Here is a 288,358-nt window from a genome sequence, read left to right on the forward strand (position 1 = left end):
GCCGATCCCGAATCCAGTTCTCAAACTACGGCCAGGAGTGCCGATCCCGAATCCCGAGAATCCATTCTCAAGTCACGGCCAGGAGTGCCGTTCCCGATCCTCAGGCGCCCGCTCCTCCAGAGCGCCCCAAAGAGACCGCCTGTGAACTCACGCCCTGCCCTGTCATGGCCAAGGAGGCCATCTGCGAATCCTCGCCCTGCCCTGTCACGGCCAAGGAGGCCGTCTGCGAATCTTCGCCCTGCCCTGTCACGGCTATGGAGGCCGTCTTCGAATCCTCGCCCTGCCCTGTCACGGCTATGGAGGCCGTCTGCGAATCCTCGTCCTGCCCAGTCACGGCTATGGAGGCCGTCCATGAACTCTCGACCTGCTCGGTCACGGCTCCTGTGACCATGGGGACTCTCTCTGTGGTGTCTGTCTCTGTTCTCCCCAGATCCCTGATCCTGCCATGGCTTCCTCACCAGTCCGCTCTGCCGTGGAGATACTCTGCCCTGTCTACGCCACACTGGTGGGCTCCGGCTCCGTCTACTCCGCTGTGGTGGTCAGTTGTCTGGCTCTGGGGGTCTCCTGCTCCGCCCAGGTGGGCTCTGGTCCCGTCCTGCCCTGCAACGAAGACTCTCCCAGTGTTGTCTGTCTCTGCTCTCTGTGTTGTCTGTCCTTGTTCTCCCCAGATCCCAGTCTCTGTCATGGGTTCCTGCCCTGTCTGCCTCCCTGTGGTGGTCTTCTGCTCGGGTCTGGTGGTCTCCCCGTTTGGACTTTTGCTCTCGCTTTTGGATTATCTCTCTGCCTTGCCCTTTGGATACTGTTCGCTGATCGTCGACCCACGCTTGTTCCACGGATTGCTTTGTCTTGTCCTTGCCATACCTGTTTGCCACTGTCTGACCCTGCCTGTTTACTGACCTTGTTTTATAATAAAGCTTTGCATATGGATCCGCACGTCTCACATCTCGTCAGCCCCGTAACAGTAATACTATGAAATTATTATAATTATTATAATTTCAAATAACTGTAGTATAGTATATTTTAAAATGTAATTTATTCCTGTGATGCAATTTAATTAAAATCTGGGGTAAAAGTGATAGTAAAGGCATTTATAATGTCACCAAGGTTTTCTTTTTCAAATAAATGCTGTTCTTTTGAACTTTTGAATCCTGAAAAATAAAATATATCATGGTTTCCAAATAATACTATATATATATATATATATATATAGTAGTCAACATTTGAAGTGGATCAAAACCTTTCATCAAAGTTGTCCTAAAATCAAAGCAATACCCGTTCTTGTTTTAGGACAAATTTGATGAATTTTTTGATCCACTTCAGATGTTGACTATATATATGAAGCAGCACAACTGTTTCAACATTGATAGTAATAAATGTTTATTAAGCAGCAAATCAGCATATTAGAATGAAGGATCATGTGACACTGAATTCTGAAAATTTAGCTTTGATCACAGGAATAAATTACATTTTACAATATATTCACATAAAAAATGTTATTTTAAATAGTAAAAAATATTTCACAATAGTACTGTTTTTCTGTATTTGTGACCAAATTAACGCAGCTGTGGTGTGCAGAAGAGGTTCAAAAACTTGCTGATAGCGGACTATTTAACTTGTTTTAAGGATGTTTCGATACTTTTACTGGAAAACAATACAAAGTACTTGCAGTCTATGTAAAACATGCAGAATTTCTCACTTGTAAGGTTGCTTTTAGTTTGAAGGTGGATTGTAAGCAGCCTCTGTCTCTCTCTCTTTATCTGCATTAAAGCTACAGAGCATGACTTCAGATGATCATTACAGAGAGAAATGACATCTTCATTCCTCCGGCATGTCTTTTGAGAGCATTAATTATTTTCATTACACAACGACAGCACAATCCTCCCCTGCTTTAAACTCCTTCTCATCATTAATTAGGAGAAATAGTCCGGTAAGACGCTCCTCAACGGGCAGATTATCACTCGGAAGTGAAACGTGAAGCATTTTTCAGGCTTATTTTAATATTGTTGTCATGCATGAACTGGTCTCTTCTCATTAGCCAACAGGCCTGATTGAAATATTAAAGGTTACCACGGCAACAAAACAGGAAGAGGAGGCGTCCGGGAGACAAAAGATCGAGGCCTGGAATGACCTCGAAAGGATTTTACAAAGTATTTCTGTGCTTTTGGTTGTGCGCACAAAAGACCTACAATGACAGAATCAGTGTTTGCTTTGCTCTTGTGAGGTCAAAGGTTAATTGTATGCCTGTCTCTAAGCACGTTCCTGCTGTCAATCAAACACATGGCTGCTGTTCACCTGCTGACCGCATCTGATTTATGTTTAAATTAGCTTTAACTTAAACAAGCTCATGTACGGTGAGGAAATTACTGTCTGGATACCGTTTACAGACCTGTTAAACCATCATACACACACACACACACACACACATTTCAGCAAGACAACTGTCAATATTACAGCGTGTTTCAGGTCACATGGCACACATTTGAACTTGTGATTATTTGAGTCATTGTCTGCTGTGGTTTCTGTACATGTTTTTTTTTTAACCAGGACTAAGGTCAGGTCATTCAATCTCAGGTAGACTCTAAGCCTGTTGAACTGAGCAAAGGTCAGAGGTCAAACAGAAAGAAAGACCAAAAGTTTTCAGACGTCACAGTCTGGAGGTTGAAGACGGAGAGGAACATTTGATAAATCTCTCATGCAATTTCCAAGCATCAATAATTCAGTCAAAGCAATGAATTTGAACGCCTCCATGTAAATATTAATAACCTGTAAACATGTAAGTAATTTCTGTCCACGAAATTAAATAAATTTTGTCAGTCTTCATTAATAAAACACATATATGATAAGATTTCATCCCATGTCAAAAGTGAAGAACAAGCCAAATTTTATAAAGGCATAAACTGATGTGCATGTGACAAATGTTCTAATGTGATTTTTTTGTAGCTCATATACCAGTAATTAAAATAATCCAACATCAATTATGAAAATGTACAGATAAATAGGTAATCACAATATGCATTTTACATTTTGACTTCTTTACACACACACAAATATATATATATATATATATATATATATATATATATTAGTGCTGTCAAATGATTAATTGTGATTAATCACATCCAAAATAAAAGTTTTTGTTTGCATAATATATGTGTGTGTTCTGTGTATATTTATTATGTGTATACACACACACATACAGTATATTTTTTGAAAATATTTACATGTATTTACATGTCTATATTCATATACATATAACTTATATTATAAAGAAATATATTTAATATATAAACATAACATATTGTTCTGAAATATATATCGTGCATGCATGTGTGTGTATTTATATATACATAATAAATATACTCAGCACACATGCATATATTATGTAAACAAAAACTTTTATTTTGGATGCGATTAATTGTTTGACAGAACAAATATATATGTGTGTGTATAGTATATTAGTTTTTAGTTTTATAGTTTCCATTTTAATTTTTGTTTGGACATTTTTAATAGTTTTTTAAGTGTCTATATCGTTTTTATTCATTTTAATTTCAGTTTTAGTTTCAATTATTTCAGTACATCAAGTAAAACTATGATAATTGATATATGTATAATATATCAATTGACTATTATATATTTTTAAAATATATATTTCATTTCATTTAATTTCGGCTCACATTTATTTTATTTTATTTTTTATTTTATTTATTAATGATCAAATGATAATAAAATTGATAATTTTGTTATGTTTTTATTTTTAATTGTAGTTAAAAGTAATTACCTATAATAACCCTGATTATATAAAATGTTATAAAATAATGAGTATGAGAATTTTTTTATGAGTATAAGTACATTAGAATATGACTGAGTAGCTCCACCCACAGTGAAACGTCATTGGTCCAAAGTCATCTTCCATAATAATCACATATTAATCTTTAAATATTTTTGGCTGCTTCATTTAAAGGAAAAGTTCACCTCAAAAATGAAAATGTTGTCATCATTTACACACCCTTATGTCGTTCCAAACCTGTATAGGTTTTCCTTATGTTGAAAAAATATATATATATTTTGAAGAATGCTGGTAATCAAAAGTTGATGGTCCCTATTGACTTGCAAAATTCTGCGCCATTGAGATGAATGTGAATGTTAACAGCATGTATTTCCAGGTGTTATACACCCACAGGATAAATCTAACAGACTGAACGCTCTCAGTGCTCTTCTGATATTGCAACTGATTATGAGCAATATCTCAAGCAGATGTCGCTCTGATGTAAATTGAGAAAATTTACCTACTGAGAATTCCTGCTGCTGTAAAACATCTGAAGGTGCTGCGGGGTTCAGCTCAAATCAATCTTCAGCAGCACAAAATGAAAACGCTCTCCATCTATGAGTCTTTCTGCCTGGAATACTTCAAGTGAGCCCAGGTCAAATGTATTGTTTTAGGCCAGAGAGCGAGTGAGATCAATAAATCAATATTTGTCTAATGTGTATATTGATCGTCAACACGCTTCTGTGAATCAACAACTCGGATTCATTTACATGGAACTTGAAAAACACAAACACACACTTCTGTGAAACTAGTAGCTGTTTCTTTAGTTCATTGAAACATCCCACAGACGCACACTGAAGGAGGAACCCAAACCAGAAGATCACAGAGACTCTTTTGACTTGGACCAGTAAGCATCAACCAGGTCCAGGTTTTTTTTTTTTTTTTAAGTTTATTTCTATAGTCTTTGGCTTTTTACCGCAACACAACTCAGAATGCACAACTCAGAAAATAAAATACTGGCTTTTGGTTGTAATTTTCAGTCGAAGGGCAACAAGAGAAGCCATCTAAGACTTCACTGCTTTCCTAGCGATAAGAAGAGGATAAAAGAATAAGAAGATGTCTGTGGACGAATAAAACTTCCTAAAGACCCTCTTCTTTTTTTTCTCTACTTTAGCCCTGATGCTTTTGAGTCTTTTAGTAGACCACAGCTACTGAAAGAGCTTACAAACGGCTGAGACAAGAAACACTAGATGTCATCTGTTAAGATGTAATCACGCCGATGCTAATCAGGATGCACGGCCGCTAGAGGAGTTTCTCAGCGCAGATTTTCCTTGAGATCCGGGGAGTTTCGACTCTTTGTGGGGAAAAATCCATGGTATAGCATTTGGTTTAAACCTATACTTATATCCATCGCCACCTGCAAGCTCTTTCAGTAGCTGTGGTCATCAAATCAATATTTTCTTTTCCGAGTTGTCTATTCCGAGATGTGTTGTGGTAAAAATAACAACAGGTAGCGCTAGTAGCTCACCGAGTCCAACCATTTTACGTCATCAGAATAATGGCGTACATAAATATACATAAAACCATGTGATTTTTTAAAATAACATAAATCTTTAATGGGTTTCTACTACAAACCCGATTCCAAAAAAGTTGGGACACTGTACAAATTACGAATAAAAAGGAATGCAATAATTTACAAATCTCATAAACTTATATTTTATTCACAATAGAATATAGATAACATATCAAACGTTGAAAGTGAGACATTTTGAAATGTCATGCCAAATATTGGCTCATTTTGGATTTCATGAGAGCTACACATTCCAAAAAAGTTGGGACAGGTAGCAATAAGAGGCCGGAAAAGTTAAATGTACATATAAGGAACAGCTGGAGGACCAATTTGCAACTTATTAGGTCAACATGTCAACATGATTGGGTATAAAAAGAGCCTCTCAGAGTGGCAGTGTCTTTCAGAAGTCAAGATGGCAAGAGGATCATCAATTCCCCCAATGCTGCGGCGAAAAATAGTGGAGCAATATCAGAAAGGAGTTTCTCAGAGAAAAATTGCAAAGAGTTTGAAGTTATCATCATCTACAGTGCATAATATCATCCAAAGATTCAGAGAATCTGGAACAATCTCTGTGCGTAAGGGTCAAGGCCGGAAAACCATACTGGATGCCCGTGATCTTCGGGCCCTTAGACGGCACTGCATCACATACAGGAATGCTACTGTAATGGAAATCACAACATGGGCTCAGGAATACTTCCAGAAAACATTGTCGATGAACACCATGCCATTCGCCGTTGCCGGCTAAAACTCTATAGGTCGAAAAAGAAGCCATATCTAAACATGATCCAGAAGCGCAGGCGTTTTCTCTTGGCCAAGGCTTATTTAAAATGGACTGTGGCAAAGTGGAAAACTATTCTGTGGTCAGACTAATCAAAATTTGAAGTTCTTTTTGGAAAATTGGGACGCCATGTCATCCGGACTAAAGAGGACAAGGACAACCCAAGTTGTTATCAGCGCTCAGTTCAGAAGCCTGCATCTCTGATGGTATGGGGTTGCATGAGTGCGTGTGGCATGGGCAGCTTACACATCTGGAAAGGCACCATCAATGCTGAAAGGTATATCCAAGTTCTAGAACAACATTATGCTCCCATCCAGACGTTGTCTCTTTCAGGGAAGACCTTGCATTTTCCAACATGACAATGCCAAACCACATACTGCATCAATTACAACATCATGGCTGCGTAGGAGGATCCGGGTACTGAAATGGCCAGCCTGCAGTCCAGATCTTTCACCCATAGAAAACATTTGGCGCATCATAAAGAGGAAGATGCGACAAAGAAGACCTAAGACAGTTGAGCAACTAGAAGCCTGTATTAGACAAGAATGGGACAACATTCCTATTCCTAAACTTGAGCAACTTGTCTCCTCAGTCCCCAGACTTTTGCAGACTGTTATAAAAAGAAGAGGGGATGCCACACAGTGGTAAACATGGCCTTGTCCCAACTTTTTTGAGATGTGTTGATGCCATGAAATTTAAAATAAACTTATTTTTCCCTTAAAATTATAAATTTTCTCAGTTTAAGCATTTGATATGTCATCTATGTTGTATTCTGAATAAAATATTGAAATTTGAAACTTCCACATCATTGCATTCTGTTTTTATTCACAATTTGTACAGTGTCCCAACTTTTCTGGAATCGGGTTTGTACATATTTCAGTAAGAGACATCTTTTACGTTATATTAAGCCATACAAGTCTTAATACCCAGGGATCCCTTTATGGATAAAATTAGAATAGAGAGTGCTAGAGTTAGCGGGTCAAATAAAAATGGAAGAGATGTGTTTTTAGCTGATTCTTGAAAATGGCTAAGGACTCAGCTGCTCGGATTGAGTTGGGCAGGTCAGTCCACCAGGAGGGAACATTTAATTTAAAAGTCTGTGAAAGTGATTTTGTGCTTCTTTGGGATGGCACAATAAAGCAACATTCACTTGGGTAAAGGGGTGCAGAGCCAGTGGTGGTTTTGTAGGCAAACATCAATGCCTTGAATTTTATGCGAGCAGACAATAGGTATATACACTCACCTAAAGGATTATTAGGAACACCATACTAATACTGTGTTTGACCCCCTTTCGCCTTCAGAACTGCCTTAATTCTACATGGCATTGATTCAACAAGGTGCTGAAAGCATTCTTTAGAAATGTTGGCCCATATTGATAGGATAGCATCTTGCAGTTGATGGAGATTTGTGGGATACACATCCAGGGCACGAAACTCCCGTTCCACCACATCCCAAAGATGCTCTATTGGGTTGAGATCTGGTGACTGTGGGGGCCATTTTAGTACAGTGAACTCATTGTCATGTTCAAGAAACCAATTTGAAATGATTCGAGCTTTGTGACATGGTGCATTATCCTGCTGGAAGTAGCCATTAGCGGATGGGTACATGGTGGTCATAAAGGGATGGACATGGTCAGAAACAATGCTCAGGTAGGCCGTGGCATTTAAACGATGCCCAATTGGCACTAAGGGGCCTAAAGTGTGCCAAGAAAACATCCCCCACACCATTACACCACCACCACCAGCCTGCACAGTGGTAACAAGGCATGATGGATCCATGTTCTCATTCTGTTTATGCCAAATTCTGACTCTACCATCTGAATGTCTCAACAGAAATCGAGACTCATCAGACCAGGCAACATTTTTCTGTCAACTGTCTTCAACCGTCCAATTTTGGTGAGCTCGTGCAAATTGTAGCCTCTTTTTCCTATTTGTGGTGGAGATGAGTGGTACCCAGTGGGGTCTTCTGCTGTTGTAGCCCATCCGCCTCAAGGTTGTGCGTGTTGTGGCTTCACAAATGCTTTGCTGCATACCTCGGTTGTAACGAGTGGTTATTTCAGTCAAACAAGTGGTTATTTCAGTTGCTCTTCTATCAGCTTGAATCAGTCGGCCCATTCTCCTCTGACCTCTAGCATCAACAAGGCATTTTCGCCCACAGGACTGCCGCATACTGGATGTTTTTCCCTTTTCACACCATTCTTTGTAAACCCTAGAAATGGTTGTGCGTGAAAATCCCAGTAACTGAGCAGATTGTGAAATACTCAGACCGGCCCGTCTGGCACCAACAACCATGCCACGCTCAAAATTGCTTAAATCACCTTTCTTTCCCATTCTGACATTCCGTTTGGAGTTCAGGAGATTGTCTTGACCAGGACCACACCCCTAAATGCATTGAAGCAACTGCCATGTGATTGGTTGATTAGATAATTGCATTAATGAGAAATTGAACAGGTGTTCCTAATAATCCTTTAGGTGAGTGTATTTAGGCAATAGGTAGCAAGTGCAAATTGATAAACAGGTGTGACGTGCATTCTTTTTGTAAAGGTTTGATAGAACTGGCTAGAAGACCTGCTAAGAGAGCATTGCAATAGTCCAGCCTGGACAGAACAAGAGCTTGAACAAGGAGTAGTGAAGCATATTCCAAAAGAAAGGGCCTGATCTTCTTGATGTTGAATAAATGTGGTCTGAGAAAGTCAGCTGATCATCAATCATAACTCCAAGGTTTCTGGCTGTTTTTGAAGGAGTTATGGTAGATGTTCCTAACTGGATGGTGGAATTGTGATGAAATGATGGGTTAGATGGAACCACAAGCAGTTCTGTCTTGTGTGATGCTTTATTTGTGAGTGGTAGTAATAGTAGGGCTATGGAAACACATACAGCCATGGCCAAAAATATCGGCACCCTTGGTTAATATGATTAAAGAGGACTGTGAAAATTAATCTGCATTGTTAATCCTTTTTATCTATTATTTAAAAAAATTCACAAAAATCTAACCTTTCATTGGATAATAACAATTTAAAATGGGGGAAATATCATTATGAAATAAATGTTTTTCTCTAATACACATTGGCCACAATTAACGGCACCCTTTTATTGAATACTTTTTGAAACCTCCATTTGCCAGTTTGACAGCTCTAAATTGTCTCCTATAATGCCTGATGATGTTAAAGAACACCTGACAAGAGATCAGAGACCATTCCTTAATCCAGAATCTCTCCAGATCCTTCAGATTCACAGCTCCATGACGGTGCTTCTTCTCTTCAGTTCACCTCACTCATATTCTAAAGGGTTCAGGTCAGAGGACTGGAATGGCCATAGCAGAAGCTTGGTTTTGTGCTCAGTGGCCCATTAAAAGATTTCTAACAGAATCAGTCACTTATTGATTTTTTATCTGTTGGTATTTGATAGAATCCATGATGCCATGTGTCTAAACAAGGTGTCCAGGACCTCCAGCAGAAATATAGGCCCGCAACATCAAATATATACAGCAGAATATTTCATTGTACACATGGGGTACTTTTTATCCCTGTGTTCACCAAACCCATCTTGAGTGTTTGTTGCTAAAAAGCTCATTTTTTAGTTTCATCTGACCATAGAAGCCAGTCCCATTTGAAGTCCCAGTCATGTCTGATAACTGAATATGCTGGAGTTTGTTTTTGGATGAGCTAGGAGAATTTTTCTTGAAACACTCCCAAGCAATATGTGGTCCTGTAGGGGCTGTTTGACAATTTTTTTAAGGTTTTCGGACCCGGAGACTCAACTATTTTCTGCAATTCTCCAGTTATTGTCCTTGGAGAGTCTTTAGCCACTCAAACTCTCCTTCTCACCATGCGTTTGGACGATATAGACACACGTCCTCTTCCAGGCAGTTTCGTAACATTTTATGTTGATTGGAAATTCTTAATTATTGCCCTGATGGTGGAAATGGGAATTTTCACTGCTCTAGCTCTTTTCTTAAAGCCACTTCACTAATTTGTGAAGCTCAATTATCTTTTGCTGCACATCAGAAATATATTCTTTGTTTTTTTCTCATTGTGATGGATGATTAAGGGAATTTGGGCTTTGTTTTCCCTCCTATTTATATTTTTGTGAAACAGGAAACCATGGCTGGATAATTTCATATTCATAATCACCCTGGAGTGCTCAGAATTGTGAATATTAATGGGAATATACTTCAGAGATATTTTACTCATAAGACTTTCTAGGGGTGCCAATAATTGTGTCCAACGTGTATTTGAGAAAAACATTTATTTCGTAATGATATTTCCCCCTATTTTAAATTCTTATTATCCAATGAAAGGTTAGATTTTTGTGATTTTTAAAAAAATAAAAGATCAAAAGGATTAACAATGCAGATTAATTTTCACAGCCTTCTTTGATCATATTTACCAAGGGTGCCGATATTTTTGGCCATGACTGTAGTAAGAGTTGGTCATAAAAACGGAAACAGAAGTAAAGTAAGGTGTAGAAAAGAGGATGAATCAAAAGCGATACTTATGTCCCTTGCCAGTGGCCCTGCACAGTTGAGTCGCACGGTAGAGTCGATGGTCTTTACAATTTTCGGTCTTCACACGAGGGCTGCCACGACCGCTACCGCGGTATACTAACCTTTTTTTTATACCCTTTTGATAAAACGGAAATTGAATTCAGCTGAACACACTTTACTGTTTCTCACAACAACGGGCTAAGCAAGCGCACAGCACTAATAAGGTATGCGATAGAGTACGAGACCAAACGCAACTTCACACAGTAAACAACAAAACCAGCATTTCCTAGCAATGACAACTGTGCTAAACACTAAAGAGACAGGAAATAAATACACTTATGATCTGCTTTTAACTTCCGCTGATTGACTGCTTCTCTCAAAGAGTATTTATTTACACTGTCTTTTGCTAGCACTTGAGCACACTTTACTGTTTCTCACAACAAAGTGCTAAGCAAGCGCATGACACTGAGGTATGTGACAGAGTATGAGACCAAACGCAACTGTATATAAAAAAATATATAACACAATAAAGAAATATAAATGGTATTTAAAATTTGGAATAAAAATAAAAATATAATTTTTGTGCTTATCCTTAACATTAATACTGTATGTGACTGGCATACTACTTTTTAAAGTGCCCCTAGTATGGTTTTTTGAAAATTATATTTCATGCAGTGTGTAACAGCTCTAACTGAATGAAAACATCCTGTAAAGTTTTAAATCTTAAAGTTCACCGTGTATAAAGTTATTGTCTCTCAAAAAAAAGAGAGTCGACTCTGAATCATTGAAACGAGTCGTTTTTAAAACGAATTCCAAGCCGTTTCATGTTGACATCAACATGAAACATTAGCATATTGCCCGCCCATTTGTTGCGTGCACAGACCTGGGAAAACTTGACCATCAGTCGATTTTCTCGTTGGTCTGCAGTGTTGCCAATTTGGGAAATTTGTCGCCAAATTTAGCTACTTTCTCAATGTTGCTGCAACTTTTATTGATTTTTTGCAACAAGGAGCTATTTTAGCTATATTTAAATAAAAATAGCGATTTTTTGGAAATTTTTTATTTTTTACTTGGCCACACCCTAGGCCCATGACCTCTCACGTTTGCTCTCAATCATGCCAATAGGCGCTTTTGACCTTAAGCGGCGCTGCGCAGAATGGTCAGTGTATGACATCAAAGTACCACCATTCTGCGCAGTGCCGCTTAAAGTCGAACGCGCCTAATGAGTCTGCGCAGTGAACACACATCAGTATGTCTGCCATTCAGATATGATGACACACACCACTATTTCATTATAAGCATCAAGATGTCTGAGAAAATAATATGAAAATATGATCGCATCAGGCCACCAACTACTCATGAACATCTTGTTTTAACCACAGACACAAAAGTTATACCACAATTCATGCACAATCATGTCAACCAGATACTGAGAGACACAGTGCATCATCGTGTCATGTGTGCTGGCATGCAGTATTTTGCACTTACTTTTTAGTAATAGTAATGTTTGTGAGTGTGTTGACTGAAATAAGTTTGTATGAATAAAGATTTTGTTTTTGCAGAATCAATACATCGTGTAGAGCTAGCCCTAAGCATTTCCTAATTTCACTTCAGATTTTTTTATTATAGGCCTACTTCATCTTTTGTTATATTTTTTATACTGTATATTTAATACTATATTTATGGTGCCTTTCTAGTGGTTATAGTACTTGTCCTTTTGGAGAAGCGGTGGTTTGCATCTGTTGGTTAACATTAGGGTGGGCTTGCCACCAAAAATGTGAACACTGCAGAAAACAGTGATGCCAGAATAAAAATTGAAAAATAATCTCAAAAATATAAACGGTGACAGAAACTTTTCCAGATCTGTTCCATTATCAAAGAGTGAAATTTTTTTGTTTTTCAATGCAATTATAATAATAAGACATTAAAGGGCTGTTACCAATCAAATGAAATCAGATACCATCTTTGCACTGCAGAAGTGGCTGAGAATCTGCATCTGACATGGCATTTAGATTTACACAGACTGTTTACAAATGCATCAATACTGTAATAAGATTAATCTTTTAAATAAAAATGTATTTATTGAATTAAGAAATATGACATTAAAAATATAAATATTTAGTATTTTCTATATTAAATATTGAAAAAAATGAAACTACTTTAAATATGAAACCAAAACTGTCAGTAGAAGGCAACAAGTAGTGTATTGTGTTCGAAAATGAACAAAGGTCTTATGGGTTTCGTTAATGACAAATAATGACAGAATTTTCATTTTTGGGTGAACTATCCATTTAATGATTGAGTCATTCATTCATTAAAGGTAGGGTATAGCTTTAAAAAAATCATAAGTTCCCACCCTCCCTGCAAATCACTCTCCAAAATCACGTCTCCTCCAAAACAAGGCAGAGCAGAGTCTAGCTTGCGACACGATGAGAGGCGGTGTTGTTAGAGATTTGAATGCAACACTGTCAGATATTAAGGAGTAACGATGTGTTTTATGAAATGTAGTGAAGTAAAAAGTACGATCTTATGCTTTGGAATGTAGTGAAGTAAAAGTAAAAGTTACTCAAAATAAAACTACTCCAGTAAAGTACAGATACTTGAAAAATTTAAGAAGAAGTTTTACTTCGTTACTGACCACCCCTGTGCAAAAGTAATTTGCAATTCATTAATTTAGTGAGTTTATTTAAAAAGTGGTAAGAGGATGCATTTGCTGAATTAAGTATGCAGTCATTGCAGAATGCATATTGTTTCACATACAAAAATAAATAAAAATAGCATGCAGTATTAATTTTGATAGTATGTCATTTAAAATTCAGTTCATTGTGTGTGTTTAATCTGGAAAAAAAAATAATTAATTAAATGTTCCTTGTGTAGCTCACACACACATTCATCATTTGTAATTACCCGTCTAATTCCTGGAGGGAGCGCAGCGAGAATCTATTACTGCATAAAGAGCTGAAGACATTTACAACAGAGCAGAGAAGATGCTTTCAAGAGTCACTTCATCCTCAGATCAAACTTCAGTTAATGTGATGATGAACTAACTACTCAAACCTGTCATGACCCACATCAGCAGAGACATAAATCACCGAACAGCCTCTGACTGAACACACAACAGCAGGATGTTAAATCTAAAAAATTATATATTTAAATATTTCATTATATTTATATGTATTTTAATGACAGCATAAGTGTGCCTGTTTTGTAATTGGCTATCTGAGCTCCATCAGTCACTGTGATTGGCTGTGATGTCATCATTGATTACAGGGAGGTCACAGCTTTGAGGAATCTCCAGAGATTAGATGTCAATCAATGACATGAGTAAATATAGTCAGAAACAAAACAGACATGATTGACAGCGCAACTGAATCATTCAGCATTGTAATTGTGTGTTTACCTGTTTAAGGTCACTGACTCCTCTCATTACAGTCATCAGAAATGCGTGAAACTGTCTAGAACCGAATTTAAAATGAAGTCAGAGAGTTTGTATACATTTGATAATCCGTCATGGATGCTAGCAAACCTAATGGATGGGTAAAAACAAGAAATCTACTCCATGTACTGACACAAAGGGTGTAGATATGCAGAACAACTTTTGTGAGGCTGATTTACATATGTGCATGTGATTTGCATATAATTAACAAATGTGTTCCAGGTGTTTGCTGCCACAGAAAATCACATTTTCTCCTCTGTGACTATAAAAATTTGGCTGCATCCCAATACACACTCTTTGTTCTGAGTAGTACATGAGATTAGGATTAAATCAACTCACATGCATCGAAAATAATGCTCTAAATCAATACTTTTACACAGCAAGGGCACCTTAATTTGATCAGAAGTGACAGTAAAGACATCTACACTGTTACAAAATACTGCTCTTTTGAACTTTCTATTCATCAACAAATTCGGGGGGGAAACATGATTTCTATAAAAATATGATGTAGCACAACTGTTTTGAACATTGTTAATAATCAGGAGGGAAGGTTAGGAAGATTTCCAAGGGCCCGGCATGGGAAAGTGGGCCAGGAATGAGGGGGGCCCTTATTTAAAAATAAACCAGTGGTTCCCCTGATAATCAGAAATGTTTCTTGAGCAGCAAATCAGCATGTTAGAACAATTTCTGAAGGATCATGTGACACTGTAATTTGAGTAATGATGCTGAAAATTCAGATTTGATCACAGGAATAAATTGCACTTTAAAATATGTTACAATAGAAAACAGTCACTTTGAATTGTAATAATATTTCACAATTTTAATGTCATTTTTAGTCAAGCAAATAAAGCCTTAGTGAGCATAAAAGCCTTTTTTCACTAAATTAAATTAAGAAATTTAAATAAAATTTAAATAAAATAAAATAAAAATCTTACCAACCCCAAACTTGGACTATGTATAGAATTATTAGGACCACAAGAAGGAATCTCTAAACAAATGATCAAATTAATGAATTATTAAATGAAGTTAAATTAAATTAAATTAGAGGAATGAAATTAACCAACTAACTAAACATTGTCAACTTGAAAAGTGATTCATTTACTTGTTTACTCTTTTATTTTTGACCTTTTATTGGTGAAGGTTAAAGTTATTATTTATTTTATTGCGTAACTGAACTGCAAATTGGGATCCAGCATCATAAACATTTTTAATGGCACACAATTTCGAATGCTGTGACATTTTACTTTTACTATTATTTTACTATTAACTCAATCTGCACCCAAACTGGCAATGAACCCCGTCCTGAACTTTACTTTGAAAAGAAGAAAGAGTGAAGTGTTGTTCCTTCTCATTGTCCTCATTTCTGGTGTATTTTGAGCATGTCAGAAAGTAGTATGAATGGACGACAGCTGTCCAGAGAATAATTACTTTCTTGAACACCTTTTCACACTTTGACACTCGTCTTCTATTCTCTGTGCTTTCTATTACCCTACAGCCCTTCACACACACACACACGCACTGCTGTCATTTTTCTCCTATCATCTCTGTCCCTTGTGACTGTGTTAAATTGGTGTTGTGTTATTCATATGTTCACTGTAATAGTCCCTGTCTCATTTTCCTTTGTTTCTTCGTCATTCTCTTTCTCTCTCCCTCTCTTTGGTTATTGTTCCTGCTAATGTTTTAATTCTTGTTACAAGACGATGCTGTTAAAAGACAAGATTCCCTGAGAAGCAATGATCTCTAATTAAACAAACATTCACACTATCTCTCGCCAAATCAATGGCAACTAAGCTTGTTTCCTCCATTGAATACATTTTTCTCACAATTTTGGTTTATCTTACAATTTGGAGGGTTTTTTTGTTTTTGTTTTGTTTTTCTCAGAATTGCAGGATATAAAGTCAAAATTCTAAGATATAAACTCAGAATTGTGAGAATAAAAGTCAGAATTGTGAGACAAAGGCAGAACTGCAATATATAAAGTGAGAATTGCTCTCAAAATGGCAAGATATAGACTCAGAATTGCGAGACAAAAGTCAAATTGCAAGATATATAGAATTGTGAGACAATGGCAAAAGTACAAAATATAAAGTCAGAATTGCTCTCAAAATTGATAAGATATAAAGTCAGAATTGTGAGATATAGAGTCAGAATTGCGAGACACAAGTAAAATTTCAAGATATAAAGTCATAATTGCGTGATATAAACTCAAAATTGTGAGATATAGACAGAATTACAATATATAAACTCAGAATAGCAAGATAAAAGTAAACTGCAAACATAAAGCCAGAATTGTGAGAAATAGACTCAAAATTGCGAGACATAAAGCCAGAATTGCATAAACTTAAGATTTCAAGATATAAAGTCAGAATTGCAAGATATAAAGTCAGAAATCTGAGAAAAAAAAGGTCAGAACTGCAAGAAAAAAGTCAGAATTTTGAGTTTACATCTCACAATTCTGAATTTACATGTTTTTACTTGCAATTCTGAACTTTTTTCTCAAAGAAAGTCACTACTGCCTTTTTTTATACTGTGGTGGAAACAAGCTTCCATAAGCAACAGACAATATGTCATTATACTCAATTCTCATCTGGTTGCCAGGGAGTTGCTATACAGTTGCTAAGGAGTTCTGAGTGATTGCTAGGGTGTTTCTAATTTGTCTGTGAGGGTGTTGTGAGTGTTTCTATCCTGTTGCTATGTGGTTGCTAGGTAATAGATTGTGTTTCTGGAAATAATCAAATGTAATTAAGTTTGTATGAAGGTTTAATTAAAACAGGAAGAATGAGACAGTTCTAGTGAGAAACATAGTGAATGTGAGTTTAATTATTACGCCAGCTATCTGGTGTCGTCCAGAGGGACTGAGCATAATACTTGAGTTTCATATCACAGCAGAAGGAGCACAGGAGTGTGAAATGAATCTTCACCTGTATGAATATTACTGTCGTCTTACTCATTAGCAAAGAGCAATGCCGAACCACAAAACGGACGAAAAATACCAGTAATATATATTGTGCAATAAGCTTTTTCCAATACTGTTTTTTTTTTTTTTTTTTTTTACAGGTGTTATTCATAGGAATGAACTATTACCTTATTGCATGCAGAATGCTACACATATACTATTATTATTATTAACAGTATGTGAAACAGTATGCTAAGTGTTACTGTAGCACAAACAGTAGAGCATGCGTGGCATAATACCAAAGTGGGTTTAATAACCATAAGGACTGAACTGATCACACATATAACGCAACATAGTCATCTGCTAAATGCATCAGTGACAATTTTTTAATGGTTTTAGTTGATCATGATCATCAGATGTACTATGATAGTGATAGGCTACTATGTAGAGTACAGTAGTGTGACTATGACTCCAGAGTGAATCTATATAACACTGGTTTATCCCACATATGAAGCTCTTCGCCCCAATGTGTCAGCATTGGGACACTAAATGATTCACCTGGTCATTATGACATTACTGATCTCTGACCCCACCCACAGAGACTTCATCTGGCACTGTTGCCATGGGAGACAGAGACGGCAGCGGTCATCCAATCAGAAGGCTGGAGCAGGATTAGAGGGGAGAACACAGATATTCCCTGCTCAACTCAACTTTAAAGAGTTTCGTCAAGCAGGAAATAAATCTAAGCATGTTAGTAAACATTCTGACTAAATAGAAATAGAGTTAAAGTGCAGGACAAACACAGAGCTGGCTGAGATTAGTGTAGGGCTGCAGTGAGTGTTTGTGGGTGTGTGAGCTTTATGGGCGTCGGAGTGTGTATTTGTGTGGCTGACAGAATCTAATTGCAGAGAAACACCAGACAGTGTTTCCAGCATTAGCAAACAATAATCAGACAAACAGAGATCTGACAAACAACAGGCCTGTGAGGGTGATTCAGGTTTTTTTTTTATTGTGAGGATTAGATGTCCACACAATCATGGTAAGACCTAAAATAAAATGTTGAAAAAGCAAGAAAAGAAAAACATTTATAAACGTTTGTGTGAAGTTTAGTGTTAAATGAGTTGTAGAAATATATATATATATAATTTAGTCAAAAAGACTTCCTTTATTTATATATATATATATATATATATATATATATATATATATATATCCACAATGATGGTACAACCTCAAATTAAGAAAATTTATGAAACAAATTAAGAAAAAATTTAAATACAACCAAAAATAACAATGTAACAAAAATGAAATAAAAAAAAATATATTAAAATGTTATTAAAAAATGTTTTTGTGAAGTTTACATTTAAATGGTTATAACACTATCTTAATATAAAACAAAAACCGTGTCACCATTATGTTCAGTTTAGCTTTAGTTTTGTTTTCATGGACATTTCTTCTTATGTTTCTCGTGGTTTCTGTCTGCTTATGTTCCCATTTGCACATCATTCATCAGTTGTCATGATTCTTCATTATGTTTCTAATTAGGGCACACCTGTTTGCATTTGAGTTCAGCACCTTGTGTATTTAAGTTTCTCTGTTACTCACTGTCATTTGCCCAGTGTTGTTTGTGCTATGCATGCTGTCTCAATCCTCTGTGGGTCCCCTGAGTGTACTTTACTTTAATAAAGGCACTTTGATTCAAATCTTCTTCATCGTTGTTGGATTAAATCGTGACAAGCAAACTTTTTCACTAAATTGTGCAAGAAGCAAGGAAACACCTTTATAAAATGTAGTATTACATAAAAAAAATTAAATTAAATAATAAAACTAAAAATAAGAATATAAATAAAAATCTCTCAGTGAATAAACAGCAGAAACTTTTGTGTTTCACAGTTAATTATTACAAAAATATCATTAGCTCAGTATAAAACAAAAGCAGTTTGAAATCTCCACTGAGAGAATATTAAACATGTATCTGAAAGTAAGCACATGCATATGCAAATGTGTTGATGTAAAAATGGTGTGTGTGTGTGTAATTAGAGCCAGTAAGATAACACTGATTAGAGCTCATTAGATTACACAACCACACTGAACACAACAGGACACACACACTCATACACTTCAAATGCAGTATTATTACAGGATGCTGATTATATTTACATATATGTTTCATATTTTTCTTTAAAAAGCAGCAACAGTTTACTGTGTGTGTGTGTGTGTGTATGTGTGCATGTTTTTGTGACATATGAGGACACAAATTTGCATAATGACATGGGTATGACAGGTATTACAAGGAGAAGGTGATTTATGAGGACATTTCCCCATGTGCCCATATTTCAAAAGGCTTATAAATCATCCAGAATGAGTTTTTTTCTTAAGAAGGTAAAAATGCACAGAGTTTCTTTTAAGGGGTAGGTTTAGGTGTAGGGTTGATGTAGGGCGATAGAAAATACGGTTTGTATACGGTATAAAAACCATTACACCTTTGGAATGTCCCCACAATTCACAAAAACAAATGTGTGTGTGTGTGTGTGTGTGTGTGTGTGTGTTTTATCTAACTTATGTAATAAGAAAATACTGAAGATTAACCAACACACCATAATATACTATCAATAATTTTTGGGATGTGTAGTGTCTTCAATCACTTCTTGAAAGTTGTTATTGTGTCAACAGATTTAGCTTGCCTAATATAATTTATGTACGCAGTCTTAACAGTGAGATTATAGGAGTTTCGTGAATCTATCTGTTTTGTTCTTTATAGGGAGCATCTTGAGGCCAGCAAAACTGGACATGTGACATGACAATTTATTAATTTTTCATTAGTGACATTAATTAGTGACATTATACACATATACATATGTGTATGTGTTTGTTTGTCAGATGGCAACCAATAATCCAGATTTCATGAACACATTAACCCTTTTTTTATGAAAAAACTGAAGAAAAAAAATGCAGTAGTTACACAGGGAAAACCCCCCTCTAAACTGAAAAAGTTCAACACTGCCCTCTGTTGGACATCGTGTTATTGTTACTAAATGAGATCCTTACCTAATACATTTTCATTAGATAAAACAAATCAAACACACTGTGGTCATTAGGGTTTATTCATAATGCTCTATTTTACTGTATACCCGACATAAATGAAGACATGCAGGCCTTTGAGAATACAAATCAATCGGATCACCTGGCTGAAAAGGCAAACAAAGAGTCCAGACAAACTTGTAATCTATATCCTGCAGTCATGGCCAAAAATATCGGCACCCTTGGTAAATATGATCAAAGAAGGCTGTGAAAATCAATCTGCATTGTTAATCCTTTTGATCTTTTATTTTCAAAAATCACAAAAATCTAACCTTTCACACTAACAGGACACTTCTAACACAATTATTGGCACCCCTAGAAATTCTTATGAGTGAAATCTATCTGAAGTATATTCCCATTCATATTCTCAATTCTGAGCACTCCAGGGTGATTATGAACATGAAATTATCCAGCCATGGCTTCCTGTTTCACAGAAATAAATAGGAGGGAAAACAAAGCCCAAATTCCCTTAATCATCCATCACAATGAGAAAAACCAAAGAATATATTTCTGATGTGCAGCAAAAGATAATTGAGCTTCAAAATTTAGTGAAGTGGCTTTAAGAAAAGAGCTAGAGCAGTGAAAATTCCCATTTCCACCATCAGGGCAATAATTAAGAATTTCCAATCAATATAAAATGTTACGAAACTGCCTGGAAGAGGACGTGTGTCTATTTCATCCTCACACACGGTTAGGAGGAGAGTTTGAGTGGTTAAAGACTCTCCAAGGACCACAGCTGGAGAATTGCAGAAAATAGTTGAATCCCGGGGTCCGAAAACCTTAAAAAATATATTGTCAAACGACCTACATCACCACATGTTGTTTGAGAGGGTTTCAAGAAACATTCTCCTAGCTCATCCAAAAACAATCTCCAGCATATTCAGTTATCAGACACGACTGGAACTTCAAATGGGACTGGCTTCTATATATGGTCAGATGAAACTAAAAAATGAGCTTTTTAGCAGCAAACACTCAAGATGGGTTTGGTGAACACGGGGATAAAAAGTACCCCATGTGTACAATGTAATATACTGCTGTATTTTTAATGTTGTGGGCCTATATTTATGCTGGAGGTCCTGGACATCTTGTTTAGACACATGACATCATGGATTCTATCAAATACCAACAGATAAAAAAATCAACAAGTGACCGACTCTGTTAGAAATCTTATAATGGGCCATGTTTGGATCTTCCAACAGTACAATAATCCAAACACAAACCTCAAAAACAACACAAAAACGGGTCACTGAGCACAAAACCGAGCTTCTGCTATGGCCATTCCAGTCTTCTGACCTGAACCCTGTAGAAAATGAGTGAGGTGAACTGAAGAGAAGAAGCACCAACATGGAGCTGGGAATATAAAGGATCTGGAGTGATTCTGGATGAAGGAATGGTCTCTGATCTCTTGTCAGGTGGTCTCTAACCTCATCAAGCATTATAGGAGAAAATTTAGAGCTGTTAAACTGGCAAATGGAGGTTTCAAAAAGTATTGAATAAAAGGGTGCCGTTAATTGTGGCCAATGTGTATTAGAGAAAAACATTTATTTCATAATGATATTTCCCCCCCATTTTAAATTCTTATTATTTAATGAAAGGTTAGATTTTTGTGAATTTTTTTAAATAAAAGTTCAAAAGGATTAACAATGCAGATTCATTTTCTGGAGTGTCTATTTACACTAAGTGCAAATAGCCTGCCTTGTTGGCAAAGGCTATTTACACTAACTCCGCCCACCAACGTGTGATTGGGATAGTCAACACTGAAAAAAGACGCCCATTTTACATTAGTTTCAGTGGCATGTATGGTAAGGCGCCCGCAATTTGATGCGTTCGACGCAAGTTCGAAGCTGCCTTTGTCTATTTTTTTCTCCCTTTTCAAATCTCATATCGCATCGGAAAGGCATGTATTTTCAATAAAGATTAAGGAAATAATAAAAAAATACTGCTATTTTCACTTGGTGTAAATAGCATCCATCGCTATTTTAACTTAGTGTAAATAGTATTTATCACTAAGAAAATATGCTATTTGCACAGTGTAAATAGCATCTATTACTATTGGCACTTAGTGTAAATAGCATCTATCACTATTTACACTTAGTGCAAATAGCCGCTGCCTTATTTTAAATAGTAAAAATATTTCACAATATTACTGCTTTTGCTGTATTTTTGATCTAATAAATGCAGGCTTGGTGAGCAGAAGAGACTTCATTAAAATCTTACTGTTCAGAAACTTTTGACTGTTAGTGTATATTTGTATTATATAGGCTATTTTTATTATTATATTAACCATATTTGTGGAAGTTTTTATTGCATAAAATGAGCTTGAAGGGATAATTCTGTTATCATTTACTCACCTTCATATCTGGAGGAATTAGGGAGAATCAATACATTATGAATAATATGTAAGCATTAAAACATTTTAAAATGTAATTTAATCTAATTACTTGTACGTCATTTTTGGAATCCGATTATGTAATCCAGATTATATGTAATCAGTTACTACCCATCTTTGACAATTTATATCATGATATAGCCCAGTCATTTTTGTAATTTTATCTTTGTTATTAATAATAAGAACATAGATGTAAGTATAACAAACAAAAGGACAAATACAATAAAACAAATACACAAATGAAATAGTGTTTTATGAAAAGTAGTCTTTAACAGGCCTATTCAAGCAAAAGATAATAGATTGAATAAAGTAATCAAATTAAATATAGCCTACATTGATTCTTATTAAAGCTACTAAAGATAGTCAGTCAAGATCAGTGAGTTATTTTTTCTTTTCTTTTCTTTCTGCACCACGGCTCTAATTTATTGATACACATGCGTTTTCATTCTTAACTGACGTTCATAAACTATTAACATGACGTTCTTAAGCCAAGATGGGCATTGTAATGTAATCGTGTGTGTATTTGACCTTCAGAATCAGAATCAGAATTAGCTTTATTGCCAGGTATGTTTGCACATAAGAGGAATTTGTTTTGGTGACTGTAGCTCCACAGTGCGACAGAATGACAGCGGCAGGACAGGACACAGATAATAAAAGAATAAGGTACAAATATACAAAATGGGCAATGTGCAAAATAGCACAAAGACAATATACAAAATAGACAATTTAGTATGTACAGGTATGTTAGGTGCAAATTTGAAATGTAATAAGTATGTGTGTTAAATAAAAAATAAAAAGTATGATAGTGTTATGTGTTTCATGTTTATTGTTACGAGATCAAATGTTCATGAGATGGATTGCCTGAGGGAAGAAACTGTTTCTGTGCCTGGCTGTTCTGGTGCTCAGAGCTCTGTAGCTCTGATGCGATTGCTATATTCACACCTGCCCAAAAGATCCGCACCAGAGGGGGAAACGAACTTGAGTTCGATTCAATCGAACTAAACAAGACAGGTGTGAATACACCCTGAGAGAGGTGGCTTTCAGTGTGTGCATCGAGTGTGTGGTAGCGTGTGAGTACTGCAGTTCTTTTACAAGGTTTATTGCAATAAATTTGTTTTTGAGTTTCACTTGCTTTTCCTCCAGTCAAGCTCATCCCAGCGGTCTTGTGCAGGGTGAAGACATGCGGAGTCCGCCTTCTCCTTGTTCCCTACTCAGAGAACATGGGTGACATAAGTAACCCGAGACGTTTTTGTAATTTTTTCAAGCAAAAAGTTTCAAGAACAGCTTCTCACGTCCTTTAAAGAAGACAACACAATAAGGTATGATACAAACCTGAAAGAGAGAGAGAGAGAAGGTTTTGGGGTTTTTAGCAATGATACTAATGTCCTGACTACGGTCTCTCCTGAAGGTAATCATTTGTAAATTTACTGTTCTGTTTCCCCTAAATTGATCTTTTAATTTTTGTAATTCACAGACAAAATTAATCTAGCTTTAGACGATTTGATCAGATCACCTGCATTATGTATTAACTTGTCTATGCACACACTCTCTCTCTCCAGATAAATTCACCAGAGCGGTTTGAGATGAGACACTCAGAGGGGATTCTCACCTGAGAGAAGCTGAGCTGATCGGCCGAGTGAAACATGCACTGTGTAGAAGTTCACATGTGAGATTGTGTAACGGGTGAATGAAGTATGCTCTAAATGCAAAATGGCTCCTAAAATGTAAATTAATCTGAACTAACTTGCAAACACACATACAGTATCTCACAGAAGTGAGTACACCCCTCACATTCTTGTAAATATTTTATTATATCTTTTCATGTGACAACACTGAAGACATGACACTTTGCTACAATGTAAAGTAGTGAGTGTACAGCTTGTATAACACTGTACATTTGCTGTCCCCTCAAAATAACTAAACACACAGCCATTAATGTCTAAACCGCTGGCCACAAAAGTGAGTACACCCCTGAGTGAAAATGTCCAAATTGGGCCCAAAATATCAATATTTTGCTTGGCCACCATTATTTTCCAGCACTGCCTTAACCCTCTTGGGCATGGAGTTCACCAGAGCTTCACAGGTTGCCACTGGAGTCCTCTTCCACTCCATGACGACATCACGGAGCTGGTGGATGTTAGAGACCTTGCACTCCTCCACCTTCCGGTTGAGGATGCCCCACAGATGCTCAATTAGATTTAGGTCTGGAGACATGCTTGGCCAGTTCATCACCTTTACCCTCAGCTTCTTTAGCAAGGCAGTGGTCGCCTTGGAGGTGTGTTTGGAGTTGTTATGTTGGAATACTGCCCTACGGCCCAGTCTCTGCTTCAGTATGTCACAGTACATGTTGGCATTCATGGTTCCCTCAATAAACTGTAGCTCCCCAGTGCCGGCACCACTCATGCAGCCCCAGACCATGACACTCCCACCACCATGCTTGCCGCCACACACGCTTGACACCATCTGAACCAAATAAGTTTATCTTGGTCTCATCAGACCACAGGACATGGTTCCAGTAATCCATGTCCTTAGTCTGCTTGTCTTCAGCAAACTGTTTGCAGGCTTTCTTCTGCATCATCTTTAGAAGAGGCTTCCTTCTGGGACGACAGCCATGCAGACCAATTTGATGCTGTGTACGGCGTATGGTCTGAGCACTAACAGGCTGACCCCCCACCCCTTCAACCTCTGCAGCAATGCTGGCAGCACCCATACGTCTATTTCCCAAACACAACCTCTGGATATGACGCGGAGCACGTGCACTCAACTTCTTTGGTCGACCATGGTGAGGCCTGTTCTGAGTGGAACCTGTCCTGTTAAACCGCTGTATGGTCTTGGCCACCGTGCTGCAGCTCAGTTTCAGGGTCTTGGCAATCTTCTTATAGCCTACGGCATCTTTATGTAGAGCAACAATTCTTTTTTTAGATCCTCAGAGAGTTATTTGCTATGAGGTGCTATGTTGAACTTCCAGTGACCAGTATGAGAGAATGAGAGCGATAACACCAAATTTAACACACCTGCTCCACATTCACACCTGAGACCTTGTAACACAAATGAGTCACATGACACCGGGGAGAGAAAATGGCTAATTGGGCCCAATTTGGACATTTTCACTTAGGGGTGTACTCACTTTTGTGGCCAGCGGTTTAGACATTAATGGCTGTGTGTTGAGTTATTTTGAGGGGACAGGAAATTTACACTGTAATACAAGCTGTACACTCACTACTTTACATTGTAGCAAAGTGTCATTTCTTCAGTGTTGTCACATGAAAAGACAATCAAATATTTACAAAAATGTGAGGTGTGTACTCACTTCTGTGAGATACTGTAGCACCATTAATCATCACAGTTCATACAGGACATGTTCTTGCATCCGAAAACATCAAGAAATTTTTCTTATGTATAGGCTAGCCATTTTACTTATGTATATGCTAGCTTTCTTTTTAGATGCATTATCAAGAAAACACAGTTATACTCCTGTCATGACATTGCTGTACTTGTTTTCTCCGGTTCTGAATGTGGCGACTGGATATGCAATTGTCCAGGATACATGTATTGCACATGAATATGTGAATCAAATTTTTACATTTATGGTTTATATAAAAATAATCTGAAGAATCTGAATTCGACTAGATTCATTCTGATTAACAAAAAATAGTGTATGTAAACATACCTGATATCTTTGAATAATCTTTATTAGGAATTTTTCTTAGCTGTATATACAGGTGCATCTCAAAAAATGTGAATATCGTGAAAAAAACTTTTTTTGGGGGGGTAACATTTCAAAAAGTGAAACGTTTATGTATTCTAGAGTCATTACATGTAAAGTAAAACATTTCAAAAGTTTTTCTCTTGTTTTAATTTTGATGATAAGAGCTTACAGCTCATGAAAGTCAAAAATCCAGAATCTCAAAATATTAGAATGTTTACTTTTGAGTTGTATTAAATGACCATCCCTACAGTATAAATTCCGGGTATATCTTGTTCTTTGAAACCACAATAATGGGGAAGACTGCTGACTTGGCAATGGTCCAGAAGACAATCATTGACACCCTCCACAAAGAGGGTAAGACACTGAAAGGGTCACAGTAAGGGTCATTAATGAAAGGGGTGGCTGTTCACAGAGTGCTTTATCAAAGCATATTAAATGTAAAGTTGACTGGAAGGAAGAAACTGAGTGGGAAAAGGAGAACAAGCAATAGGGATGACTGCAATCTCGAGAATACTGTCAAGCAAAGCTGATTAAAACACTTGGGAGAGCTTCACAAGGAGTGAACTGAAGCTGGAGTCAGTGCATCAAGAGTCACCAGCTTAGTCTTCAGGAAAAGGGCTACCAAGCCCCTTCTGAAACAGAAACAACGTCTTGGCTAAGGAGAAAAAGAACTGGACTGTTGCTCAGTGGTCCAAAGTCCACTTTTCAGATAAAAGTAAATTTTGCATTTAATTTGGTCTGGAGGAAGACTGGAGAGGCACAGAATCCAAGCTGCTTGAAGTCCAGTGTGAAGTTTCTGAAGTCAGTGATGATTTGGGGTACCGTGACGTCTGCTGGTGTTGGTCCATTGTGTTTTATCAAGTCCAAAGTCAATGCAGCCATCTACCAGGAGATTTTGGAGTACTTTATACTTCCATCTGCTGAAAAGCTTTATGGAGATTTCCTTTTCCAGCAGGACTTTAGCACCTGTCCATAGTGCCAAAACCACTTCCAAGTGATTTGCTGACCATGATATCACTGTGCTTGATTGGCCAGCCAATATGCCTGACCTGAACCCCATATGAAATTTATGGGATATTTTCAAGAGAAAGATGAAACAACAATACAGACGGGCTGAAGGCTCAATAGTGCCTCAGCAGTGCCACACGCTGTTCGCTTTCATGCCACACCTCACTGATGCTGGAGTTTGTGCTAAAGGAGCCCCAACCAAGTTTCGAGTACATAAATGAACATACTTTAAAGAACTTTAACTTTTCTGTTCTGCAAATAATAATTTTTTTGATTGATCTTAGGAAATATTCTAATATTTTGAGATACTGGACTTTTGAGCTGTAAGCTCTAATCATCAAGATTAAAACAAAACAAACAAAAAAACTTTTGAAATGTTTTACGTCACATGTAATGAATCTAGAATATATGAAAGTTTCACTTAAAAAAAAAAAAAAATTCACGATATTCTATTTTTTTTAGATGCACTGATACATGTGATTATTTTTAATATTCTGATGACTTTAAAATGATTTAGGCTTGAATCATAACCATATGTAACTGCTTATGCTTCTTGTTCTCTTGTTACATCAATAACATTTGTGAACTTTTTAAATTGCTAAAACAGCCTAATCCATTGTATTGTAATCACTAGTTTAGATCATCCACTAAACCTCGAAAAGATGAATGTGAATGAATTTAACATGACATTGTAAAAAAAATAATTATGTCTACAGTCCATGGGTATATATTTATAATAAAGATAAAATATAATAATTGTAAATGAGTTTATTGCTGGTACACAAAATACAATGTTTAAAACACTGACTTCATTTCATTAGAGTTTGTTTTCAAACACATTCAATGAAATCAAGGCTTTTTTCTTCTACAGCTCTGTTACTATCAGGCTTTAAGAGTTTTATCACTTCAGTTTGTAACAGATTCAAGCTAAGAGTGATAGAAAAATTAACAGCCAAAATGTTATAAAAAACACAAAGACAGAATTAAAAACGAGTGGATGGTTCAGACGGTTCAGATGATGTTTTTGCTTCATCAGGTTTGGAGCTCATCTGGAAAACACACACACACACACACACACACACACACACACACACATATTCACACTTGAATAAAGGTGGTGATAAATACTGTGCATGATGGGAAGCCACATCACAGTGTTTGTGGCTTGTTTAAAGTTCTGTTGAGTGTGTTACCTTGGATTTAAAGAACAGGTTTATGACTCCTTTGGAGCGCCGGTCACTGGTGCGGTCAGACGGCAGACACACAGAAACGCTTTTACTGTCACGCTTGGACCGCGCTGACTCCACCTCCTCACTCCCATTGGCTACTGACAGAGACAGACCTGAGGACCACATGTGAAATTAACTGTCTGTTAATATATGGACTTCTTTCTGTTTTGTTGTTGAGAATTTTGGTATCCACAAAACAGGAAGTAGATAGCTTCATAAAGATACAACAAAGTTTTACCACAAAAGTTTAGGGTTACTAAACATTCATATGAATTTAATTAGCTAAAATTAAGAACAACAAAAGGGAATGAAAGGAATCACTATGAATGTTGTACCTGTAATAGTGGGCAGAGATCTGGAGTTGACGAGGCCGCTGCTGCTCACACTTGGCTCTGATAGATTGGTGTCACTGCGAAACTCCTGCTTCTTGGAAAGCTAGATAGAGACAGAGAGTTAAACTAATAGCGACCATAATAATATGATCACAATCACTATGAAATAAAAACAAAAACAGATTAATGAAGGACCAAACTTGCAAAAATACCCAATAAATGAATGAACTTATTCAGGTGTTTCTAAACATATAAAGGTGTTTCAGTGTGTCTCAATTGTTTTTATTAAATACAATTAATTAAATTAATTAAATATTACACCATTAAGATATTTGGTTAAAATGTATTTGAATTTGTATATTTTACATGCTGTAACTGATCATCATTAAAAAAAAAAAAAATTATATATTTTTAATCACCATTTTGCCTTCACTACTTTATTTTAATTGGTCCTGCGGTGTGATGCATTCATTTCTAAAGTACAAATATTCCATGCAATGTCTCAAATAATCAGCTCATAAACACTGCATTATAAAATAATAAGTAAAATTCTATTTTAAACCATTTTAAATTGAGTATTATATCACACCACAGGGCATGTCAAGTATTTTGTCTCAAATTCTGCACATATTTAACTTTTGATTTATTTCTAAATGTATATGTTGCATTTCCCGTCTCACCCGTTTGTCGAGGGTGCTAGACCGCTCTTTCTCCTCGCTGATGAAGATCATGCTGCTACGACCGGATTTCTTCTTCTTCTTGGATTTCCTCAGTTTCACCTGGAACAACAGAAAGAGTCACCTGGGCATGATGCTGTCATCGTGGAGAGCTGCAGTCATTGGTCTGATTTTGAAACATGTCACAGCAATATCTTCAACATCCTTACCTCCACTTCAACACCACTCTCATCCATCACACTGATGCTTCCACTGGAACGAGGGATGAAGGACGGAGAGGGAGGAACGCCACTGTCCAGAGATATGCTACAGGCAGAGATAGAAAGAGAGTACACACTCTATACTGCCTACTACTTAAAAAATATATATTTTGTGAATATTATGTAAATATTATGTCTCAAAAATTAAACAAATATTAATACAATTATTGAACTATAAATATAAAAACAAATATTAATAAAAAACAACTAAAACAATATATTAATAACTAATAATAATAAAATACCAATATATGTTAATAACAAATACAATTAAAATTCTGATACAAAAATATTAACAAAGCAATATTAATAAATATGAATAACAAATCAAACTTTATTACAAATATTAAAACATTAAAATATACATATTAAAATAAATAAAAACATTCTATAAAATATAAAATAATATATTAATAAATAAATATTTTACATTTCTAAAATAAACTATACATTTATAAACATTAATAAATTACAATATAAACATGAAAACAAATGAATAAAAAATAAAACATAAAAAAATAGCAACAAAATTACTAAATTATAAATATTAAAACAAGTATTAAAAACAAAACAATATAGTAATAAATATTAAACTATTAAAATATAAGTATTAAAACGTATACTAATAAAATAAAACCATATATTAATAACAAATATTAATAAAAAATGTCAAAACAAATATTTAAACAAATATTGTGTATTCTATATATTTCTAGAAAATAATGTATCTTTTACACTGCAGGAATAATAACAGCATGTTATTTTGAACAGAGAGAGACGTGCGTGTGGGCGTGGTCACCTCTCTGGGTGTGTCTTAGTGGGCGTTCCACATTCAGATCCAGCCAATGAGCAGATGGACTGTCGGACCGAGCGCAGCATAGAGCGCGGCCGAGTGGATCGTCTCTCGTCCATATCAGGCTACAAAACAGGAAGAAAATCAGGACACACTTTGCTGATCCCTTTCCCTCCCACTTCCCTCAATCTCACAAAATTCTTCTTTCTGTTTCTGCTTTCTGGCTTTCATCCTTACCAGCTCTCTCACTCCATACTCCTTCTCCACCTTCTTCTTCAGTTGTTTGAAGCACTCCTCCATGCGCTCATGGAAAGGTCGAAGGTCATCTGTCACCCTTTTTCCATGCAGACTGATTCCCCTGCCCAACAACGGGATCTAAACCAGTCAAAAGGGAGTTTAAACAGGTTAACGTCTGTCCTAACCAGACATGACTCGACAAGCTTTCCAGCGTCATGTAATGTGTCTGACCTGCCATGCGATGAGGTCTTTGAGTCTCATGAGTTTGTCTCTGTCATCAGGATGTTCGTGCATGTATTCGTCCGTGAAGAACGCCTGGAGAAAGGCACACACATCAGCATCTATTCTCAACGTTTCTCTCAGTTTTCTCACCGTGTCTCTCTGACCTTCTCGTATTTGGCGAAGCCGCCCATGACGGCGGGGTCCACGATGCCGTTGAGCAGCATGGAGAGGGGGTTTATGGCTAAAGCGTCGTCACACTGGTACTGGTTGATCATGGTGAGGATTTTCTCATTGGTTTGTCCCATCGTCTCGATGGCGTTCTCCAGCGGACTCACCGTCGTCTAACAGAGAAATATTCACAAATTATTACACCATAAACATGTCTGCTCCTCAATGGAAATCAGTCATAGAATAACAGTGCATCTCCACTTTTGTTATTATTAAGTTGAGGTAGTCTATAGGCATGTTTGAAGTGGCATATTGCAAATTTTTTAATTTATTGGAAAAAGTAACTTATATTAACGATATTGCGCATATATATATATATATATATATATATATATATATATATATATATATATATATATATATATATATATATATATATATATATATATATAAATAAAGTGCTCAGACTGCACAGTAATCATAATGCATAATCTACAGAAATAATCATTTGAGATCATCTTCGCTGTCACATGACCTGCTCACACTCTTTAATTTAGCATCATGACCAACATTAAAACTTCTGTTGATCAGATAGGAACGGAACCACTGTAAGACTGTGCCACGCAGGCCCACAGATGTCTCCAAACGTGTCAACAGGACCTCATGATCAACCAAATCAAAAGCAGCACTCAGATCTAATACAACTAAAGCCATGGATTTCCCAGAGTCAGTTTCTGTAAAGATATCAATTGAGACTCTTAAAAGGGCAGATTCAGTACTGTGTAAAGCTTTGAAGCCAGATTGAAACATCTCATGAACAGAATTAGAATTTTTGATTAGTAATATGCATTGCTAAGAACTTCATTTGGACAACTTTAAAAGCGAATTTCTCAGTATTTCGATTTTTTATAGTTGTATCTCGACCAAATATTGTCCGATCCTAACAAACCATACATAAATGGAAAGCTTTATTCAGCTTTCAGATGATGTATAAATCTCAATTTCGAAAATTGACACTTATGACTGGTTTTGTGGTCCAGGGTCACACATACGGTTTAAAAAGTCCAGTATACACTGCACAGGATGTAGTACACTAGTATTTTGAAGTATTTCAGTGTGATGGGCAGAGACAGAGACTCACGTGGGTCATGCTAGTGGCCTCAAACCAGCGCAGGATTCCTGGTAGTTTGTAAGCGGTTAAGAATGTGGTTCGCTCGATCCACATGGACTGAAGACAGAGAAAAGAGTGAGAAGACAATCAACTCATGACATTAAAACAATTACACACACGCAGACTCTTTAATGTATTTGTAAAGGACAAAAACTCTTCAACCTGACCAGACAACATTAATTTCTAGTGGAGATTTGAGCTCAGTGTTTGTTGATATCGGTAGTTGTAGTTTTTTTGGGTTTATTTTTAGAATAAAGTCACATATTTTGCGCTTTCTGGTGCTTGCCTTCATAACAGAAACGGTCAAATATCTCCACCTGCTGTTCAAAGTGTACACTGCATTATTAAATCATCATAGATTTAGTCTCCTTTTTGTCTTTTACAGCACCTTCACACCCCCAATGATGCATAAATGATGAACTGTTTTCCATCCACATAGATGTGTGAGTGTTTATGTAGATTCAATGCTGTTATTAACTTAAACAATTACAAATTAATTTTGTTAATTTAAATAAAGCTGAAATAAAATATACATTTTAGATTAAAAACGTCATGGAATAATCATGAAATAATGGAAATCAGAAATGCTGCACTGGCAACGAACTAAATAAAGTTGAAGATGAAGTACTAAAATGACTAGAACTAAAACATAAATTAAAGCTAAACTAAAAAAAAAAAAAAAAAAAAGTACATAAAATTAGTATGAAAACTGAAAATAAAAATTAAGGATAATGGAAAATAATAAATGCAATAACAGTACATCAGCAACACTGTTTTATGTTTATTATTATATAAACATTATTGAAGTAAAGTTGAAGTACTATAATCGCTAAAATTAAAACTAAAATAATAAATGAAAGCTACAGTCATGGCCAAAAATATCGGCACCCTTGGTAAATATGATCAAAAGCGGCTGTGAAAATGAATCTGCATTGTTAATCCTTTTGATCTTTTATTAAAAAAATTCACAAAAATCTAACCTTTCATTGGATAATAAGAATTTAAAATGGGGGGGAAATATCATTATGAAATAAAAGTTTTTCGCTAATACACATTGGCCACAATTAACGGCAAACTAAAGTTAATATAAAAACTGAAAATATAAAAAATAAAAGATAAATAAAATATGAATATATACTATAATAATACTAAAATAACACTGGACAGATTTACTAATACTTTTAGCCATTTGTATATGTGGAATACTGTAATTAGTTTTGTTAAGCAATATGATTAGTCAATTGCATTTTCTTTGCAGGAAGGTGCAATTAAGTTATGATTAATGTGTTTTAATTGAGTCTGTGTTACAATAAATCAGTTAAATAAAATCAAGCAATTCAGCTTGATCTATAAATGCATCCACAAACTCATAACCACAAAACTGAGTCATTTATTTAGTCTAATTTTGAGCTTGTTTTATCAGACTACACTTTTTTTACTAGTGAGATCTGACAACATTTTTTATTTATCTTTGAATGTTCTCATATTGTGCATTGTTCAAATGTCAGAGTAAATGTGATGTATTCCAATTAAATCTTTGTGCATGAAGTGAAAATTATCAAGTTAATGTTTTTCTAAATGCCTGCTGGTATTGACATTAAAGAGTCAGAGTGATAATTAGGTTGAAAATGTATCACAAAAGGCTTTTCCAATTAAATGTGCAATGTATTTCTGTACTTCTGGAGGTCACAGACAGTGAAAAGGCATCTTTAAGATGTAATAATTATCATTAGCTTTATAAACAGTAGAGATCGATGAGAGATGAATGTTGTGTTTTGACTCACAGCAAACTCATTATCAGGATCCACTTTCCCTCTCCTCACAGGTCTGGAGTACTGGAACCGCTGGACATAGTTTGACTTGTAGAAACTAGAGAATCACAAAAAAAGAAGCAAGAGAAGAGAAGAGAGAGTTTACATGACACACAGCTACAGATTCACAAGTATTGAAGGTGAATATGTTTTGTGTTTTCTGCAGACTGACTTGATGATCTGATCAGGCACGGGTTTGTTCCTCAGACGCGGCGGGATCTCCAGAACCGGCTGCACTGTAAAACACTGGATATCTGATCCAGATCTGGTCAAGAACATTTATACATATAAATATTTGAAAGCATGTGCTTTAATATAAAAGTGGAAAAAATATAATGTTATATAATGAAATAATATAATATAATATAACTAAAAAGAAAAGTAAAAAAAATTTACAAATTAATAAATACAATATGTCAATGAGAGCATTTCCTGGTCCCACAGTCTAAGGGAAGGATACACTGCATGTTGGAGTTTTTAATATCGTCTCCAGGCATTGTGGTGATGTTGAGTCTCACAGAGCTGGGAAACTGACTCATCAAGTGACTCTGGAAATCTTCCCTGCGCTCGTACTCCTTCCCACGGTGAATGAAAACCTTATTCTGTTGATATTAAATATATCAACACATCATAATCTAGATTACATAACATATCTGTTAGCACAGTTTCAGCCTTATCTGAGAATATTAAACACACACTGACCCTGAGGAACTGAGGGAAGCCGCAGCCATAATATCCCACAGCAAAGTAGTCTGGCTTGGGGCGTAGGATCTTCATAATGTTCTCATAAAACTTGGCCTGCTGATTCTGCAAAAAGGAATTTATTGATGAAATAAACAAAGGGACAGAATGCTAAAACGCTAAAAGAACAAATAAATGAGAAAAATGTAAAATATGGAGAGTAAGCAAAATAAAAGTGATATAATATACTGTAATATAATATAATAAGAAAATGAAATAATAATAAAACATGCATTAATAAATTATAAAAAAGATTACTGGAAATAATAATATAATAATGTCTTCAAAAGTGTAAAAAATAAAAATATATTTTTTTTATTTAAAAAAGTATATTTTAATTCTTAAAAAATAATGAAAAGATACACAAGTAAAAAGAAAAAAAAATAACTAAATAATAAAACATACATAAAAGAAAAACAACAATACAAACAAACAATAAATAAATTAAAAAAACAATATAATATACTTGCAAAACTGCAAAAAACAAAGCAAATAAATAAAGATTACTGATTAATATAATATTTATAATATAATATTTTAATATAATATAATGATAAAAAAGAAAACTGAATAATAATACAATACAATACAATATAATATATATATATATATTTTTAAATGACGAGAGTTTATTGTACATTACCAGTTTCTGTCCAAGCAGCTCGTAATCGAAGACCTCCATCTCAAACTGATCTGCTAACTCCTTACACAGACTGATGGCCTCCTCCCACATCTGACACATAAAAAACATGTTCACACACAAACATACACGGTTAAACATTCATGAGGTCAGTCTTCAACATCCAGTCCCAATCCAGTCACGTCTACTGAATATTAAACAAGAAGTCCATGTGAAGATGAGCTGACCTTGCCCTTATCAAAGTAGCTAATGATGGTGTCGTAGAGCGATTCTTTGAGCTGCCGCTGGGACTGAAGTGTCTGATAGTCCAGCTGAAGGATGCACTGCTCCTCTGACCACTGCAAACACATCCCAACATTACTATATTAGATAACAGTCTAAAGATTATTACATTCCCTTAAGACAATATGGCTGGTTCTTGGTCATGAAAAACTTTACTGTGTTGCAGTGGGGTTGCCAGGTGATGCTCAACGAGGTGATTTATTAGAAATTAATATTCAAGGCATTGTAGTGCAATACACATCTTATTATTAAAAAAAGGGTTAATATGGATTGAAATCATGAATTGTAAACAGGAAGTGATGTCAAAGCAGCATTAACTACAAAAAAAACTACAACCACAAAAAAAGCCGTTTTCAATATTGATATAAAACAATTTAATATAAAAATATATATTTTTATTTTTTTATCTTTTAAGCGGCTTGTAAGCCAACCCAACATTGCCAACATAATTTTTGTTCAGTTTAAGTTGAAGTACTAAAATGAATAAAACTAAACCTAATAAATACAATTTATAAAAAGTATTGCTGTTAATCGATTAAAAAAAAATAATCGCACATTTTTCTTAAATTAATCGCGATTAATCCCACCTAACATTAAAGATTTTAAATATACTTTTAATTGCATTAATTTCACATTAAATCTTCAAATTAATGTACAAACAACATAAAGACAGTATATTTTTTTCATATTTGGTTAATGGCATCTTTTTTTTTATGACTGAAGGCAGTATCACTGATGCCAATACTCATTTCTCTATAACCCCCCCCCCCCCCCTCCCAATATTTAACCATTGACTATAGCCATTCAACATTACAGTATAATTGAGAGATATCAATTTTATTATTTATTAGACTTTAAAAAAATGACTTCTAATTTAAGTGAACTTAAAACTTCTAAAATCTTCACATAAACCAATTATAATAAATGTCATATTTACTTGTGCCCTTCAGCAGAAACATACAGAAATTGACTCAAACACTAAATTCTAAATGAATCCTTAAAGCTATAAAAGTATTTTTTTCCTCTTTTTCTTTGTCCTTTGATTAATAGACATCACAGCAGCTGGTTATTAGGTTATTTTGGCTGATATTTCTTTAAGAGCTGTCGCTGCTGAACATGACGTGGATGCATCATATTTTCTCTCAACTCTCTTTACCGTTTCTGACAAACGTCAGGTCTTAAAGTCTTTATTAATGAGCTGACGAGTTGAATTGGGTGTGTTAGATGAGTGAGACAGTGCTGGGCTGCTCCAGGACAGCATGTTCTTAAATGTGACTCATATAAAATATATTACATGCATGCACAGTTTTTACGGCAGCTTCAATCGCCTTTTTGGTAACTTCATGATTTAACAGACCACGATATTGCATGCAAGTAGTTTATTTTGCGTTTTGATATGAAAGGATACAGGCTACAGCGTGCGCTGGCGCCTTTGTACCTGCAATGGAAGATGCGTTCCGAGCACAGTACCGTTATTTGAGTACACAGTTACCGCTTGTGCACGTCTGAAATGTCTCCTGTTTGATGTGGTCATAAAGACATTCTGCGACTGAATAAATGCACTTCTTGTGAACAGAAAAAGTGACAAAATCAGCAGTTGTGAGTGGGGTGGCCAACCCTAGGCCCCGCCCCTGCGCTAATTGTGTTAATTGCTGAAAAAAAATAATCGCCTGCATTAACGCGCTAATTTTGACACCACTAATAAAAAGCAATAAAGACATAATAAATTTTTTTTTAAAACTAACAAAAATCACACACACAAAAATAAAAATCAAAGAAAACACTTTCTTTTACTTTTATATCTTATATTATTTTAAAAACAAATAATAAAATATATAAAAATATAGATTAAGTAAAACAATAATATATTAGAATATTATATCAAATATATATTGCGTGTTTGTGTGCATGCAAAAAAATTGAAAAATAAAGATTAGTGAAATAATATGATAATATATTTTATGTAATTTTATAATATATAATTCAATTGTAAATACATTTTATATATACAAAAAAAGCACAACAAAATGACTAAATGTTTAACTAAAATGAAAATGAAAAATAAAAATAAAATCTAATTCAAAATATTAACAAAAACTGTAATACTATATCAGTGATACTAAATTATCACTGTCCCAATCATAATGGGACTGAATGAATCGTGACAACTTTGTTTGACAGGAAATAATGCGAGAGGCTGAACTGAAGTGGTTTCTAATGGGAGGAGAGGCTGTGTGGAATAACAGAACATTAAATATCATAGAAATGTATAGACTGTACCCTGCTCATCTGAGAGGGAGAGACAGAGACACGCAGCAGGGACAAACGCTCCATAAATCTGCCGGCGCGCCGCAGGAACTGCACTGATGTCATAAATCTGACCTGGAGGCTTAATCTGCTCGTGGGCTGCCAGGGACCACAGGAAATCTCACAGGGAAGAAGTGTGTCTCCAGTGAACCAATCAAAACATCTCTATGTTCTAAGTGACCTTGTGTGTAAGGTTTAACCTACAAGGTGAGGTTCAAATGTCCTCTCAAAAATAGTAAAACCTGAAATCAGCTACAACTTGATGTCACTTCCTGTTTACATTTCATGACTCCAATCCATAATAACCCTGTTTATCTATTAATGAAATGCATATTGTACTAAATTCCTAGAAAATTCATTCTCAAATTCAAGAGGACAAAGAGTAATATACACACCAAAATTATATTTTAATGAATATGTAAAAATGCAAAAATGTTTCTGTGATGATTAAGTTTAGTGTATGAAAACTATAATTAGCTGAATAGAAAATTATAGAAGTCCTGATAAAGATACAAAATGTGTGTTTGTTGACCTTAAGCAGTTTGGAGTGCAGCAGAAGTGTATACGCCGCCTCGGTGTAGTTTTCTCCATCCAAATGAAGATCCCGCAATTTATAGAGGTACCTTAGAAACACACACAACAATTACAATTAATTCAGAAATACATTATAAAATTGTATAAATTCAAATGATCTGATATTATAAACAATACATTAATATATATATATATATATATAACACAATGTATTTATTTAATATATAATTTAAAAATATATAGTTTTATGTAATAAAATTCCTCTGTCTCAGTATTCACTTCTCTCAGATCATAACAAATGGTTTCTATATTTACCACAAGGAGGCAGTATTACATAAAGCTAGTAGGCTGTTGTCTTGATTTTACCATGGTTAACGAGTGTTAAGGTAAGTACTCCATGAAGCAGAGAGACTAAACCACCTGAAGTGTGGTAAAATCACAGTAAAGTATGGCTTTTCTCTTAGAAATTTATTTGAACAGAAATATGATATTCAATATTCAATTCTTGATTTTTATATTTACAAACAGCAATAAATGCAATCATTCTTACAATGATTAGTATTGATATTGTACTGTACTGAATATCGTGCATTGTACAGTACATTATAAATACATATTCTATTCTATTCTATTCTTCCACCAAGCCATCAAGAATCAAGTTCATTTTTCTCACTGTAGATGAAATTATAGATTCAAACTGGTGCAGAACTGATATGCATCATAATTTCACATTATTGTCTTATAATTATTGTCATTCTCATAATATCTCAATCTTTCTCTCTCATTTCACAGGTCAAAGGTCATGATGAAAATAAAATGAGGTTATAAATAAACTAGACGATCTACGTTTGTCATTCATTAAAGCTGAATAATCAGTGTTTCTCCAGGATACCACACATAAATTGATCACGTTTACTATTAATAACAAACATCTGAATCAGAATCGAGATGCATTCATTCATCTCACAGTGACGATCAGAGAATTCGGTCACGTATGGCCCTGCAGAATGCCTGTCTGCAGACACACGCTCATTTATGTTTAATGTGCCTGTAAGGTAGCAGTATGTCAAACACGGCCGGCGTCTCGCTCTGTCCCTCGTTCTGTCCGTCCGCCTCTGTGCTTGGATGCTTATCCTTTGGATTTTGACATTAATTCAGCAAAACCAAGATAATCTGTCAGATTACACAACCAACACACACACACACACACACATGCACACACACAAACACACAAATATGGAAATTACCTGATGTACATCCCCTCACGGTTGATGTCCTTGTAGAAATTCTGCAAAGCAATGAAACGCAAACGTTAACTTTGAGCCTCTGTGTTGACGTTTCTCTGAAGATGAGAGCGTTGTGTGTTTTTTGGGAGCTTCTGATTTGTAATGGAAAGGATTTCTCAAGCTTTTAAATGTGACGCACACACCGATGATGCTTATTTATAGTTTATTCAGTTATTTCCAGTCTGACAGATTCAAGTTGTGGCGGCAACATTCTGACCATTACAAAACAAGCAGAAGAAACTCAAATCTCAAATGAATTGCTAGGAAAAAGCTGAATATTTTATGCAGCAGAGGAGTTCAAGATCTTGTTGTATTACACAAGGTTTAATTTGTAAATGATGTATGTGTGTGTGTTAATATTCTGCCTGGATTTTGCATATGAATCATTTACAGAGGAAGAAAGCTGACAGATTCATCATTGCAAGAAAATGAACTTGATAGCTGAACTCTAATCTAAAACATAAGGTCATGTGGGAATCCCTTCACAACACTTCTGAACGTGTTCATTATTATATTTTCTTCAAAAGCTTGGGTCCGTCATTAATTGGCTGTGTTTCCACCAATTTAACTTATGCATAAAAATGAATAAAAAGGGAATAAGGCAACATTTCCATCCCATGTGTTCAAGGAAACAAAAATGGGTAAAATAGAAAAGGAAATGGAAGTTGTATCTAGGGAACAAACTGTGGATCTTTTATTAAATGTAATACATAACTTGTGGTTTAGATCCACAGATAGAAATTCACAACAAAGTTGAGTGAATTATTCAATCACATGACTTGTTGATCCAAGTCACCTGACATTTTTGATGTGCATCTTGAAATCTTTGATGTGCATCTTAATCATGCCAAACGTTTGACCAGTAGTCTGTGTATTTATACCATTATAGTATTTATTCATATTTTAAATTAAATTTTATTTTCAGTTTTCATAATTTTTTTTAGATTGAGTTAAACGTTTGTCATTTTATTACTTTTAGTTTTTTATTATTTCTATTTATTTTTATTATTATTATTATTCTGTTTTTAACAATTTTAGAACTCCACTTATATTAGTTAGCTGAGAAGACTTTTTTTTTTTTTTTTTTTGTTTTTACAAGTGTCTCATGTAACATTAATATTTAATTTTTTCGGCTTCATTTCAGTTACCAAAACAATTTATAATGGTTTAAGTGAATAACAACTATTCATTATGGGCAGGAGCTGCTTTTAAACCTCCAGATTTTGTGCTGGAATATTAATCTGAGTGTTTGTTAAATAAAATAACCAGTTGATTCAGATATTAAGTTGAACACTTTGTCCGTTTGGGCCCATCAGGAGGCCGACGGCTCAAACTGATCAGACCAGATCAATCAGAAAACCACTATATGTCTGTGACACATGAAGTGGGCGGGGCTTACCAAAAGATTGACAGTGCAGCTCATGCGGTTGTTTCGGCTGTCATCGCTCATCACTGTGCGGTAGTCAAGGAGTCGCTCGAGCAGGCCGGTCACGAGGGTAACGAAGTGCTGAACCTCGGTCAGCAGTGGGGGGCGTCCCTGAGCGCACTCTAAAAGACTGAAGTAGCATACGGTCAGAGCGGTTCTCATGCTTTCAGGAGATTTCAGGAGGATTTGGAGCTTCTTATGGAGTCAAGCCAGCATTATACAAGACCACAGTGTGTGTGTGTGTGTTCGTACATGCTCTCTAGCAGCTCCATGTATCTCTCGTCTCCTCCGCCCCCTTCCACTTCATGATCCAACTTCAGGATGATCTCGTTCTCAAACTGAGAGGCAGAGAGAGACTTCATTAAAAAGTTCAGCAATATCAATGTGCATTTGCTAATCTGTGTGTGTGGGCAGCTTTCTCTCTGTTTTTTTAAAACATCCCAAAATAGCAAGTTGTTGTGACGCCCCAACATAGAAAATATTAATAAATGAAAAAAGCATCTTATTTCAAAACTAAACATGCTAAAAGTCTTGATAGGGTTAATCTACAGCAGGCCTACACTGACTCATTGAATCTGAGCAGATCTTAAACATTTCATAAAAACATTTGACCATGTTTAAATCCTTTCCTCAGAATTATGGAAATATTTAATAAGAATATATATCTTTAATATTTAAAATTTATTTTACCATCTTTAAACCCATTTAGTAGAATTACAGAAATATTCAATAGAAATATTTGCAAAAATATTTTGACACTTAAATCCATTTCCCATAATTAAAGAAATACTAAATAAATAAATATTATTATTAAAAAGTAAATATTAATACTAAAATTATCATATTAAAATATTTCAAATATTTTTTAAATACATTATACCATGCCTAAATTAATTCTATAGAATTATAGAAATATGTGAAAAATATTTTACATGCATTTTACAGTCTTTAAATCCATTACGTAGAATTATAGAAATATTCAATATCCATTAAATCAATTGAATCCATTCCATAGAATTACATAAATATTTAGAAATATATAAAAAATACATTTTAACATTTTAAACACATTCCTCTGAATTACAGAAATATTCCATAGAATTCTTTTAAAATATTTTAATACATTTTACTATGTTTAAATCCATTTCCCAAAAATGTAGACATACTCTAGGAAATATTTGAATATATATTTATATATTTATCATGTTTAAAATCATATATGAATATCATGTTTAAATGAATAAATCACTATAAATATTTAATATAATTAAATACATTTTAAACATTTTCCATGTTTAAATTAACTTCTAAGAATCATAAATTAATTTAATTTCTCAGAATCATAAAAATCTATTTTTGTTTATATTTTAACACATTTTACCACGTTTAAATCTATTTAGAATTATAGTAATATATGTATCTAAAAATATTAAACATTTACATAGATACCATGTTTAAATCTATTACATGGATTTATATAAATATTCCATATAAATATTTTAAAAAGTATTTTAAGCACATTTACTTATTTGTATAACAATTAAATTTTTTTAAAATAATTAAAGTACAGTTCCCACAACTGTACACATTATATATGTTTTGGTATGTCAGGTTTTTGCGTAGACCAAAACAACTTAAAAAAAAGATTTAATAATGTATTATCTGCATATAAAAATGTTGAGTTTAGCTTATATTAAGAGCAAGAGAAGTCAAAGTGAGGTCATGATATAAAAACAGGTGTGTGTGTGTGTGTGTGTGTGTGTGTGTGTTTGAACCTTTTTGAAGTGTCCGGTGTGGTTATGTTCACACTGCATCATGTCAAAGAATATGGGGATGGTCGCTCTCCGCAGCTCTTCCTCTGGGATGAGCGTCATCTCCAGGATGGGACCCACCATCCCGGGAATAAAACAGATCTTATTCTTACCGAGTTTGTACCACATGTCTCTAATAGCAAAACCGATCAGCCGTCTCATGTCTCCATATCTGAATGAAAGCAAGCAAGCAAGCATATTTATGCATATTTCATTTATTTGACTATAGTTGTGAAAGGCAGATTTCTGTATAAATAGGGTTCAACTGTGAGCAGCTGCAGCTGGATTAACTGGGATGTTTCTGATTTAAGACTCACTTGATCAGAATCTTGGTCCTTTTGGTGGGAGAGAAATGCTGCAACTGCAAAGACTCCTGGGTAATAAACGCCACAGCCAAATGGAAGTAATTATTCCATAACTACAGGAGAGAGACAGAAATCATGATAAAATGACATTGGGGTGAGATATGTGAGATTATATGAGGGCTGTTAACACTAATTGAATCTGAACTTGATCAAGCTCATTTAAGACACACACACACACTGACCTGCACTTCAAAGCTGTTGTTGTCAAGGAACTTGTGGTTCATGGTGTCGGCGTATGTGTTGATTGCTCGGAGAAACACCCTGATTGGATGAACATAGCAGGGTAATTATAGTTAACCAAATCTTAAAGGGTTAGTTCACCCAAAAATGAAAATTAGCCCATGTTTTACTCACCCTCAAGGCATCCTAGGTGTACATGACTTTTTTCTTTCAGACGAATCCAATCAGAGTTATATTAAAAAATTTCCTTGCCTTTCTAAGGTTTAAAATGGCAGTGGGCAGGTGTTTTTTTTTTTCTTCAACAGTCCAAAGAAGTCCAATAAAGTGCATCCATCCATAATAAAACGTGCCTCACGTGGCTCTAGGGGGTGAATACAGGCCTCCATGTAGCGAATTGTTGCATTCTTTTAAGAAAAATATCCATATTTGAAATGTTATAAACACTTTTCTCTCACTTTCGCTAACTGTCACAGGCGGATGATTTAGGAAGTATGCGTTGCGCATGCGCCGGTGATTCGTGATGAACGCGGGAGCGCAGGGGAGAGAGCAAAACAAAACGCTGGTCACGAATTAGAAGCACAAAACAAGGATTTGTAAAGAAAAATGTAGGAAAATGTTGATATAAGCCAAGAGGAGACTGGTTTTCCTTTGCTAAAGAAAGGAAACTTTGCTTCCTTTGCTCCTGTAAACAAACTCGCAAGACTAGCATATCTCACTGGCAGCAGAAGTGAAAGAAAAGTGTTTATAACATTTTAAATATGGATATTTTTCTTGCAAAAACGCCTCGATTCGCGACAGGCCTTTAATCACCCCCCGGAGCCGTATTTATTTGACGTCTTTTGGACTGTTGAAAAGAAAAAAAAATTATAAGGCTTGGAAGAACAAGAACTATTTTTAATATAACTCCGATTGGATTCGTCTGAAAGAAGAAAGTAATTACACCTAGGATGCTTTGAGGGTGAGTAAAACATGGGCTAATTTGGGTGAACTAACCCTTTAATAGATAAAAACCAATACTTGAAAGAAAATAAGAAATACTAAAACAACAAATTAAAACTAAACTTGAAATTTAATTGTGTAAAAAAAAAAAAAGTGTCAGTTTTGTCAGGACCACTATCGTCAAAGATGATTGACAATTTGGCATATAGCTTGGATTGGCGGAATGGTTCTGTTCTGGGCAAGAACTCCCTGCGCATCCATGCAGCCTAGCATGGATGAGAGCAGGGAGAGCAGCTATAACCCCCCAGGGTAAACAGAACAGAACCAACAAAAGTATTGCAGATTTGTATATTGTTATACATTTTTAAATTTGTCTGATTGAAAAGAGAATCAGAAGGCTGGATCCTGACTGACAGAGGAGGAGTTGGGGATGGAGGAGGGTAAATAGCTATAGAGCAATGCGAAACTGCTGATAATACTGGCGACCTTATATATGCTGATATCCCCCAACACAAACTGATAGAAAAATCTCAAAGCCTTTAGCAACAAGAATGTTGCCCTTAACCAATACCAAAACAAATATTTTGCAAAACCCACATAACCTGTAGCAACAAACATGTTGCCTTCAACAGATGGCCTAATGAATGTTGCCAATACCTTAAAAGCTTAAGCGATATGTTCTCCATAACACCTGATAGGCCAAGAAAAACATGTTTCCAATTCAACTACAGCTTTAAGAACAAGCATGTTCCAAATAATGCTCCAGAACATGCATGTTCCCAATAACGACCAGGCAGCTTAAGAACAAGTATATTCCTATTACAACAATAGCTTTTAGAACAAGCATGTTCCAATAACAACCAGATAGCTCTGGGACCCCGACAAGACAGCTTTAACTAAGAACAAGCATGTTCCCAATTAGGGCTGGGCGATATGAGCAAAAATTCATATCTCTGTATTTTTTGGGCTGATTTGAAGTATACAGTATATGTCACATTTATTGTTTATTAACTACAAATATTTCAGCCAAAATGTATATTTTAGTCAGAGTTATTGTGCTCCTATTTCATTGCGCTCTGTCTGTTTGGCGTGCATGCGCGCGGCGGAGCTCGTTCTAAATAAAGTCTGTGAAGTTTAGTGGAGAATCGCAAAGCAAAAGCTCATGCACTTCTGACAGCAAAATGGAAATATTTCCATGGCTTTTTAACATTTACAGATGGAAAATACCTGTGAAATGTAAGTTATGCATTTACAGCACATCTCAAACACATTAAACAGCGCGTCTCTGTCAGCGGCACACGCAGCCTTTCTGTCAGTGCATCTGACGGCGAGCCACTTTAAACTGAAACTATAAACTATAGGCTTCTATATCTTACGAGTTTTTTTTTTTTAAAGCCCTTCATATAAAGTTTGTCACATGTTTAGAACAAATTGTATTGTGCACTTTCTCTGCAGTGGTTGAGTCTGTGTCCTCCGCTACATTTTCAGATGCACTCGTTTCAAACTACTGTATATCGATATAAAACGGTATTGCCTTATATCGTATCGCTTATAAAGAATATATCGATATATCGTACAAACTCAATATTACCGCCCAGCCCTATTCCCAATACAACCAAGAGCTTAAGAACAAGCATGTTCCCAAAAACGACTTGATAGAACAAGCGTGTCTGATACCGGAGCAGAAACAACGCTGAAATGAAGGCTGCATCCGAAACTGGCAAATGCTGCCTTTGAAAGACACATTTCGAGGAAAGAAGGCATCAAGACATGTTGAATCCAATGTTAGCCTTACTTCCTGCCTCCTGCGATACCTTCATTCGGTCGATAATTAAAAGCAGAATAGATGTATCCTTCGCTGCCCTGATACCCACAATCCTGTGTGGTTGAGCAAAATAAAGATGGTGTCTGAAGTCATTTCTAGCGAGTGATCAGTATTAGCTCGTTCTATATCATTGACCGTTAAGCTGCCTCAAAAGCATGTCCGATATCAGTTTCATGACCTTCATGAACAAACGCTGCCTGAAAAGTCACTGGCTGAAACAGCAGCCAAGATTTCAGAGTAGACGACTTCAATGAACAACGACAGTTACCATTTTCTCTTGAAGCTGTGCCTCAGCAGAAATGATTCCATTTGCACCATGGTCATTATTTTATGCTGCTTAAATCTGTGCTGTAAATAGCCTACTCAAAAATAAAGGTGACTTGACTAGGTTAAAGAGGACATAACACAGTTTCGGCCAATCTCATGTTAATCTTGAGAGCTAGAGTGTAGTTCTGCATCATTCACATCTCCGAAGAGTCTTCAGTTAAATTAGGTTTATAAAAGAAAGCTTACGATTCTCTCCGAAAACAGCCGAGCTCCTGGAGGCGAGCCGTGGGCGGAGCTGAAGAGTCGCGAGCACTTACGGGCCGATTGGCAACAATCACAGATCTTTGATTCAGTTTTCCAGCAGCTCCTAGTCATGACGGGGATCTTTATCGCTGGGACTGCTCCGTCTTTTAGTATCAAATGATGTGCAAATCCAGTGTCAGAATGTACTTTGTTTTGTTACTTTTACTATTATTATTGTTATTATTAAAATGAGTTTTTCTGTTTTGATTCTGGTTTGTAATATGGCAACTCGCTGGTTGATCACTCACAGCTGATTGATGTGAATATTAAAAAGAAAGTAAATTGCTCAAAAAAAAAAAAAAAAAAAAAAAAAAAAAGAATGTACTTTGTTATAAAACATTCGTCACCGAAATGACAGTAACAAACACACACGTTGTGAAACTCCGTTGCTGCCCAAGAAAAACCAATTGCATCTACTGTTCAGATAACACTGACATTCTTCTCGAGCAGCACTGCCGATGACTTCCGAACCATGAACGAAATCTGTTGAGCTCGGGTCGCTGAGTGTGCGCGCACGCATAACAATCCAACTCTTAACTCTTAATGTAAACAACTCAGAATGCAAGAAATGCCATTGTATCCCACTTTAAGTGCAGCAAATTGCAACGACAAGCGCATGCCAGTAACACAGTACCGCACATTGCCAACTGAACAACTAAATGAGCCTAAGCAACGTGGATAGCCATAGCAACAAGCATGTTGCCAATAACCTGAGAGCATTAAAAGGAACTTGTGATGAAGACGTTCGAGAGAGTGAACATAGCAGCTGTGGCGAGAATGCTTGATTTCTTGATGTCCTTCTTGGGGATGAAGTTCCCATTTGAACTTGTTCTTGATTTGGACGCATAACTCGTGGAGTGCATTTCAATCATGTAGCGATACGTGAAGTAACGCTAACTCAGTCACTTCCGAATCGGGCAGCTTATGAACAATGCGGTGACTTCACGTGTTCAAGTTAACAAACTTGAATGAATCGGAGGTGAGTCCATTGGGGAAACGATTTCCACTCGCTAAATTTCTGATTCCTTGTGATGATGATGATGCTTTGCCTGCCGAATTCACCATTTAATTAGCTATTGAGCAATGCGAAACTGCTGATAATACTGACGACCTTATATATGGATTTTTAGATAGGTGTCGTATTGCAATAGGTAGATGGGGATCAGCTGAGAGTCAGCTGATGCGAGCTTGACTTACGTGACCTGCCAGAACTAACGCTACGCTCGATATTTAGAGAAATATCCTAGAGAAATACTGAATGAATATACCATTGCTATAAGTGAAACTTAAAACATAAGAAGACATTTTCTTTATCTAAATAAAAATATAAGTATATAAAAATGCATATTTCAGATAATTGGCTAAGCAACATTTCTTAATTTAATTTAGTTTAATTTGATGAACTCAAACTAAAACTGAAATAAAAATGTATTAAAACTACTGTAATGTATATAGACAAAAAAACTTGATTAAAAAAACACATCAAAATTACATTAAAATTAAAAAGAAAATGGAAAATTTCAAAATGTAAAATATATTAATAAAAACTATAATAATATCTCAACAAAACTAAAATAACACAGCAACGCACACACTCACTGAATCTTAAAAAAGTAAAACACAAAGACATAAAGAGGGTTTTTTTAAACAAATATTTGGACATTTGATTCACATTTATAAATGTCTGAACACCATTCAATGAATCAAGTGTTTGCATCACAATCTTTTCATTAACCTCATTTTTCTTATTGAGTCATTATTGAGTCTTTGAATCAGCTGTATTGTTAATGGAGGTCTTCATTCTCAACAACAGATCTATTGTTTTATCATTTTCAGATCATATAAACCTCATATGTTTTGCTTGTAGAAGATGTAGTAAGTGAGCATCAACTGTAAGTGCCGAGTTTGTGCGACTTTATTCACAATACATGATGACTGATTTAGTACTATCCTATCGAACAGCATTTTTAAGGATATTTTAGGTGTCCAATTGCTGTTTTTGCTAACAGTATCTGATGATCAGCAGGGTCACAGATGAACTTTAAACTGTGATATTGAATTCCAGGAAATATACTGAGGACAATAAAACAAAATATGCTGCCACTGTCTGCTGCCATTAACAGTAACACACACACACACACACACATAAAACCAGCAATCCATATCTAACTGTAGTTTCTCTCTTTCTCCTCTGTCTCTGAGTCTGCAAGTTTATTCCTCTGTAAATCTCTCTTTTTCTCTCATTGGCCTCTTGTTTGAAGTGTAATCAATGTTAACATAGTGTTTGTGCTGCTGAAGACTCTGACACTGACAGTGGATTTTACTGTGGATCGTCTCAGGAGCACTGCTGTGTGTGTGTGTGTGTGTGTGTGTGCGCGCTTGCACACACACACACACATTTTTGTGACATATAAGGACACAAACTTGTATAATGACATGGGTATGACAGGTATTATAAGGAGAAGGTGACTTACATTACTCCATGTCCTCATTTTTCAAAAGGCTTATAAATCATAAAGAATGAGTTTTTTTGAGAAAGTACAAATGCACAAAGTTTCCTGTAAGGGGTAGGTTTAGGTGTAGAGTTGGTGTAGGGCGATAGAAAATACAGTTTGCACAGTATAAAAACATTACGCCTTTGGAATGTCCCCACAAATCACAAAAACAAATGTGTGTGTGTGTTTTTCTTTGCCCTCACCGGTTTTGCACCATGATCATAGTGACCCAGTCAGACGGGTAGACATGTTTACCAATCAGATCCTTAAACAACAGAAACGTCTCCATCAGGAAATCCTATAAAACACAAACACAAGATGATTAACTGCGTTGGATGGATGGATATACAGAGAGACAGACAGACAGATGGAATGATAGAATGACAGATAAAACAATAGTATCTCACCACTAGGTCTGTGGTCCCGCTGAAGGTCTCTATGTAGCGTGAATAGTGTCTGTCGTCCATCTGACTGAGAATAGCCGTCATACAGGCCACCACACGAGACTAGAGCGACACAGAGACACAGGATCAGATCTCTACTTCAACAACAACAAACACAAAAGTCCTGACGCTCTGATTCAGCTGACGGGACGTAAGATGATGAACAACATTTCAGATAGTTTGGAGAATCTTCAATCATTCACATCAAAGCCCAATTTCCCCTCCACTTCCACTCTGCATGTGCCTTCCTTCTCTCGCTCTCTCTCTGATCAGATGATAAACGATACAGGCAGAGAGGAAAAGTGATGGATGACGGATGGATGTATGCAGACAGAGAGGTGAGAGCCATCACTCACACAGACCTCACAATCCTGACTGTACACCGCTGATAACGTGTGTGTGAATATGAATGAAATGAAGTGTGCAATTTATTTTGTCACAGACCTAAAGTAAAACAGTATAAATATTGGAAGAAAAATTTACTTTGCATCCCATGAAGGATTGTGAATGATGAATTGTGAATCAAAAACAGTGGTACAATATTAAAATATGTGCATAGTTGCTGATTAAACTTATAAAAACTGTTTGAAAGTTTAGGGTCAGTAAGATTTGTAAAAGCTTTTGAAAGCCTCTTCTGCACACCAAAGCTGCACTAATTTGAAAAATACAGTAAAAATTGTGAAATATTATTAGAATTTAAAATCACTGTTTTCTAGTGTAATATATATTTAAAATATAATTTATTCATGTGATACAAAGCTGAATTTTCAGCATCATTACTCCAGTCTTCAGTGTCACATGATCCTTCAGAAATCTTTCTGATATGCTGATTTGCTGCTCAAGAAACATGTATTATTATTATTATTATCATCACTACTATTGAAAAAAAATAATTCATAACATTACAAATGTCTTTTTAATGCATCCTTGCTGAATAAAAGTATTAATTAAAAAAAAAATTATAATAAAATTGTACTAACCCCAAACTTTTGAATGAGACAGTATTTGAAGTTTATTGCAAAATATTCTGATTCAAACCAGTAGTTTGAAACTGTATTTGACTCAACTATGGCATCTGCAATGCATCACAGGAGAATTATACTCTACAGAAAGTCAAACAGCCTAGAATGACTCCATAAATTACCCTGGAATACACCATAAAATACATTAACACTGAAAAAATGACTTTTTTCTCCTTTAACACAGAACAACTTGTGAAAACTTATGTGATAAAGCCAGCAGACAGACACAGGACTCATCTAAAGGGAAGCATTTCAAATGATTGTGCTGAGACAGATGCCAGTGATGTTCCCATCAGCTGTTTAAAGAGCTCTGAGATCCGTCCTACTGCTGGAAATATGCTGATCACACACGCCTCTATTGCTTTAAACCGTCTGTGTGTGTGCGTGTGTGTGTGAGGTGAGATTTCTCTCTAGTGAGTGTTATACGTCTCACTGCTGTCTGTCTGCAGCCTGATAAAAAAAAAACAGAATGACAGTAAAACAGACACACATCAGCTCTGCTCACCAATACACAAAATACACATTCAGCTGCTTAACTAGACAGGGACCCGTTCCAAATCAGGACAAACTTACAAAGACTTTTGACTATCAGCATAAAGTCTGGTCCATTTTGCAGGTCATGCTCTCAGCGGGCTCATGAGCACTGATGGCCTGGAGCTGACGTCTCAATAAACATTGAAGCTAATTTTCAAATAGGCGTTATCTTTATAAACAAACCACATATTTGAAGTCTAAACATCTACATTCTCACCTAAAACTGCTTAAAACTACATTCCGTGACACAAAAACAGTAGTATATGTATAATTATAGTGGCCATCAACCATGACATTCGCTGTGAGAAATGCAAACGGTGAAATGGTTGGAGTTCTGTTATCACTAGAATATCACACTCCTCTCAGCCAATCAGATTCGAGGACCAGAAAGAACTAATATAATATAATATACAATATTTAATATAATTACCATGCAATATGATTTAATATATTATCAAAACAGAAAACAGTCCTTTTGTCAGATTTATCTGTCTTATAAAAGGACAAATCTGTCCCTGAAGTACAGCTAAGTAAATATACACAGACATAAAGTCACACAATCACCCAAAGGCAGAGAAAAGGACACAATGTTTGATGAAAATCTACAGCCAACCAAGGAGTTTCACACTCATGCACACACACACACACACACACACACAGAGGCAGGCAGCGGTAGAGGTGTAATCTGTGTTATGTAATAAATCTAATTAAATAGAGCGGTGTCATCTATAAGGACAGATGGCTCACTCCGCCAAATGAAAATAAAACCTTGCACACATGAGTCATGAATATCCCTTCATCCTGATTCCAGCCTCGCACCTGTTCAAACAACTCTTATCTCTTCCGATCTGTTTCCTGTTTTCTTCGTTATTCATTGAGAACATAATTCATACCGACTCTCATCATTTCATATCTCTGCTAAAATATTCATTTCATTTTCAGTGGCTTTTAGACAGAAACGGGTCAAAGTTTGAGAAATCAAAACCAGAAGTAATATGTATGATTTTTTTTATTATTAATTATATACATTTATGAAATAACATGAATACTAAAGTATTTTCTCATTTATAATTAATGTTTTATTTATATATCTATATATATATATATATATATAGAGATATATTAGTGCTGTCAAATGATTAATCGTGATTAATCGCATCCAAAATAAAAGTTTTTGTTTTTGTGTATGTGTAATGTGTATATTTATTATGTATACATAAATTCACACACATGCATGTATATATTTTTGAAAAAAATTAGTTTATATATTAAATATATTTATTTATAATATAAGTTATATGAATATAAATATAGACATGTAAATACATGTAAATATTTTCAAAATATATATTATGTACGTATATATACATAATAAATAAACACAGAGCACAAACATATATTATGCAGACAAAAACTGATTTTGTACTCGATTAATAGCGATTAATCATTTGACAGCACTAATATATATATATATACACACACACACACACACACAAAATTAAACAGCAAGTTTTTGTAGATTAGTATTATTAATATGAATACTGTAATATACAGTCCTATCAAACATACAAAACATAGTGATTTTTCATTTCTAATTTACTTGATATATTTACTTATACTTGTTACTCTTGATATTGATTTGCTTTGGGATACCTGGTAACACAAATATATGGTTTTAGTCATGTCAAAAAATATAAAATTAATATAAAATAAACCCTACCAAAACAAGAACTAAGATTGAGAGAGACAGACAGCGAGACTGACAGAAAGACAGAGGTTTGACATTCTGCTCAGACTGCGACAGAATAAGTGATGACAATAAAAATATAGAAACAGGCAAGACAAGAAGAGACATAGACTAGAGAAAAAGACAAACACACACCTGAACACACACGTGACGTCTGTGAGCATGTGGGAGCATGTTGAAAATGTGTGTGTGTGAGTGTGTGTGTCCCGGTCACTTCTTGTCCTGGATTCAGTTATTCTTCCCCTGCGGCTGTAACCTCATCTACATCTTTCTCATTCTTTCATTTTCCTTCTGTTATCCTTCTTTTCACAGCTGCCCCCCCCCCCCCCCCTCTAGTCCTCTCTCTCATGTTCATCACCCCCCCCCCTTCTCTCTCTCTCTCTCTGTAAACTGATGTTATGAGATTCCAGCTCCACTTCAGATCAAATTAAAATGAGCTTTAGTGAGAGCAAAACGCACGGCCTGCCTTCATCCTACGCTTTAAATATCACACACACACTAAGTGAGGACATGTCTTGCACCTCTATTGTTTTATGTTAGGCTAATAGCAATGACTGCAGACCAACAATAATCGCTCAAACCCTAAATATTTAGCATTTTATAAAAAAAAAAAAGAAAAATCATATTTCCTATCAAACCTATTTTGTCAGGTTTAGATAATATAATATGTTTTCTGATGTTTTCCATTTTAATTTTAAAGTATTAGTAATTTGTCCATTTTAAGCAAATGAGAAAATTTTAGAAAATGAGAAACAAATGTAAATCACAATAAAACTATAAATATAATCTGGATAGGTCTTTTCAACTTGTGACGACACATGCAAATTTACTTATGACAAATACACCTTACAAACAAAACATCTGACAAAAAGAAGTTTGAAACGATAAAGTAGTAGATATTAATCACGGCTTTCCTAGCCAAAAGGGAACATTCTCAAAACGAAGGTTCTTTCAAATGTTTTATGTCCAATAACATTAATAGAATGTTGTTTAAAGTTTTCTGGTCTTTTATAATGTCCTCAAAATGTTATTTATACATCATTCATGGAATGTTTTTTTAAACATTTTAGTCAGATGTTGACCAAAGACATTTTTAAACGTTACTACTTCTTGTTCTCGTTCAAAAGTAGCATTTTCATAATGTTTGAAAAAATGATAAAATGGAACATTCCCTTCATGTTTTCTCTGACATTTTTCGAAATAACCAAGAATTTGTTTTTTTAACATTTTTAAAAACTGGACGTTTTGAACAATTAGAGAACATTTACAAGTAATGTTCAAAAAACTTAATGTAAATGCTCTTTGAAAACATTCTTGGAACATTCATCTTTTTTTTCAGTTTTTTTGAGCCTAATACAGAAACAGTGACTCAGCCAATGATGTGAGTTTGGGGGGCGGGACTATCTGTTTATCCAAGCAATGACAGGTGAGATGAGTGTCTTAGAAACATGTTTGAAAACAGTCATTTTTGCAACTGTTTTGATACACCAGTGCCACAGATATGATGCACAAAACTTTAAGTCTTCATTTTCAACACTAGGTCTGAACCTAAACTGAAACCTCTTTTGGTCAAATGTTTTGATTGCAAAGTGTGTTTGTGCATCTTTCTTTACAATACCTAACACTGGTTGTCTAATTCACTGACATTCAGACACATTAGTAATAGCTATAAATCATTTTGAACACAATTGAAGTTGTTTTCTAACATTTAAGGAGCTGACACAAAAAAAAAAACACACACATTTGAAACCGCAAAAACTAAACCTAAACCTTGGACACGTTTGTACAGTGTGTGTGTGTGTGTGTGTGTGTGTGTGTTCAGACCTCCTATCAGCAACTAATGTGACCGAACAGGAGGGGGAAACCAGGACACACAGCGGGATTAAAACACACACACATACACACACACACACACACACACACATCAGAGAGAGAGAGAGAGAGAGAGAGAGAGAGAGGGAGGAGATATGAGACGCTCAGTTCACCAGTAGATGGAAGGAGAGACAGATGTGCTCGTGAGAGAGAGACAGATCATAAACACAGACAAGAGAAAATCACACAGACGGATGTAAGAAAGAAGAACAGAAACACATGGAGGAGTCTGATCTCACAGGAATATAGGAGAAACAGAACGAGAGAGAGATGAAGAACAATCCGTTCACCTACACAACACTCTGTAATGAAGGTCAGTTACGGAGTCAATCATCTAATGAAATATTACAACACTGCTCAAGTCATTAGCGTACATCTAAAACATTCATTCAATTTAATTCAAATATTTTCAATTTATTGTTACATTTTTTATTGAATTTTTAACATTCAATTTAATTTTTAATATTTAATTAATTTTTTTTTATTTAATTTACGTGTGTGGAGTGCTTTTGAGTTCAAACAAAAACATACTAAAAAGCACCTTGGTACTAACATGGTACTTTTGACCTGCACCTTGTTCATACCATAAAAGTATCAAAGTATCGTAATGATACCATGTTTTTTGGACTTGTATCATGGTAATGTAGTGATATTCTCTGTAGTACTTTGCAGAATCACATATACTACACCATAGTGAATGAATATGGTAGTCATTCAGTATCATGGTTTATATCAAAACACTAGAGTTGCCATCTGACACCATAATTTTACCATGGGACTGCTGCAGTACTTTTGTAATGTTCTCTGGTTGCTAAAATTGCTCATAAAGCCTGCGTGTAATTAATCATCATTAATGATACAGAGCAAGTTTACCGAATGTTTTGTAAACAGAGCACTGGGATCTCTGTGTGTGTGTGTGTGTGTGTGTGTGTTATGTAAAACAGGTATCTAATACCCATCTGTTACTGAGACCTCTGATGAAATAATGTGTGTATTCAAATGTGTGTGTGCATAAGTGTGTGTGTGTGTGTGTTTTAACATGTGTGTATGTAATGCTTTTAAAAGTGTGCATGTGCCTGTGTGTATTTGAGTGTGTTGTGTGTGCATGTAAAAACAATTGTTTTAGGATTTACTTTGAAACGAATCAAAAATAGTTACAAATATTTACAAAAACACACATTTTAGCATTAATTTCTGAAAGACCAAAATGGTATTTTCCTGGAAAACATAATAATAATAAAAAATACTGCAACATAGTCCAACTCCCAAAAATCATTTTTACACAGTACGCATCTAAATGTAATGTCTAAATGTAAATGTATTGACTCACACGTGGTTCCAAACCTGTGTGACTTTCTGTGGAGCACAAAAGAAGATATTTTGAGGAATGCTGGGAGTCAAACAACATTGGACCCCAGTGACTGTACTGCACTGTAAAAAGTGGAAATCTACCGAAATTAAGTGGTTTTATTCAAGTATATATTATATAAATATTTAACATCACTAAATCAAACTACAGAAATTAATTTATACCAACAAATCTATTATACCAATTTATACCAGTAAAGCTTTTTTATGTTAAATCTTTTTGTAAAATGTTATGAATTATTCAAAAGTAACATTCCCATGTTGCAATGTGATAAAATGTATTGTTCCCTTGCCATTTTCTCTGACATTCACAATAAACAAGAAACGTTTTTTTTTATTATTATTATTATTAAAAAGCTTTTTCAAAAATACACCTGAAAAAATTAATTACATTTAATTTAAAATTAAATTAAATATACCTTTGTAAAAGTTAAAGCAGGTTGTGAAACAACTGCAGGTTACCATTTTTTAAATATCCTCTTTCATGTTTCATAGAAGAAAGTCAGTCATATGGGTTTTGAGTGACATGAGATGAATAATTGAACACAAAATTGTGGTAAAAAGGGTGAACTATGTCTTCAACTTGTTTACTTTGCATTACATTCATTTAAATAACATTTACTTAATTTATAGATTATTTGAGACGTCCCTGAATGCCCCCAAAGAGAAGTTTTGACATATTTATATCACTTCTGGTTACAAATTAGTTCCCAAAGTAGCATGTGAGTGTGTGAGAGAGAGAGAGATTGAGATCAAGAGTGTGCCAAAATTGATTTCACACTGAAGAAATCTAAACACAGATAAAAACAGTGAGACACAAACACTTGAACACAAGAAAATAAGGGACGAAAGACAGAAAGAAGGACAGAAAGACAGATCGCCAGCGAGAGATAAACACCAGAGAGAGGGGTGGACGAAAGACAAGAAAACAGACAGTGACAGCAAAAGAAAGAGGAGAAGAGACAAATGAACAGAAAGACAGGAGACAGACGGGTATTTAGGAGAGACAGGCCTGAACCTCTGAATGAGGTGAATCTCCAGACGCCTGTCAAGATGATGCCCAGCTCATATTTCACCTCAGAATGAAAAGGAAGGAATAAGAAATGTCTGACATGATGAAATTAAGCCTAGTTTTAAAGATTTTAGTTTTTGCATTTACTTTTTATTACATTTAAATTACCTTTTTATAATTAAATAAGCAGTAAATTACATTAACATCAAATTCTCATTACTGTAATGCACAACAATCACATTCTTAAGGTAAACATCAATTATTATTCAGATTGTAAAATCTTTGTTTTGATAAAAAAAATATTGTATTGACATAAATGAATGAATGAACATACAAACAAACAAATACATAAATAGATAACAAGAAAAGAAGTTTGCAAAAAAATATACATTTATCAAAAGTCTGGGGTCTGAAGATTTCTTTAAAGAAATTAATACTTTTATTCAACAAAGATGCATTAAATCGATCAAAAGTGACAGTAAAGACATTTATAATGTTCTGAAATATTTATATTTCAAATGAATGCTCTTCTTTTGATCTTTCAAAGAATCCTTTTTTCTTGTTTTTATCATTTCTGAAGGATCATGATCATGATCATGCAACACTAAAGACTGGAGTAATGATGCTGAAAATTCAGTTTTGCATCACAGGAATAAATTACATTTTAAAATACATTCAAATAGATCCAAGAAAAAAAAAAAATGCAGCCATGGTGAGAATAAGAGACTTCCTTCAACAAAATTTAAAAATCTTACCGACCCCAAACTTTTGTACAGTAATATATAGACATAATTTAATATTTTATTATGACAATAAAATCTAATGAGAATCGTCATTGACAATAATGAGAATCACAAAAAACCCACAAGTGAAATGTCTGAATGCATTACAGTAATGACAATTTGGGGGATTAATGGTCCTAAAAACAGACTTATATATTATTTTCCTTTAATTTTGGGATGAAATGTGACCTGGTCATGACTGTGTAATTTACACAGAGAAGAGTGTATAAAATGAAATGAGTTTGAGAAAACATGCGTCATCCTCCAAAAGAGGTGAAGACAAACATCAGCGCATCTCTTGGGACGTTTGTGTCCTTCTGCAGACAAATGCACACTCTCTCTCTCTCACACAGTTTCTTTAAAAAGCCGTTTTCTTTTTAAGCTGATAAATCTTTTAAGCTACCCTGATACTCTCACAGGCGCAAACACACACACGTCTGATTGGTAAACACACGTGTCACATGACCAGTTCTAAACACACACAAGTTCAGCAGAGTGCTTTGAGACTCAATGAAATCATCTTTACATGTGCTTTTGTTGGTTTAGTAGTGTTGTTTAATAAGGCCTACTGTATATTCACTATTAGGCCTAGTATTTCAACAAACCTCTAGAACTGTTAAAGTCGTCCTGTAGAGTTTGTGCTCCAATCTCCCTGAACATTGTTACAACCACCCAAAACACCACCGCAGTGACCCAGAACAGCCTAACAACACTCAAAACAACCAAGCAACCATCCAATGGCCAAGCAATTAGTGTTAGCCATTTATAATTTAGTCTTAGTCTTTTAAAATAGTCTTAGTCCTGTGTCTTTTTAGTTATGATCATATTTAGTCAACCTTGTCCTGTTTTTGTTTAGTCGTGTTTTAGTCGACTAAATGTCTGAGCATTTTAGTCTAATTTTAGTCAATAAAAGCTTAGCCACATTTAAAACAACAGCGGTTGAGTAAGTGCATTTATTCAGAAAACACAAACGCAAACAAAAAAGTCGAGATCTCATGACAGAACACAGACTGGCCGAATGACACTTTCATTTAAGCCAAGCATCTCATATGGAGATCGCTAAACTCCAGCTTTCTTGTTTGTCTGTGTTTTCATATTATCAACGTGCTTCTGCAATGAAGGTCGATGCGCATGGTTTCAAATATTAAGCAAAACACTTGGGAAGAAATTTTATCCTTTTAAAGGAGAAGCATCTTATTTGGGGATTTGAACTATAGATATCTGACAACTGCACACATGGAAGCTCATGTATTAGAGGCATGTACAGCAGTCCGGAATAATATTTTGTCTCCTTTTTCGACTAAAATTAAAAGAGATTTTTGTATACATTTTATCTTTTAAAATGCATTTTATTCTCATCATTTATCGTCAACAATATTGCATGCTGATAGTCACAGTGATCATTTATTGACCTTACTGTCGTCTCGTCATCGTCTTGTTTTAGTCATGGGAAAAAAGCTTGTCACCGAACATTTTTCATCATAGTTTTCAATAACAAAATTAACATTACTAGCAACTCCCTGGCAAACACCCAGGACACCCCAACAACCATCCTAAACAACCTAGCAACCTATTAACAATGCCATAGCAACTCTCTGGCAGCCACCCAGAACACACTTGCAACCCCTTAACATTGCCCTAGAAACTCTCGCCCTGAACACCCCTTCTAACAATACACTAGCAACTCCATGACAATACCTAGAGCACCCCAGAAACTCCCTGGCAACCATGAAGAATAACCTAGCAACCTATCTAACAGTGCCCTAGCAACTCCCTGGCAACCACACAGAACACACTTGCAACTCCCTGGCAACCATGAAGAACAACCTAGCAACCCTTCTAACAGTGCCCTAGCAAATCCCTGGCGAACACGAAGAACAACTTAGCAACCCATCTAACAGTGTCCTAGCAACTCTCTGGCAACCACCAAGAACAACCTAGCAACCCTTTTAACAATTCTCTAGCAACTCCCTGGCAACCACCTAGAACACACTAGTTACCAGCCCCAAACAACCTAGAAACCCCCTAACAAATGCCCTGGCAAGTCCCCGGCAACCACAAAGAACAGCCTAGCAACTCCCTGACAACCACTCAGAATGCCATAGAAATCTCCTACTAACAATCTAGCAACTCTCTAACAGTGTCTCAGCAACCACACAGAACAACCTAGAAACCCCCTAACAAATACCCTAGAAACTCCCTGGCAACCACAAAGAACAACTTTGCAGGCAACCACAAAGAGCACCCTAGCAACCCTTCTAACAGTTTCTTAGCAACTCCTTGGCAACCACCCAGAACAGACAAGCAATCAGCCCCAAATAAACTAAAAAACCCCAAACAAATACCATAGTAACGCCCTGGTAACCACTCAGACACCCTTTAAACCTCATTACTACGAGCTAAAACCACTAAGAACACCTTGGCAACCACACAGAAATGTCCTGGCAACTGCCACAGCGTTCTGTTAAATGTACACCAATGAGCTACAACAATGCAGTGAATACTGTGGTATAACCATGATATCATGTTTAAAAAATACACTGTTATACTATGGTACTTTGAGTTATTTTTAGTTAGTGAGTGCTGAGTAGAGTATATGTCAGTGTGCACTGAGAAACACCACAGTCAAGCCATTACACACACACACACACACACACACACTACATGCACCTGTGTGTTTGTATATGTGCGTGAGTTTAATGGTTCTTCCATTAGGTTTCCCTCTGTGTGTGTGTGTGTGTGTGTGTGTGTGAGAGAGAGAGAGAGAGAGAGAGAGTTATGTGTGTAATATAACTGGCAGCGTTTTCCTCTCTCAGTGAGTCTCAGAGGTGCTGTATGCTCTGACTGGTTAATATTGTATATCAGAGGTTTAAACACACTCGTGTGTATCTCGCTTTGTAACATCTCCCAGAGCTTTGTTCAGTTTGATGCTCTGAATGACATCATACCACTGCAAAGCATGAACCACAAGCCAAACCAATCAAATCATCACAAAAAGAAGTTAAAAAGACCACATTTGATGTAATTGTTGTTATTGGAATATTGGAAAAAAGAGTCCAATTTCTTCAAATCTCATTAGATGCCACCGAAAGCAGTTAAAGGCTCCGGATAATGAACAGACGACTGTCTGCTGGGAGTCACTGCACAGAATGAAGATGGACTTTACAAACTACATCTTTCATTCAAACGGACACACCAGATCCACACTCACTCTTTATGCTCATCCTGTCTGCTGTTGGTTGTTTTGATTCATTTCTGTGCACACAGGGTTCAAAATAAACACCCGTGAATGACAATTGCTAATAAAAATTTGGCTTTGTTGAGTAAATAACATGAAATTACCAACTAGCTGACCATTCAGTGAAGCAATGAACATCATCAATACAGCCAGAGCTCAATACCTTCAGGACTATATTCACAATTTACAATACGGGCTTGAGCTCCTCACTGCTTTAATGAAACTGTTAACTTAATAAAAATATTAAAAGTATATATTTTCATGAAAACCTTATTTTATGAATCAAATTGACTGGTGTCATTCCTCCACTATATGATCTAGTGGTGAGGTAAACTATGAATTAAAATTGAAGTAACAAAATTAAAATGAAATGAAATTCAGAAAATTTCTTAATGCAATTTTAGATAAAAAAAAAAGCAAAGATTGTCAAGAAAACCATTTTGAAAAAAGTTTTAAAAGCTTTAAGATTTATATTCTAAAAGAGTGATAGATGAACAATACAACAAAACAATATAAAAAACAAATGATGGATGGATGGATGGATAAATTTCATTTCCCAGAACACATCACCTGTGTTGAATTTCTCTGAATTACTATTCAGCAAATTTCTCTTCCTGTCATTCCAGTTCAGCTTCCTAATGCAAAATATTTCAGGCAAAATATGATCTTATGTCTGAGAGTAAATATTTATGCCCAGTAAACTTACTTTCTTTGCTCCAGTGGCAGGTTTGACAAAAGCATAATTTTTGGAAGGTAGGGGTGTGTGTGTGTGTGTGTGTGCGTGTGTATGTGTGTGCGTGCTTGTTTTCAGGACAGTGTGGTGATGGGACGCTGCATCTGCGTCTCCTGAATATCGATCGCCGCACACAGTGATGCCAGAGAGTATTTGATAAAGCATGTGTATTTGTGTGTGTGTGTGTGTGTGTGTGTGTGTGTGTGTGTGTGTGTGTGTGTGTGTGTGTGTGAGTGTGTGTGAATGATGACACAAGAGAGGCTCAGAAAGACAAAATCAAAGTCAGGAGTAACGGAGTGTGAAAGAGAAGACAGAGGAGGAGTACAGGGCTCGACCGGAGCTGATGAAGAGATCAACAGAGACTCTCAGTGTGTGTGTGTGTGTGTGTGCTGGAAATGAAGGGATGAAAGTGGAACATCTAACTGTGTGCTGATGAACCGTAGCGAAGATCAACAAGAGACCTCAAGAACACAATACTCAAGGAGTGTGTGTGTGTGTGTGTGTGTAGAGACAAGGTGCCCTTACAGAAAAACACTGTGGCTGTACCAAATGACTATAATATCATAAACTACACTGTAAAAAAATTCAAAGTTGTAAATAAAACAAAGCTTATTGGAGTATGTTTTACAAGAAAATACCATTTCAGTCTTTCTGCTTCAAAATTATATTTAATTCAAACGGTATTTGTAATCAATTTTGAAATTTACTAGCAATCTCTGGGTTAAAATTGTTTCTATAGCAAGTCAATTTAAAATAAATGTAATCAGAATAACTACATTTGGTACCATGACCGTTAAAATAGAGTAGACCCAACAAGTTACAGTAAAGGAAGTATTTGGGTAAGCCAATGAAAAAAAAATTAAAATAAAAACAATATGTATGAGCAACGTTTATTTTTTCATTTGAATCCACTAAAATAGCAGCTAACTATTAGTTATTACAATAGCCATTAGCAGTATTAAACACTAACAGATATTCTCCAGTTAATTATGTGTAAAAACACCTAATTTGAACATTTTCTCTCCTATTACAGTCCGTTTCAAAGCATGATGGGAAAACTAGATTTCCTTTTCTTTACGCGTTTCAAGTTTTTGTTAAAAATGAACAATACTGATATGAATAAATCATTCATCATTGTAGTTCTTGGAACAAATCAGCATAATTTCCCAAATTCATTCCCAAATATTTTGATTAAAATGTAAAAAAAAATAAATAAATTAGGTATATATATATATATATATACATTTTTAGTCAAATACTAATTTATTTTCATGAAAAAAAAAATATATTAAATAAAAACTTGAATATATTTATATGGTATATATAGTGTTATCGATACTAATTTCTTTTCATGAACAAATAAAAATAAATAAATAATAGATATAGATTTTAGACAAAATGAACTGTTGGATTTTTAGGCATTTATTTTGGTTTGTCCACCTCAAAAATGTGATATTCAGAGATTTATTAGTGTAGCATAAAAATGTATTACTGTGATATTTAATATTTAACATTAATTTAAGGTACTGAATGTTTTCCATATATTATAGTATCTCAATGGTACAAGGTAATACTGTGTGAAATGTCAAAAAACATGGTAATATCATGGTATACCACATGGGTATACAGAACTCTAGGTTAATGACTGCTAATGAATGCAAAAGCACACCATGGTATAACCACAGTACTTTAATCTGATTCAATCCAAGGTCAAAAAGTGTCAAATCCAGCAGATCAATGAATCTAAATTCTTCTAAATACATCACAGAGCAAATAGCCATCCTGCAGCCCCCACTCCCTCTCCAGAGGATTCAGAGACGGTAGGAGAGGAGGAGATTTGGCTGCGGATGTCTCAAATAGTTTGTTAAAATGAAAATAATCCTAATGAACGTAATCTCTGGGATGCTCTAAGAAATGCAAATATTCAGTCAAATATTCCAAACTAACTTCAATCACTCGCTTAATTAAACACGCTTTGTTCCTCATTAGGCCTTTTGTGTGTGTGTGTGTGTGTGTGTACACGCGCATGAAATAAATGAGTAGTGTTGTATTATAATGTTCATCTGTTAGAGGCTAATGGGGGTCATTAGCATTTTTGACCAACGATACTCTTCTCTCTAACACACACACACAAAGCACTTTATCATCCACAATGATAAAGAATCAAATACACTATTATTTACATCGTAAAATATATAAATAAAACTCAAAAGATGATCAGAATGCATTTTACAAGAAAATACAGCATTTTTACTTCAAAATTTCACATTTAACTTCATTTAAATTTAAACGTGTTACTTGCTTCCTTTTCAATTATTTGTGAAATACTAGCAATTTCTCAATTGAAATTGTTTCTACAGATTCTACACCTTTTTTCTGTGTAACTAATTTACACTTTCATGAAATGCAGGTCACTTTAAAATGATCTAATGTCTGTCTAATAAGAGTTATTCTGGACTGTCCCTCTTCTAACTAATTTATAATGGCTTTTCATAAGTGGTTTTGGATTTAAGAGTAACTTTTAAATAAGTCATAAGGTCTGTGGTTAATGCTATTTCAAGAGACTTTCACATTTCTTCTAAAACGTAAATTACACCACATTTCAAGTGATTTATCATGCATATAAATTTAAATTATTATGGCATTAGTTACAATGTATCAAATTTTGTAGAAAAAAAACTAACACTATAATATTTTTTTATAAATTTTGAATACATTTTATTTTTTTATATTTTCCAATTTTGTTTTAATTTTAGTTAAAGTTCTGGGTTCTGTCTGTCTATATGTTTATAAAATATTTCTTTCAGTTTTAGTTATTCAAGTTAAACTATATTAAAATAAGAAATCTTGCCTTGACAACTAGTTGAAATATTTATTTTAATTTATTTTTAATGAATTTTAATTTATATATTATTTCAGTTAACATTTATTTCATTTCAAGTGACGAAACAGATTTTTTTAATCATTTTTACTTTTTGTGAACTATAATAACCCTGAGGCTAAAACCTCTTTTCGCTGACCATTTGCTGATAATTAATTAATTGTGTTTAAACAATGTTTTGTTCCCCATTTGTAGAAAGTGCAAGTAGCGCATACAAACACACACACACACACACACACACACACACACACACACACAGTGTTTGGGTCAGAGGAGACGGGCAGCTTTGAGACCGTCTCAAAAGAAAAGAAGCTTAACAGAGAACAAGATATGAACTACAAGACACACAGAGAGCTTATCAAAGAGCAAAAGAAAGGAGGGAGAACACTTAAGACGAGGAGGAGATTACAGAGGAATAAAGTGATCATAATAGGCCCTTCAGGAAGAGAACCAGCGAGAGAGAGCGAGACTTTAATCAGCTGCATGTGACATATGGGGGATTTTGTTAACCCTCATTAATATTCGTAATAGTCGTGTTGGGTTATTGGAGTCTCTGAGAATAAGATGGACGTGAACTTTAAGAGTGTCTCTCTGGTTTCTCCTGTTGACTGGCATTCCTGATTACAGAAAGTAACTCAGTTGTGGTGCTACTAACTATTCAAAAGTTTAGCTGTTGTTACGCCCCGTCTAGGGGTAGAGCACAGCATGGAAGGAAAACGAGTGTGAACAGTCAACTCCTTTTGAGTTTTTATTTGGGAGTTCACTTTCAGGAGCCAACAGTGCCAAAATAATTAACAAGACGTTCTAAATATTAAACCCTCTAAATTCCCTATCAAAATAAAGAAACAAAAATACAATTCTCTAACCTAACTGCCTAATCCAAAAGCAAAGAATGCTATAATGCCAAATGCTACAAAAACAAAAGATGATGTCTGACTCCTTACTTTCCCAATAATAGCTATTTACAGTATTCACAATAAACATTTACAGTTTTAAACATCAAGTTCAAAGGGCTTTGCAGAGCGATTAACGGAGGCTCAGAAGTCGTCTCAGGCGATGCAACACTTCCTCCCGAAACTTTGCCAAGAGCACACTGTTACCCAGTCAATGAGTGTCTATTCAGTGCCGTGCGGCCTCCTTCAAGGAACGCCCACTCGCTCAAGGCTTTCCAGAGAATGCTGGGTCTTATGACAGCTGCTTCGCCAGTGCTTCGATTGGGCCTGCTTCACATGCGACCCATCCAGTTCTGGCTGAAGCAGAGGATTCCATCTGCGGCTTGGCGTTACGGTCGCCATCGCATAACGGTGACTCAGGCCTGTGTATCAGCCCTGAATCGTTGGAGGGACCCCCTCTGGCTGAAGCGAGGTGTGATCTTGGACACGGCGCACAGAAGGAAGGTTGTCATGACAGACACTTCCAACTAAGGTTGGGGAGCGCTGTGCGAGGGCAAGCCAACCTTCGGTCTTTGGTCCGAGGAGGAATCGGGTCTGCACATCAACTGCCTAGAGATGCTAGCAGTGTGCCGTGCCTGTCAATTCTTCCTGCAGGACATAAGGGGACACCACGTGCTAGTACGCTCAGACAGCAGGTCCATGGTGTCATACATAAATCACCAGGGCGGCCTCGTCTCAAAGGGCCTTTGCACGCTGGCGAAAGACTTTCTTGTTTGGGCTCAGACCAATCTGCGCTCACTGAATGTGACGCATGTGCTGGGCAAAATGAACCAAGGAGAAGACATGCTGTCAAGGCACAACGTCTCCTCAGAGGAATGGACGCTCCACCCGCTCATGGTTCAGAAAATCTGGGAGATCTTCGGCAGAGCTTGAGTAGATCTCTTTGCCTCCGAAGACAGCTCTCACTGCCCAATCTATTTCACGAAGAGCACGGATGCCCTGGCCCACGAGTGGCCCAGTCTTCCCTCTAATCGCCCCGCTACCTCAGGTACTCAGACGAGTCAGGGAACAACGGCACAGACTTCTCCTAATAGCCCCCTTCTGGAGGAACCAGCCATGGGTGTCTGAACTATTCCAGCTGCTGGAAGCAGCCCTGTGGCCCATTCCCTTGAGACGGGACCTCCTCTCTCAAGCGAACGGCATGCTGTGGCATCCATGGCCCAGATTATTGGCCCTGCATGTGTGGCCGCTCAACGGGAGCCTTTTGTCCTCCCAGAGCGTATCTTAAACACTATGGCGGAAGCTAGAGCCCTATCTACCAGACGCCTCTATGCTCTGAAATGGTCCATTTTCTCGGCTTGGTGTCAAGACCGCGACTTAGATCCGGTCACCTCTGAGGTATAAGTGGTTCTTTCGTTTCTGCAGGAGATGCTGGATAAACAGCGTTCCCCATCCACCATCAAGGTTTACGCTTCAGCCATAGTGGCTTTTCATGCCCCTATTGCTGGTTGTTCAGTGGGCAGAGATAGTGCAGTGGTCCAGTTTATACGAGGCGCCAGGAGATTGAACCCTCCTCGTACAGTTCCATCTTGGGACTTACCAACCGTGCTAGGAGACCTACAGACCCTTTCTGTCAGCCCTGCTTGCCTGGAATTCGGGCCTAACGACTCCAAGGTACTGAAACCAAGGCTGGGTTATGTACATAAGGTGCTCTCCACTCCGTTCAGAGCCCAGGCCATAGTGCTTTCCGTGCTTCCCCCCTCGACGGATGACCAGGAATTGTCCCCGCTCTGCCCCGTCAGGGCCCTGAGGGTATATTTCCTCATTCAGGAGATCATAACAGCTTTTTGTCAGCTTCGGTAACTGCTCTAAAGGTCGCCCTGTTACGAAGCAAAGAATCTCCAGGTGGATAGTGGATGCTATCACCCTAGCATACTCCTCCTTGGGGTTGCAGTGCCCCATTGGAGTCAGAGCCCATTCCACCAGAGGCATTGCCTCTTCCTGGGCATGGTCCAGCGGGGTGTCCATTTCGGAAATTTGTGAGGCGGCCGGCTGGTGCTCGCCGTCCACATTTATGAGGTTTTACAACCTGGACGTACCCGCCTTGCAGGCCAGAGTCCTTTCTGCTTAGTTTGCGGCTTCCGGCTAGATAAGCTTTCTCAGGGATTCACTTGACCATCTTTGCTCAAGTCCCTCCTTCTCTTGGAAGGTCCATATTATGGGCACTAAGTGTCTACTTACGGGATGACACCCAGGCCATGGTTGACCCTGGTGGCTCAGCCTGTGCTTGGTGTATTTTTAACTCCCCTGGGTCCTCCCACGGGAGTTACAGTTTGAGTTGTTCCACATCATAGCACGGGCTGATTGTACTGGTTCCCATACAAGCGTCTTACGACGCAGTACGAGTGAAACATCGACAGGGAATGTACTAGATTACTATCGTAACCGCGGTTCCCTGAGATATGGGAACGAGGACTGCGTTCCTGGCCGTGCTATGAGCTGCACACCTCAGTCGCTTCATTCGAAGAAATCTGAGTTGCGGCGGCGAAGCAGCTCTGGCGGGCTGCATAGCCATAGGCTCGCTCATTGGTTCGATTTTATAGCACTTTACGAACCAATGGACGTGCAGTTTCACTGCGTGATTGAAAAGGCTTCAGTGAAGAGGAAAAAATAGTTTTTCCCATACAAGCGTCTTACGACGCAGTACTCGTACCCATATCTCAGGGAACCGAGGTTACAATAGTAACCGAGTACGTTTTTGCACACACAGCTTTACAATCATTTGAAGTTAGTCAATAATATATGGAAGATGAAATAAATACATATTTTCATAAATACTTATAAATAATTATATAAATAAATACATGTAATAAATCATTAATTTAATACATTAGCAAATAAAATAAATATATTACTTTTTGAACTAATTAAATGCATACATTTATGAATTGTTTGAAAATTAAAATACAGTTTCCTAATGGGTATTTTTAATTATTATGTACATTTATTTATTTTTCTCTTTCTTTCTTTCTTTCTTTCTTTCTTTCTTTCTTTCTTTCTTTCTTTCTTTTCTCTAATTTTAATTTAAGTTTTATCCTCCATAAATGCTTTTTAAAATGCAAAAAGACATTCCAAAGCTTGATTAATTTTATTGAATTGGCACATTGTCACATTGGTTTCTAGTTTTATTATTTTATCTGTTTAAATACTGTTATAATGTGCACATTTTTTAACACTAGATCAAATGACCTGGACAGACTGCATGGATGCATGACTACTAAAAAACTATATTTCCAGTTACATTTTCCAATTGTAAAAAATAAATTTAATTAATTAATTTATAAAATTCAGTATTATTTATTTTGTGTGAAAAAAAAATCCAATAGCAGAAAAAGATCAACTGAATAGTGTTACAGTCTACAGGATTTAAATATTTTATTTTTTTCAAATTACTTTTCACTTCTTTGTGTAAAAAACATTTATAATGAGAGTAAAATTACTGAGTGCACCTTTAGTATCACCACCTTAATTGAGATCCACTTGCTTTTGCACAAGATAAATACTACTCTGAATGAAATCATCTGATAACAGCCTCTTAAATAGCTTCAATGCAATTAGCTACTTTTTTGTTAGTGCAGATCAAGAGGGCAGCTTAACATTTAAAGGGACAGTTCACGAAAAATGAAAATTCTCTCATAATTTACTCACCCTTAAGTTGTTACAAACCTGAGTTTCTTTCTTCTGTTGAGCGCAAAAAAAAAAAAAAAACACTTTGAAGAGTCTTGGAAACTAAACTGACTGTAGTCAATGACTTCCATAGTACATTTTCAATACTGTGTAAATCAATAGCTACCGTCAACCCTTTGGATACCAACATTCTTCAAAATATTTTCTTTTGTGGGTGAACTACCCCTTTAATGACTTTAAATTATGAGTAGCACATGCACAGTCTAATATCTTTTACACACATATTTCTTCTTTCTCAGACAGGCAAACAACAAATTTGAAGACTTTGACACTGGATTGACAGCAAGACAGATGTGAAAAGGGATTTCTGACCAATGCGATCACTTCTAATGCTGTGGAATACAACTTCCCAAAACACACCAAGGAATAATCATCTTTGTTTTAGATAGTATGCTCATAAACGAAGGCCACACCCCCTCCAGCTCCTCCTCAGGGGGCTGAGCCAATCAGCAGAGGTCATGGGCCGACGGGCAGCTGACGCATCCAATGCGGTGAAACTGGAGGTGCCTCTTGCTGGTGGGCGGGCTGTCCTGTCTCAGAAATGGGGCCCTTTGTGCAGCGTTGGCGTCCAAACGTCACCGGGTCTCCGCTCGCTTCCGTCATTGAAGAAGAGGACTCCAACAGTAAGTACGGCCAACGGACCGACTGCCGAAACCATGTCGCTAGACCGGGTGAGGCGTTGTGAAGTCAACGGAAGGCACGTCGTCAAGGCAGCTTCCAGGAACCATGTGGCACAGTACAGGACGTCCCAGGAGAGTGAGGTGTACTGTCAAATCAAAGCCAATCCAGACCAATCCGAGCAAAGAGGGAGTTTAAAAAGAAACCCTCGGTACGTTAATGGAAGTATTGTTGCGCCCGAGGTGGTGGGTGGAGTTTTTAGCGAAGGGGCGGAGTCTGAGGAAGCAAGGCGGCAGAGTCAAACAATGACACATGAATGTAGGCGGGGTCAGTCGCTGAAAGGGGAGGCGGCCAGGCCAGCCACCGGCTCGTACAACACGCCCCCTCGCCCCTGTCGAGTGATGACATCATCGCCCAGACTGTGCACCAGCTGTGGGCGGAGACAGTGTCAAGCCCCGCCCTGCATGGCGCCAGCTTGTCGCAAACGAGCCGCCAGTCAGGTTCAAGCGAGCATGACACTTCCGACCCCACCGCGGAAAAGCTGTTCGCCTCGCTTGCAGAAACAAAACTCAACAGTTGGACAGCCAACGTATGCGCAAATTTCCAATCACACTACGCAAAACGCATGCTCCACCCCTTCACAATCCAACAAAAAAGATGCGAAAACAGAGGCATCGACGCAGTTTGAAAAACCCAATAATGACTCGATGACGCACAAAACACAACACACGCAAACACGAGTCAAAACAGAATCAACCGCACAACATGCATCGCAACACGCAAAGGACAAGTGTGCAACTACGCAAACGAACAAATCTGCCACATCTAAACCGACTGGCTGTGAGTCCCAAGCCACACCCACTCCTCCACCCAAGAAAGACTTGAAACCAATACAGGTCAAATGTAAACCAGCACCTCCGGAGCTTCTGATTGGCTCAGGGGCAGAGCCTAAACCACAAACCCTGCCCCCTCCTCCATCAGAACCTAAAACTGAGAAGGAAACGGACTCTAAAGACATCCACCCACCTCCAACAGACGATATCCCACAATGCAACGGTGCACCTGGCGTTCTACATGGACTGCTGCAGAATGTAGAAGAAAACCTGCTGTATAATCAGGAAAAGATCAAAGTTCTTCTCAATGTCATTCAGGATCTGGAGAGGAACAAAGCAATGAGTGAAGGGTGAGTAAGAGTGAGAGATTAAGGCTCTGGAGTTCATGAAAGCGTGTTTGATTTGTGATTCCACACTTCCATCATCCCATAATTCCCCTGGTAACTGATGCATCCTGCGGCAATGCCTCGGGAATCTCAATCATCAATGGGACATCGACCCCCTACCGATCCCAAACTCTCTCTCTCTCTCTCTCTCTCATTCCTTCTCATCTGATGTTTTATTTTCTGTCTCATCTTCACTGCTACACCTCCTAACGCATTTACACCCTTTCTCTTAATCTCTTAAGAGTTTCCTTCTCTTTTTTCTCCTCCATCCACATACACACGGTTTCATCAGAACTCTGCTTTGATTGAAAGCTCAGATCTGTCAGGATCGATCAGGGAAGTGACTGTTGTATGTTTTTAAGTGTTCATTTTCATTACATATTCAAGGACATTCAATAGAGCTCTGCATGTCTGTGGTATTCCCGCTGGCCTTGATTTTATTTGTTGTGACACAGGACTAAATTCATTTTTGTAGTTGAAGAAAAACTCTCAAGTTTCTATATGCGGTTTCAAGAGTTTTTAGCATTACAAAATAGGACTGGAGCAACATTCCAGCACTTTCAATTCATTGGAAAAACAATAATTCAATAGAAAAAACTAGACAGATAGACAGACGGACAGAAAGAGATAGTTTCATTTATAATGTACTTAGTATATATTTTATATATATTTAAATGTATATAAGTATATACATGCATATACTTAATTATATATATTTAAATATATATAATTTTCTTTGAAATCTTTGTGAAATATATATTTGTTTGCATAATATATGTGTGTAGTCTGTGTATATTTATTATGTATATATAAATACACACACATACAGTTTATATTTAAAAAAATATTTATGTATTTACATGTCTATACTTATACTGTATTCATATAATTTATATTATAAATAAATATATTTAATATATAAAATAACATTTTTCTGAAATATATACATGCATGTGTGTGTATTTATATATACATAATGAAGTAAAGTAACGTGACATACAGCCAAGTATGGTGACCCATACTCAGAATTTGTGCTCTGCATTTAACCCATCCAAATTACACACACACACACAGCAGTGAACACAGACACACCTTGAACACACACCCGGAGCAGTGGGCAGCCATTTATGCTGCGGTTGCTCAAGGGCACCTCAGTGGTGGTATTTAGAGCGATGTACGTTCACTCCCCCCGCCTACAATTCCTGCCGAACCTGAGACTCGAACTCGCAACCTTTGGATTACGATTCCAACTCTCTAACCATTAGGCCACAACTTCCCCAATTTATTATACAGTACATAGCAAACAAACATGCAAACAAAAACATGTATTTTAGATGAGATTAATCGCAATAAATCATTTGACAGCACTACTTATATTATATAATTATATAATTTATATTATTTAATTAATAATGTAGTTAAAACTAAATTCATCATATAAATATAAATGTACACAAACTGGACTGAAGCGTAACAACAAAATCTTTAACAACTAAAACACAGGCTACAATAAGAGCACCTCTTGTGTCATTATTGAAAAGAAGACACTTCTTTGTAATACCTGGAAATAACAAATAAAAATGCAGACGTGTAGGAAGAAACTCTTTGTGGGTGGAAGTGGCATGGAAAAGCACAGACCTCTAATTTAATGTTCTATGTGAATCACATGCTTAAAGTGTGTGTGTGTATGTGTGTGAGTGTGTAAGTGTGTGTGTGTGTGTGTGTGTGTAGGTCTTCATACTTTCTTGTTTTTTCAGGCGTTGTTCTTACAGAACAGGTCAGGACATCAACAACTGTTCAACCTGCCAGAAAACAGCCTGCATTATATACAGGTAAACACCACCACAGCAGTCTACTTATGTCTATCATATCATATTTTAGCCTTTTATGATCATTTTCCTCCTTGTCCAAGCCTTACAATTAAACAGGCTGATTCTGCTACTGCACAATATGCAAATGACCTCTGCTGTGAATGGGTAACCTTCACATTAACAACAGATACGGTACTCGAGTACTCAGAACTGACGCAAACATGAAAACACATTAATTGCATGACTTTTATCAACATCAAGCATTTCACACTAATCAAAGCCCAGTAACAACCACCTGCAAAAATGGCAAATTGGAGCCTTTTTAATTTTGTGAGTGGTGTTTTTGCTATTATGTTGGTTAGAGGCTGACAAAACCTCACTTTACACGGTGACTCTTTAGACTTTCAGCAACAGCGCTCAACGCTGCACAGAGAGCATTAGCGGGTGTCACACAGGACATGCTGTGCTAAAAAACAGGTCGACGGTGATTGAATTGAGCAGAACACAGGAGTCTAAAAGCCATGTTAAAAATGCAACACTCATGCAGAGAGATGCGATGTAACATCTGAGACATCCGTCTGATGCATATGTACTGTACATAGTACAGATCAACTATAGTATGTTGAAGGCATGTAATAGATTGTGTGTGACAGGTTTATCAGCAACATTTTGAACATGTTGACCATTTAGAGGCCTTATTTATGTACCTGATACAGTAGGCTTCATAGGGTTAAAACTAAACTCAAAAGAGCAAGAAAATCCATTTTCCATGACCCATTTAAAATATTATAAATCGTGCGCAGAGCCATATCTGAGTTATGTGTCTTCTGTGGGGCAGAAACAGACAGAAATTCACCAGGAGACCATGAGAATGATTTAAGAGTTGCTTCAATATCCTACGGCAGATCAAAACATCCAATGGCCAGCAGAAACATACGAGCGTCTACTCTACTCAGAGGAAACAGATTGTTTCAGTCTTAATTGGTGCCTCTTTCTAAATCAAGCATCATTGTTACCATTTATCATAGACGCAGGAAAAAGGAGAAATCTTTAAGTTGTCAGTTAAATAGATGAGTGTGTGCTTTTGTAGGTGTGTGATGTATTTATTAGAGTCAGCTGGTTTATATGTTTGTTATAATCAAGGGACAGTTGAGCTCAAGCTCCCATTCAACTGTAATGAAGCCCTGAGGGACACACACACACACACACACACAAACACACGTATCATAAAGCCAGAAAAACTGTGAACATTTGCGATATCCCTCCTGTCACACAAACACACACATTCAGTCAGCGCTGTATGAAATTCCCTTGACTCTGTTATCTCTCTACCTTTCTTTCCTTTTGGGATAAACAGGATCATTATTCCCAAACTAAGAAGAGCTAATCGCACACTAATACATGTTTCCAGCACTCACACTGACGTAAAGCCTCAGGAATCAATTAAGAGAGATGGATTTCCTATTGAAGTTAAATCTTATGACAATACGGTTGAGAAAAGCCAGGATCACACACACACACACATACATACATACAGAGGTTCTGTTCCAAATGCTGTCAAGCTGCTTTGCTGTCTACATAGGCAACTTCGTTCTAAGGCAACATCCTAACTAAAGTGACTGATTCAGAGCACACTAAATAGGCAGAAAATCTGTGTCATACAAACAGTGTTCCTCATATGAAATGCACAGTATGGGCTTAACAAGTTTCTTTAATCTACTCGATCATGCAAGCATGCATTTATTTGTTCATGCATTTGTTCATTTGATCATGCATCCATATATTTGTATAAGCATCCATTCAGTTATATTCATTAATTTGCTAGCTCATTCATTCATGTGTTTATGCATTTATGCTTTCGTTCATTAGTTTATATGCTTATACATTCATTCATGCATGGATAAATTTGTTCATGCATGCATTCATGTGTGCGCATGCATTCGTTCCTGCATTCATGTCTTCGGTCATGCATTGATGTGTTTGCTCATGCATTCAAGCATTCATTTATTAGTTTAAGCATTCATGCATTCTTGCATCCAATTATGATTTTGTTTATGCATTTTTGCAATTGTGCATTCATTCATGCATTTGTTTATGCGTTCATTCATTAGTTTGTGTTCATACATTAATTCATGCATTTATTACTTTGATCCTGCATGCATATATTTGTTCCTGCATGTTAATGCAATCATTCATTTGCTTGTGTGTTCATGCATTCATTCATTAGTTGATGCATCCATTTATGCTTTCATTCATGCATTTGTCCATTCATTCATTAATAGAGGGTGCATTAAAGCTAACATTTCCACCTTTATACTAGAGATAATGTTCCAAATTCAGAACAGTTTTTACTGTAGCAATATTTTTTATGGACACTTGAACTTAGCATTTACAGTCTAATTGACTTGGCTCATTTCAAATGCAATAAGCAACATCTGCTAACACCCTGCTCAAGGGTTCATTAAAAAAAGATTGGTAGCGTTAAAAAAGTTGAAAACTTGGATTTTTGTTAAACCATTAACTCCAGTATGAAACCTGAAATGTTAGCTTTAATACAACCTTCTATAGTGGTCGAGAAAGAAGCATTTCTGCTTGTTCCGCTGTGTTGTTAAATTAGATTTTCAATTTAACTTTTGTTGTATTGTGCACTACAGGGCCACCACGTCAGACACAAAACTTCATAACAAAATCACACTACAATACAATAACTTTAAACAATGCATTTAAGACAAAGTAAAAAGTAGATCTCCTGTCAGTTTCAGTGAAGGCAGGTCAATATCCAAAACTGTCAAGGTCATGTTTCAATTAGATTCAAATTCGCACTAAAGTCAGACAATAGTAAAGTTTATTTAACTCACATACCACACTAAAAACTACTTTTTAGTCTTCTTTCATGAGTCATCAATATTACTGCCTCATTTTCCCAGAAGAGAAAACTAGTTCATTTAAATTGTGCAATTGTGTCTCTTTTAAAAATGAACTTTTGTCAACTTGGACTAAAAGCTACTAAACTCTGGATTTCAAGCCATCTTTAAAAATCCAGAGCAAAAAAAGCTAAATCTGTGCCAAAAAAAAAAAAATCCTTTGGGTTTGCGTTCACGGACGCAGTGTGATTTGTAGCGCTAGATTTCCTTTGACTCATGATTTCTGGCAGATAATATTGATGATTAAGATTTCACTCCATCTGAAAGTGCAGACTCCAGCTTTGAGCTTTCTGACTGAGTGAACTCCATTTCCTTAAAAGATCCGTTCATCACAAATTCTGCTTAACTTCTTTATCTCTCTCTTTCTCCCTGAATTGATGCCTCATCCTCAAGGGACGAAGAGAAGTTGAAATGGGCTTGGTTATAATTCTCTTTAAAAAAACAGAAATGCACACTCTTTTTCAACATTTTCTTTGCCCGTGCAAAGCTCAGGTGGCTGCACAGCAGTTACTAGTCCGAAACAAATGACCCTCTCAATGAATCATTTATGTCTTTAGCACAAACATTATGCGACAAAGTTTAATACTTAGATTTAAAGGTCTCACTAACACAGAGTTCGACCAATAATAATAGCGATGCAAGCACTACTGATGACATAAACAGCATAATCAATTGCACAGCTAAAAAAAAAAAACCCAGTGAGGATGAATTTGCATGGTGCACTGATCATATACATGTAAATGTGTCATCTGGATATGCAAATCAGAGACATCACCTAGCAATTTCTAGTGACAAATGACACCCTCTGAAATGACAGCAACACTGAAAAACAGATTTACAGCCGGCAAAAGCTGTCGAGTTTCAAATGCAATACAGAACTAGATTTGCATATCCTGAAGAAAACAGCAGAGCCTGCATGGCAACAAAAGGCGAGTTTGAGATTAAGGCTTTAGTTCTGCTTGTGAAATGCTGCATCACAGATGCTTTGCTGCTATTGTGAGACTAAGCATCATGTTTAATATCAACTGAGCATAAAATCTGTGCTGTATAAATGCAACTAAAGATGCTTGAAATATGGAAGCTTGTTTTCACCATGCAAATTTTGTATCTCACAATTCAGACTATTTTCGCAATTCTAAAAAAGTCAGAATTGCAAGATATAAAGCCAGAACTGTGAGAAATAAAGCCAGAATTGAATTGTAAATTATAAAGTCAGAATTGCAAGAAAATTGTGAGACAAAATGTTGCAATTACCTTTTTTATGTTTTCATGGCAGATATAAACTCAGAACTGCTAGATATAAAGAGTAAGAATTCATATCTCAGAAAAATAATTTTTTTCAAACTTGCAACTGAGTTTAGGGTAGAGTGGGGGAAAACACCCCCTTAAGGTGGGTGCCAAGGGGGCATTTTACCCCACCTATGGGGCAAAAAAACACCCCCATGGGTGGGGTAAAATGGCCCCCAGTCTGACAAAGCAATTTGCTTTAAACATTTACAGCAAAATCAATACAGGCAGTATTAGCTTAAAATTAAAAAAGAATATAATCAATAATTATGAATTACAAAATGATAAAAAATGTTAGATGCTAACTGGCTAGCTAACTAGCTACCTGAAGCTAACTTGAGGTCATTTTAAACATAAAGTCCAAATATTTTTATTCAAACAACTAGTTAGAATACATTTGATGGAAAAACAAAGGATTTGATGTTCAGAACAGAATAACTACAGTAATTGCCCATTGCCCCCTGGGGGGCATTTTATCCCACAGACTATGTTTGAGAAAAAAATGATGTCATTCTGAAAATATAATTATATTTTTCTTAAATAACACGTACTCTCTATCTACAGGCCCTACTGTTCTCATATCATATATAACTGTGATGTTCTACAAAACAACAAGCTTTAAAACACTTTTTTTCTTACAGCTGAAAATGAGATCATTTACTGTGAAATCTATTTTCTCTCCGGTACATCACCAGTGGAAGCTTCATGGTGAAAACTTCGAAATCACTCTCGTCAATGTAGTCCATAGTTACATTAAAAAATTACCTTGTCTTTATCTTGTGGTTATTTTCAGTGGTGGAAATGACTCTAGTTTGGAGGGGGGGGGGGGGGGGGGGGGGGGGTAACAATGGTAATTTTAGATTAACTTTCGGATGTATTTAATCATAAAACCATTTATAGTCTATGAAAACATTTATTAACAACTTATGTCATATTTTCTCTAAACCTTCTTGTACATTAAGATATTAAAGATATGTTGTGTTTGAATTTGTACATCTTATAATATAATTATTATTAATGACCTTTTGTATTTAATAAAAAAATATATAAATAAAACATTGATTAGTGAAACGAACAAATGATTTCTTAAAATATTAGAATGATTGTCTCTCAATGATTGTTAGCTAAGCCCTCAAAACACGTCTTATTTAGCGGTACAGTATTGCATGATTTGTAGATTATATTTAATAGTTTACACTTTGCAAAAACGTTTTCAATTAGTTTTAAAAGGTGACATTACATTACTTAAGGACTCTACATTAACGTTTCTTTTCAGGAGCACTAGTGCTTCTACTTAAAAAAATAAAAAAATAAATTAGGAACACCTTCTGATCAATGACAGAAATGAACCTTACTATTATAAGATGATTTTTGACTCCTTAAAGTATTTTTTTAAACCTTTGTAATGCCATTTTTAACTTTATTAAATATATGTCATGTGTTGTGCCAAAAATAGATGTATTAACTTTTTGTCAAAAAAATAAATCAATTAAACAATACGTTCATTTATGAATGGGTCATTGAATCATTGACAAGATTCATTCATAATCAAAACAGCGCTGTGTTTGCTTGGAGATGCGCAGCGGCTCAGCTGTGACTTTATTTCATCAACAAAATAGTTCTCAACAGATCTCAACAAGTGTTCCTAAAATGTAAGTCGCTTTATATTAACTTTTGAATAAAATCAATAATGTATAAATCTGTTGTATTAATTAAATTTCACATTTGCAAACTCTTTATAATCATTAAGTTCATTGCGATCTCACAAACTTATATTTTAGTGAATGAAGCTTTCTACACTGCAAACTGAATCTATTATTTCAACACTTTGTTTGTTACAATGAATGACAAACTGCAGTCTGCTTTCACGATCTGTGCTGTGAGTAGCAGCATGTGCAGCAATAGAGAAGCATTTCCATTGGCTGCAGTCTGCTTTTGATGGCCAATCAAAGACGGCATTGCCCAGCCAACCATAGACACAAATATCCCGCTACATTTTGTTTAGTCTACATTCCACTAGTCTTTTGAATGGATAAAATATAGAAATCACTTTAATTTTCAAATAAATCTAACCAGTTGGAAATAAAACGCCGTCCCCCCTCGAAATTCACTCCCTGGACTCCCCCCCCCCCCCCCCCCCCCCCCCCCCCCCCCCCCCCCATTTCCAGCCCTGGTTATTTTGGGAAAAACAGTAGGGGGGCGTTTTCCCCCACTCTACCCTATTTCTAGCAGTTATGAATTGTGAGATAAAATGTAACAATTACCTTTTCTAGTTTTTTCATCCCATAGCAGAAACAAGATTCCATATTACACAAATGCATTAAAAGAAAATGCAAATCAGTAGTATGAAAGATGGCCAGTTGCAATAATATGATTTAGAACAGAAACTCAGTAGCATAGTCCCTGCGGGATGGGTGTATTTTCCATACAGTGTCCTATAACAAGCTGTTGTTGAACACACTTTGTTTATCGCCGTCTGTCATTATGGGGTTTGTTAACCTTCAGTATATTCTCTGTCAGTCTGTATTAGTCTCTCGTCCCTTTACCTCCATCTTTTACTCATCACGCCCCCTCTTTTTTCTCTTTCTCTCAAACTCACTTAGTTGCTGGGAAATTGCAGGCAGGAGTGTGGCTACACTCTAAATAGAGGGCATAACCCTCATACACACATTCTCATGCTGTTAGATTGCGGTCCGATGAAATGGTCAGAATCTGTGTATGTTTCGCCGTTGTGATAATAGTTCATGTCAGTGGCATTGGCTCCAGAAGTATTTGTCTCATTCATTTATGCACTGGGATTTAAAAAGAAATGTCATCGTAAAGGGTTTTAATCCTTGACCCAAACAAACCAGCTCTGAGATAAAGCAAAATATTAATAATTAACTTTAATTTTAAAAACAATAAACGTATGTGAAAATTGCAAAGATGACAAAGACTGTGTATTGAAACTCAAAAAGAACTGCGAATGACGATTTTAAAAGTTTGTGTCAGCAAGACTTTTTTTTAATCAAGAAATTTATATTTTTAGTCAGCAAGAATGCATCATCAAAAGTGAAAGACATTTATGATGTTATAAAAGATTTATATTTCTAATAAATGATGCTCTTTTGAAGTTTGTATTTATCAAAGAATCCTGAAAAATAAAATGTATCATAGTTTGCAGAAGAAAAAGGCAACACAACTGTTTTCAACATTGATAATAATAAAAAATGTTAGGCAGTGAATCATTATAGAATGAAAACTGAAGTAATGATGCTGAAAATTCAGCTTTGAGTTCACAATTTTACTGCTTTTACTGTATTTTTAATCAAATAAATGCAGCGTTGTGAGCAGAAGAGACTTCTTTCAAAAACATTATATGGTGGATCTCTTTTTGGAATTGTGAGATTTTGGCTATTAAACATGATTTTTTAAAAAGTCCCAGAGCAGAAGCAGCTGCAATGATTTAACTCCAGAGCTCACAGTCGGTGTCTCTTGAAAGGTTTATATATTATCATTAAAAATCAATCTTTCAATGGAAAAAAAATGAATGAGACTTTTACTTCCAGACTGCTGTGCTGTGAAACTTGTAAGAAAGTGAGATAAATGATGAATTGAGCAGAAGGAAATAGAGAGCGAGGAACACAGAAAGACAGAGTGAGAGTTTGAAGAATGTTTCTCTATTTATGTGTCGGTTTGAGTTTAGTTTTGTTTGTTATTTTGACACGTATCGTATTGTCTTCATGTTCATTTCTATGTCCTAATGTATGATCTGCCAGAACAGATGATGAAAAGAATGTTTTTGTTTTTCCTTCTCTCTTTCATCAGGCACAAACTTTATTCACAAAAACAAGATACATATAAAAAAAAACTTTAGTTGTAATTACTGCAAATTATAGAAATTTGCAAAAAAAAAAACTCATCCTCAGGCCATTCAAGATGAAGATGTATTTGTTTCTTCTTGGGAACAGATTCGAAGAATTTGTAGCATTACATCACTTGCTCACCAAAGGACCCTTTGCAGTGAATGGGTGCCGTCAGAAACAGCTACATTAGTCCAAACAGCTGATATAAACATCACAATAATTCACAAGTAATCCACACCACTCCAGTCTGTCAATTAATGTCTTGTGACTTGAAAAGCTGCGTTTGTAAGAAACAAATACATCATTAAGATGTTTTATGAATCCTCTATCCATAATATTGCTTCCTCCAGTGAACAAGTCATCTCCGCTGAATCATGAGGGAAATACGCCCAGATGAAGCACAAAAACAGACTAAAGCAGCTCTAAACAAACATGTTGGAGGATTTTTATGTGAGAGACAACAGGTGATGAACATTTTCACTGAATGAAGCGTTATTATGGATTATGGACTCATATTTTAGCCAGAATAAATAGTTTAAAGTTTGTTTCTTTGTTTAAACACATAGTTTTTGGCTTCACAAAACATTAATTGATGGACTGAAGTGGTGTGGATTTCTTGTGGATTATTGTAATGTCTCGTTCTGACGGCACCCATTCACTGAAGAGGATCCATTGGTGAGCAAGTGATGCAATGCAAAATTTCTCCAAATCTGTTCCCATGAAGAAACCAAATTATGTACATCTTGGATGGTCTGAAGGTGAGTACATTTTCAGCAAATTTCAGTAATATGTGCATCTCTCATTGCATAACTGCTATTTTTTTATTTTTATAATTAATTTTTTCCTAATATCTATTTCTGTATTTCTAGTGTGGAGCACGACTTCCGTGTGCAGGAGGGAAGATTTCAAAGCATTCTGGAAGCCTTGGATGAAGCAGAGTACGATGTTCCTGCCCCAGTCCCAAAGCCCGCACACATACGCCCTCGAACCAAGAGCCGCGTCAAGAAACTGCGAAAGAAGTGTTTCTGGTGGCTGTAGAGAACCACCGCCATGGAGATCTACTGCAGCTTAGAATGCCACAGAAGTTTGTTTGCATTCATGGAAAACGCCACCAGCATCACCGCTGTGGTTATTATGTCGAAAAACCAAACTTGTGGATGTATATGCTTCATAACACAGTCCAGGTTAAAGGATTTGTTAAAAACGTTACTCTTACTGAATGGATTATGCTTTGAAATATTTGTTACATTGTGACAAAATTCTCAAAGCCACGGCTGAACCAAAAGCTCATCAGACATCCTGAAAACTTGAGGACAATTTAAAACCCAAGGAGACCCACAAGACCTCGCATCTAACCAGTCAATAAATCCCCTTCATAGTGTCTGACAGAGGCAGAACGCAGTCAATATCCCTCTTTACGCTGACGGACGGAGTGTTATCCTGATGGAGATTCTCTGTCTCATCTCCTCGTCAACGTTCTCTGACCTTTGTGTGTGGATGGCTTTCGTCCCCGACTAATGAATGTCTAGCGCCTTGTTCCCAAACCTAACGATCTGCCTACCTACACAGCATTTTAAGTAACCGGTAGTTGAGTTCCCCATGCGGAGGCAGCTTCAAATTAGGCCGTCTTATAAGATGCTTATAAGATTGTCCTTAATGGAAAAATCCAAGTTCTTACACTTACTGATTAAACAAATAGTTCACCCAAAAATGGAAATTTGATTAAAATGAACTTACCCTCAGGCCATTCAAGATATAGATTAGTTTGTTTCTTCACTGGAACACATTTGGAGATATGTAGCATTACATGACTTGCTCACTAATGGATCCTCTGCAGTGAATGGGTGCCATCAGAATGAGAGTCCAAACACTGATAAAGACATCACAATAATCCACAAATAATCCACACCACTCCAGTCCATCAATTACCCAGCAGGCACACAACGTCATAAGACATTGATATTTGGTGAAATTTTTGTTGCGACATCGGGTGACCAAAATTCATTGTCAATTCAACGTCTAATGTCAATGTTAATTTGATGTCCAATACTGACATCAGCTGATGTTGATATTTGTTGTTTTTAGGTTGTGTAACCATCAATCCAACATTAAGTCAACGTCAAATTGGCATCGAATACTGACGTCAACCCGACTTTTATTCTCAACCAAAATGTAACGTCTGTCCAACATCAAACTGATGTTATATTGACGTTCTGTGCCTGCTGGGTAATGTCTTGTGGAGGGATTAAGATGTTTTTACTTCAAACTGTTGCTTATGGCCAAAATATGAGTCTAGAATCCATAATAACGCTTCCTCCAGTGAAACAGTCCTTCCAAATGTCCTCACGTCAACATCTACACACATATTTGTTAATTGTTTTGGACAATTTTCACTTGTAAACGGTGCTTGATCTGTGCATATTTATCTCCTCATTCAGATGAGACTAATTTTTTACTGGAGAAAGTATAATTTTTTACTTCTTAACGATGGATTCATTTCTTACAATTATGCAGCTTTTCACTTGACAAGACATTAATTTATGGACTGGAGTTGTGTGGACTCTCATTCTGACGCGGCACCCATTCACTGCAGATTGGTGAGCAAGTAATGTAATGCTACATTTGTCCAAATTTGTAATGATGAAGAAAAAAACTCATGGAAATTTGGAAATTTCATCTTGGACGGCCTGAGGGTGAGTACATTTTCTGCAAATATTAATTTTTAGTGTGAACTATATTCGTTTAGTTGTAATCAATCAGTTGGAAGCAATCAGTCACTCTATTTCAGTAAGGATGCTGTCTATTTAGACAGTAAGCAGCTCACTGGGTTTCAGAACAAAGTTTAAATGTATTCAAGATTGAAATACAGAATTCTAAATTTTAAAGATCTTAAATTCTCAAGTTTCAATGTGGTTCTAGAAGCAAAAACGAGAGAAAAGGTGTGAGTAAAGTGGCTGTTCATACCAAACATTCTTGTATTACATCTGTACCATTTTTAGTTGTACATTTGTACATGTACATAAACATGCATTTTTAAGACGCCTTGTCAAATTAAAAGAAGTTACATTTTTCAAAAACCATATCACATTTGATTCCCTTTAGGCCATTTTCAGATGTATGTGAATGGCCCCTATTGCTACATCCGTGTCTCATCAAAATGACCATAATTACCAAATGAGACTACTCAGAATTATTCAGTTTCTCAGAATCACAAATGATTCATTTCTATGGCAACACTCAATGCCAAAATTACTGCAAATTGCCACATAACACCAAAAAGGCAGCATGTCCAGCTTTACTCATGATGAAAGTACAATAATTAATCACTGCATTAATTTACCTCCATATGCTCAGTGAATGTGCATCAGGAAACTTGACAAAACAATAGTAAAGATAATATAAGTCTAGAGTTATAGCAGCTGTTGTTTGCTTGTAAATGAAGCTGCTGCCAGTTTTAGCCATAGTTTTCATTAAATTGTGAGTTTCTGACTTGTGATTTGCAAGTTCGACAAAAACATGGGCAGGTTTTACTACTTGGAAACTGGTAATTATGATAATTTCACCATGACATGAAAGTCCTATTAATGCAACATGAATGCAACCGCTAATTTCCTCACAAACACGTAAGACTGAATTTAAAGTGTAAATGTTTGATGTTTGACATTGTAGCTTCAATGTTTAGATTCATTATGACCAATGAATTCACAAACACTGATACGTTTTTCTTTATCATTCACAACTTCTCACATACAGATCAACACTGTTTGCTTCCTAGAGTAAGAATACACACGCTGGTTCAAACGCACGTCTTCCACTCCGTATCTGTCCTGTATTCATGTCCAGACTTGAAAATATACAGTAATATATATATATATATATAAAATAACAAATATTATAATCAATGTATTTTTATACGCCAATATTCTGATAGTCTAAGACTACATTTCCCGCAGTGCACTTCTTCCTCCCTCCACTTGTTTGTAATTGAGATATTTAAGATGACGTCAATAAAATGGTGTATTTTAATGCAGTAAATGTTTCTGGTCTGGTCTGGCCTTTGTTTACATTATTGACTAGGCATGAGCAATAATAATAGTGATATTTGACTTAAAAGAGAGAAAAGGACAATGAAAGGAGATGATCTAGTGGTTTAAACTCACGATGAGAGAGTGTTCTCGGCCCATCGTGATGACTGTACGGTTTATCGTCCTCAGCAGAGACGACACAATGTCCTGAATGTGCTGAAATGTGTCTCCCTGGAAGAGAAAGAGACAAAACGCTTGTTATTTGTATTCTAGCGCTGAACCCGCTGCATGCAAACGGTCAAAGATTTTCTCATTAAGTCGGCCAATTAAACACAAACACACAGAATGACTCTTGAGTTTCTCACCTCAGCGTTCCCTGTTTATAAGCTACAAATCTTAGAAGAATAGCAGAGATGAATTCTATCATCACAACTAGATATTTTTCATACAAATGAAAATGAACCCTGGCTGTTAGGCAAGATTTTTATTTCAATTTGAGATGATTTCTTAAATAAACATAAAAGAAGATTTTGATTGAGTCATACTGTTCTGATATTTTGTCACTTGCGAAGCTTTAGAGCTCTTGGTCACTATTCACTTTAATTTGCACAGAAAAGAACAGTGTGATATGATGAGTTAATGCTTATAGAATTAATTTTTTTTAGTTAACCATTCCTTAAATCGTGCAAATGAAGAGTGAAATGTGTGATTTTGTTTTAGTTGCAGGTCTGGTCTTTCTGGCTCCATCAGATTCATTTATTGTTTAAATGTATTGATTAGACTGAAGAGATCTGGAACAGGCCAGATGTGTGTGTGTGTGTGTGTGTGTGCAATGTTAAATAAAGGCCTTTAATTAAATTTTTTTTTATTTATTAATTCTGAGAAAACCCATCTGGTCCCAAAAATGGCCAATTTCTAAAAATGTGGAGTCCTTTAAAGTCAGCTTAAATCTTAACACATGTTCCTGGCCTTATCCCATACAATCCAGGATTTTACTCCAAAGACAGAAAAATGTATCTCTTCGTAATCTTGAATTGATGAAATCAAATACACATAAGATAATGACAATAGCTGTGCTGTTATTTTGGCGATACTTGCATGTAAAATTAGAGAAGCAACATAACGTAATATCTGCGTTTAACTGAAAGAGCTGCTCCTCTCTATCGCTCTCTGAACAGAGCAGACGCACAGAGTGAGAAAAAAAGGGGTGTGTGCACGCACTGGGACAGCAAGCCTTCGCGCTCGCGCGGCAGTCTCAGAAACTAAGTTTAAATAAGTTTTGGGGGAAAAAAGTCTCCAAATTGGTCTGCAAAGTTGCTAAGCAACACTGTGCATCTCCATTTCTCCAACTACGGGCTAGGCCACGGGTCAAACAGAAAATGTGCGCTGCGTTAATAAAATTATTGCCGTTAAAATGAATTTGCGTTAACGCGTTATTAACACATTAACTTTGACAGCACTAAATAAAATATAAACAAGACTAAAATTGCTAAACTTAAATCTGAAAATAAAGTATTTACAAATGAATTAAAAAATATCACATAACTACATAACAAAATAACTAACTTGAACACATTTAGTTAAAAAAATTGTTTAAAATAACAAAATACTGCATTGGCAACTAAAACTAAAATATAAAATATAAAAAAAATAGATTTATAAAACAAGTACAGCATATTAATAAAATATATATAAAACAAACAAATCACATAAGCACATTAGAAAATAACTAAAACTTAAATTAAAATGTAAACTGAAAATATAAAACTAAAAGCTATTTCAAATATTAATAAATAATATAATAGCATATATATAATACTAAAAGCACACTGGATGACTGGTGGTATTAGTCTCTCCTACTTCCTCCTCATGAGCGAGCAGGTTAAGTTTCTGAACAACCGACATCACTGATGAAAACCCTTCATCACAACATGTTCTGTCTGTATGTGAGAATCAGCCTACAGGAAAATGACCCGTGTGTGTGTGTGTGTGTGTGTTTACCACCCCCTCACGAATTTCATGATGCAGAGGCGGATAAAGTGAGGGATTGAGAGAGAGAGAAACATCTGTTCATCTCTACATGGAGTATTTCATTTCATATTGTGTTTCTCAACGTCAACAGCTCTTCACTTCAGCTGCTGCCACAAACACTCTCTCTCTTTATGGGTTTCTGTCTCTTCTCCTTTATCGTCATCTGTCTCATTCTTTCTCAGTGGTCAGTGGATAACGGCTTAATCAGGTACGCCTATAATCCCTGTGGAGTGTGTGTGTGCGTGTGTGTGTGGACGCAGATATCTGTGGCACCTGTGGCCTGTCAGACAGTACAGTTTCTATTACTCTTTCTCTCTATCCACAAAGCTGCTCCCTCATCGATCTCACATCACACTCGTGAATCCTACGACACCTGTAGCAGCTCGTACTTCATTCTACCCCAGTATTTGGGGCAAATGTTGCAATGATTTAATGCAAAAACTCTAAAAATTGACTCCATTTTGTTTAAGCAAGCAGCAATAATTCAAGAATAAATCAATAAATCCTATTTTAAAGTTTTTGCACTAAATCATTATTTTCATGACATCTTTTACCCCAACTAATTAAAATAATGTGTAAAAACATTTAAATTCTGAATAATTAATCATCATGGTGGTATTTGATTGGTTGCCTTTAATGGTTATGCTGATTTAAATAAAAAGTTATTACAGTAATGAGAATCTAATGAAAATCAACACAGAAATGAATTAAAATTGCAAACAAACTCAAAAGTAAAATGTTACATTAAAGTAATGAAAGTTACAGTGCTGCTTGAAAGTTTGTGAACCCTTTAGAATGTTCTATTTGTGCATAAATATGACCCAAAACATCATCAGATTTCCTGAAAGTCCTGAAAGTAGACCCCAATCGAACAAATGAGACAAAAATACTTTCTTTTTCATTTATTTATTGAGAAAAATGATCCATTGTTGCATATCTGTACGTTGCAAAAGTATGTGAATCTTTGTTTTCAGTATCTGGTGTGACTCCATTTTTCATTATTGCAGGTAAAGTTTCTTGTAACTGCTGATCAGTCCTGCACAACATCTTGTGGGAGTTTTAGCCCCAAGGTACAGAACCACTTCAACTCTGTGATATTGGTGGGTTTCCTTTCAGGTCCTTCCAGAACATTTCAGTTGGATTGAGGTCTGGACTTTGACTTAGCCAAACATTAACTTTGTTCTTCTTAAACCGTTCTTTGGTAAAATTACTTATATGCTTGGGGTCGTTATCTTGCTCCATGACCCGCTTTCTCTTGAGACTCGGACAGATGTCTTGACGTTTTCCTTTACAATTTGCTGGTATAATTCAGAATTCATTGTTCCGACAATGATAGCAAGTCATCCTGACCCAGATTCAGCAAAACAGGGCCAAACCATGATACTGCCACCACTGTTTCGCAGAAGGGATTAGTTTTTTATGCTGGAATGAGGTGTGTTCTTTTCTCCAAACATAACGCTTCTAATTTAAAACAAAAAGTTTTATTTTGGTCTCATCCATTCACAAAACATTTATCTTATAGCCCTCTGGCTTGTGTACATGAGCAGTGGCTTTATCCTTGATTCTTTCTCAAGTGTTCTCCTAAAGGTGGACTCATCAACATTAACATCAGCCTATGTGAGATAGGCCTTTAGTTGCTTCGAGGTTACCCTGAGGTCCTTTCCGACCTCGCCGACAATTACATGTCTTGCTTTTAGAGTGATTTTTGTTGGCGGACCACTCCTGGGGAGGGTAACAGTGGTCTTGAACTTCCTCCATTTGTACACAATCTGTCTGGCTGTGGATTTGTGGAGTCTAAACTCTTTAGAGATGGTTTTGTAACATTTTCCAGCCTGATGAGCAACAACAACTCTTTTTCTCAGGTCCTCAGAGATCTCCTTTGTTTGCACCATGATTCACTTCCTCAAACATGATCAGACTTTGATAGATCCCTGTTCTTTAAATAAAACAGTCATTCCACTGACTGAAACCACCTCTGAACAGATGGACTCTAATTTCACCTTCAAATTAAAGGTGGAGTAAGCAATTTCTGGAAGCCAATGTTGATATTTGAAATCACCAAAACAAACACGTCCGTACCCCAAAAGGGTCTCGCCCCTATTTTGATAGCTCTGCCCCGCACATACATAATATATGCAACCCAGGCAACAATTCGTTCTGTGAAACAAAGCAAAACGATGTGAATAAAAAATAATATCAAAAGATCGGTCCTGTCTGTTGTTTATTAATTCAAGCGGTGATGTTACCAAAGCAACCTCGGCGTCCGATCACTCGGCTCGGCTGTTCACTGAACGCTCTCTCCTTCATATCATGAGTAGACATCCCCCTTACTGCTGATTGGCTACAAGTTTGTTTTGGTACTCGGCCTGACTTATAATTTGTGAAAAATTACATACCCCACCTTTAACACGTAATACTTTCACATACTTTTGCCACTCACAGATATGTAATATTTGACAATGACCCTGAATAAATAAATGACAACGTATATATTTTCATCTCATTTGTTTAATTGAGTTTTCTTTGTCAATTTTCAGGACTTGTGCGAAAATCAGATGATCTTTTGGGTCCCACTTTTGCAGAAATATAGAACATTATAAAGGGTTCACAAACTTTCAAGCAGCACTGTATATTTATACATATATTTAATTATTGTTGGGATTGTTTACATTTCATATATTCATTATATACTACCATTAAAAAGTTTGTGCAATAAATTGCTCAAAAGTGAAAAAGACATTTATAATGTCCTTCTACCGTTATTTGAAATGTTAATAACATTTCACAATATTACTGATTTTACTGTGTTTTTAATCAAATAAATGAGGCCTTGGTGAACAAGAGATTGCTTTCAAAAATATCACAAAATCTTGCTGACCCCAAACTTCTAACGTCTTGTGATTATGGGTTGAAATATGATGTATATTCCAGTTTGCATATTAGTTCATTAGATTTAGTTCATTATATATTAGCAGGATTTTTAAATGGTTGCTCTTATTTTCAAATAGGTGTGTTTATCCTCATTTTACAATGGCTCTAAACACAGCTCAAAAGTTAAAACGACACACTCAGGAAAACCTAGACAGCTTATTTCCCATCCCATAATGTTTGTGTGTGCGGCTCTACAAATACTCATTCTCACAGATGTTCTCTCATCTGTATTTTTAGAAGAATCGTTTGAGGTGAATAATGTCTTGAAGACTCTCCGAGAGTTTAATTCAAACCGCAGCATGAAACATGCCCTGAGAGAGAGAACGAGAGTGAGCGTCTTCCTCACACGTCTCTCTCTCCATCACTGTTTGTTTGAACTGTGAAACGCTCTCTGAATCCTGTTAAAGGAGCAGACGAGAGGTCACGACCCCGTCACATCTTCATTCTGCTCTCTCTTCTGCACTCCATCATTTTCATCAGTCACTCATCATCATATAATCAGACGGGTCTGACCCGCTCACCTCGCCTCTCCGCTAAAACACAAACAGCTCTTGAAGGACATGTACGGCTTCTATACAAGTTAGAGATGAAGTGTGATGTTAACACCCGACACTTTTATTATTCAGAGTCAGCTATATTTAAGACATTCACGGGTTGACACTGAGCATAGCTGTTTCATTAGCATTTGTTGCATGACTGATTGATTACCACTGAAAATGAAGGACGACATACAGAGACAAATCAAACCTCTGACTAAGAGTCCATCTATAAAAGCAGTACCACTGTCAAAATTATGTGATTAAACTATTTTAAACAATTTTGACCTAAAACTATTTTTAATAATTAATAAATAAATAAATAATATTATTGTTCTTAAAATGTCATAGCATTTCAAATGATATAATACATGTATATTAGGGGTGTAACGTATTCGAAACGGTTCAGTACGCACATGTACCGAACGAATACAGTATTTATTTATTTTTTCAGGAAATTCAAATAATAAATGCCGTTTTGACAGTCTTTGATGTGGCATGACAGATCGCTGTATAAACGCCTTGGAGAGCCGCTTCTGGGACTGTTCAGAAACGTGCTGCTATAAACACAAGCATTGAGTCTGAGCCGTAACGCGCCACAGACTTGTGCAGAGCGGAGCGCGAGTGAATGCGATCATTCCTTCCTCTGTACTAATAGTTTTAACGCCAATAAACATGACTGAATATCTCATGTCTCATATAATTACTCAATCAGTGTTTCAACCATGGAAAGACATCAACAAAACAGCGTGGAAATAAAATATGTATTAATATTAAAAATGCTATATAATTATTTTAAAAAATTAAATATTTAAATATTTAAAATATTCTTAATTAATAATTATTAATGTGTATTTATATAATTTTTACAATTACATAAAAATGCATATTAATATATTATATTTTTATATATTATATATATAATATATTAAAAGAAATGCATGCACACACATATTTAAAAGTATTTCTCATTTTTAATGGATATAAAAATGTATATATCAAAATGTTCTTAAAAATAAAATATTACGAATGTTCTTAAAAATAAAATAAAATTATATAAATTATATTAACTATTTATAACCACATAGGATTCTACTGGAAGCATATTAGTATACATATTTCTTTAAAAGTATGAAATTATTTTCTGTAGTAATGAACATTATGCCACAGATGCTATGAATAGATCTTCACTTGTTTCGAAGCCAGAAGTTTTCTCTAAGAGGAAGCAGCACTAGTGCTGATTTAAACACACCAAAGACTGTTTTTGTGTGAGAGCAACAATTTGGGTTAAACAGGCAGTGCTGATAAACACACGGCAGCGTCCTGACCTCAATCATTATCTCCCTCTGTCTCCGTTTAACTGCTTTCTTTGGAAGTGGAAGTTCAGGAAGTTCAGTGTCTAAGTGCATCAGCATTCACAAAGTGAGATTAGAGAATCAGACTTCAAAGAACAGAGTGTAATCCGCCGTCATTTTAGTAATTAAAAACCCGCTCAGATTTTACATCAAGGTGTGTGTGTGTGTGTGTGTGCTTGATTAGAAGCATTTTTCAAATCAAAATCATAATCCTCAAAAAAGTGGAAGATCTGAATCCTCAAAATCTTAAAAACTTCTAAATTCCCAATTAAAAAGTAAAAAAAGAGTATTTAATGTCAGATTATTAAACTCATGATGCATGATAACACAATACTCTAATCAGTATTGCTTTATATTTTATAGCAATTTTAGTGCATCCATTTTTAATAGGACTGATCTATTTTTAATCAATGGTTTTCCACTATTGAATGAAATTTCTCCAGAAATCCACTGACTGTGCTGTGATTGGGTGGTGTATTAGTGTGCTGCTCTCTGATTGGCTCTTACCATGTCGTTTCGGCTCAGCACCTCCAGGATGTTGTTCAGAAGTTCGACGCTGTTGCGCTTCTCATCCTGATGCCCCTCCCCCACCACGGCCAACGCCCTGCTCAGCTCCCGGAGCATCATGGGTAACAGGATGTCACGGCAGTCTGGAGATGAAAACATAAAGTAAATAATATCAAAATAAATAAGTAAACATGAAATGTTGCATAAAAATTATGACTAAGAATCAGAATGGACATCAGGACATAGTGGAGGAAACAGCTTTTTGGCAAATGCAAAGACTTTATCCACTCAAAAAAACGACGAAAAGCAATTAACATATCAAATGTGTAAGTGTCTAGCAAAAATTATCATAAATTAAAATAACTTATTTTAGGTGCAAATATAAGAGCAAGTGAGTGTCTTGAGTGTCATGAGGTCGCAGTGAGTTCAGTGTGACTGACTCTCACTCAAGCATCTTTTCTCCTGCCTCTTAAAATCAGCATATTAAAAGCTCATTTAAACTCTGGCTCATTACCAGCTGATTATCAATGATAAACAATATGATTTTTCTGAGAACTAAAAGCAGAGAACTAAGACAAACTAAAGCAGAACACAGATGTACCTTTCAAAAGACAATGACAATTAATTTTTCAAATTTTAATACCATATGTGTGTGTTTGTGTATGTGTGTGTACATTGGTTCTTTGTGAAAATAATAATAATAATTCATATATTGGGACACATGAGTAGTATATTCCAAGCTGAGATGTTACCGAATCCCATGAATGATCCATATATATATATATATATATATATATTTTTTTTTTTTTATATTTATATTAGTGCTGTCAATCGATACAAAACAACAACTAATTAATCGCACATTTTTTTTAGATTAATCGCGATTAATCCCACCTAACATAACATTTTTTAAATATACTTTTATATTGCAATAATTTCACATTCAATATTCAAATTAATGTACAAACAACATAAAGACAGTATATTTTTAATATTTGTTTAATGGCATCTTTATTTTTATGACTGAAGCCCAGTATCACTGATACCAATTAATACTGACTTCCCTATAAAAATGTTTCCACCCAATATTTAACCATTGACTATAGCCATTCAACATTACATTATAATTAAGAGCTATCAATTTTAACATTTATTAGACTTTAAAAATAACTTCTAATTTAAGTGAACTTAGAACAATCTTCCCATAAACCTATTATAATAAATGTCATATTTATCTACCTGTGCCCCTCAGCAGAAACATACAGAAATTGAATAAAGTTATCAAACACTAAATTCTAAACTAAATACAGATGAATCCGTAAAACTATAAAAGTTATTGATTTCCTCTTTTTTCTTTTGTTTTTGATGAACAGACATCAGAGCAGCTGGTTATTAGGTTGTTTTGGCTTCTATTTCTTTAAGAGCTGCCGCTACCGAACATGACGCGGATCTGACACGCATCATATTTTCATATTCAGGTCTTATACTTCACTGAAGTGAAGTTGAAGCGCGCCTCCTGTTTGATGTACTCGTAAAGACGTTCTGCGACTGAATAAATGCACTTCTTGTCAAGAAAAAAGAGACAGAATTAGCAGTTATGAGTGGGGTGGCCAACCCTAGGCCCCGCCCCTGCGTTAACGGCGTTAAATAATTTTAACGTGTTAAACTGAAAAAATTAATCGCGATAGATAGATAGATAGATAGATAGATAGATAGATAGATAGATAGATAGATAGATAGATAGATAGATAAACAAAACCTCTATTTGTGTAACAGATTCACTGTATGCAGGTCAGAGAGCCAAATTCTTTCCAGAATGCAGCACTTCATGTACAAATGCATCAGCGTTTGCCATTGACCTGATCTTCCCACACAAGCATTCCTCTCAACGTCTCCCTCTCATTTTCTCTCTCTCAGAGCTCAAATGAGTCTCAGTAGGTGAGTTTCTATCTCACAAGAGCGCAATGCATCAAGAAAAGGCAGATATCATGAATGTGATGAGTTTCGAGAGCCGTACATCACCAAGGGTCTCAGAGAAACATTTAGAGCAGCTCATCACAGTGAAAGGCCAGTTTACCATATGCTTACAGTATTGTTGTGCCTTCAGTCTAGTAAATAAACGACAATCATAAACGTCGGCACTAATGCTAATTACCGAGGCGAATGGTAATTGGATTTGTCACACTTAATGTCCCTGTGAGATAAAGAGCGATGAGAGCGAGACTCCTCAGAGGAGAGATAAATGTGGCCCTCAGGGAGAAAGAGCGAATATTGAGTGATCTGAGCTCATGAAGGCTTTGCTAGTGTCGCTTTTTATAGAGTGTCCCGTTTCATCATCAATATCCCGGCCAAGAACAACAGGAAAATGTGCTATCGAGCATTTTCTCAAGGCCAAACTGACCGTTTCACCACCTGGACCGAAGCAGTGCTCGGTGAGTGTGCGTTTATCATTGTCATAATCCAAATTAAGCATTAAAACATGACAAACACACACAGCATCATGTGTACATGCGCATACCATAACATTTACAGTGACCTACACATCCAGAGTTCACGCTCGCAGCATTTTTCGGCTAAGCAGAAATGCTTTTACCTAACAGTAAAAAACACTTACTCGACAGACTCTATATTACTGTGGACTGATCCTGGCCGAGAGCCAAGCTAGCGATGGCCAAAAGTGCTTCATCTATCACTTATAGGTGACTTCTACAAATAATGCATTTTGACTGGAAATGAATAATGGAAAACCCTGCACATCAGTTACCCTTCTTAGAATAGTTTATTGTTTGTCTTAAACACATCACTTTAACATCTAATCTGTTTTCTGCGAGGACTGGAAAGACTTGTTTATATGATATTAAGATATTTTGAGAGATATATCTTGGGTGATCAATTGAGACACGTCACAGTTTTCATGGTACTCACATGTGTCACCAGCAGCGGTGGACGAAATACACAAAACAAGTACTTGAGTAAAAGTAGATACCCTAATAAAACATTACTCCAGTAAAAGTATTAAGTGCTCCTTTTCAATTTTACTCAAGTAAAAGTACAAAAGTATTTGAATTTTAATCTAATGTATTAACTGTAAAAAGTACAGATCGATTACTGTTTAAATTACGATTTTTATTTTAATGTGTATGCAAACATACTAGTTTAAAACTCATTGCTTCAGCAGTGGGATTAAATGCATAGGCAGTATATTAGTATATTATTTTAATATTTTAATGTTTAGTTTACCTAAAACCTTCCCCATTGAGAGGTGATTCGATAATGTGGATATATCCACATTCAAGCATTTCATACAGTGGGCTTAAACAGCCCACCCTTTTAAAGCAGTTCACAAATAACTGACAGTCCTGATCTATGATTTTCATTTACAATAATAAATCCCAAAATTCACCATTAGTTACTTACTTTTTGAGCTCCAAGGATCTCCCATTTCTGGTGCCTTTTGAGTCAGATTTGTGAATCCACTGAGTACTTAACTGGAGACTCGCTCTGACCAAATCATTTTGAATCAGTAAGTTGTTAACTGGAGACTCGCTCTGCCTGAATCATTTGAATCAGTGAGTTGTTAACTGGAGCCTCGCTCTGACCGAATCATTTGAATCAGTGAGTTGTTGACTGGAGACTCGCTCTGACCGAATCATTTGAATCAGTGAGTTGTTAACTGGAGACTCGCTCCGAACGAATAATTTGAATCAGTGAGTTGTTAACTGGAGACTAACCCTGCGTTCCATTCGGAAGGGCTCATCCCTATGCCCTAATGAATCAGTGAGTTGTTAACTGGAGACTCACTCTGAATGGATCATTTGAATCAGTGAGTTGTTAACTGGAGACTCGCTCTGAATGGATCATTTGAATCAGTGAGTTGTTAAATGGAGACTCAGTCTGAATGGATCATTTGAATCAGTGAGTTGTTAACTGGAGACTCACTCTGAATGGATCATTTGAATCAGTGAGTTGTTAACTGGAGACTCAGTCTGAATGGATCATTTGAATCAGTGAGTTGTTAACTGGAGACTCAGTCTGAATGGATCATTTGAATCAGTGAGTTGTTAACTGGAGACTCGCTCTGACCGAATCATTTGAATCAGTGAGTTGTTACAGTAACTGCAGACTCACTCTGATCAGATCATTTGAATCAGTGAGTCTTAGTTGAATAGATAATTGACATGTGAGTATGTGGTCCTTAGCTATTGTCAGGACAGATCAGCATTCACTCTAAAAATGCATTGTTGTCACATGTTTCTGAATGAGGTTTTAGCGATCAGATGTGACCACTTGATCAGATCCCCGATCACTTAGATTGATCATCTTTCTACCTTTCTTCCTCAACCAGGACTGAAGTGAAGACTAAATCACAGAGCTGGTTGAGTATTAAAAAAATTAATGTAATCTCACTAATGTGTCAGACTTTCTCTCAGGAGGAAAAGATCTTGACAACTGCTTCCATAAGAATCATAACTCAGCCCTTTTCTCTTCGTCAAAAAAACCCTCCTTCATTTTCATCTGTCATTCTATCCTGAGAGTTGACAATAAACTATTTCACATGGTAATAAGACGCCATTTCAATTACCCAGCTGGCTTAAACCAGACGGACACACCGCACCGTGCCACAGACAAAAGTGTGTGAAAACCAAAAGCTCCTTCATCGACACTGAAGATTGAAATCAGAATAAGCTTTAACTCTGGCTTTTCATGCAGCACTTGAAGGCCTAATTCAATCCTATTTCTATTACTGAGATTTTAGATGTCCGTGCACAATAATACTCGCCGTGTTTCGCTACGCTGTTAATATATATATTTCTCCTTGATGAAATGTGTTGAGCATCAAATTCACCTGTAATTCTCTCCTACAGGGCGGAACGAGAGCGCAGCTGTAAATTGGATTCTCAGCTGTTAACATACTGATGACAGCTGCATCAGACAATAACAAACTTTAAAGTGCATCATTTCCATGGCTCCTATTTAGGTGGGACTTTCAGAGCAAAAACAACAACAGCTGCTCTAAATGTCTGACTGCACTGAAAAACAGCCATCGTTCCTACTTTTAAAGGGGTCATATGACGTGTTTATGCGGTTTAAGGTTAAAAAAATACATTATTTTCTACATACTGTACATTATTGTTGCTCCTTTATGCCCTGAAACGCCTCTCGATTTTTTACAAAGCTCATCGTTCTGAGAAGCAAGGCATGCTCTGATTGGCCAGCTATCCAGTGCATTGTGATTGGCCGAATACCTCAAGCATGAGACGGAAATGTTACACCCCCTCACCGTATTGTAATGCCATGTCCCGGCACGACGACACAAAAACAATAAAACGCATTATAAACGAGGCATTTGTTGCATCCAGAGGGGACATAATTACTGATTATAATGACTTATACTGTCTTTTTACGTAAACATTACCATGTCTGCATTTATGATCGGAGAAACAACAAAGAACAAGCACTACTCTACACTGCTCAAAACTCGCGTTTGAATCGTCAGTAGCAGAAACATACTTACAGGCTGTGAGTCAGAAGCGTCAGACTTTCCTTGCAAAGTTGAAATTGCCCCACTTTATAGAAACAGCCTTTGTGCAAGCCTGCATTGTAGGCTACTCTTCAAGGTTCAGGAAATAGTCCTCCTTAAAATGCGCTGTAGAGTGCACACACTCTAATATTTGGATTGAACTGTTCTGGAACAGTGTTGTAAATACAACTTAGCCACTGATGTCTAGTTGTGTCCTCTTTTGGAAGCCCAAACAAAGTACTTTTGCTTTCACAACGAAACACAGCATCTCCAGGACATGGCGCCGGCGGCAGCAACAATACTACAGTGAGAATAACAGTTCCGCCTTCTTTCATTAAGTATACATTTGGGCTGTGTTTTGAAAATTTTCCCACACAGTGACGTAGACATGTGGGGGCGTGTTTGAATGAGCTGTTTTAGGGGGGCGTCTTAATAAATTCTTAATAAAGTCTTAACTTTTATTAAGAATATCTCTTTTGAGACTTTAGTCTTTGCAGCTTCAGGGATCTTATCTATGCATGAACAGTTTGTAACACTCCAAAGAGAAAGGAAAACTTGACATCGCATCATATGACCCCTTTAAGGCAAGGCACTGGTCATTTTTGGATTATTTTGCTTCCATAACATCTCCTTTCAGACTAGAGGAAAGAAAGCATCCAATATACACATAAAGTGTTTATTTTATTGCATGTTGTTTATTTGCGCTTGTATATGTAAGGGATAATCAATGGCTAGCCGTGCATTAAAGGATTTTAATGCACGACGATCCTTTAATGCACGGCTAACCATTGATTATTCCTCTTATTCCATGGTCATTTGCCAAGTTATAGACAAGTTAAAACTTGTATTGCTCTTTGCAGTGCAATATTTGACCAGAAGGGTAAAAATGACGGTTACTTTAGTCAGTTACTAGCATTCTGCCAGTTTCAAATCAGACACAGAGATGAAACAGTGCGATAAGACTACATTTATTTGAATGAATTATAGCATGTATTTCAATTAATTGTTGACTGAGAGAGAGAGAGAGAGAGAGAGAGAGAGAGAGAGAGATGACAGTTGTGTGTACCTGCTTGCTGCGTCTGCGTGTCTCTATCTTCATATAATTACTTCAAAAACAGCAATTTTATCACCTCATTGCTGGGGAATATAATGTAGCGATCTAGTATCTATTTTAGTATCAACACGTTTATGTGTGTGTGCAGCACAATCCGTGAACCTCTCTCTCTCTCTCTCTCTCCGTTTGTGTGCGAGCGAGTGATGCGTGTTGGTTAGTGTGCATCAATTAAAGCAGCGCATTAATATGGAACGGTGATTAAACTGACCTGGAACTACCTGTGCAGTTAAACGAATTTAATCAACACCTGCCAGCCAATCAGAATCGAGTATTCAGACAGACCATGGAATAATTCCATTATAATACACATCTTAGGAGCCCTTTTTTTTTCAAAATGAGCCCACAATCTCCACTTCAGCAGCACTTGCACCAAACTTTACAGATTTATTCCTGTCTATATTCTGAAGGTTTTTACAGAGGAGTTTGTTTATATATTATTTGCATAATTGTATTCCTAAAAACATGTTGACGGTAGTTTTAGTAAAAACCCAAATTCTTATGTCAACAAAATTAAACAAGAACTTTGAACTTGGATTTATCCAATGTTTAGATTTCTTTCCTGAAAATGTATGCAAAATTAATGCATATTTAAGTAGATCATGCCTTGTTTGCATTGTTAAACAGCTCAGATAAATAATTAAAGAAACATGGAAAAAGGCAAGATGGAAGGAAGAATGGATGGATGGATAGATAGATAAATAAACCTGGATATTTTAGCCTTTATTTATTATTGTGGTGATTTTTAAATAGAAGTTTTCTCTGCATCAATCTTTGCATTTCCACTCAGAAAACAAAAACTTCCACTAAAATACAGGTGTCAAAGTTTTTATATATCTTAACCACCATAGTAACCACAGAAAACACCCTAGCAACTGCATAGCAATGCCCTGGAAACCGTCCTAGCATCATAGTGATGAATAGCACAAACAAGCTCCAGTGACTCACAAAATGTAAAACTCTAGTTGGCAAACGCTGTTATAATCAAGGCCAGTGGAATTACTTCTGAAAGCCCCTTAAAGTCTTGAATATCGATATCAATTCCAAGAAATATTCTCATTTAAATTCCCAGTTAAAAACCGTGGCAAACTCTGCCCACAGATCCTGAAACGAGTGCAACACTTCCATCAACAGATGGTGACACGGAAAAACAGGGAAAAGCTAAAAGAATAATACAAAATTTACAAATAAGAGTGAAATGCATTTTCCCTGCTGTAATGCCTTTTAACCCAGCAGGATAAACAGTCGGAAAAGCCATTGGCAACCGTAACCATAACAACAGCCACATTAAGGCCTGAGTGGAAAAAAACTTTAATTCACTTTCACTGCATTTGAATTAGTCAGATGAGGTGTGTGTGCACATGCGTGTGTGTGTGTGTTTGACACACTTCATCATTTTAATGCATCGCCACTGAGAGAGTGAATAACGGCAAATTTGTGTATTACAGTTTGTGTGTGTGTGTGTGTGTGTGTGTTTTATTTCTATATTACTCTGGTTATGTAATGCACATTTCATTGAACCATTTCTCATTAGAATCATCAAGCCTATAAATTAAATCATCATTAGGGCCACACAAACTCACTGTCCTGCTTTAAAACACACATACAAATGCCAGGATACCTCTGTAGGCCTAAAAAGCATGCAAATACATAAAGCCTGAACAAATGCACTCACACAACAGTGTAGCTATTACTAAACCTATTAAAAACAGTTTTTTGGTAACTGAAATAAAGCTCAAACAAAATGTAAATATATGATTAATTTTTCTTTTTTTTTCTTACTAAACTAATACTGAAATAAAAATAAAGCTAAAAGAAATATTTAAAACAGATACACAAAACGAAAACACAAGAATGACAAAAACCACATAAAATGACTAAAATCTCAAATAAAATGAAAATGAAACTAAATAAATATACACGGAGTGTTGCTATTGTTAACTAAAACTATTAAAAAATAGTTTTTGGTGATTAAAATAAAGCTGAAGCAAAACAAAATGTAAATATTTGATTTAAAAAGATTTAAACTTAAAAAATATTTGAATGAAAATAATTTTAAAGAAATGAAAATAAGTTGAAGTACTAAAATTACTAAAACTAAAGCTTAAAAAATTCATTCATTCATTCATTAAATCTACATAGAAATGTGTAAAAATTTACAAGAAATGAAAGTGACAAAAATCACACAACAAAACTACTAAAATTTGAACTAAAATTAAACTGAAACTGAAATTATAATGGAAATGGAAGGTGAAGTATTAAAATCACTAAAACTACAACTTCATAGCGGTTTATCGCTCGTATGGGTTTCAATTCACAAAGCCAAAAGAAAGTATAAAGCACAAAAACTAGGACTTATCGGTGGATAAATAGAGATTATAATACCAAGCGACTCTCTGTGCATATTACATTAGATTGTATTATCATAAAAATGATAACTTTTTGCACTGAAGAGTGAAATAAAAAGTCAGACATTCAGAAAAGTTCTGAGTCACAGGACAGATGAGTTTATGAAACTCTTTTATTAAAACTAATCTCCATCTCTGGCTTTAATGCATGGCGATTCTCTTTACAGAGCATCCGTACGTATCAAACACACGTGGGATCCAGGAGCGCTGGTCTGGGATCAGATGGGGTCCGTGTGTTTGTTCTGATCTCAGAGAATCAAACTGCTCTAACATCTGCCGACGGCTCTTCAAAAGCAGCTGCGATTTAAAGATCTCTTTTGAGTTAAAAGAATGCAGCAGATCGGAGGCAGATGAGAGTTTCTGGGTAATTCACTCGCTCTCTTTAAACGATTCAATAATTCCCTTCTGTCAGGTTTGCGAGTGTGACAGCAGAATAATTTGAGCTAACTGCTCTCATATTATTATTCATGAATCTAATTTCACATCAAGTGGAAATTAAATGTGTCAAATGCAGATTCACATTTGAGTGTGTGTGTGTCTGTGTTTTCCATTCCAAGGACTGAAGTTGCACATCATCATGATAATAGCATATGCACTTTAAGGGATAGTTCACCCTAAATTTATTTACTCACCCTCAGGCCATCCAAGATGTTATATAATATATACTGTTATATAAATGAGATTTTTAGCTGAAACCGTGCTTCTTGGTGATTCATACAATGCAAGTCAATGGCTACCGGCACTTTGAGAGTGAAAATAAGCATATCGGACAAAAATAGTGTTGCCTGATAAGCTTATTTTGACTCTCAAAGTGCTGGTAGCTAATGACTTGCATTTTATGAATCACCAACGACCATAGTTTCACCTCAAAATTGTCTTTAGTGTTCTACTGATAAAAAAAAAAATGGCCTGAAGGTGAGTAAATTAACACCAAATATTGGTTTGTAAGAACAAGTATGAGCCTTTCAATCTACTGTATCTGGAAACCTACTGTATAAAATGAGTTTTATACTTGGATTATTATGTTTGATTGATAAAGTTGATTTAGAAACCACTAAAAAACTTACTTTCATGCTTCATGGAGTTCATTTCAGTCCAGAATTAAGTGTCAAAGTTGACAGTAAATTTGATCATTCTTGCTCTGCAATGAAACTGAACACTGCAATGAGTTTTAAAGGTTTCTAATATCAAAGATGTTTTAACCTTCATCCAAAATCCAGGTTTTTCACCTTTCATTCTGTTTCTGATCTATAACGCATCCAGGGTCCAAAACAAACACTCACCACAAGCTGAATACCAGTTAAAATGACCTTGGAAGAGTGAATTAAAAGAGTTCCTGGTCCGTTGGCTTTTATTGACAAATAGTTCATGGCCAAATTTGAACTCAATTGTTTGAATTCTTTTCTAAAAGTTTTTCACCTCAATGTGGCAACTAATGTGAACTATTAAACCAGCAACTCATATTAAAACAGCAAAAATTATGAAGAACAAAATCATGACGGATCTGCAGGTTTTTGTAACAATCAGACAGTTAAAGACGTAATTATACATAATATAATTACTTTACTCTTAGTTAAATGAAACTAAAACCGAAACGCTATAAAAAATATTCTTAAATATATGAAAATTAATTAAAATGACAAAAACACAACAAAATGACTAAAACCTAAACAAAAAATGTACATTTATTGTACATTCATTCATTTAGCACAGGGGTTTTCAAACAATTAAGTCCACGATTTAAAACATGCGTTGCGTATTTTGAAGTGCGGGCGAACACGAGTTGTACAGTGAGGGTCTCAGAGCAACGTCATTATTAAAAGGCTTGATCAGTCCGCTTTATTAATGAGAAGAAACTCGCTCACTTCACTGCGTTGTATTCTGCATGAGATTTCATACACCGGAATATTAGACGGTTTCAGGTATGTTCATCCATGTCTATCGTCTGTTTGAACTTGGTGCTGTTTTCGTTCCTTCATATGCATTTGGCTACCCAGCAATAAGGAAACGGTCTGTAAAAAGCATTTCACATGTATGAGGTGAGCAGGGCACAAATGGCAGGGTTAATATTAACACTACAAGATTTAAACATTCCCCACATAACAAAATTTGCAAACATTTTGCATTATTTTATCATCTCTATATAGAGACAAAATGTGCCAAAGTTAAAAAATCTTTTGAAGATACTGCTGAAAATGTTTAATCATTGCAAAAATAAATGTCTGACTGAAGTATCTCGGGTGAAGTATATTTTTACCTATTTCACATTTATTTTAATCTCCAAACAGTTTTAGATAGCCCTGCTTCGCTTCTTATGCTTTGCTAAAAAGTGTTGGGTTGTGCTCCGCTATCCCTGCACACACAGAAGGATCATGAATGAAAATATAAAAAAATATTACAAAAATTTAAAAAATGTAATTAATTCCTGTGATGCAAAGCTGAATTTCCAGAATCATTACTCCAGTCTTCAGTGTCACATGATCCTTCAGGAATCATTCTAATATGCTGATGTGTGCTCAATAAACATTTCTTAATTATTATCAATGTTGAAAACATTGTGCTGCTTCATATTTTTGGGGAAAACGTGATCGATTTATTTTTTTAGGATCCTTTGTAAAAATAGAAAGTTCAATAGCATATTACATTATAAATATCTTTACTGTAATGTTTGATCAATTTAATGTATCTTTGTGAATGAAAGTATTCATTTATTCACAAAGACGCAATAAAAAATCATCCTGACCCAAATCTTTTGCATGCTTCAAAAAAAATTACATTACTAGACACTTTTAGTATACTGCTCTAAATGCACTAATGTTAATGATGCACTATTAGTATGGAAACTACAAATGGAGATTCAGCCACCTGTCGCTGTTCCCATCATGCCTCCAGGTGAGTGCTGGACACACTAGATGAGGCTAATATGGTGGAGGTAATTGTACAGCGTATAAATGCCCCATTCCTCTCGCGCTCATTTCAGACTGACATTTCACAAAACAGGGCCTCATTTTCCAGCGGCCGGCCAGATAAATTACAATTAAAATGCCTGTCAGGAAGGCTTACGGGGAACACGGTAATTCAAAAATAAATAAAATGACACATGAATATATGAATAAGTAAACAGCTGGCCGCATCATGCTGGACAAAAGAGGAATCCTCGCATTGTGATGTCAAGCAGGCCTGGACCAATCGCGAGAGGTGAAAGAGCAGCGCTCATGAATATTTATGAGCGAACGCACCGGACGCATATGGAGCGGACAGCTTGTGATTGTGCTCAATAAAATGCATGAATTTCCTGATGTCTCATGCAAACTAAGAGGATGTTGAATGCAACTGGAATAGAAAAATGATCATTTGAGGTGAAATCTGTAGAGCGGATCTGATTTTGTGGCAAGCCAAGCAGAGACAGGCACAAAAAACTGATCAATGCCCTGCAGTTTTGGTGTTTAAAATGCTCTGAGTTTCATTTCACACCAGAGTTGCTAGTATATAAAGTCTCTCTAAAACTCAAGTCCAGTCAAGTTAATTCTAGAAAACAATAATACAAAATGCCACAATAATGTGTAATAACATCAACATTTAATAAAAGATAGGCTAATACACACTCCATCATGTGTGTGTCCATCATTAGTCATCGATTATCGACTGAACAAGCAAAGCTGATATCAATAACTCGAGAGCTGGGCAGACGGTGACTAATATGATGTTGATATATATACAGTAATAAAATAGCCTGCCACAATTTAATTATAGTGAATAATATGTTCATAAATGTGCTGATACATAGATTTTTTTATATCACTGTATATTTATATATCACAAGTTTACTTTTTTATATTGTATTTCAATCGACGTAAAATCTTTTTTTTATATCTAGCTTTTATTCTAGTTTTAGTTAGCTATAATAACAATAATAGCTTGTCATGCACTGACAAGAGTGTTGGTAGAGTTTACAACGAATACAAGCGAAGGTTAAAACTTTAGGTTAAATGAGGCTGGATGATGAATCTGTCTATCATTACCCATCATCAAGCACACACACTCAACACAATCCATCACCACTCTCATGAAAAAAACCATCAGACTCTTTAGTAAAACACACACATACAAACACATTCATCACCCGCATCTTATCCAAGTTAAAGCGCATACACATACACACACATGCACCAATGCACACACACCATTCATCACTTTATAGCATCTAGTTAACAGGCCGTTTGGCAGGAGCAGGCCAGAGGCTATCATATAAACCCAGAGAAAGAAAGAGCGGGGGGAAAGATACAGTGTAAAATAACATATCAAAGATGCTGTGAAAAGAAAAGAAAAGCAAAGAGAGTGAATGCCTAATTTATTCATGCTGCAATGCATGCTGGGAACTGACAAATCCTTAATGTTTCAGCAATATTATTGAACATCTTTGTGCGGGTAACTGTGTTTGACTAATATATCTGGGGGCATTACGATAGTCTAACATGGGCTTTAATGCATTTTAAAGTAGAGATGCACTGATATGAAATTTCATGGCAGATTACTCAGAATGATATCTGCCGATGCTCTAAACCAGGTACACGTACATCTACATTTACATCTGCAAGATATATTTTTCAAAGTGTTTGCTCATCTGCAATACGACTATAGGACGTTTCCTATCAGATGTACTGTATACACGTTTAGAAAATGTCTTTAAGATTTTAAGATAAGTTTATGATTTAGAATGTATGTAAAACTGACACCTAAAAGATGTCTATTGGATGTTTTTACACACCAGATTCTTTAATAATAATAATAATAATAATAATAATTCGTTACATTTATATAGAGCTTTCCTGGGTACTCAAAGCGCTTTACATAGAAGGGGGGAATCTCCTCAACCACCACCAGATTAAACCATCTTTTACAAACATCTTGCAGACGTACTTGTGCTATCTGGGTGTATGCAACTTAATTAGTTTTCAGAAAAACATTTTGACAGATTTATTCAAACATACATATATAATTAACAGTAAATATGCCCTTTCTAGTGTTTGCTATATCTAACTAACAAAATGTGAATACTGGGTAACTTTTATGAAATGCAATGTTAAGTGACATTTTGTTCATAAGCTGTTTTATTTGATGTCTTTCTTTCGAATTGAAATGCTGATTGAGTGATTACATAAACATTTCGGTGAGTTGTAATGCATCTTTCAACCCTCTTTCTGATGTTCTTTCATGTTTATTTCACGTATTAAAGTGGAAGAGACTCACGCTCTGCCGCATAAAACTGAAGCTGCGACAACGATATGTCACACCACATTTCAGAGCGTCAAAATGGCATTTATTGTTTGGATTTTGTGATCAAATATAAAGGATTTGAAAGCTGAGGCTTTGTTTCTTATCAGAAGTAACAAAGCTTTTTGTGATAGTTGGATTGGAGGCACATTGCGAATAACATTTTGTGAAGGGAAAACTGTGGACCTGGCACCCCTGACTTAAACTACGGGTGATGCATAGGGTCAAATAGAACCTACGTAAACAGTGCAGCATTAATGCATTATTATCGGTTTAACCTGGTCAGCCCTAAATTCAAAATGAGAAAGATTTTTTGTCATGCAAGTTGCTGTCTGACCTGCTTTTCCACCGCCTTTTGATTGACAGGAAATAATCGGCCCATCAGCTGTTTTTAAATAATTGGCCGATGGCCGATAGTGCAGGTAATTGCTTTTATCGGCCAATACCGATTATTGCCATACCTAGTTTTCACAACTCTTAGTATAAACAAAACTCTAGATTTTCATTTTAGGCTTTCATAAGCATGTGTTTTACCTTGTCTGTGGAAGAGTTTGCTGCCCACAATCTCAGTCATGGACAACACTTTCTGTTTCAGTAGTTTATCCGGAGGAATACAGATGTAGAAATCATACAACAGCTTACTGCAAACAGACAGAAAAGTACATGCTATTAAAAATGGTAAATGAGATGGATTGACAAAAAATTCAAAAGAGCTTTAATTCATAGCAGTTCATGCACTTAATGTCTCATTTTGTGATATTTTGTAAGTCATCTAATCAGTTTTTGTACAACAGTAAGTGTCAGTTCATACTGTATTTCTGTAGTAGATATTTATCCATAATCTTGAATAAAAGATAAAAATAGAAGAAAATTAATCCATAAATAAATGCTGAGGCTGCTGTGTGCAGAGAAAGTCACCTATGTTTTATTGATTGAGTCTGAATGCTGCCAGGGTCTGTGAGAAACTACTGTATCATATCGACCCTCTCGGAGCCACAACAATCGCCTGTGTTTTGTGTGCAGTGATGAATTAGACACCACTTGAAGCTAAACAAACACACACTCCCAGCTCTAACTAAATAAAAACACTCAAATTAAACTATCCGTATGAGAGAAACTCGCTCCACTGTTTCTCAAACTCATTAAAAACTCAAGTCGAGACATCAGACATCTGCCTCAGTTAAGCGCATGAGCAGCTAAACTAGTTAAAGTCACATTACGGTTATAATAGCATAAGAGTTCGAGTAGGTCAGGTAAATGTAAGAGGACAAGTGCATTAAAGACCATCAGCTTCAGAGTGAAGGAGAGTCTGTATGTTTGTGACGACTGATTTCTGACATCACAAACTGATGTCGGTCATTAAAGTGTCTTCAAGCACTTGTGGAAACTGTTGCTGTAAGTACCTAAGTACATCAGTTCAGCCCAGACCGATAAGGTGTGTTTTAGAGAGTTTAGGCTGTTATGAGACTCACCTGAGGAGTTTAGCATCAAACACGGTTTCCACATCTTGCAGGACTGTGGGCAAGTACTTCAGAGCGGCCACCTATACACACACATTTATATCAAATTTTTTATACTTTAAAGATATAGTAATCTAAATAAAGCTTTTTAAAGAAATTATATATATATATATATATATATATATATATATATTTCTGCATATTTGCCACACTTAAAAGATTCAGATCATCAAACAAATTTTTATATTACACAAAGATACAAAATACAGTTTTTAAATGATGATTTCATTTATTAAGGGAATAAAGCTGTTCAAACCTACCTGGCCCTACGTGAAAAATTAATTGCATATATATATATTATATATTTTTGTATGATATATATATATTATATATATATATATATATATATATATATATATATATATATATCATACAAAAATATATTATTTAATATATTTGAATGTTATTTAATAAAATATTTAATATACATTCAATATACATATACATCTATTAAACAATAATTTATCTGTTTACATAATATCTAAAATATATGCAAATATATTATGGGGAAGTCGTGGCCTAATGGTTAGAGAGTCGGACTCGTAATCCAAAGGTTCGAGTCTCGGTCCGGCAGGAATTGTAGGTGGGGGGAGTGAATGTTCAGTGCTCTCTCCACCCTCAATACCACGACTGAGGTGCCCTTGAGCAAGGCACCGAACCCCCAACTGCTCCCCGGGCGCCGCAGCATAAATGGCTGCCCACTGCTCTGGGTGTGTGTTCACGGTGTGTGTGTGTTCACTGCTGTGTGTGTGTGTTCACTGCTGTGTGTGTGTGTTCACTGCTGTGTGTGTGCACGTTGGATGGGTTAAATGCAGAGCACGAATTCCGAGTATGGGTCACCATACTTGGCAGTATGTCACTTCACTTATATAATAATATACGTTATTTTATACATAGACTTTTATTATATAATTCTTATTTTTTATAGTTTTAAATGTGATTTGTCATATATAATTATTATATATATACACACACATACAGTTATCTAAAAATGTATTAAAATTAATTAAAATGTCCATAAATGCATGTAAATATGTATATACACATGCATAAATGCTAAATTACACACACGCACAAATATGTGACCAAGGACCACAAAACCAGCCTTAAGTCACTGGGGTATATTTGCTGCAATAGCCAAAAATACACAGTATGGGTCGAAATTATTGATTTTTATTTTATGCCAAAAATCATTAGGACATTAAATAAAGATCATGTTCTATGAACAGATTTTGTAAATGTCCTACCGTAAATATATTAAAACTTAATTTTTGATTAGTAGTATGCATTGCTAAGAACTTAATTTGGACAACTTTAAAGGTGATTTTCTCAATATTTAGATTTTTTTGCACCCTCAGATTCCGGATTTTCAAATAGTTGCATCTTGGCCAAATATTGTCCTATCCTAACAAACCAAACATCAATGGAAAGCTTATTTATTCAGCTTTCAGATGGTGTATAAATCTCAATTTTGAAAAATTGACCCTTATGACTGGCTTTGTGGTCCAGGGTCACATATATAATTGTAATAAATAATATAAATGTTTAAATACATGTATACCGTAAATTATATACAATTGAAAAACTATAAATTTTATAAAAAATGAAATAATATTTTGTAATATTTTAAATCTAAAACAATGAAAAGCTATTATATTAAATGCATTATTTCAGATCGTGCACTATTTCTGCATCATTAATCAGCACAGCTAATTTGTGACACTTATTGTATCATGTGTCTCCTTTGTACTGACTCCTATATACAGTGGGGGGGGGGATTTGATCCCCTGCTGATTTTGTACGTTTGCCCACTGACAAAGAAATTATCATATATAATAATTTTAATTGTAGGTTTATTTGAACCGTGAGAGACAGAATAACAACAAAAAAATCCAGAAAAACACATTTCAAAAAAGTTAGAAATTGATTTGCATTTTAATGAGTCAAATAAGCATTTGATCCCCTTTCAGTCAGCAAGATTTCTGGCTCCCAGGTGTCTTTTATACAGGTAAGGAGCTGAGATTAGAAGCACTCTCTTAAAGGGAGTCTTAATCTCAGCTTGTTACCTGTATAAAAGACAACCTGTCCACAGAAGCAATCAATCAATCAGATTCCAAACTCTCCACCATGGCCAAGACCAAAGAGCTGTCCAAGGATGTCAGGGACAAGATTGTAGACCTACACAAGGCTGGAATGGGCAACAAGACCATCACTAAGCAGCTTGGTGAGAAGGTGACAACAGTTGGTGCGATTATTCGCAAATGGAAAAAACACAAAATAACTATCAATCTCCCTCGGTCTGGGGCTCAATGCAAGATCTCACCTCGTGGAGTTTCAATGATCATGAGAACAGTGAGGAATCAGCCCAGAACTACACGGGAGGATCTTGTCAATGATCTCAAGGCAGATGGGATCATAGTCACCAAGAAAACAGTTGGTAACACACTACGCCGTGCAGGACTGAAATCCTGCAGCGCCCGCAAGGTCCCTCTGCTCAAGAAAGCACATGTACAGACCCGTCTGAAGTTTGCCAATGATTCAGAGGAGAACAGGGTGAAAGTGTTGTGGTCAGATGAGACCAAAATCGAGCTCTTTGGCATCATCTCAGCTCGCCATGTTTGGAGGAGGAGGAATGCTGCCTATGAACACCATCCCCACCGTCAAACATGGAGGTGGAAACATTATGCTTTGGGGGTGTTTTTCTGCAAAGGGGACAGGACAACTGCACCGCATCAAAGGGACGATGGACCGGGCCATGTACTAGGGCTGCACGATATATAGCATGCGATTGTCATGCGCATCTCGTCAGTAAAGCCGGTTACATGATTAGTAATAAATCTCCATCATGTGCTTTCAGATGGAGCGGCATTTAATACACAGAGCTGTAGTTCACTGACAAGCTACGCAATTCGCAGCTCATAATCGCAGATGAATCGCCTTCGATATATCGTGCAGCCCTACCATGTATCGTCAGGGCCAGGGCATTGAAGCCAACCAGGGCATTGAAAATGGGTCATGGATGGGTATTCCAGCATGACAATGACCCAAAACACACGGCTAAGACAACAAAGGAGTGGCTCAAGAAGAAGCACATTAAGGTCCTGGAGAGGCTTAGCCAGTCTCCAGACCTTAATCCATAGAAAATCTGTGGAGAGAGCTGAAGGTTCGAGTTGCCAAACGTCAGCCTCGAAACCTTAATGACTTGGAGAGATCTGCAAAGAGGAGTAGGACAGAATCCCTCCTGAGATGTATGCAATCCTGGTGGCCAACTACAAGAAACATCTGACCTCTGTGATTGCCAACAAGGGTTTTGCCACCAAGTACTAAGTCATGTTTTGCGAAGCGGTCAAATACTTATTTGACTCATTAAAATGCAAATCAATTTATAACTTTTTTGAAATGCGTTTTTCTGGAGTTTTTTGTTGTTATTCTGTCTCTTTAAAATGATAGACTGATAATTTCTGATAAGTGTGCAAATGTACAAAATCAGCAGGGGATCAAATAATTTGTTTCCCCACTGTAGCTACATACTGTATATACACAGCTATATATACATATATAGCTTCAGCTATTATATTTTATAAACTGAATTAAACAATTCATACCTGCAGCAGTAGTGTAGTGGTGTAGTCACTTTTCATCAGGTTATTGATCGACTCAAATAAACTTTTGAGAGATTCCTCAAACTCGGCCTGTTCCTTCCCTTCATACAGTCTGACGAGAGAGAAAGAAAGAACACTTGTGAGCAGTGCAATACATTTCACATATTCATCATCACACATTCGCTTATACTGTTATAACTCCTTTTCCACCAGGACTTCAGGTCCGTTTCACATAAGACGTGTAAGCAGCGCATAATTTTTTCGGTGCCCATGTTAACAGGTACCAGGTTGTTTATGGTCAAAATAAATGAGTTGACATGAAAAAGATGCGGTTTCACCATAAAAGCATGTAAGTGATGTATACATTGTTTCATACAGTCAAAATATTTCCCAAAAGGACACTAGTATACCAGTACAGGAGTTGCAAAAAAACATAAATGCGTGTTTAAATAATTTAAACTAGACTTATATCTTAAAATTATAGATAATTTTATCATATAAACTACACTGATGCTTCAATTTCCAGCCACTTTAATTTCCTCTCTTTATGATTTTCTAACCTTTTTGTACTTATTGTGCAGTTTTTAATTGTTATGTATTTAAATAACTTCCGGCCATTTAATCAAAACTGCTTGTGTTCTCAACAGTGTCATTTTTGTATCAATGAGATGCTATTAGAGCTTTTACTAATATTCTGACTCAATTTTTATTTTTTCATTTTAATTTTAGTAAAAGATTTATTTTGTTGTGTGTGTGTTTAGCCAAGTTTTTGCTTTTTTAATTAATTTTTATATCAGTTTTAGTTTTAAAATTATTTGGCAACTAGCTGAAAAAAGTTAAAGAAAAAAAAGTTACATTTACATACAATAATGTATTTACATTGATATTTAGTCATTTAGCAAAATGCATGAAGAAACATGTCAGAAAATGCATTTGATTCATGCATTAATTAATTGACGTTCCTGATATGATGCATAAAGCACAGCTATAATTTATATTCAAACACTTTATTTATAGTGGTTAGTTCATTTTAGAGTTCACTTTGGGTCCAATTTGAATATTTTTAATACCAAAACATGCCACTTGCGACCATTTTTAGCAAAGGCAACACAAAATTCACTACACGCTACTGTGATTAAATGTATGAACGGCACATGACATGGAAGACAGATTTAACTGCTTGAGGCTTTATTGCGATGCATCTGCTCAGGACAATAAAGACGGTGATGAGTCTAGTTAGTTTGTGGGTCACTTATGACGTTGTTTGACTCTAAAGTCAGTGGAAAGGCTTTCAGTGAGGATAATGATAGTGACTATGACTGAAACTTCAATCACGTTTTAGACACAGTCTAAAGATTCATCTCTCTCAGTCTCTCTGGTGTTTTGTCAATGGTATTTTCTCCCGTCTCTGTCCATCAGGTCAGTTGTGTCTCTCTGGTTTATCTCTTTGTCTGTCTGTCAGGAGTAACTCGGCACAGATGTTATAGTCGGTGGGGTTTCTGAGGGTGGAGATTATGCTGTAACTCACGACAGTATTTACCGCGGTACCGCTGAACAACAGACATGATTACTGAAGCATTGTTCCTTTAATCCACATGAGAGCCACAGTTAATACGCCACCTCTGACCTCACACGATAACACACACACACTCACGAAACAAAGACGCATCTATACTGTCATCAAGACAAATAGATGTACATTTTCTAGAATCAATATACCTACCCAGAAACGCATATGCATGCAAACCGACACACTTCATCCTCAACAAAATCACTTAAAAGTCAGGTCTGAATGCAATATAAACATCAAATCTGATTGGTTGTGAAATGCTGGTTAGGTAGCGGTGTTATTTTAGTTTTGAGATCACAAGCGGCTTTGCATATTTTATAGAGTTTTGCATGTTTGCATGTACAGTAAATTTAAGTGCAAATAAACATTAAAACTGAAATAAACATTAATTAAACCAAATAGTAATATTTTAAAAAACTGATAAAAATAACAGAAGTGCATAAAAGTAAAATTAGAACTGATAATATAAAAACTGTGTGTGTTTGTGAGAGAGAGAGAGAGAGAGAGAGAGAGAGAGTTTACCTGTTTTTCTATTCAGGTGGGGACTTAAACCTGAATACACACAGACTCATGGGGACTCGTGTCACGGTGGGGACCTAATCTGAGGTCCCCATGCAGAAAGTCTCCTGTGAGGGCTAAGTTTAGGTGTAGGGTTGGTGTAGGGCAATAGCACACACAGTTTGTTCAGTATAAAAACCATTACGCCTATGGAGAGTCCCCATAAACCACAAAAACCAACATGTGTGTGTGTGTGTGTGTGTGTGTAAGTATATAAATAATAAAAATAGAAATAGTATTGTTTTAATTTTGTGTGCAGAAGTTGATTTGTATATTTAATCAATTTAACAACACATTTGCATGTTCACTTAAATTAATTGGAAATAAATAAACACTAAACCTGAACTAAAACTTACACTGAAATGAAAATAAATTAAACCCAAATAGTAATATTAAAACAAACATAAATAAATAAAGTTAGAACTGAAAATACATAGCATTTTTATATAAAGCATGTCAATATTTTAAAATATATAAATAGTAATGTTTGAGTTTTGAGAACAATGTGCTTTGATTTAACAGTCAAAAGTTAGTTGAAAATATAATAGATAAAAATGTAATTAATCAAATTCAAAAAAGATTTTAAATTTCGATTTGTTTGTCAAAAAAATTCAACTGGCATTCACACACGATAATGCCTGAAGAAACATCACAGAAAAGACAGTTGAGTCATGCATTAATAATCATTCTTATCTTTTCTGATATGATGCATAATACATAAACACACACAGCATTTATGATGCATATACAGTACTGACTCTGAGATGTGCATTTCCTAGAATTAGTAAACCTACCCTTCAACCTTAACAAAATAACTTAAAGATCAGTTATGAACACAAATGAACAACAAGAAAACATTATATATTCATAAAACACAACACACACACCAGAAAACTGCTGTAAGGGTTTTGATGTTGCCCAAAGCTAAACACACACTCACACTCGCGGACACACACACACATAGTGTGTTAATCCTGATGATGGGTATGAAATGAGAGGCATCGGAGCATAAGAACAACCACTCAAAGAGATAAAACACACAAATAACACAGAGAACGTGAGAAGATGAAAAACCTTGAAGAAACCAGCAAACATGAACAAAACAAAATTCCATTTATAATACGGACAGTTCTGCTTCTAAATGCTGATTGGTCAACACAACACTCCAGCAGTGTGAAACACATAATTAACCTCAGCCAATTATTAACCCTCATCATCACTAGATCTACTTCTGCAGGGGTTCTCAAACATTTTTGCAAGCCAAAACCCTGTGACCAAAAATATTTAGTTATAGTATCTATAAGATTTTAAGTTAATATTTCAATAATTTAACAACACTTTGCATGTTCAGTTCCCTGATGTAGGGTTATTATCATTAACTAGTACTTCAACTATTTTTTAAGTTTTAAAGTTAATTGAAATAAAACTGACAGCAATTGCAATATAAATATTAGATTATGAACGAACTTAATGAAAATTAGAAATGTTGACTTGGCAACTAACTAAAATAATAAGTTAAGAATAATAAGAAGCACTAAAATTACAAAACAGAACTAAAAAAAACACACACTACAACTAAATAATACTAATAATACTACTAATAATAAATTAAACCTAAATAGTAATATTTTAAAACTAATAAGATTAACAAAAGCCCATACAAATTTTTAATTAAAATGAAAACTGAAATATAAAAGTACAATCTTATTTAAAATAATACTATAATAGGCTTTACATATTACTAAAATTACACTGCTCCGATGTCGGTTGATTGTCACATGACTTGCAGGTAAACAAATCTGACATTTCATTTTATTTATTGATTTGCATTTGTTTGATTTAATTGTTAGCTTTTCCTCAACTCACAAAGCCCAGTTTGAGAAAGCCTGTGGAATGACGATATGAATTAATTTGATTTAGAAAATGTTTTTAATGAACATTTTGATTCCTAAAACAGAGCTAATAATCTAGCTGACTTAACCTTTCAACACGTATTAAAAAAATCATTAAAGCAGAAGAGCAAAAAAAGATGCTTCAGAACTAGAATGACTGTTATGAAGCATCTGGTTTATAAGCATTTAAAATCATCCCAGAGGACAGAAAATCTCCCCAAATTGAAGCTAAATAATAAATATTTCATGAACAATTTGGGGTAATTTTCCCATCCATTTCTTCTTTTCAGCTATTTAATTTAAAGGATTTATTCAATTTTCCAGAGCGGGCACCAAACCGGCGTTTTCACACCCACATGGTCTCTTCTCTCTGGGAATATAACGTCTGCGGTTTAATCTGGATGTTTTAGAGAGTTATTTTAAAAGCGCAGAGCAGTGATGCTTTCCATCAAACTCCATTATCAGAGCAAAGCACCTCCTGCCGGGACTGAATCCAGAGCAAAAACACTCCTGCTGAGAGCCTTCGGACTAATAAACACTGAAAAATGATCCGGCCGTGATGGGGCTGCATTTCTACAGATGTTAGTATGCATCAGCATACTGCAGTAAACAGACTGGTTAATATGAGCGAGAGCAAAAGAAAGAAAGAAGTCAAAGCCTTTGGCTTAGAAGTTTAAGCCAAATTTAAAAGAAAAAATGTAAATAAAGTTTATTTTTATATTTGAATTATTTAAATATAAATGCAAACATTTTAATATAAAAAACAAATATGCCAAAAAAATAAAAAAACATAAACACAATGCAATGTGCTAGATTTGTCTTAAACAATACAAATTCTTACTCAAATCATTAATTTGATCAGACTTTACACAAAATAACTATTTATTTCTGATATTATAACTGGACACCACTTGCTGAATTAAATGCAATAAGTACATTTGACAATTTAGTTAGTATACAACTGTTTGAAATGTTACATACTGCATTCTAAACTCTGCATTTAGAGATGCACGTATGCATTGGCATACTGCAATAAAAAGACTAGTTAATATGATAGTTAATATGATTTATATGAGAAAGAAAGAAAGATCATATTTTAAGCCAAAATTTAAATATAAATAAAATAATATTTAAATATCAATTATTTAATGTATTTTTATAATATATAAATTATAAAAAATAATCTATAAAAATGTGCACAATATAAAGTCTAAAAATAAATATGCAAATAAATACTTTGTATAAATAAAATGAACTGAAGTTAATTGTGGTGTGTAATTAAAGCATTTATAGTGATCATATGCTGTTTGCAGTAAGACTGATCTGTCTCTCTCTCTTGTTGGTCATTAGTGCAACCACACACACACACACACACACACACACACACACTCATTAAGATTCGTTTAGCAGCTGTTTTGGTATCAATGACTATTAGGCAAATTAATGATGCAATCAGATGCTACACAAACTTGATGACTGAACACACTGTACAACACAAACACACACACACAGTTTGGGAACGGCAGATGCATCTAGCATCACATTTTAGAATGTAGATACATTGAAAAACATGCCAGAACATTCAAAACACAGCAGAAGTACACAACAGACACTATAATGGGCATTAGATTAAATTACTACTGTGCTTCAACAGTCAGTTTTCTCTGCAGCTCAACTAACTTGACAGCGGAGCAACAAACTGAAGAGAATCTTGCTGAGCAAGTTAGTTTGAGTTAGTTAAACCGCTGACGTGATTATATCAGCTACACACTTTGAAGGAATAGTTCACCCAAAAATATACGTTTGCTGAAATGTACTCACCCTCAGGCCATTCAAGATATAGACAAGGCCATCACTTGCTCAGCAATGGATCCTCTGCAGTGAATGGGTGCTGTCAGAATGAGAGTACATTCACAACAGCTGATAACAAAACATCACAATAATCCTCAAATAATCTACACCAGTGGTTCTCAAACTTTGTATACCACCTCAGAAAATATTTGGCTCTCCAAGTACCACCAAAATGACCAACATTAAAATACAGTAGTGTAGTAGGCCTAACTATTCAGCTACAGCTCTGCACAGTTCAAAAACAAGACAATATTTATTGTTGTCAGCCACTTTAATATTGTAACTACACAGTTTGAACATTAACATTAACACTACACTGTGCTCACAAACAGGTAAATAAAAAACTTAAATGATTCAATTAAAATGTGTTGTTTTTAACATTAATTTATATTTAACTTAATGATTCCTCGTACTACACTTCGAGAACCACTGATCTACACGATTCCAGTTCATCAGTTAATGTCTTGTAAAGAGAAATGCTATGTGTTTGTAAGAAACAAATCTATCATTAAGATGTTTTTCATTTCAAACCATCACTTCTGGGCGAAATCATATCAAATTCATAATGCTTTCTCCAGTGAAAAAGTCCATCCCTGTTGTTGTCTCACAACAAAATTCACCCACATATTTGTTTAGAACCATTTTTCACACCATATTTCTCACCTGATTCAGACCAGATGACTTTTTCTCTGGAGAAAGAAATATTATAGAATATTTCTATAATAAGACACATTTTAGCCAGAAACAATAACGGTTTAAGTTAAAAACATCTTAATGATGATTTGTTTCTTACAAGCATGCAGTTTTTCACTTGATAAGATGTTAATTGTTGGACTGGAGTGGTGTGGATTACTTCTGGATTACTGTTATGTTTTTATCAGCTGTTTGGACTCTCATTCTGACGGCACCCATTCACTGCAGAGGATCCATTGGTGAGCAAGTGATGTAATGCTACATTTCTCCAACTCTGTTGAAGAAAAAAAATCATCTACTTCTTGGATGGCCTGAGGGTGAGGACATTCTCAGTAAATTGTAATTTAAGTAAATAAGGGGATGCACACTTGGCCAAGCAATGTTGTGTGTGTGTTTGTATACTTAAGTATGAAACTGTCAGAAGAACAGCACTAGCAGTGTGAATGAGCATCAGCTACAGTCTGTGTTTCTGCAGTGCCGCTCGATGACGGCATCCGGGTGCCCCACAGGCATAGTCATAAATCACAGAAAGACACAGGCCCTTAATGACCGTCAGGCAGCGCTGTTACACCCCTCAACAAAACGCCGCAGACAGAACGTGCTGCAGGCGGCCGGAGGACATGTGAAACTGTCAAAAACCCTAAAAAAACGACTGTGCCGCCTTAAAAACATCCACTTGAATCTCAGCCCAAAGTAGCTGGGCATTTATTTCCTTGTGTTTTGTTTTGTTTTCAGCTCACGTTCAGATGAATGAACCGTCACAGGCTCCGGCAGTGCTCAGAATAGAGGACTAGCTTACTTCTCAGAACAGCTCTTTCATATAGTTTTTTTTTTTGTGGTTTTGAGAACATGTTCGATTCATATTTTAAGCCAAATTCAAGAGAAAAAAATAAGAAATATTTTGCATTAAAAATAGCGTATCCCACAATTAAATGCATTAGATTCAACCTTCCAGAGTATCAACAATTAAAATAGCAACTGTAATTGGCTCTTTTGATTGAACAGTCAGAAAATGTTACACATAATAGAAGTAAAAATGCAAATAAACATGCATAATCAATAATAAAATTAATTAAAAATGCAAAATAACAATGCAAAAAATGCATATTAATTTCTGAGATAATAAGTGAATGCCACTCTCATGTGACAATGTAGTCAGTATACACAACCATTCAAAAGCTTGGGGTGAGAAAGTTTTTGTTGTTGTTGTTTTTTAAAGATTTCCTTTTTTGTACGACTGTTTCCACAAAAAGTATGAAGCAATATAAATGCCTAGTTCTTTCATGAAACTCTAGATGGTGCAGGCTGATGGGTTCTTAACGTAACTGATGATATTCACAGCGTTAAACGACTTAGCACAAGCTGATTGGTTCATGATGCATATGGAGCCAATGAGCTTGCTGCTTTACATTTAAATGGCTGGTTAGTATCCACTTGAGCATTTTGCAGCACGCTTTTAGAGTTCCTTTCAAACCCTCTACCTTCCCCAGCTCCACCTGTATAGATCTGCAACGGGTTATTTTATATGCTATTTGTGCAGAAGTTTGTGTGCATTGGGAATCACATTTTTCAAATAAAGCAAAGGTAAGTAATTTTACATACAGCACACAGTGAAAATGACATGAATATGACAGTGGGCAAATGCATAAAGCGCAGCATAGTTTGAATTCACGAGTTTAAAGATTGTTGTTCGCGCGTTTCCTCCTGACCGACCGTCATGCAGAGCACATGCGATCATGCAGGATACAAATGCACACTTCACAACTGGATTCTACTAAGTTTGCAAGGTTTGTGAAATTAAATATCCATTAGTTATTCAAAGATATGTTTAGGTAAATTATATAAATGCGTATTTGCTGATACTGAATGCTGTCGGCAAACGAGAAAGTAGAGCTGGGCGATAATTCGATAACGGTAATTATCGCGATATAATTTTTGTCGATAAAACGATATGAAGAGTTCGATAAATGCTCGATATAATGTTTATGCGCCACAAACCGGAACGAAACAGTGCGACTCATTTGAACCACGACACACGGACCGTTTATCCGCTCGGATCAAAGTTCAAACTGCCGCGTGGCGCAAGCTCACTAGAGCAGAATCAGATGCGTTTACTCAGTCACGCTACGCGAGCATTAAGCAGCGCTGTAAGATCCAGTGTGAAGCGCTTGAATTCAACGAACACAAACGACTCTGTGGTAGTTTAAAGTTTAAAGCCAAACAGGAGAAACATTGTGTGCAACAAGACAGTCAGAAGGCTTTTCAATCTACACATCGCCATCATTTACCATGGATTTACTGTAGTAACACTCACTGCACCATGGTATTGTGGCAGAAATGTGGGATATTCACACTGGATTTTATTACAGGATTAATGATGTATAATTATAGTATGTATTTGTGATTAAGCTATAGCATGTGTGCATTTATATACTACCTAAAAACCATATAGTTATATTTGTACCATGTTATTGAGGTGCTATATGTGTATATACCTCTGCATCCTAACTCAAGCTACTATCAAACTACTATCCTGATACTATATTATCAGGCAACCCAAACCCGTTTCTTGATTTGAAACACTATCACTCATTAGAACATGCAGAAACTAAGAAATACATTTTTCTATTTAGATATTTATTTTGTTAAGGAAAATTAATGGTCTGGTTTCTACAACTTTCACATTGGAGCAAAAATCTGGCTTTAAACTTGAAAAAATAAAAGGTTTTACATTTATCGTGATAATTATCGATATCGACTGATATGAAAAAAATTATTGTGATAAATTGTGATATTTTTTTTGGCCATATCGCCCAGCCCTACGAGAAAGTATAATAGTATAAGTCAAAATTAAAGTCGAACGCATCGGCCAAACAGAAAAACTTATCGGCCGACGCCGATATTTTAAAAATGCCAAAAGGCCGATATATCGGCTGATATTTGGCATTTTTCACAACTAAAATCTTTTAGAGTTGTCATGATAGAACTGTTTTCAGCATTTATAATAATAAGAAATGTTTCTTTAGCATCAATTCAGCATATTATAATGATTTCTGAAGGATAATGTGAGACTGAAGACTGGAGTAATTATGCTAAAAATTCAGCATTGCATTACAGAAATAAATTACATTTTAAAATATATATAAATAAAAAACAATTATTTTGAATTGTAATAATATTTCACAATTTTACTGTATTTTTGATCAAATAAACACAGCCTTGATGAGCAAAAGACTCTGTTGTTTCTCTTTCGCAAGTTAAAAATACATAAATGTAAACATCTTACGATCCCAAACTTTTGGTGGTATACTACTGTTTGAAATGTTCATTGCAACATACTGCACATTATTTAAAAATATATAGTAGGCACTATATGTATATACTGCAGTATGCAAGTATTCTATTCTAAACACAACCAACATGCAATGAGCACTCTATAAGAAAACTGACCAATCAGATTATTAATGCAAATGTCATATCTCTTTCCTATGGTCTTGACTGTATTTTATTTCAGGCAGGTTTTCATATTTTTGTTTTTCAGGGGGTCTGTGAGCCTCGTTTGGTGTTTCTGATTCAGCTGTGAATCTTCATAATTTCTTGATTTTAGAATCAATCACACAAACTTACTGAGAGTAGAGCATTCGGGAGCGGACAATGAATTTGAAGATGTACTCGAGGGCTTTGAGGGTCCTCAGGATGGGTTCACAGGCCTCCCCTCGACTGGACACGTCTAGATAAGTCTTCAGCACAGACATCAGCTTCCTACAGCCAACAGAAAGAAAGAGAGTTTGTGAGTGTACTTCTCAAAATAACTTAAACTACAAAATCAGAGAAAAGACTACACACACAAATCAATTAGAACAACTAGCAACAAATTATGTCACTATGATGTAACCTGGGTCCTTTAATTCACTCCTGTTTCTGTTGATTTGAGTATCTGAGACTCTCACACACAAACATACTGCCATCTAGTGCTGAGAAGCACAATGAAAAGCATACTTGACCTACTTGTAAGCCAGGGTGGCACTGAAGTGTTGTTTGATATACGCCTCCAACACAGTGTTGAAATGCTGAAACTTTCTGTCGGCAATCAGACCAATAATATAGATCTGAAAAAGAGAAATTATTTATAACATTGGTTCTCAACCAGGAGCATGGGATAAATCTGCTAATGAATTGCAAAATTATCCTGCAATCGCAAATTACTGGAAAAGTGATGTAAATGAAGTGCAAGACAAACATTAATTTCTTGACTTTTGGAATTAGGTAATTAAATTATATATATATATAGTTATTTATTTATTTAATTATATATATACTATATATAGAATTTATGTATATTTATCACACAATGATATTGATTTTTTATTATATTTAATTATATAGATATATTTGAATATATTGCCACAACTAGTTGGTTTAAAAAAAAAAAACATTGAACACAAGCATCTTTGTCATCACAGCAGAAGTATTAGAAATATTAAATATTGTCCTGGACTATATGGGGCCTTGTTGTCAAAAAGGTTGAGAATCACTGAATTATAATTTGCATAATGCATAATTTTGTGTTTAAAACGGAATATGATAAACAACTATTGCATCTTCCTGTTATCTATTATTTTTTTATTCTAGACTAGAATTTGTCACCAAAAGTGAGCTAATTAGGACAAAGTGGGGAAGTGCTTATTTGGAAAAAATGATTCATAAACAAGTAAATAATGTTTTTTAAGGTTTCTTTCAGGGTTTGGGTTAGTCATAATTTTAATTAGCTTCATATAAAGACAAGTCTTTGAAATGGCCCCAATTACTGTAGCTACTGCCATCAATGGTTCTAGAAAGAACATTTAGCATCCATGGAATCTTTCCACTCCACAAAAGGTTCTTTAGATTTTTTAAATGTTCTTCACGCTAAAGGTTCTTTAAGGAACCAAAAAATGGTTCACCTGAGGCATTTCTGCAATAACAACCCTTTGGAGCCTTTATTTTTAAGACTGTGGAAATGTGTATATGTTTGGATGTTGCTTACCAAAGCATCAAAAACCAAAATATCATAGTCATCAGTCTGAGAATGTTCCATCATAATGTTGAAAAGGGCGTCCAAGGTGTCCTGCAGGAACTACACACACACACACACACACACACACACACATAAACAAAAGTGCATATTGAACTACAGATGCTCATGTGTAATTTCAGTGCAACACACCTTCACGACCTCCTCTCCGTCAATGAGTTTGAGCTCCTGTAGATTTTGTTTCAGCATCTCAGGACGAGTTCTCCACTTCAGCAGACCCAATAAGCCCACTGAGAGACAGAGAGAGACAGAGCGTCCTCAGCTGACTCTTAATTACCATGCATTCATGAATCTGTTTATTTCACGTTCAGCAGTGAATATGTCCGGGTGTATGGCGGGGTTGTTAGGGTCGCATTGTGATGGATGTTTCCGGAAGATTCATTAGCGTGATTAGTGGGCTTTCTCAAGAACAGCTGTTACACCACACCTGCGTCTGTGTGTGTGTGTCCTTAAAGGGGCTTAAGATAAAAGTCATTTAACAATAGCAAACACAAATACATAATTTAAATATTTAGATTTAACCCTACTGTATCTTTACTGTACTGTATATGTTTGATACATACATTTCTAAGGCCTCTAAATGACCATCATGATCAAAACCTTTCTGAAAAACCTGTTGCACACAATCTACTCCATGCTTTCTGTTGTGTGATTGATACTTTAGACTTTTTTTAGCAAGTAAAAGTCCTTTTAGTGTAATTGTAGAAATGTCCTCCTTCAGCTCATGCTTCATTTTACTGAATTTTATAAAGTTAACATAAGAATAGCTTTGATATTTCAAGATGAACACTTACTGGTCTAGAGCGACTTAGCTTATCCTCCACACACATTTTTTTTTTTTTAGAAAAATTAGTGAGTATCAAATATAATCATCAGGCTTTTGATCTCACTTGGAAATTCATCGCATTACAGAAGTGAAATGGACTGTGAATGTCGTTTAACTTGACTATAAAAGCTACGAGACTCTTTTCCCCATCCACCCGGCACACACACCGTTCTGGGTGAGTTTGGTGGAGCAGACGAGCGTTGAGATGATGAATATGTCTCTGGAGCTGAAGGACAGGCCGCCCGCACTGCTGGAGCTGCGCATTAGCGTCGTCCCCTTGTGGCTGTCAGAGTGACTGCGCTCGGACGGCAGGGACAGATACAAGCTGACGTCTTCCATGCGCTTACTGTCACCCTACAGAAAGACGGAAAACACATGCAGTCCATATCTGTTTGAGAATGTGTGAATTAACTGATTAGTTTACCTGTCGTCCACCATATTATCATGAAACAAGAAAAAATGTCAATGTGGCACAAAAACGTAAACCGGTTTAAAGAATTAAAAGGGAAAACACTCCTTTTTCACAAAAATTTTTCACACCCCACTAACAGACATTGTTTCTTTTTAAAAAATAAAAACACTTAATTTTTATTTTACTTAATATCTTATTATGTGTCATGTTCCTTCAACAGTAAATTTATCTTGATTTAAATTTTTGGGGGATATTTGTATGGGGGAAAAAAGAGACAAAAATACTAAGAAAACCATTTTGCAGTTCATGGAAGACCTTGGGTAGTTTGTAACATCATTTTGACACAAATTGTTAAATAGTGGGTATTACATTTTGTTGTTGGGACACTTAAAGGTATTCTTTCCTAAATGAACATGCATAACATTAATCAGGACATCAACATTCGCTCTGAGATACATTTCTGCTTTCCAGAAATTAATGTTAATAACTATGAAAGTTCTAGACCTAAAATAGAAAAAAATCTAATTAAACCTTTAAAAAAATATATGAAAAATCTCTATAATGATTTTGTTGCTACATTAACCACTTGAGCAAATTATATTAAAATTTACAGTGCTACGAAATTGACAAAATGAACTTGAAATTAACTCGAGTTAAAAATCAAGATCACCGACATTGCCTTATTTTAATTTGTTTTCTCGACAACTGTCATTTTAATTGAATAATCAGGGTTACCAAGGTCTTAGAAGACTGACAAGTCATGCAAAATCATAAAGAGTGTAAAACCTGTACCTGTACCTTTAAGGTTTCAATGTGTAAATGACTTATGATTAGGACTACATGAGGCTTCTCTCTTTCAATTTAATTCTTTCACTTGACTCACAGAGGTTTAATTTTTAATCTCCTTATTGCATCTTTTTAAAGGTGCCATATAATGCATTGATACAATATTTTAAATTGTTCTCTGATATCTACATAGAAGGTTTATGGCTTAGGTAAGGGCAAAAAATCTCCAGAAACGGTTTTACATGTCCATTTACAACCCTAGGATTTGTCCCTAGAATGAAATGGTCTGTTATTACCTTATTTGGAAGGGTCATGATGAATAATAATGTTGCGCTCTGCTCTGATTGGCTGTTTCACAGTGTGGCTCATTTCGGTAGCTCACACAGCAGGAAGGAGACACAGGGAAAATATATATTTCAATACTTTCTTGCGCAGTTATATCGTTGGGTATAATTATACTGTAAATAAAATGCGGGCATCGAAACTGCTTTCGAATGCACGATTGCTTATTAGTTTCACTTTTACTTTCAAGATACACGATTGCACGTACTCTGTTTATACTATTGAGCGGCAGTACTTACCACACATTTTACAAAATCAGATGCTTGTCAGTGGTGCTCAGGATCTGTAAATCATTCACAATGATCCTCAGTCATCTCTCCTTACTCTGTTTATGTGGTAAGTGAAATCTTATGTACTGTTTTGTAACAGGCTACAGCTAGCAAGGAGCTAACCGTGTCTCTTTAGTGGCTTGTGTTATTTTATTAAAACACGTTATTTGCTTTCCGTGCCTTTCTGAATAAAGACAACAACCCATCCCTGCACTTCACATCCCCTGCACAGCATGGAACATAACATTTATTTCCATGATCTGCCATTTTCGCTGTTGTCCTCGCTTGTTTCTTCACAATACCTGCAGAACTTCTGATGATTTGGCTGTGCAGGTTCGGCTGGCGGCTGGCCCAGAACATAGGTGGGTATATGCAAAGGTTGGGGGCGTAACTATAAGTGATCCCGACTGGTACGTCACAGTCGGTGTTATGTTCTGATTCGCCTATTTTTCAGTGGTCTTTTGCATTCACGAGATTTACATAAGAAGGAGAAAGCAATGGTGTTTGAGGCTCACTGTATGTCATTTCCATGTACAGAACTGTTATTATTCAACTATGCCAAGGTATATACAGTTTTCCATTCTATGGCACCATTAACTAAAATTATTGTTTTAAAAATAAATGTTACATTAAAATGATTTGCAATGTCACAATCCATTTAAAACACCCATGTAAAAATATTACTAAATGAATTTCCATCTATTTTTTGCTTTATTGTGTATGAACAGTATGTGTTTCTGACCTTAAAGACGGTGAGCTCATGTATGCCATCTCTCAGAACGGTCCCATCTTCCTTCATTAGACGCACAAATGCCATCGCAAAGTTCTTTTCACTCTTGTCCTTCGCTGCATAACACAAATTACACGTTTATTCATATCTAAATTCATTTCCAGTACCATTCAGCATCATAGTTGGTAGTATATGACAGATGGGATATTCAGAATCTAAATTAGAGTACTGTGGCTTTTAATGCATGCTATAATTCAATAGCTAACACAAAATACAAACACTGATGACTCAAACCGCATTTCTCGAATGAGGATTTAAATGTGTTTTTCAATCTGCTAAACTCTGGATCTGATTTCATTTAGGCCAGAATCCCAGTTTGCATACATCTACTTTAGTATGCACTGCAAAACTGCTGATCGTTAAGTATATACTTGTGAATATGTGGTAAGACTATTAGGACATGCTAATGAGTTATGCCATTTTAAAATTATGTCTTGATGTCACATTATTTTCACTGGTGTCTTCAGATATTTTAAAAAAACTGTAGTTCATGACTGCAGGAGACACTAAAGCTGCTAAACTTACACTCCTGTGAGGATCGATGACGGAACATGAAGCGCAGATGGATTCTGGGCATCTCCTCCAGAGGGATCGCCACCTACAGGCCGGAGAAAAACATTACTACATACAGACTGAAAACCAGGCCGAAAACAGGAGGATTTATACTTGAGAAATTAACTTTTAACTCAGCATCAAATTGATCTGCTTTCAAAATGCATGTTCCTGGTCTATTTGCTCCCCTCCAAATCACCTGACTCCATATATGTATAATAGATGGATAAAAGTGTATTTTGTTAAACACCATGTTCCACCTAAGCTCTCAATGCTGTTTGACATGCACACGCAGAGAAGTGGTGCTCAAGCAGCTTTTTTACTTGGCCTCTGACTACATAAGTGTCCTTTTTCCAAGACATTTATTTTTTCTATTTATTTAATATTTTAGTTTGGCCCACTGCATCAGCTCTTAAAGTGTTTGCCCGAAATCTGACACAACACAGAGTGAAGATTTATTCTTGAATGATTAATTATTTTTTAAATGAATCGGGTGAGTTAATGATTCAATGAACGATTCAGTGATTCATTAAGACAGTGGTAACTTGATTTGTTCATGAATTAATCAGTCACCTGCATTTAAAAACACTTGCTGCCACCTACCAGCAGTTTTAGTTATATATATATATATATATATATATATATATATTGCTTTTGTACCAGACCTGCAATGCAAAGATGGCTGATTGGTATAAAGCTCAATGTCTCTTACCTTAAAAGTTTCCATCCAGCGAGGTTGTTTGACCTGGTAGTAAATGACTGATTTATATTCGTTTACAGGCCGATCCCCAGCTCCCAGACAGATTGAGTTCTGCACAATAATCAAGACAACTGTCAATCAACACAGAAAACCCCGCCCCAATCAGAACAGGCTGACCTTTGACCTCAAGGTCAGAGGTCACACTCACCGGCACAACCTTCCCCTCCTCGTCACACACCAGCATAATGACCTCCACATTCTTCTGTGTGGTTTTGTTGTACTTGTCGAAGTCTCCAGAGTGCAGCGTGAGGTAGATGTCGTTACGGATGTCACCCGGCATGATGATCTCAGGAAAACCCAGTTTTCGTGCAACCACGGTGCTCCGGTCCACCAGGTGGGGATATTCTTTTCGGATCTGGATGATGTCACCCACTAGAGCTTTCATGGTGACCCACAGACCTGACATGGTGTTTAATGTTTTATATTAGTTTCCCTATCAGGATCATGACAGAAATACATGGAAACTTTCTACAGTAAGACTGCTACATTGATTTAAAAATATTCTTTAGAGAAAGCGTATGATTTATAGCAGGTGCTTATGGTGGATGAATGAGGTAAAATAACATAAATTAAGGTTTAACTGTTTTTGTTCGTCCTTTCCCCCTTGTCTCATTCTCTAATGTCTGTTTTAATGACAGTTGTAAAGCTCATCTGTCTCTCATCATTCAATCTCTCTGTTCTGCTGTTTTGTGTCTCTGTGTGTGAGTGTGGGCAGACGGGATTATGGGTCCAGTGAGTATTAAAGCATTAGCAGAGGGAGCGGTGATGCTGTGCTGTCATTTGAGCAGAGATAACAGCACTGAAACATACCTTGACCTCCGCTGTCACCTCGCGAAGTCGTCACTTTGTTAAGGAGAGTGTGAAGAAAGTCATTCTCAGCTATAACCCTACAAACACACACACACACACACACACACACACAGAGAGAATAAAATAACTACTTTCAATAATATGAACAAATATTATATACTTATTAAATGGTTACATTTAAATTTAGATTTTTTTTCTTTTAATTTTTTTACATTTTGAATGCCATGTTTATGATTTTAATATATATATACAGTGCCCTCCAAAAGTATTGGAACAGTAAGGCCAATTCCTTTATTTTTGCTGTAGACCCCTAAACATTTGGGTTTGACATCATAAAATGAATATGAGATGAGAGATTAACATTTCAGCTTTTATTTACAGGTATTTTCATCTGGATCTGATACACAATTTAGAAGATAGCACCTTTTTGAACCCACCCATTTTTCATGCTACCAAAAGTATTGGAACAGATAGAATTAACATAGATTAAACTGAAAAAGACTAAATATTTAGTTGCACATCCTTTGCTTTCAATAACTGCATCAAGCCTGTGACCCATTGACATCAAACTTTTGCATTCTTCTTTTGTGATGCTTTTCCAGGCTTTCACCGCAGCCTCTTTCAGTTTTGGGGGGTTACTCCCTTCAGTCTCTTCTTTAGCAGGTAAAATGCATACTCTACAGGGTTTAAGTGTGGAGATTGACTTGGCGAGTCTAAAACCTTCCACTTCTTGCCCCTGATGAACTCCTTTGTTGTTTTGGAACTATGTTTTGGGTCATGATCTTGCTGCATGATGAAGGATCTCCCAATCAGTTTGGTTGCATCTTTCTGTAAATTGTCAGACTAAATATTTCTGTAGACTGAGTTAATTTTGCTGCTGCCATCTTGTGTTACATCATTAATGAAGATTAATGAGCCTGTCCCAGAAGCAGGGATGAAAGCCCAAGCCATTACATTACCTGTGTAATGTGTACTATAATGTACACCTGTGTACACTGTGTTTCAGATGAGCTTGTATGTTTGGGATCATGAGCAGATCCTTTCTTTCGCCAAACTTTAGCGTTTCCATCACTTTGGTCCATAAAATCAGTCCATAAAACCTTGTCCCAGAAGTTTTGAGGCTCGTATCCTATTCTTCTTGCTAATGAGTGGTTTGCATCTTCTGGTGTAGCCTCTGTACTTTTGTTCATGAATTCTTCTGCAAACAGCAGATTGTGATACCTTCACTCCTGCCCTCTGGAGGTTGTTGCTGATGTCACTAACAGTTGTTTTTAGGGTCTTTCTTTACAGCTGTCACAATGTTTCTGTCATCAACTGCAGATGTTTTCCTTGATCTACCCGTTTGAGGTGTGTTACTTAGTACACCAGTGGTTTCTTTCTTCCTCAGGAGATTCCAGATGGTTGTACTTGCTATTGCCAGTGTTTGTGCAATGGTTTCATTGATTTTTCATCTTCTCTCAGCTTCACAATTGCTCGTTTTTCACCCATAGACACCTCTCTGGTTTTCATGTTGGTTACACGTCTAACTAACTATAAATGTAGTCTGCACGGATCTGAAACTGAGCGCAGACATTCAGTGCTATTTAGTGTTTGAATAATCAATTAATTGGACACACCAGGGTAACAAAGCACACCTGTCAGTCACATGTTCCAATACTTTTGGTAACATGAAAAATGGGTGGGTTCAAACAAAAGGTGCTATCTTCTAAGTTGTGTATCAGATCCAGATGAAAATACCTGTAAATAAAAGCTGAAATGTTAATCTCTCATCTCATATTCATCTTTTGATGTCAAACCCAAATCTTTACAGTCTACAGCAAAAATAAAGGAATTGGCCTTACTGTTCCAATACTTTTGGAGGGCATTGTGTGTATATATATATATATATATATATATATACAGTATCTCACAGAAGTGAGTACACCCCTCACATTTTTGTCAATATTTTATTATACCTTTTCATGTGACAACACCGAAGAAATGACACTTTGCTACAATGTAAAGTAGTGAGTGTACAGCTTGTAATAAGTGTAAATGTTCTGTCCCCTCAAAATAACTCAACACACAGCCATTAATGTCTAAACCGCTGGCCACAAAAGTGAGTACACCCCTAAGTGAAAGTGTCCAAATTGAGCCCAATTAGCCATTTTCTCTCCCCGGTGTCATGTGACTCGTTATTGTTACAAGGTCTCAGGTGTGAATGGGGAGCAGGTGTGTTAAATTTGGTTTTATCGCTCTCACTCTCTCATACTGGTCACTGGAAGTTCAACATGGCACCTCATGGCAAAGAAGGATCTGAGGATCTGAAAAAAAAGAATTGTTGCTCTACATAAAGATGGCGTAGGCTATAAGAAGATTGCCAAGACCCTGAAACTGAGCTGCAGCACGGTGGCCAAGACCATACAGCGGTTTAACAGGACAGGTTCCACTCAGGCCAGGCCTCGCCATGGTCGACCAAAGAAGTTGAGTGCACATGCTCAGCGTCATATTCAGAGGTTGTGTTTGGGAAATAGACGTATGGGTGCTGCCAGCATTGCTGCAGAGGTTGAATTGGTGGGGGGTCAGCCTGTCAGTGCTCAGACCATACACCGCACACTGCATCAAATTGGTCTGCATGGCTGTCGTCCCAGAAGCAAGCCTCTTCTAAAGATGATGCACAAGAAAGCCCGCAAACAGTTTGCTGAAGACAAGCAGACTAAGGACATGGATTACTGGAACCATGTCCTGTGGTCTGATGAGACCAAGATAAACTTATTTGGTTCAGATGGTGTCAAGCGTGTGTGGTGGCAACCAGGTGAGGAGTACAAAGACAAGTGTGTCTTGCATACAGTCAAGCATGGTGGTGGGAGTGTCATGATCTGAGGCTGCATGAGTGCTGCCGGCACTGGGGAGCTACAGTTCATTGAGGGAACCATGAATGCCAACATGTACTGTGACATACTGAAGCAGAGACTGGGCCGCAGGGCAGTATTCCAACATGATAATGACCCCAAACACACCTCCAAGACAATCACTGCCTTGCTAAAGAAGCTGACGGTAAAGGTGATGGACTGGCCAAGCATGTCTCCAGACCTAAACCCTATTGAGCATCTGTGGGGCTTCCTCAAACGGAAGGTGGAGGAGCGCAAGGTCTCTAACATCCACCAGCTCCATGATGTCGTCATGGAGGAGTGAAGAGGACTCCAGTTGCAACCTGTGAAGCTCTGGTGAACTCCATGCCCAAGAGGGTTAAGGAAGTGCTGGAAAATAATGGTGGCCGCACAAAATATTGATTCTTATAGCGAGTGGCTGAGAGGAGCAGCGCTCTTAGTTAAACCAGATATTATGTTGCTTCTCTAATTTTACGTGCAAGTATAGTCAAAATCACAACACAGCTATTGTCTTTATCTTATTTGTATTTGATTTCATCAGACGACGGCTCGATTGTAAATCAGGATTTTTGTGCAGATTAACATCTTGGAAGGGAGAGCCGGTTATATGTTGTCTTAATGGGTCGCGTTTCAGTCACTATTTCATATTAATTCGGTTGTCTGACAACAGAAACAGTCAAATATAGCAATGAAAACAGTTTTATTGAGAATCTGGCTGCATCACATTACAGTATGTGGGCACAGAGAGGCAAACAGCTGTAATAATAAATAATAAATGTACATTTTGCATTTTCAGAAGAAGTGAGCTGCCCTGTCCAGCAAATAATGTAAACAAGCTTTGTGTAAGTAAATTGCTAAGAGCAAAAGTAAGTAATGGGAACCTAGTATTTCTATGTTCTTTTTTCATGCGTCTAATAGACATGAACAAGTTATTTGAAAAACATCTATGACCTTTGAAACGTGTCTAGTCTTCATGCTCTAAGTTGAGTATGGTTTCACTAATAATAAACATATTTGCATAAAGCATCCATATTTGTCCATGCCCATGTTGATTAGAGTTTTAAAAACTTGAAAAGTATTGATTTAAGGTACATTTAGAACAAATAAAAATGTGCGATTAAGTTGCGATTAATCATGAGTTAACGAAACTAATCGTGATTAAATATTTTAATCGATTGACAGCACTAATATATAAACACAAGGAGAGGAAAGACTTACGGATGAAATGGAATGAAATATTGCTTCTCTTCGTCACATTCTGTCTTTCCTTTGATGATGTCGCTGATGTCCATCACTGCCAATAGGCACAGATATATCAGCTGTATGTCTGTATGCTACATGCAGATCAAATGAGAACATTCACCCTGATATTTACCAGCGACACCAAACGGCCTGCGCAGGCCCGTCGTACATTTCTTATGATTAGCATCTTTCAGTTCCATACGGCCCACACGCACAATCTGACAGATCAGATAGATCTTCTCTCTGCCAAGGTCTTTATTCCCTAGATCCTTTAGAGAGAAAGAAAGAGAGAGTAAAAAAAGTCTTTCAATCCTTAGGACATCAAAATATCTCTATCACCACAAAAAGCCACCCAAAAAAAGAAATCATACTTTGGTAAATCATAATTATGAGATTTAAAAAGTTGTAATTATGAGACAGTAGTCAAATTACAGTATGAAAAAAGACAAAATAACAATTATTAGATAAAATGTCATAGATAAAGCATAAAAAGTCAGATTTACGAAATAAAACTCATAATTGAGAAAAAAAGGTTCAAATTATGAGATAAAAAGTCATATGATAATAAGTCTAATTTATGACATGACAAAGTCAATTATGAGATATAAAATCACAATTATTAGAAAGGTGGAAATTGTGACATTAAAAAGTCATAATTAGAAATAAGTCAAGTTTATGTCCAATTTATGACAGTCATAGTTATGAGAGAAAAAGTCAAAATTGAGATTAAAAAGTTATAATTATGAAATAAAGTCTAATTTATTATATGTCATTATTATGAGAATTGTTAACAAAAAAGTTGTAATAATGAGAAAGTCAAAATTTAAATATGGCAACAAATAAAATTATAACAATGTCATAATTATGAGATAAATGTCAAAAATATGGCAAGTTAAATTTATGACATAAAAGGTCATAATTATGAGATTAAAAATCTTTTTTACGACAAAAAGTGAAAATTATTATATTTTAAAGTATTTATGATGTACAGCAAGTCAAACTTATGACTAATTTATGATAGTTAATTATGAGAAAAATTTCAAAATTAAGGTTACAAATCCATAATTATGCGGCATAAAGTCAAATGTGAGTACTTTTTATGATAAAGTCAAATTTATGGAAGTAACAATTATAAGAAAAAAAATATGACAAAAAAATTGATTATGAGATAAGTCATTATTATCTCATTTGACTTTTTATCTCATAATCACAGCTTTTCAATCTCACAAATATGTTTCACCATTTTTTTTCTTATGTAGCAGAAATACAGTTGGGCAAAAAAGTATTTAGTCGGCCACCAATTCTGTCTCTCATAGTGGAAGTGTACCTATGATGAAAATTACAGGCCTCTCTCATCTTTTTAAGTGGGAGAACTTGCATAATTGGTGGCTGACTAAATACTTTTGTGCCCAACTGTAGGTTGCTACCCAAGACAGACTCCCAAATGAAATCTATAAGTGACTTACTGTAAAGACCACCTTCAGACTGTTGAGCATCTCAATGTCCTTCGGCAAACCTTTATCTCCCCATCGGACCAAATAATTCTCACTGCAGAGAGACAGAGACAGAGAGTGTATAATAATGACAAACTCCTCTAGACTGATCATTAAAGAGTGTGTCAGTGAGGCGCACCTTATGTTGGTCTGCTTGAAGGGGTCATACAGAGACATAAAGAGTTCCGAATCCTCACCGATACGACACACAAAGTTACGCACAAAGACATACAGGCTGTGTGTGGGAGAAGACTGGATCCGTGCGGATACGCCAGAATGATCCAGCTGAACGTTGGACTACACAGAGCAGAGCAGAAGAGACAGGAGCTGATGTTAAACAGAGTTTAAATTAACCAAAATAAACCTGTGAAAAACTCACTACCACCATACTAGAGTCTTATTCAACACTTGCTGGGTTGCTAATTTGTTGCCAAGGCATTGCTAAGTGGTTGAGAGGGAATCAGGGTGGTTCCTATGGCATGATAATGCAGTTGCTAGGCTATTCTGAGTGTTTGCTGTGGTACATTATGGTTGTAAATATTACTAGATGCCAAAGTGTTGCCAAGTGGTTTCTACGGTGTCTGGGTTGTTGTTGTGGTATTTTTAGGCAGTTGCTAGGAAGTCTGGGCGATTGCTAGGGTGTTCTGGATGGTTGCCAAGATGTTGCCAAGTGGTTTCTAATGTGTCTGGGTGGTTGCTGTGGTACATTATGCAGTTACTAGGTGCCAAAGTGTTTGCAGGTGGTCTCTAAGGTGTCTTAATAAGTGGCATTATTATGCAGTTGCTAGGCTATTCTGAGTGTTTGCTTTGGTACATAGTGGTGGTACATATTGCTAGGTGCCAAAGTTGTTGGGTGTCTGGGCGGTTGTGAATGTGTTGCTATGAGGTTGGTAGGGTGTTTTGGAAGGTCGCTAGGGTCTCTAGGTAATTGTGAAGGTGTTGCTAAGTGGTTTCTAGGGCATGTTGAAGTTGGTAAGGAGTCTGGTTGGTTGCTAAGGCATTATTATGTGGTTGCAAGAGTGTCTGGGTGATTGCTAGGGTGTTCTGGATGGTTGCTAAGACATTATTATGCAGTTGGTAGGGTTTCTGGGAGGTTGTGAAGGCATTGCCGAGTGGTTGCTAGGATGTCTGGGTGGTTGCTATAACATTATTATGCGAGTGCTGCTACGGTTTCTAGACGGTTGCTAGGGAATAATAATGCAGTTGCTAGTGTGTACTGGTTGTCACTAGGATGTTTTGGTTGGTTGCGAAGACAGTATTGTCCAGTGGTGGTCAGTAACGAAGTAGCTTTACTTCGTTACTGTACTTAAGTGCATTTTTCAAGAATCTGTACTTTACTGGAGTAGTTTTATTTTGAGTAACTTTTACTTTACTACATTCCAAAGCATAAGATCGTACTTTTTACTTCACTACATTTCATAAAACACATCGTTACTCCTTATAATCTATCACGAGCTCCGAGACGCGGAGGCGGTGTCTGATTCCTGAACAAACTGATTCTTTTCAATGAACCTGTGAAATCGGTTCGCAAACCGCACCAAACGATTAATTCACGAATTGGAATGATCCGATTGCAGCTGTTCTCGAGTCGACAACTCACTGATTCAAATGATCCGTTTAGAGCGAGTCTCCAGTGAACTGAACTCACTGATTCAAATGATCCGTTTAGAGCGAGTCTCCAGTGAACTGAACTCACTGATTCAAATGATCCGTTTAGAGCGAGTCTCCAGTGAACTGAACTCACTGATTCAAATGATCCGTTTAGAGCGAGTCTCCAGTGAACTGAACTCACTGATTCAAATGATCCGTTTAGAGCGAGTCTCCAGTGAACTGAACTCACTGATTCAAATGATCCGTTTAGAGCGAGTCTCCAGTGAACTGAACTCACAAGTAAACACTGGAGATCTTGTGAGTGCAACTGATGCTGCGAAAAGTAAGTTACTAATGTCGAATTTTAGGATTAAATATTGTAACTGAAAATCATATTTACGTCAAATCTGCTGTAAAGGGTTATCTATTTAAGCCCACTGAAATGCTTGAATGCAAACAGATCGATGACAGTGACTCTATGTTTTAGGTCAAAAAACGAAACATTAAAATAACACAGATTAAATAAAATAACTCATGCACGTTCATATTCCCCGCTGCTGTAACGTTAGCAGTTTTATTAAAATGCTACGCATCTAGCCCTATGTTTTATATTGTTTATCAACAGTATACATTTTTACACTGTTTAGATCATCTAGCCAAGTAGACAGATGTGAATGTTTATTCATAACCATACTGAAAATAAGTAAATATTGTTAGCTAATGCTAACTGTCTAGGTAACAAGCTTGCTGGTGCTAAATTGAGGAAATTATTAGATATAAGGTCCAAATATTTTTATCCAACCACCTAGATAGATTACATCTGATGTAAAAAGAAAGGATGTGATGTTCAGAACATGGTAACTACAGTAATTATCAGAGTGGGAAGTGATGCCCTCTGGGGGCATTTGGCCAGGGGTGTTTTTATACCACAGACAAGGTTTGAGAAGAAAAAAAAATCATTACGAAAATATAATTATATTTTCCTTAAAATGTTCTTCCTAACTTCAGCCTAATTCTCATGTCATATATAACTGTGACATTGTGCAAAACAACAAGCTTTAAAACACTTTTTTCTTACTGGGGAAAATTATATGGTCAGATCTGTTTTCTCTCAGGTACATCGCAGTGTAAGCTTCACGGTGAACATCACTACATCACTCAATCGTCAACATAGTCCATATCAACAACAAAATATATCTCTTGACTCCATATAGTTGGGAAAATCACAGGTATTTTGAGCAACAGGATTATAAAAATATGCGCTAATATAAAATTAAATCAAGTAGTCTATATAAAATTGCAAATAAATCTATCAGTACTTTTTTACTTAAGTACATAAAAAATGTAGTACTTTTGTACTTTCACTCGAGTAAAATTGAAAAAGCAGTACTTTTACTTTTACTGGAGTAATATTTTATAGTACGTATCTGTACTTTTACTCAAGTACTTGATTTGTGTACTTCGTCCACCACTGGTATCCACGTAAAAGCGATTTGTTTCCGACCCGATCTTCACCTCAAACCAGAGCAGATTCACAACTTTCTCCACCCGTAACACCAGTAATGATCGGCCCCCTCGCCGTATCGGCTCAAATGCATAAGCAGTTGCACTTATTATGGGCTCGACAGTCCTTTCAAGTTCGTCTTCCTCCATTTAAACAAGAGTGTGTACAAAAAGTAAAGAAATACTTATATATTACTTAACTAGCCAACGGAGCGAACCCCCATGATGTCACACGCGGTGGTACTGCAAGATGGCTCTAAAAGCTATAACAACACATCCTTTTTTCTTTAAAATGGTTTCATTAATCGTGTTTGTTATATATTTTTAAAATTAATGTGGAAATCACTTTACTAAATAATGAAAACTCGACTGACTGTTTCACTTCCACTTTAAGTTACTGCAGTTGGGTTACAGGAGGATATTCAGTGTGAATTCACAGCAGAACCGGACTGAATGAAGCTAAAGCCATGGGAGTTCATTGATTTCATTTGTTCAGTCATCCTGAACATCTAAAAGCATCTCATTAAAACTACAAACTCTCTGATTCCTGAACATTCGAGAAGCTCCTTGTGGTTTCATCTGCAAACATTTAAATGAAAGTGAAATGAAAACCTGTTCCTCTTTAATGCGCTCTGTGATCTTGGCCGTAGCGTCCTCGTGTGCTCTGAAAAGGCTGATAACGCTCGCTCGCTCGGGGTCCAGGATATTCCCATCGCCGTCCCGCACCACCACATCCAGCTCCAAGATCCTGGAGGCAGAATAACGCTTAATTTAACTGCAGTTTGAGTGTTTGTACTCGCACACACATGATTCACGTGAGAATTCAGTGCACACACACAGATCCTTGAAACGATCTGACAGATGTGCTCTTGCCTGGAGCTCTGCTGGAGAAGCGCAAGTCCCATGATGCACCTCAGGCGTGACTTCCTACATTTCATTAAGGCTCTTTCTTGCACATCACAGAAAGCAACATCCCAGCAAAAGCCCACTGCTGACACGGATTCACACATATTTTTTGCTGTTTTCGCATGATCAAGAAGTAATCTGTCAGTATAATGAATTACTACTCATTCTTCTGGTATTTTAGTATAGTTTTTGAATATTTATATTTTCATTTTTCATTTTAATTCATTTTTTTCATATTACTTTTGTTTAATTATAGTTTTGATTTATTTTCAGTTTTTCATCTATATTTCACTTAGTTTTATGTTCTTCATCTGTATAGTATTTCAGTTTGATTTCAATTAACGAAATGTTTTAATGTTTAGTTAACAATCATAACCTTGACATATTATATTCAAAATATTCAAATGTTTGTATTTGTATGAAATATTTGTATAATGTCACTGTGTGTGTGTTTGTGTGTGTGTGTGTGTGTGTGTGTATGTGTGCGTTTTTGTGACAAATGAGAAAAACATTTGTATAATGACATGGGTATGACATAGGTATTACAAGGAGAAGGTGACTTATGAGGACATTGGCCCATGTCCCCATTTTTCAAAAGGCTTATAAATCATACAGAGTGAGGTTTTTTGAGAAAGTAAAAATGCTAATGATCTTGAAGACTCTGATTAGCATGCTCAGGTGTGTTTGATTAGGGTTAGAGCTAAACTCTGCAGGAGCGGGCCTGAGTGGAACCCTGGTGTAGGGCGATAGCACATACAGTTTGTATACGGTATAAAAACCATTACACCTGTGGAATGTTCCCACAATTCACAAAAACAAACGTGTGTGTGTGTGTGTGTGTGTGTGTGAGAGAGATCACACTTTAATTCATTTTTGCTGTAAATTAAGTTATCATGTCAAAAATGTTAGATCATTTTTGAAATTTCCCAATTCTTGATTAATTAATTATTAATTTGATATCACAGCAACAAAAATGAATGCTAGCCTAACTAATTTAAGTTCTCAAGCTTAATACAATTAAACAGTCAGTAATAAAATAAGAAAAAAGAAACTAATTACAAGAAATAGCACAAGAAAATACAACTACTGTACACTAACAAAAATTAAATCAAAAGTGCTTTAAATTAGACAGGTCTATCTATTAAAAAATAAAAAGTCAATATACTGATGCACATTTTCTTTCCCAGCTGTTTGCACTGAGGACACCAATATTGGATATATAACATTATCTTGAGAAAACAATGATTAACTTGTAATCATGTGAAAACAGAGCAAGAAATGTGAATCCATGACAAGTGGTGAGGGAGTTTTTTTCCCTCACATTAATTCATTAACATTCAGGTGGCAGAAAGACATTTTTATCCCCTCCGGGTTTGTTAATTAATTCCTTAATGATAATGTACAAATGCCAATGAACTAATCCATTAACAACAGCCTAGAGCGAATCACTGAAGCTCTGAAGAGGAATTACACCAGCCGACTGGATCATGTTATTCTATCCTTTATCAGTTGTGTGTTTGTACAATGGTACAATGATGGTATCAGATGATAATACCATAGTACTGTATGATTACATTCATATATTATCATATATGATATGAATGTGTGCATGGTTTATAATACCATGGTCAAAAATGCACACAGACAGGAACACAAGTGGAATAGACACTTGAAATACGTACTTATTTCCATAGTCGATCTTTGAGGTGACTTTCTGTTTGAGCTCCTTAAACTCGTCACTCGGCAGTGTCCCGGACAGGAGCTGTGAACGCCACTCCATCAGATCCCACATGAGCCGCTGCACCTGACTGAAACGTTCCTTCTTACTGGACTGATGGAAACAAAGACAATTGCTGATTGGTCAGAAGTTCAGGTTGTGCAAATTTAATGGACTTATTATTTTGCACATTTGACTTAATCGACACATCCCACAGTATGTGATATCATCACATGACTTCATACCACAGTTTGTATAATTTTACATGATGTCCAGGTATCATGTCTGAAATAAATACATTATATTTTAATTATATGATTAAATTATTTAATTGAATTTAATTATGTTTAAAAATGTTTTAACGTCTGTCAGTGATCAAATGAAAAGGCATTCACAGCCCATTTGCTTTCATAATGCAGTTTTTATTTGGATGTATTACGTTTTTCCAATTTTGAGGTCAGCTAAAGAGGACATTTAAATCTTTTTTGCAACAAATTATATAAAAACTTATTTGGTGACAGATATTACATAACATAAAGTAATACTAAACAGTACAAAAAAAACAAACCAAAATATATATTGTATAAGAAATATTTATATATAAGGGATGTAATATATATATATCAGTTTACTCCAAGAAGGCAGTGCCACCAGTTTTTCTAAAGCAACATTGTCCAACAGCAACACCAGCAGGAAAAGTTATAGCGGGAGTTCACCTCTCTCTCGCCTCCCCTGAGCCCATTGAGTTTTAACAGACCACCCATATAGCATGCAGTGAGTTTGGTGGGGTGTAATTGAGAATGAATGGGGGAAAGTCACGTGAGAGGAGGTGCCTCCATCGTGATATGACTGGTTATGTTCAGCTGTAATTGGTCCATAAATCCCGCCTCGTGTTCATGTGTGCTCCGAATTTGCAAATCAGTCTGAATGAACATTATAATGCCGTTAATGGGAAGACTAATTTTAAAAAGCAAGTCAACAACTCACATACTTAGATCTAACCATTTTGTTATGTCAAAATATGGCTTAAAATGACATAAAAACATGATCCGTGGGAGTTTTTAAGTGAGTAATCAGCTTGGTGGAATTCAGAGTAAATCTCCTTGTCTGTGACCAATATTTACCAAGCTTTGATGGCTGATGACCCGAAAAATAAAAAAATAGTCAAGAGTTAACTATTAAAAAGAATAGCTGAACATAAGTTCACAAATAAAATATATTGTTTAAATTGTTAATGCCTTAGTGATGAGATAGAACATTGTTTACATTATTTATGTAAAATATAAAATAGAATAGTTTTTTTCTGATAGAGTATATAAGTAATGCTTATTTAACCAAGAAAATGTGACTGGGGCATGAATTGTGACTGGGACATGAATTAACATTGATTTAAATGTATGTGTAGCATATATACATTTAAATCAATGTTAATTCATGTCCCAGTCACAATATATATATATATATGTACAGGTATATATCCTAATTGTTGAGTTTTTATTATTAGTATTGTTACACTTAAGTTATATTTTTAGAACTACAGCAAGTTTTCTAAAAAAAAAGACCAGGAAGTAAACTTTGTTACTTCTGATTTCATTTTGACTTTAAAAGTCTGGTTGTTGACACATATCACACTGAGAACAGAAGGTCACTTTGTGGGACATGGTATGTCATGTATTGTAATGTGCTTCAAATGTGCTTTACACTGCACATTCTGTTAAGTCACGCAATACAGAAAACTCCCATACTGAGCACAGTTTGCATACTGCAAACATAATATCACTACAGTCTTAAAAATAAAGCATTGAAAAGGAGGTTTTATCTATTTTTGGTTCCCAAAAGAAGCTTTCAGTGAGCAGCTCATTTCTCAGTGTAAAGAACATTTTAAAAATCTATAGAACCTTTTTTGGAAAGGAAAGATTCCAAAGATGTTAAAGGTTTTACACGGAACCACTGATACCAATAAAGAACCTTTATTTTTAAGAGTGTAGTACAGTACCCCACCCACATCTAAACATCTCACCACAAAGAGCTGTTTCCAAATGCTGCCCCATTCTCTCAGTGTGGTGGTCACCTCCTTCACCAGTGGCATCTCAGCAGATGCTATGATCTCCTCATCTCTACAGGAGCAGACAGACAGAGGGTCAGATGATGGACAAATAGATGGACTGATGGATGGACAGAAGGACATACTCACCCTCTCTTTTCGACGATGACTTCCTTTAACACTATAAAGTTTGCAGGAAATGCTCCCTTAAACATGGAACAAAGTAAATCAGCAAACCAGTAGTAGAGGAACTTCAGGTAAGATATTCAGGAATAAAACATTATGCTCTTGTAGAAGCACCATAAACTAACCCGTTTACTTACTTTTCTCTCTTTGTTCTTGATCACGTAACCTTTATACCATCCTGAAACAATAACAGACTGGTTTAGACTATGAAAATATTTCTGTTGCTCAGACAGTATGTAAAATTATTTTCTTAGTGTTTTTGTCTTGTTTTACAGTACAAATATCCAAAAATTCTTAAATCAAGATACATTTACTTATAAATGACTTTAAGATATCAAGTCTTGTTTTCTGAAGAAACTGATTCAAAATTTGTGAGTTTATGCTTATAACAAGAAAATATCTGTCAATGGGGCCAGAAACAATCTTGTTTTACCTTTGAGTTAAGATTATTTTTCTGACCCCACTGGCAGATACTTTTCTTATTTCAAGCATAAATTCTTAATCTGAAGATTTCATGGCTGCAAAACAATAACCTAAAAATAACCATTAGGGAATGTTTTGTTTTAGTTTTAGTTTTTTTTTTAGGTTATTTAAAAATACCCTCCCTGCAATGTTCTTGGAACATTATTTTATGGTTGCAAAAGTAAAACCTAAAAGGAACGTTCCCAAGGGCCAGTTGTTCAGAAGTAATCTGATCGTATTTCTGCTATTGGATTGGATCAAATCTTGAAAATGGGTTGTTCAAAAGAAAAACAGGAATCTCAAATTGTCTAACTTTTTAGAGAGATTGGGATACTTTTGTTTCAAAAATCAGGATTACACTGATCCCGGCAGAAGGGTGGATTATAAATTTAAAGTGTTTTTTAAATCACTGTCTGTAAACTACATTGGCACAATCATTCAGATAAGCCAGTTAAAAGTTTCTTGTGTGAATGCAATGTAGGGGTGACTCAAACCACTTTTTCAGAACTGATCCCGATCCGATACCAAAAATTCAGAGTATCTGCCGATACCGATATCGAGCCGATAACTGGGCAGTTTTTTTTTTTTTTATCAGTGTTGAAATTTTATACCTCAATGTGTGTTGACCTGATCATGACTTGTTTTGTGTTACACACAATCTACTAAGTATAGACAACTTTATTGTAAAGAAAAACAACAAATGAATGCATATATAATTATAATCTATGACAAAAATACTATTATAAACTAGGTTAGAGGATAATTCAGTAGCAAAAGTTACTCTAGAAAAATCATGAGTGCACAATTTTATAAAATCTAAAATTAGTGGGAAAAAACATTATTTAGTGGGGAACAAATAAAAGTGAATATATGTAGGACTAAATCTAAAATGATCATGTAAAATGATATACATTGTTCTTTGTATTGTTGTAAAATACATTAATGAAAAACAAGCAATATATTTATATATAAATATATACACTGTAAAACTAAAAGACATTTCTTTTAAATGTATAGCACAGTAATGAGGCAGAATCATATGATAGATAAGATGAACAAGAAAGCCAGGCTATTAATAATCTTTCATTGTGCAAAAATATTATGATACGAAAGGCTCCAAATACAGAACGGCACAAAGTGCTTATGCGCATTCTGAGTCACAGCGCTCATTGCTCCACATAGAAAGGTTCAAAGCACAAAGTGGAGAGATATTAATGCTTAGTGTATTAAATCTGTGCGATAGTTTATTGATCATTTTCTTTTAACAGTTTTAAATTCCAGTTACTGTGATCGTTAAGAACATAGAGCTCTCTAGTCCAGTGTTGTGATCTAACAGACACCAACACGATTTTGAAAACAGCACGAAGAAAAAGTCCTGCAAGATAAAGTCCTTTTATGCAAAACCATTTATCTTTATTCACAGATCAAGTATAATATTCGGAACATTTAATAATCTTGCAGAGAGTTTCATCGTCTTGACTGTCGTAATCGAATGTGACATGCAGTTTGAATGCTGAATGGAGGATGACAGAGAGCCGCAGCGGAGAGAAGAGTTTACGTGAACTTGAATTTAATATTCATCTGTACCTCACATTAAACTATGTAGCGGCTTCAGAACACTTGAAATATAGTGCACAAAAACTTTATGGTGTTTTATAATGTTTAAGATTATGGCTTTTATGGGGCTTAACAATAACACAGAATAGTATCTATATATAATAGTCTCGTCTGACCGATACCCCGATCCGGCAGAAAATACCAGTATTGGAGCGATACCGAATATACTGAATATCGGATCGGCGCACCCCTAATGCAATGCAAAACTTTTGTGAGAGAATGCAAAAGCATTGACATTTTTTTTCCAACTAATTTTTATTTTTTCACCATGTCCCTTTAGGGGCCCCATAGAGCACTAGTAACCCATATTTGGTCATCTGAAAAAGTGTGGATCTGGATCTTTGTGATCCAATCCAATTTTGCTTTGAAAAACAAGTAAAATGTAAAATGGATTACCTGATCCTGGATAGCAAAATATGGGATTTCCAAATCCAGATCATTCTGATCCAGATTAAGTTTTTGAACTGGCCCTACAATGTTATTATTTGATTCTAAAAAAAAAACAAGCAAACGGGAACTAAATACTAATGTTAGGGGGACGTTCTGTGTTTGCTGGGTTAATTTTGTCACAATTTTGCTTCTCAAGTAAATATATCTTGATTTAACCCTCCTGTTGTATTGAGACCAATTTGACAACCGCAACTTTTGTGCTCAGGTCATATTGACTCCCCCATTAAAACCCACTAGGTATGCAATTTGAAACCAACACCAAAGAGAAAATAAATAAAAATTAAATTAAATTATAAAAACCTTTATTGTAGCTTGTCAATCACTAAAATATGAAATACATGAGAAAATGAAAATGAAAACTAAAAAACTAAGACTCATCTTCTAAACCATCTAAAAAAATCACAGTTTCTTCTAACTTGAGTTTCACAGTCAAAAAAAATCTGTCAAAGGTGGTCTTTGGTTGTTAGTTTTGAGGATCTCAGTTACTAGATTACATAAAATGGCAGAGAAAGTATAAATAATACTTACACTAAATACAAAAAATGTTAGATACTATTTATACCTAGTTATTTGTTATTTAGTATTTATTTGTTATTTAGCAGTTATTTGCAACTCAGTGTGCAAATAGTCACTACAGTATAAGTAGTCATGACAAAAAAAAATAGTAAATTGATCAAATTTACCCCTAACATATAAAATTTAAACAATTTAAAAAGATGGGAATTATTAAAGTTCTCACATATCTCATATTTTTTTATTCTCTGACAAGGTACAATACAGTTTTTCTGTTTTTACATGAATCTTTAGTGTTTTTCATAGTGTCGACTTTTGGCAAATTGCATGAAAACCAAGAGGGCTTATTTTGACCCCAAATACAGAAACAGTAGCCAGTTTTTGAACATAACAGGGGGGGTTGAAAATGCTTAGATGTTTGCACTGGAAAACAAGACCAGAATACTGTGTAAGAAAATCTTTTTTTTCAGTGTGGAACATTGCACAAGGTCACAGGTTTGATCAGGTCCCAGGGGATGCATGAACTGATCAAATGTATACTTTGAATGCAACGTACATCACTGTGTATAAAAGCCTTTACCTCATGCATAATTGCAAAAGTAAGTGCAATATCCTAGAATCCCTCACCTTCACATGACTCCTGTACGTGCACCGTGTCTCCGATAGCCAGGGACAACTGCTTCTCCGCTTTGGCGACGAAATTCCACTTAACTTTATAGAAAAGAGAGAAATTATCAATTGCATGAAATTCAACCAATGCATTTAAAAATAAATACACAAAGAGATTTTTTTTTCACAGTTTGGATTTAATTTTTAAGTGACATTTAGCAAAACAGCAGAATGAGATCATTTAATGCTTCCAAGAGACATCAAACGACCTCTATCCTCAACTACTTGAAAAGAGTCCTATGATTCATGTCTAGAGCACAAACGCTGCAGGACGACACACACACTGGACTTTAATACTTTAGCCAGCATCAATGACTCTGAAAGTTAAACTGCATAGGCAGAGATGGAGAATATCATATTATATACGCGCGCACACACACACACACACACGCACACACAATTCATTTGTGCAAGTACGAGATCGTTGGCCTACTTCCTCTCAGAGCAGCTTCCTGTGCAACACCACACACACAGATACACACCGCCAACAGCATGTTTACAATTGAAATAATTCAAAAGCAATATACATGCATTTACATGATCAGACAGCTTTTATTTCAAGTTCATATTAAGTTTTAGGATGTGCATTATCTTTATTTTTCAACAAACATGCTGTGAGCTACAAACCTGCTGACTACGCCGCCTACAATCAGAAGTCAAACCACTTTTGCATTCATTTCAAAACTGAATATACAAAACTAACCCCAATTCTGGGAATACTACATTAACAAATAACTCGAAATAACCATTTCAAGCTCATACTGCTCTTCCTGGACACTTCGCATTTGAGCTGGACTATTAGCTTCTGTTGATTAAAAGAGATTTAAGTGGGATTTGCATGAAATATTTCTTCCCAAAGGTTGTTATTTGGTCATGGCTGAAAAACTAAATGGAGTTCTCACATGTATTTAATTTAAGGATCAACTTTGTCTCAGATATTTCCATCATTCCTAAAATAACGCAAATCAGTGTTATTTTAGTATAACTGAGAAACTATTATAGATTTTTTTTTTTTTAAGTATTTTGAATTTGTTTTTCTATTTTCTGTCTTTATTTTATTTTTTGTTTTCAACATATCTATATGGATTGTATTAACAATAATCAACTTAAAAAAGAGATATGTTGATTTGTATCTAAAATAAAACAAGTTTTTTTTTTTTTTTTACTTTTTTTTCAGTTAATGCTTGTTTTATTTCAAGCAACAGAAATGTTTATTCTGGTTTTAGATTATTTTCATTTTCATTTTTATTTCAGTTTTAGTTTTTGTTGTTGTTGTTTTGTTTTTGTACAAAAACGTAAACATTAACTGAAATAAACGTTAAAATCTTAAGCTTTTTTATTTCAGTTAGCAACATTTCTCATTTTCTTTTAGTTTAAGATTTTGTTTATTTTATGTTTTCGTTAACTATAATAAACATGACATAAATGAGTCATAGTTGTCCTACAGTAAGAGTATATAGCTATAAAATGATTGTGAATATCAGCTCAGCTCATTTGATAGAGATAGAGATCTCTGACTTTTGCTTGGAAACTTTGGTATCCTGAGCAAATATAAGCTCATTTAAAACATTTACATTTAAACATTTAGCTGACGCTTTTATCCAAAGCGACTTACAATTGCTATATATGTCAGAGGTCGCACGCCTCTGGAGCAACTAGGGGGTTAAGTGTCTTGCTCAGGAACACATGTGTCTCACAGTGGATTCGAACCCGGGTCTCTCACACCAAAGGCATGTGTCTTATCCACTGCGCCATCACCACCCCAGAGGAGGGTGGTGATGGCGCAGTGGATGGCGCATTTAGAGAGGAGATTCCTGGTCTCTTTTCTCAGGAGAAATATCTGACTTCTCACAACTGTCTAAAAGAAACAATCAAGATAATAAAAGACATCTTGCTTGTGCATTTATTTCACGCAGGTCTCCTCTAAAAATTCAGTGCTGCTCTTGTGTTATTAAATGTTGCCAAATCTTAAAGCACATTCATTCAGCAAACAAACTAAAGAAGCGAATCCTCTGTGCTGTAAAATGTGAAAATGTGTTCCCTTATGAAGTTATTTCAGTTTGATTCAGTTGTGTTAAATGATATTTTTTACTTTAATAAACCAAAAGAAGCACATTTTTACAATGCATGTTTTAGCTCTACGTACGAAGCTGTCATAAGGTTCAGGTCACAGTTTGTTTTTGCACCATATCAGTATTGCATTAACTGCACCGTCATAGTGTCATAAAACTAAAATCTACAGATTTTCAAAGCAAAATAAGTGCAAAATGATAAAATGCAGCAATCTGTTTAGGCCAGTGACTGTTGGGCCGCTTGACTGATGTGTCTCTGCCCACATCCTGAGATATAGGAACTGAATCAAACAACTTTATACGCCCGCTGCGAAGGCCGCTAGGAACACAAACACACAAACACACACACAACTTTGCAGAGAATGTTCAAAATGCACAGGTGAATCACTTGCACACACACACAAAACAGAAAAACTCACCAACTCCATATCTTTCAGAGATTGCTTTTGTCCAAGGAGCCATTGGTTGGACTATAAAACGCTCTCCTATGGCTCTCTCTGTCTGTATTTTCTCTTTCGGAGTATCTCAGTTCCTTTCTTATGCCCTACACTGACTGTTTTTGGGCGAGGGTGTGAGAAATGACCAGAGAAATAAGCGCTCCTCCTCCTGTCTGACTGTCTGCTTCTTCCTCTTCCTCTTTTGGCCTCCACATTTAACAGGCTGACAGCAGAACTTCAGCACGATGACTAAAGCGTGTTTCAATGGCTTTTATTGATTAACATCTTGAGATCATGTATGTTTCGGATCTCACACTCCGCTCTGATCTATTTGGGTGTATGATGGTACACGCAAATCATCATTTATGAATCTGTAATGCTGGAGGAAATATCTGGTGTGGGACGAGACAAAGCAGAGATTCCCTGAAGATGTTTGATTTATGCTTCTGAGAGACTTAATACGAGCAGGTTTATGCAAACACACAAACAAGCTGTTCTATAGTCATAAACCACCAAAATAATGTCAATATTCAGGCTCAATACCTACTGCAAACAATAGAGGGCACTACAAACACTCACTTAGAGATGATACGTCTTCATCATGCAGCGTATCGTATTGAGTAGACATGATCATGCTTATGAATTTGACCTAAAAGAGGTGAAAAATCCCATAGATGTACACTGAAGGAGTTATATTTAAATAAAATAATATCAAAGAGACTTGAGGGTGGATTCTTTTCACTTGGACCAGAAAGCAATCACCTAGAAACCATCCAGAACGCCCTAGCAACCGCTCATATGGGGAACTTTCATATGGGGAATCATCAAAGAAAACCAGCATTTATATATGCAAACGCTGCAGGTTTAATGCTAAAAACATCTGGAGGCCTTTAAACGCTCCGCATTATGTTTTCTTACTGTGATCCTTACAGAAAAACAGGACAGTTTCCCACAGAAATAAAGACAGCCTTTTGTTGAAGCACAAAGCACCTCTTGATAGGGCCCATAATGCATCATTCGTTTTGATTTAAAGAGGTTCAAACAGCTCAGCTGGTTCCTTCAAAAGGATAATGTGAGGGGTTTTAATTTGGATCATACCATATTAAGCCTTACTTCACCACATCAGTACTGGGAATGAAAAAAAAAAAAAAAATATATATATATATATATATATATATATATATATATTAACAAGTTTAAAAGATTTAAATAAATATAAATAATTGTTTTGTTTATTACAAAGATATTATATATACATATATATATATATATATATATATATATATATATATATATATATATATATACTGTACATACAATCCGAACTCCGGAAATGTTGGGACGTTTTTTTACGTTTGAATAAAATGAAAACTAAAAGACTTTCAAATCACATGAGCCAATATTGTATTCACAATAGAACATAGAGAACATAACAAATGTTTAAACGGAGAAATTTTACACTTTTATCCAATAAATGAACTCATATCAAATTTGGTGCCTGGTCAAATTTTGATACAGGTCTCAAAAAAGTTGGCACGCGGGCAACAGATTGCTGAAAAAGCAAGAAATTTTGAAAAGATTCAGTTGGGAGAACATCTAGCAACTAATTAAGTTAATTGGCATCAGGTCTGTAACATGTAGCATTTGGACCAATCAGACACACAATTTTGCATTTGATTTAACAAATCAATTAGTCATTAAATTAACAAATAGTCACAGACCCTTCACCGAATACACATACTGGGTCCCAATATGTCTGTGAATAACTCCAGGCCCCCGGTTCCATGGCAACCGATCGGATAACACTAGTTTTACTGCTCAAAGGAATGCAGGCAGAGCAACATTTCCCCTTAGGAAAGACACATTATGCCATAAAAATTGACTCTTTTCTAATTAATTCATAGAAAAACCTTTCTTTGAATGAACACACATATCTTCAGGTCATTGTGTATATTATTACTGTTCTTGTATATGTTTTTGTGTATTGTATCCTGTTTTATGCATGCTTATGATAGAACACTAGTTAATATTACCTCACTTATACTATGTTTGGTCTCTATCAATTTGTCTTCGGATGATCTAATTGAGAGTGTATATTATATGTCGATACCTATACAACATATGTGTTCTAGTAATGGTAAACATATTCGTACCGAACCAAAATGTGTACCGAGCGGATATAGTATTTTTATTTTTTTTTATACACAACATCGTTTTGACAGTCTTTGATGTGGCATGACAGATCGCTGTATAAACGCCTTGGAGAGCCGCTTCTGGGACGGTTCAGAAACGTGCTGGTATAAACACAAGCATTGACTCGAGCGGCCGCGATCAGCTCTGAGCCGTAACACCTTGCAGACTTGTGCAGAGTGGAGCGATCATTCCTTCCTCTGTACTACTAGTTTTAACGCAAATAAACATGACTGAACATCTCATGCCTCATGTAATTGCTCAATCAGTGTTTCAACCGCGGAAAGACATCAACAAAACAGCGTGGAAATAAAATGTCACGCAGCATTTCTTTTACTTCAGCAAGTCATCAGTGTCCACAGCTCATTAGTTCACTTGAGAAATGAAGTCTAGAGAGGATCATTTCGCAAAATATTACACCATATACTCATTATATTTTACTAAACCTGTTAGTTTTAATTATTTAATGTATGTTTCAATGAAACATGCTATGACAGCCAGTGTGTAATTAAAATTTCTAGGCTATTTGGTAAAATATATTCAAAGTTAATTTAAAAACTGCATTATGTGCAATTTACGTTTGCATACACTTGTTTTTAAAGTTGTGTTTTGATCATCTATTAAAAAATAAATAGTAATTCAATTAATAAGTTAAAGGCCTAATTGTAACCTTAGTTTTAAGCATAAGCTGAGGTAGATTTTTATCACGAAGAAAATTTAAACTATCACTGAATAAAGAAAGAGCAACTTGTTCAGTAAACCACTATTTAAAAAAAAAAAAAAAAAAAGCGAAATCGTACCGAACAGTGATGTTAAAACCGAGGTATGTACCGAACCGTCATATTTGTGTACCTTTACACCCCTAATATACATACATATGAACATATGATGAGTTAAGTCAATAGAGTCTTGTTGAAGTTCAGTCATTTGAATATCCTTCAGCAGACTTTGAACTTCAGAACTTATTAAATACCTTTCAAAGGGTATTTTTACAATAGAGTGCAATTTATTTTAATATCTGTATGGCCATGTTTGCATTTGACTCTGAATCTGGTGTTGTCCGATGGCATTTTTAACACATTTGAGAAGTTAATCAACACTCTGTAAAACAAAATTACCCAGTCTGTAATATCCGCTGTCTTACTCAGCAATTGTTCAGAATAGCAGTTATAAGGAAGTGTTTTCATAATGTTCTGCATTTGACAGACTTCTACTTACTTTAACCAAGTGACAGAAGTTTTTGTAAGAGTCAAGATTAAAGAAGGAATAAAAACAGAAGATAAAAAAGAAAAATCAACATTTCATATATGGGATATAATTTGATTTGCAACAGTATTATTTTAGTATTACTTATATACTTTTGTAATTTTGGTTAATATTTTTTATTAGATTTTATTTTATCTTTTCTGTTTTTTTTTTTTTTGTTTGTTTGTTTTTTACTTTCATTTGTTCTACTTAATTCTAAAAATCCACCAAGTTTTCTTGCAGATGGAGGGTACGTGTAATTTTTATTTTAAAACATTTGTCCTCAACAAAATTCAAGAGATATTCTGTGTATATGCTTTCTGTAGTCTGTAAATAGCACTTCTGTCATTGATAAAGAAAATCACAGCTTTTAAAAATCAATCAATATACACGCAGTGTCGAGGTTCATTCCTCTTCCATTCAATCTGTTATACATTACAAAAGCAGAAGAGTGAGAGAGAGAGGGAGGCATTTGACAATCTGATTGGCTGACTGAAGAAGTGTGTTGAGTTGTGTGTGTGTGTCTAGAGAGAGAGACAGAAGGGCAAGAGTAACAGAAGAATGAAGGTCGACCAAGGTAAGTTATGCTACTGCTGCATTTCAAATTCAGTATCTCATTAAAATGCTAAAACTATGCTCAACGCTGTTTGTATGTGACAATGCACACTAGAATTACACGGTAAAATGCTGCTGCTGAACAGATGAATCCTGACAGCTGTTAACAGTGCATTATAATGACTCAGAAATCCATTTTTATAGGAAGTCAAAATATATGTAAATGCATCAAGATGTTGTGGGAATTTTGTGAAACTTTGTTGTTGAAGGAATCAGTAGATGTCCTGCATGCACAGACTGAGATTTACCGCATTTTAGACTCGTTAGAAGTTTGTGGCCGTTCATCTGTCTAGACAGATCTGATCAGACCTGATCTCTTTTGAGCCTGAGCTTTTGCGTTGTGAGAGCCGGATTTCTGCAAAAGACGTTTAAAGAAGTGAATCTATTTGATTTGAGAGAGATCAATGCAGACTATTTATTTATGAGCGTCAAAGGAATCCTAAGATGAAACACGTGTCCCCTTCACGTCATACCTCTTCAGTTACTTCAGAAATAACAAACAAATCATCTCAACATTTTAAAGGATGTTGTCTCCTAGCAACCCAACACCCATGACGACCATGCTTGTCAGAAGCAATCAAAAGACAGCCGGCTCTATTCCTCACAGACGTCCTGACAGCCTGAGGAATGAGGATGAATACTGACAAATGTGTTTACAAGCCAATCAATGAACGGAGCAGAGCGGCCACTTAGATGCACAGCAATATGAAACCATCAAAATAACAGCTAAAACGCCACCTGACATCTTTTGCAAGCAAGATATTTAAAAATAAAAATAAAAAACATTAGACTGAGTTTAATTTCAAAAATGTATTACAGAGATTTACTTCAAAACAGCTAATCAACGTGACAACTTTTCATATGTTTGCTTGCACTGCATTTATTTTTACAGCACGTTTTTGAGGAGAAGTGTGATGTTACTTTTTTAAGTGCTCAAAAATTTTCACCTGATGCATGACAAAATTAAAACGAATCAGAAAAGAAAACTGAAGCCTCAGGGCCCAAAGATGGAGGAGGCCTTGATTGGCTGTGGAGGAAAGGACCCTTCAACCATCAGACATTAAAAGGAAATTTTAAAGTGCAAACGCATTAACAACTTACTTTCAACGTACCATGAACAATGCCAAAAGCTTGATTATTTCTGCAACAATATCAAAATCATGTATGTTTTAAATATAACTGTAGTAATAGCCTACTATAGCATATGTCTATATTATGTAAAATATGTTGCCTTAGTCAAAAATATTGTAATGTTTCAAGGTGATTTCGGGAGAGCAAACCACAGATGTGCAGTAAGCTATATATTGTCTTTATTTCATAAAGTTACAACAGAATACAAAGGAAAGATTTAAATAATAAGGAGGAAAAGAATGCAGCAGAGTGAAAAGAGTTCTTGTCATAGATATTTGTTAGACCATGTCACATTAAAATACCAAGCGTTACGTTATTCTTCTGGCTTCAGAAAATACAACATGAAGGGAAATGTACAGCTCATTCAGGATTATGTAGATCAACCTTATGTTCTGAATAGATTTGTTTCAGTCTTTTTGAGAGAAACCCATCATTTAAAATGCAGTATGTTCGCTAGGATAAAGGTGGATTTCTTTTCGTGTAGCCTACAATGTTAGCGCTTGACACATGTGCACTAGAAAGATTCAGCCTTGTGCAGTGTCTACACCATTTAAATTCAAAACATGACACGTAACAGTATATGTAAACAGAAGAGTCTGTGTGAAGCGAGCTGAAACCAGATTGAATTGTTCCGACTATGTAACCTGAAGCGTCAAGGTAAACTGTCTGTAGCCTACGGAAAATACAAGCATTTCAATCCACACAGCACTAGCCCTATTTATCATACAATCTGGCATTGTGCTATTTATTATAAAAAAGTCACTATAATTATAGACTAATTAAATTACATTTTGTGTAATATAAAGGCAGTAATTCACTTTTATAGAGGATGTTTTAGTTTCATTTGTTTAATGTGTATTTTTTTATTACATCAACCATAATTCATTGTTGTTGTTGTTATAGAAACCATAAAACCATGGTGTATGGTTTTTGCCTGAATCATGATGTTACTAATACTACAGTTAACTCTGTATTCAAGAATTACAGCAGCTTTTTATAAGGCAAAAACAAAGAAGAATTTATTTGAACAATTAAGTAAAATAGCCTGAAATATAATGGAATATTGATATTGATAAATGCATTTGCAGTATATTAAAAAATATCTATTATTATTTGCTTTTGTCCTTTATTTATTCACAAATAATTGGCCAATAAATCATTTTTCCATTGCTCTAGCATAGCAAAGCATTGATGGGGAATTGTGTGAGCCAGATGGTCTGAATTTGAACCCCAGTCCAGCCCTTTCTTCAGAAAATGTAAACATTTTAATTGAGAATGAGAGAATGAGAATGAGCTTTATTGGCCAGGTATGTTTACACATACAAGGAATTTGTTGTAGTGACAGAAGCTCCACAGTGCAACAGAAAGACAGCAACAAGACAGAACACAGATAATAAAAGAATAATATACAAATAGGCAATGTACAAAGCAGCAAAAACACAATATATAATATAGACAGCTATGTGTGTACAGGTCTGATATGTGCAAATTTGAAATGGAAAAATAAGTAAATGTAGTGAATAAATAATGTATAATAGTGTTGTGTGTTTCATGTTTATTGTTAAGAGTTCATGAGATGGATTGCCTGAGGGAAGAAACTGTTCCTATGTCTGGTCGTTCTGGTGCACAGAGCTCTGTAGCGTCGACCAGATGGTAACAGTTCAAAGAGGGAGTGTGCTGGATGTGAGGAGTCCAGAGTGATTTTACCAGCCCTTTTGCTCACTCTGGATAAGTACAGCTCTTGGAGAGTGGGGAGGGTTGTACCAATGATTCGCTCAGCAGTCCGGACTACCCTCCGTAGTCTTCTGAGGTCAGATTTGGTAGCTGAGCTGAACCAGACAGTTATTGAAGTGCAGAGGATGGATTCAATGATGGCAGAGTAGAACTGTTTCAGCAAGTCCTGTGGCAGGTTGAACTTCCTCAGCTGGCGAAGAAAGTACAACCTCTGCTGGGCCTTTTTCACAATTGACTCAATGTGATTGTCCCACTTCAGGGCCTGAGAAATTGTGGTGCCCAGAAACCTGAATGACTCCACTGCAGTCACAGTGCTGTTCATGATGGTGAGTGGGGGGAGAGCAGGGGGGTTTCTCCTGAAGTCCACAATCATCTCCACAGTTTTGAGCGTGTTAAGCTCCAGGTTGTTAAGACTGCACCAGATAGCCAGCTCCTTAACCTCCTGTCTGTAAGCAGATTCGTCACCGTCCTGGATAAGGCCGATGACTGTTTTGTCGTCTGCAAACTTTAGGAGCTTGACAGATGGGGCTTTAGATGTGCAGTCGTTCGTGTTAAGAACGACCAGGATGTTAAACGACTAGGATGTTAGGATGTTAAATTGCATCTTTTAATTGCATCATTGCTTTTGTAGAAAAAAAATGGGGAAAAAACATGGAATTTAAAAAGAATCAGAAAAGCAAACACCTGGCAACCAATCAGAACACCATAGCAACCACGTTCTAAATATCATTCAAAACACTTTAACATCCTAGCCGTGAGATTTGCAAATGACATTCACACTTTCTTAAGAAAATGTAAACATTTTTAATTGCTTGTGAGGAAGAAGAAAACAAGACAAAAAAAATATTGAAAATGCTGTTAAATTAAGAGGGTTAGTCAGAAGGCAGATGTGCCAAGCTGACACACCAATTGCTGAAGGAAATGTTCAATATTTCAGAATCTGTTTAAAGTTTAACATGCGGTTATGGAGATGGTATCTAGCAACAACAGAGGAGAAGTGTGCATCTCAATGAGCAGCAGTCGACTCACAGAGAGACAGGTGGTCCTGAAGACAGCAAACAAAGAGTTAAAGTTTGTCATTAAGTAAAAAAAAACACACCAGATGTTTCTAAATTAAATTAGATCGCCTCTTATGAGAAAGAACATTGTGAACCTTGTTCTCTCTCTGAGAAATAATGGACAAACAACAGAGACCCGCATAAAAGACAAATTACAAGTGAGATGTTGAATATCTTCTTTTAGAAAGCAATTACATTCAATGGAGATTTTTTCTAAAGTCGACAGAAAAGACACGCACCTCCTCTAGACTTTCAGAAGAATTTCAATGTTTCAAACTGTGCCGAGACACCAAAATCTCCAATCAAAAGTCAGAAATCTCAGTATGAACTCAATTATTTCTGATCTGAACTTCTCTCCACATTTATTTTATACTTCATTCTTAATGTTGGATCTATACTTGTTTCTTCAAAGGCATTTTAGGAGAAACATTTCAGACAAAGCTAATACTTAAACGATTAAGACAGATGAACATTAAAATACAGAGAGAAGAAATTGCTCTTTAATTGCAACACAAGAAAATTAAGATTAATGCATTGAAAGTCCATATAGAATTACCAACCATTTGTATTATATAGCTTTAATATAAAAAAATAGCCTTAAAGCGATGCATATTTGTAAGTCATATAAATGAAACAGCTTAGACATGCTGATGTTCATGCTGTTGATTTCTCACCTAAATGAGGATTTCCCACCAAAATTGTTTTACTGTAGGATGATGTCAAGTAACTGACTTTTAGTTTAAGGGATCGGTTTAAGGTTTCAAGTTAGTTTACTACATTAGTTAGCATTAACTAAAATTAATATATGCTGTAGAAGTTCTTCATCTTCATTCATGCCTTGTTTCCGGTATAAATATCGAAATTCTTTAATCAAGATGAAATTTTGTTGAATTTCTCAGAAAGCAAGTTTGCTTTGTTAGGATAGGAATTGGTTTGGTTTGTTAGAATTTAAATATCTGGAATCTGAGGGTGCAAAAAAAATCTAAATATTGAGAAAATTGCCTTTAAAGTTGTCCAAATGAAGTTCTTAGCAATGCATATAACGGTACTAATAAAAAAAATAAGTTTTGGCATATATACAAATAATATTCCTGGAACATGATCTTTACTTGGCATAAAAGAAAAATAGATAATTTTGACCCATACAATGTATTTTTTGGGCTATTGCTACAAATATACTCGTGCTACTTAAGGTTTTGTGGTCCAGGGTCACATATTTGCTTCTCAATGTAATCTTTATTAAACAATGTTAAGATATTTCTATTGGAAATCAAGACAAAAATACTGAGGAAGAAAATCATTTTTGCAGTGTGCAATGTGAACTAATAAATAACAAACAGTTGTATCTTAAACAATAGTAAAATTAACAAAAGTTAATAATAAAACTTTAACAAATGAGACCTTATTGTAAAGTGTAAAGCTTATGAAAACACAGAATGATAGTATATGAAACAGAAGGGAACGTGACATTGAAGACGCACGAAAAAGACACATAAATTGAAAAACTGATAGCCAATTAAAACAACATTCCCAAGTACACATCATGTTTAAAAAAAAAAAAAAAAAGATTAGAGAGGGAAAAAAATATATATTCCAGAATAAATGGGTAGTTTTCATGTTAGACTGCAGCGCAGCACCCGAAGACTTGACAGAAATGATATCCAGTCTAATAAAAGCATCGAATGATTTCAAATTCACTCTATATCGCATTCATTATTATACTGTGATGAGAGAAAATTAACTAATATGATTTCCATCTGCAGAAATGGTGAGTTTAATATTTAATGCATTATATGCTAAGATTTTATATGATGTAGACATGAAAACATACAGCATAGTAGGAACGACCCAGCTGACCGAGCTCTTCAAAAGCACTGCATATTAATTTCTCTCTCACACACACACACAGACCATAAAAAAAGCTCAAGGGAGTGGACATAAGGACATTTTAGCTAGGAAAAACTTCAAGCCTGTGTGTATGGAGATTTATTTTTTATTAGAATATCACAGTGTGCCCAAGAATGTGCTGGTAGCGAGTGCTTTTAACGTCTCATCTCACTCTAAAAGGACAAAAAAGAAAGTGTCTGTTTTCTTTGAACACTGAACAAAGCTATTGTGTGCAGATATGACATTATCTCCTCTCCAGCTTTTATCATAATGTCTCATATGTGTTGCTACACTAATATGAGTGTCAGAGCATTGTGTTCCCTTTCAACTTACCATCCTACACACACACACACACACACACACAAACAATGTGCTGTGTGGGAGTCTGAGAGCGTTTCGTTAGTCCACAATTGTCTTTAACATCAACTCGCAGCCAAACACAAACACAATCTCCCTCATCTTACAATTTCACTCATGCACACGTTTGTGCATCTTAAGAGACATGCAGAGTTGTGTGTGCAGAATACAATAGAAGAAAGTAAAACCCTGATAAAAGCGCCATAAATACATTCTATCCATCCAAAATGTCTTTTAAAATTAGTTTAATAATGTTATTTTAAATGCATGGTAGAAGGAATTTATTGAATGATTCAGTACTAAGCAAACTTTGAATGTTAAGCACTTATGATGTACACAGTGCTGAATACAGGATTATTTCCCAGTGTGCATCTCTCTATAAATCATTCATGCAAAATTCTGCTTCATTATTGAGTGTTTTTACTATTTTCTGCATTATTTAAATTGGTATCATGTTTGTTGTTCTTTTTGCGTTATGTGTTGTGGAAGAATGTCTCTTTGCTTAATGATATGATTTTGAATGTCACACTCATTGTGTTTGTATGTAAAATGTAAAGGATCAAGTACACTTCCATTCAAAAGTTTGGGATTTTTAATGTTTTTCTTATGCTCACCAAAGCTATTTGATAAAATACTGTAAATATTGTGACCTATTATTACAATTTAAAATAACTTTTTTCTAAGTGAATACATTTTAAAATATAATTTATTCCTATGATCAAAGGTCAATTTTCAGCATCATTACTCCAGTCTTAAGTGTCACATGATCATTCAGAAATAATTCTAATTATGCTGATTTCTGCTCGGAAATATTTTTTATTTTTTATAGGAAAAGAGACTGACCCTAAATATAATGCAATAAAAAAATTATCTCTCATACAACACATAGATATAATGAAACCAGTTAATTGCAGAAGTCAGCACAAGTTTAGCATAATGCAATGACGTCTCTTAATGTTATTAGTGAGATATATTATGTGATGTTACTGAAAAAAAATCTAGCATTTATTTTTGGTTTGGCAAAAGTTGACAACCTTTGATATATACATCTGTTTTATTTTAAACAGGAGAAAATGTAGTACCTGACTAAGACCAGTAGAGGCCGACACACTTCAGTCTAACAGAGATCTGGAACAACAATATTGACGGACGGAAGGTGGATGGATGAACAGATGGATCAGTGGAGGAGGTGGACGTACCCTGCAGTGTGGAAGGAGACCATTGGGAATAGACCTTACTAAACAACTTGACCTACAAAAACCGCATTGAATTTTGCATTGATGCATTTGGCGGATGCAGGTATGCACATTGCCTGGAACCAAAACAAACAGCCTTGGCACTGTTGAGCTACAGGAATATTCACATAGCCAGTAAAAACGATAAACATAGGCAAACAAACCTGAATTCCAAGTCTTTCCCTACTGATAGAAAATCGGTTTCTTGACCTTCAAAAACTGCATTGGATTTTGCATTAATGCATTTGGCAGATGCATGTATGTACATTCTCTGGAACCAAAGACACAACCTTGAGCTACAGGAATATTCAAACAAGCAAAAAATAAGAAAAACACAGATGCATTCCTAGTGTTTATTTACCGATAAAACTAAAGAAAAACACTCATCTTGACCAACAAAAAATTGCATAGCATTTTGCATTTATGTATTTGGAAGATGCAAGTATGTGTGTTCAAACACAAAACCTTGACATTGTTGAGCTACAGAAACATTAATAAAACTAGAAGATAAGATAAACACAAACACACCCTGCTGATAAAACCGTTAAGAAAGTCACACATCTTATCCAACAAAACTGCATTACATTTTGCAATGATGCGTTTGGCAAATGCAAGTATGTGCATTGCCTGGAATCAAATGCACAACCTTGGCATTGCTGAGCTATAGGAACACTGAAAAAGCCAGAAAATAAGCTAAACACAAAAACTGTATTTTGTACATCTCAAACTACAAAAATTGTGTTGCAGTTTGCATGAATGCATTTTGCTCATGCAACCATGTGCACTGCCAGAAATTAAATGCACAACTTTGAGCTACAGGAACATTCGCACAAACAGAAAATAAGATGCACACAAACACACCTGCATTCCTAATGTCCATCTACCAATAAAACCATGAGAAAAACACACATCTTGACTTACAAAAAATTGCTTTAAATTTTGAACATCTCGAACAAGAAAAACTGCTTTGCATCTTGGCATTATTGAGCTACAAGAACATTCACAAAGCCAGAAAATCAGAAAGAAACACACCTGAATTCCTAGAGTTTTCTACTGATAAAACCGTGAAGAAATCACCCAAATACAAACAAAATGACATCTCAGATAGCATTAGCTGTGACGCTCTCCGTTCTTATCCTACTCACTGTTAGTGGAAATATTTTGGTTTGTCTGGCTGTGTACGTGACCAGACGCCTACGTAACGTCACCAACTGTTTCATCGTCTCGCTAGCAGTTACGGACTTTCTACTGGGCGCTCTTGTGCTGCCGTTTTCCACCCTTTACCAAGTTACGGGTGAGTGGCCACTGGGGGCACACTTCTGCAACATCTACATCTCGCTGGACGTCATGCTATGCACTGCCTCCATACTCAATCTCTTCGCTATCAGCTTGGACCGCTACTTTGCGGTCACCGCCCCGTTGCGTTATCCAATGCTAGTGCTTCCGTGGCGAGTTGGTGTGATTTTAGCGACAATCTGGTTGGTTTCCGTGGGCGTTTCATTTGTACCCATCCACCTAGGCTGGAATACACGAGACTTGAGTGTACAAAATATTCGTGAGGGCGACCCTGCGCGAGATTGCCGGTTTGAGTTGAATCCACCGTACGCAGTGGTCGATGCCTTTGCGACGTTTTATCTCCCCCTGGTGTCCATGTGCTGGAGCTACCACCGAGTTTTTCGCATCGCAAGGACACAGGCGAAACAGATCATTTCTATGCGACGGGGTTCGTCGTCTTCGCCAGGAGCGACGATGCTCGCTCTCCGTGAGCACAAAGCCACGGTGACGCTTGCAGTGGTGCTTGGTGCTTTTGTGGTGTGCTGGTTCCCGTATTTCACATTTTTTATAATAATGGGGATACGCAATGAAAACAACCCGCCACGAACGGTGCAGTCGGTGGTGCTTTGGCTAGGATATGCAAACTCTGCCCTAAACCCAGTACTTTATGCCACACTCAATAGAGACTTTAGGTCGGCTTATGCCAAGTTGCTCTGTGGAGGACGAGGATGTAAAACAGGGACGAGAATTCCAATGGCAACAATTGGGGAGGGGCCAATGGGTGAACACGCCCCTCTGCCAAACAGGGCGGGGCTTCTGCCTAGAACTCGTGTGCTGCTACAAGAGATCGAAAATGGGAAGACGGTCGACAGCAACACAACAACTGGTGCTACAGTTACCATTATAGCTAATGGGAATAAAAGGTAGTAGAAATACAAGTTCATTTACACATTACAACAGAGATTGAAGGAATTTATAGTGCTGTTGTTTTGTCTTATTGTCTTTGTATCTGCTCATTTATTTATCTGTCAGTAGCCCACAGGGAACCCAAGTATTTAGACAGCGTAATTAAAAATACAGACAGAAGGTACAAATTCAATTAATGGTAACTTAATTGTAGCAAAATGCTCTACTTTTTTAATGCCCTCTGGTGGCCATGAGAAGTAATAATATATTGAAATTAAGGTTGTAATTAGGGCTGCACGATTAAATCAAATGCGATTTCCATGCGCATTTTGTCAGTAAAGCTGGTTCTGTAATCAGCAGTAAATCTCAATCACGTGCTTTCATATAGAGCAGCATTTATTACACAGAGCCGTAGTTCACTGACAGGTTACGAAGAAGAAGAAAAAAACGCAGACGATATTGAAATCGATTATGAAATCGAAGAAATCGTTCGCGATAACGACAGCTTTTTGCGTAGCTTCTCGGTGAACCACGGCTCTGTGTAGTAAATGCTGCTCTATCTGAAAGCATGTGAAAATACCACATTTAATAACATGTTTTTACTCCAAACTCACTTCATAACGTCAGTCGAGTGTTTGAAATAAATCCTTCTGTGAGATGATGTGGCTTCTTACACAGAAGGGGAAGTCGTGGCCTAATGGTTAGAGAGTCGGACTCGATATCCAAAGGTCTTGGGTTCGAGTCTCGGGCCGGCAGGGATTGTAGGTGGGGGGAGTGAATGTCCAGCGCTCTCTCCACCCTCAATACTACGACTGAGGTGCCCTTGAGCAAGGCACCGAACCCCCAACTGCTCCCCGGGCGACACAGCATAAAAGTGGCTGCCCACTTCTCCGGGTGTGTGTTCACGGTGTGTGTGTGTTCACTGCTGTGTGTGTGCACATTGGATGGGTTAAATGCAGAGCACGAATTCCGAGTATGGGTCACCATACTTGGCTGAATGTCACTTCAGAATAAGGCATGCAACATATTTCATAGTATTCTAAGCAGTGATAAAGGCATTGCATTATATACTTTATTATAATGAAATTGTAATATAAGAACTCAGGTAAACCATATATTGTCGTAGTCGTGTGTTTATTAGTCACGCTGAATCAATGAAAACAGTTCAATCTTCTGTTTATTCAGCAACTGCTGTAGGCATTTCCTGGGTTTCTTCTGCTGGGCGTATTTAGAGTTTCTGCACGAGAGCACCCTCTGGCTTTCGGATGGAGATTTACTACTGATCACAGAACCGTGCTTCACTGAAAGATACACATGACAATGGCAGCTTCTGTCATTTTGAGTTATAGAGCATCCCTAATTTTAATAATAAGATTTTTTTAAATGTGACCTGGACAAGAATACATATATACTGTATATATTGCATGAAGAAACTGAAGCCTACTGTTTGACTACTACATTGCAATTCTTTTGTCCCATTTAATACAATAATATCAGAATTACACTACTGACAATCACCATTAAGAATAATGAGAATAAATAAACATCTGGATGCATTAGAGTTATGAGAATTGGGGTTAAATGTTCTTAATGTACAAAAAAATCTCAACCGAGCTAAAGCTTAATTTCTTTTAGCATTATTTTTTTTTTGGTTTTGTTTGTTTGTTTCTAATGTAAAATGAGACCTAGATGTGTTATGAGATTCATTTTACTGCAAGTTTAAAGAGAGATTGACCTGAGGGCCAGTGAATTAATTTCTTAGTATTATTTTTTTTAAGAATCTGTTATTAGTACACTTGCCGTTCCCAAATATCTCTTCGTGATATAAAATCATCTATGCGCCAACATCTGTCTAAAAACTTTACAATCCAATCTTCTGAAGCCATACGACAGCTTGGTGGGAGAAAAAGATTCCAATACAATTTAAGTAGTTATTTGCTAAAACATTTTATCTAGAATGCAAAATCTTGTTTTAGTGATGGGGAATCTCTCTTATGTTCTCCCAGCAGGTCATAATATTTTCATAAGACTCAACATTACGACTACCTACATAAACATGACTGACAATCAACATACAGGTGATAGAATCAGAATCTACTGTCATTTAATTGAGTTTTTGATATCCAAAAACAGCCATTACAAAACTGATGTTCTGTTTCTAAGGCAGGTCAAAGAAATTCATGCAGATTCTCTTCTGTCTGGGATTTTATTTTATTTTTTTTATCAAAAACTACACTATTCCCTGGCTTGAACATTTGAATTACATACCTGTCCTGTTTGGATTCAGATCTGCCAGCAGCCCACAGGGACCTTAAGTATTAAGACTGATTTGCTAAAAAATACACACAGAAAAGGTGGTGTAAATGCAATTTATTGGTAACTGTTTTCTGTAACCAAAATGCTTTTCTTCTGATGCCATCTGGTGGCCATGAGAAGTATCAAGATTATATAGAACCACTAAGAAATCTATTCAGTTACTGGGTGAATCTCACAATTTATAGAAATACAAGATAGTTAAAAAATTAAAGGAACAGTTTGCAAAGAAATATTAATGCAGTTTTCACTCACCTTCATATTGTTTCAAATCCAAATGCTGTTTTTATTTCCATGGAACACAGAGCTGTTTTTGATTCAACAAAAAATGCATGAAAAGGACAAAAAAAAAAAAAAGACCATAAATGCATTACAACTTAGTGTATAAGCACTAAAAAGAACAAGTACATGCATATAAATCTCACAAAACTTCCAGGTCACATTTCATTTCATTTTATGATTTTTTGACCACTGACATTGTCTCATCTAGCACAGTAAAACTAATGACAGAATTACATAAATAAATAGATAGCCAGATCAATCAATCACACATATGAGTGTCACAAATGTGACCTGGACATGTATTCATCTTCAGGTTTAAAGGGATATTCACCCGAGGGTCAATGAATCAACTTTTTTTCATGTGAAAATTTAAGAATTCTTAAATCTTAACTCTTGTTTTCTCTCCAAAAAATGTTGCATGAGAATATTTAAACAGTCTGATTACAGTATTGCTGTAAAGATGATAAACAGTCTGTCATGAGACAGCATGTGCATGCATCTGAAATGGATAGAAGCAGCACAAAGCAGAAATGAACTCAGAAATACAGAATGAAACGAGAGAATAAATGGCATGTGTTCTGTGAGTTAGGCCTATTGTTGATTGTCTGCTTCTCTGTATATTTGTATGTTGTTTTGTCATAGTGATATCTACCTCAACACGGTTTCTTTTTTTCCTTCATATCTGACTGTCTTTTGACTCATTTATTCATCTGTCCAACTATTCAATAAATACATTTATCACGGCCTTTATCAAGCAGCAGAACCTGCACACACACACACACACACACACACAATCAGCACAGACACTTTCAGCAGGTTATCCATCATCCTGGTTTGTTATCAAAATATCATGAAATAATTAAGGCAAAAGCTCAGACAGAGTAATTCAGTAACTCAGATTCCTGACCTGAGGAAATACAGGCAGAGCAGAGGATTAGGAGAGGAATTATGGGAAGACACGAAAAGGAAAGAGAAAAAGGTGTGTGTGAAAACAATGTCTGGGCAAAAAATATAAGGAAAAGTTCAGTATAAGGTTTTAACACCCCTATTAGTACAATTAACAAAATAAAATACTAAAGTACTAATTGTTCAAATATATAAAAGAGTGAGAGCATCTGACAACCAAAATATTCTATTATATTGTTTACATAACTATATATGCTGAGAGTCCTTAATTAAAAAAATATCCTCCTATAGCATACATAAACTTCACAACAACCTTAAATACAACTTTGGTTTAACTTGAAGAAATTGTGACAGAAATACATTACTATTGTACAGCTGAACTTATAAAAGTAATAATAATAAAATTATTACAACTTAATTCTTTTTGTTTTCATTTAAACGGTAAAACTGTTGTATAGCACTTTGTTTGGCAAATAATAAAAGGAATTGTTAAAAGGGTCATATGACGATGCTAAAAATAACATTATTTTTTGCATTTGGTGTAATGCAATGTGTTTACATGGTTTAAGGTTTAAAAACATTATTTTTCACATACCGTACATTATTGTTGCTCCTCTCTGCCCCACCTTTCTGAAGCTCATCAGTTTTTACAGAGCTCATCGTTCTGAAAAGTGCAGTGTGCTCTGATTGTCCAGCTATCCAGTGCGTTGTGATTGGCCGAACACCTCAAGTTGGGAGCTTCCGGTTTTAGCTGTATCCCTTCTAGCCAAAACCATAAGACCTTCGTTCATCTTCAAAACACAAATTAAGATATTTTGATGAAATCCGATAAATGTATTACTTATATTTACTAATTATCTACTAAAATTTAATTTAACCATTAAAACAGAAAAATAAAAGCGGAAAAAAAGGAATTTGGAAAACATTCCTTTAATATGACCCTATACATACTGTAACTAGCCTATGTTTAAATGTGCGTGTGTGTGTGTGTGTGTGTGTGTGTGTGTGTGTGAGTGTGTGTGTGTGTGTGTGTGTGTGTGTGTGTGTGTGTGTGTGTGTGTGAGAGAGAGAGAGAGAGAGAGAGAGAGAGAGAGAGAGAGAGAGAGAGAGAGTGAACACAAGCCAGTTTTGGGATAATTGGAACAATATGGGAAAAAATTATTATGAAGAACTGGCAATCCAAAATGGAGAAATATGGGAAAGTCATTTCCAAACATTGTTTAATAAAGTACAAACAAACACAAACTGTAAGCAAATTCAAACAATCGGAAAAACTATAATTAACAATCAAAGATAACCAAAACCCATTAGATTTCCCAATAACTGATAAAGAACTTAAAGAAAAAATCAAAAACCTCCAACACAAAAAATCTGGACCTGAAATGTAAATTCCAATTGGCCATTCTAAAACTATTCAATGTGGTGACATCTGGAATCAAGGCTTAATCTTTAAAATTAAGGCTTGATACAAACAACTACAGAGGCATCTGTGTGAGCAGCAACCTGGGAAAGTTATTGTGTAGCATAATACATGCTCAACTATTAGACTTTATCATCACACACAATGTACTGAGCAGTAGTCAAATTGGATTTTTACCAAATTACCGTACATCTGATCACATACATTACATACTCTAATTGAAAAACATGTTAACAAGATAAAGGTAAAATATATGCATGCTTTATCGACTTCAAAAAAGCTTTTGACTCAATTTGGCACTATTTTACAAAATTATTGAAAGTGACATAGGAGGGAAAATCTATGACCTTATCAAATCAATGTACACTTAAAGTAAATGTGGCGTAAAAATCTTTCCCAGGAGTGTGGAATGAGACAGGGCTGCTGCTTAAGCCCAACATTATTTAACATTTACATCAATGAACTGGCGCTCAGTCTGGAGCGATCTGCAGCCCCTGGCCTCACTCTACACAACTCACAGATCAGATGCCTGCTGTATGCGCATGATCTGGTTCTGCTGTCTCCCACTCAACATGGTTTACAGCAGAACCTGGACCTGCTAGAGCAATACTGCCACACCTGGGCCCTGACAGTCAACCTGAATAAAACCCAAATTATTATATTTCAAAAAAGATTCAGATCCCAGGGACACAACACACATTTACATTAGGCACTAACCAGATAACACACACATCACACTACAACTACCTGGGTTTGTATAACACATCCACGGGAAACTTCAACCATGCTGTGACAGAACTGAGAGATAAAGCACGCAGGGCCTTCTATGCCATAAAACGGCAATGTCCTATAGAAATCCCTATTAGAATTTGGCTGAAAATATTAGAATCAGTAATTGAGCCCATTGCCCTCTATGGCAGTGAGGTGTGGGGTCCACTGACAAATCCAAATCAAGATCTCACCAAATGGGAAAAACATCCAATTGAGACCCTGCATGCAGAACTCTGTAAAACTATATTACACGTGCACCGGCACACAACAAATAGCACATGCAGGGCAGAATTAGGCAAATATCCTCTAATCATAAAGATACAAAAAAGGGCAATTAAATTCTGGAAACATCTGAAACTCAGTGATCCCCAATCATATCATTATAAAGCCCTGCAATACCAAGAGATGAGCATAGAAAGCAACCCCTTCCCTCAGCTGATCCAGAGCTTCAGTCCTGATGCTTCACTAACATCTACTGACGCTCTGAATCACAACATCAGAATCAATTCACACTGTGATCTGAATCAGACGGAAACAGAGCTGCACTTCCAAACAGAATGCTCCAAATACACAGATATACGGACAGTGTTCTCTGATAAAATACAGCAGATCCATCCGACATTTAAAACTCTTTCAAACCAGGAGAAACTACCCTATCTGTTCGGAGAACACAAGAACTGTACAAATGTATAGAAGATACAAATGTATAGTTTTTGTCATGCCAATAAAGCACACTTGAACTGAGAGAGAGAGAGAGAGAGAGCAGGTGGTTAGACTTCCATATTAGTATACAAAAAAGCAACTATTGCAGTACCTGGAACTTAATGAACATCAATAATTGAGCCAATTAAACCACAAAAAGAATATCTAACAAATGCAAGGCTGTATTCCCTGGAATACAGTATCACAGTCCTATCGGAAGCAAAATAAAACCCACTCTCTCTCTCTCTCTGGTCCTTTATCCCTGGTTAGTGTGCTGGAATTTAATATGCGACTTTTGTTATTGGGAAAGTGGCACATATGTCTGGGCGCGCGCTGGTCGCAATATCTCTGTTAGTGTAGCTAATGCGATAAAGAAGGCAGGGGGCTATTCATCACCCTGGCCGCTCCCAATACGCTTTATTATTTTAATGCATTTCACAGCGATTAAAAATGATATATCACCAGACCCGCGTCTGTTTGTGTGAGTGTTTGAGGTGAGAGAAGTGTGTGTGTGGTCACTTAAAAGGCCAATTACTGTTGTCACTGTGCAAACAGACAGAAACTATCCTTCTCACCGACCAGAAACATTCACCTCACAGTATTATTTGGCTTTTTATTCAAACGTACGAGCTCCCTGAAGCTGTTTCCGCATTAGTCTGCGTGCATCACTCCACCTGCAGTCATTAGACTGGAGTAATGCTAATTTCATCACTGCTAATTAGCGCGGTTAACGAGCAATGTGTTAAAGCTGATGGCAATTAATCTGTGATTAGGCCAGATTAGTCCAGCACGCAGCTGCATTTGACAGTCTGAGGACAAATATTTTATTCTACCTTTCAGGCCGATTCTGGACCAGTTTCACCTGTTTGAAACAAAGCCGGGTCAACTCGGTTAACAGGAAACATTCTGAGAACTCAGACCTTCCTGGCAGATTTTGTTATGAACAAACGTTCTTAATAGAACGTTCGTTCAACGAACATTCGTTTTTGTTTTTTTCTGAAACGTTTTAATTGGACATTTTTTAACTACTTGTTTCAGACCATTGGTAGAACATTCAAAAGTAACATTTCCGTACTATCTGCAAAAAAAAAAAAAAAAAAATATATATATATATATATATATATATATATATATATATCAAATGAGATGATGTCTTCATGTAATTCAATAATAAAAATCCAAAATAATAATAGACCTAATAATGAGAAGAGTGTAACAGGCCTACATTAATTGGAAATGCTAAATCTTCTTAATATTGCCAATTTTTGATGCTTATCTCTGGCTATCATGGACACATGATATGATGCAAATCAGCACGGGGAGGTCATCAGCCGCAACGTGTGCCCGTGTGGAAATAGTTTTATGAATTGTAAAAAAAAAAAAAAAAGTAGTTTTTATTAAATTGAAAAAAGAAACACATGGTTATTATTACAAGCACACATGGCAGCCATTGTGCTTGGCTCTCCAGTTGTTTTAGTGTTTTTGTTAGTTTTTTTGTTAGTTTTTTTTTGTTAGTTTTTCATGTTTTTTGTTTGTCTAACACGATCAGTTTCACCAAGGAAGAACTGCTGAACATTCAGCAGAACACTCCACAAAATCTCCAACCGGTTTTTGATTACTCGGATGTTGTGATGAACATAGTAGTCGGCGGAGCTGCAGCGCTCTTTAGACGGGGGGCGAGCTCGTGAAGCTCAGACAGCATGGATTTCGAATGCCTTTGCCTAGCATCCATCTGGCTAATCTCCGCTATCTACCCAACAAAACGGACGAACTCCTTCTGCTTTCCCGGTTTAACAAGGACTTTTCAAACTCTGCTGCTCTGTGTTTCACGGAAACCTGGCTGAACGACATCATTCCAGACAGCGCGCTTCATCTGTCTAATTTCACGCTGATCAGAGCAGATCGCGACGCGGAATCAACGGGGAAATCGCACGACGGCAGGACGTGCTTTTACATCAATGAGAGGTGGTGTACAGATGTAACTGTGTTAAAGAAGATGTGCTGTTCAGATCTAGAAACCCTTTTCATAAACTGTAAACCTTTCTATTCGCCGCGGGAGTTCTGCTCATTCATTCTCGTGAGTGTCTACATTCCACCGCAAGCGCACGTGAGCACAGCTTTACAGAAACTCGCTGATCTGATCACAGACACAGAACAACAACCCAGACTCTGTTTTAATCATTCTAGGGGACTTTAATAAAGCAAATCTCTCCCGCGAACTGCCAAAATACAGACAGCACATCACATGTCCCACCAGAGACAGTAATATATTGGATCACTGTTACACAACAGTAAAGGATGCATATCACTCGGTTCCACGAGCAGCTTTAGGACTCTCTGATCACTGTTTGGTTCATCTCATACCGACCTACAGGCAGAAACTTAAATCTGTTAAACCTGTTTTAAAGACTGTAAAGAGATGGACTAATGAAACAGAGCGGGTTTTACAAGCCTGTCTCGACCTGACTGATTGGAGTGTTTTTGAAGCTGCTGATGATCTGGACGAGCTCACAGAGACTTTAACATAGAGCCCTGCACGGGCCTCAAATTTAGGCCCTAGCCCGGCCCTGGCCCGAGACGCTCAGGCCCTAGCCCGGCCCACGTCCCACAGCTTATCAAAATTGCTGGCCCGAGTCCGACCCGAGCCCGTCTTTTTATCCCTCTTCTCCTAAAACAGTTTATACTACTGTTTCGGCTATTAAAATAGTTCAGTTTTGTGTGTAATGGCAAAATTATTATATTTCGTTTTGTTTTTTTTATTAAGTTAATTTAGAAAAAACGTTTGGAGCATTTTTGGTCGTTAAATAGACTATAAGTTTTTGTTTTTTTTAAGTTTCTGTGAGGATATGTGCATTCCTACCAGGACTCATCTAACTTATAACAACGACAAACCGTGGTTCACTGCAAAACTCAGACAGCTCCGTCAGGCCAAAGAAGATGCTTACAGGAATGGGGACAGAGTCTTGTATAAACAGGCCAAATACACACTGGAAAAGGAGATCAGAGTGGCAAAGAGGAATTATTCCGATAAGGATCCAATTCTCTTCCAGTGATACGGCTTCAGTGAGGAAAGGTCTGAAAGACATCACCAATTACAAGACACCATCCCCCAGCACTGTGGAGAATTAACAATTGGCAGACGATCTTAATGAGTTCTATTGCAGGTTTGAAAATACACCATTCACACCTCCTGCAAACCTCCCTCTCCACCCCACACCTGAACTGCAGATAACAGAAGATGACGTGCGCCAGGTCTTCAAAAAGAACAAGAGAAGGAAGGCACCAGGCCCAGACGGTGTGACACCAGCCTGTCTGAAATCCTGTGCTGATCAGCTGGACCCCATCTTCACACAGATCTTCAACATATCACTGGAGCTGTGTGAAGTCTCCTCATGCTTCAAACGCTCCACCATAATCCCCATCGCAAAGAACGACTACAGACCTGTGGCTCTAACATCTGTGTTCATGAAGTCATTTGAAAAACTGGTTTTGGCTTATCTGAAGAACATCACTGGACCCCCTGCAGTCAACATGGGACTCCCTCTACACCAACGACTGCACATCTAAAGTCGCCTCTGTCAAGCTCCTGAAGTTTGCAGATGACACCACACTGATTGGCCTCAATCAGGACGGTGGCGAGTCTGCTTACAGACAGGAGGTTAAGGAGCTGGGTGTCTGGTGCAGTCTTAACAACCTGGAGCTTAACACGCTCAAAACTGTGGAGATGATCATGGACTTCAAGAGAACCCCCCTGCACTCCCCCCACTCACCATCATGAACAGCACTGTGACTGCAGTGGAGTCATTCAGGTTTTTGGGCACCACAATTTCTCAGGACCTGAAGTGGGACAATCACATTGACTCCATTGTCAGAAAGGCCCATCAGAGGTTGTACTTTCTTCGCCAGCTGAGGAAGTTCAACCTGCCACAGGACTTGCTGAAACAGTTCTACTCTGCCATCATTGAATCCATCCTCTGCACTTCAATAACTGTCTGGTTCAGCTCAGCTACCAAATCTGACCTCAGAAGACTACGGAGGGTAGTCCGGACTGCTGAGCGAATCATTGGTACAACCCTCCCCACTCTCCAAGAGCTGTACTTATCCAGAGTGAGCAAAAGGGCTAGTAAAATCACTCTGGACCCCTCACATCCAGCACACTCCCTCTTTGAACTGTTACCGTCTGGTCGACGCTACAGAGCTCTGTGCACCAGAACGACCAGACATAGGAACAGTTTCTTCCCTCAGGCAATCCATCTCATGAACTCTTAACAATAAACATGAAACACACAACACAATCATACTTTTTATGTTTATTTTACACACATACTTATTGCATTTCAAATTTGCACCTAACATACCTGTACATACTGAATTGTCTATTTTGTGTTTGTGCTATTTGGCACATTGTCCATTTTTGTATATTTTTACATGATTTATTTTACTTTTATTTTCATTTTTTTATTATTATATATTTTTTTTTTTTACTATCTGTGTCCTGTCCTGTTGCTGTCATTCTGTCACACCGTGGAGCTACACTAAAACAAATTCCTCGTATGTGCAAACTTACCTGGCAATAAAGCTAATTCTGATTCTGATTCTTGTGAAGCTCTCCCAAGTGTTTGAATCAGCTTTGCTTGATAGTATTCTCAAGCTTGCGGTCATCGCTGTTGCTTGTGCACCTTTTCCTACCAAATTCTTCCTTCCAGTCAACTTTGCATTTAATATGCTTTGATACAGCACTCTGTAAACAGCCACACATTTCAGTAATGACCCTCTGTGACTTACCCTCTTCGTGGAGGGCGTCAATGTTCGTCTTCTGGATCATTGCCAAGTCAGCAGTCTTCCTCATTATTGTGGTTTCAAAGAACAAGAGATACCCAGAATTTATACTGTAGGGATGGTCATTAATTGAAACTCAAATGTAAATATAATATTTTGAGATACTGATTTTTTATTTTCATGAGCCGTAAACTCTAATCATAAAAATTAAAACAAAAAAAAACTAGAAATGTTTTACTTTACATGTAATGAATCTAAAATATATGAAAGAAAAAATGAACTTTTTCACGATATTCAATTTTTTTTAGATGTACCTGTACATACAACATTATGTCAAAATACCCGTCTTAAAGAGTATCCTCGAAAAAACTTGTCTTAAGTGAAAGTAAACAGTTCGAAAGGAATCGGATGTGCATCATTATATTGGATGTATTGTCTCTTAAAGTGATTTACTGATTTACTATATGCTGCTGGTGTCCTTAATGTTAATCCAAGAAAATGAAAGAAAGAAAATCACACACTGCTCTTGACTGAATTACTTTGTAGTTTCAACAAGAATTAATCCACAGTCAAACCAAAAATTATTCAGACACCATATAATTTTTGATATTTTTTTTTACTAGTGGGTGCAGGATACTATTGTTAATTTATGCAAGTGAGTATAGCAAAATAAAGTGAACTGTGACATATTATATCCAAACATTCTTCACACAGTGGTGGACTACCAGTAAAATTGATATAAAATGTGGGACCAAAAATTATTCAGACACTTTCTTTAATTGCTAATGTAGCCTTTTTACAAACTGAACAAAATTAAGCATTGCTTGGTAATTGTTCCACAAAGTATTGATAGCTGTGTAAATATTGTCATACTGACAGTGGTCTGAATTTTTGGTTGATTGTAATCCATTACATACCTTTCTATCAAAGTTTTCTGACATTATCAAGATGTGTGTGTGTGTGTGTGTGTGTGTGCATGTTTATGTGGTTTATGAGGACACAAATTTGTATAATAACATGGGTATGACAGAGGTATTACAATATGAAGGTGGTTTATGAGGACACTGCCTATGTCCCCGTAATTCAAAAGGCTTAAAAACATACTAAATGGTGTTTTTTTGAAAATCTAAAAATGCAGAAAGTCTCCTGTGAGAGCTAAGTTTAGGTGTAGGGTTGGTGTAGGGCAATAGCACACACAGTTTGTTCAGTATAAAAACCATTACGCCTATGGAGAGTCCCCAGAAACCACAAAAACCAACATGTGTGTGTGTGTGTGTGTGTGTGTGTGCGTGTGTGTGTGTGTGTGTGACCGTGGACCACAAAACCATTCATAAGGGTCCATTTTTCGAAACTGAGATTTATACATCATCTGAAAGCTGAATACTTAATGGTTTGTAGGACAATATTTGGAGATTACAACTATTTGAACATCTGGAATCTGAGGATGCAAAAAAATCTAAATATTGAGAAAATCACCTTTAAAGATGTCCAAATGAAGTTCTTAGCAATGCATATTACTAATCAAAATTTAAGTTTTGATATATTTATGGTAGTAAATTTACAAAATATCTTCATGGAACATGATCTTTGCTTAATTTCCTGATGATTTTTGCCATAAAAGAAAAATCTATAATCTTGACCCATATGTATTTTTGGCTATGGCTACAAATATACGCATGTTACTTAAGACTGGTTTTGTGCTCCAGGGTCACATATATACATGTATTTTTATGTAAATTTTAAGATTTAATGTTTTAGGTTTAAAAACCTCAGAGGCTTCCTCAGACTTACATTCCTCGATGATTGAACTGCATAAGAACAAAGAAAAACAGCACAAACTCTTCCCCAGACCAAGGAATTGTGGGTAATATAATATTAACCTAAACCACAAAAAAGACAGTATGCCATCTGGGCAATTAATTCGGATGCAACGCCAGTCATAATATTTCATTCTAGGTTATATGAATGCAACCATGGAGTGGAAGAACAAGGAAAAGAGAAAGAGCAAGTTGTCAAATTTCCAGCATTTGAATGGTTACCCAGACACGTTTTATTAGCTTGTCATGTTAAATCAGTGTTTGATGTGAGGTGTCTGCGCTAAAGATTAAACTCCTCAAATGACAAAAGTTTCAGATGTTTTACCTGATCATGTGGCTGAATGTAAAAACTAATTTCGCACTGTGACAGTATGACTGGAATATAAATCACACTGTCTTTGCTCAGGGATGAGGGTCCTGTTTATGAGTTTCTGAAAATCTATAAGAGGGATGTGAAAGTTTTCACAGTGTTCTGAGAGTTACGTTAAAGAACATCCTTCCTAATGTGGAAATAATATTAGCTTCCTCATAAACTGTTTCTAACAATAAACAATAATGTAACCGATACATCAAAATATGTTAATGTTGAGATGATTAAGTTATTACTAATACAAACAAATTGAACACTGTAATGCTAACCTATAAACAGAATTCAATTCACATACAAAAAAACTGAAAACATTTTTTTTGCAATGCACTTTTTTAAAATAAAATGGAATATTTGAAAAAAATTATAATAAAAAATAAAATGAATCAACTAAAATAAACAACTGTAAACAGCAAAGCTAGGACAGCAAAATAAAATTAATATAAAAATATAATTGTAAATATAGCACAGATAGGAAAATAAAATAGAAAATGAAATATGAAATTATTGTAAATATAGAGACAGCAAAATAATAAATAAAATAAAATAAAATGTAAACATAGCCGGGACAGCAAAATAAAATAAAATAAAAATTTGTTTACATTAAATTACATTAAATTAAAATATTAAGTAAGCCAGGACATAAAAAAGTAAATAAATAAACAAAAACATTAAATAGTTGGGACAGCAAAATAAAATAAAAAAATTTATCAAATGTAGTAAAATAATTAATTGTAAATATAGCAGGGACAGCACAATAAAATAAAATCAATAATTGTAAACATAGCTAAAATAGCAAAAGAAAATTAGAAAAAGAATAACAATAATAATATAAAAGTAAAAGAAAAATTAAACTGAAAAGTAAAGGTAAAGCAAAAAATAAATAAATAGAAAATAAATAAAAGATACAATTGTCAACACAGCTAGGATAGCAAAATAAAACAAATAAAAGGGTAGCAAAATAAAATATTAGAGCATATATTTGTTTTCTGTGGTGGGACTTACTTTCATTCCATGAGCATTCAACAGGAACTCATGAGATCTGGTCATTGATGGTTCTCCTACAAAACAACATACACACAGATACTATATCTGATGTGTGCTACTTGTTTAATAATGAGTAAGAAAAACCACAGTAATGAAACTGATAAAGAGCCGTGCGGCACAGCCCTTACCCTCACACCCCTCGACAGCCTCTGAGAGGAACAATCTGCTGCGAGAGCCTGTCTGTGCCAACATCCGCTCTCCTCATGAGCGTGTGTCTGTCATCACTCGCATCTGTGTGTTTATATGTGACAAACAGAGAGTCTAAAGAAAACATAAGTGATTCTTGTGTGTCCAACTGCAATGTCCAACTGTTCTGAGTGCGTTCACAACATCCGGCGCGTGACACGTTAACGTGCTCATAGTCTACACAACAGCCGGCGCGTGATTGTTGTGCGCGACAGTTGGACATTGCGGTGGATCAGAGGTAAAAAATTATATAAATACTGTTTAGTTTCTTACACAGACCGATTGTTTCGTGTCTTAAGACCTCAATGTATCGTCACGGGCCGCATGGTTTAATTTGGTTTTGTCTGTGTATGTTTTTTTGCCTCTCAAAGCCGTGGGTCCCATTGACTGCCATTATATGACTGACAGACTGCAACGGTTTGAGGTAAAAATATTTGTTTGTGTTCTACTGAAGAAACAAAGTCACCTACATCTTGGATGCCCTGGGGGTAAGCAGATAAACATCAAATTTTCATTTAGGGGTGAACTATCCCTTTAATCTGACCCCATACCTAAATTTAACAACTATTGTTAGTTATAGTTAGTTAACAGTGAGAATTGGTCCCCAAACTAAAGTGTGACTGAATTCCTTTGTAACATTGCAAATCACTGTCACTTGATCAATTTAATGCATCCTTTCAGAATAAAATTACTAAATTTGTACCCCAAACATTTGAATGGTAATGTATCATAGTTTCCTTAAAGATATGAAGCTACACAACTCTTTTCAACATCAAACATTATCTGATAATAATAATAAATGTTTCTTGAGGAGCAAATCATCATATCAGAAGGATTTCTGAAGGATCATGTGACACTGAAGACTGGACTAATGAAAATTATGCTTTGATAACAGGAATAAATTGCATTTTAAAATATATTCAATTAGATAACACTTAATTGATAATAATATTTCACAATATTCATGGTTTGTACTGTATTTTTGGTCAAACAAATGCAGCCTTGAAGAGACTTCTTTCAATTCAATTATTCCAAACTTTTCAACAGTGTACATCATTAGTAACAGTGAAAAAGACAGAGAGAAAAACAAAAAGGGAGAATGAGACATGAATAAAGATAAATGACAGTGAGAACAAGAGCTGGTCAGAAGCGAGAGAGAGAGAGAGAGCGGGCAGCTGCTGTCTGTCCCGCCCCTGGGGTGCCTCTCACCAATCAGCACAACTCACCACGAATCAATTATCACCAGAGGAAGGGGGCGGAAAACACTGTCGTCCTGTACGGCATATGGAATAAACAATCACACACACAGACACACACAAACATCAAGACTTCAGATTTAGACAAATGTTTACGGGTCTATTTACATTATCAGTACTAGTGTTAGAGGTTTGATAAAAATCTCATACTTTATGAGATCTCGTACTTGTTCGTAATACTTACTCTCGTAAGAATTAAAGTTGAGTGTATGCATCATCATGCAGACACAAGGGATTCCTCAATTCATGTGTGTTGTTGAAGATAGATGTGATGTTAATTTACAAAGTGATCAGACGCACCACTTTCACCTGCTGGACCAGAAAACAAGTCAATAAAACCCCACAGAGGCACACTGAAGGACCCAAGACACATTTACTGACCAGAAGGTTTTCCAGGTAGAATATTTAAGTGTTATTAAAATCTGATACTTTTATTGATTTTTGTAGTCAGAGAATTAGTCTCAATATCTATTAAACCAGGGTTATAACTGTTAATTAAAATGAAAAGCATAAAAAAAAGAATATTCATTACTTGAAAAATAAGCTTTAACTGAAATAAAACATAAAAACTTCAATTTGTTTAACTAGTTGCCAGTGAAACATTACTCATTTTCATTAAGCTTAATTTGATGAACTGAAATAAAACTAAAATAAAAATGTATAAAAATGAATAGCATTAATAGCAAAATAGAATAAAATACAAACAATCATAAGCAGTTATAAATCTAATAACAGTAAACTGTTCAGACAGCAAAAAATAAAATAAATGCATATGTAATAAAAAAATTAAATAAATTGTAAACATAGATTAATAAATGCTGTAGAAGTGTTGTTCATTCGTAGTTCATGTTTACTGATGTTGTTAACTAATGTTAACTAACCTTATTGTAAAGTGTTACCGATAGAATAATAAAAAATAACAATAAAAAACAATAAAATAAAAACAATTTCAATAAAAAGAATAAACAGTTAAGATAATATATATATATATATTTTTTTTTTTTTTAAACAATCATAAACAGAACAGAAATTTTGCAGAAAATGATTTTTTTTTGCAGTGCCCTTTGGATGTTTTCATTTCACTTAATCAAATTCTTTACTCTGTCAGTTTAAAGTTGAACTGTTTTATCATTTCTGAAAGTCTAGTGTCTCATCTAGACATCTAATGAGAGTCTCATGGCCTGTCTTACATTTAAAGCGTCACATGAAATGTGTGTGTGTGTGTGTGTGTGTGTGTGTGTGTGTGTGAGTGTGGGCGTGTGTGACAGGTGGGTGTTCAGCAGGAGGGGCCGGTCAGGGTCACCCCCATCTGGGGAGCACAAACAAACACAGAAACACACGATCCAAACGCAAAGCAGAAGACATCAGTCCGCGGAAGAGAGCGGGAGGGAGGGTGTTTCGCAGTTAATAATGTTTTGTGAGATGGTCAAATTGAGTTGTGTGGGCCGAGCTGGAGGGCTTTTATACAAGAACAGCTTGAGTAAGATAAACGACCCTCATTCACACACACACACACACACTCTCTCTCTAACACACATAACAATACCACACGGAAACAACGCAAGGGATCATCTTAAAAAGTTGAAGCAATGAATGTGTGTGTGTGTGTGTGTGTGTGTGTGTGATGTTTCATAATTACATTTGCACACATCTAATAATAAAAGTTGGGCTGCAGACGTCTCTGTGTTTCAGGCTGTTTTTACACCGGGTTTGATTGCTTCATCCACACCAGACCGCGACTCACTCCATTCCCTTCAGCCCTACAGGTCTGTTTTCACAATGTACCTGTGATGCCAAACAGAGCACATTTGCATCATCAATGTGAGTTTCACTAAAATTTTATATGTGCAAGAGATGTAAAGAATTGCAAGTTGTGCAAAGGATTGTGCAATGATGCAAATTGTGTTATAATTAGCAATACACTTCTGCAGGTTATTTGCCGGATTTGGTTTCATACCAATTTCAAAATGTACCAGAGTTCACATGATCCACAGATCACCTTTTCAAATGGATTCAGGTATAGAAATCTGTTTTCACATCAACCAATGGATAAGATAAGATATAAACTATTTAAGTTAACTAAACTATTTAAATTAAATAAATAATCCTAAAACCGTTAAGATAGCAAAATAAAACAAAATAATAATAAAAAAAATTAACAATCGTAAATCATTAGAATACAGTATAAAAAATCAACAGTTACAACTTTAAACATAAGCAAACAAAAGAAAAAACAACAAAGACATTAATTAAATGTGAATTACAGTGTTAGGCATCACTTGATGTTCAAGAAAGAAGAAAAAAAACAGTTGCTAAACATCTCGCTTTTTCTGCCAGAGCAAGCACGACAGGTGACAGAATTGTCGTTTTTGGTGGAATCTCTTGACTTGTGAGTTTTCTTCGGATACAGAATCACATCCAGCTTCATTGCTGCTCATTTCATGCCTCATTCTCATGAAACACACATACACAATATGAGCAGGAGGCCTGTCTGTCTGTGTCTGTGTGTGTGTGTGTGTGTGTGTGTGTGTGTGTGTGTGTGTGTGTGTGTGTGTGTGTGTGTGAATGTGCCCCGGGGCCGGGCAGGTGGGCAGTGCTGCTTGACTGGTTGGCTGGTGTTGGGGGCAGACAGCCTCGGGTCTGAGGCCCAGCAGGCCGTGGGAAGCAGGGGGCTCGAGTAGGAGCTCTGCCAGCGCCGGACGCAGCGAGGCTGGTGGCTGCTCCCCCTCCCTCGCTCACTCACTCACGGCCCCCCACAGTCAGCCCACAGGAGGGGTGAGGAGGTTAACAGCCAACGGTGACACACACAGGATAATCGGCTTTCATTAAGTGACCTACACTCCACACACATGGAGACTGAACACACTCCATAAACCACACACACACACCAAACATGTTTAGACACTCCACAACTAATAAAGAAGCAGACTGTGTTCACAATACAACAAAGCCACTGGAAGACAAGCCTGCAGCCTTTAGCCAAAAAAGCATAATGGCTAATGCTAATGCTGCGGCTTTGGCTGTACACAGGGAAAGAGACCAGAGACCTTTTTTGTAATGAATGTCAATGGAGAAGAGGCTTCACTAACCGCTTTTGTAAGAAAACAGCCTATCATTTAATGAATCGACAGGTTATCGGCTAAACTTCAATGTGTATGCCATTAAACAATAGTGGATTGAACTGTTTTTAGTGTTTACACAGAAAAAAAAATGTAAAAGTGACAGATTTTTTTGCGATTTAGTTTAAGGCACTTCTCATTCTTTCTCATTCTTTTTGGTATCCATAAATGGAGATTGACTGTCGCACAACTCTGTCTGAAATTCAATAATGTCAAGGCGGTATTGTGATCCAAGTTGACCATATCCCCCAATAATAAGACCATCCCTGCAATGCAATACTAGCATACTGTACACTGCATAATGCATACTATTTCATATGCCTTTCAAATAGTATACACTGTACAGTATGCTAGTATTGCTAAATTTAAAGACGCAGCATACTACACTTTGAAATGTTTATTATTGCCAATGGTGTAATGTAACCAAGTAATAATACTTTGTTACAGTACTTAAGTATTTGTTTGGAGTATCTGTAGTGTTTATAATGGCAGCGGCTATTTGCACTAAGTGTAGATAGTGATAGATGCTATTTACACAGTGTAAATAGCATATTTTCTTAGCTATAGATACTATTTACACTATAAATAGCTATAGATTCTATTTACACTATGTAAAAATAGCAAGATTTTCTGCTATTTATACTAATTATTGCAAATAGTGGCAATTATCTGCACCTTAGTATTATAGTACATTATAAAACAGTACGCAATAATAACGTATTGAGTGTAAATTATAGTTTTAATTCAAATTATTGGATAAATGGATGCCACCTTATTGGGACAATAAAGCCCTCCCTGCACCTACCGTAACCCTACCCGATACTTTATTTTCAACTTTTTGATTATTTCCTTAATTTTTATTGAAAATAAATGCCTTTCCGATGCGATATGAGATTTTCACTTTTACTCCACTACTCATTAAAACAGTCAAATGCTTCGTTCCTGAATGAATCAACCGTCTCAATGATTCACACATTAACAGTCACTTGCTGCCACCTGCTGGTGGTTTTAATTTCACATTTAAAAAAAAACAATTTTCATGTTTTATTCCAAATATCAGTGTTCAACATTTTATGTTTAAAACAAAGCATTATTTATGCATTTGTAATTGCAGTTTAAATGCATCCATGTCCCCTCTGAGCTACATTAAACATGTAAATACATCTATCGAAATGTTTTCTTCTTGTAATGAATGAGACTAAATACCGGATGAAGTGCCTCTTATGCTTACCCAAAGACACAAAATGGAAGAAAGTGTAAAAACTGTACAGAATATTGCTACTCAAACTGTGTATAAACATTTTTTAATGCATTTATTTGCTTCTTTTCCATTTTGCATTTACTTGTACTTGTAAATACTTTTAATAGCCAACTTAAGTACAATAAATATCGCATACGTAAAGTTTTTTACTCAAATAATATTCTAAATGGTGACTTCACCTTCTACCAAAGTCATTTTCTGGTAAGATATCTGTACTTTTACTTGTGACTTTAAGTGTGGCTTTCTGGTACTTTATCCACCACTGATAATTGCATACTGCATACTATTTAACATACTGTTTTAATAGTATGCAGTGTACAGTATGCTAGTATTGCTAATTCAATGCTTGAAATGTTTAGCACTGCATATTTCACATGCTACTTTTAAGAAATAGTATGCACTGTATGCCATGTACCGTATGCTAGTATTTCTAAAATAAGAGTAGCATACTTTAATGCTTATCCTTGCATACTGCATATTTCACATACTACTTTTAATAAATATGAAGTGTACAGTATGCTAATATTGCTAAATTAAAAGATGTAGCATACTAAACTTTGAAATGCTTATCATTGAATACTGCATACTATTTCACATTCTATTTGTACTCTTTAAATAAAAACTCTAAAAAAAATAGTTCAGCTTTTCAACTTAGTAATTCTCAGTTTGTGAAATATACTAGCAAATTTTAAATCTCTTTCCTGGAGACCGGGAACAAGGAGACAAGAATATCTTTCATCAAACAGTACTTTATTAATCCAATCGCTAGAACATGGGAGTCGCAGGGGACACAGAACACAAGGAATGACGTATAACAGCTGACACCAGACTCAGGGAACACAGGGCTTATAAACAGAAGAGTAAACTAGATAATTAATAACACACGGCTGGGGACTAATAAACTAAGCAAAACGAGGACAGGAACAGGAACTAACCAAATATGAGCACGAGAGGAGGGGAAACACAAGACACAGGAGGACAGGACTGACATTTGGGAGGTCCACGGGATGATGGAAATTGGCCCCATACCAGAACAGCAAGAGAATAGTGGCGGCGAGCCTGCAGAATTCCCAGGAATACTGGTCGAATGGGAGATCTAGGCGGGCAAGGGCCATGAAGCGAGCGGCGACTTCCATCGCCGTGGGAAAAAAAACAGGAACAACAAAAAACTTTTCAAAAATGGGGAAAAGGGGGGTTTAAGACGATTCCAATGGCCCAATAAGGGAGAGGGGGCCCGGAACGTGATTTCTACTGAGGGAGACACAGCCCCCCACCCCGGAATGCGACTGCAGGGTGCCCGAGTCAATATGCTGTTCAGGGGGTCCAAAAACCATAACGGCACCCCTGACCCCTGCACAGTCAAACAATCGATTAAAATTTAATGCGAAAATGAAGGAAAAGTGTCTATTCGCAGAATTACATAGATTTTTATGCATTGTGTTTTTTTAAGCGTTGAGCCTTATAACCAATCACACGTGTTTCCATTGAGTTTAGGAATGCAATGGCCAATCAAAGACACTTAGATTAGTCAGAGCTGAAAACGCGCCAATGCAGACACAAAACACAAAAAAGTTTTTATATGTATTCTATTAATCAACATTAATAATCATTAATTATTACAATAGCAATACTGACAATAACGATTTTGTCATAATATTGCAGCCCTATTAGCTCCTGTTTTGAAGCATATAATTTAGATACAATTTTAAACATCAGTTCCAGAGGGCAAAAATTGCCCCTTAATGTAAAAGTTCATTTCTGACCCTGGTCCCGACAGCTCTAAAATATTAATACTTTTTACCATTGTGATTTAAGGTAAGACAAAAACATGGTTTGGAAGATAGTAGGCCCATACTTCTATGATGTACTCACTCATTATTAAATTTTATTCATTTCGAACAAGCAAACATATAAAAATATAAATATTTATAAAATAAATAAATATTTCTTTGTTGCAAGTTAGTTGTCATAAGATCTCACCATCTTATAACAGTCTTATGTCAGACTTGTGACCAACATTAAGAGCTTCCCATCGTCCACTTCAATGTTTCTGAAAACAAAAAACAGATTCTCGTATTTAAAATATTCTTTTCTAAACATTTCTTCCCTGATTATCTTCATTTACCGCGTATTCTTCTTCAAACACATGCGTGCATTCTCTCTTTTCATCTCCTTTGTTCTGTTCATTGAGGCAGTGCGGTTTTCTTTCTGTTCAGCGGTGGACAAACCAGCCGAGCGCTCAACCATCACAGACCATATGCATGTTCTCCATCGCTCTACATCCATCCGTCTGTATTCTGTCTGCCTCTCATTTCTCAGCTCAGTGCTAAAGCCCTCAAGGTGTCTGTAGAGTAATGCGAAGGGAATTATTGACTTCAGGTGTTGTGTTACATCAGAATAACCAGTTGCTGATCAGCTCCATTTGTAAATTCTCTTAGTTATTGTCCTCATATCAGACGTATGCATGAAACATGCAATTCATACTTGAAATGATTCAAGTTTGTCTTTTGCCGGAGGGGTTAATGGAGCAGAAAACTCAAACTGCAACTGGAATACTACTGCGACACACAAAGAAATGGCCTTTTAAGCCAGCATTGACATGTATTCTTCACTAACATGATTGACCAACTCAGAAATACAACAGAATGATAATGAAATAAAGTTCAAGTTTAAACTTTAAATGAATTGTATTAAACCCAAAAGTGAATCAAAGGAATCATTTACTCGTTCTTTATACAAAATCCTTCATGCAACATACTTGTTTTTCTTTCCTAAAAATAAAATGATATGCTTTTTCTCCAGTTGAAATGAGTTGTATGGCCAATTTGACTATACTTAATCTTGAGTTCGGTTGCTGCTATAAATGTTTAAGCTGAATTAATTGGATTTAGTTTTTACAGTAAGTGCACGAAAAGCTTCAGATGGAATGTTTATGTTGGACATAATATATGCTAAAAGTTTTTTTTTTCCCCCCACATGCATAAGTGTTACAATTAAAATGTTATGCTTTATTCCTGTGCATTACAGAAACAAGTCAGTAAATTCAGAGACAGCATGGGTAAATAAATATACAAAAATAATGATCCCAAATTTCCAATAAAAGTAATATAGTAGTTTTGGGAGGGACGAATATCCTCGTACAGGACTCGTCCTCAGGCTGTGTAAATCTCTATAACCATTCGATATATTCATCTCCCACAGATTTCATTGTTTCTCTGAAATGAACGTTTCCAAATATGGATTTATTTCCAGTGTTCAGATTTGTATTAGGGCAAAATTATGATGCATGGATCAGACAGTTGATTGAAACACCAGAGGGCTTTTTAAAATGTATTAATATGTCTGCACACAGCTGTTGAGACAGACATGACTGATGTTTCTGATAGATTTGAGGTTGTAAAAACTGGAAATGCTTGGATCATGTGATGAGCCTGAAAAAGGTTTGTATTTCTTTCCTTGAATAATTTTACTGTCTGAATCGGATTGATTTGGGGTTAATGTTTATGAACTACATTTTGTCTTGCCAGGACTAGAGCTGTTTGTCTCCAAATTGCATTAAAAGACACTGAGAACCATTTGGTATCATTGATGGTAAGTTTGAATATGTATAAATAAATAGAAAGAATTATCATTGAATGAAGACTTAAATCTGTCTTTTCTTCATGCAAAGCTATTGATCCTGTTTTCACTTGACACAATCTGTAACATGGGTTATGCAAAATGCAAAAATGCAACTTTTAAGGTTTTTAAGTTACAAATCTATAGCTCTAGTGTTGAAACTGAAGACAAGAATTGCAACATGAACATGTTTTTACTCTTCTGTGTTTAAAGAGAACTGACATCTACTATATCTAATGCAAAAGCATTTTAAAACTGGGAGACAACCTGCTAAACTCAAACCAGAGCTTCCTCCTCATTAACCTTGCTAATGTCGCACTATGCATCATATCAATGCATTTAATCTGACTTAGAATCAATGCTTTAGTCTCAGCGCGAGAGGAAACAGATGTTCGACAACACCAGCGAATTCACGGGCTATTACTTTACATTTAATAGGCTTTATTTAATATTTAATGGGGTGAGGGAGGATGAGAATTATTAACAGTCCAAATGTCATTTGCAGTGTCAGTTTGGCTTCAGGGCTGTGAGGATTTTCTCCCCTATTGAGTTTTTCCAGTGTGGCCTTTAAACTCCCGTGATTTTCACATTGCCTCAGTCTGTGGTGCTTCGGCACAGATCATAATAAAAACATAGTAGGTGTTTTTAAATGCTCTATTACTTACCGGCGTCAATTCATATTGCTGAACCGCTTCTCTCAAAGTCTCTTATTTATTATTGAAAAGCACATACGAATCTTATATCACTTAATTCTACTTTGCAGCTTTATATCTCTGGTTCTGTCTGTGTTCTTCAGATCCGCGCGCGTGACAGGTCTCGCTCTGTGCTGAAGTTGGGAAATTGATAACGCGCCGGAGACGCGCAATAAAAACGCCGCCCGCGGGCGCGACACCCGGATCTCCTATTATGCAAATACGGGGGTAATTTTAAAGACAAATCGTTGGCTTTTATTCCCTTATATCTCTGTTTTATACGTCTCGGTTTCTCCAGAGAATAAAACATTTAATGTGTCGAGCCCAATGATGGATCTGACCTTCAATCACTGCAACGAATAGAGGGGCTGAAGAGAAGAAAACAAAATGCAAGAATTTCGCCATCGGTGTTCCTCAACTTTGCGCACGGTAATTGTGAAAAATGTCGGCAATTAAAATCTGAAATCTGAGGGCGTGATTAATAGTGCATAAATGTCCAGATATTCAACAATTCTCGCATGAATACGCAATTGATATAAAAATGAATTTGTGCATCTTATCTATGGAGAACACGTTTTGAACTTTAGAATTACAGTCATATTGATATTCTGTAGGTCTTAAAAAGTGTCTATAATATGTGTCCGGAGAAAAAAGGGGAAAATTTTAAAATCTAATTCTTATTTTTTTTTTTTAACAATCGCATATTTCATTATTTTTAGCAGTGAATTAACATCTGAAATTGGTTATTGATACCTTAATAGCCTATCTGAAATTGATTTGATTTGAATCAAAGTCAAATCAAGTCAAAGTGTGTCGTAACCAAAAGTATTTTGTTGAAAAAGTTTTTCAGAAATGAAAATTATGAATCCAGCATAGACGCAAAAATTAGGCCTACATTTCATAATTTTGGTACATGTGAATTAAACTAGATTGTTCTAGAATGTATTCTTTTTAATCATCTCAGACATGCTTTTTTCAGTGCTAATTTCAAGACTTAGATTAATACAGAAGAACTGTATTAACAGTAAAAAAGTCTTTCGAATATAAAGTCTATAGGCCTATAATAATAAGAAGAATGTATTTATTTGTTTATTTTTGTCTTGCACTTAAACTAAAAGAGTTAATTACATTGTTGGAGTAATTAGAAAATCACAGTAGGCCTCTATTCTAACTCGGTCATCTGATGGATCAAACCTCACGGGACACCCTGAGAAACAGGATAACGACTGATATCGTTCAGGAGACGATTACACGATAGTGAAGAGCTCAGAGCTTCCTCAATCAATCACGAGAGAGAGAGAGAGAGAGATGGCGGGGGTCCATTATGCAGATATGTTCAGATTAACCGCAACCAAAAACAATTCAGTTTGGGTGTATGACCAAAGATATACACCGAATAACTGCTTTACGTTGTCAATTGTCAAATGTTCGACAAAAAGGAAACTCAAGGAGAAGCAAATGTCACATAATTATATGCTATTATCGCGCGTCTAACAGCAAACAGGCCAAATTTGTCGCCGCGTGCACATATGGCACGGAAACGCGCCAGAAGCACGTTCAGGGGAGTCAAGCGTTTCTGCCAGAAATGTCTGAATACATTCATGGGGCGGTTTTTAAAAAATCATTCATGTGTCAACGATAAAATAACAGCCGTCAAAAGCTCAGTGGCGGTGTCACATTTTTAGACACCGTGTCCATTTCACTGGAGAGACTGAAGCTGAAAACTGCCCCGTTAATAGTCTGTGAGAGCAAATTACGCTGCTGCACCTCAGATCACAGATTACTTGTTGATTGTCGGAGTTTAATGATACAGATGATTTTATTACAAAACAACTAAAGTGGATGCTACATTTTAGAACTATTAAAAATTTCCATTTGTTTGCATGTTAAGCGACTTAAGTAGGCCTACACATGAATTGTGTTGTGTTGTGTTTCATCTTGACCCGGAGAGCATTTTCTTTTTACCGAAAATGTTAATGGATTAAAAGTATTGACTTTTCTCCCGCAGGGTATAACATCTTAATAAATTTATATTTTTGCACTTCAGATCCCCCCCCCCCCCCACCCCCCCACACACACCTTTTTACTCTTGTGGTGTTCCCAATCAAAAGTGACCGACCTATAATTAGCACAGGTTTTGTATTTCTTTTTTGAAACGATTGCTCGTATAGTTCACTCCAAAACTGAGGAGCATAAGCTCAAATGAATGAGGCCTTTGAGCAATCATTTCCAAAAAAAGAAATCCAAAACCTGCGCTAATTGAAATAATGTTGATAAATAGCCTATTGAATCTAATATTTTATAAAATAGAGTTTTTGTGCAATTAAGGGTTAATTCAGCAGGTGTCAGATGCAGCATAAGTTCACAACACCTTTAGTAACACAATATAAACATCTACAGATGTCCATTTAAAAGAGATGTTTAAAGGTATTCTGATCAGTTTTGACAAATGAATTGGATTGCTTTTCTTTATAAACGCTGACATACAAATGTATCCATTCCAAATAATTGCAAAGCAAACAACATTCACCCTGGAAAAGAATCACCAATAAACACCAAAGTAAGTCTTTGTCATTTGTTCTCGGTGGTAAAAGATCCATCGCAGTGTGTGTGTGTGTGTGTGTGTGTGTGTGTGCGGGGGGGCCCGGGGCCGCTTATGCCCATTTCACCTGCTCAGGCGCTTCTAAACTGCATTACTGACTCAATCTCCACGGCTCTTTCATTGTGCCTGTCCTGCCAGCAGCCTGCCCTCGGCAAACACTCCATTTCCCGGTGTGAGGACACGAATTTGGCCGTCAATTTAAGAGGCTTTGAGCACTCACACACAAACAGCAGAGCGCGGCGCCACGGTCCGGCACAGAACTTCTCATATTTGATGGATTTTGTTTTGGTGACATTTATGTAATAAAATCTAATTGGTCTGTCGCGGGATAGTTTTACTGAATGAAATTACGCGGATGGAGAGCATTTGGCATGTGGGGTTTGAGCATTCATCAACGCCATGGCACAAATCAATGCTGTACATCTGAGCAGCAGGACTGTATTTAGTGATGACGAACACCAAGAGTCTCCGATTTCTGCCGAACGATCGATAACGCAATGAATCCTTCACGTTTATCTCAGTCAATCCATTTTGCAGAAAAACACTCACTTTTAACTGACAGGACGCGAATTCGAGATTGCAATATTACATTTTCAAATACAGAATATGGCTGCTCGTTGATTTGAATATGTGCAAACATTATATATAATTAGAATTGCCTGTATGTCTATATAGGCCTATCCTATATTAAAGAATCGTATTATATTGACAAAACGGAATTAGTTTAACACTATCCTTTGCATTGAAAACACTGACTGATATTTTCCTTCTTTTCCTATTTCCTATACAGCCTACAAATCTTGATTAATTTTGCATGCAACATTACAAAGTAAATTCAAAGTTTGTGCGTAAAACGGTGCTAATGCAATTCAACATAATGAGAGAGGTCTGTAAATAAATTAGCAGCAGCATCTTTCAGCCCCAATAAATGCGCATTTCGGAAATTGGTCTGATGACATTACTGAATAACATGATGAGGCTCTAGTTCGCAGTTTTTTCTCCACTGTTCCTAAATGTCAACCAATAGACAGAGATAATGACGGTTCGGTTCAGTCGACCAATGAAAACCTGAGCTGATGAGTTTGGCAGGAGCCGCGGAGCGGAAACTCGACAGTTTGACGCGCGGCGCAGAGGTGGCGAGACCTGTCAGAGTTCAAGCAAGGAATCAGAGAAACGAGGACAGTCACCCGAGACCATGGACAAGAATAAAACTAAATTAAAGCTATTTTTGCCGCAGTTAACGTGATTTCGTTTGTTTTAATCCGTCATTGCATAACCTGCTGCGCATCTAGGAGTCATGGAGCGCGCGGAGCCGAAACCACCATCGAAATCAAATCAGGAACCCATAAGATTCGGGATCGACCAGATTCTGGGCTCTTTGGACCAGGAGAGCAGGGTCGGAAACACTGTGGATAACATCCGCTTGGGAAGCCCATCCAGGGCGAGCGTCGCGCCTCATGTCTCCTTACCCGTCTCTCTGTCCGGAGTCACGGGCGCGCTGGAGGACTCCGGGCGGGTATACGGGGTGAGCGGCACTCTGGTGCCGAGTGGAGTGATTCGGGTTCCAGCGCACAGACCTCTCATTGCCGCAGTGCCGCCGGCCATGGTGAGCGCCGCACCGGCGCTGTGTTTCCCCTGGATGGACAATAACCGCAGGTTCCCTAAAGACAGACTGCCAGGTAAAAGTCAAACATCTCCGAGGATGCTGGAGTTTGTCCACACGTTGAAAAGATATCTGGCTGCTAGACCTGCGCAGTTGCCTTCAGAAAAAAAATATTTATTTTTTAAAGCCTTCATCTCCAAAGAAAATTAATAAAAATAAACATAATAATAATAATAAAAAAAAATAAAGAAAAAAATGTTGAACTTACAACAAGCTTATCACAATGATATCCCCCTAAAAAACTTTATACAACTTTGAACACAGTTTTTGTAATGATATTAATTTTGAAAACTGGTATCTATAGCTTACATTAAATCAAAAGGTAATGCTGATGATACCGATAATTATATCAATTTAAATTAGTAGCCTATATTTAGGCTATATGCCATAAAACAGATGAATTCGCTTTCTTAAACTCACAAAACGCGCACATGTAAAACGTTTTGATTATAATACAGTCAGTCTAACAAATCAAATTATTTGGTTGGTTGCTGTAATGTGTTTAATGTTAATCCAAAATATTAATTCAGCGATTAGGACCAAAAGTACATTTAAGCTATATCAAAATGAGAAAATTTTTCAGTGAAGTCAATAAATCTTAAACATGTCTTTTAACGTTACAACATGTAAGTGGAATTAAGTTTTTCAGAGTTCAGCACAACGGTTTAAAATCAGGTTTTAAACGGTTTTAAAATCTAAAATTAATAATAATAATAATAATAATAATAAAGAAATGCTAATTCAAAACTCTCATTTCAGAAATGAATGCATCATTTTCTGTTCGTGTTCCCTTGGGTAAAAATTTAGATTTAATCATATAGCCCACTAAGATTGAAAATGTATTTTGTTTCAAACATAGGCTAGGTGACAGTTTTCGTGATTCACGTTAGTCAAATAAATCTGCATTAATATTAAAATTAGCCTAATAAACGTTATGTCAAATGACCTCAAATCCGATTTATTTTTGTCATTGCACGCGTTGACCTCCTTGATCAGGACAGTGTTGTCGCTCATGTGGGAAAACAATGTTTTGGGAGGGGAAAATATTGCTACCTTCAAAATACATTAAAGATGCACACAAAACAACTTTCACAATATGTTGTGTTACAGTTTAACAAGGTTGTATGTATATGAAGCACATAATAAAATTAGCCAATAAATTCAACAAGAGAATTTCATTTCAAACTCGAATTATAGGCTAGGCCTAAACTATTTAGGCTAATTTAGTACAATAATTATAGAATTATCTGAAAAATATATTTGTTTTTAGAAAATATAAAGGAACAGAGCATCATGACTAGTGTCTCTGTGTTTCGCAGCTCTCATTCCGTTCACCGTGACCCGGCGGATCGGTCACCCGTATCAGAACCGAACGCCCCCCAAACGGAAAAAGCCCCGCACGTCGTTCTCGCGCGTGCAGATCTGTGAGCTGGAGAAACGCTTCCACCGGCAGAAGTATCTGGCGTCCGCGGAGCGCGCGGCCCTCGCCAAGAGCCTAAAGATGACCGACGCGCAGGTCAAGACCTGGTTCCAGAACCGAAGGACCAAGTGGAGGTGAGACCGGTTTGACCCAGATCTGCACACACATGACTGAAGGGTTTCAAAACAGTACAAGATGCTTATTATTTCGTTAACGTCTTTGTATAGGCCTATATATAAATATTTTTATTTATTTTTTAACACAAAGTTGTTGAATCCCAGCTAGAAAATAAAACTGCAAACATTTAGATTCAAGGTAGTCTATTACAAGTTTTAACATTTAGTTACAATTTTAAGCAAATCATTTTACATAACTATCTAATCATAATGAAAGCATACATTACATTTAATATATTTAATGCCAATAAATTAAATAAATAAAAAAATTCACATTCCTGTTTTTTCACATTTCTGTTGTTCTCAAAAGCGGAAGTCGTCAGAGTTGGCTAAATGTTTATAGTGGTGAACTACAACAAATACTTTTTTACAAAAAATATTTTTACGTTCTATTTTTCTCCAGTAGCAAAAGAAAAATTCCCCATAGCGTTTCTATGGCTTTTCAAAACAGGAAGAAAATTGAGAGATTGATTACATTGGTCAGAAGAGAGAAAGATGTCAAATTTGCCATTGTGTTAGAAACACTGATGCAACAGCGTTTACTAGTTTTATTTCATTTTTATGCCAAGGTAATAGAACTCAAAGTAAAGTGTTATAAATGTACATTTAAAAATGAAATGAGCTAGATTCAGGATGCTGATAACTGTGGAAACACACCACAGTCTGTCAATAGGGTATGATCATCATTTGATTTAAAATCCAGTTTATTTAATTATTATATACATTTTATCAAAGGGCCCAATGTTTTGGATTTCTACATTTTGCTAACTATAATCTTACTTCAAAATCTCCAGAAGGCAAACAGCTGAGGAAAGAGAGGCGGGACGTCAGCAAGCCAATCGGATGCTGCTTCAGCTACAGGCCGACGCCCTCCAGAAGTCCATGAGCGAATCAGTGTCGTCGGATCCTCTATGTGTGCATAACTCCTCCCTCTATGCTCTCCAGAACCTCCAGCCTTGGGCCCAGGAGAGACCAGGTAAAATGGCCCCAACAACCACCGCACTGGCTTAAAATCACCGCCATGATGCTGGAATCAGGACAGTGAAGCTTCAAACTGTCCTGCACTTTCAGAATGGAAAGACTAAAACCGTCATATCTGAATATGAATCAGGCTTTTTGAACAATTTTTTTTTTTTCTAAATCTCGAAGCATCTAAGCACTTTTTGTGGGAAGAGTGAACTGTAATGACATCTGTGAGTTTGTTACGACACAAAAACCTTCCAAACACCATCCCATGTAGATGCTGCCTTAGAAAAATAGGGCGAAATATTCACAGAATTGTCAATCAACCTGAATCACAGAATTGTATATATGAACTGTTTAAATGATGTCTGTGAGAAAGTCTACAAATATTGTACTTATCGTAATTATTTTGTGCTCTTATGGATTACCGACTAATGTTTGTCATTGTTGACGTACTTTCATCCGGAAAAAGCAATGGTGTGTAGATACAGTATAACACTGAACAATCAACATTAAGCATCGAAAATTTATTGTTAAATAGTTTATACAACATTCCAACAACAGGATATTTAAGCTTTCTGTCTCCTCCATCTGTCTGTCTGATTGACCGTCTATCTCTCCATCTCCTCTTTTGCAACATCATTCAAACTTAATCGTCCCTCAGTCGACCCTGTACTTTATACAATACACAGCTTTTATATAACTCTCAGAGACACTGCCACTCTGTATTTGATTATTCAGACCCACTTTGCAGAGTATAAAATATACAATGTGTGTAATAAATCAAATATCTTATATTTTAAACTCATCACACTGTACCGCCACAGTGATTGTTCAAAAACACATCATTGATCAAAAATTAGCAGAAAAATAATAAAAACAGCATTACTATGGTTATCAGAGCATATCTGGGTCTGCCAGGACTGTTTGTGATTGTGATAAACACATGTTTCAACTTTCAACACACCTTTAAACAAGATGGCTTATGTTTTCTGGCACAAAAGTATTTCTTCACGTGTGTGTGTGTGTGTGTGTGTGTGTGTATGTGTGTGTGTGTGTGTGTTTGTGTGTGTGTGTGTGTGTGTGTGCGCGCGTGCATATGTACATAATCATCAGTGTTGGGGAGTAACTAGTTACATGTAACGGAAATCCGTAATTTAATTACAAAATAAAAGTAATTGTAATTAGTTACAGTTACTAAGAAAAAATGTGTAATTAAATTAAAGTTACTTATGAAAATGTTAAAGATTACAAAGGGGGTTACATCAGATTTTTTTCACACACACTCCCACATACAGATTTAATACATTTCTGCAGTGACTGCTCTAAAATATGAAACACCAATGTTTCAGAAGTTTATAACATGCTTATCTGATAACCCTTATATTTCCTATATGGGTTTATGTATATGCTTTAATTTTTTAAGATTAACAGTTTTTTTTTTCCATGTCATTATTAGATGCCAGTGTTTCCCGTCATAGCTATATGAAAAGATTTGATTTCAAAAACCGTATCATAGCTATTAAACTATATATTATGATTTTAAATCTGTATTTAACCTCAGAATGAGTTTAAAGTAAGTCTGATTTTGTGGTGGCTGTGCTTCAAAGGGGACATCGAATGCCCATTTTCCACAAGTTGGTATGATTCTTTCTGGTCTTCTTGAAATGGTCTCAGTGGTCGTGAAAAACAACACCCTTTTTACCTCGTCAAAAACAGCTCTGCTCACAGTGACTTGTTTCGGTGCATATTTCTTTACATGCTAATGAGCTCTGCTCACCCCGCCCCTCTCTTCTGTGGAAGAGCAAAGGCGATTCGCAAATAATCATAAAAAATATAAAGTGTGAGACTTACTTCTTCTGGAGGTGCAGCTGGATCATGAACAATGGGTACTGATCCATCCTTGAGTTTTAACTTTTTAACAAAACCTGCCTTGAATTGTCCCTCATTCAGAAAACAGTCCGGAGCAAAATGATTTGCACAGCCAGACATACACAAATTTAGTGAAAGTGAAGTGACCCATACTCGGAATTAATGCTCTGCATTTAACCCATCCGAGTGCACACACACTGAGCAGTGGGCAGCCATATTGCTGCAGCACCTGGGGAGCAGTTGGCGGTTCGGTTCTTGCTCAAGGGTCTCACCTCAGTCATGGTATTGAAGTTGGAAGAGAGCGCTGTTTTTGTTATCATTTTAAAATTTGAATCATTGTAGGGTGGTTGTGTCCACACACTGCCAAGACATATTTATATGCAAATGAAGATTTTTGGCCTCCAATGTCTCCTTTAAAATTTAAATATTATAATCTTAATTCAAGTGATGAAGGATTTTGAAAGTCTGACAGTAATCAGTGTTGAGTACTACTGTAAGGGTAATCCTGTCTGCTTTACATGTTTGAAAGTGATTAACAGTTGAAAACATTAGGAATTTAAGTAATCAAAAAGTAATCAGTTACATTACTTTAATAAAGTAATTGAAAAGTTACACTACTTATTACGTTAAGTAGGGTAACTTGTAATCTGTAACCTATTACATTTCCAAAGTAACCTTCCCAACACTGATAATCATATATATATATATATAAATATATATATAGTATCTCACAGAAGTGAGTACACCCCTCACATTTTTGTAAATATTTTATTATATCTTTTCATGTGACAACACTGAAGAAATGACACTTTGCTTCAATGTAAAGTAGTGAGTGTACAGCTTGTATTACAGTGTAAATTTGCTGTCCCCTCAAAATAACTAAACACACAGCCATTAATGTCTAAACCGCTGGCCATAAAAGTGAGTACACCCCTAAGTGAAAATGTCCAAATTAGGCCCAATTAGCCATTTTCTCTCTGTGTCATGTGACTCGTTAGTGTTACAAAGTCTCAGGTGTGAATGGGGAGCAGGTGTGTTAAATTTGCATTGTTAAACATTTTCTCATACTGGTCACTGGAAGTTCAACATGGCACCTCATGGCAAAGAACTCTCTGAGGATCTAAAAAAAGAATTGTTGCTCTACATAAAGATGGCGTAGGCTATAAGAAGATTGCCAAGACCCTGAAACTGAGCTGCAGCACGGTGGCCAAGACCATACAGCGGTTTAACAGGACAGGTTCCACTCAGACCAGGCCTCGCCATGGTTGACCAAAGAAGTTGAGTGCACATGCTCAGCGTCATATTCAGAGGTTGTGTTTGGAAAATAGACGTATGGGTGCTGCCAGCATTGCTGCAGAGGTTGAAGGGGTGGGGGGTCAGCCTGTTAGTGCTCAGACCATACGCCGCACACTGCATCAAATTGGTCTGTCATCCCAGAAGGAAGCCTCTTCTAAAGATGATGCACAAGAAAGCCCAGAAACAGTTTGCTGAAGACAAGCAGACTAAGGACATGGATTACTGGAACCATTGTCCTGTGGTCTGATGAGACAGAGATAAACTTATTTGGTTCAGATGGTGTCAAGCGTGTGTGGTGGCAACCAGGTGAGAAGTACAAAGACAAGTGTGTCTTGCATACAGTCAAGCATGGTGGTGGGAGTGTCATGGTCTGGGGCTGCATGAGTGCTGCCGGCACTGGGGAGCTACAGTTCATTGAGGGAACCATGAATGCCAGCATGTACTGTGACATACTGAAGCAGAGACTGGGCCGCAGGGCAGTATTCCAACATGATAATGACCCCAAACACACCTCCAAGACGACCACTGCCTTGCTAAAGAAGCTGAGGGTAAAGGTGATGGACTGGCCAAGCATGTCTCCAGACCTAAACCCTATTGAGCATCTGTGGGGCTTCCTCAAACGGAAGGTGGAGGAGTGCAAGGTCTCTAACATCCACCAGCTCCGTGATGTCGTCATGGAGTGGAAGAGGACTCCAGTGGCAACCTGTGAAGCTCTGGTGAACTCCATGTCCAAGAGGGTTAAGGAAGTGCTGGAAAATAATGGTGGCCACACAAAATATTGACACTTTGGGACCAATTAGGACATTTTCACTTAGGGGTGTACTCACTTTTGTGGGCAGCGGTTTAGACATTAATGACTGTGTGTTGAGTTATTTTGAGGGGACAGCAAATTTACACTGTTATACAAGCTGTACACTCACTACTTTACATTGTAGCAAAGTGTCATTTCTTCAGTGTTGTCACATGAAAATATATAATAAAATATTTACAAAAATGTGAGGGGTGTACTCACTTCTGTGAGATACCGTATATATATATATATATATATATATATATATATATATATACGGTATGTTTTGTTATTAGTATTGTTTTTAACAATTTTCAAAAACTATTTTTCATTGTGCATTCAATCAAACTGCAGTTGGGTTATTTTGATTAGGTTAAACAAAAAACAAAAAAAAACAGTGAACTAACACAAAAACACGATTACATAATTCATGATTTTTGAGTTATCTGTTTTTGCAAATAAACTCTTCATATATATATATATATATATATATATATATATATATAATTTTTTAAAGATATTTTCTCAACTCAAATCCAATGTTGAGAATTGAACCTGCGAACTTTGTGTTACAAGTTCAACTCTCTAACCATTAGGCCATAACTAATATTCATTTTAATTCAGATATACATTAGATTTTGAAGCAATTGAATTGTGAATGCCATTCATGTTGAGTTGCGTTAGTCGACAAATCAAAGAGTTATACAAATAATTTTTTGCTGTCTTTTAATTAATTTCATTATTTATTTGTTTATTTTTATTTTTTGCTCTCTTGAATTATGTCACAGTAAGGTGGCATTATGGCAGCATAAAACAGTACTAAGTTTTGGCAATTCACAGCTTTCACGCAATAAAACAAAAAATGGTTTTATATTAGTTAAACACAAACAAAGACAAATATGACTGCTAAAGACTGCTAAAGTTTGCTACGGCACCTGCCATCTGCACAGAAGCCAATGTGTCACATTTCACCCTAAAATCATTAGAAATAAGACATTTGCTGCATTTAATTTATGCATATTTAAATAAAATCACTTCATTAACGAAAACCACATATTGAGGATACTGGGGTGAAATATCAGATCTTGTCCCTATGACACTGACTGACAGACAAACAGACCAATCAGAAAGCAGATATTCGAGTAGGCACAGCTAAGAGGGATCACAAGCCAACGAGAGGCGAGTGACAAATACAGACTACCACTAATAATGGACATGAACAGCAAGCAGTGATGGTCAGAATGACAAGATGCACCAGCACAAGACAAATACTGTCAAAAACAAACACAGCAGACAAGCAAAGCTGGTTAAATGACTGCTGATGGGTCGGATCATGAGAAAACCACTGGTTATACTTCTGGATGAGCATTTCTACCTAAATGACACAGAAAAATGGTCTTAGGATGAATATCTGTAGCACATTAGCTGGAGAACTATCACAGTCGAGTGTATCGGATGTTGTTCTGGAAAAATGTACCCACAATCCACCATAAATAGGTTCAAATGCATCACATATCAGTGATGTTTTCAGATCCCTCACAGTAAATTCAGTCCTATGGAAAGAGTTCAACTGGCTTCTACAGGACCTCTTGGAAACCCGCTGGCCCTTTGACACACAATTACTGACATGCTCTTTTAACTAGTGACTTTTTTGGTTATAGACATATAAATCTCACGTCTGCAACAGAACAAGGTCAAAGACCGGGATTTAAAGGACACGCAGGTTTCCCGGGATGTAAATTAAACAGTTGGCATATTGCCATGGTAACACGGTGATGTCAAACTGTAACCATGGTGATTGGGGTAAAAGTTATTCCTCCTTTTTGTGATCAGATTCAACAGTTCATTGGTTTCTTTCTTCCTGTAGCTCTATATCACGTTCTCAAAGAGCTGCAATGATCTCATGATGTTTTCATCCTGAAGAGAAGAAATGCGGACAGAAGAAAGAGAAATTCAATGAGAGACGGTTAAAGAAAAGAGGAAGAGACAGAGAGGAAGGAATACAAGCTAATTATACATGAAATCTATTATAAAGATGAAAATATCAAGTCTGTCTTTAGACTATTGGTGTGTTCTAGTAAAAATAACCACCCAATAGGACAAGAAGCAGCTGATGAATGACCAATCACAGTTAGATTACTTTCAACTGCTGGTGTTGTATGACACGAAACAAAAATAAAGCTGAAACAAAATATCAAATAATAGAAACATCGTTATTTTGGAAAGATTAAAGATGTAAAAAAATGTAAGTGAATAAAACTTAATTAGTTTGTTTATAATTTAGCACCATGCTGATATGACAAACAAGTGAAAAATAGAAAAAGTAAATAAAGCTATCTATAAACATCAAATACAAAACATATATAAAAGGTTTATCACTGATAACAAAAATCTAAAACTAAAACTAAATAAAACTTTATTACATTTTTTAATAAGAATTAACCAAAAAGTAAAGAGTCAAACCAGGGTTATTACACTTAACTTAAATTAAAACAATATTTACAAAAAAAGAAGAAAAGTTTTTTATTTGAAATTAAAAACGTTAACTGAAACTTATTTTTTAGCTAGTTCCCAATGCAACATTTGAAATTTAGATTTTGTTGAAAGTTAACTATATGAACTAATAAACTAAATCTGATAAATAAATAAAAAATATATTATTAATTTAAAAAAACAGATAAAAAACAAGAAAATTACTATAAAATAAAAGTGACAACAGAAAACCTAAAAATAAAATCTTAAGTCAAAATATTAACAAAAACTATGATAGTATATCAACGACACTAAAATAACATTAAAACCATCACAGTCCATCAAAATATGCTTCAGAGATATTGGACTGTAATAAGGGCCATAAAGGAGGAGCTTCATGTATTAACAAATAGCTAATGAAGTGACATATTTGACAAAACAAAAATTGAAAAGAAAAATTGACAGAGTTCGATTTTTTTCAACTGCTGGTGTTTTATGGTATATAACGTAATGCTGAAAATAATTTTGGAAAGATTAAAAAATGTGAATAAATAAAATTTAATTTGTTTATAATTTAGCACCATCCCAATATGGCAAACAAGTGAAAAATAGAAAAATTAAATGAATAAATAAATAGACTTTATATAAACAACAAATAAAAAACAATTATAAAAGGTTTATCTCTGATGATAAAAACCTACTAAATCATTCATTAACAAAAAGTTTATGTAGTGAAATATTCAACAAAACAAAAATGATAAAACAAACAAAGAAAGGTATATATTTGCCTGGCTGTCAGTTGGCAGGACTGATATTTGATCAATACTGCAGTACTCACTCTCTAACACCAGAGAGCACTGCTTACATTTACTGCACAGTATATACTGTTTACTTTTTAAAGAAATAGTGTGTGAAGCAGAATGCAATGAAAAATGTTTCAAATATGTTGCATCGTCACAAACTCATGTTTAATTCAACAAGGGGCATTCAATTATAATCTTAGAAATAAATGATTTTAAATATTTAGCCTTTTACAAGATATTAAAATTATGTTCATCTATTAATAATCAGCTCAAAATCCATGCATACTAAATATGTATACTGGATTTGCAGTATATTTACAGTGCACAATATTTTATGCATGGAATAACCAGATAACCTACTGCATTTGCACAAAAATGTAAAATTTTGCAGTATATATACAGTGCAAAGTATGCATGGAAACAGCACATTTTTGCAAAGGTTATACGTATACATACTGCAAAAACAGGATGAATAGTATGCTTGTATACTGCACTTTTTTAATGCATTAGGTAATTTGGTTTTCCATGCATACAAAATGTGCACTCTGTGCACTATATACAAACTGGACAAAATGTGACCCTGGGCCACAAAACCAGTCATAAGTGTATTTTTTTTCGAAATTGAGATTTATACATCACCTGAAAGCTGAATAAATAATCTTTCCATTGATGTATGTTTTGTTAGGATCGGGCAATATTTGGCCGAGATACAACTATTTGAAAATCTGGAATCTGAGGGTGCAAAAAAATCTAAATACTGAGAAAATCGCCTTTAAAGTTGTCCAAATGAAGTTCTTAGCAATGCATATTACTAATCAAAAATTAAATTTTAATAAATTTATGGTAGGAAATTTACAAAATATCTTCATGGAACATGATCTTTACTTAATATCCTAATGATTTTTGAAATAAAAGAAAAATCGATCATTTTGATCCATACAATGTATTTTTGGCTATTGCTACAAATATACCCCAGCGACTTAAGACTGGTTTTGTGGTCCAGGGTCACAAATAGTAATCATAGTATGCCATTCTGAACATGAAAAGGTACTGTACCTCTTGACAGGAGAGAATAAACTCATCAAGAGTGACAACTCCATCTCTGTTCTTGTCCATTTTCTGCAAAGAAGTGATTTATAATGTGAACATCAACATCTTGTTGTGCAGACAAATATTCAAGATGTACAATCACAAACTGACCAGAAAGAAAGCATCCACGTGCTGTTTGGTAGTGTCTGTCTTCAGAGCGGGATACGTGAAGCGGCCCATCATGTCATATATGGCTTTCACTATATCAGTCATCTCCTGGAAAAGTAAAATGCATTGCATTATGCGTTGTGATCATCAAATTAAGCATCTTACTAAGACATATTACTGGATATATGACATTACTGGATATATTTTTTGACACACACACCGCTTTATTAATGTAACTGTCTTTGTTAATGTCATACAGGTTGAAGGTCCACTCTAACTTCTCTGTTGTTGTTCCTCTCAACAAGATGGACAGAGCTGTTACAAAGTCCTGACAGAGAGAGAGAGACAGTGAGGAGTGATTTATCATTGCAGACACTATCACAACAGAAGAAACAGAGGAGGTGAAGAACAATGGATAAATAAAGAGAAATGGCACCTCGAATTTGATGGATCCACTGTGGGAAGAGTCGAAGGCGTTGAACAGGTAATGTGCGTATGTGCTGGCGTCTGCAGAGAAAACACATGTATAAATAGCTTTAAAGCTGAGAACGTCTCATATGTTTTCATAGTTGCTAAAGGACATTTTTCTATACGTGGGTAATTACTGTTAATGTAAAACCGTAACACTTTACAATAAAGGTTCATTTGTTAACATTAGTTGACTGCATTAGTTAACATGAATGAAAAAAGCATTTCTTAATTTTAGTTAAATGTTACGTCAACATTCACTAAAATATTAATAACCAAACGTTGTATCTGTTAATATTATTTATTGTACATGAACTAACAAGAACTAACAAAAAACAATAAGCAATGTTAACGAAGATTAGTAAATAGTAGAACAAATATACTGCTGATTTATAAATAGTTCAACAAATATATTGATTATTGTACAGTAAATTACGTTAACTAACCTTAAAGGGCACCTATTATGCAAAATTCACTTTCACATGTTGTTTGGACATAAATGTGTGGTAGCAGTGTGTGTACACAACCACCCTATAATGATAAAAATCCACCCGCTCATTTTTTTAATCTCCATATATCATTAGCAGCGTCTCAGAGCAAGCCGTTCACAGAGTAGAGCCCTGCACGAGCCTCAAATATAGGCCCTAGCCCGGCCCGTGTCTAAAATAGATTAGAAAATAGATTCTAAAATCATCATGACTTGCCTAAAATAAAATCTATAGATATAAAAAAGTTCAAGCTAATAACATTGTTTAAACGTTAAACCTAGATAAATGTGCGCTATATCTAATAGTGTGTGCGGAGAGTGGAAGCTAAAGCACGGTTTGCAGGACATGGAGACACCAGCACAATCACTTGTATTTTTTTCAATGGATACGCCGTCATTTTTGCTCATAAAGGTAAGAGTAATACATCATTCGAAACTGTAAAGGGTCTACTTTTATTTGTGTGCACTCACAATATCAACAAAACGTTGTGCTTTTATAAAATAAAGAAAACAAACATGCTTTCTGCCGTCTCATCTTTTAGCGCTTCACAAAAGTGAACCGAAACTTAGCGAATACATGCCTCACATACATGATAAATATCTTTAAATTACTGCTTAACGAAAATAAAACAAATCGAAAACAAAAACTCTTTCATTTCTCTCTAAAGGCGCGTCTAATGAGGAGATGGCGAGTCAGGATCGGCAACTTCATCTTTGCGACATGAACTCAGAAAACAATAGTTTATTAGTAAATAATTCAAATATCTCCTTACTGTTTCCCCCGGACACATTCATGGTAATTACTTTTGCTGGTGCTTTGCAGCAAGCTTAAGCCTATTGCATGCATTTGAACGCAGAACTCTTCAGCTGACGGCACGCTCGCTGCTGCTGCTCACGGCAACACGGTCTCGTGTTGTTTCCACCAGCGCAGCAATTTTTTTTCATCACTAATTGATGGATATCTAAAATACAAAAATAAGGAGAAGCCTAAAACAGGCCCGAAGCCTGGCCCTAGGAGTGTAAAAAAGTCAGGGCCAGTCGGCCTGAGCTGAAATGCAGGGAGAGTCTGTAAAATATGATGTCACAATTTACCAGCCCCACCCACGATTGTTGATTGACACTGCCTGCCGTAATCTAGCCGAAACACCGCCCTGAGTGAGCCACACACAATCCACCATGTTTATCTTCACGCTAGAGCATTTAAATGCTGCATTCAAGTAAGAAATGTCTTCTTATTAAAGCTATACATGTTATTCAGTCCAGAGCAGTAAGTGATTCTCTGCTTTTATTTTATTCTTTGAGTCATATTAATAGCATAGACGGCAGTATACTGTATATTCTGATGTCACTTAATACACAGATCTAATATAAACATGCGATTTCTTTCCCAGATGTACATCAACTCATGTGTGAAAGAGAACTTTAGTACTCACATGCTGTGTGTAGCCACTTTCTATACACTGTAAAAAAAAAAAAAAGTTGAGCCAACTTAAAATTTTAAGGCAGCAAACTTTTTTTTGTTGCCTGCCAACTGAGAAAAAAAAAAAAGTTTTCTCAACTTGTTTTTTTAAGTATATACAACAAAAAGTTGAGAATCTCCTACAAAAATAAGTTGAGAGAACTAAAAAATCTGCGAAAAGCTGGTTGTTTTAAAATTTTAAGTTGGCTCAACTTTTTTTTTTTTTCTTTTTTTTTTTTACAGTGTATGCGTGCTTCGGATGTTTGCGCTCAGAAAACCGTCTATCAGAAGTTTAAACTAATATGGCTTTAAAATTCAAGAATTGATAATCAAAACCAAACAGATGGTTTTTTTTAGAAGTTAGGAGCTGTAAAGACACTTCTCCATTCTGGAAAAGAGGACAGGAAGCAGCATCTCATTTGCATTTAAAGAGACATGCACTAATATATGGAAGCATGTCTGTTTGCTTATGTGCATCAATCCGAGTGTAAACAGTGAGAGATGTTCAGGCAGGTGAAAAGCGTTTGGTTAACAGTGAATATTGACCTATCGTATGTCCTGTTGCCAAGCCCCGCCTTGATGTAGTGATTGACAGGTAGGGGGTATGCTTGGCTCAGAATGCATTTTCAAATCCACAATGACTTAAACTGTATTCATCATGGGGTATTTAATGAAAATGCTATTGAAACGTTATATATGTACTGTAAGTGTCAATGCATTGAAGAAAAATAAAAAGACATTTAAATCACCATTTTGCTACCCTTTTGCTGCACCTTTGGCTCAGAATGCATTTTGACATTCTCGCTGCATTTTGCTACAATTATCACGTGGTATCACGATGAAAATGCAATCCCGCGTGTCCTACCCCTAAGTTTAAATGCATTTAGGAAAAACAGCAATTAAATGATAATTTTGCTACAGTTTTTGCCTAGACATGTTAAACATTTGGGTAATACATTTTAATTTCAATTTTGCAAATTATAAAGCTTTAAAATACGTTATTAATTTGCATATTAAAACAAGTGTAGATGCAAATTTAAATTATATAATTAAATTTTTATTTCATTTTGCACAAAATTTGCACATATGTATGGGAAAATGTAAATTTAAATACAGAAATACATATAGCATTTCCATTTTGCATATTAGATTTCAAATTGAATTTAGCTACATATATGCTTCCATATTATAGGTGCCCTTTAACTAATGGGACCTTATTGTAAAGTAAAACTAAAACATGCAGATAAAAAATGGAATTACTTCAAATAAAATATTAACATATAAATAAAAAAAACATTAACTGAAGTAAAATAAAATATTAAAAGGAAGTTTATTTTTATTCAGCTAGTTGTGAAGTCAAAATTGAATAGTTTAAATTTAAGTTCTAAAATAACTTAAACTAATTTGCAAAAACCTCAAACTTAATTAGACAATCACCATACTTGATGGAATATAATTTATTATGCTTAATGTTAATTTCAACAATTAATAAATAAAACAAAATATTAAAATAAATAAATGTTAAACAAACATTAACTGAAGTAAACTAAGATACAAAAAATGTTTAGCTAGTTGCAAAGACAAAATTACTGATTTTCATTTAATTTAAGTACTAAAATAAAACAAAAAATACAAACTAAGTAACTTAAAAATATATAGACATCTTAAAAAAAAAGGATGATTTTAACTAATGATAAACACTTTGTAACTATATAATCAAGTGATTTATTGAGACACAGACACAGACAGATCAGCTGCAAACACACACTGACCGCCGTGAGGAAAGAACTGCGAGTAGATCTGTTTGAACGTCTCCTCGTTGACCACACCGCTGGGACACTCCTGACAAACAACCAGTAAAACACACACGTTAGGTTTTGACAGATGAGCAAATGGACCATCAGGAAAACACGTCTACAGGTGTGTGAGTGTGCATACGTTTTTAAAGCCTCTGTAGAGCACTTGCAGCTCTTTCTTGCTGAAGTTTGTCTGAGCCTCCAGCTTCTCCAAGCCCTCGGGACGGTGAGACACCACAGACAGCTCTAGATCATCATCCACCCTGTCTACACACAGATTACAACAGCTTTACAATACAACATGGGAAATACACTTTATTTACTTCATACGATGCATTTAAACATGAAATACAATATTCATTTTAAATAAATAAATAAATAAAATATTTTATCCATCAGTAACTGATTACACTGGATAAAAAGTATCAATTCAGAGGAAGAGGAATATATATATATATATATATATATATAATAATTGTGTTAAGACAAGTTTTTTAAGAAGATATTAATACTTTTATTCAGCAAAGATGTACTGTAAAGACATCTGTAATGTTACAAAAGATTTCTATTTCAAATAAATTTTGTTCTTTTGAACTTTCTGTTCATCAAAGAATCCTCAAAAAATAAAATGCATCACCGTTTCCACCTAAATATGAAGCAGCACAACTGTTTTCAACAATGATAATAATCAGAAATGTTTCTTGAGCAGAAAATCTTATTTCTGATGGATCATGAAACACTGAAGATTGGAGTATTAATGATGCTGAAAATTCAGCGTTGATCACAGGAATAAATTACATTTTTCAATATATTCAGATCTTTCAATATATTCAGAACTGTAATAATATATCACAGTATTACTGTTTTTACTAGTTACTGTTTTTTTTTTTTTTTTTTAATAAATGCAGACTTGGTGAGCAGATGTTCACAAAAACATTACAAAAAAATAAAAGAAAGAAATCTTAACCACAAATTTTGAAATAGTGTAGATCTAAAAAAAACAAACTAAAAAAAAACTGCATGAGACGAGATCCACTGTCAAAAACAGCAAACAGTGAGAGGTTTATTTCTTAATCTGAAGCACTGAATCGTGTTTCAAAAATGTACTAGAACAGAGAAACTCCCTTGTGCACTAGAGATGATGACAGCAAAGCCACACGACCGTAAAACATGCGTTTGACATTCACAATGTTAGAAACGCATGATTAGCTCATTTGCATTTTTTTATTTAGCAGCTACAGTACCTATTTTTATCACATTTAAAAATATTCCTTACAGAGTTATTAGAGTTCAAACCATAAAAACATTTTGTCACTTAAAATAACTGAAATAAAATGTATTTTGTTTTATTTCAGCTAGTTGCTGAGCCAACTTGTCTTATTTTTAACTTGATGTACTAAAATAAACGAAAAGCTGAAATAACAATGAATGAAAACTATATAGAAATGATAAAAATGACAAAAACATGCAACAACATTACTAAATCGTTTACTACAATTAAAATGAAAATTGAAAATATAAAAATCAAAACTAATTCCAAAAATTAAAAACTCTAATAGCCTCTCAATGATAGTAAAATGACACAGTTTCTGTATAAACTCTAATGTACCTCAAAAGTCACAACAACACTCAACTGAATGAAGAAAAACAAACAAAGTCTGAAATATGAAGATGACTGACTAGGATCATTCTGGTAGTTTAATTGTAATACATAAGGACAGATGAGGTGTGTGTGTGTATTAAAGCAATGAAGGACACACACAGGTGAGGTCAAAGGTCATGTGCCGGAGGCTCTCTCTGCTGCTCAGTGTCCTTTAGCAGCATCACATTACAGCACTGCACTCTCTCTAACACACACACAATGATCTGATACAATCTCAGCCTTTCAAAATTTCACATTTAATTCAATTATTTGCCAATTATTTCAGAAATTTACATTACAAGCAGTTTCTGAGTGAAAATCATTTCAAAGTAAACCCCACACCAACTGTTTTTCAGTGCAAGTGTAAAGCATCAAAATTCTGTGTATGTTATAAATATATATATGATGAATGTTTCTCTCGTCGTTTCTCTCTTATTCCACAGCTGGAGAAATTCATTTTTCTGCAGAATTACAGTGATAAATGTGACTTTCTGACAGAGGTTAAATCTGATTCACGACACAAATTCATTATCAGACGTCTATTCTGTTAAACACACATATTTAACCACACAGAGCTCTCATAAACCATCAAAAACTTGACTTCAAGCATCTAGACTTTTGTGAGTCTCACCCTCGGTGCTGATGAGTCCGAGCGTGTGCAGGAGTTTCAGAGCTCCACACAGCAGCAGAACTATGGCTAAAGTTTGCAGTCCGTCTCCCTCTGCTTTCTCCATCACTCTCGATTCTCTTTAATAGCCTTAATAATCTTACTTTCCTCTCACTTTCATTCCAGTATCTCTTTCTGTATTTGCTGAGCTCTCAACATCCTTCTTCATACACACCTCTCTCTCTCTCCCTCTCTCACCTCTTTGACATCTGCTTCTTTGTCTCCCAGTTTGTCCTCTCTCTCTCTCTCTCTCTCTCTCTCTCTGTGTGTGTGTGTTTCAGAAATATTCACATTGCTGTTTATCAAATTTTCATTATGCAATACAATCAGAGTTCAGCAAAATCCAGAATTTGCCCTGTTCAGTTCAAAATAGCAAACAGGAATTTACAATATTATAATCAGTGTTTATATTATATTAATTATATTATATTATTTTTTATAAAATAATTGGGATACTAAATGTTTTAATTAACCTTAAATAAAACGAGTTTTTATTTATTTATTTATTCACATGACAAAGTTTTTTTTTACGGTTTTCATTTTAGTTTACTATAATAACACTGATCACAATTCAAAATTTACACAGAAGTAGTAAAACAAATAATTACACATTCATTTTAAGCATTTACACCAATTATGCCTGATATTGAGTGATACGACACGTCTAAATGCATTTCATGTTCAACAGCAGAAAAAAAAGCATTTTTAAGATTTGTTAAAAATTAACACCATTATTATTATTATTTATTTCATAGTGCTTCATGGAGAGAAACAGGTTAATATTAAAAGAAGCAAAAAATTACAAACGTTTTTTATTATTATTATTATAAAAAAAATAATATAGAGGACTTTAGTTATTGCCAAACAAATTTTAAATTGTAATTTGGTTTAGTTAAAATTAGTTTTATTTTACATGGAAAATGTTTTTTAATGGTTTTAGTTCCCTATGATAACCCTGATTACAATACACAAAACTATTTAAACAAATAGTTACATTAATTTTGACTATTTACACTTATGCCCTGATATATTGAGTAATACTACACGTCTAAATGTATTCCATGTTCAACATAAAAAAAATCAGCATAAAATATTTGTATTATTTGTTTCATAGTGCTTCATTGTGAGAAACAGGTTAAAATGTATAAAATATGTAAAAAAAACATTTACAAAAGGCTTTTAAAGTTTGTCTTTTATATGAAAAAAAATCTACATCTGGCCCCAATTCATTAAAAATATTTTTATATGCAAAAAGATTTAAGTTTTTGTTTTCAAATACCTTCAAAACATAAACCTGACATCATAATCTGAATATATATGAGTAAATTAGAGTATTGTGGGATATGAAATGTTCTACTATGGTCAATAAAAAAACATTAATTTATTAAATGTAATTAAACTAATTAATTAAATACCAATTAATTTGGGTGACTTTGCACCTACCTAATGTTTCTGGATGTATATGGCTAATTCTTATTGGAAAAAAGTTAAATTTGCAACTACATCAATTTCATTCCATTTTAATTCTATGCTTTTAAATGCAAAATCACACTACTTCAATTCACATTCATGCATTATGGATTCTGAATGGTGCAGAAGCCTGAGGGCAGTGGGTGTGTGTGTGTGTGTGTGTGTGTGTGTGTGTGTGTGTGTGTGTGTGTGTGAGTGTGTGTGTGAGTGTGTGTGTCCTTCACACTCTCAGGTGAGCCTGCAGCCCCAGGTGAGTCCTGCCCTCAGGTAGGACATTAAGAACAATGTCAACTCACCAAGTGTGTGTGTGTGTGTGTGTGTGTGTGTGTCAGAGAAGAATGGCAATGAAATATCATGTAGATCATAACAGTGCTGCTATACAACAATTATGTTCATGCATGACACACAGAGAAAACAAAAGACATATTTATACAGACACATTATTCCAGATCTAAATATACCAAAACATTAATTTATTCATTCATATTTCATATAGTATAGCCTAGTACCTTTAGCTCATGAAACTGCATGTTTATACTGTTATTGGTTTATATATACATATTTCTGTTTGTAATGCTTAACCTTCTGATCCCTGACATCCACTATAGCCTATGAAGCCTGCTGAATGATGTTTGAAATAAGGCCTCTAAATGATCAACATGATAAAAACTGTGCTGTTAAACCGGTCACACAATCTACTACATGGCTTCTGTCGTCTGATTGATACTTTAGACTTTTTCAGCAAGTAAAAGGTCTTTTAGTTTAATTGTACAACCGTCCACCTTCAGCTCATACTTCACATGTCTTTTGCTGTGGAATCTGATTTTTATAAAGTTAACATCATAACAACTTTGATATTGTTAGTAATATTTCAAGATGAACACTAACTGGAAGGAAGCAAAGTTTACTTGATTATCCAGACGTGATTATTTGAACAAAAATAGCATTTAATAAACTTACTTCCGTATGTATATCAAAACATACAATTTTGGTTTTAATATTTGTATTGTCTTGTAACCATGTTACAAAAGCAATATGATTTATTCACAATATAGCAAACCTCCAGTACCTTATTGCTTACATGAAGAAGATAAGCATTGAGATTATTTCCTGTTTGATTTAATAACTCTTATATTAGGAGGTTAAAACTGCCACTAGATGGAGACAAACAACCACAAAACCAACCAGCATCACCTGCATGGTGACATTCAAATGCATTTACTCTTAAATATGAATGGATAGATACAAAATTAAACACCACATAACCACACTTTTACTACAACATTTCATACATGCATTATACGGCTGATTTATTCCCACAGACTTGTATTCAGGGTCATGATACACACACACTTCACTGTAATCCTCTGGTTTGCATAATCTGAATTAGCATAATCTTTGTATTACCATAGCAAGAAGAGCTCCATTTTTGAGAGCAAAATATATCCAGAGAAAACACACACTTCTCTCTCTCTCTCTCACACACACACACACACACACTCACACTGTCGACAGTAGTATGAGAAATTACACTGGTCTGGTCTGACACATCACTAATTGAGACAAACGTTAATCCCACACACTTCTCATCACTCCAGGCGTGTAAAAACCCATTACACGCCGTTCCACTTCAACCATCTTCCTCAAGCTGTATTCAGCTTAGAAATGACACACACAGAGGATGCTTTCTGTGATTTTTCACATTATGCGCACATGTGGTGGATGTACGCAACGAGACAGTAAGGCTTCTATGGAAAATTATTTATCTTACACCATCAACAACAATCAGCCAATACTATAATATTTTTTAATTTACCTTAAGGTCTGCCAGCCATGATGACAGCAGACATGGAAATGAAGGACTAATTTAAGTCATTGACCCGAATAATTCTCCCACTGCAATTAATTTTATTCCAATGTTACCAAAATCAAATCTGGTGACATTTGAGTGAGTTAGTTGTTTGTTTGATAAGTAGTCTTTCAATTTCCTCAAGATTGACAAGATTGAGTTGCAGACTAAAGGAGAGGTGCATTACTTATATAATAATAATATTTATCATTATTATTATTTAAAATGGAAACTAACTGAAATATATATAAATAAAACTTGTTTATTATGATGTTGCATTGGCAACTTGCTGAAATATAAATTAAAAAATATATAAATCAATAAAAAAAACATTAAAAACTACAGACATTTATAAAACATAAAAAATGAGAAAATTACTAAAACTTAAAAATCAAATTAAAAGAAATATAAAAATAAAAACATTCAAAATGTTAATAAAAACTATAATAACATCTCAATAACACTGATTTGAATTAGGCAGGCATCATCGCACTGACAGGGTAATGAATTGATCAATGTCTTGCGATCTGAATTGTTTTGATGAGCACAGCCTCCACTAAGTAAACGTGTCTTGTGTGTGTGTGTGTGTGTGTGTGTGTGTGTGTGTGTGTTCGAGTTCTCATCACTATGTATAGTATGAATAATAGAAGTGTGTCCAGAAGAGATAGTCCACTTTTTACTTGCACAAGCATCACCACAGTAACTCACACACAAAAACATATAGCTAGTCATCTCTATGAAGTTGTGTCAGATAACCTTCATTAGAAAGGATAATTACGAAGGATTTAACCAAACCTATAGTTTATTCACTGACCATGTACTGCATACTACACAAAACAACTAGAACACACTTTTTTAAAGGGATAGTAATTCTGTATGATTTATTCACCTTCAAGTTGTTAATGAGTTTCTTTCAGCTGTTGAGCACAAAAGAAGATATACTGTATATACTTTTCAGCAACTAACGAGTCCCACTTTGGCAAAACCAGACCTAGAAAAACACTTATACAAACATTTACTTTATGTAAATGTTTTATCAGTCATTTTATCATCCCAAAAAGGGAAGTTGTATCAGATGTAGCTCACTTACTGGCAGAAATTTAAACAATAGATGCACATCCAGGCACATTAAGTGTAGCTCAGATCAACTCTAAACACGACATAGAGCTTAGAGCTGCTGCAGTTCTCCATCAGTGTCCAAACCACACTAGGAGGCAGACAAAGAGAACAAGAAGAGAATATAATGCAAAAATACTCATATGATCCCAGCGGTCAACCAGATATCTGAAATCAATGTATGGAGAGCAGGGTGACTGATGATCAATATAATGCCAATATACTATAATATAACTATACACATTATTTACGCAGAAAAATTCACTATATTGCTAAAAATGATCCACTGACAGGACCAGGGAACCAACTGGATAAAACTGATGCTGATCATCTCAAATTATTCAAGTGCCATCTGAATTAATCAGCCCATCTGATATATGCAAACACATTCTTACAGTGTTTTTAACACAGAGAGAATCTTCCAGAAGGGTGATTCAACAAACAACAAGCACAACTTAGAGCAAAGAGGGGGGTGGGGGGTGGGGGGGTGGGGGGGTGTGTGTGTGTGTGTGTGTGTGTGTGTGTGTGTGTGTGTGTGTGCGTGTGCTGCATAAAGACATAACTGCAGGCAGTGTGGGTGTTCAATTCAAGACATCTGAAATATTCACTAGAGGAAAACCCACAGCCGCAGGTCTAACACACGCACACATACTAAGAGCATGAGACATGAGACACATGCTGAATAAAACTAAAAACTAAATCTAATAAATATTATATTTTGTATTTGTTTACTTTACTATCATATGTGATATGATACATAAATTAATAATATATTTTATATCTATTTAATAATGTAGTAAAGTGATCTTTCTGTGAAGTGTTGATCAGTTCATACATATTCAATCAAAAGTGATCAGCTATTCTGAAGACACATCTGTCAGATCAATATCTCACTCTCTGCTTCCCATCTGAACCGATTGCAGCACACATCAATCAAATCTGTTGACACATGTAAAAAAAACTTTCATTTTGTCCGTACTATCATACTGCTGCGGTTTAATCTCTGCTCATCCTGAATTTAATCAAGACTGTACACGCAAGTGGATTTTAATTTTAATCTAATTACTCAATGCAGGGGGATATATATATATAATAAATATATAAACAACTTTTTCTGCCTCGTGTCCCTGATGAAATTCAAAACCTTCCAAGTTTGAAAAATAACAGAAATATCTAGTAAACACACAAATAAATATATTTGAATTCAAAATGATAAAAATGAGGCATGGTGTGGCTAACAAAAATAATTAGCTTTCATAAAGCCAACAGTGACAGGTGAGTGGTAAACCTTACTGTACTTTAAAATGATTAAAACACAACATTAATACGATTTTCCAAAACTGTTCATTATCATTCACTTAAATTTGCTTTCCACTGTACGAACTAATATACTCCTTTACAAATCAGCAAGTTGTCATTTAGAATTTAGTTTTTTCCATTTATAAATACATTTTCATTTGGTCATTCATGTGCTTGAAAATCAAAATCAATATTTCTTACTCGACTTGATGGCACATTATTCCAGCCTGAAACTCCCTGAAACCAGACAGCTTTGAAATATATCTTCTCGTTTTTGTGCAACATGCTTCAGACGGCCCATTAGCAGTTATTAATTGATAAACGGAGTCATTGGCTAACCTGCAGTTCAAGAACAAAGATAGCAGACTCATTCATTTACAGACCTAAACTGAAGATTTCGCACCAATGAACAAGAACAAGAGAGCAAAGAGAACGAGTGTGAGCTTAACAGGGCGTATCGAGCTTCATTTATGGATCACTGTATAGTTGACTTCATATTCCTGATGCCTTGCCCCATTTTGCTCCACTGAAGCTGCATGAATGAATTTAATGTGCGACTTCAGCTCTCAGATATGCAAATGATCATTTTTTGAGTTTGTTTATTTGTGATTTAATGCCATACATATTTTAAGATTTTTTATTACAAAGATTAAGCATAAATTTATTTATTGCATTTTTTTGTACAATTAAGTTTTACATTTTAAAGAGGTCATGAATTGAGAAATCAAATTTTTCCTTGATGTTTGATGATAAAGAGGTAATTGTACTATAAAAACATTCATTTTCAGAATTCAGAACTTCCTAATTAGTCCAAAAACAGCTATTATTGTAATCAGAAAACGACTCGTTTCCATAAAGTGTAGATAAAATAAATAAATAAATAAATAAATAAAGATGTCCATGTCTACACTTCCTTCCACTATTGAAAATTATAGCCGCGAATCCAAGTCCCACTCAAATTGTTGCAGATTCAATCGCAAACACACAATCATGACATCACATCCCGTTTTTATAGCATCAAATAAATAACTAAAAGCAAACTTATCAGAAAAACGAGCACTTGAACATATGTAATAATAACGGAAGCCATCTTTGGGAGAAAAAAATATATATTTGAAGTGTAATTTGGTTACATGGAGAGGCGCTGCTCATGCTCTCTTATGGCTCTCGCGGTACTTTGATGTCAGGCACTGATCATTCTGCGCAGCGCCTAATAGGTGTGTTCGACTAGAAGCGGCGCTGCGCAGACTGATCAGTGTCTGACATCACCGCGAGAGCCATAAGAGAGCATGTCAAGTCGAACACACCTATACTTCTACATCAGATTTAAGTTTCACTCTCCATAATCCGTGACCAACAGGGGAGCATTTTGGCGGCAGAGATTTAAATCTTTAACAAGACTCAAATTGACACAGGCTGAGTGAAAGACTGGATTTCTGGGTACAAGTGATTTTAAAAAACAAATTGCCGGTTTATATAGGCTATATCGTGTATATATTATTTACCTCGTATAAGATGGTTGAGTTGGCTTCATTAGGAAACAATGCAGAATATGAATAACTATGACTGGGACTGTCATATACATAACATTATAATGAGAACACTATTATAATAAAATGCTGTGAATTTTTAGAGTTTAGTTGCCATGTTTCTGCACGTTGTTGCGTGAAGAACGCGTTCATTCAGAGCCGCGCAGACACGTTCGGGGCATTTCGTGCAGATAGCCTATAAATCGTAATATAACGTTATATTGTATAAATAATGAAGCGTATTCTACATGAGAAAAATGATGGGTTAAATCCCATTGAACTGCTATCATACGCTTCATTCTACTGGTCATTCTACACGGGGGAAGGGTGGGGGGGGGGGGCAATCAAATCAAGAGGTGCTGATGTCTCTCTCTCTGTCTGTCTAATCTGTCTCTCAGCTTTTCGGACATGAGCGATGGGTCGGGACCCTTCAGACGTGCGCACGAAAACACTCCAAGCTGCCATCGCCACGTTACCATGACAACAGTGCTTCCAAGGTAACAGGAGGGAACTGAGTGTGTGTGTGTGAGTAGAGTGATAAATAACAGGAGCATGTTACATATGCATGCATGACCTGACAACAAACACACACACATCAGACACACTCACAACAAACCTTACTCACTTCACATTATAAATAATAATCTTAAAGCTTCACGAGTCACATAATGCATGCTTGTGCGTGGTGACTTTATTACAGAGCAGAAACACGCAGCTGTGACGCTGGCATCAGCCAAACGCCACTTGTTGCACAGGTTAGTGAGGACGTGTGTGAGTCATCTAATCGCTGAAAACACTCAGACACACACACTCGCATGCATGCAACTCAATAATGCACATGCAAAAACATAGCCTACGCATTTATGCATGTTATTCAAGCGCGCGCACATGGATGCATTCAGTTAGAGTCTGATATAGCTGAAGTTCTCAGACAGACAGACAGACAGAGTTGACGTCTTACCACTTGACGGTCGGCGCTGTCTCGTCTGCAAGGTCAATGTGCCAACAACCGCCCCCATGTTGTCACCGTGGAAACAAGCGTGTGTGTGTGTGTGTGTGTGTGTGTCCGTCACGTGTGATTTCCACTCACTCGCTCACTCTCTTTCTCTGTCCAACCTTCATTCTGTTTTCTGTGATACTAATGCTCCTGCCTCCAACTGCTCGCTTTCTGCCTCATTTTACCCCTCCCTCCAAAACCCCTCTGTCTCTTTCTCTCTCTCTCTCTCACACACACACACTTGTTCATCTTTACTCACTCTGTTTGCACAGCATGTGAGTGAGTCTCACAGAAACATGTCTGGGTCACCCCGCAATCTTTTATTTGATTCTATTTTATTTTTATTTATTTTTTTAACTAAAACATGTAATCATTTTAAAAATATTTGTCAGTTTTTTGTTTATTTTAATGACAACCAAGCACATTGCCCCAAAATTCTTATCAGAATCAGATTCAGAATGAGCTTTATTGGCTGATATGTTTACAAATATGAGGAATTTGTTATAGTGACAGAAGCTTCCACAGTGCAACAGAATGACAGCGACGGGACAAAACACGAAAAATACAAGAATAAAAATATAAGTAAATAGGGAATAACAATATACAAATTGACAATTGTATGTACAGGTATATTACAATAGACAGTTTTGTATATACAGGTATATTATGTGCAAATTCGAAGTGTAAACCAAGTATGTGTGTTAGATAATTAAGTATATAAGTGTATAAATAAATAGTGTTGTGTGCTCCACATTTATTGTCAAGTGTTCATAGGATGGATTGCCTGAGGGAAGAAACTGTTCTTGTGCCTGGCCGTTCTGGTGCTCAGAGCTCTGTAGCGTCGACCAGACGGTAACAGCTCAAACAGGGAGTGTGCTGGATGTGAGGGGTCCTGAGTGATTTTGCCAGCCCTTTTACTCACTCTGGATAAGTACAGTTCTTGGAGAGTGGAGAGGGTTATACCAATAGCCGCTTTTCCACTGTTGGGCCAGTGCGAGCCAGTGCTTTAAAAGGGCCAGGCGGGACTAATAGCCTCAGACCTGTAGCACTGAGCCCAAAATCATGATGCGTTTCCACTGTCGGGCCAGAAGCTCAACTGTGCTTCACTAAAACCCGCCCTTTACACGCCTCTCTGGAACAACGTCGCACAACCCCATCATTTCACCAACAAAGAGAAGTTATCAGAAAACTAATAAGAAATAAGTCACTGGAACTAGCACGACCACAAAATGAACATGTTAAATAAGCGGCCGTTTGTTTGCATATTTTGTTAAAGATTTAATTCAAAAAGCATTAATGTTTTACAATAATAAGTGATACATTGATCATAATGAATTAATTTATCAGGATTGAAAAATTAGTCACACAGAAATAAAGCGTATGAAAAGTTATTTCACAAAAAAATAAGGACACATACCCTATTATTCAGTCGAGTCTGTTTCTGTTTAGTCACAGTATACATCACATTTAGAAAGAATTATCATTTCTATATATGTTTTTACATCACAAATACGACCTGAGTAGCAGAGGGAGCTCCCAAACAAAAAACATTATTATATTTTTATGACATACTAGGAGCATAGACGAGACGAGACTTGTGACAGATAAAATGTTACTAAATAAATACATGATTGTGATAGAGAATGAGAAGCTGACGTTTGATTTCTTCAAGTGGTCGTATTTACCATGTTTACTATGGTAACGTTAATGGCTAGCGTGTATAGCTTTTTTGCATCGCTTATTTTATGGTGATTATAATCCACATCGGATCTCAAACAGTTATTTCAAACACTCGCTGCTGTCTGAAAATGAGTTTTGAGCTAAAATTATTTTAAAAGTCTTGGTGTTATAGCTGCTAACTTCATGAAATGATCCGGAGCGCTGACGCTCTCCAGACACAGAGAAACTCCGCCATTGTTCATTACCACTCCTCTAGCCCGAGCTGGCCTGCTTTTTGGTTTTCGTCTGGCCAAAAAACCGTGGCCGTTGGCCCTGAGGAAGCACCAACGAGGCACGATCAAGCCCTGGAAGTGACAGTGGAAACATGACTGGCCCTGGCATACACGCCCGCTTTTGGCCCGACAGTGGAAACGCGGCTAATGAATCGCTAATGCATACTGTGTGAATGATGGCACTTGGGCGGTCCGCTCCTGTTTGCCAAATTTGGGCCACAAGTAAGCCATAGGAAGGCCGCATGGCAGCCATGAAAATAAATAAATAAAATAAACCAGAACTTTTTAACACATTTATTTTCATTCTGGCCCAGATCTAACACCTTGCTATGGCCCACATACTATGTAGAATGATGGCATTTAAATGATGGCATCAAGTTGTGGCCTAATGGTTAGAGAGTTGGACTCATAATCCAAAGGTTGCGGGTTCGAGTCTCGGGTCGGCAGGGATTGTAGGTGGGGGGAGTGAATGTCCAGTGCTCTCTCCACCCTCAATACCATGACTGAAGTGGTATTGAGGGTATAAATAAAATAAACCAGAACTGGCCCAAATCTGGGCTACATTTATTTTAATTCTGGCCCAGATCTAACACCTTGCTCTGTCCGAACCCCCAACTGCTCCCCGGGCACCGCAGCATAAATGGTGTGTGTGTGTGTTCACTGCTGTGTGTGTGGACATTGGATGGGTTAAATGCAGAGCACGAATTCCGAGTATGGGTCACCATACTTGGCAGTATGTCACTTCACTTCATTTGGGTGGTCCACACCTGTTTGGGCCACAAGCAAGCCATAGAAAGGCCGCATGGCAGCCATGACAATAAATAAAATAAAGCAGAACTGGCCCAAATCTGGATTATTTTAATTCTGGCCCAGATCCAACATCCATGTGGAATAATGGCATTTGGGCAGTCAGGTCCTGTTTGCCAGATTTGGGCCTCAAGCAAACCTTAGCATTGCCGCATGTAAGCCAACCAAATAAACCAAAACTGGTCTTAATGTGGGCCACAGTTGATTTTTATTCGAACCCTGGTCTTCCCCACATTCCTCATGTGGCCCACATGCTGCATGGAATGGTGGCATTTTGGCAGTGGTCCACAAGCAGGCCACTGCACAGCCACATTTTAGCTAACAATGAACGAAATAAACCATAAATATACATTATTTTGGCCACACTAAGCCTCAAGTGAGTTATGCATCAACAATACTCAACAACGTTTAAAGAGAAATTTTAAAATGTCCTCCCTAAATGTTCAAATAAATTCCAAAAACATGTCCTACTTGGTAAAAACATCCTGACCCAGGTTTTGCACAAGCAGAAATTCAGATGTCACAGATAAATATTCAAAGACACATTCCAATACTTTACAATAAGTCCTTCACAAGTTTGAACCTAAATGATTCTCACTCCACCTTCACAGTAAGTCTGTAAGTCCATTTCAATTAGCCAGTGTCAAGTGCAACATCCAAACCAGAAGTTGCCCTCATCTGTTTTATATTATATGGGGCATATTTGCCATATCAAATGTGGGCCAAAACTGGCCCAGATACGATTTTGGATAACTGGGCCACATTTGTGGCATCATATGTGGGCAACTAGGTTCACAGCCACAATAGCCAGTGCTTACCATGCCACATCTTTGCTAAAACTGGCCCAGATATGGATTAGGATAACTGGGCCACATTTGTGGCATCATATGCGGGCCACTTTAGGCTCACTGCCACATTAGCCAGTGCTCACTGTGCCATGTCTTTGCTAAAACTGGTCCAGATACGTTTTAGGATAACTGGGCCACATTTGTGGCATCATATGCGGGCCACTTTAGGCTCACAGCCACATTAGCCAGTGCTTACTGTGCCATGTCTTTGCCAAAACTGGTCCAGATACATTTTAGGATAACTGGGACACATTTGTGGCATCATGTGCGGGCCACTTTAGACTCACAGCCACATTAGCCAGTGCTCACTGTGCCATATCTTTGCCAAAACTGGCCCAAATATGTTTGAGGATAACTGGGCCACATTTGCAGCATCATAAAAGGGCCAATTTAGGCTCTCAGCCACATTAGCCAGTGCTCACTGTGCCACATCTTTGCCAAAACTGGCCCAGGTACTTTTTAATATACCTGGGCCACATTTGCTGAAACATATGTGGACCACATTTGGTTTACATCCTGATTAGCCTTTGTTGATTGTGCCACATTTTTGCCAAAGGTGGACCACATTTGGTTGGCACTATTTGGGCCATATTTACTATTTACCACATGGGCCATTTTAGGGTCACATTCAGATAACACATTGCCGTGAACACCACATCTTTGCCTACAGGCTTACATCCATTTTGTACAGGCCATAAGAAGGCCAGCAGTGCCGTATCATTGCCTTAAGTGGCCCACATCCGCATGCTATCTAGGTCAGCAGTCCAGACTACCCTCCGTAGTTTTCTGAGGTAAGATTTGGTAGCTGAGCTGAACCAGACAGTTATAGAAGTGCAGAGGATGGATTCAATGATGGCGGAGTAGAACTGTTTCAGCAGCTCCTGTGGCAGGTTGAACTTCCTCAGCTGGCGAAGGAAGTACAACCTCTGCTGGGCCCTTTTAACAATGGAGTCAATGTGAGTGTCCCACTTCAATTCATTGCTGGCCATTTCAGAACTCTCCAGCACTTTGTTTGTAACCATTTCTGAGTGCTTTTTGAAGTGTGTTTCGGGTCATTGTCCTGCTGGAAGACCCATGACCTCTGGTAGAGATGCAGCTTTCTGACACTGGCCACTACGTTGCACCCCAAAATTCTTTGGTAATCATCAGATTTCAATGATACCATTCATACAGTCAAGGCATGCCAGAAGCAGCAAAGCAACCCTAAAACATCTTTGAACCTCCAACATGTTTGACTGTAGGGACTGTGTCCTTTTCTTTGAAGGCCTCATTTCTTTTTCTGTAAACAGTGCCATGATGTCCTTTACCAAAAAGCTCTACTTTTGTCTCATCTGTCCACAGTACATTCTCCCAGAAGGATTGTGATTTTGTCACGTAAGTTTTGGCAAACTCCAGTCTTGCTTTTTTTATGCCTTTGTGTCAGCAGTGGTGTCCTCCTGGGTCCTCCATGTTTGAGTTCAGTGTGAAATTTTATCAAGTTTGACTTTCTTCTCTGTTTTTTTGTGTTGTTGCAGTGCAAACAAAAACAATAAGCATGTGAATACCAAAACATTTGCAATTGGAACAATTTTCTGAGAGAAGTGTTGCATTTTCTGACAGAATTGCAAGGGTGCCGATATTTTTGGCCATGATTGTACGAGATAAATGCAGATATACGAAACGTAAACAAAGCAGCGCTTGCTTACCAATTTGAATATCAGTAATATTAATAACTTATGATTTTAAGCAGCTCACGTTATGAAAACATTCACATATTGCAATGCTTGGGTAAGATCATGTCACATCAAAAAAACTGCCTTTTTTCTTCATTAACTTGACCGTTTTCATCACTTTTGCTTTAATTCTCCTGCACGGACTCGTTTGCTAAACTGAACATCCAGTCAGATTTCTCTCTCTCACCGACCACCCTGACGCCGATTCAACAAACTACCGCCGACGTGAGACTGACGAGAGCCGACGAGTGGAACACACCAAACAAACTAGCCCGACGGACACTCACCGACAGCCGACCATTGGCTTGGTGTGTCCCGGGCTTAAGACTGCACCAGACAGCCAGCTCTTTAACCTCCTGTCTGTAAGCAGACTCTTCACCGTCCTGAATGATGCCGATAAGTGTGGTGTCGTCTGCAAACTTTAGGAGCTTGACAGAGGGGTCCTATGAAGTGCAGTTGTTAGTGTAGAGGGAGAAGAGAAGTGGGGAGAGGACACATCCCTAAGGGGTACCAGTGCTGATGGTGCGGGTGCTGGATGAGAATTTTCTCAGCTTTACTAACTGCTGTCTGTCTGTCAGGAAGCTGGTGATCCACTGACAGACAGAGGTGGGCACAGAGAGCTGAGTCAGTTTGGGCAGGAGGAGGTTTGGAATGATAGTGTTAAAAGCCGAGCTGAAGTCCACAAACAGGATCCTCACATAAGTCCCTGGTCTGTCTAGATGTTGCAGAACATAATGCAGTCCCATATTGACTGCATCATCCACAGACCTGTTTGCTCTGTAGGCAAACTGAAGAGGAACCAGCAAGGGTCCAGTAATGTCCTTCAGGTGGGCTAGCACCAGTTTTTCAAATGACTTCATGACCATAAACTTTAGAGCCACAGGCCTGTAGTCATTTAGTCTTGTAATTTTGGGTTTCTTTGGAATGGGGATGATGGTGGAGCGTTTGAAGCATGAAGGGACTTCGCACAGCTCCTGTGATCTGTTGAAGATCTGTGTGAAGATGGGGGCCAGCTGGTTAGCACAGGCTGGTGAAACACAATCTGGGCCTGGTGCTTTCTTTCTCTTCTGCTTCCGGAAGACCTGGCACACATCATCTTCGCTGATCTGAAGTGCAGGTGTGGGGGAGAGGGGGTTTGCTGGAGGTGTTAATGGTTGTGTGGAGATGTGTTCAGAGCAGGTGTGGGGTGTTTTTTCAAATCTGCAATTAAACTCATTCAGATCGTTTGCCAGTTGTTGATTCTTTACAGTGCTGGGGGATGGTGTCTTGTAGTTGGTGATGTCTTTCAGACCTTTCCACACTGATGCTGAATCACTGGAAGAGAACTGAATGCTTAGCTTTTCAGAATAATTCCTCTTTGCCACTCTGATCTCCTTTTCCAGTGTGTATTTGGCCTGTTTATACAAGACTCTGTCCCCATTCCTGTAAGCATCTTCTTTGGCCTGACGGAGCTGTCTGCGTTTTGCAGTGAACCACAGTTTGTCGTTATTGTAAGTTAGATGAGTCCTGGTAGGAATGTACATATCTTCACAGAAACTGATATAAGATGTTACAGTCTCTGTGAGCTCATCTACAGTAGATCGTTTGAAGCAGCTTCAAAAACACTCCAATCAGTGAGGCATGTAAAACCCGCTCTGTTTCATTAGTCCATCTCTTTACAGTCCTTAATACAGGTTTAGCTGAATTCAGTTTCTGCCTGTAGGTTAGTATAAGATGAACCAAACAGTGATCAGCGAGCCCCAAAGCTGCCCGTGAGACATAGTGATATGCGTCCTTTATTATGGTGTAACAGTGATCCAATATATTACTGTCTCTGGTGGGACATGTAACGTGCTGTCTGTATTTTGGCCATTCACGGGAGAGATTTGCTTTATTAAAGTCCCAGAGAATGATTAAAACAGAGTCCGGGTGTTGTTGCTCTGTCTCTGTGATCTGATCAGCGAGTTTCTGTAAAACCAGGCTCAAGTGCGCTTGCGGTGGAATGTAAATACTTACGAGAATGAATGAATGAGTGAATCTCTGTCGGTGAATAGAACGATTTATTACAATAAATAAATAAATAAATAGCTTTTTTGACATTTTATTGACAATTAAGAATATTTTCCCTAAAATTCCTAATACAATAAATTAATAGATTTTTAACATAATTTTTTGACATCAATGACAATTACCCCCCCCCCCCCCCCCCCCAAAAAAAAAAAACAATCCTATTAAAATAATGATGCATTAATGATAATTCACCTAAAATTCCTATTACAATGAATAAAATTGTATATTTATATTATATATTTTTATTAACTAAAAATTGTAATTTCAAAATATTCATACATCATACATCATACATCACTCAAACTAAAAAAAGAAAAATGTTACAATGTAAACGTAAATTCATAATCAAAAATATATTTCACTTTCTTTATGCAATTCTTCAACACGTTTTTTTTTTCGCACATTTCTCACACTTTAAAGGCTGCTTAAACAGGTCCAAAGCATTAAACGAATAGTTCACCCAAAACTGTAAATTTGCTTTGTTTGTTCATGGGAAAAAATCATTAGAGACATTTACCATTACATCACTTGCTCACCAATGGATCCTCTGCAGTGAATGAATGCCGTCAGAATGAGAGTCCAAACAGCTGATAAAAACATCACAGTAACATCATTCTGACGGCACCCATTCACTGCAGAGGATCCATTGGTGAGCAAGTGATGTAATGCTACATTTCTCCAAATCTGTTCCCATGAAGAAACAAACTTATCCACATCTTGGATTACCTAAGAATAAATGTTCCCGAAAATGCGCATTTTTGGGTGAACTGTTCCTTTAACATGCTGCTTTGATTTATTCTTTAGGCCAAAAAATTTGAATGCAGCATTGCATAATCATTCATGGACCATTCAAAACTCAACATTACTGAAAAGATTCAACCAAGATGGTCAATGACCTGAGAGAAATATCGATTACAAATACACAGTCTATAGCAAAAATTACTCAAAAATGTCATCTGTTGCTGCTCATGTGTTCTAGATCAGTTACTTATAAATTTAATATGCAGACAGTTAAAGGGTAAGGAGATACCAGATGTGTTTTCTTATGATTGATAATTTGTTGAGGAAACGTCTGGCATGAACGTCAATGTAAATGTCAGGCGCAGCACCTTCCTGCTGATTCATTAGCATTCCAAGGACTTGAAATTACACCATCATTAATTATTAACAAACAGTCATAATTACCCAAAGCTGCTTTTGAATTATCATGAGGTCCAAGCACAGGAATAATAAAGATTATAAACACATTATATTACATCTGCTTAATATAACAAATCTGAACCCAAGCAGGGTGATGAAGAATTTTATTGGGATGTGTTCCAATACCACTGTCAATCAATGCATACCATTTCATACGCTATGATTAAATATGATTATGCTGTATTTAATGCACGGTTTGCAGTGAGCAGCACACACACACAGGTTTTCTGCAGCTCACGGCGGTCAGAGTATACTCAAAGGAGACGAGATATCGTTCAAGACGATATCGGAGACTTCTGAGATTTCTGAGGATCAATTACATAAGGGATAATGCAGTCGTATGTTAAAATAAACCCTGATAAGGTGATCCACTAAGCATCCCTCCGCTAACAACCTGCTCATTACTAGGGCTGGGTATCGAGTTCGATACTTTTTAGGCACCGACCGAATTGCCTCGATACCACCGAGTATCGAAAAACGTCTTGTCGTTCGGTACCAAATTTCGATACCTAAGGAGTTAATCTCATTAACGTCAGTGCGTCAATAAGCCTGCAGCACTAGGTGTGTTTGATTAGAAGTGACGCGGTGCTGATTGATCAGTGTTTGACCTCCGCGAGAGCAATTCGAAAGCGTACGGAGCAGTCTGCTCTCTATATCGCGCAGTTTCGCTTACTTGACACAGACTGAAGCTCGCGTGACATTTCAGCGTCTGCCGTCTCACTAAATGAGGACATAAACACATGAACAACAGCTCTAGAACTGCTCTGAGAGTCACTTCATCAGCATTTTACCATTTGATTTGAGTAAAACTTGCATCATATCATATACACACAGAACTGTAAAGGTATTCCAGGAAACCGGTCAAAATAAAAGTTCGATTTAACTTGGAAGACACTGCGGCAGAAATAAATTAATATTGTTCAGCAGACAGTACATACTGCTACTATTAAATTATTAAAACTCTTATTTTAATTAATGATCACACAACATTTCTTCCATGTTTTAATTTTAATAGTACAATTTTGTTTGCCAAAATAAATAAATAAAGTTTTATTTTCAATAATTTAAAAGAGAAATTAAGTGAATGTTTTATGCCTTCATTTGAAAACCAGATACAGAACACAGAATTTCTGAGGAAAAAGAAAACATTTCATAAGGCTGTTTTAAGAACAAATTTGAATAAACTAAGTAGTTTTTATGCATTCAAATAATTAGACATACTACAACATACAATTTAATAACAATAAAACATTGTGAAAGAAAATAAAACACCCACTTATGAAAGTGGATAAAGATTTTAAATTTCTTGAAGTCTTTAACAACCTAGAATAAATGAATAGAAATGATGATTCTGTCTGAGCTATGCGTTTTAAAACGAGCACGCACTAGTGTAAACTGACAACTATTTGAGCTTTATTAAAATTATTTGTACTGATTTATTGTGTTGGCTATATTTTGTTCCTTCGTGCAGTGGCTCAGGAGATGAGTCTTTGAGTCTGTATACATGTCAACGAGCTGAAAAAAATAAAACCAAAGTTTTTTGAGATAATGTAATCTTGTTAAAACTGTTTTCATAAAATTGGTATCGAAAAAAAGTATCGTTCAGGAACCGGTATCGAACTCAAGGTATCGGCATCGGTATCGAACATTTTTGAACGATACCCAACCCTACTCATTACACAGATATAGATCACAAAACAGAGGTGAGCGGGACATTTTGACCATTTCTGTCCACACGCGCAGCAGGAATCTGGCAATTACCAAATTTCTCACCAACATCTCACGCCTTTTTTCTTCACTCCCATACACTCTCATAATGCACAGCAAAGACTGCTAATGTTGCTAAATATATTGTGTCATTTTCATAGAGTAAACACTGACCCAACAATTAGCTACTTTTCTGGATCACTTCTGAAAAAAAAAAAAACTGTATTTGTGCAAGCTTTACTGTTTACTTAAAAGTAAATAAATAATTTAAATAAAATAATTACATAAAATTAATTAAGAATTTAAATTAATTAAATTAATAATAATTAATTGACGTTATGATTTTAACAATAAGTTAAAATTAACATTCATCAAAAATATCTTAAATTGTCGGTGCTGTGTGCCGACATACAGCACAACTGCACTCATGGCGACCCGAGTTCGATTCCCGGCTTGAGGACCTTTGCCAATCCCTCTCCCCTCTCTTCATCCAAAAGCTTTCCTGTCAGGTCTCCACTATCCTGTCTCAGAAAAGGCATAAAAAAAGCCCTTAAAATATAATATTGTCTTATTATATAAAAAATCTACCTCAGCTTCTGCACTAAACTATAGGAGCCCTTTTACATTACTGTATGGTTACAATTAACAACAGAGCCCAAACTTAAATTTAATTACTGTTTTTTAACTATAATAATCAACACTCAAATTAAAAAAAAATAAAATTGTTTTTAAATTAACATTTAAATTATACAATTTCTATTTGTTGTTAAAATATAATAATTTAGAGTCATACTATAAAACACTGTATTTGTGCAAGCTTTACTATTTACTTAAAAATAAATAAATAATTTAAAATAATTACATAAAATTAATTCAAATTAAAATAAAGTTCAAATTAACTTTCATTAAAAATATTTGAAACTAATTCAAATACAAATAAAAGTTCTAATGAACATTCAAATATTTTGAATTCATTTAAACAAATTAAAGTAAATAAAATATATACATTTATTAAAATTCAAAATATTGAGTCTAAATTATTTTATGAGGAAAAAAATCTGGAGTGATATGAGAAACGTGAAACTAGCACAGCTACAAAGAAAATCTGTTGCCTGGAAAAACAAATATTTAACCACAGAATCGACCAATGAGAATCAAGTATTTCCAGAGAGGCGTATAATAAGCTTATTTAATCATTTAAAAAGTCATAAGCTCTGGTTAATGTGGAGTGTTAATAAACAAGATGGATTTTAAAGGGATGGACGTTCATGAGGCTTTATGCAACATGATCCATCAACTGAGAGGTGAAGCTTCATGAAAAGGTGGTTCGTTTTGAAAAGGATTCAGAACATCAGATGAATAAATCTGGATGAAAGACTTCCACTGCAGAAAGAAATAAAGATTTAGATTTTAATAAATCATGCATTGCAGTAATCAGGACTCAGATATGATGACGGCTGTGAGACGCTGCATCTCCCCCGTCTGTCTGTCTGTCTGTCTGCGGTTTCTCTCCTCCTCTTACTCTCAACAGAAACAGAAAGTAATATATTTGTCTCCAGACATGCTGGACAAGTGTTTGATGTTTTACACCCAGCAGCGGTTTAATAAAGACTGAAACAGAGAAGGAAATGGAAGATGAGGCACGAGAGAGACAGAGAGAGAGCGAGAGAGAGAGAAATGGCCCCAATAACGTCCCACCCTCCCGGTGGAAGGGGAATTGGCGATAGAGTGATATTACAAGGTCGCTGACAGAAAGGATGAGAAAAGGCGGGATGTGTTTTGATCGAAGGGTTGTTGATGTCAGTCAAACAGATTGAAGGAAACAATGCGTGTCGGAGAACATGAATATAAATGCCATGTATCTAAACAAGGTGTCCAGGACCTCCTGCAGAAATATAGGCCCACAACATCAAAAATACAGCAGTATATGTCATTGTATACATGGGGTACTTTTTGAGTACTTTTCATACCCATCTTGAGTGTTTGCTGCTAAAAAGCTAATTTTTTAGTTTCATCTGATCATAGAAGCCAGTCCCATTTGAAGTTCCAGTTGTGTCTGATAACTGAATATGCTGGAGTTTGTTTTTGGATGAGCTAGGAGAATGTTTCTTGAAACCCTCCAAAACAACATGTGGTGATGTAGGTCGTTTGACAATATATTTTTTAAAGGTTTTCTGACCCCGAGACAGTATTGTTCTGCGTTTAGTACTCTCCTAGTTTTAGCTGCGATACAGAACCTGTTTCTGAGTTTCTAGCCTGTGTTTCCTGGAGCTACCGTTGTCTTGCCATATTGACTCTGTTTGTGCTTCACTTGGACTATTGCTCATGTTTCTGGATTGCCCCTCTTGTCAAGCCCTCTGGATAATGTTCGCTGTCGACTGACTCGTGCCTGGTGAGGATTATTCTTGTTTCTCGTCTGTGCCATACCTGTTTGCTAGTGTTTGACCCTGCCTGTGTTTTTACCACGTCTCTGTATAATAAAGCTTGCAAATGGATCCGCACATCTCTCGTCCGTTCGCCCCCTTACACATTTTATGTTGATTGGAAATTCTTAATTATCACCCTGATGGTGGAAATGGGAATTTTCACTGCTCTAGCTCTTTTCTTAAAGCCACTTCACTAATTTGTGAAGCTAATTTGTATTTTTCACCCACACACAAACTTATCCCAATGACCCCGTTATACCATATTCTTCTATTGTTTTATATAAAGCTAACTCTAAAAATTATTATGAACTCACAACCAAAGAAAAAGGAATTCATTTATGAGCTCATTTTAGGGTATTGGGTAGGTAAAGCAACACACACAAGAAAAAACAATTATAAACTATATCTGATAGGTGGGTATTATTCAACAGGCCTCAGTAATTACAATGCATATAACAGCATAAATCAAATATCGTTTTCAAAACAACTCGCACAAATTCAACAAATGATCACACACAAACAAATATGCACGTCAGCTCAAATTATAAGTCTGTGAGTCTGGTTAAAATATGATTAAATGAACATTATGGATTCTATTTGTTCAGATCTCAGATGTAAATCTTATATAACATATAACTTATTAGCTTAATTATATCATGCAACCTGATTATTAAAACTAAGTGACGTTAAAAAAAATCTTTGACCAATATCAAGTCAGATTTGTTTACAAATGTTTTCTGTAAAAAGTTCTTTATATTTTGTCAAATACATTGTGAAACTTTCATTGTACTGTCATACAATCTTTATAAAAATATATTACTGTAAGCATAATTTCTGCAAAAAATACTGTAGGTTTTGCAAGGGTATTGTTTTAACTAAATAATAGACTAGATGTGGTCTGTCAGAGCTGAGTTTGAGTGGTAGAGTGCACATATGTGGATGAAGGGTATATACAGTAAGGAATAATTGACGAAGCACTGCTGAATTATTGAAAATTGTTGTTTTATCTTTGCCTGTATTGAATCCATCTTACTATGGTATAGCGGCCTGCTTTGGTAATTTGAAAGTTACTCTTAGATCTCAGTTGAACCGTTTGGATAATTTGAATAACTTCCATCTGGTCAAAGTTTTCGTACTCCAGTGTCTAGATATAGCCATTTATAAACGGTTTATATAAACTCTTTTGTTCCTTAGGCTACAAGTCTGTTCAACTCTAATTGAAGGGACACAACTGTGTGATCGTTATTATTGATGTTGGTACTTTGTTATGCAGTTTTTACCTGTATTGCCCTCATGAGGGACAAATAAAGTAAAGATTGAAAATTAAGATACACCTATAGTGGTCATGCTCTTTCAGGATGCACAAAGTATTCCACCTACAGCCCGGTTACCACAGTGTCATATATTGTGTTGATCAAGGCATTTTTGGGATTTTGTCCATAAAATGCTTGTGCAGAAATACTTAATTACACCATCTACTGTAAATAATCACAGATTCAAAAGTAATCTTATTGCCAGCTTTGAAGGGTATTTAAAGTAATCATGAGTTATAATAATACAATCAATTAAATTCAATTCATAATTAAATACATTTTATTTTTTAATTGAATTATATTTAAAATGTAATAATAATAGTATTAATATCAATTTAATAATATTTGTATTCATTTAATTTTAACAGTAGCAGCAATTACATTTCAAATTAAAGTTACATAAATAATTCACATTTATTATTTTATAAATAATATTAATAAAAATGTAAACATTATATTTAAATGTATTGATCTTGTTATTTTATTAACATCAATTATTACATTAAAATAATAATTTAATAATCAATTTCATTAATGAACAACAACAGCAGCAATTACTTATAATAATAATAAATAATAATATATAATAATTACTATTTAATTTAAATGTATTGATTATTTATTATTATTAACAGCAATTTTTATTCATTTAAACTTAATATAATAATAATAACACATTTAATAATATTAGTACTACTATTAACATTACTATTAAAACACTATTAATTACAACTATTAACAGCATTCATTCATTCAATTAATCATTCATTCACCACAAAACAGAGTTCAAGAAAACTATTCCTGTAAAACAAAAAAAGAAAAGGATAAATTGTAGTCATTAAACTCAGGTGATTTGAGTTTTAATCTGGTTCGAGACATTAATCACTTCTTTCCCTCTCTCTGCTCCCACTGCTAATAAAAGTGCCAAATGGCTGACATTAAAATTTAATAAGAAGCAGAACGTCTGATTTTTTTTCACGACTCTACTAATAAAGAACTCACTAAGGGCAGTCTAACTACTCTGATCTGCTTGCCGTCTCGCTCTGCTTATACTGACATATTACAAATAACAGTTAGCCCATGATATTCGTTTTCCACAGCTGAAGTCACACAGCGCTGGCAGCCGGCCACATCAGCCTGATGCCAACATCTCACATCTCCTCCTGCTTCACTGCTCCTCTGCTATGGGCTTTTCCTCCAGTTGGAATAAAGCAGATTCCAAAATCTGCATTTGCATACAAAAAAGGAACATATACCATGGTATTACCATAAACATGCAGCATGGAGATTCTGACCATATACAAAGGTAGTGCCATGGTGTTTTTTTGCATGCAAATACCAGAGTAAATTAACATGGTAATAATTCTGTATAGTACACTGTAATAAAAAATAAAAAAAAAACATTTTGTAAACAAGTTGTAAATAAAACATAAAAAGATCATTTCAGTACGTTTCACAAGAAAATACTAATTTCAGTTTATATGCCTCAAAATTTCACGATTAATTCAATAATTGACTTGCTGTTTATTTGTAATTATTTGTGAAATTTACTAGCAATTACAATAAAAAAATTCAAGTTAATACACCAAATGGAAAAATTAACATGTCCCCATGTCTTTTGTTTCCCTCCCTCTTGTGCCCATATTTGGTTAGTTCCTGTTCCTGTCCTCGTTTAGCTTATCAGTTTATTAGTCCCCAGCCGTGTGTCATTTATTTATCTTATTACTCCTCTGTTTATAAGCCCTGTGTTTCCCCTAGTCTGGTGTCAGCTGTTATACGTCAATACCCATGCTACGTGTTGGTTCCTGCTTGTTTCATTTGAGTCTTTGTTTGGATGAATAAAGACCATTATTATTGTAATCCTACTTCGTCTCCGTGCTCCCGAACAGTAGCAGATCCTAACAACTTTTGCATTTTAAAGCAGGTTTATAGATAATAATATACAATATAAAATAATAATAATAACAATAATAATTAATGCTGTCAAATGACTAATTGCGATTAATCGCATCCAAAATAAAAGTTTGTGTTTACACAACATATATGAGTGTACTGTTTATATTTATGTATATATAAATACACACACATGCGTGTATATATTTAAGAAAAAGGTGTTATGTATATATATTAATTATAACCTATAATTGAAGTAAAACAATTGAAAGTGGGGAGAAAACCTCATGATGAAATAAATGTTTTTCTCCAATGAATGTTGGCCACAATTATTGGCACCCCTAGAAATTCTTATGAGTAAAATATCTCTGAAGTATATTCCCATTCATATTAACATTTTGTAGCACGCCAGGGTGATTAGGAGCATGAAATTGTCCAGCCATGACTTCCTGTTCCACAGGATTATAAATATGAGGAACACAAAGACCAAATTCCCTTAATCATCCATCACAAGGAGTAAAACCAACGCATATAATTCTGATGTGCAGAACAAGATTGTTGAGCTTCACAAAATAGAAAGTGGCTGTAAGAAGCATTGAAAATCCCCATTTCCACCATCAGGGCAATAATTAAGAGGCTCCAATCAACTAAAGATGTTACAAATCTGCCTGGAAGAGGACGTGTCTATATCATCCTAATGCACGATGAGGAGAATTGTAGAGATTAGTTGAGTCTTTGGGTCAGAAACCTATATATATATATATCGAACATCCCCTACATCACATGTTGTTTGGGAGGGTTTCAAGGAAAATTCTCCTCCCTCATCCAAAAACAAACTCCAACATATTCAGTTATCAGACACAACTGGAACTTCAAATGGCACTGTCTTCTATGATCAGATGAAACTGAAAAAAGAGCTTTTTGGCAGCAAAGCCACCAGATGAGTTTAGTACAAACAGGGTGTAGCAAATTAGCTCAAAAGGGAAATATTTATAATGAATTATAACTGGTTATAATTAATAATAAATATTTAGATTATATCTTAGAATTAACTGTAGCAGAATTGATATTACAATTATTTTATCTGTCCGTCCACCGAACAGACAATAAAATTATTTAGCAGTTCTAGGAAAGATTATTTTCCTGGCCAAGGAACAATAGATTTCCTACTTTATGCAGTACTAGCATGTAGCAAGGAACAGCATTCAGTGACTTCGAATCGTGAGCAGGACACAGAGACAATCAATTGTGAATATAAGGGATTTAATAAATGGGACTATAGCTAACATACAACTAAATTAAGCAAAACACATATATATAGAATGAAGGAAAGTAAGGAAGAGAGAGAGAAGAGCAAACGAATGGCAGTATTTTTACATAAATTAACCACAACCCTATTGAGAATCATCAGAGAATCAAATTCACCTTAAAAGAGGTCAAACTTAAACACGCATCTAAATAGTGGTAAACAGTTACTTGCATTGGGTTTTGTTGCTGAACAAGAGTCTTGATGCGGTAGACAACAGAGGTTCTTGATGAGTTCTTTAGGAGTGAGCCGGAGGTTCTTCTGAAGATAGGAAAGTCCACAGCGCAATCGACTAAAGTTACTTGAAGATAAAACTGCCAGAAAATCTAACTCAAGAGGAGAGTTTTTGGAGAGTGTCCGTCTCAGGACGAAGAGTTTTGAGCATTGATTAGTCTGAGTTAGGGATTTTTGTTAGTTCCCATCCACACCTACCTTTTGGGTGGAATAGCCAATCAGAAGCATGAATTTTGAGCGGGAGAAACTTTTTTCTCTCTGTTTATGGTCCATTTGCACTTTTATTGCTGGTCTGGAGAGTTGGTGCAGTTTTACTTCAAAGCACAGTAAAAAATTGCATGATGCATTTCACGATCACATAGTGTATATCATTGTTTGATAAATAAAGAGAAGATCATTTTGATAACGAGAAAGAAGATATTAAAGCAGAGATACACCCAAACACTTGAATATATGCGTTTAGAGTCTAACTAATACAAATAAAGAGTTATAACTAGACTAATATAATAGAGGAACATACATACAACACATGCATTTACCAGATACATTTATAACCGCTTATATATGGCCTAAATAAATGAATAAAAGAAAATGTCTTTATGTGTGTGTGTGACGTGTATTGTGTTTTTGAAGATAAGTCCACTGGTCTAGTCAGGCCGTTGGTGACTGGCACTGGGGGGTCATTTACTTCCCTTTGGGATGTGTTTGAAGTCAGAGGGGAGACCAGAGAGCTGATCTGTCTAGCATCTTCTTGATAGTGTGGGAAAACCATTGGCAATTTACTAATATATATATATATATATATATATATATATATATATATATATATATATAATATAAATGTAGAATGTGGGACCAGGTCTGCAATTTGAATGCAAATGTCAAAAGGCTAAAAGGGTGTTTTAAAACATAAAGCCTCGAAGATCATAACTGATCCTAAGTAGACGCTACAGGGGTAAAAAGTACCCCATGTCCACAGTTAAATATACTGCTGTATCTTTAATATTGTGTGCCTGTTTTTCTGCCAAAGGTCCTGGACATCTTGTTTAGACACATGGCATCATGGATTCTATCAAATACCAACAGATAAAAAAATCAAAACCTGACTGACTCTGTTAGAAATCTTATAATGGACCATGTTTGGATCTTCCACCAGGACAACAATCCAAAACAAACATCAAAAAACACAAAAATGGGTCACTGACCACAAAATGAATCTTTTACCATGGCTGTCCCTGTCCTCTAACCTGAACCCTACAGAAAATGAGTGAGGTGAACTGAAGAGAAGAAGTACTAACATGGAGCTGTGAATCTGAAGGATCTGGAAAGATTCTGGATGAAGGAATGGTCTCTTATCAGGTGTTCTCCAAACTCATCAGGCATTATAGGAGAAAACTCAGAGCTGTTACCCTGGGAAAAGGACGTGGCAATAATTGGGTGCCAATAATTGTGGCCAACATGAACTAGAGAAAACATTTATTTCACAAGGAGATTTTCCCGCCACTTTCATTTGTTTTACTTCAATGATAGCTTGGAATTGCAACCTATCAACCATAAAAATGAAAAATGCAACCAAAATTGCCTGTGACTGACTGTTACAGTGTATTTTGTAACAGATGGTGAGCTGTTACTCTGTGTAAAATCCTGCGACAGTCATTAACAAAAAGCCACATTTGTGTGGCGGTGTCCGATCAGAGTATGTGAGCGGAGTGGAGCGTCAACAATTTCCCCTCCGCGCTCCGAGCATTTAATAATTACTCCGCTCCTGCTCCACTACATTCTCACTGATATCAGAAACACCGCTCCGTGTCTAAAGTATTTCACTATGTTTGAAATATCACAGTTCTATGGAAGCCTGCTTCCGCCACTGAATAAAAAAATAAAAAAAGGTTATTGCTTTTTATCTCACAATTCTGACTTTTTTTCCACAGAATTGTGAGATATAAACTCGTAATTGTGAGTTATAAAGTCAGAATTGCGAGTTCAGTTCAGTCCAGTTTTGAGGGGGAAAAAGACTGATATGTTCTCAAAATTGCGAGTTTATATCTCAGAATTATAACTTTTTAACTCGCAATTGCGAGTTTAAATCAGGCAATTCTGAGAAAAAAAGTCAGCTGTCAGCTGAAAATATTCCGAAGGAACAAATAAATTCCTTTAGAACTATAACTTCCCGCTCATGTCCACTGCAGTCATCATAGCCTTCACATTCTTTCTGATTTGAGTGATCTTTTTCTATCTAGCTAGCTAAATATGTTTAACATGTGAATTCTTGCTAAATATGCAGTTATATTATGGGTCGTTGGCATGAATTGTACTCGTGATGGTGATGGAGCGCTCTTGGAGCAAGTGAAAACCAAGACGGTCCGACTTTTAAAAAATCCGCTCCTCGCTCCATTCAAAATCACACCGCTCCGCTCCGCTCACATACTCCGATTGAGAGTAACTGTTGCTGCCATGACAGATTTATTTCAGAATCAGGCGCTATCAAAATAATCCGGCTACGGACACGGGCCAGATATTATTGCTGGCGGGCCACTTTTGACCGGCGGGCCGCCTGTTGCCGACCACTGGTATATACTGTATGTGTGTGTGTTTATATATACATAATAAATATACACAGTACACACACATATATTATGTGAACAAAAGCTTTTATTTTGGATGCGATTAATCGCAATTAATCGTTTGACAGCACTAATAATAATACAATTAAAAAAAAAAAAAAAAAAAAAAAAAAAAAAAATATATATATATATATATATATATATATATATTTTATTATTTAAATGTATTTTTGTTGTTTTTTTATTTATTTTATTATTACTACATTTTAAACATTATTATTACTAATAATAATAAAATACATTTTACACTTAAAATGATCAGACTTATTATTATTTTCATTAATATTATTGATAATACAATATTATTGATAAACGTTCCCTGTAAAAGGACAAATAACAGTATAAAGTATAGTATATATCAAATACCATTTCAGTCTTTCCACTTCAGTGTGTTATTTGCCATTTCGTTTAAATTATTTGTGAACTTAGAAACAATTTCCATATAGAAATTGCTAGTAAAGTAAATCCTACATCTACGTTTTTCAATGTACATATCAAAATGACATATTACCACAGTAATTTTGTGTTTTGAAGCTGATTTATAGGTTTAAAGCTCAGTAAGCGCTGATATTAATGTGGTACGAGGTGACATTTGTATTGTTGTGAGGCAGAGAAATGGAAACGCAGAAAAGCATGACAAAGAAAGCAGATGTGTAGTTCTGTTTCTGTTTTCATTCACTGCCTTTCATTTTTTCTTGGTAACCTGACCTGATTTTCCTCCCTCTCTCTGTGGGGGTCTCAGTGAAGAGCCGCACGTCTTTATGTAATGAATGAATCATCTGTAATGTCTGCCGTTTCAGGGCCATTTAAACTCATACAGCTGGAAGACTGAGCGAGAGAGAGACATTGAGAGAATTCAAAGACATTTAATCTGCCCACAACCTGTTTGTTCAACAGCCCATAAAACAGCAGAGTAATAAACACACCTCCTGTGTATGTTTTTCAGACGTTCACCGCGCACTTGCTCGCTCTCTCTGGACAGAAACATCTAGAACAGAAACACAGGCTGTATTCCACAACATCAGGTTTTTAAAAAGAGTACAATTGAGTCATTCGTTGATTGATTCCTAAAAATCAGAGAACAAAACTGTGGCTTTTGTTTGAGCAGCACCACACAGCAACACTTAATCAACCAATGATGTGAGATATCTTTGACTGACCAATAGCAGACAGGGGGCGTGGTACACATTACTCATTTTAATCTGCTGAAAAATTATGGTTCATCCTTGAACAACTCTACAATAGTGCTGCAACTAAAGGCCATGAGTCAGTCATGAGAAGCTAACTTTTATTATTTATTTCAGTATATAAATCTAAATTATATTTTAAATAAAATACAAATATATACTAAAAAGGCCAAAATGAAGAAATAAGAGGGAGGTCAAAATGACTATTTTCACCTGAGATTTGAAGCCAAATTACAGGAGGTGGAAAATTACTTTAGAAAGATGGCAGCATCGTGTTATTTTTCCATAGAGACTGGTAAGTTTAATAGTATACTCTGTTGACTTTAGCCATTTATCTTGCATAATATACCAATAGTGACGGTTCAAAAAAAACTCTGTGGTTTTCCCCCTTAATATTTGCATGCATGTAACTCAAAATGTATCAAAGATTTTAATAAAGATCTTAATATCCTTCTAGATTCTGGTTTTTAAAGGAGCCCTATTATGCTTTTTCACTTTTTCAACTATAGTTAGTGTGTAATACTGTTTGAGCATAAAAAAAGATCTGCAAAGTTACAAAGCTCACTAAGTCAAAAATGATCATCAATTTGAGCAGTTGAAACTCATTTCTGGAACATGCTCTAAACAATTCACCAATCATAACGCACTGGGCCAGCTAACCAATCAGAGCAGATTTCATGTTTCGAAAGGAGGCGTTTCATCAAATCAGGAACTAAACAGAGCGTTTAAGACAGACTGGAAGAGAGGCACTGCAATAATGTAAAACATGAAATATAATGCGTTTTTGGAAGAATCAAGCATGAAAACCTATTCTAGTACACCCCAAAAACCAAATCAAGACTTTTGAAAAGTGCATAATAGGATCCCTTAACAAACTATCCTTTTGGGATCTTCATTTTTAAGGTCCTATATGGTTCCATTCCAGCAATATGGTTATTTAAATGTGACTCCATAAGTAAATAGTGAAATTAGATTTTTTTCAGTGGTCCAAAAAATTAATAAAAAAAATAAAAAAGTGGGTCCTGTCCCAAATGGAACAGTTCATGTGCACTTGCGGTCTTACAATGGCCACCGCGTGCAGTGTACACCCGTAGGGTGTCCCATTCGTCATTTTAGCATTCAGAAGGGTGCTCGTGAGCGCCCCATTTGTGGCCATTATGTGCCCTTGATTCACACTTCTGCCGAGCCACGGAGTTCATGCCACTTGTCAAAAGCCCTGCCGATATTTATTTTTATTTTAGCAATGGACCGGTCGCATTCTCTCTTTTTCTTTAGCCACTTCTCAATACGAGTTCGTTTGGTTTTGACTACGGGTGAATCTCCAGTCACTGATGATTGTCGTTTTTACCTTTCTGGATTACAATTCACGATCCGTCACCTGCAGCATCCTCACGTGCAATATAGCGTATTCACCGGGACAACTTCTTTATGTTTACAGACGTGACGTAATGATGCAGCACCATGCTCGAAAGTTGAAAAACTTCCCGTACCACTCAAATTAGAAAACTTTATTACAAGTTTACCGTTGTGAATCGAGATAAAGTAAGGTGATAGGTTTGGCTAGTTATGTACTTGCTCAAATTTACTTTGGATCATTTTAAACCAAAAAAGTTACGGACTGCAACTTTAAGGAAGAGAGTCTAAAGAACAAATAATGTTGTAGAAATGTAACTTGTTTCTCAAATCAAATCAACTGCACAAAACCTGTAAAATAACTTTGTGGAAAATGTAGTTCCATAAATGTTAATGAAAATCAGCACATATGGCACTCTCATCTCATTGAAACTGCACCTATCGAAAAATCATGAACACTTTATGTTTGCAATGTTGGTGGCTTCATATGAGCAATTTCACATATGTTCTGCCAATCGGGGGAAGGGGGGGGGGGGATTCCCAACAGATGTTTTCTTTAGGAGGTTGTTTAATTCTAATTAGTGAAGGTCAAACGATCATTTCTATAATTCAGTTGAAAACACAATGTTGCATTTTTTAATAAAGTTCTCAGCCAACTGTTGTTTTACTTGCCAAAATGTATTTTTGCTTTCATTTAGCATTTGGCAGGTGTTAATTTTGGCCTTTGGGCATCTGTCTGCTGATGCATTGTGATGAGACTTTCAGAGCTGGTGTTTAGATCCAGTGGGAGTGAAAATACATATTAAAAATCATGTGTTACAGTGTTAATATCTGATGCTTCTCCACTACAGCCATCTTTAACCATTCACATTATGTTACATCCACACCACCACAGACAGAGCTGGCTAGCAACTGATTACTTGTAATCTGGATTACGTCATCAGATTCCAAAAATTCAGTATTTGTAATTAGATTATATTACATTTAAAATGCTTGTAAATCAGACTAGTTTTATATGTTTTACTGATTATGTGATTATATATTATTCATACAATAGCAACAAATTATTCATCATTTCAATTTTAACATGCGTTTTCTTAATAAATCAACATTGCATCAACTACTGATGAGCACGTATATTTTCATCTGAACTACTTTTTTCATACATTCAACATGCCTAAACAATCTCTGAAATATTTCAAATTATGTCTTGTTGTTATGGACAGAGGTAAACCTCAAAATTCATCACTAATTCAAAATTCAACATTGCCAAGTATTACATTCTTGTTTTTCTAGTAAAATGAAATATTAGGAAATATTCTATTCCTTTGTTGTTTAATTATAGACACGTCAGAGGGTTAAAGCAAACGCAGCTAAGTGGCTTTGTCTGTGAGAATTGAAGATAAGAAGTAGCCCACACACACACACACACACACACACGCATACACGCACAGCAGCTCAGTGAAATACTTCCACTTTATTTAAAGGAATGTGAACAAACGGAGCCAATCTCCCATGAAGCCCTGGGTGCTTCATTAGTATGACACACAGACAGATAGTAATCTAGAATTTATTTATTCATGAAAGCTAATTCAGCCATTAGTTATTAGTAGAAGAGACCTGTAATCCCACAGCACAGACCTCTGTGTGTCTGGATACCAATACAAAAGCACAGCAGCTAGTGATCTGAATGCTAATGCAGCCCTGGACGCGGCTCTTTTACTCGCCTCTAGTTAACACACTCAGTTACCAACAAATCACATTATATAAGCAAAGAGACTACACCTGAAATGTTAAGGATATATAGATGTGTGATATGGTCAAAGGGTAGGGGTGAGGACTGACTTCAGTTACCTGTTCATACAGATGTTATTCAATATGATTCAGTCTGCTACAGGACAATTTAATAGCTCACAACTGGCAATTATGGTTTTCAATCCTAAACTCTGACATGAGTGCAGAAGACTATAAACTATTATATCAGAACAAAACAAGGTTCAACACAAACATTACATTTAACCTTTCTATGATGAATTATTTGTGTTCAAGCTCTTATGAATTTGTATGGTTTTTCCATCATGAGACATTTTTGTTATATATATATATATATATATTTTGTAATTATATTTTCTATCCCATAACCCAGGGGTCTTTTTTCAGTCAATAGTGGATAGAAACACAAGGGCATATAATGTTTAGAATTATGTCTCACATTGTAAGCCTGACCTGTAATAACATGCAGACAGAATATTTTTGGAAGTATTTTCATACTTATGATGTCTGCATTCAAAGCCATTAAAATAATTATTATTGGCAGTCCATTTTCAATATATTTCAAATATTTATTTTAAAATCTCAGGGGTGCTTCATATAAAATATATTAGGTGAAAGAGGTTAAGATGACAAAAAAAGTGGGAATCCCTACATTACATGCAAATAAGAAATAACTTAATTTGTGCATTTTAATGCTCTGTGTACCACTGTGAATCCCACTGGCCTGCCACTAAATCCAGCCGTCACACAAACCTAACATATTTTCTGATTTTCATAAAGCCACACACAGAGAAGCTGATTTAATGCTAGAGTGAATACCATAACCTTTTATAGACCGCCAGCTCATTGTGTATTTACACAACGTCTCGTCTTGTCCGGGAACATTGAGAGAAAGCGAGAAGAGAGAGAGAGAGATCTATGAGTGAACACTGCTCACACACACAATGTTTTACCTGAGGAAACACAAGCGAACACCTACAAGCCAAACACATACAAGCATTTCTCACTCATTCAAATGTGTTTATAAATGTTAATGCTCTTAGTGCAGTAAGAAAGCTTCATATTCTAGATTATATCTTTAAACCAGTGACATTCAAACAGCATACAACACGACAAATGCTTATTATTGTCGTTTGCCTAGTTGAGTATCACTCTCATCTTTAGTGATCTGATCAAATCTTTACAACACTGTGTAAAATGATTTTTTTGTAAAAGTTGTAAGTAAAACATTATTGGAGTACATTGCACAAGAAAATGTTCATTCTTCAAAATAACATTTGTTTATTACAAGTGCCTTGCTGTTTCTTTTTGATAAAATGTTACATTTGCTATCCATTTCTGAGTGCAAATTTTCTTTATTCTAAGTGATCAGGCACACCATTTTCATCCACTGGACCATAAAACAGGCGGAAAAAAATCTACATGGAAAGCAAAACCTGAGTCATATCTACAGACCAGAAGATCACAGAGACGCTTTTCACCGCGCACAGTAAACAACCACCTAGCAACCACCCAGAAAACCCTAGCAACCAAATAGAAACATGCTAAAAACGACTGAAAACACTTAGCAACCCTTTAACTACGCATGTTTTCCCTGTGCAAAAAACCCCTAATTTTTTCCAGAAAAAAACAAAAACAAAAAAATCTATCCGTTTCAAAACTATGAGTTCTACAGTCATAAAACGCAGAGAAATGCTCTTACCTGTGTGATAGTTCACTTGTTTGCTCTGCATGGAGAACGTTCCCATGACGAGACCCATAACTGCGTCCGCTGCTACACACCTGTAGCATGAGACAGCGCCGTGCTCAGATGAGAGCGAAACGTGTGTTTGTTGACGTCTAGTTCAGCGTGTGTGTCTGCAGTTAAACTGTAGATCCTTCCTCTCTCTATCCTCCTTCATCAATGCATATTAATCTTTCTCTCTTTCTGTCCGTCCAAATCTCTCTCTCGCTCTCTCTCTCTCGTCCTCCCACCCTGGAGACAACTATAAAGAGAGTGAGAGAGAGTTAATGCCAAAGAGGAAGAGGACGACAACCAGGGAATGAGAAAAACCTCAGGAGACAGAAACACACTGGCAGAGGAATAAAGAACAGAGGAAGAGAGCGAGCGAGCGATCCTGGTGTGTGTGTCGTCATCTGAAAGCAGAAACAGCAGCCCAGCCTTCCAGACGAAAGTGAAAACACTTCAGAAAATCCATCTCTCATTATACGCTCGTTTCACAGGGCTCAACACAAAGCTTTTTTAAAGGCAAGACAGCACAGGTGAAAAGGGTAAAAACGACAACCGGTATTTGATTGATTAATCATAGTACATTAAGATAATTGGATTGCATTACAGGTTTTATGAAATGGTATGTTAAAATATGCAGATTGTCTAATTAAATATGCACAAATTTGCATACATTTCCAAAGCAAAAATTTGATTTGATTGATACAAAGGGATTTGGAATTTCTTTGTATCACTCTATAAATCCGAAAATACCATTAATAGCCTGAAGGAATAAAATGTTCTATAAATCAGATAAATTATATATGAACAAGCACTTCTGTAAAAACTAGAATTGAGATAGGAATATGTACAGTATGCTTAATTAAATGAGAAAAAAAACAACACTTTTTGAGAAAACAGATGTCCATTAAAAGATGTATTATAATTTAAAAAGTACAGATGCAAATATATAAAGTGTAATAAAATAAAGACTGAAATTTGTAGTCTATTGCATATGTTTACTTTCTACTAGTATGAAAGACAACATGTTATGAAAAGCCAAATATCCCAAAATCAGTATTTATAAAAGCAGTATTTATATGCTATTAAAGTATTTAATATTTTTATTTAGCTTATTTGTTTCAGTTCACAAAACTAAAACAGTTTTATTGTCATTGTTATGGGTTTTTTATATTTCTATTTAGCTTATTTATACTTTATTTCAGTTATACCATATTTCTCATTTTTAAGTTTAACTTTTCCATCTAATATTTATATTTAAATGAACAAATTGACTTGTTACTGTAAACCTACTTTTAAGCACACTGCACAGAGCACTATATAAATAATCATAACTTAACAAACATACCAAAGAACTTATAAGGAGAAGTAATGTTACAGGTGACATATCATGAAAATCTGACTTGTTCCATGTTTAAGTGTTATAATCGGGTCCCCGGTGCATCTACCAACCCACAAAACGTGAAAAAGAACAACCCAGTGATTCTTTTGGTAAGCCTTTCTCTGCAAGCTTGTGAAAAAACGAGCCACCCTGTGATGTAGATTATAATATTACCACTTATTATAATCTGCAAGTTTCCACCCACGGTGTCGCCATTGTGTTTTCACAAGCGACAATGGTGTACAAGTTCTAACGCCATGGCGAAAGCTCGAGCAAAGAATGCTAACTGTTCTGTCTTTGGCTGCACTGACGATCACAGAACACTATTTAGAGTCCCAGCCTCAGAGGACACAAGAGAGCAGTGGATTTATTGATTTATTTACTGTATATTACGCTGCTGCCACACAGATCCAATATAAACACGCAATTTCTTTCCCAGCTGTTTACATTCACAGACATAACCAACTGTTTTTGTAACTCATGTGTGTTTTTAACATAAACGTGCGTGCATTTGACAGTTTAAATGCAATAAGACATGAAAGAGAACATAGTTTAGTATTCACATGCTATGTGACAGCTGCTTTCTGTCGGATGTGCGCTCAGAAAATTGTATAAGTTTAAACTAATATGGTTTAAAACGCATGATTTCAGCGCAATAGACATAGACAATCAAAACCAAACACATGTTTTTTAACAGATTCTGAGGAATGAGCTGTAAAGGCACAGCCCTATTCTGGAAAAGGGGGCAGGAAGCAGCAGCTAGTTTGCATTTAAAGAGACATGCACAAAAACAGCACGTTTCTGCTTCCACTTTTTTATCATAAATGATCTGTGGGTTATTTTGAGCTGAAACTTCACAGACACATTCTGGGGACACCTGAGACCTACATTTACATACTGTAAAAAGGGGCATAATAGGCCTCCTTTAAAAATGTGTAGATGTTGCAGCCTGAATTTCTGTCTGTTCAAAGTAATAAGACTTCTACGTGCCTCAAAAAAAAAAAAAACAATCAAACCTTGTCAAATCTAGGGACTGGTTCTTGTTCCTTAAAAATGCTTTTTGTACAGTAGCTGTCTGGACTGGAACCTTGTAAACACAACATCTCTGACACTGAGGCCATTTTGTGCAATGTGCATCAAGCAATACATGGCTGATCTGTCTAAGGCTGAGACAAAACAATTTGAACAAAGCATGAAAAAGATTGTCTGACTGAAGAAAACTGAGCTCATCTTAAAAAGACGTCAACAAACTCAGAGCAGAAACTAACATTCTACTGTCTACAGATCATCAACACAGACTGTGGATAGAATAGTTTGAAATTAAAGAAAATAAAATGATACACTTAAGAGCAGCTTGTCCGCTTTGCACAGCTCTATGTATCCTTTAAATAGAGCATAATTAGTGGTGTTTAAGAACATCAAACATCACTATAACTATTGCTTCTACTCAAGGTTAGTGATTTAGACCAACCACAACACTAAATATTAAACTGTATCATGTAACTCAACCTGTGTCTCGAGATGAGGTGTGTTATTACTTTTCTAAAGGATATAATATTTTCCCCTTGCATGCAATGGTAATTTGAAAAATCATATGACAATACAATACCGTTTCATATAGAAGATGCTCTGTGACTCTGTGACTCATCTGTTGGACACCTTCTGGACTGAGGCAGATATAAGCTTTATTCTATGCCCTATAATATATTGATATTGATATTTTGGAAATGAATGTTTCAGAGGGACACAGTCTGTCCTGAGGGCTGCAGGGGTGTGTGTGTATGTGTGTCTTGTCAAACTAGGCTATGAATTTACCACACAACATCACAAAACAACACATTCTCACACAAAATGCACCTACAAATAACACTATAGAGAGTTTGTGAAAACTGGATGGATTCATTAATAAAGCAATTAATAAATAAAGCAATCTGCAAGATGTCTGTTAAAGATCACTTGATCTGGAAAGTATCTGCTGTGTACAAACATCTGACAGACGTCTGTAAGATGTCAGTTTTACATACATTCTAAATCATAAATATCTTAAGGACATCTAATAGGCATCTATTTGACATCTGATAGGAAACGTCCTATAGACATATTGAAGATGAGCAAACACTCATAAAAAATATGTCTTGCAGATGTAAATGCAGACGTGATGTACATGTGCTATCAAGGAAACGACTCTTATGAGCCAGTTATGTAGTGTATCAAATATAGGCCTATACAGTGCCGTGAAAAGGTTTTTGCCCTCTTCCAGTTTTTTTATTTTTGGCATATTTGTCACACTTAAAAGATTCAGATCATCAAATACATTTTAATATTACACAAAGATAATGCAAATAAATAGAAAATGCAGTTTTTAAATGATGATTTCATTTATTAAGGGAAAAAAGCTGTCCAAACCTGCCTGGCCCTACGTAAAAAATGCATTGCCCCCTCCTGTTAAATCATGAAAGAACTGTGATTAACCACATTATTTTAGAAAGCTGAGTTAAATTTCACAAGCCAAACCCAAGCCTGATTACTGCCAGACCTGTTGAATCAAGAAATCACTTAAAAAGAACCTGTCTGACAAAGTGAAGCATGCTTAAAGAGCAACACATCATGCCACGATCTAAAGAAATTTAAGAACAGATGAGAAACAAAATAGTTGATGTATCATTCTGGAAAGGGTTATAAAGCCATTTCTAAGGCATTGGGACTCCAGTGAACCCCGGTCAGAGCCATTATCCACAAATGGAGAAAACTTGGAACAGTGGTGAACCTTCCCAGGAGTGGCCGGCCGACCAAAATTACTCCAAGAGCGCAATGACGACTCGTCCAGGAGGTCATAAAAGACCCCAGAACAACATCTAAAGAACTGCAGGCATCACTTGCCTCAATTAAGGTCATTGTTCATGATTCAACAACAAGAAAGACACTGGGCAAAAACGGCATCCATGGGAGAGATCCAAGGCAAAAGCCACTGCTGACCAAAAAGAACACAAAGGCTCGTCTCACATTTGCCAAAAAAATTACTTTTGGGCAAATATTCTGTGGACTGATGAGACAAAAGTTGAACTTTTTGGAATGTGTGTCCCCCGTTTCATCTGGCGTAAAAACAACACAGCATTTCATACCAACAGTCAAACATGGTGGTGGTGTGATGGTCTGAGGCTGCTTAGCAGCTTCAGGACCTGGATGACTTGCCATAATTGATGGAGACATGAATTCTGCACTCTATCAGAAAATCCTGAAGGAGAATATCCAGCTGTCAGTTTGTGACCTCAAGCTCAAGCGCACTTGGGTTATGCAGCAGCACAATGATCCCAAACACACCAGCAAGTCCACCTCTGAATGGTTCAAGAAAAACTAAATTAAGGTTTTGGAGTGGCCAAGTCAAAGTCCGGACTTAAATCCGATTGGGATGCTGTGGCATGACCTTAAGCAGTCCTTTCATGCTAGAAAACCCTCCAATGTGGCTGAATTAAAACAATTCTGCAAAGAAGAGTGGGCCCAAACTCCTCCACAGCGATGTGAAAGACTCATTGCCAGTTTTCGCAAACACTTTATTGCAGTTTTTGCTGCAAAGGGTGGCACAACCAGTTATTAGATTTAGGGGGCAATTACTTTTTCACAAAGGGCCAGGCAGGTTTTTTCCCTTAATAAATGAAATCATTATTTCAAAACTACATTTTGTATTTACTAGGGTTATCTTAGTAAAAAAAAAAATTAGCTTGATGATCTGAATCATTCAAGTGTGACAAATATGCCAAAAAAACAAAAACAAAAAAAAGGGGGCAAAAACCTTCTCACGGCACTGTACATCGCTATCACAGTAGTCTGACTTGCAAACAAATAACTCCTTCTAGTCGGTTATTTTTGGTGAATCAAAATCATTAGCACAAGCAGTGTAGTCTGATTCCAGAACAAAAGACTCTTAAGAACTGGCTATTTTAACGAATAGTTCAAAAGAAATATATTTTTATCTGAATTGAATCCATCAGACTCAATCAACATCCGCTATTCAAGGCTTAGTGTATCCCATCATGCATCATGTTTTGGAATAAATTGTGAGACTTTTTGCCGAGATCTCACGAGAGACCTTTCCAATTTAGTTAAATATTAATACAATAATTAGATATTTCATATAATTTGGTTTTGCAAGTTTTATTGGTGCAAAGATAAGTAGTGGTGATATTTATTTTGTACAACATTTGCAACTGCTTTAGCACTTAATTAGAAGCACCACAAAATAAATTGGGTCATGTTATAGGGACTACTGAACTGATAGGCCTATTTGTAAGTTGATTTTAAAATGCAAAGTATTTAAAATAAAAAAAAATCAAGCTATATAAACACTTGCAATTTTACTACACTATAAGTGTGTGCCATCAGGTAATGAAAAGTTCGACACACACTTGTGGTCTTCATCCTCACCTGAACACTTGGGCCAAATACAGGAAATGCGTCATAGAAGTAGTCAAGACCACAAGTGTGGGTATTTGGACAAGACAGAAAAATGCTTTTGAACTATGATTTAAAAAAATAATATTTAATTTGGCATCTTACCGGCAGTGCAGTTGGCAGAATCTGCATCCTAACCAAAAAAAAAAAATTCTAAATTTGCAGTTCAGTGACCCCCCACTCAGTCTTTTATGATTACTAGATAAGGATTTAAAAAAATGAAGCCACTGAAATTCAATATTTGAGAGTTCAGCATCATCTCAAATATCAAGGGAAAAACTAGAGAAACGGCAAAAAAAAACCATGTTTTAACAGTACTATCCATCAATACTCTCATACAGAAAAACAGGAACGCCAAAAAAAAAAAAAACCTCTTATTAATATGTCTTGTCAAACAGATGTCATGTTTAATTGGCCTGTCACAAAGACGTACTTTTTCGCCTTCTAGTGTTTAAAAACGAGTATCACACAGTCAGTCTCACAGAGAGCCGAACAAAAGCGCACCGCTTTACAGGCTGAGATTTCAACGCCAACAACACACAAGACTGCAATTAAACAAAAATGTTAATTTATAAAAACTGCAGACAGATTCCTCAAACCCATGCAATGCACTTAGGCATTCTCTTGTGCGTGCTTATCATCAGACAGTTCTGGCAGTTCTTTAAGGGATTTAATTAAATAAAGCATGTGCTTACAGAATTCTTTATGGATTCAGCACACAAATGTGAATTTATATTGTAACTCGGTGTGAATTTGTCTCACAGATTTATACACTGAAACTAGAAGGTAGAGTGCGGCCTAGGCTGTGGCAGGCGGTCTGACAGTTGTTTCTAACTGGTCAGGAAGAAAGGGTCTAAATAATTATTCTCATATTTTAATTCTTTCTTTGGGCGAGGGTTAAAAATCTATTAACATTTCTCAGTGTCATTATTCTGCTGTAAATTATTGTCTCGAGCACCAATGAAGCAGCATGGAGACAGCATTGTGTCTCTTGATAACTGTCACTTGTTTCAGCGCTGGTCAATCACCGCATCAGTCTATGAATCAATCGCTTGTGATTACAGATTAATGCATGGCTGAATTCGGAACAGCATACTAGTATATACTCATACTTTTCCTATTTTGTATTTTTTGCATTATTTATTGATTTTTTTTTGTACCATATTATTCTATTAAATAAAGTAGCAGGTGGTTCCGATCAGCATTTGGAAATGATTGCGGCTGATTTCTAAACGACACAATGCCAAAAATTAAAGAATGTTAATGAATTAAGAATACATGGACTGTAAGGACCCAAAGCAAAACATATTTTGAATTTAAAGTAGCTTACTACAGTATATGATTGCTGCATGTATCCAGTAGATGGCGGTATAACCTAAAAATATAATTGCATTTGAGCGTAATCAGCCTCCTGCTGCATTTACAGTCAGCCAAAGTGAGTTCAAGTTGTGATTTTAAGGTAAGATAAAAGAGTGTAAGTAATGCATGATTTCAGGCTTTCCCGCTGACTGCTTCAACGCACACACTTTAAAACCAGATCTGTGATAGCAAACCTGTTCATGACAGAGCCCAGAGCACTTTATCAAACATAAAATACATGCAAAATCTTGGAGAAGGAATTTCATGCATCAGAGAGGCTGTAATTGAAAAGTGAAATTGTTATTAGAAGTGAACGGTTTGTGCAGCGAGTTTTATAAAGCGGTGGTGAGGGAACGTTCACCTGCAGCAGGTGAAGATGATGAGTTTCTCCATGCTGTGGGAACGGAACACGCTGGGCTGGGAATCCTTAAAAACCCACAGAGATGGGAAGGATATAGGATATAACAGGTTCGAGTGTCTGCATCTTTCAGTTATAATGAGTTCAGTGAAACGCGTTTTCAAAGAATTCAAGATATTGACACTCACAAAAAAATGTCATTACAGTTTTTCTCAGTTGCTTTGGTGCATTTCTCTGAACAGAAATGAAATTTTCAAAACTACTTGTTCAACCTCCACATCATCTAGTAACTTGTGCACATTATAAAAGCAGTTTTTCTCGATTGCTTAAACACATTTGCCCACTCTGACATCACATTTTCAAAACAGTTAACACGCAGGATAAAACTGAAGCTCAATGGCCAAAATGACTCATTTTGTTAGCAACACTCACAAAACATTAAAAGCATGCAACATAAGCAAATATTTCCATCAAACACCACGACTTGTGGTCAAATTAATTTATTCTTTCAATCAATCATTACACAATGGACAACAAAATACAAAATACAGCCATCAATATGAAATATGATACTTTACAAACTGGATACTGGAATAAAAAAGCTACCAACGGAAACTTATGGGTGGAAATACCTTTAAAAAAAGAGAAAGATATATATATATATATTTTTTATCTTTCACATTTAGTCCATTTGTTCTTGACGATTATGCCACAGGTTCTCATCAACATCGCATTGAATGTTTTCCCTTGCAATGCACCGAGGGAAATACCTCCTTGCATGGCGTATCCATCCCTGGCAGTCCTCTGCACCTATTGCCAGGCAACCAGCATTCATTGCCTCCAGGAGGGGCATCTGCTCATATGGCCGGTGATCATACACCTTCCACCTCCAAGCAGAGAAGAACTCCTCGATTGGGTTCAGAAAAGGAGAGTATGCAGGGAGGAATTGCATCATAATACGAGGCTGTGCTGCAAACCATTCATTCACAAGGCGAGAGTGGTGCAAAGCCACATTGTCCCAAATTATGACATACACAGTCATGCCAGGCCTCAACAGCCCTCTCTCTTCGGGTGGAATCAGTATTTCTTTCAATGAATCAAGAAATGTGATGAGGCGTTCTGTATTGTATGGGCCAATAGTTGGATCGAGGCTGTATTGTATGGGCCAATAGTTGGATATGTGGCAAAGGACCCCATCATTGGAGATGGCAGCACACATCAGAATCAGAATCAGAATCAGAATGAGCTGTATTGGCCAAGTATGTTTACACATACAAGGAATTTGTTGTAGTGACAGAAGCTCCACCAGGACACAGATAATAAAAACAAAATAACAAGAGATAGCCAATAACCAATGTACAAAGCAGCAAAAAATAATAATAAAAAAAATAAAAAAATAAAAGCAACTAATTAAAAATAAAATATGTGAGTGTGGTGAATGGATAATGTATTAGTTGTGTGTTCCACGTTTATTATTGAGTGTTCATGAGATGTATTGACTGAGGGAAGAAACTGTTCCTGTGTCTGGTCGTTCTGGTGCTCGGAGCTCTGTAGCGTCGACCAGACGGTAACAGTTCAAAGAGGGAGTGTGCTGGGTGTGAGGGGTCCAGAGTGATTTTACCAGCCCTTTTGCTCACTCTGGATAAGTACAGTTCTTGGAGAGTGGGGAGGGTTGTACCAATGATTCGCTCAGCAGTCCGGACTACCCTCCGTAGTCTTCTGAGGTCAGATTTGGTAGCTGAGCTGAACCAGACAGTTATTGAAGTGCAGAGGATGGATTCAATGATGGCAGAGTAGAACTGTTTCAGCAGCTCCTGTGGCAGATTACAGCCTCTGCTGGACCTTCCTGACAATGGAGTCTATGTGAATATCCCACTTCAGGTCCTGAGAGATGGTGGTGCCCAGGAATCTGAATGACTCCACTGCAGTCACGGTGCTGTTCATGATGGTGAGTGGGGGGAGAGCAGGGGGGTTTCTCCTGAAGTCCACGATCATCTCCACAGTTTTGAGCGTGTTAAGCTCCAGGTTGTTAAGACTGCACCAGACAGCCAGCTCCTTAACCTCCTATCTGTAAGCAGACTCGTCACCGTCCTGGATGAGGCCAATCAGTGTGGTGTCATCTGCAAACTTCAGGAGCTTGACAGAGGGGTCTTTAGATGTGCAGTCGTTGGTGTAGAGGGAGAAGAGCAGTGGGGAGAGAACGCAGCCCTGAGGAGCTCCAGTGCTGATGGTGAGAGTGCTGGTTGTGAATTTGCCAAGCTTTACTAACTGCTGTCTGTCTGTCAGGAAGCTGTTGATCCACTGACAGACAGAGGTGGGGACAGAGAGCTGGGTTAGTTTATTCTGAAGGGTTTCCGTGATAATGGTATTAAAAGCGGAGCTGAAGTCCACAAACAGGATCCTCACATAAGTCCCTGGTCTGTCCAGATGCTGCAGGGTGAAGTGCAGTCCCATGTTAACTGCATCATGCACAGACCTGTTTGCTCTGTAGGCAAACTGCAGGGGGTCCAGTAAGGGTCCAGTGATGTCCTTCAGATAAGCCAAAACCAGTTTTTCAAATGATTTCATGGCTACAGACGTTAGGGCCACAGGTCTGTAGTCATTAATTCCAGTAATTTTGGGTTTCTTTGGGACGGGGATGATGGTGGAGCGTTTGAAACATGAGGGGACTTCACACAGCTCCAGTGATCTGTTGAAGATCTGTGTGAAGATGGGGGCCAGCTGATCAGCACAGGTTTTTAGGCAGGCTGGTGACACACCGTCTGGGCCTGGTGCTTTCCTTCTTTTGTTCTTCCTGAAGACCTGGCACACATCATCTTCGCTGATTTGAATTGTAGGTGTGGGAGGGAGAGGGGTTGCTGGAGGTGTGAATGGTTGTGTGAAGAGGTGTTCTGGGCGGGTGTGGGGTGATCGTTCAAAACGACAAAAGAACTCGTTTAAGTCGTCTGCCAGGTGTTGATTCTCCACAGTGCTGGGGGATGGTGTCTTGTAACTGGTGATATCCTTCATTCCTTTCCACACTGAAGCAGAATCACTGGAAGAGAATTTGTTCCTGAGCTTGTCAGAATAATTCCTCTTTGCCGCTCTGATCTCCTTTTCCAGTGTGTATTTGGCCTGTTTGTACAAGACTTTATCCCCCTTTCTGTGAGCATCTTCTTTGGCCTGACAGAGCTGTCTGAGTTTGGCAGTGAACCATGGTTTGTCATTGTTGTAGAATAGATGAGTCCTGGTAGGAATGCACATGTCCTCACAGAAACTGATATAAGATGTTACAGTCTCTGTGAGCTCGTTCAGATCATCAGCAGCTTCAAAAACAGTCCAATCAGTGAGGTCGAAACAGGCTTGTAGATCCCGCTCTGTTTCGTTAGTCCATCTTTTAACAGATCTTAATACAGGCTTTGCAGACTTAAGTTTCTGCCTGTAGGACGGAATAAGATGAACCAAACATTGATCAGAGAGTCCTAAAGCTGCTCGTGGAACCGAGTGATATGCGTCCTTTATTTTTGTGTAACAGTGATCCAATATATTACTGTCTCTGGTGGGACATGTGATGTGCTGTCTGTATTTTGGCAGTTCGTGGGAGAGATTTGCTTTATTAAAATTCCCGAGGATGATTAAAACAGAGTCTGGGTGTTGTTGCTCACTCTCTGTGATCAGATCAGCGAGTTTCTGTAAAGCTGTGCTCACGTGCGCTTGCGGTGGAATGTAGACACTCACGAGAATAAATAAGCAGAACTCCCGCGGCGAATAGAATGGCTTGCAGTTAATGAAGAGCGTTTCTAGATCTGAACAGCACATCTTCTTTAACACAGTTACATCTGTACACCACCTCTCATTGATGTAAAAGCACGTCCCGCCGCCGTGTGATTTCCCCGTTGATTCCGTTTCCCGATCTGCTCTGATCAGCTGATAATTAGGCAGATGAATCGCGCTGTCTGGTATGTCGCCATTCAGCCAGGTTTCCGTGAAACACAGAGCAGCAGAGTTGTTTGAATCCTTGTTTGTCCGGGAGAGCAGAAGGAGTTTGTCGGTTTTGTTGGGTAGAGAGTGGGGATTCGTCAGATGGATGCTAGGCAACGCAGTTCGAAATCCGCGCTGACGAAGTTTCACGAGCGCGCCGGCTCGCTTTCCCCGTCTGCGCCGCCTCCTGTAGCGTTTGACCAGAGCTACGGCTCCGCCAACTACAATGTCCAGCAAAACGTCCGAAAAATCAAAAACGGTAGAAGATTTTGTGGTGTGTTCTGCCGAATGTTCAGCAGATCATCCCTGGTAAAACTGATCTTATTTGAAAAACAAAAAACACATGGTGATATTGGCACCCCTCTGACCTGGCACTGTGACAGTGGCCCTCTGCCCAATGATGTTCCTCCCGCGTCTCCTCACTTTACAGAGGTTGAAGTCAGCTTCATCCACAAAAATAAATTTGTGATGTGCCCCTTCAGCTTCTCTAAGAAAAAGAGCAAATTCATAAAGCTAATTATTCCAGTCACATGTAACTATGGTAAACAAGGTATTACAATAAAAAATATGTACTGGAATCGTGCCTCCTTTACGATGTCAGAGTTTCTTTGAAATGGAACTCTGTACAGCTGCTTCATTCTGACATGGTTTCGTTTAAGGACTCGATCAATAGTTGCCAAACTCACACTGTTTATATTTCTAAATGCTCCCTGATCTGCAATTACTGCTGCCTGGATTTCACGCAGTCTGATTGCATTGTTTGCCACTACCATATCTACAATGGCAGACTCCTGTTCAATACCAAATATCTTTCCTCTGCCACCAGTGTGTGGTAATGTGTGGATTCTATAAAGTAAAAGCAAAAGGCATGTCAAAATTGACATTACTCTATGACAGTCACATAAGTGGGATTGATAAAACATCTGCATTACTGTAGACACAGTTTGTTCTGCTAACAGGGCAATGCAGTAAAGCTGAAATACACAGTGGTATACATTATACATTACAGTATACATTACATTAACAAGCCATGATTGATGACATGGTCAATAATTGTTGTCCGATTTTTCATTTGAAACTTGAGCTCGATTTTGTCCTCTTGCTGCTGCAGCTCCTCCACCATGCATACAAACTCCTCTTCCTCAGGCCCCTCTGCCATGGCCTCTTACTCTCCTTCCGTGCCTATGGCCTCTTTGATCCATGCTTGCAAATAGCAGTACAGAGGTGGCATCTTTTGTAGAGGGATGAGGATTGATTGCTGATTGAAGAGTTGTGCAAACAAGTTTCACACAGGTCCATTGGAGATTCATAATTATGCAAGTACTTTCTATCAGCTGTGAATAGATATTTTCCTTTTGTTCAACACAGTGAATCCAATGGAGTTTGGGATCTTTCAATGAGATCTGTGGTGACTGTTTTGACAAAGGGTGTGAAAAATGTGTGAAACAAATGAAAAAGTGTTAAGGCATTTGAATGAGAAGACTTCTGCTGTGCTAAGAATGTGATGATGAAGATCAAGTGGATCCCAGTTTCACTGAGCATGTCTTAGCAAATGAGAAAAACTGTAAATGCAAAACGGTTGACCTAGTTGTCATAAAGCATATTTTCTACACATATCTATTAGACTTTTTGTAAATTTGCCATGAATTGTGCAGGTGAATCTTGACTCTCACTAATGAATATAATCTATAAGAATATAGATCAACCAATTATAAACCAATTCTCTGAAATAGCTCAAAGGTGCATTTCATGACCCTTCAATTGGAAAGCATATATAGACAGAGGACAACACAAGAGTTACAAATTCTGACGATGGATGAACATCCAGAAAACGATCAGGGACAACAGCCGAGGGGAAGAAGAGGAGTGCATGGAAGTATACAGAGGCAAAACAGAGGAAGAGGAAGAAGAGGCCAAGGACAGAGGTGCATATCAGATGAAATAATGTTGTCAATCATGGCCTTACAATGGCAATTTGACTGTCTTATCCGTACACAATGACACAAGGACTTGTCATTCTGATGGCACTGACATGTTCATTGACACAGATATTTATTTTTGAGAGATGAACTAAGTATTTTGAGCAAGAGACTGGCTTTTGCAGGTAATCCATGGTGTTTTGCTATTTGTACGAGTTGTTTTGAGAAATGCACTTACTGTTTTGCAAATGTCAAGGATGATTCGAGAAATGTACCAAAGCAACTGAGAAAAACTGTAAAGAACATATCATTTTATATGCAGAGGACAGTACCCACATGAGTATAACTGTACATTTAAATGCTGACAAAAAACACTATCGCAACTGTTTAAGCAGTTAGGCTAATCTCTTAAAGGACAATGTAATGGTATTCTCGATATCTTAACTTCTTAGCCATGAACACATTTTTAAAATCTTATAAAATTCTAAAGCATTTATTATTTCTTAACTCTGTGCGGTACAATTCCCATTATTAAAGGTTCACTTTTCATTCATGAAGACGACATGAAGAAATATGCTAAAAACGTGTCTCGGTGAAAAATAGACTTTTAAGATGAAAATGAAATTACCGTTATAACCAGGAGATAGTAGTATATCAATTATTAGCTGCAGCTGCTATTTCAACTTAGTTTTTCACATCTTTTGATTTATTATAAAATAAATATTTTAACTAATTTAGAACTTTGTCGCAATGAAGTATAAAGTATAGCAAGTGCAGGAAGTCACAAAGTCACAGCCTAAAATGCTGAATCATTTAAATACCTATATAGTCAAATACAGGTGCATCTCAATAAATTAGAATGTCGTGAAAAAGTTCATTTTTTCTTGTAAGTTATTTCAAAAAGTGAAACTTTCATATATTTTAGATTCATTGCATGTAAAGTAAAACATTTCAAAAGTTTTTTTTGTTTTAATTTTGATGATTAGAGTTTACAGCTCATGAAAGTCAAAAATCAGTATCTCAAAACATTAGAATATTTACATTTGAGTTTCAATTAATGACCATCCCTACAGTATAAATTCTGGGTATCTCTTGTTCTTTGAAACCACTATAATGGAGAAGACTGCTGACTTGGCAATGATCCAGAAGACGAACATTGACGCCCTCCACAAAGAGGGTAAGTCACAAAGGGTCATTACTGACTCATACACAGAGTGCTGTATCAAAGCATATTAAATGCAAAGTTGACTGGAAGGAAGAATTTGGGTAGGAAAAGGTGCACAAGCAACAGGGATGACCGCAAGCTTGAGAATACTGTCAAGCAAAGCTGATTCAAACACTTGGGAGAGCTTCACAAGGAGTAGACTGAAGCTGGAGTCAGTGCATCAAGAGTCAGACGTCTTCAGGAAAAGGGCTACCAAGCCACTTCTGAACCAGAGACTACGTCAGAAGCGTCTTACCTGGGCTACAGAGAAAAAGAACTGGACTGTTGCTCAGTGGTCCAAAGTCCTCTTTTCAGATGAAAGTAAATTTTGCATTTAATTTGGAAATCAAGGTCCCAGAGTCTGGAGGAAGAGTGGAGAGGCACAGAATCCATGTTGCTTGAAGTCCAGTGTGAAGTTTCCACAGTCAGTGATGATTTGGGCTGCCATGTCATCTGCTGGTGTAGGTCCACTGTGTTTTCTGAAGTCCACAGTCAACGCAGCCATCTACCAGGAAATTTTAGAGCACTTCATGCTTCCTTCTGCTGACAAGCTTTATGGAGATGCTGATTTCATTTTCCAGCAGGACTTGGCACCTGCCCACACATCCAAAGGTACCAAAAGCTGTTTGGTTCAATGATCATGGTGTCACTGCACTTGATTGGTCAGCAAACTCGCCTGACCTGAACCCCATAGAGAATCTATGGGGTATTGTCAAGAGGAAGATGAGAGACACCAGACCCAATAATGCAGATGACCTGAAGGCCGCTATCAAAGCAACCTGGGCTTCTATATCACCTCAGCAGTGCCACAAACTGATCACCTCTATGCCATGCCGAATTGAGTGATATTGAGCAGTAATTAAAGCAAAAGGAGCCCCAACCAAGTATTGAGAACATATACAGTAAATGAACATACTTTCCAGAAGGCCAACAATTCACTAAAAATGTTTTCTTTTTATTGGTCTTATGAAGTATTCTAATTTGTTGAGATAGTGAATTGTTTTTTTTTTTGTTAAATGTGAGCCTAAATCATCACAATTAAAAGAACCAAAGTCTTAAACTACTTCAGTCTGTGTGCACTGAATTTATTTAATACACGAGTTTCACAATCTGAGTTAAATTACTGAAATAAATGAACTTTTCCATGACATTCTAATTTATTGAGATGCACCTGTACAAATTAAATAAGTTGGTATAACAAATAAATAATGCATTCAATATTTTGAAATGTTTAGATTTCATTTAATAACTAGGCTGCCTACATCGTTTAAGTTTTATCCAACACAGACCTGTAGTTTTGTTAGTCTGAATTTAGTCTGAATCACTTAATGCACAGCTTTATTTTGACATCGGCTCGTCAGATGATTCATTCCGTTATCACTGTCAATCATAGCAATGACTCGCGGCATGATTTAACAGATTCCCTCGTGTAAATTTAACATTCAAGATTCAAGATTCAAGAGTTTTATTTGTCACATACACAATTATACAGAGTATAACCAGCAGTGAAATGTAGGTCAGGTCCGCTCCAAGGACAGTGCAATTATAAAGAATACAAATATTAAGAAGAAGTACAAACATAAAATAAAAGATAAGATAAAATAAGATAAGATAGGATAAAAAAATATAAATATAAATGTGCAGGTCAGTATGTTGTTGACAAATAGTAATGAGAGGAATGTGCAAAAAATAATGTGCAAAAACATTCACATTTTGTCATTCCTGAAACAGAATACGTGGACGTTTGGTCATCTTAGACAAACAAAACTTTTCTCCTAATTGTGAATGGATAATGTAGAGAAACCGAGTAAAGGGCGCTCCTCTTACGGCACAGTACACTTGACCGTAAATGACTGAGCTGGCTTATCTACAACCAGGAAGGAACCGTGCATAAGGTCAACTGAGAAAAACTGTAATATTACTAACATGTAGCCTACCATGGTATTTTTAAAGGACTCTACCATATAGGCTTACCTTTTATATGTAATCAGTCGATCATTATTGGAAAACATAGCAATAATGACCAGCTGACTGTCCATTTTACCACTTACTTACCCATTTGATAGATGGACAGAATGATATCACGATAGATAGATAGATAGATAGATAGATAGATAGATAGATAGATAGATAGATAGATAGATAGATAGATAGATAGATAGATAGATAGATAGATAGATAGATAGATAGATAGATAGATAGACATATTGTGTCTGTGACCTTTGTCATGGTAAATTTATTTCAGTATGTTTGCTTTCTATAAATATAGAACACACAGAGCGAGAGCTAGAGAGCGAGAGAGCGAGAGAGCTGTCAGTTTTATTGTTAACTGGGTCTAGATGATATCTGACATTGCCAGAATATCTCCTGAGGTTAGTGCACTTAAAAGGCAACTATGCAAATACAACTTCACACACTTTTAATGTCAGGAAGTGAAATCACACCACAAACACACACAGACGCATATGCTGTAAAAGCCAGAGGCATGATGTGTGTGCATCCCTGCAGGGAAGGATGGACATAAAACGCACACACACACAAACACACACACACACACACATACTGGACTGTGCCTGCTTCAGCTCAGGGCTCCACAGGGAGATCTGTGTACCATCTGAATCTGAGGAAATCACATTACTCCAGAGTCATCCAGTGTAAGTGTGTGTGTGTGTGTGCACACGCATGTTTTTGTGACATATGAGGACATAAATTTGTTTAATGACATGGCTATGACATAGGTATTATAAGGAGAAGGTGACTTATGAGGACATTGCCCCATGTCCCCATTTTTCAAAAGGCTTATAAATCATACAGAGTGAGTTTTTTGAGAAAGTAAAAATGCAAGTTTCCTGTAAGGGGTAGGGTTAGGTGTAGGGTTGGTGTAGGGCAATAACACATACAGTTTGTATAAAAAACCATTACGCCTATGGGATGTCCCCAGTATACACAAAAACAAATGTGTGTGTGTGTGTGTGTGTGTGTGTTTTCAATGCAGCACTAATGGCCTGAAGTCACACAAACAAATACATTCTACATAATATGCAATGACAAAGGTAGTGAATGGAAATTGCTTAGTGAATGTATGTACAGTATGTGTACAGTAGCATGGTCACATTAGATGCCAAAGACTTTGCCTGCAGGTTTACAGCTAAACACAGCGATTGTGTGTATGTGCATGTGCAAAGAAGCCACTTTAAGTTTAAGAGAATGTTTAGATTTTCAGATTTTCCCATGCATATGTTTGCATGAATTTCCACAGGAAAGAAGAATCACAAGTGAGATCTCATTCATCTCATCAATGAAGAGCATCTGAAGTCTCTTGATGTTTCTCCTGAGAAAAAGACCCCAGTAATCCCTCCTGTAGGGTTTCAAAGGAGATCTTAACATCTCAAACTCCATCAGATTAGCCTGTTGCAGTCAAAGGCCAGAGATCACACTATGAACTCAAACATTTCTCATCAAATTATCTGAGCTGCTTTCCACATTCATTTTATAGCTCTATACGCTCACTGCATGACAAATATTGACTCATTTGTGTCTATTTTCCGAAGGGAATTATAGGAGAAATGTGAAGCTAATGCTTCAGTGAATCTTAAGAGCTCCATTAATGTCTCGAGTTCTAAAAGGGCAATACCTGGGGCATCTGATTTTTTAAAAAAGTTATTAGTACATTAAAATTGACAGAATAATAATTGCTTTAGAAGTATTTTTCTTTGCTAGTTTATGTTAACTAATTTTAAGAAAATTGAATTATTATTGTAAAATGATACCATTTGATGCCTTTGGTTTATTTTTTCCAACGTTTTTTAACCCATGATGTGTGTGTGTGTGTGTGTGTGTGTGTGTGTGTGTGTGTACTGTATTTTGTGTTTTCCTTTAGTTCTGTTTGGCAATTGACCGTAAAATCAGATGGTAAATCAAAGCAGGAAAGCTATCACACTATAACACACTACAACACACACACACACACACACACAAAAACATAAGACCACTTTCAAGAACACACTGAATGTGTGATCACTCCCCGTAGGTCTTTGCTCACACATAAAACACAAAGTCTGCTTTTGTAAACAACACCATTACCTCTATTTCTCCCTCATGACACTCACTGTGAGTGTCATGGCTCAGAAACACATACAGTACATAAACAGTCATAGTTTTTTCACCAAACAGCCAATATTAAATATGAATGTAAATGACACGCATGGTTTCACCAGATGTCCTGCAGAATCTCTAGACACCTCAAATATCCATATTGAGACTCAAAGAACTTATAAATCAATAGTCTCAAGGCCTTTCTTTATGATGGGCTTCTTACTGGAGGAACCACTGATGGTCTTTGGAGTTCTTGCAGAAAGTAATAGTTCATCAGGTTGTCTGATCTTTATTAAAGGTGCTTATAGAGGTTCTGCAGAAGGATCCATCTGTGCAGTGATCTGAGGAACAAATGTCACTATAATCTTTTCATTTTAACACTGAAAATGTTTAGAATCAGATGTTTCTGTACTGTTATTGCCATACTCTTAATATTACTAAACTAATCGTTAATTTAAAAGAACATACTAAAGCATCTGGTGTGAGATTTACTTAGAAACTGTGTTCATTTAGAAACTGATAGTAAATTTCACTAATAATAAGGCAAGCAAAGCATGGAATTAAACATGACATTTTTAAATAGAATGACTGAAACAGTATTTTCTTGTTTTTTACACTGTGTTTCACCCATATACGAGTTATGTGTGAATTATGTACACATTTTCATACCTTTAATGAGTGTTCCCGTCACCAGTTTGCTCACAGACAGAGCAAACTTCACTAACCCGTGTTTGCAGCGCCTGGCACAGCCGGACATCCTCACAATGTCACTTGGTGCGAGCTGGTAAGTCCACACCAGTTCAACCAATATTCAGCTCAACAACCGATCGGACAGTCAAGGAACAGAGTAAAATGGGACCATCAGAAAGGAGAACCAAAATCCAGGACCTTAGAGAATCAAGTGCAAGTGAACAAAAGTTACATCCACAAACTCAACTGAAAGGAAGCTACAGATGAGAAAAGTGCTTGATTGCTTTCTACAGGGTGAAATCCTGTTCTTTCTCCAGAGAGCTCAGTTTCCACTCAGATAAAGGATGCACAGAAATCAATGAAGGAGCCAGTCAATGAAACACCGTGAAAAGACTCCATAAAAGTCTAACTTTGAAAAAATAAATAAAAAAAATGGAATTTTGTGTCCTCGCTTCTCCAAAGAAAAAGTGCAAGAAGGACAGGAAAGAAGAGAATGATTAATTAAAGAATGTCAGAGTCCCTCTGATGAAGAGTGATGCTCAGCTGCAAACTGACGCACAGCCTGATTTCATCCGCTTTTACTCCCTCTCTCTCTCTCTCTCTTTGTGCTGCAGAGCACCGTTTCACTTCCAGCACTGCTGTGTATAGAGTTTCCTCCGAGGCAAGACAGCGCTGTATTACCGTATGCGTTTTCTGTACCGTATCTCCTCCCTCTCTCTTACATGCTCTGCCCCTCTGCTCTTCTCTACACTCTACCCTTCTAAACCAAGGTATTGCATGGATGAAGAATATTCCTGTTCAGATCATATTTTTGTTCAGATCAAATGTTATGACATTGTATGTTACAATTATAAACTGTTAACCTTTAAAGTAGAGTCTATAAATATATATTTTTCTTTTTATAAAATACATTTTATACATACATTTAACTAAAGAATCATGCAAGCACTTGAATATTTCCCCCTTTACTCGTGCTGCACAAAAAGTGGTTCAGTAATGTTGAATGTTATAGGGACTGATTATTGTAAATGCAGATCCCAGTGTGTTCTGCAGTGTGTTCTGGTTAAACTGTTTTTATTTATTTATTTTTTGCTAAGGTTTGCATATGGTGGTGTGTTTTTAATGACAGCTTTCCTAAAAAAATATATCCTATTCCTAAAATAAGAAATATCCCAATATATCATCTTGCTTACAGTATCGCAATATATCGTATGGCAACCCCTGTATTGTGATACGTATCGTATCGCCAGTTTCTTGCCAATACACAGCCCTAGTTGAGTTGCATTTGAGGAGGAAAGGAAAAGGAAGTGGTGTGTGGCCAAGTATTTGTGCTCTGCATTTATCCCATCCAAGTGCACACACACACACAGTAGTGAACATACATCCGGAGCAGCGGGCAGCCAATGTTTCAGCGCCCGGGGAGCAGTTGGGGGTTCGGTGCCTTGCTCAAGGGTCTCACCTCAGTCGTGGTATTGAGGGTGGAGACAGTGTTGGTTATTCACTTCCCCCACCTACAAACCTGCCGGACCAGAGACTTGAACCCACAACCTTCAGGTTACAAGACCAACTCTCTATCCATTAGGCCACAACTGCCCCAGGAGTATGGTGATTCGATGATAAGGTGGTTAAAAAGAAAAGCTGATCATCAGTTCTCAAATAAAATCTGAAATACACTGTTGCAGCATTTTTATAGTTATTATTAATGAATAAATGTTTTTAAAAATGCTTGAAACACTAAGTTGATACTTAGTACTTATCCAGAGTGAGCAAAAGGGCTGGTAAAATCACTCTGGACCCCTCACACCCAGCACACTCCCTCTTTGAACTGTTATCGTCTGGTTGACGCTACAGAGCTCTGAGCACCAGAACGACCAGACACAGGAACAGTTTCTTCCCTCAGGCAATCCATCTCATGAACAGTTGAACTCTTATCAATAAACATGAAACACACAACACTATCATACTTTTTATTTTTATTTTTTATTTAACACACATACTTATTACATTTCAAATGTACCTGTACATACTAAATTGTCTATTTTGCATATTGTGTTTGTGCTATTTTGCTCATTGGCCATTTTGTATATTTGAAAAAAATAAAAATTATTATTATCTGTGTCTTGTCCTGTCGCTGTCATTTTGTCGCACTGTGGAGCTACTGTTACCAAAACAAATTCCTCGTATGTGCAAACATACCTGGCAATAAAGCTAATTCTGATTCTGATTAATAAGATTTATGTTTGATTTTTATAAATAGAATGCTAATATAAACAGAAAATAACAGGCCTATAATTGTATTGGTTATTTGTTAATAATCTAAGTTGTTTTTTGTATATTTGTGTATTTGTTTAACCTTAAAAGCATTGAGTCAAACTGGAACATTAAAAAAGACAGATACAGTATGCTTTTTACTGGATTCACAAAGGTTACATGTGATTTGAGGTTGTCATATTCCTCATTTGTAAGTTGCTTTGGATAAAAGCATTTGCTAAAAAGAATAAATGTAATGCACTACACTCATGCTGAGTATCTGCTGATTTGGCTGGGTCTAGTTTGTGTAATCTTCAGTACTTTCTGTACAGCGGCACAGCAAGAACCACTGAGATTCCCAGGACAAACACAGACTTTCCAGCCACTGGACTCTGTTAGTATGCAGATCAGATCAGAATTACGGCAGGAAATGTCAAAGGATGAGTCTTATCTGTACTAACGCAAAGCTCACAGCTTTACACCTGCAATGTGACGCAGACCTGCAATCTTTCTGCTCCCAGAAGAACACCAGATCTCTGGCTGCATTCATATTCACATTCTATCCATCCTAAATAATATACAAGGGTAAGATTAGTGTGTCCCAAATAGGCACGTGCAGAGGAGGGGGGGGGGGGGGGGGGGGGTCTTTGGGGGCTCGAGCCCCTGTCCTTTTTCAAAATTATTCAAAAGTGCCTCTCTCGGACAAATAGCAATGATATTGTGGTCAATAAAACAAAATGTATTTGAATTCTAACTAACATGACAATTTGTACAAAACAGTAACTAGTCGCTCAAAAGTCGAACATTTTTTACATATCTGTCAATCTGAGGCGTAGCTATGGGTTGCGTGCATTTTGCTTGACTGACTGATATTCCAGAAAGGGCGTATGGGTCGACGGAAGGAAAAAATAAACCAAACAATATTTTAAACATTTTTCATCAATAATCAAAGCTAGTGTGTCGATTTAATTAAAAATCCACATATTATATATTTTAGAATAGGCCTATTACATAATTCATCAACACCAATTCATGTAGCTATAAAAATTTCATTGGACAATATGTGAAGTGGAGCGGTCATTTTCCCTTCTTATTCATAAATTAGTTGAAAATGACATGGGACAGATGAGCTTATTTGTGGAGTCTGGATCTGCGGTTTGTCTCATTTTATAAATCAAATTACATAGCTAGGAAAATGTATGCTAAATTACTACAAAAGCACTGCACAAAACCGTGCAGCATCAAAAGTCACAATAATGGTACTCAGTAGGCTATTCAATTCACTTATGTTTATTTATGATATACACCGTTTACTATATGATGAAACTATCATAGTTATTTAAGCCCAAGTGCCACCTACAGGCCTGTTATGTGAAGTATAGGCTGGCAAAATGGTGACGTGAAAGGACTTTATAATATTACCATTTTTGATAATTATGCAGCATTATGAAAGTGTCTTATGCTCATATTTGATCAAAAATACAGAACAAAAATGTAGCCTAATGTTGTGAAATATTACAGTTTAAAATAATGTTTTTCTATTTCAATACACATTTATACTATTTTAATAAAATATAATTTATTTATGGGATTCAAAGCTGAATTTTCAGCATCATTACTCCATTCTTCAACGCATGGTCCTTCAGAAATCTTTCTAATATGCTGATTATTATCACTGTTGTAAACAGTTGTGCTGCTTTTTTGTATTTTTATTTTATTTATTTATTTATTGGAACCTGTGATACTTTTTTGGGATTCGTTGATAAATAAAAAGTTAAAAAGAACAGCATTTATTCAAAACAGAGATGCTTTCTAACCAATCTTTACCGTCACTGTTTCTATCAATTTAACAAATCCTTGCTGAATAAAAACTAATTTCTTAAAATAAATAAATAAAATAAAATACTGACCTCAAGCTGTGACCTCTAGTGTATATTGTTACAAAAATTATATTTTAAATAAACGCTGTTCTTATTTAACTTTTTATTCATCGAAGAATCCTGAAAAAAGTATCACAGGTTTTCAACATTGTTAATAATTCAACATTGCATAAAATGCAAAGTAAATAAAGTAAATTAATAAAGTATATGAAAATTTGATTTGATCAAATAAACGCAGGCTTGATGACTATAAGTGACTTCTTGCAAAAATATAAAGTAGTAATGTATCCAATCTTTTGAGCTATATTAATTTTAATTGTGTGAACCTTATAAGTAATGGTTGCTCAAGGAATGGTTCACCCAAAAATAAACATTTGCTGAAAATGTTCTTGTCCTCAGGCATTCCAAGATGTAGATGAGTTTGATTCTTCATCAGGACAGATTTGGAGAAGTGCTGTATCACTTGCTCATCAATGGATCCTCTTCAGTGAATGGGTGCCGTCAGAATGAGAGTCCAAACATCTGATAAAAACATTATAATAACCCACAAGTAATCCACAAGACTCCAGTCCATCAGTTAATTGTCTTGTGACATGAAAAGCTGTGTTTTTAAGAAACAAAGACGTTTTAACTTCTGGCTAAAATATGATTCCACTATCCATAATATTGCTTTCTCTTATGAAAAAGTAATCTCATCTGAATCAGGAGAGAAATATGCACAGATCAAGCACCGTTTACAAGCCAAAACAGTTCTAAATATCTGGCTGGATTTTGATGTGAGAGGATCCTGAAGTAATGCTACATTTCTCCAAATCTGTTCCCACAAAGAAACAAACGTCTTAGGTTATGGATGTAACCCCAGTTCCTCAAAGGGGACGAGACACTACACCTTTAGGAATCCCTACGAGCGGTTGCTTCATTCCTGAAGCTGATGCCGGTTTCATCGCACGTGTTTTTATGCTTCCTGACCATTATGTCACCCGCCCGTGACGTCTCGCCCATCCATTGGACAGATTACACTTGTATCAGAGCGCGGTCACGCTAGAGGCGTTCCCCTAGCATTCTCGGACGCAGCTCGAGTTCCTGAAGAGGAACTCATCTACATCTTGGATGGCCTGAGGATGAGTAAATTGTCAGCACTTTGAGCAACCTTTGAACACTAACAGTTATATAATGTAATGAAAATAACCAGATGCCTCCAGCTACGACAATATGTAAAATGTCCAGATGCAGTTTTATTCTGATACAATTACTCATAATTCAAGTTAATATTTCAACAGTTTTCAGACATTATTTACAGAAATGTACTCTAGAGAGATATTTTTGGGGACTTTCATGCACACCGATAATTTATTTTCCAGTATATTCTCAGTGGCGGAGAGCAGCATTAATGCATATGAGAGAAAATTTATTTTAAAAAACCCTGCGGTGTGTTTTCTCTCTCTTGTGACCCACCACATAATCTAACTGAGCCCACATATATTCAGGACTGTTTATCTATGAGTCCTGCAATGGAAAAATGAAGCCCTCTGTTATTAAACGTAGATGAAAGACAGAATGAAGCGAGCGGATAGAGAAGAAGAGCGAGCTATATGTCTGACTGAAGGAAACTTGGCCCGAAGACGCTGTTTTCTGCTTTATGGTTGTTCAAATGTTTGGTGCTTGGAACAGTTTGTGTTATCACAATATATCTGAAAATATATTTACTTTGGCATGAAGCGATGAATGGATGAGGAAGAATGAAAAAAGATAAATTTTCTTCAAATGTTATGGCAAACTTCTCTGCCATATAATGCTGAAGTGCTCTGATTGGATTTTAACGCATTGTTATGTGGATGCTAAAGTATTCTGGTTAGTGGCTAAATGGCTTCTTAAAGGGATAGTTCACCCAAAAATGAATATTTGGCCAATTTTAAGTAAACTATCACTTTAATGGCTTTTTAAAGAAGTCTCTTTTGCTCACAAAGGCTGCATTTGGTTGATCAAAAATACAGTAAAAACAGTAATTATGTGATAAATTACAATTTAAAAGAAGTTTTCTGCATAATTATATTGAAAATTTTTATTTATTCACTGTTTCGACTATTTTCAACATTGATAATAATCAAATGTTTGTTGAGCAGCAAATCATCATATTAGAATTATTTCTGAAGGATTATGTGACACTGAAGACTGGAGTAATGATGCTGAAAATTCAGCTTTGCGTCAAATTACATTTTACAATATATATTCAAATAGAAAACAGTTATTTTAAATTGTAATAATATTTCACAAAAGTCTTAATTTTACTGTATTTGTGATCAAATAAATGCAGCCTTAGTGAGCAGAAAAGACTTCTTTCAAAATTTCACCAACCCCAAACTTTTGAAAGGTAGTCTATATATAATCTGAAATGAACTATTAATTAATTTAATTATTTTTCACAATATTACAGGTTAGGAATTCATCAGGTCACTAACTCTTTATATTTAATGCCATTAATAATGATTTGAGGAAAAGCCAGAAAAAAAGAGAAGCCGTTTTCATAATCCTTCCTGTTTGGATTGAAATAACAACAGAGAGATTAAGGAGCATTATGAGATTTGCATAAGGATGCTGATATCTGTGAGATTGGGCTGGAATGAGTTTGTTTACGCTATAATGGATAAAATGGGAAATGATTCTCTGTGTGAAGAATGACCCTGCTTATCACCCGTGTGATTAAACGCAAGATTTAACAGAAAAACAGGAATGTACAGAATTACCAAATTTTGACATAAGTTAAATATATTAAGGTTCTGCAATATATAAATATATTGTGGAAACTTAATTTCCGGTAGAGCTGATTTGCAACGATTTGTATCGTAAAAAGCGCTATACAAATAAACTTGAACTCGTGTGTGTGTGTGTGTGAGAGAAAGAGCCTGTAGGAAGTGTGCGACCGATTTTAACAAGTCTCTAAATTTACCATCAGTCCCTGAGACAGACAGATAGACAGAAGACAAAATGCTTGCAGGGGGAAAAGGAGAGAAACAGACCAAAAGAAAAAAAAATCAGATCACTTACAGAGAGAAGAGGGGAGACGAAATGATACAAGAAAGAATATGAGCAATAAAGTGATTCATTCATAGTCTCACAGAGCTCTAGTGGATCAGGTCCGGTCAATGACTCACAGACATCAGCGACAAACAATATTAAGTGCAAATAATAAAGTGCAACTAAACATGTAATCAAATATAGTTAGGACAACAAAATAAATGGGTAAAAGGGAAGCGAAAACACTTCTAATACAGCATTTTATACAATATGTCTGTTGCATGTTTTATCCTGCTACATATCCTATGCATTTACAAAAATGTCAGTTTTCATATTCAGAACATTCAGAAATAATGTTTTTATAAAGTAATGGAACAATAAGCATTTTGCAGTGGACCTGAACCACAGTTTGAACTGCATTAATCCAACTAACCCATGCTTTTTGGTTTGAATTTTACCATAGTATATGATAATAAAAAAGATGTATTAAGATGCATAACTTGTTTTCCTGTTGCACGAACTTCAAAATAGTAAGTCAACCAAAAGAAAACTGGAATAATAAAGTAAAACCTTGATGTTATGTTTTAAATAAACACAAATGAGTCAATAAACTCTAGACAGCAGTTCAGATCATCTGCTGAGAACTGTTGTGAGATTAATTGGACCTTTTTTCTTAAGAAGTCTCCATTTACTGTCCATCTAATCTGATTGCTATAGGATATTAGATTTATGGTTTTTCTTTGCTACAGGACGACATGACCGTCTGTTTGAGCTACAGCACACATACATACACACACACACACACACACACACACACACACAGTCAAATAAGGGTCTTGGCAACAGCTGCTACCCTTGCATACATCAGACCATCTGGGACACACAACAACACCACACACACTCTCTCCATTAGTGGATAACTGATTTGCTTTCATTTAACACATAAATTAACATGCTATGCAGGCAGACGGCGAGAGAGTGTGAGAGACTGAATGAGAGGCCGGGTGAGATGTGATTTGCTCTTCTGGCAAATTCTTACTGGATATGCAATATTCTCTCTCAGTGCAATTAAATTCATGCATTATGAATCAATCCTCTCAGTGTGTGTGTGTGTGTGTGTGTGTGTGTGTGTGTCTGTGTGTTGTGCGGACTCTCGAGATAAGAAATGCCAAGATAAAATTCAACAAACTGTAATCAATTTATGGGCCTACAAATAAATAAAAACACATGGTAATAATACATATGAATAATTATATTCATTGTTATCATTTATATCAATAATAATATTAACTAACTTCAAGAAGACTTAATTTCTGTGGAGTTTGATGTAGATTGTTGAATATTATGTGCTTTACCCCATGTACATTTTAAAAAACAGGTCTCATAAATGCTTAACACATGGATACTCATATAACAAAAACATTCATTAAAGACAAGAAAATGCCACACAAGCCTCAAGAGAATAAATATCTAGTTAATTATTTTAATAGAGGAGCAAACTCAACCTGAATTCACATAACAAGTTACTATGACAAAATCAACAACAAACCTGCAGATAAAACTAGCAAACGGTCAAACAATGTAACCATATAAAGCATTCAATAAGCCTGAACCACAATCCTAACCCAACTAATCCACTATGCTTTTTGGTTTGATTTTTACCTGAGTATTTTGTAACAAAAAAAAACTGCTTTGAGATGTGTAACTTGTTTTCTTGTTGGATGTGACAAGTTTTCTTGTGCTGGATGTGAGGGGTCCAGAGTGATTTTGCCAGCCCTTTTGCTCACTCTGGATAAGTACAATTGGAGGGTTTGTTGGGGAATAACAGTTAAAACCCATAGACCAGGTATGATGAACAAAGACTAGGAGTCAGATTGCGATTAATTAAATAAATTTACTGAAGAAATAGTTTACAGTTTCATCCGCAGAAGTCAGCTTTAACACTCACGATGGAGTTCGTAGGCCGACCTGCTTTACAATTCAAAAACACCAGCAATTATACCCTAACAGAGGTTGCTAATTGCGTCAATGTATAAGTCATCAAAATTCTGATTGGTTCTAAAACCTAGATAAACTTAGACAATTTCCACATATGGATGCAAGCTTGAAGCATATCTTCTGATGACTATTTTAGTGACAAGTGATCAGAGGTCCGACGCAATACGTCTCTCCAAAGACGAATATCTGATACGTTGGACATCGGCAGCGGAACATTTGTCCTGGACTGTCTGAGCTTCTCCCTGTACAGACAGATACTAACACACATACGCAGAGAAACACTTATCTTACTTCAAGGTTTCCTCAGCCCTAAACCTTATCGGGCATAGTTACACACACAATTAGAGCAGCTTCTTAGAGAGTAGAAAGGCAGACTAAAGCCATATTCAACTTAACCTCTAACATGCATAAATGTAACTTTGATTAATAATTATTCAAGAAATATTATTATGAAGGCCACTGACATCCACTCCTTCAGGTTCTACCAATGATTCGCTCAGCAGTCCGGACTACCCTCTGTGGTCTTCTGAGGTCAGATTTGGTAGCGGAGCTGAACCAGACAATTATTGAAGTGCAGAGGATGGATTCAAGGATGGATTCAATGACGGCAGAGTAGAACTGTTTCAGCAAGTCCTGTGGCAGGTTGAACTTCCTCAGCTGGCGAAGGAAGTACTACCTCTGCTGGGCCTTTTTCACAATGGACTCAATGTGATTGTCCCACTTCAGGTCCTGAGAAATTGTGGTGCCCAGGAACCTGAATGACTCCACTGCAGTCACAGTGCTGTTCATGATGGTGAGTGGGGGGAGTGCAGGGGGGTTTCTCCTGAAGTCCACGATCATCTCCACAGTTTTGAGCGTGTTAAGCTCCAGGTTGTTAAGACTGCACCAGACAGCCAGCTCCTTAACCTCCTGTCTGTAAGCAGACTCGTCATCGTCCTGGATGAGGCCGATCAGTGTGGTGTCATCTGCAAACTTCAGGAGCTTGACAGAGGGGTCTTTAGATGTGCAGTCGTTGGTGTAGAGGGAGAAGAGCAGTGGGGAGAGGGTACTGGATGTGAATTTTCCCAGCCTCACTAGCTGCTGCCTGTCTGTCAGGAAGCTGGTGATCCACTGACAGACAGAGGTGGGGACAGAGAGCTGTGTCAGTTTATTCTGAAGGGTGTCCGGGATGATGGTGTTAAAAGCGGAGCTGAAGTCTACGAACAGGATCCTCACATAAGTCCCAACAGCAAGTCAACCAACAGAAAACTACAATAATACAGCTAAATGCATAGATTCTTTGTTGTTGCATGAGTGTATTTGTTAGTTTAAGTCAAGGCTTAATGAATAAATAAAACTTGAATATTTTTAAGAGTTAAGCTGCGAATGTGCATTAAATACTCTCTTAATACTGTAAATCTCTTGGAACTGTGGATCAGAGCAGTGGTTGGATGGGGATGCTTTTGTTTTTTCTTTGGACTTAAACACTTTGAGCGGTTCATTAATTGAGATCAATATATCATTGCAGGGATCAAAGAGATATTGATTTAGTTCTCTACTGCTTTAATTGGATGGAGGATTGTTGGTGTGAAAATCAATATAAACACGTTTCAATCATTATAGAGCTTAATGACCCTTCAACATTCTGATGATTGCTTTGCATAACTAAAGGAATAGTTACTTTAAAGGTGCCATAGAATGAAAAACTGTCTTTACCCTGGCATATTTAAATAATAACAGTTCTGTACATGGAAATGACATACAGTGAGCCTCAAACACCATAGTTTCCTCCTTCATATGTAAATCTCGTGATTAAAAAAGACCACTGAAAAACAGGCGAATCAGAACATAACACCGACTGTGACGCAACAGTCGGGATCACTACGCCCCCAACATTTGCATAAACCCGCCCTTGTTCTAAGCCGGCCGAACCATCAGAAGCTCTGCAGGTATTGTAAATAAACAAGCGCGGACAACAGCGAAAATAACAAAATAAATGTTATGTTCCAGGCCGTGCAGGGGGTGTGAAGTGCAGGGATGGGTTGGTGTCTGTATTCAGAAAGGCACAGAAAGCAAATAACGCGAGCCACTAAAGGGACATGGTTAGCTCCTTGCTAGCGGTAGCCTGTGACAGTACATAAGATTTCACTCTCAGTAAGGAGAGATGAGGATGATGGCGAATGACTTACAGATCCTGAGCACCACTGACAAGCATCTGATCTTGTGAAATGTGTGGTAAGTACTGTTGCTCCATAATGTAAACATAGTTTGTGTGATCGCGTCTCTTGAAAGTGAAACTATAACGCGATCGATGGATCGTTCAAAAGCAGTTTCAATGCCTCGCATATTAATAACGGCTCCCTGATGCCCGCGTTTTATAATACAGTATAATTACCCGACGATATAACTGCGAGAGAAAGTATTTAAATATATATTTTCCTCCCTGTGCTTCCTTCTTGCTGATGAGCCGTACTGTGAAACAGCCAATCAGAGCAGAGCTCAACATTGAGCAGCACTGTGAAACAGCCAATCAGAGCAGAGCTCATTATTATTCATGACCCTGCCAAATAAGCCAATAACAGACCGTTTCATTCTAGGGAGAAATCCTAGGGTTGTAAATAGACATGTAAAATCGTTTCTGGAGATTTTTTGCCCTTACCTAAGCCACATACCTTCTGTGTAGATATCAGAGAACAATTTAAAATACTGTATCAATGCATTCTATGGCACCTTTAAATTGTTTTATTTTTAACCCTGGGTTAATGTAGCGCACAAATCTTTTATGATACTTTTGAAGTGCTTTTATATCTGTTTATATCTGGAGCTCAACTGCCCAGTGGCCTGTAGCAAGAAGCCGGTTTGAGCTTTTACCCAGGTACTTCACATTTAGTTTGAGCAAACTCTGAGTTTTCGGGCTCAAGAGGGTGGGTTGGTTTTTAGCTGGGTTTTGTCGCTATGGTAACTTACGCTACACAGCTACCCTGCTCTGGAGCAGGTTTTATTCTGGGGTTAGAGATCGTAAACCCAAACTGGACCAATAAGCTGTGAGCAAAGTGGCATATCTGATGCAATGAAGCCACTCCCCCATATCTCTCGCTCCAAATTAAAGCAGTTTACAGTCAAAGAATTTTAGAGACAAAATTGCCCAACTTTTGCAGCTAGTTATTATATTAATTGTAATTGTTAATAATTCATATAATATATTAATATAATTTTTATATGAAGTGGCAATTAATTTAAGCTTCATATTTAAATTAAATTTTATATAAATACAGTGCCATGAAAAGGTTTTTGCCCCCTTCCTATTTTTTAATTTCTTGCATATTTGTCACACTTTCAGATCACACAAATTTTAATATTACACAAAGATAATGCTGTCACGTGCTGCTTGGAGCAAGGAGAACGCAGGAGACGAGAAGAACAATTAACATTACTTTTAATGAAGATACCAGGAAACATGGAGCACAGGAATCACACAAACACCGAATGACGATTAAGACCAGACACAGAGGCAGTGAAGCAGAGGACTTATAAACACTGGGGAAAACTAAATAATTAATAAAACACGGCTGGATACAAATAAACTAATAATGAGGACAGGAAAAAACAAATATGGGCACGAGAGGAAGGGAAACATAAGACACAGGAAGACAGGACTGACATTTACTCCCCCCTTCCGGAAGGCGGGTCCCGCGCCTTGTAACATCCAACGAGGAGGGGGTGTGGGAGCTCTGGAGGCCTCCAGGGACCAGGAGACATGACAGACGGCCTCCAGGGCGGTGCCCGTTCCGGGACCCGTGGCGGGTCAGGGGACTTGGGAGGCCATGGTGGGTCAGGGAGCTTGGGCGGCCATGGCGGGTCAGGGGACTCGGGAGGCCATGGCGGATCCAGGAATTTGGGGAGCCATGGCGGATCAGGGAGCTCTGTGGCCTTGGCCCATGGCTATATAGCCCCCCCCCCCCAAAAAAAAAAATTGGAAGCGTGGACACTGGGGGGCGCTTTGGAAGCGTGGACTCTAGAGGAACGAGCCCTGGAGAGGCAGGCACTGGAGGAACTGGCCCAACATGAAAAATTAATTGGAAGAACTGTGATTAAGCACATTATTTTAGAAAGCTGACTTAAATATCAATAGCCAAACCCAAGCCTGATTACTGCCAGACCTGTTGAATCAAGAAATCACTTAAATAGAACCTGATGCTTAAAGAGCAACACATCATGCGATCTAAAGAAATTCAAGAACAGATGAGAAACAAAATAGTTGACATATCAGTCTGGAAAGGGTTATAAAGCCATTTCTAAGGCATTGGGACTCCAGCGAACCCCGGTCAGAGCCATTATCCACAAATGGAGAAAACTTGGAACAGTGGTGAACCTTGCCAGGAGTGGCCGGCCGACCAAAATTACTCTAAGAGTGCAATGACGACTCGTCCAGGAGGTCACAAAAGAACCCAGAACAACATCTAAAGAACTGCAGGCATCACTTGCCTCAATTAAGGTCAGTGTTCATGATTCAACAACAAGAAAGACACTGGGCAAAAACGGCATCCATGGGAGAGATCCAAAGCAAAAGACACTGCTGACCAAAAAGAACACAAAGGCTCGTCTCACATTTGCCAAAAAAATATCTTGATTATCCCCAAGACTTTTGGGCAAATATTCTGTGGACTGATGAGACAAAAGTTAAACTTTGTGAAAGGTGTGTGTCCCGTTACATCTGGCGTAAAACCAACACAGCATTTCATAAAAAGAACATCATACCAACAGTCAAATATGGTGGTGGTAGTGTGATGGTCTGGGGCTGCTTTGCAGCTTCAGGACCTGGACGACTTGCCATAATTGATGGAAAGGCATGCTCAAACTTCCCCAGCTCAAATTATTGCTTTTGCTAAGATTTTTTTTTTTACTAAGTAATCCACAATTTTGTAGAGGGGGTCAAAATGGCAATTCTGAGGAGATTCTGAGCAGAATTACAGGTCAGTAAAAATGACTTCAGAAAGATGGCAGCATCATAATGTTACTTTTACACAGAGGTCTATTGATAGTTTTCACGTGACGTCACACCCTTATAGGAACGCCCACCTGGCGGGCAAAACGAAGCTTAGCTGCACTGACCGCCAGCTATTTTTACGTAGATTGCATCAAGTAATAATGTAGTAAAACGTAGATATTAAAAGGCGAGATTCAGTGGACACCTTATTATTGTACAGGCAAGAAGATGAAGGCAGAATATAAATGCAATGTGCAAAGTTTCACATTAAATGGCTTCCCGTAGAAAACCATTAAAGAAGGAAAACACTGAACCGTTAAGCGTATTGCGTTCATATTCCAGGCCTCATCTGCTTGCCTGTGTAAACTATGCATCATTAATGTGGTGATTACTGAATTTGATCTTTTAATATTACTGTTTTAAATATATTAAGGCACCTTTAAGTGTTTTTACAACATTTTGTCGCATTGTTTATGATTTAAATATTTCCGCAGGAGCTTAATATGGATTGCAAATGGCCAAAACTTTCATTTTGTTTAGAAATACTTTTGTTTATTCTTTTGAGAGGTGATCTAAATATTTGCGGATGGAAAACAGAAGAACTGAACCCTACATGGTTCAGTCACAGAGATAATGGAATTTCAATATGGCTCCAGGCAATTTTAATTTAAATCGTTATATTGTACACATTTTCAGTGGTCAAAAAACAAATGTAGGTCACTTTGCATAAATATGACACTTATTTTCTTTTAAAGAGGAAGGTCTGAAGAATAAATAATGTTAAAACTAGAGATGTATCTCGTTTCCTTCTGTCAAAACAACTGAATTGAACACACCTGTCTGTTAATTATTTCATAGGATGGACAGAATAAATTAAATCAGAGTCAGTAAAAGATGACAGAATTTGTATTTTTGGCTGAACTTTTCCTTTAAAGACACTTTATTAGCACAGTATGTTACACTAACAGCACAATTTCTCTGTTACGTTATATGTGTGAATAGATTTCTATTCTAAGACACGAGGAGAGAAAACAGACTCATAATAGAGCATGTGTAAATAGACTGAGAAAAGAGAGAGAAAAAGAGACTCTACCTATGAGGCGCCACATAGGATTTAAATCAAATTTCGCTTATCAATACAGACATAAAACACGTGCATATACACCTATAAATTACTCACATATACATGTATAGCTACTATTGGATGTTCAAAATATATATATGAAATACACGTGCACACTAATATGAAATCCATACCAATACATATTATGTTAGTAATGAATCCCAGACAACAACATAGTTTTGGCCCAGAATCGGCCCACATCTGGCCCGGGTGAAATCCATGCGGGCCGGATCTGGGCCAACACTGCTTGCTGTCTGGGATACATATACACTTGTGAATAACTTGCGTATACATATAAACTTGACGCGCACATACACCTATAGACACTCGCTTATACATATAAACACGATCCATGCATATACACCCACAACAACACACGCGCATACATATAAACTCGCTGCACGCAGACACACCTATACATACTCGCATATACATATAAACTTGATCGATGCATATACACCTATAAACACTCGCACATACATATAAATTCGATGCGTGCATACACACCCATAAAACACTCGCGCAAACATACAAAATAAAATTCACAAACATATACAATTCTAATAAGAAAGACGCATGCTTTAGTTGTGTATATATGTATATGCAAGTGATTTCATATGTGGATGTGCGTGAACTTTTCAGTGCAAACAGAAGGCATTTCAGTGTAAAAGGAAGCAGCGACATTTGAAAATACTTAACATGGCTTAATGCATTAAAACAGTGTTTTTTAACAGACCAAACTCAATAAACATGTTATTAATAAGGCATACGATGTATAGACAAGCAGATGAGTCCAGAATAAGAACGTAACACGTTTAATTACTCGCGGACAAAAAAAGAACCATTTTCTATCCACCTTATTTTTCAACGCAGAAGTAAGCCGTTTTCTGTCAATGTGCGAGACTTCCAGTTCATTAGGCTGATGATACAAGGGGCAACTTTTTGAGCAATGTTGCCAGGCAACTTTTATTAATGTTGCCGTCAACGATCATCCAGGTGAGACTCAGGGACCACGACCGGTTTAAAGTAACCAGACAGAAATTTGTTACCTGTTTTCTGTGGAAATGTGCCCAAACCACATTGCTCAAAAAGCTGCCCCGTATATCATCAGCCTTAGCAGCTGCAGGGAAATTACGAGAAGAATAACAACGTGCAGTAAACGGCAAAACTGTTTGCACTACAAACCAGTGCTCATAAAGATAATACATTAAACTAATATGGTAAGACACACCAGTTTGAAATATCAAGCCTCAAAACGAGATGCTTTGTACAGCTAAAATAGCTGGAAACAGATGAAACTGGAAGACAGACACATTAAATTTACAAATGGCCACGGCCGCTCTTAAGGGAAAAATAAGGTGGATAGTCAATAGTGTAGCAACGTTAAAGCGCAGAACTCCCTTTCAAACCAAGCAGCTTTCTGTTGTTTGCCGATGACCAACATGTGCGAAATGTGTGCCGAATTTGTTTTGGGCTTAAAAACTCAAAACTCCAGACTGCGCGGATTCCTATTGAAATTACTAGAACGCGTTCAGAGAAATTTCACAGCGCAACGTTAAATGTCTTTAGAAGGCATAAAGGGACGTAAACACATAAAAAAGACTTTTTCCTGTTCAAGCTATTCAATGAGCTGGCATGTTTTTAATTGTGTCACAATGCCGCTCCTGAAGCTCAAACAGTATGGCGCTAGCAACCATCAAAGTCAAGGGTTTGAATCCCAGGAATGCACAAGGTGCATTCATTGTAACACGAATTGTCTATAAAATGTTACACTTTTTACAAGCATGTAAATGGTCTATTGGTCATAGTTTAAAGGGATAATGAAATATGGAAATTCTACTAATATCATTGATACATTAGTTTTTCTTAATATTTTGAATTAGATTTTATACTTTCTGATTTCACTTGAACTGAAATTAAAGTTAGGGGTGAGAACCAGAAGGGGTGTAAGTGACATTTTGGGGTGAAATGGAGATTTTTTTGGCCCTCTTTATTTGTATTTATTAGTTTAGTTTATTTAGTTTTAGTTATTTCAGTACTAAGCTAAATGAGAAATGTTACAAACTTTATATATTTTATTTTATTTCAGTTAATGTTCATTTTTGTTTAAAGTAGCCTAATGATCAGTTTTAGTTTGTTAACGATAATAACCCTGAGAGTTCATGATTGCAGATTTTTCATTTTGAATGAACTATTCCTTTAAGTGCAATCATACACACACTTTAGTACTCAACACAGTTCTCCTTATAGCATTCAAACCTCTGTGCTATTAAACTAGACATGTTATTTTTCAGGTCAAGGTGATCTGGATATAAAGCTGGATGATACACACCGTTTGCATTCCCATTAAACGCAGTGACACTTGCTTGAAAAGCTTCCATATCTTTCTAGTGCAGTAAACACACATAACGGCTGAATGCTTGAGATGTTTTCAAACAGGCATGGTGAAGAGTTTTTTTTATGGGTTATACGTGTTGTGTGTCAATATGAAATGTCTGTGTTTATTTATCTTTCAGCATTCATCTCAGCAGTTTGTCCTTCGACTGGTATATATGAATGGTAAACTCTGTCATGTGCATCTATCCAGGAAATATGTCTTTCCTCTTTCCCCTCCTTAGTTTAAATGTTTAACAAGATGAAGTAAAAAATGTGAAGTGCTACCTGAACTGAATCACAATGAAATGACATCTGCAGCATATTTAACCCTTGTGTTGTGTTCGGATTCCTGTCACACTTGTGGTGTTCAAAAAATTGCTTATAAATCTCTCATAATGCTATATTATCACCAAAGATTGGATTTAATCTTTTTGTCAACTTGTTTTCTTGCATTTAGGACTGTTTTTTTGTTTCTATGTGCATCTGATTAATCATAGGCCTCATTTATCTGAGAGTAGGTACCTCATTTTTTGAGTGAAAATATAATTTTTTATGAATAATTTTCACAATGTTAAACAAAAAATTATAAAAAATTTGCACTGTTTATCACACTAGTTTATCACATTTAGTGCCGCAAGATCATTAAATTTGCTTTGCAATAATGTTCAGTCAACCGTTCTTCTTCACTGTGTGTGTGTGTGCATGTGCATGCGTGCGTGTGTGTGTGTGTTTCACATATTTTCTCTCTCTTGCACATTTAGCAGCACAGTCAAACAAACTGCTGTGTTTTTGCTGAGGTGTGTAGTTTATAACACACACCGTCCCCCCATCCCCCCCGACAGCAATAAATGACCCCAGTAAACCAGGATCTGCCTGAACCAAGGCCAATACTTCCTCTGTGTGTGTGTGAGAGGCAGTAAACAACAAAATCCGATTTCCAAGCTTGTGGAGCACTTACACTGAATTTACTGTCATCATAGTGTCAATCCAATTTTAATATGAGCTGTAACACAATAATCTTCAATTAAACTTCCAGTACAGTGCACACAGAGGGGGGGTCAATGTTTAACTGCACAATTAAAATCTGATTAACTTCATGGAAGACCGTGACGGCCTCTTGAGAAAATAGCTGGAGATATGCTGCCATCTACTGCTGCTACACACATCTATAAAGACCTGAACTAGTCTATTAGAAAAAGGCTCTTCACAAATGCAGTATTCATATATTGGGTTCATATACTTTTTTAACACTGTCTAATTAAATGATCTGATTTAATTAGACACTGTTATTTGTTAATATTAATGTATGTTTTGTTAATATTTTGAATTATATATTCTGTTTTCATTTTCATTTTAATGTTTTAATCGTTTTGATGTGTCTGTCATTTTGATTAGATTTTGTTTTTTGTTTTTTAAAAATCTACATAGTTTTATTCATTTTATTTTAATTTTTTTACTATATATTTTAGTATTTTGTTTATCAAATAAAATTTGAAGTAACAATTTTTTATGGTTTTAGTTTCAGTTCATGATAATAGCCATGCGAATGGATTCATTCAATACATATGAGCATACAAAATCATAAGGTTTATTTTTCAAGATATTTACACAATCAATAATATAATGAGGCAGGTTAAACCATTTGACAACCTCAACTAGCATTAAAGTGTCATAAAACAATTTTATATTTTGCCAATGATGTCACTTTAATTGTCTTGCAATCATGGTTTACAATCAAATTATTTGCATCCAAATTATTCCAGAAAATTATATCGCATTGGTGTTAAAAAGAAGGAACTTCAATTATTTCACAAGTAAAAGCATAAGTCGGACAGAAACTGGGTCTTGAAATAATTTTCCGTGTGAATCATTAGCTTATGCGACTGTTTGCTTAACATGTGCATTGGTTTAAATAGCACAGAGATATGGCAATTCAATAATCTATTCAAATCCCAGAGGAAAAAAACTAAAGACTGTGATCAACATCACACCATAGTCCAGCTCTGAGAGTCCAGGACAGGCCAACCTGATCATTGAACTTGTGCTTGTTGGACCAATGACAAATGTGAACTAGACTAGTAATCTAATACTAGCAGTTTACTGCCATATGAGAAAGTACAGTGGAATTCTTACACATAAAAGCAGAACAACCCTGCAGCTTAACATAATAGCACAATAAAATATACACAAAAGCTCACAGCACAACACAGTGTAGAGTATAAAACATATAAAAATACAATTATGATGCATGAATGTCTATGCGTGTGTTTTTTCTTATGTAATACACCAATGTATTTTTGTATTTTAATTTGGGTTGGTTTAGTAATGCATTTTGGACTTTGGTTTAGTAATGATTTTAATGAAAAAATGGGGCATTCTGGGAGTTTGTGCCCTGTGGAGGGTTAATGAACAGCATGTCTTGCTCTTACATCATCTGTCCTTTCCTGAACTCTGTTTTATCTCCAGTATCTCCATAAAAAGTGCTAGATGACATATGTAGACATGAGTAGCACTATTATATTATTTCACTGGTGTCATAATGACATATTATTTTAAGCCTGTGAGCAGAGTCACAATGCCAAGCTATTTTTTACACATCATATATAGCCACATGATCTAAATTATTGTTAAGTAGGCCAAGTGGATTTATAGTATTGTACTTAAAATCACAGACTTACACTATTGTTCAATATATTGGGATCAGTTTTGAAAGAAGTCTGTTCTGCTCAACAAGTCTGCATAAAAAAAAACTGTAATATTGTGAAATACTATTACAATTTAAAATAACCGTTTTCTTTTGTAAAATGCTGTAAAATGTTCCTGTGATCAAATCTGAATTTTCACTCCAGTCTTCAGTGTCACATGATCCTTCAGAAATCATTATAATGTGCTGATTTGCTGCTCGAGAAACATTTCTGATTAGTATTAATGCTGAAAATAGTTATGCTGCTTTTTTCTGGAAACCGTGATGTATTTAATTTTTCAGGACCTGGCGGTGAATAGAAAGTTTAAAAGAACAGCATTTATTTGAAATAGAAATCTTTTGTATCACTATAAATGTCTTTATTGCCACTTTTGATCAATTTAATGCATACTTGCCGAATAAAAGTATTAATTTTTGTTCTTTTTTATACATTTTTTGTCACATGTGGCTATCATAAGGGTATTTTTATAAACATCAGCTCAGGGCAGGCCTTCTTGGTTGTCGGCGCGCGGGAGGTGTGCTAACAGGGCTTGCAGCAGGTAAATCGGTCGTGCCATTAGCGTCATCATTACACAGTTTCTTAGTAAAAACCAAATGTAATTAAACTGCCTTGTGTTCTTTTTGCCATGGTGGCTATATGATGCTATGATGCTAACTGCAGAATGGATTTCAAGGACTGCGCGCGCAGATCTACGGCCAATGTTGAATCTTTGAGTTGACATGCACTAAACATGAGTGGAATGAATTTGCACCGCAGTACCCACACACCTTGATGCTCATGACAAGAATAGCATGTATAGTTATCTTTATTGAAGTGAATTAGGTTTAAATCGCCGTCATGCATGAATGAATGATATTTTTGCAATTTTACACATAATAATCCACGATGATCACATTACACAAAACTGAAATTGCAGTCAAAATAACGCATTGTCAATATTTTTTGAGACCCCCCAAAATTTCACAAAACATGTTTTCAGGCGAGCCCATGTCTTATTAAGGGAAGCCAGGTAAGGGGATCCCATTCTATCACTGCCTTTCGAATTATAAATATAAGTTATTATAAAAGTCACAACACATTGTTATAATTTATGATTGTCATTTAATTTTCTAAAGATGTGTTCCACTTATCATCAATTGTTAACATTTGATAGGACAGTTCTCCATATGCAGTAGGCTGCACATACATATGCTGAATAGAGATTGCTTGCTTTGATAGATTATAACAAGTAACATGGCATTGACATTCAGGTATTGTTCATCAACAAAACTTCATATGAAGTGTGTCCAGGTCCTCCACATATTTAAAGATGAATAAACAGACATCTCTTGCTTGTTTAGGTATTTTTATATTTATTATTTTACAAAAATAGTTAAATTTAAAATTTTACAAAAAAGATATGTTCTATAAGCGATATGTTCCTACTATCATAAATGAACAGCTGAATGATCAGATAAACAGTTATTGAAATGCAGTACACATACATAAGCTTCCTAGAGAGATTCCTTGCCTTGTTAGATTATTCACAGAAACATGGCATGGACTTTCAAGCCTTGTTCAGCAACACAATTTGATATGAATGTGTCCAGCTCCTCCGGATACTCAAGCAATCAGAATATTGTATTGTACAGATGTGCTATATACAAATTATGCAAGGGAATGTGGATAGATGTATGATATATTAAATCAAAAACATATGTATAATAAATATAAGTATGGATCATTTGGTATTGCACATGTTTTATTGCACAGTGAGGAAAACATTTAACTGTTTGTGAGGTAGATGGCCTGAGGGAAGAAACTGTTCCTATGTCTGGTCGTTCTGGTGCACAGAGCTCTGTAGCGTCGACCAGACGGTAACAGTTCAAAGAGGGAGTGTGCTGGGTGTGAGGGGTCCAGAGTGATTTTACCAGCCCTTTTGCTCACTCTGGATAAGTACAGCTCTCGGAGAGTGGGGAGGGTTGTACCAATGATTCGCTCAGCAGTCCGGACTACCCTCCGTAGTCTTCCGAGGTCAGATTTGGTAGCTGAGCTGAACCAGACAGTTATTGAAGTGCAGAGGATGGATTCAATGATGGAGGAGTAGAACTGTTTCAGTAAGTCCTGTGGCAGATTGAACTTCCTCAGAGTCAATGTGATTGTCCCACTTCAGGTCCTGAGAGATGAATAAAAAGACATCTCTTGCTTCATCCGATTCGACCCCAGGTAGTCTTTGATGGCATTTTGTTGAATTTTACTGTCCATCTGGAGTAAGGCAGGCCCTTTCACCTCCCCACAGAATAACTCACGGTGACTCTGTATCCAGCACAACACTGGGCCAATGTCTCTTACAAACTTCCACTTTATGTCCTCTTGGCACTCCTAAAATGACAGAATACGTGTGTGTCACCAGGCAGGCTCTCAGGTGGAATCCTCAAGGCAAGCGAAAGCGAGGCCGTCCAAGAACCACATGGCGACGTGACCTCGAAGCAGACGTTAAAAGGATGGGCTACACCTGGAATCATTTTTCAAAAAAACCACCATTTAGTATGTTTTTTAAGCCTTTTGAATTACGGGGACATAGGCAGTGTCCTCATAAACCACCTTCATATTGTAATACCTCTGTCATACCCATGTCATTATACACATTTGTGTCCTCATAAACCACATAAACATGCACACACACACACACACACACACACACATATACATATATGTTAGTGATATCTAAGTAATAACGTGCCTGTGTTCAAAACACATAAGCATGCTCAGGGGCGTAGCCATCATTTCAAAAGTGGGGGCGACGGAATGTCTAGTGTTATACCTGTTTGTTTGTTTTTTTAGTTAACCCTTGTCTAATTGACAGGTTTTATTTCTAATCATACCTTTTTGCTTAATATGCTTCATGATTATATTATTATATATGATTATAAAACGAAAGAAAGAAAGAAAGAAAGAAAGAAAGAAAGAAAGAAAGAAAGAAAGAAAGAAAGAAAGAAAGAAAGAAAGAAAGAAACAGTAATGGATACTTGCACATTCACATACTACTTTATTCTGTTCTGTTCAGTCCATGTTTCAGGAATTAAATAACAAAAGTAATTCAAAAACTATTGCAAAGAAACTATTTATTGAGCTTAACTGACAAACATGTCAAGGTATGTAGACCCTATATCAATTAAACAACAAGATGAAATAAACATTTAGTGATATTTCCTTTAAGCTTTCTGGCTGGTTTGTTAAAAGTAGTAGCTTTTTGACACAGTATTAAAGCTAACATATATCTCAATATATCTTAGCTACTTAAAACTGCCAAAAGTGTTTCTGCGACGTTCCTCTATGAACTGCTGAGCAATCATCTCCCTATTTATTTAGTCAATTTTGTCACTGTGGATGTGACACACAGCAACACTGTTTAGACGGGACTGTGTCATTGTGCTTCGGAGCCAGGTTTTTAATCTTCGAAGACTGCTGGTTTTGATTCATAGATGTGTGTTGTTATGGCTGTTTTGTGATATTCTGATCCAGCATGTAATGTAAACCTCTCTCTGGCCTTCTTCCAGTTTTTAAAGCCAGAGATGATAAAGGTGGTTTCTGCATTTTTGGCAAGTTCTGATGTTTTATTTTTAAAGGCTTTGTGGCAGTAGAAGCACAATGCCCCATCAATACCAGGCTCAAAATGTAGCCAAGCAAATTCTTGGTACCAGTGAGCCTGAAATTTTAGAGTGCTGTCCCGAAGCACCTGACACACAATAGTCTTAGGATCTGGCTGGTGGGGTTTTAATACAGTTACAGAAGACCTGCCTACTTCTTCAGCAGTCAACCCTATGCCTGATGCTCCCTGTTCTGTCTATAAAAAAGTACAAATTAGTCTGATTAGTCTATGACATATCTTATCATAGACAATGCTGTAAATAATCTTTACCTCTGAAGCCTCACTGAAACTTTCTGCCTCATTCACTCTCACTTCTGCCTCTGTCTACAGCAAATAAAGCAGTGTTTGAAACATGTGCATACAGGGAATAGTGACATACAGAAGAAAATAACTAATTAAGTACACTGCTGGACAATAACCAATCATTTGTATCCTAAATTATTTTTTAACACTAGAATGGGCATATTCACTATTAACTATGACTTTTTCCTCAATAAACTCTTAATTTACTGCTTATTAATAGCTTGTAAGGTAGTCGTTGTAGTTGTTAAATTTAGGATTATGGGATGCAGAATATGGTCATGAAGAATACATAATTAATATGTGCTTAAGTACTAATAAACAACCAATGTGCAAGCTAATAATGACCTACTGTAGTTAAAATGATAGCTGAGAAGTTGTTCATCATACTAATGGTATTTTTTATTTTTCTATATTTGACTAATTATGTGTTTTTTATGATTGGTCCATATATAATCCTACAAACGCTTGTGTATTAATATATTTTATACAATGTAAAAACAGCCAGGTGTTAAAAGCCACTCTATTAGTTCTTCTCAGCTGTGAAGTTTGTTTTTCTTGTGTGTCGTCCTGATTCTGCTAACAAACCTAGGCTGACTGTTTCTTGTTCATTCTTGACAACATATAAAAGCGTCAAATTAGTGCAATAATGACAGAGCAGCCCTAAATGAAGATCGGTCCTGTATCAGATCAGTGCTTGCATACTTGATTGAAATACATCATGTAGAATTGGCAGTTAAACATGTCACAATGATGCAAACGCTGGAAAATCTCAGTTCAACATTAACTTTATTCCTATTTGAAGGGTTCTGATAACATACATACGTGTATATATGTTACAAAAGAGTTACGGGAAAATACACTGAAAATAAATAAGTTCATGTTTGTCCAGGCAGCTATTTTTCTATTATCGCGGGACCGCGGGCGCGAGCCTGGGCATGTCGTGACGTCACAAACTGAGTGACTGATTGCCATGGAAACGTAAACGTCATGTATAAACTATATTGTCTCTTTGAATTTTAAATCATTCTGCATTTATATACATTGCTCATTTATATACATTGCTCCATTAAAACCTCAACATGTCGAGAACACAGCTGTCCAATGAAAAAGTGCAGGGGACGAATTTACTTTTTATAAAAAAGTGGGGGGGACACGTCCCCCGCGTCTCCTACGCCCCTGAGCATGCTGAACTGTTGTTTACACACATGC

General features: G+C 36.3%; 5 protein-coding genes across 6 annotated transcripts; 3 read left to right on the forward strand and 2 right to left on the reverse strand.

The window, feature by feature from the left end:
* Positions 1-27,829: 27,829 nt before the first annotated feature.
* On the reverse strand, positions 27,830-149,306 carry dock2 (dedicator of cytokinesis 2). The gene is made up of 51 exons (XM_079438792.1): positions 149,155-149,306; positions 146,622-146,705; positions 143,090-143,130; positions 142,917-142,972; positions 142,743-142,839; positions 140,688-140,836; positions 138,712-138,847; positions 135,146-135,303; positions 134,980-135,061; positions 133,647-133,782; positions 133,490-133,565; positions 129,402-129,478; positions 128,740-128,990; positions 128,544-128,642; positions 127,805-127,877; positions 127,232-127,335; positions 124,848-125,034; positions 123,987-124,084; positions 123,807-123,896; positions 122,789-122,889; positions 122,408-122,542; positions 112,220-112,328; positions 108,567-108,637; positions 107,629-107,735; positions 92,781-92,923; positions 85,556-85,651; positions 49,827-49,925; positions 49,623-49,717; positions 43,593-43,671; positions 43,363-43,463; positions 43,010-43,217; positions 41,487-41,572; positions 41,208-41,364; positions 39,770-39,810; positions 38,521-38,611; positions 35,627-35,737; positions 35,403-35,492; positions 34,721-34,825; positions 34,479-34,620; positions 34,191-34,272; positions 33,992-34,076; positions 32,178-32,264; positions 31,033-31,209; positions 30,878-30,961; positions 30,647-30,784; positions 30,416-30,534; positions 29,566-29,662; positions 29,360-29,458; positions 28,683-28,782; positions 28,312-28,460; positions 27,830-28,167 (listed from the first exon to the last, which is right to left on the reverse strand). The coding sequence occupies exons 1-51, from the start codon at positions 149,195-149,197 to the stop codon at positions 28,102-28,104; spliced, it is 5,487 nt and encodes a 1,828-aa protein (XP_079294918.1). The 5' UTR covers positions 149,198-149,306; the 3' UTR covers positions 27,830-28,101.
* Positions 69,022-82,433, forward strand: LOC306883499 (uncharacterized protein; the record flags this gene model as incomplete). The annotated part of the gene is made up of 3 exons (XM_079438793.1): positions 69,022-71,492; positions 73,286-73,360; positions 82,265-82,433. Exons 1-3 carry the CDS (start codon positions 70,150-70,152, stop codon positions 82,431-82,433), a joined length of 1,587 nt encoding a protein of 528 aa, XP_079294919.1. The 5' UTR covers positions 69,022-70,149.
* A 12,410-nt stretch (positions 149,307-161,716) lies between the features above and the next one.
* hrh2a (histamine receptor H2a) lies at positions 161,717-162,826 on the forward strand (the record flags this gene model as incomplete). The annotated part of the gene is made up of 1 exon (XM_079438025.1): positions 161,717-162,826. The coding sequence occupies one exon, from the start codon at positions 161,717-161,719 to the stop codon at positions 162,824-162,826; it is 1,110 nt and encodes a 369-aa protein (XP_079294151.1).
* A 28,414-nt stretch (positions 162,827-191,240) lies between these two features.
* Positions 191,241-194,213, forward strand: tlx3a (T cell leukemia homeobox 3a; the record flags this gene model as incomplete). Its single annotated transcript, XM_079438200.1, has 3 exons — positions 191,241-191,622; positions 192,926-193,160; positions 193,997-194,213. The coding sequence occupies 3 exons, from the start codon at positions 191,241-191,243 to the stop codon at positions 194,211-194,213; spliced, it is 834 nt and encodes a 277-aa protein (XP_079294326.1).
* Positions 194,214-198,889: 4,676 nt separating this feature from the next.
* Positions 198,890-243,663, reverse strand: LOC306883135 (A-type potassium channel modulatory protein KCNIP1-like). Of its 2 annotated transcripts, none has more exons than XM_079438240.1 (8): positions 243,461-243,663; positions 206,948-207,072; positions 206,782-206,851; positions 203,032-203,102; positions 202,816-202,923; positions 202,599-202,703; positions 202,455-202,517; positions 198,890-200,040 (listed from the first exon to the last, which is right to left on the reverse strand). In XM_079438240.1, exons 1-8 carry the CDS (start codon positions 243,516-243,518, stop codon positions 199,993-199,995), a joined length of 648 nt encoding a protein of 215 aa, XP_079294366.1. In that variant the 5' UTR covers positions 243,519-243,663; the 3' UTR covers positions 198,890-199,992. The 2 variants fall into 2 exon arrangements, with proteins under 2 accessions (XP_079294366.1, XP_079294365.1); XM_079438239.1 differs by lacking the exon at positions 243,461-243,663 and adding an exon at positions 217,339-217,517.
* Positions 243,664-288,358: the final 44,695 nt, after the last annotated feature.

The sequence above is a fragment of the Barbus barbus genome, assembly GCF_936440315.1.
Source record: "Barbus barbus genome assembly, chromosome: 17".
NCBI lineage: Eukaryota > Metazoa > Chordata > Actinopteri > Cypriniformes > Cyprinidae > Barbus > Barbus barbus.

What these genes read in the sequence shown, in the direction of transcription:
- dock2 (XM_079438792.1), bottom strand. Translation starts at nt 149,197, where the DNA reads ATGGCTCCTTGGACAAAAGCAATCTCTGAAAGATATGGAGTTG. An exon ending in TCCCGAATGCTCTACTCTCA is followed by an intron (nt 112,329 to 122,407) that starts GTAAGTTTGTGT and finishes CTCTCTCGTCAG; the next exon opens with ACTGTATGAAGGGAAGGAAC. An exon ending in ACAACAGCTTTGAAGTGCAG is followed by an intron (nt 43,464 to 43,592) that starts GTCAGTGTGTGT and finishes TCTCTCCTGTAG; the next exon opens with TTATGGAATAATTACTTCCA.
- LOC306883135 (XM_079438240.1), bottom strand. Translation starts at nt 243,518, where the DNA reads ATGGGTCTCGTCATGGGAACGTTCTCCATGCAGAGCAAACAAGTGAAC. An exon ending in GCAGTTCTTTCCTCACGGCG is followed by an intron (nt 203,103 to 206,781) that starts GTCAGTGTGTGT and finishes TTTTCTCTGCAG; the next exon opens with ACGCCAGCACATACGCACAT. An exon ending in ACGTGGATGCTTTCTTTCTG is followed by an intron (nt 202,518 to 202,598) that starts GTCAGTTTGTGA and finishes ACTTCTTTGCAG; the next exon opens with AAAATGGACAAGAACAGAGA.